Source organism: Chelonia mydas, chromosome 2 (assembly GCF_015237465.2).
Source record: "Chelonia mydas isolate rCheMyd1 chromosome 2, rCheMyd1.pri.v2, whole genome shotgun sequence".
Classification (NCBI taxonomy): domain Eukaryota; kingdom Metazoa; phylum Chordata; order Testudines; family Cheloniidae; genus Chelonia; species Chelonia mydas.
The window spans coordinates 232,151,408-232,439,765 of NC_057850.1; the positions used below are offsets into that span (position 1 = coordinate 232,151,408).

The 288,358-nt window shown below is 41.7% G+C and overlaps 1 protein-coding gene and 2 long non-coding RNA genes across 4 annotated transcripts; 2 read left to right on the forward strand and 1 right to left on the reverse strand.

Moving 5' to 3' along the window:
* Nucleotides 1–24,468: 24,468 nt before the first annotated feature.
* LOC114020495 lies at nucleotides 24,469–29,626 on the reverse strand. Its single transcript, XR_003565326.3, has 3 exons — nucleotides 29,447–29,626; nucleotides 28,498–28,675; nucleotides 24,469–27,660 (listed from the first exon to the last, which is right to left on the reverse strand). It is a non-coding gene; the product is annotated as an uncharacterized LOC114020495 (long non-coding RNA).
* On the forward strand, nucleotides 28,713–234,564 carry ZEB1 (zinc finger E-box binding homeobox 1). Its single transcript, XM_007064288.4, is given in 12 exon segments — nucleotides 28,713–28,859; nucleotides 181,676–181,876; nucleotides 191,145–191,207; nucleotides 194,027–194,188; nucleotides 205,581–205,783; nucleotides 221,561–221,666; nucleotides 223,389–225,199; nucleotides 227,185–227,365; nucleotides 232,086–232,243; nucleotides 232,245–232,355; nucleotides 232,357–232,420; nucleotides 232,423–234,564. Coding segments are annotated over 12 exon segments (3,312 nt in total). The 5' UTR covers nucleotides 28,713–28,801; the 3' UTR covers nucleotides 232,617–234,564.
* On the forward strand, nucleotides 29,886–170,099 carry LOC119565420. Of its 2 annotated transcripts, none has more exons than XR_005224072.2 (2): nucleotides 29,886–30,844; nucleotides 168,787–170,099. It is a non-coding gene; the product is annotated as an uncharacterized LOC119565420 (long non-coding RNA). The 2 variants fall into 2 exon arrangements; XR_006289092.1 differs by lacking the exon at nucleotides 168,787–170,099 and adding an exon at nucleotides 31,507–46,265.
* Nucleotides 234,565–288,358: the final 53,794 nt, after the last annotated feature.

Sequence of the window (288,358 nt, forward strand, 5' to 3'; positions counted from 1 at the left end):
ATTTGCAATCATGTATTAATTCTCCATTTAAAAAATATCACCATTTATGCAATGTTAAGGTTGCACGAGCAATCAGAAGTAAAAAAAAGCAGATATACAATTGAAAGCTTTTAACGCAAACCCCTGATCTCTGTTTAATTACAAATTGTCACTTAAAACATGTACTTTTAACTGGAATTTCTTATACAATGTTATATGCAGTCAGTTACAGCACAGAGCATACAGTTTTAAGATTTGCCTTGTGTCACGGAGTTTACAGATCCCACCCGGGGCTAGGGTTGCCCACTTTCTAATCACACAAAACCAAACATCCCTTCCCTGAGGCCCCCACCCCTGCCACGCCCCTTCTCCGAGGCCCCATCCCCCCGCTTGCTCTATCCCCCCTCTCTCCGTCGCTCGCTCTCACGCACTTTCCCCAGGCTGGGGCAGGGGGTTGGGGTGCGGGAAGGGGGTGAGGGCTCCGGCTAGGGGTGTGGGCTCTGGGGTGGAGCTGGGGATGAGAGGTTTGGGGTGCAGGAGGGGGCTCAGGGCTGGGGCGGAAGGGGTGCAGAGAGCGGGCTGTGGAAGGGAGTTTGGGTGCTGGAGCGGACTCTGGGCTGGAGCAGGGGGTTGTAGTGCAGGAGGGGGATTCCGGTGGCACTTACTGCAGCTTTCAGGAAGAGGCCACCAGGTCCCTATGGCCCCTAGGCGAATGGATGGCCAGGGAGGCTCCGTATGCTGCTGTCGCGCCCCCAGGAGCCACCCCCACGGTTCCCATTGGTTGCAGTTCCCAGCCAATGGGAGCTGTGAGTTGGCACTTGAGCGGGGGGGGCAGCATGCGGAGCCCCCCTGGCTGCCCATGCACCTAGGGTTGGCAGGGGCCTGGTGGCCACTTCCAGGGGCTGTGTGGAGCCAGGGCAGGTAGGGAGCCTGCCTTAGTCCCAGGCCCCCGCTGTGCCGCTGACCGGACTTTTAATGGTCTGGTCAGCGGTGCTGACTGGAACCACCAGGGTCCCTTTTCGACCGGGCATTCCGGTTGAAAACTGGATGCCTGGCAACCCTACAAGGGGCCCAAAGGGGATAGAAGACGGTACTGGGCCCAGGTAGCCCTGTCCCCTCCTCCTCAGCCTTCAGAACATTCTCCAACTGGAGAGGAAGCTTTAAAAGGGAGCCACTCATCTCAGAAGGGGAAGACAGACCTATCCTGAGGGCTCTTGGACAAGGGTGCCAAAGAAGCCTCCTTGTGGGGAATAGGACTACATGGTGAGTCCAGTTGGGGCTGAAGGTTTGGTTGTCATTTCTTTTTCTTTTATTACCTTTTATTGGACTTGGAGCTGGGGGGGAGAAACCGATGGTAGGAAGTGACCCAGGGAGAGTAACTCTGAGGGCACTCAGGGTGCCAGATACTGTTGACTCTCACAGGACTCTGGCTCAGAGCCCAGTGGAGTGGGATGGCCTCGGCTCTCCTACCAACTGCCCCCGCTGTAGGAGGGGCATAAAACTTATTTCTATCTCATAATTACAGATGTTATTAAGCTGCATTTGTTGGTCTACACAAAACTATCCATGCCTTTCACAAAACACTCCAGGAATGTATTCACATTTGAAAACAGACTGGACATGTCTTAGCTCAGTATTGTTTCAGCCAATTGCATGGAGGAAATGAAGTGGTACTTTCTAGATTTTTAGACTGTGTGTCTACTGGTGACCCACACAATGACCAGAGCTTTCCAGGTTTCCATGGATTGAACAGGTGCATCCTAAGAGAGGTGATGCCCCTGCTCAAAGGAGACCCAGTACTGCCAACTCTCATGATTTTATTGTGAGTCTTTCAGAGTTTGGTGCTTTTCTTAAAGCCCCTGCTCCTGAGACCAAGTGATTAGGTGAGACTCTCAACTTTCATTTTTTTAAAAAGGAAGTTTATAGCCCTCACGATTGTAAATTGAAAATATGACCCAAGGGCACCCTAAAGACTTGAAAACCAGAAGTCAAATAAAAAGAATCCAATATTTATTTATTTATTGTAAATCTCATTAATTTTAAGCCAATATCATGATTTTTAGCATGACTTCGTATCTCCCAGGAGAAACAGCATCCTAATGGCACAAGGTATTGTGACATCTAGCCAGGGTGGGGCTTTTTGTGTCCTTGCTCTGCCTTAAGTACCTGTGGAGAGGACAATCACAAACTGGATTATAGTCTTACTATATTGCAGTTCTCCTGGAAATAAGGAAAACTTTTGCCAGTGTGAAAATGACGTTACAGAAGATGGGACTCTCTCTGGTACTTCTTTATCTGGTGACAAGGAGTGAAAGTGGTGGTCAGTCATCTAAGCCAGTGGTTCTCAACCTTTCCAGACTACTGTTCCCCTTTTAGGAGTCTGATTTGTCTTGCGTACCCCTAAATTTCACCTGACTTAACCTACTTGCTTACAAAATCAGACATAAAAATATGTCACAGCACACTGTTACTGAAAAATTGCTGACTTTCTCATTTTTACCATATAACTATAAAATAAATCAACTGGAATATAAATATTGTCCTTACATTTCGGTGTATAGTATATAGAGCAGTATAAACAAGTCGTCTGTAGGAAATTTTAGTTCGCTCGTGCTTTTTATGTAGTCTGTTGTCAAACTAGGCAAATATGTAGATGAGTTGACATACCCCCTGGAAGTCCTCTGAGTATCCCCAGGGGTACACGTACCCCGGGTTGAGAACCACTGATCTAAGCTGCCACTGGATGTCCCTGTAAAATGGATTCCCAGGCTGAAGAGAAAATGGCCTTTGACTGAGATATGTTAAATGAGAAGAAATTGACAGTAATTGTCCTTTGATTGTGACTTTACAATTTGGATTTGATTATATCATTCAGAGCTCTGCAGATTTCCACATCCTGAACAGTGCAAAACAGGCATGTTCCATTTACAAAAAGGAATTTCTGGGAAGCCTGTTGTGCAAACGTATCAGGAGGCAGGATCGGCTGCTACTTTGTCGGATGGTTTTTATTTAATAGAGTTTTGAAGAGCATATGGGAAAAAATTCTACAGTGGTGCATCTATCTTAGAAATATGTTGTGCCTGGAGGAATAAGCTTTTAAGAGCTATAAGACTCTTGTATCCACGTATAGTGTCCTGGTGCAGTGCTGTGCATTTGGGCTTGCTTTATCACAATCTCTGAGGCTGATGTCTGGACTGTACCCTGCTGGAGATTCAGTGTGTGTGCCAGACAGCCTGTGCAGAGTCCGTACAGATTTTTTTTCTTATAGATTTTAGCTCAAGGCCTTGAGTTTTATAATATTCTCTTTTTGAAGTGGGTTGCTCTTTGGAGTGAGCTCTATTAAGTGTTCAATTCCTTTTCCTCAACGTTCCCCCAATCACTTTCATATGGCAATATGTAACATACAGTATGTGGCCTTTCAACTTTCAAGGGACAATTCAAGTGTTCTACATTTGTTTTGTGATAGTTATTTGGTGTTGTCCTACTAAGGTGATTTAAAGATAAATCATTTCTGTATCATTTGAAGTATGACATAATCATAGTGGTATTTGTTTTAACTAACTTCTTTATTTAATTATTGTGAATTCCATTTCTTTGTTTAACTCCAGCAGAAGCATTTCTGAATGTGAGTAGGTAAAACTGACACATAGGAACAATTTAGAATAAAGGCAAGAGGATAATACAGATTATGGGCTAGTTTCTATAAGCAGCTGAGCGCTGTTGACTCTCAGTAAAATCAATGGGAGTTGAGGGCACTCAGCACCTTGCAGGTTATGGTTGTACTGGAGATTTTGAAGACACGTTCCCCTAGAAAAGTTTTCTGTGATTTTTTAATGCAAAGTAGTGCATTTGAACGCACTCCAGACAGGATACTATCACCTTGAATTTTTTTAAATGGACTAATTTCAAAATATTCCAGCCTCTGTTAGAGCACACGTTAAATACTATGTCCTGAAATTAGCGTTTAAAAAACTTCCTTTAAAATTGTTAAATTTTTTTCCTGTTTCTCTGATGATGTTTATAATGGTCTTTTCAGCAAAGGAAAAATTGACCAAGGCCTCAAACCAGCAAAGACTTAACATGTGCACTTACAACACGCAGAGAAGTAAAAAGCATGTGTAAACCTTTGCAGGATTACAGCCTAATTAGATGTACAGGGGAGACAGTAAAACTGACTGTACACAAGTGTGCAGTGTCATATGCATACAGCAAACTGAAAAAAGAGACAGTTTTTTACTAACTTCTTTAAATGTTATTAAATGTAAGTATTACTTCTAAGTATAATGGGAATTTTTCAGACAAAATTGATTTTCAAATTGAAAGTATCCCTTTAAATTAAATTTCAAATAGGTTTTCCTAATTTATTTACAAGTGCAGCATACATTATTTATAATCATAAGTAGTTTTCTCTTTTAGCCTTCAGTGGAACTGATGGTTGAAATTCTTGTAGTCTTAAAAGGATGCTTAGATCAATAAAAATGATCAGTCTCATTAAAAAGCCTACTTTCACAATTCCGAACAAAAAATACAAAGCATAATGATACAGCAGGTATGTACAAACAAGTTTGGAAACAAGAGTGAAAACTGAAAGAGAGTAAGATGTAAGCAGAAGAGGAAAGGAGACAAGTATAACCACTAACAACCTGAGTAAACATTAACAAGAAAAGACTCCCTGAAGGGAAAAGGTCCCTTTCTCATGACTTCTTTGTTTATTGATTCAAATGAAAGAAGATAGATTCCCACATTGTGAACCTGTTTTCTAATTAGTAAACAAACTCAAATAATACAATTAAAACATCTGCATTTAAAAAATGCATGAAAAACAACCTTATTGTTTTGACTATAGCTTGTTTAGTCTGCTTTGAACAGTTTAGAAGCTCACTATCAAAGGTTACAGAACAGATGGAGAAAGCAATGCAACAGTACTTTTTTCTTTCCTAAACTGCATGGTGACATTCAATAGGTAGGCATCTCATATATAGTTTGTGCTAAGAAGGCAGCAGAAAACTCTAATTTTAATTCTACAGTTTGTAAGGACAGTATATATTCTAATTTTTAATTACTGACAGCTATTTTAAATGATTTCTCTTGTATGTTGCAATCTGACCTGGTTAGTTGCTTTACAAGGATATTTTTAAGCTGTCATTTCAAATACTGTACAATAAACTGAAAATAATTAAACTTCTACATCACAAACATCCTATGTTGATTCTAGTTTTAGTTTCTTGTTTTTCAGTCTTTTATGTGGAAGCACTTTCTAAATCAGCTGCAAAAGTCAATGTTATTAACTCTACCATATTCTGCAAAGCAGATGTCAAAGCTTTGCAATACCCACAGATTACAGGCAACTTCCAAGAACTCAAGGGCCACAAATAATTTGCAAACGTAGCCACATAACTTTTTAAAGTAAAATTTATCTACACAAGCATATTTGTTTGAACTGGTCACAAATTGCTTTTAATGTTAGGTTAGCTAGAAATAAAAGCTCACGGCTGATCAGGTTTGTCCTTGTTTTGGAGTGAAAAGGAAGAGGGCAGCTGCATCTGGGGTCCTATCCAAAGCCCACTAAAATCAATGGGAGTCTTTCCAGTGAGTTAAATGTGCTTCCAATGAGGCCCTTGGCTCTGCAACTACACATTATACTCTGGTCTAAGAGTTATTAAAAAAAAAACCCCAGAAATATTTCCATTTCTATATGTAAGACAGAAGAAGGAATTAATGAGGTACCCCCAAATATTTCCCACATAAAATAAAGTTGTAATAAACTGTCCTGTTACATGGCATAACCTAATACACTGGAGTGACTGACATCCAAAGTGGCCTGCAGAGGGAAACAAAACAATAGGTCTATGCTCTTATTTGCTAATTTATGATATATAAAGAAAGGTTTTTCATTAAAAATATAGTGAGAGGTAGTTCTGTTTGTGGTTTTTCAACAATAGAAATACAAGTCTTGTCTATCTGTTTTTTCCTAGAAGACCTTCATTGACAACTGAAGAACTAGCAGAAGTAGGACATCACAAATATGAAGGAATCAGAACAACTGAGAGGAAGAGGGATTTTTAGTTAGTTTTTAGGTACCCAGGAAGTTTAAGAACCAGCAATTTGTTTTCTGGACTGAATCTTATGTATTTAGTACCCCAGTAATTTTTGGCAGAAACAGAGCAGCAACATGGAATGAAGCTATACAATGTATACAAGTAGATAGTCTTGATTAAACTGTACTGTATTAAAAACCACACAATGACCTAACTGTCTCATTTTTATACATCATGGACATTCTCAATGATATGATTTAAAAGGTCAATATTGAAAGGCCTTTTGTTAGTGCCTTCTAGAAGCATTACATAAGTGTAAAGTATTATTAGTCAGGGGTGAAAGTAAGTCTAGGGACTTACCGGTACGGGGCTGGGCTGGGGCCGGCTCTGGCCCCCGGAAGGGGCAGGGCCTCGGGCAGAAGGGGCGGGGCTGGGGGAGGTCAGAGCCAGCCCTGGCCCACCCTGTACCAGCAAGTGCCTCCTTTCCCCTCTCCAGAGACTCTCAATCTCTAAGTGCCTCCGTACAGATGGCAGCAACCACAAATCCACCCATGATGAATCTCCGACTGCCATTGCAACACCTACTCCCAATGAGCCCAGAGGTCCACCTGGAGGCTCTGCTTGACATAGGGGCCTCAGGTAGTTTTATGGACCAGGATATGGCTAAGGCCCACAGGATCCTTGCCATGCATAAGAATTCCCCAGATCTGGTGGAAGCCATTGATGGTTCACTCCTAGCTTTGGGGCCAGTCAATCAGCAGGCTGCCCCCTTAGGGGTCATTTACCTCCAGGGACACCAGCAGACTCTTCAGTTTGAGTTGATTTATGCCCCCCACTCTGTGGTCATCCTAGGAATGCCCCGGGTCATTGCCCACGACCCCTGTATACATTGACCAAAAGGGACAGCACGCTTTTGCTCCCACTACTGCCAACAATTCTGCCTTTCCAAGGCTAAAGAGAAAACCAGTATCCTCTGCCACTTGTGTCATCATTCAGGGAATCCCTGCTGTGAGAGAACAGGTCCACAGGAACTGGGCGCACCCTTGACTGTCCAGCCTTTCACTGCTAAAATACTTCACAAGTTGTCAATATTATGACCTTGCAGATGTATTTCGCAAGGGAAATGTGGAGCCCCTGCCCTGCAAATGACTGCCCAATTGACCTTCGGCCAATTGAAATTCCCTTCAGCTGCATATATGCCCTTTCTGAATCAGAGCTCAAGGTCCTTTCTGAATCAGAGCTCAAGGCCCTTCACGACTATCTACAGGGGAATCTGCAGAAGGGGTTTAACCAGCCATCCACCTCTTCAGCAGGGCCCTCGGTCTTAGTTGTAAAAAAGGAAAGTACACTGGGGCCCTGTATTGACTACCAGGCCCTCAATAAGATAATAGTTTGGAACAGTTACCTGCTTCCCCTCATTCATGAACTCCTAGACTGATTACACTCTGCCTGAATTTTTACAAATTTAGACCTCTGCAGAGCCTATAACCTGGTGCAGGTCTGAGAAGAAGATGAGTAGAAACTGCCTTCCATACCTGGTATGAATACCTGGCCATGCAGTTTGGTCTATATGATGCTCCCACAACTTTCCAATGCTTTATCAGTGACATTTTCTGGGACATGCTGGATCAGTTCATTAGCTATCTTAATGACATCCTTATTTTTTTTCAAACGACCAACTGCAGCACAATCAGCACATACGGAGCATCTAAGAAAGGCTTAGCCAACACCGTCTATATGCCAAGCCAGAGAAATGCCAGTTTGTCCAGGACACAGTAGCGTTTCTTAACGACATCATCTACCGTGAAGGGCTGGCCAGGGGCCCACACAAACTGATAGCCATCACTGACTGGGCAGCACCCAGGAACATCCAGAGCGTGCAACACTTTTTGGGCTTTGCCAGTTTCTCTAGACGGTTCATCTGGGGTTTCTCAGGGATGGTTGACCCAATCACAGCCCTCCTGCAGTGAGCCTCTTGGTCCTCAGAGGCACAAGCAGCTTTTTAGCACCTAAAGCACAAATTCATCATGGCCCCCCCTCACACCTTGACCACTTGCCTCCCTGTACCAATGGACAGGCAGAAAGAGTCAATCAGATCCTGGAGCAGTACCTATGCTTCTTCCTAAATTATCACCAAGACAACTGGCTGGCACTCATTTCCCACACAGAATTTGCCTACAACAATTCCATACATGCCACAACTCATCAGACCCCTTTCTTTGCAAATTATGGGTTCCACCCTCCGTACCACTCCAAAATCCCCCTCAATTCACCATGCCCACTTGCTGCACACATCTACCAAGTGCTTCAAGAACTTAAGCACTGTGTAGAAAAGGATTAGACAGCATAAAAGTGCCATGTCAAATGACACCATCAGCCAACATCCAACCTCAAGGCAGGGGATAGGGTTTGGCTGTCTATCCAAAACCTGCTATCTGTCCATTCATCCGTGAAACTGGACCACAAGTACTTGGGGGCATTTGAAATCACAGAATAACTTAAAACAGCCCTCTTTTGATTGCAGCTGCTGGAATCTCCCAAGATCCATTCCATGTTCCACATCTCCCTCCGGAAACCTTTCATTGAGAATCCCTTCCCATAATGCACTACTCCTCCCCTCTGCCAATTACTTGTTCAGAGCCAAGAGGAATAGGTGGTCCAGCAGATTCTGGACTCCCACTGAGTCTGGGAAGACTCCAATGTCTGATTGACTGGGAGGGATAGAGCCCACAGGAGCGTTTGTGGGAACCCATGGATAAGGCTAAAATTTTATCATGGTTATTTTTAGTAAAAGTCACAGACAGGTCATGGGCAATAAATAAAAAAATTCACCAAAGCTGGGACCTGTCTATGACTTTTGCTGCTGCGGCTCTATGGTTTTCCCCTGCCACTGTGGTGGCTGGAAGCTGTGGGATTCCCCTTCTGCCTGTGGCAGCTGGAAGCTGGGGCGGGCTGGGGCGGGGGGTGGTCCTCTCTGCCCACGATGGCTGGGAGCTACAGCCATATTGAAAGAGAGCCAAAGAGAAAATGGGACACCCCCCAGCTGCTCACCTGAGCCTTCCCCCTCCCCCCCCCCCCGCGAGGCTGTTGCCCGTCACTAGAACCCTGAGAAGGGCCCAATCAGGAGGCTGTCACCTCTCACTGGAACCCTGGCAGGGCCCTGCTGGCTGCCAGCTCCAGTCCTGCAGCCCCCGAGGCTGATGCAGAGAATGTCACAGAGGTCTCTGGAAGTCATTGATTCCGTGACTACCATGACCTCCATGACATAAACGTAGCCTTACCCATAGAACACGTCTAATCCCAGACCTCCTGCACACCTTCCACTGGGTTTACCCCATAAAACCTGTCCCAAAGTCTTCTGGAAGCTGACCCCAAAAGGAGAGGGGTGCTGTCAGGGACCAGGCCACCTAGGACCAGCTGCTGACTTGCTCCCTGATTTACTTGACTCCTAGGCAACTAGTGAGCCCAGCCACTCTGCCTTGGAACTGACAGAGTAGCCATAGACCCTGACTCGCAGCTGGTTTAGCAGTCCTGCTTATAAGACTGGCTCCCACAGCAGAGTAGCGGCTGCTCAACATGTATCACACCTGCAGCTGCACTTGCCCTTATTCCAGTCCCTGCTCCTGCTCCGCTCTCCTCTGGCTTCAGACTTCGGGTTTTGATCCCCAGTTCTGTCTCTGGTTTATGACTCTGGTTGACCCTCCAGTTCTGGCATTCTGCATCTGTCTCACTAGTACTGATTCCTGGTTCCATCTCTAGTTTACTCTCTGGATCTGCATTTGGCTTCTATCCCTCTTGAACAGACCCGTGGCTCATTTCCTGAACTCTGCCAACTGTGGACCAAGCTCTAACTAGTAGGCTGAACTCTTGCTTCTGCCACGAGGCCTGACCACCCATGACTGAGTTGGCTATACTCAGTCTCCCCTACTGAGGCTCCTCATCTCAATCCCAGTTTCCTTGCCCTGCCAGTCCCAGTTCCCCAAGCCTGGCTCCTCATCTGGCCTCTCTCTCTCTCTCCCCTTTTCCCCTTGGCTTCAGTTGTTCCCCTCCAGCCATGATCTCTCCCCACTGGCTCTCAGTCCCAATCTCTGTGCCTGGGCACCTCGTCCAGTCTCCCCTCAGCTCATTGTCTCAGTGTCTTTGCCCAGGCAGTCCCAATTCTCCCTCCTCACTCTGGCTTCTTATCAAAGGTCTTCTTTCCTTCCATCCCACTAGATTCCAGTCCCAGTCTCCTCTTCAGCTGCTCCTCTGAGGTTAGTCTCCCCACACTCATTGGTTCTCAGTCCACCAACCCCATTTCCCTCCCCAGCTCCCAGTCCCTTTGCCCAGCCATTCCCAGTCCTCCCCAATTCCCAGTCCCAGTTTCCCTCTACTCCACATCTGCCTTGAATCCCCCAAGCTCCTTCTCCCCATCTGTTCTCTGTGTTCCCTGCCCCTCAGGTTCATAAATTGCCCCTCTGCATTCAAATTGGGTAGCTTCCTCCTCCACACTGCCTGGATCCAGCAGGTGTTGACAACACAGGAGAGCGTCTACCACGTTTCTCTGGTGGCCTGTCCTGGCTCTGGTCTCAGCCTTGCATAGCCCACCGCAGCCCAAAGCTGCAATTCAGGCAAAGTCCCAATTTTGCTTCCAGTCTCCCTGCCTAGCCAGTCCTGTCTTCCTCTCTGAATCCAAGTTTACCCCCCTGCTCCCAGTCTTTCTGCCCAGGCAGTCCCAGTCTCTCCCCACCAGCTTCTAGTCCCAGTCTCCTTGCCAAGTCAGTCTAATTCCCCTACCCACTCTCAGCTCCTCATCTGGTCTTAGTTTTTCCCCATCACTATGATCCTTGTCCCAATCTACTCCCTCCAGCACTTGCACTCCGTCCTGCTCTTGTATCCTGTGTCTTCAAGTCAGGCAGCATTCTTCTCTACAATGCCCAGGCATCAGAAAGGTGAGCATTAAGAACACAAGACAGACAGTCTCCTTGCTCTCAGTTCTGGTACTAGACGCCACAATGTCTCCCAGTAGCTGTGAGCACTGATTGCAGGGAGGGTCCTGTTCTTCCCCTGAAACCCTGGGATGGAGCATGCTCACTGCAGATGGAATCTTCAGAGATTTTAGCTGCCAGATCCTAACAAGTTTTTATTGCGCATGTGTGAGGAGGTTGGGGAGACAGAATCTATCCAGCCTGGGTCAGGATGTGGGGCTGCAGTGCTGCTCCAAACCTTCCCATAGCCTCCACTTCACTTATTGTCTGGAGTAGCAGCTACAAGCTTTCCATATCACCTGTGTGTGGCCACTGCCATTGTGATTACACAGGCCCTGTGGCACTTCCCCCATCCCACACAGAAAACCAGAAGAGATTGTGAAGCGTGAAAGACTTTTACCTCCAGAGTTTCTTTCCTAAAAAGAAGCTTCACCAAAAATTAAAAGTTAAATATTGTATTAGTGCATCATTAAGTTTGAGAGATCTCTGGTTCAAGTCTGGAAACTCCAAGAGTTAAGGTTTCTGTGGCAATGCTATTTTATCCACAAACTTTCAATCCGACCATCCCTGGTTAAATATAACCCTGAATATATTGCTTTCTATTATTAACCACCAAACATACAGAATGTGCAATGTGGCCATTGCTGGAGCCATGTTGGAATCTCCCAGTGGAAGCTGGTGAAATGTGAAAGTGCGTAGACAAAAGCAAAATCCAGAATCAGAGCCAATTTACTGCAGGAGGTAAAGATGATACTGTGTTAGGCTTAAAATTAGATAGAATCAAAACAAAGTTCATGCTTAGAGAATTTCTTGAGAAATTTCATTGGTTGATCTCAACCTTTATATTCCATTACTGTCAGTTTATTTTATTATTTATCAGAATATTGTATAGTAAAGGTTCTGATTATTATCAGAATTCACTGAAACATCCCTAGAGCCAGAACATTTTCCACTTCTCCTACTATTGATCTGTGTACTTACTTGCCTGGAACAATAGCCCCATGACACTCTGGAGGGTATAAAATAAGAATATTTAAAATAAAAAAAAATTTCCTAGCTATTGAACACTGAATTAAAATCTACCCTTCCCTTTTCAGCAATAGGCAGAGTCCCTAGTTCAGGGATGCTTCATGAGGATACTGACATTACAAGTGCTTTGGAGATAATGACCCAGATCCTCCAGTCTGATTGGGCTGTTTTGTACTGCTAAGCAGCTGTAAAGCTGACTTAGCTAGCTAATGGCCAATTGCCCCTGCCTAGGGGAATCCCTGGGTGACATAAAGGTGACATAGTGGCTCCTTTACTATTTCTTTCATGGGTCCCGATGTGAGGGGACAGATATGTCCATGGGAAAAGGTTATGGGCAGCAGTATACCTAAACTCCAGCACTCTGACTGCTAAAATGGCCCCTTGAAGCCATTGTCAGGCAGATGTAAATTAGAACAGCCCACAAGATCTAACTTGTAGTGGGGGCTTGTTTGGTTCTCACAGTTCCCACAGATTAGAATGTAAAGGTGGCTTGCAGCACCCAGCCAGAGTTGAGGATCTGGCCCAAGCTGTGTAAAGGGGGTAGCGTCACTACTTTGCCAGGGACCTGGGATTACCAGAAGACATGGTATGTATCTCTTTGTCTCTAACTATAGATATACTACATTGCCACTTCCCAATATAAGACCCTGTTGCTTTGGCAAGCTATAACCAAGTGAGCTGAAATTTTCCATGCTGTATGTCTGTCTCAGATTGAAATGTTTTGGAAAACTTTAGCAAAAATGGTTCAGCCATTTCTGGGAACAAGGCTAGTGAAAAACCCATTGTTTTGCCATGTTAAAAAAAATCTGTCAATATTTTCAGAGGCTCTAATGCTTCCACTATTACTAGTGCTTTGGAGCTGCTTTGACATGGCTGGGTATAGGCAGTGTTTGTCTAAAAAGATCTGGCAGATTGTAAGAGCCCTGCTAACACTGGGAGGGTGGATCTTGCTATGAGGAGGGGACTCCACTGTATCAAAGACTTGGTGAGAGGTCTTTTCTACTGAGAAAAATGATAGCTTTAAGTTGAAGCCATTCTGACTACCAGTTCATAAAATTAAATGGCTTCTTCTGTTGGGGAAGATGCTGAGGCAACTCCTACATTATCCGCAGGAGATGTTTAATCATCAGGCGCCAGAGCCATGTCCTGCTATTCAATGGTCCCACTGGCTCTTCCTCTGTGCATGTATCTGGGACTGCCATCAGGGAGTACTCCCTAAACTCAAGTGGTGCAGATACACCACTACGTGGCTCTGGGAAGAAAGATAAAGGAGTTTGAGGTGCAAGTGGTGTTCTCGTCCATCCTCCCCGTGCAAGGAAAAGGCCTGGGTAGAGACCGTCGAATCGTGGAAATCAACGAATGGCTACGCAGCTGGTGTCGGAGAGAAGGCTTTGGATTCTTTGACCATGGGATGGTGTTCCAAGAAGGAGGAGTGCTGGGCAGAGACAGGCTCCACCTAATGAAGAGAGGGAAGAGCATCTTCGCAAGCAGGCTGGCTAACCTAGTGAGGAGGGCTTTAAACTAGGTTCAGCGGGGGAAGGAGACCAAAGCCCTGAGGTAAGTGGGGAAGTGGGATACCAGGAGGAAGCACGAGCAGGAGCGCGTGAGAGGGCTGGGCTCCTGCCTCATATTGAGAAAGAGGGACGATCAGCGAGTTATCTCAAGTGCCTATACATAAATGCAAGAAGCCTGGGAAACAAGCAGGGAGAACCGGAAGTCCTGGCACAGTCAAGGAATTATGATGTGATTGAAATAACAGAGACTTGGTGGGATAACTCACATGACTGGAGTACTGTCATGGATGGATATAAGCTGTTCAGGAAGGACAGGCAGGGCAGAAAAGGTGGGGGAGTTGCACTGTATGTAATAGAGAGGTATGACTGCTCAGAGCTCAAGTATGAAACTGCAGAAAAACCTGAGAGTCTCTGGATTAAGTTTAGAAGTGTGAGCAACAAGGGTGATGTCGTGGTGGGAGTCTACTATAGATCACCGGACCAGGGGGATGAGGTGGACGAGGCTTTCTTCCGGCAACTCCAGGAAGTTACTAGATCGCACGCCCTGGTTCTCATGGGAGACTTCAATCACCCTGATATCTGCTGGGAGAGCAATACAGCGGTGCACAGACAATCCAGGAAGTTTTTGGAAAATGTAGGGGACAATTTCCTGGTGCAAGTGCTGGAGGAACCAACTAAGGGCAGGGCTCTTCTTGACCTGCTGCTCTCAAACTGGGAAGAATTAGTAGGGGAAGCAAAAGTGGATGGGAACTTGGGAGGCAGTGGCCATGAGATGGTCGAGTTCAGGATCCTGACACAGGGAAGAAAGGAAAGCAGCAGAATATGGACCCTGAACTTCAGAAAAGCAGACTTTGACTCCCTCAGGGAACTGATGGGCAGGATCCCCTGGGAGAATAACATGAGGGGGAAAGGAGTCCAGGAGAGCTGGCTGTATTTTAAAGAATCCTTATTGAGGTTACAGAGACAAACCATCCCGATGTGTAGAATGAATAGTAAATATGGCAGGCGACCAGCTTGGTTTCACAGTGAAATCCTTGCTGATCTTAAATACAAAAAAGAAGTTTACAAGAAGTGGAAGATTGGACAAATGACCAGGGAAGAGTATAAAAATATTGCTCGGGCATGCAGGAGTGAAATCAGGAAGGCCAAATCACACCTGGAGTTGCAGCTAGCAAGAGATGTTAAGAGTAACAAGAAGGGTTTCTTCAGGTATGTTAGCAACAAGAAGAAAGTCAAGGAAAGTGTGGGCCCCTTACTGAATGAGGGAGGCAACCTAGTGACAGAGGATGTGGAAAAAGCTAATGCACTCAATGCTTTTTTTGCCTCTGTCTTCACGAACAAGGTCAGCTCCCAGACTACTGATCTGGGCAGCACAGCATGGGGAGGAGGTGACCAGCCGTCTGTGGAGAAAGAAGTGGTTCGGGACTATTTAGAAAAGCTGGACGTGCACAAGTCCATGGGCCGGATGCGTTGCATCCGAGAGTGCTAAAGGAGTTGGCAGATGTGATTGCAGAGCCATTGGCCATTATCTTTGAAAACTCATGGCGATCGGGGGAAGTCCCGGGAAAAAGGCTAATGTAGTGCCCATCTTTAAAAAAGGGAAGAAGGAGGGTCCTGGGAACTACAGGCCACTCAGCCTCACCTCAGTCCCTGGAAAAATCATGGAGCAGGTCCTCAAGGAATCAATTCTGAAGCACTTAGAGGAGAGGAAAGTGATCAGGAACAGTTAGCATGGATTCACTAAGGGCAAGTCATGCCTGACTAATCTAATTGCCTTCTATGACGAGATAACTGGCTCTGTGGATGAAGGGAAAGCAGTGGACGTGTTGTTCCTTGACTTTAGCAAAGCTTTTGACGCTGTCTCCCACAGTATTCTTGCCAGCAAGTTAAAGAAGTATGGGCTGGATGAATGGATGATAAGGTGGATAGAAAGCTGGCTAGATTGTCGGGCTCACCGGGTAGTGATTAATGGCTCCATGTCTAGCTGGCAGCCGGTATCAAGTGGAGTGCCCCAAGGGTCAGTCCTCGGGCCGGTTTTGTTCAATATCTTCATAAATGATCTGGAGAATGGTGTGGATTGCACCCTCAGCAAGTTTGCAGATGACACTAAACTGGGAGAAGAGGTAGATACGCTGGAGGGTAGGGATAGGATACAGAGGGACCTAGACAAATTGGAGGATTGGGCCAAAAGAAATCTGATGAGGTTCAACAAGGACAAGTGCAGAGTCCTGCACTTAGGATGGAAGAATCCAATGCATCGCTACAGACTAGGGACTGAATGGCTAGGCAGCAGTTCTGCAGAAAAGGACCTAGGAGTTACAGTGGACGAGAAGTTGGATATGAGTCAACAGTGTGCCCTTGTTGCCAAGAAGGCCAATGGCATTTTGGGTTGTATAATAGGGGCATTGCCAGCAGATCGAGGGACGTGATCGTTCCCCTCTATTCGACACTGGTGAGGCCTCATCTGGAGTACTGTGTCCAGTTTTGGGCCCCACACTACAAGAAGGATGTGGAAAAATTGGAAAGAGTCCAGCAGAGGGCAACAAAAATGATTAGGAGACTGGAACACATGAGTTATGAGAAGAGACTGAGGGAACTGAAGATGTTTAGTCTACGGAAGAGAAGAATGAGGGGGGATTTGATAGCTGCTTTCAACTACCTGAAAGGGGGTTCCAAAGAGGATGGCTCTAGACTGTTCTCAGTGGTAGCAGATGACAGAACGAGGAGTAATGGTCTCAAGTTGCAGTGGGGGAAATTTAGGTTGGATATTAGGAAAAACTTTTTCACTAGGAGGGTGGTGAAACACTGGAATGGATTACCTAGGGAGGTGATGGAATCTCCTACCTTAGAAGTTTTTAAGGTCAGGCTTGACAAAGCCCTGGCTGGGATGATTTAATTGGGGATTGGTCCTGCTTTGAGCAGGGGGTTGGACTAGATGACCTCCTGAGGTCCCTTCCAGCCCTGATATTCTATGATTGTATGACAGGAGCACCGAATCAGATGTATTGAGGTTCCTCTGACCTCTCTGAGGAGATGTGTCCCTGAAAGAACAAATGTGTTCAACATCTAGATACGGGGAACTGCTAATCCTGCCAATATTCTGCATCAGGTTCCCTAACATAGTACCTATTGGTTTATGGGTACAATATGTGTCTATATGAACTGTATGGAACAGTAGAGTGGTGTTTGCATTGGTACACTTTCTCTTTAGGTAATGGGAACCAAGGTGGTATATTAACGTGTCTGTCACCACGCACTTAAATATCAGATTGTGGATTCGGTTCTGAGGTAGAGTAAGGGGGAAACTAATGGCCTTGACATTCTTAAGACTGAAAAGGGGGAGACACACCTCGCTGATGAGCACATTGAGGTCCTATGGGGAGGTAACAAAAGGTCTAGAGAAATTTGAATCTGCTCCATGATATTTTGTCTTTTCCTCCCATCAGGGAAGTATTCAGAATTTTCTTTCACAGAGAGCTTTGAAATGTTCAGGTTTTGTTTCAAATCAGAACAAAGCCAAATTTAAAAATCTCCAAATCCTCTATGAAACAGAATATCTGTCTTCCACACAACTCTAATTAATAATTCTCTCTTCAGAGCAGGTTTTAAATAGTGTGCAGTAAATAGGGCTTGAGAAAAAATGAGGATAACACAAATGATTGAATAGCTGTTCATTAACTGAGCACCACCCATTCTATGCAGTGAATGAGGCAGGGGTCCTGTGGAAAAAATAATATGTGATCACGTAATTAAAAGACTGTATCATATAACACATACGCATAAGGGGGACAAATTAAGGTTGCATTTGGAATATCCTAACTTCTGAGTGCTTAACTTTTGCAACCTTAATGTTCTTTCAGTGAAGCATTTATGTGTATTTATCTGTATATAAATCTATTTGATAGTAGATTTGTTATAGTTGTTCATTCATTAAAGTGTTATTTATAATATTTTTTTTGTTTTTTCACATATAGAAGTTCTGCTGTGTAAGAACTGATGATGAAAGTACAGCAGCAGTGATGTGTTAACCAATAGGCCAAGGCTTTGCACAGCAGCAAATGAAGGGCAGCATGTCATGGCAAGAGAGGAAATACATAGGTGACTTTGCATAAAATATTTTGATTCTGATTTGGTTTTGTGTGTTCTTGTGGCCCATTTGATGATCCCTGATCACTTGGACACTGCATCTAGTGCATTCTTCTATATACTTGAAGAGTTGCCTGTTTGCAGAATTTTGCACTTGCATCTAGGCAGCATACAGGAGGTAGGTATGTATGTTTGTTTTTATTTCCAGTCTTGTCCCAGTCAACAGCAAGGGGTAATCCATCACTGCACAGCAGGAAAGAGACTGGGAAAATAGGTGCCAAAATCATTTGTCTAGGATTGGCTCTGCTGTGCATCTGTTTGGGGAGAATGGAGAAGCAGCTCATCTGTTAAGAATTTGATGTAATGAAGATACAAAACTAATAGTCTTACAATGTAAAAGCAAGTTATAGTTGAATGACCTAATAAATACATATGGAAGTCAAATTAAATTGTGGATTGTTCAATTTTCCTTAAATAATCGGGTAGATAGAAATCTGTTTAGAATTAGGCCCTGTCTATGCTAAACACACCATATTTTTGTAATAATTTGACCTGGTTACAACACAAACAGTTTGATTGTGTCCACATAGCAATTTTTTCCCCATAACACAATAACGTAGGTGGCACATACTTTGTTGCCTAACTATGGGTATATCAGTGCATTCTGGGAGAATATGGGGAGCATACTGCCTCAGTAAGGGATAATGCCCAGAAGACACACACACAAAGAATAACATATGTCGAGCAATGCACTAAGGGATGTTTTATCACACAAAGCTAGAAGCAGGAACAACCACTTAATTAGGTTACACAGGCAAGGTTAAGACAGTCCCACAAACGTAGCCAAGTAAGTTTTATAACCTAGTTAGAGGAAAACAACAATGTGTCGCTTTGAGCTGATTGCAAGGGTGGCACAATTAGTTACCATCACTATTAAATAGTGCATTAGCCAAGACATCCAGGGAGCCAGCTATGTCAATAACTGGTTACAAACACTTAATTTATATTGCAAACAGGAATAAATATGATCCAGTTAACCAACTCTTCATTTTAGCACTCCTGATGACTTTGATTTTTACCATCTAGGGACCAAGTTCTGAAGTCTCATTCAGTCCTTATTCAGGCACAACCCTGATAGACTCCTGTAGTTTTGCCTTAGTAAATACTAGCAAATCTGGCCCTAGATTAATATCTTTCACCCACAGATGGTTTGTCTATACCAAAATTTTTAACTCTAGCTAAATTATCTCAAGTTAGCTAAGAACTTTTTTACATGGTCGTGTGTACATGCCACGTTTGTTCAAGGACACAAATATTTGTGATTTAGCCGAGGGCTGAGCGTGTTGTCCTGGACCAACAATTTGTTGAGTATCCCAGTTAGCATGTGTAAGTGTTATCTAACTCTGAGTTTAGACTCAAGTGCACAGATATGCACCCTGTAGGGAAGCTGATCTGCACAGGGACTTTAAGCTCACTTTTACACTCTCCTGATTCTGCAGCTCTCTGCAGAACTGGTCCCCCTACACTATGTTAGAACAGCCTGAGGGCCTGCCAGGCTGAGAAAGATAAAAAAATTAGTTGATTGGTGTGATGCAGGACAGTCACTACTCTTTTCCTTTCTATGTCAGTAGCAGGGTATGTATGAGGTGCCCAAGTCCCTACATCAGCTCTACAGCAGAGAATCACCTTGCACTGAAGTGATTCTCCCTGGTCCACCAAGCCAATTTCATAGCCAGAGTATACTGCTGATGAGGTGTCAAATAGTCACACCAGAGAATCTGACCCATAGAGCCTGCTTTTCAGGTAGGCTAGGGCTCCTTTACATCATTCATTTACACTCATCCTAAGATACCTTGGCACTGCCAGTGGGAGGCTAAAGCTCCTTTACACAACTGAGAATCAGGCCCACTATGTTTAATACCTTAATGTTTCATTTCGTGTCTCATAAATTTAGGTCCTAACCATTACACTGTTCTTAGTCTTCTTTTTATAATGATTGATTATTTGTTGTGATTTTTATAAAAAAACACCAAAACCAAACAATTCCAACTTTTATGTATTTATTGTGGAGGTTATATTCCTTTTCTGGTTCTCTTTATGCTAATACTGTTTATTCAGAAGACACACTACAAGCTCCAAATCTACAAATTTTGCAAACATATTAAGCACTTTGCAATAAAAGAAAATAAGTGAATGACATTGAACAAGAAAATGTGTTTCAAAAATTAAAAAAACAACGAAAAATTGATGTAGTGAAATAATAAAGAAAAGGATTGTTTTCATTAAGTTTGCATCTAAAGATCTGAGTGAGACAGCTGTACAGATATCACAACAAACAGAATAACTCCAAATGCGAGCCAAACAAGCAACAGCACAATATTTTGAGACAGCAAGAAAGAGGGTGGGTAAGAGCTAAATCAGAAACAGAATGCAAGTTACAGAAGGAAACAAACATGAACCATATGGAAAAATATTCATAACACATTAGTGTTTAATTAAATAATATGCTAGAAAGGACACTTATGCAAGTCATCATAAACATAGACAAAGAATAAATGAAAAATGTGCTGCTCATAAAACTGGTTAACCCATTTGCCCTCTAATTGTAATCTGAGCAGCCACAAGTTCAGACATGGTGACTTAAAGCTGAAAATAATTATGTTTTTGGTACATTACTTTGCTACTGTAAATCACAAGCTATAGATTAGTGACTATCAAAGTAGAAGCTCCAGGATATTGTAAGAAAGAGCTACTCATAATCAAATACATGAGCCCAGAATTAATGAGTCACTCTGCTAAAAGAAAAGGAAGAAAGTAGTAGAATGTATTTGGAAAGAGAATGTATTTGGAATTGTCATAACCATAGAGATAAGGATAGCCTAGTATTTCCCAAAGGGGAAAACGAACGATCTAACAAACCACTATTAACTATATGAGAAAACTATAACTATAGAGAACAACTATGAACTATGTGCACTAGGAACAAAAGACACTGCTAAGGCGCTTGCTGTAAGCAGTGAGCAAAGTTCCAGCTAGCTGTCACAGGCAGTAAGAAGGAACTGAGGGAGTGGAGGGTAGGCAGGGCCCTATACTAGGCGCCATGAAGGTGTCGCTCCAGGGGGCACCCAGGCCAACCCTACGGATGCTGCTAGGGAAAAATCTTCTGACTGGTGTGCTCGTGGCGCACACACACCTGCTTGGAATGGACATGAACAATCACTCGAAGAAGAACTAATGTTGCAGCAGTTGCTCTTTGCCTACAGGGCTGTACCACATCCCAGTTAGGGTTTTCACCATTTGAACTTGTGTATGGCCGCAAGGTTAAGGGGCCATTACAGTTGGTGAAGCAGCAATGGGAGGGGTTTATGCCTTCTCCAGAAACTAACATTCTGGACTTTGTAAACAACCTACAAAACACCCTCCGAACCTCTTTAGCCCTTGCTAGAGAAAACCTAAAAGATGCTCAGGAAGAGCAAAAGGCCTGGTATGATAAACATGCCAGAGAACATTCCTTAAAGTAGGGGACCAGGTCATGGTCTTGAAGGTGCTTCAGGCCCATAAGATGGAAGAGTCATGGGAAGGGCCATTTATGACCCAAGAGCGCCTGGGAGCTGTTAACTATCTCATAACATTCCCCACCTCAAACCTAAAGCCAAAAGTGTACCATGTTAATGCTCTAAAGCCCTTTTATTCCAGAGAATTAAAGGTTTGTCAGTTTACAGCCCAGGGAGGAGATGACGCTGAGTGGCCTGAAGGTGTCTACTATGAAGGAAAAAGTGACAGTGGCGTGGAAGAGGTGAACCTCTCAATGACCCTCGGAAGTATTCAGTGCCAGCAGATCAAAGAGTTGTGCACTAGATTCGCACTGATGTTCTCAGCCACCCCAGGACAGACCGAATGGGCATACCACTCCATTGACACAGGTAAGGCTCACCCAATTAGAGCCTAACCATACCAGGTGTCTCCTCAAGCCAAAACTGCTATAGAATGGGAGATCCAGAACATGCTACAGATGGGTGTAATCTGCCCCTCTAACAGTGCATGGGCATCTCCAGTGGTTCTAGTTCCCAAACCGGATGGGGAGATACACTTTTGCATGGACTACCGTAAGCTAAATGCTGTAACTCGCCCAGACAACTATCCAATGCCACACACAGATGAGCTATTGGAGAAACCGGAATGTGTCCAGTTCATCTCTACCTTAGATTTAACCAAGGGGTACTGGTAAGTACCGCTGGATGAATCCACCAAGGAAAGGTCAGCCTTCATCACCCATGTAGGGCTGTATGAATTTAATGTGCTCCCTTTCGGGCTGCAAAATGCACCTGCCACTTTCAAAAAAGATGTAGGTAGTCTCCTAGCAGGATTGGGAGAATCTGCAGTTGCCTACCTTGACGATGTGGACATCTTTTCTGATTCATGGGCAGAACACCTGGAGCATCTGCAAAAAGTCTTCAAGCATATAAGGAAGGCAGGGCTAACTGTTAAGGCTAAAAAATGTCAAATAGGCCTAAACAAAGTGACTTTCCTTGGACACCAGGTGGGTCAAGGAACTATCAAACCCCTACAGGCCAAAGTGAATGCTATCCAAAAGTCCCCTGTCCCAAAGTCAAAGAAACAGGTCCAATCCTTCTTAGGCTTGGCCGGATATTACAGGTGATTTGTACTGCACTACAGCCAAATCGCCGCCTCACTGACAGACCTAACCAAAAAGAAACAGCCAAATGCAGTTCAGTGGACTGAAGAGTCTCAGAAGGTCTTTGACCAGCTTAAAGCAATACTCATGTCTGACCCTGTGCTAAGGGCCCCAGATTTTGACAAACCTTTCCTAGTAACCACAGATGCATCCGAGTGTGGTGTGGGAGCAGTTTTAATGCAGGAAGAACCAGATCAAGAATTACATCCTCACGTGTTTCTCAGCAAGAAACTGTCTGAGAGGGAAAGTCACTGGTCAATCAGCAAAAAGGAATGTTACGCCATTGTGTACACTCTGGAAAAGCTACGCCCATATGTTTGGGGACGGCGTTTCCACCTGCAAACAGACCATGCTGTGCTGAAGTGGCTTCATACCGCCAAGGGAAATAACAAAAAACTTCTTTGGTGGAGTTTAGCTCTCCAAGATTTTGATTTTGAAATACAACACATTTCAGGAGCTTCTAACAAAGTGGCTGATGCACTCTCCCGTGAAAGTTTCCCAGAATCAACTGGTTAAAATTGTTCTTGAAATGTGGAACATATTGTTAGTTTTTATATCTCTAGAGGTGCATGTGTCTTAATTCTGTTTTCTCCTAGCGCTCCAGGAAGAAATCACAGCCAGTGTGGTACAGGCTGTCCAGCACCGTCTGTGATTTGGAGGGCGTGTCATAACCATACAGCTAAGGGTAGCCTAGAATTCCTCCTTACCTGTAAGGGGTTAAGAAGCTCAAATAACCTGGTTGGCACCTGACCAAAAGGACCAATGGGGAAAGAAGATACTTTCAAATCTTGAGGGGGAGGGAAGGCTTTGTTGGTGTGTTCTCTGAGGAAAGCAGAGAAGCATCAGGTCAGAAAACTCCTTCTCCTATAAACCATCCTAAAAGTCTCTCATATTACAAAAATTGTAAGTAAAAGCCAGGCAAGGCGTGTTAGATTATCTTTTCTTCTGCTTGTGAATTTTCCCTTTGCTAGATGGAGGTTTATCCCATTTTTTTGTAACTTTAAGGTTTTGCCTAGAGAGGAATCCTCTGTATTTTCAATCTGATTACCCTCTAAAGTATTTACCATCCTGATTTTACAGAGGTGATTCTTTTACCTTTTCTTTAAATAAAATTCTTCTTTTAAGAACCTGATTGATTTTTCATTGTTGTTAAGATCCAAGAGTTTGGGTCTGTGTTCACCTGTACCAACTGGTGAAGATATTATTCTCAAGCCTTCCCCAGGAAAGGGGGTGTAGGGCTTGGGGGGAATAGGACTCCAAGTGGTCCTTTCCCTGCTTCTTTGTCTAAATCACTTGGTGGTGGCAGCATATTGTTCAAGGAAAAGGCGGAATTTGTGCCTTGGGAAAGTTTTTAACCTAAGCTGGTAAAAATAAGTTTAGGAGGTCTTTCATGCAGGTCCCCACATCTGTACCCCAGAGTTCAGAGTGGGGAAGGAACCCTGAGAGGAATGGTGGTAGAACTTCCTCGATTACATTCCTCCTTTTTCTAAATAGTATTTTTCTTATGGAGGGTGTTTGTAAATCCACGTGGCTGGTTCATACATGCTATACACTAGGGCATGGATCCCCAGAGTAAAATTGGTGTAAGAGTGGAGAATTAGACACTGTTTGTCCTATTCATTAAATTTATACAATGAAGTAGCACAATGGTACCCTCCTACATAAATCACAAAATTGGCATAGAGCATCATCCTGGGTTAATTGCCTTCTAACAGTAGACCTACCTGTGACAGCATTGGGAATGGAATGTGAGTGAAAAGTATGCAAGACAAACAAAATGGTAGGGAAGTAGTCTGGATATGTATGATTCTTTACATGTTTACAAAGAAAATTTCAAAAGAAAAATACACAAAAACATGACCAGCCCATAGTACGTATAATTTACACAAGTGGTGCTTCATGGCACTTAACGTTAGTTTTCACTATGCTTATGACTTTCTGAGAAGTCTCTTTTCACTTACTAGAGAGATATGTAGAACTATTTAATTATTTTTATATAAATTGCACGTGGTGTTTTTTCAGGTTGGTAAGGATGATAGTTGGACCACAATTAATGTTCAGCAACAGGACTCAAACACAGAGAGAGAATTTCATGGTAAAGTTCTCAAATAGAGAAAAAAAGTTTGAGAGGATAAAAAGTAGATAAACCCAATATTTTTATATTTTTATTTTTTGTTGAATTGTGTAAAGAAAAGATCCTTAATTATACAATACAATAATAAGTACTTATATTAATAAATGAAAAAATTTTGTATGGTAACCATGAGCACAAAATATTCCCATTTTACATGGTTTACAATGCACTTACACTAATGTGACTTTGTAATTATTTTCTTAACACAGTTTGCATCCCCTCCCAACCAAAGACTTTCAATCCTAAAAGTTTCAAGCACATTATGTCCATATTGCACAAATTAAATTCATATTTAACTGGAACTAAATTTGTATAATATTCATATGGAGCTGAAAACTGGGTATTTTTGGTAGCTGGCCACATCTCTGGAATTCTTTCTATAAAGAAATATGCTTACAAACCAGGCTATGTTTAGAAAGAGCCACAAGATACATCTCTTTGCCCAGACGTTTACAAATAATTAAACCATTAATTCCTAGGTTCCTAGCTGAAAAATCAGATTAAAAGATGAGGATAATAACGGGTTTCATGTTTCCTAATTCTCATTTACAATATAAATTGACACAATTTAAACCTTGTAAGATGTGCCTAGATACTACAGTGATGGGCATCTTATAAATGCAGTAATAACATTTAACTAACTGGCCTGTACGAGGAATCAGAAGAGATTCATTAGGCCAAATCATCATATTTGACGACGGCTTTTTTATTTATTGTGACAAACTTTGAAAAACAGTATAGTGAGTATATGGCATTCTTCATGAGAGGCTGAGATCCGCAGTTGCTTGGTGATTAAATATAGCAAGGTTCAAAAAATCCACTCATCTACTTCTTAATGGTAACTGGGAGGCTTTCAAGTGGTGGTTGTGGGCTAATCCATCAATTTATGCAAACTCTAGCTTCTCTTTTTTTAGTTGCTAATCCTTTTGGTTGCAGTTAACCATCCAAATGTAAACTAAATTCAGTGCTGTCTTCATGTGACTACAAACAGATCACTCCAGTGTCCCTCCTATTATTTCTAAGCAGCAGCAGTATGAAATTAAGAATGCTCCTGTCAGTTTCACTTCTGCTCTTCACAAACTGGTGGTCAGCAGAGAAAATGACAACAAATGTCATCTGTTTTCTTTCTGCTGTTGCTTACAAATCTCCAAGAGACAAGTGTGTGAACAAGCACTGCAACTATTCACAAGGAGTATCAGATAAAACTGAACAAAACCTCAGAGGTGAGGCTGAGGAAAGTCAAGAATAGCAAGAGATATACCCCATCATGCAGAGCAGCCAGTAGGCTTAAGGAGAAATAAAGAAGCAGAGAAACGATACCTTCCTACAACAATCAAGAGGCTCTAGGGAAGGAAATAATCTTCCCCTTCTCCCTCTCAGCAGCCTGAGGAAAGCACCTTGATAGGAATCGCAGCTTCTTTAAACCTAAGAGCCAAAGTGATTTTTTCCCCCCAAAGATGACAAGTTACAAAACAGAATCAAAACAAGCTGACTGAAGGACACATACAAAGGAGAAGTTTGGATTTTGGTACTGTGCGTGCAAGAGACAAGTGTTATAAACCTTTTGAATAAAGAGAGTATGAATGGTGAATTAAACATGAGATTTTTTTCCCCATCTTCTACAACTGCCATCTAAAACATCACAAGTTTAAAGAGACTGAAATCCTAGCACAGTACTCCACAAGCGACGCTCAGGACAAACATCATCTGTTGAATTACAAGCATTTAAATTTATTACCTGTGTTATTAATACCTTAGGGCAGTGGTTCTCAACCTATTTACCATTGTGGGCTGCATATGCAGCTCTCTATGTGTTATGCAGGCTGCATCCACACAATATATATATATATACATGCATATATATACACTACCTGTATAGCCCTGAGGATGTCATATGTCACATGTCAGCTGTGTGCTGATTGGGCTGTACGTGGCCCATGGGTTGAGAACCACTGCCTTAGGCCCTGACCTGAAAGGTGCTCCACAGGACTGGATGTTTGCTTGTATGCAGAGCAGCTTGCAGGACTGGGCCCTAGACAAAATTAAAACCCTGCCTTACTTTTCAGCATTTATATTTTTTTACTCTTTGTAATTTACTCACTTTTAACAATAATATTTTACTGAGGGTTTCACTTGTATTTCATAGTCCATTTCACTTTGTGATTCTAAGGTACCCTTGTACTTGGGTTTCAGAAACTTTTAATTCATAAAAAGATTTCTATTATGATTTGTAACTCTTTTTAAAAAAGGCCTAATGGGCAGATCCTTAGCAGGCATAAACTGTTATAGTTCCACTGAACTCAATGGAGCTCTGGTAATTTACACCAGCTAAGGATCTGCCCCTAAATGCTGAGCCTAAACTTACCCAAATTTTCAGAAGTATGCACACTCAAACAATGCTGACATGTGCCTGTAAATGAGAGCTGTGGCATACTTAGGCACCTGAACAAATAAATCCATAACTTGCATACACTTTTGAGACTGTGGACTGCCCTGTCCCTTTAACACAATGTATAGAACAAATACACAGCCGCAAAAAATTAGCTTACATAGATCAGCGTTATGAGAAAATATTTGAGAAATCTGTGGAATCTCATGTTTCAGTTTTCTCTGTCATTTTTCAATTAAGAAAAAGTCACTTCAGTTTAAAAACCCATTGTTTCTATAAAATGAGGTCATATATGTACATGAATACACAGACTACCTAACGGAATGTGATAAGGTCATTTAGGCCCCAGATTTAGTAGTTTTAAAATTATTTTTAAAAATCTAATACAAGTAGAAATGTTTTCCCTGAAATTTACTGTGTTCTGTTCAGATTTAACCATTCACAGAAGTGTTGGCAACCTAAACATCACAGAATTATTCGAGTGCATGAGAACAAGGAAGTGAGAATAACTAGAAATAAGAGGGAAACTGACTAATTTGTTTTTGTTCTCTAAACTGAGTGAAATGTAAAAAGTAAACAAATAGCATAAATGGTGAAAGATCAATCAAATGTCTAACATTTTCAATGTTTTAATTACTGAAGGTATTTATTAAATAAAGAAATATGTGGGTTTTTAATTTTAAAAATAACAGCATCTTTTTGGTGTGTATAACCTCTCCACCCCGGTAAAGTAGAAAATATGGTTTGTTAAAAAGATATTTGACAAATTCTTTACATTGTGGAGACAGCTCACTTTTCTTCTAGTTCTTTTCTTTCTTGATTAGAGCCCTGTAATGCAATATCAACATCATTTATGTAAATCATCTCATATTACTTTGAAGTACATGACAAATCAATCAGTTACTTCATATCTATATGGTGATGGAGATTATGGTAAGAGGTAAGTGAGGTCATGCTATACAAGTGGAGAAGAAAATGACAAATATGTAACATACATTATGTTCTGGAGCTGTTATGACTACAAGTGGAGCTTCTCTGCCATTTTGCACTTGGGAAGTCAAACTTAACTCTCTTCTTGGCCTCAGTTAACCTTTTATTTCCTAACACCAAGTGCTTTATTTAGTAAATCAGATCTTCTCTATAGGCTTGTACACCAAACAAACCCTGACTTGCAAAATCTCTCCAGCTATTTTGAGGGTGATGGTGAGAGAGAGAGAGAGATTCATGTGGAAGACAAGAGGTAAGACCTGCCCCTAGTGTCTTTGGGGAAGGAGACAGGCCCATTTGGGGGGGGGGGGGGAGCAAAGACTCCTTCACTGAACATAACTTTTAAACTAAGTCTCTCTCTTCTGGAGATGACTGAAGGGGGATTTTGATTCGATAATTTTGCTGTAGACATTAGTATCCCTGCCCACGAGCATACCCGTCACACACGGAAAACCCCCCGACTCGGCTCCGCACGGGGCCCCGGGGAGATCCCCCTCCCACACAGCCATGCTCACAGGAATCCCCGCCTTCCTCGGTGGGGATCCCCTTCCTGCACACCCCGGGCCCAAGGGTATCCCTCTCGCCTCCCGCCCATGGGATTCCCCGCCCCGCCCCGCCCCCGGTAGGGATCCCCCCTCCCGCACACCCCTTACCCACGGGGATCCCCCTCCCACATACCTCTTACCCACGGGGATCCCCCGCCCCTCTTTCGCTCCCGATCCCCGGGTCGGCGCCACAGCCCGCACTGCGCTCCCCTCTACCCCGGCACCTGAGGCAGGAACTTTTCCCTCTTCCCAGTTCAAACGTGCTGCCGTAAAGCACCCGTCTCCCCTGGCAACAAGGTTCCGGCCGAGAACTAGGTGTAGGAAGGTGATGTAAAAGTAAAACCACCCAGTGTCGTAAACCAGGTCCGGGGGGGAGGGGTGGGAGGGGAGGGAGGGGGAGGAGGTGACTGGAGCATTTAGACACAAGCGAGAGGATCATGGCGGATGGCCCCAGGTGTAAGCGCAGGAAGCAGGCGAACCCGAGGCGCAATAACGGTCAGTCAGCCCGCAGGGCAGCGGCCCGCTCCGCGCCGGGCCGGCTCCGGGGCCGGGCCGGGCCGCCCGGAGTGCAGGGGGGACGGGAGAAGTAGAAAGTAATTTCCCTGCTGCTCCTCGCTGGGTGCCCGGCTCCCTCTGCACCGTTATATCCGCTACCTGGTGCCTCCCTCGCTCCCTCCCTCCGCGCTCGCTCCCTGCCTCCCTCCTCCGCCTAGTGGTGCCTCCTCGCTCAGCCGCCTGTCCGGGACCGTTACACGCTGCCTCCCCCACACGCCCGGCAGCGGCAGCACCTTCTCCTGCCGCTCCCCGGGGCGGCGGGTCCCCCCTCGCGGGGCTCCGAGCCCCTCGGGCGAGCGCGGGGAGGCTCGGCCGGCCCTGGCAGCCCAACTCCCAAACTTGTTACCTGGGTGCGAGAGAGAGAGCGGGGGCAGGCGCCTCCGCCCCGGGCGGGCAGCGTGCGCGCCCCGGGCCGGAGCGGGGCGCCCCCCTCGCTGCCGCCGGGGCGGCTGTCTCTGTCCCCAGCGGTACTTTCCCCGCGTGCTCCCCGGGGGAGGAGGGGGAGGCGGGCTGGTGTGAGGCGTTACCTGGGGTGACTGGGACCCACCCGCGGAGTGAAGTGGGGTGACGGAAGGGGCTGCTGGCGCTCGGGGGCGGCGGGGCTGGCCCCGGCGGCGGCCCGGGGGGAGGCACTGTTGCGTACTGCAGTGCATATCGATTTGCGGGGAAAACACCCTCACCCCCACGCCCGGGGGACCGCAGTGAGAGGGGAACCTCCCCCACCCCCCAAAATAGCCCGCTTGCTACTTTCGGAGCCGCCTTTACTGCAGCGCAAGTTTATTTCTGTTTGCGGCCGTTGACTGGGCTGTTTCTCCTCCCTAAAAAAGTCCCGATCTCTGCAGGATTGTCGGGACAAATAGGTTTCATAGGAGTGGCGGGGAAGGGAGGGTTTCTGTCTGTGTGGCGGGGGAGGGAATGCGATTCGGTGAAGTTTCTTCCCTTCCTTTGGCTTTGGAGGTACCTGTTTGTATAATAATGGGTGGTAACGGTTTGGCCAGGGGCCCCTCTGCTGTGTGTCTGAACTGCTGCAGTCTATATAAGGAATTACATTTACATTTCAGACTTAAGGGGCTGTTTTTTTGGTACGTGTGTTACTTCAAAACGCATTTTGAGGATAAATAGAGGGGGGAATAAACGCTCATAAGTCCTACTCCGTGTTTATCTTCAGAAAATAAGGAAACAGCTCTGTTGGTGGAGTAACTCTTTTTAATGGGATGTTAAACGGGAGGTTTTGTAACCGTCCTTGGCAATTTTAGGTTTTATGTGGCATTTCCTGTGTAGGGTCACGGATAGGAAGGCTTTCAGCTGTGATTCTTACCGCGTGAACAGTTCTTATTTCGTTTATTTTTAATATATTTGAGTCAGGGGATTGATGTTTCTGATCACTGCTTCGGATTGTTTAGGTATATAAATGCGTATGTAAACATTGGCCTTTTAAGGGACTAACAAGTTGTTCTGATCGTTCTGAACTCGTGGCTCTCTTATTTTTACTGTAGGGAGATGTTTTTATTATAGCAAGTATCGGTGTATTTAAAATTGCAGTTTTTAATTTTCTGTTTTACGTCAGTACTTATATTTAGTTGATGTGGCTTTATTAGAGGTAAGTTTAGAAAGAGTGCTTTTCTCTTCCACCTTATTTAAAATGTTGATGATCAGAGAAAGGGGCTTTTCTTGTTGCTGACGACATGTGTGTGACATGTGAGTCTGAACCACCCAGTGTCTGTGCGGGAGCAGTAAACATGTTTACCTGAGCAGGAAAGAAAATGGATTTTATCTTAAAGATCCCGTGATATGAATATCATCCTCTTAAAGCATATCAACAGATGACTTGCGAGAGAGAGAGATTTTTTTTCCGAAAACCTAGCTTTTGGAATCAACGGGAAAAAGAGGTTCTCGATCGCTGCAGCAAATGGCAACTTGTGCAGGTAGAAAAAAAGATGGTGTTTAGTTTTCTCCTGCATGCATGTCAGCCCCCTCCTGTCTGCTGCTTTCATTCTCTAGGGAGGGATTTATTTACCACGCTTGCTGTCAGTGTTTTTTCCTTTGTGCTTAATATTAGAAAACAGATTTGAGGCTGTTTAGCACAAAACGTTTTGTCTGCAGCGTGCATCGCTTGCAGAAAACAAAAGGTGTATAGGGCCATTCAGGTGTCTTTCATCTTCGTCACTTTTGGTCCTCATCATTGCACCTTTTTGTTATCAGAGGCGTTTTATTCTTTATTAACTAATTTTGTTGTCTAGAATTTTTTTATTACAAATTTAAAAATAACTTCTTAAGATGTGTATTGAAGCATGCGGATAGGTTAGATAATAGATGCTGGATAATAGAGATTTCTCGGCAGTGGGCTTATGTCTGACTTGCAAATATTTACTGAAGAAAATTGATAGAAAAAATGTTAAACCTTTAGCACAAATAAGTAACTGAAATTATTTCTGTGGCAAGCTTCTAAATGTACTATAGATAGAGATCTTTTTGTTAATCTAAGATTAAGGAACAGTAGATCCTCTAGCCACTGTGTTACTAGGCATATGCAGTAAATTAATTTGTACTCTGTTCCTTTCTCCCTCTACATCTCTTCCCCCTGCAGGACATTTTACTGGATGTCAACAGTGTATGGCTAGAACACCAAACTGTGTACTCTAAACTTTAAAGCTGTTGCTCATGTAATGGAGGCACATACAAGCTCTAATTGATTTACCATGACTTTTTTGATGCTGTCAATTATCTACCTTTTTTTTTTTTTTTTTTTTTTTTTTTTTAAATACCTATGCTTTTCTCCTTTCTTCCCCTGTTGGGAGTCCAAACTTATGGCTGCCATTCTGGTACATTAACTCTGGATGGAAAGACAGCTGTAAACCTTTCTGTCTCTGGAGCTAGTTACTTTGCTGCCTTTTGAATACTGGATTCTATGGCCAATACTGGATTCTAGCGAAAGATCTGATTGTTGCCAGTGAAAGCTTTCTGGTAGAACCAATATCTGGCACTTCCAGTTCATTCCTCAATAAACCATTGATTAAAGAGCAGCATAACACACACACAAAGATTCAAAGAATAAATGTCTGTATAGTGTGTCTGTATAATTAGAATTAAATTACCAGACTATAAACAGTAGCAACACAAAGACTCTTGAGTGATTGTATGTTTTTCGTTTAGTATTTTTGTGCCGGTGAGGGGAGGAGGGACAGGAAGAAGGCCCTGATTCTTCAGTCTTTAGAAGTCAGTGGGTCCTGTGTAGGCACAGGGGTCCAACAGCGTGGTTCAATGTTCAGGCTCAGGGCCTAAGGATATTGTTTTGTCCCTATGGCTTTAGGTCACACCTCTTCAATTAAAGACTTCATTAGCATATTTAGCATGCATGTTGCTTAATTCTTATTTAAATGGTTGTTATGGTAATGATTAATAATGGTTGATGGTGAATATCCTTTTAATTTAAAAGTCAGAAAGCAACAACTATTACTTATTTCTATCATAGTGTTTAAATAAACTTCTTCTGCAGGAAGGCTAAATGGACAGTCAACTCAAAATAGTAATTTTCAAAAAATGAGTTTAGACACAACTACAGACACCTTGTGAGCACTACATCTTACATTGAGTACCTTTACCAGCTTTTTGTGTTGATAAAATATTTCCACTTTTAAAAAATAAGTCTTTCTACATGCAGAGGAACATGTGAAACTTACTAGCCAATCATGTTTACAAAATTAAAAATAAGGTGGATTTTTCTCTAACCTTTCACTTATACTAATACATAATATTACTTCTAACAATAATAGACAAACATTTTCAGGAAAGCTTTTTTTATTAGTGACTCTCTAACCATTTTACAGTTGTTTTTTCTTCATTTACGATTTTATGATATAATTATTTTATATATCTTCCGTATGCTAAAATATAGATTAAAAATAACACTGCTTCCAAATAAGCCAAAAGTATGACATGTCTGTTACCTTCAAGGTGTTAACAACTGGCAGGATGTCAGGTGTTTGTGACACTTGGGATACTACTTTCTTTTTCATGCCTTTCTCCCCCCAACCTTCCCAGTAGGTATCCTGTTTTCACTCCAGCATTAATTTAAACTTGCAATTTGGGAATTGAGGAATGTAGCCCAAGTTAAAATTCTAGGGACAGTGAACAGGTTCTGCTCAGCCAGTTGAATTAATCCAAAGAAATCCAGTATCTCATGTAAACTAAATGCAATTTTTGACAATTTGAAAATCAAATCCAGTTTTCTCCTTTTTAACTTTCTTCTGGATTGTTTGTGTCTAGTATAAAAATGGATGTAAAGCCTGTTATTTGAAGTTAATCGGCTTATTTACTTTAATTTTTACAGCACTTTTCAATGAAAAAACTGCAAGCAGACAAGCTTCTATGTAGAGGAATAGAAGTTTAAGTCTGACTATATGTTACAGAAGCTTAAATTAACTTCCTCAGCCTGGCATCAGCTTTCTTATATCAGGAGTTTAGATGTTTGGGGGAGGTGGGTGTTCAATTAATTGAATGAGTCTTTTGTTTTGAGTTACCTTTTATCATATCAAATATTCCTCCCCATTGAGAGCGTGATAGGAGTCTTTCCATAGATCTCACTGGGCTCTGCATCAGGCTATGTACGAGTGTCCCAGCTTTTGTTGACTTCTGAATTTGGGTTTTATGTCTTCAGTGGTTATCAGCCTGGTATCTAGATGAGCCTGTCTCCTTAATAATTGTATGTACAAAAGAAGATAAAGTTCAGGCAATTAAATTATTGGTAGAATTTATATTCTGTTTTAGGAGGGAGGTTAGAGAGACAGGACAGGTGAAGCAATATCTTTATTGGACCGATTTCTATTGGTGAGAGAGACAAAGTTTCAAGCTACACAGAGCTCTTCCTGAGGGAGGTGGCATAGTGTTGGTTCATCTGTTCTTAATTATCCTCTGTTAAGATTTGTATACTTATTATTTTTCTCATCATTTTACATATTTCAGGTATTGTGCCTTTGCACATGTGGAAATGACTACAGAAACATGGGATATTCTCAGCAAGGGATATTGATGATTATAAAACCATTATTTACACTTCTATTCCTAGGGATGTTATATTCTTTCATTATGTCCTTTTTTTTAAACTCACTTACATACATGTGACTAGCATTACAGTGACTGCAGATTGGTGGCTTCTTTTTTTTTTTAAATCCTTGAGCAAAATATCTGCTTGAGCAATTATTCAGAATACTTACAAGAAGAAACGCTGCTAAGACTGAGACTATCCAACCTGCTGGTTTTAAAAAAGAAAACAAAAACAAACCCTCAGGTGCTCAAACTTTTAGCTGCAGCCACTATGTTAATAAAAATTAGTTGCTTTTAATTGGTTGCTGTATTTTTTACAAAGATGAAGACAAATGAGAGCTGATTATGCATATCACTTATGAGGCACACCTTCTTGTGACCATAGAAGTGCAACAAGTGCTATTAATGATAAAAATTTTTATCTTTTGTAGCGCCTAGAGGTCCTGGTTGTGGTAGGCTCTACGCAAAACGGAAGACACAGTGCCTGCCCCAAAAAGATGAGACTCTGGAGAATTGGGTCCAATTCTGGCTTTGCTACAGATTTCTTTGTGACCTTGAGCAAAGGGCCTAAAGCTACATTTTCAAATGTACCCACAAATAGGATCAAATTTTTAAGTTTCTTTGTAGGCACGTAAATAAGGAACAGATTTGTAAAGGTGCTCGGAACCCAGCAGTTGCTATTTTGCCACATATAACCAGACCTTAAGAACTCTGCACCTGTTGTGCTGACCTGTCTTGAAAATTTAGCCAGTTCATATTGGTACTTAAATGGGAAGTGAGCTTTCTAGAAAAAATATGGCCCTTAAGTGATTTGCCCAAGGTCACACATATAGACATGTGACCGGAATTGAACCCAGATCCCTTGAATCCCAGTCCATGTTTTGCCATCAGGAGTGTGCATCGTCTCTGGTGAAGGGAGAGCTTTAAAGAAAAGGGATGGATCTAGAATAAAAATTCGGCAAATGCCTATTAAATGCTTAGGAAGCCCCTTTGACTGACTTAAAGTCAATACATACAAATACTAAGCTCTGTTCCTACATATCAAGGTGCAGGTACCATACATGTCAAGCAGTGGTACTTAATCAAAACCAACTAAAAATGATTAAGAAAAAATTAGGACACTTTCTTCATGAATGACTCTTCCTACATTTAAAGTTGATGTGGAAGGAATGAGGAGCAAAAGTTCTGTACCTTGATTTTGCACAGCATAACAAGCAATAAATCTATTGCAAAACAGAGTGTAGGCAGGGACACTAATAAAATAAAATGAATGAGGGAATTGAACTGTAAAGAATGCTAACCAGTGTTTAACAGTCTAAATCTTCTCAGGTGTCCGAGTAGCTGGTGTGAGTCTTTACTTAGATGGTTAATATGAGTTCTATCAGGGGAGGAGACTGCTTGACCTGCCCTTGGTCGACTGTGGCTCAGAGAGAGAGAGCACTATTGGATGGCTGGAATTGCTAGTTTCAGAAAGCATCTGCCAGAAAAGGTAGCAGCATGGTGGGTTTTTTCATTTTTAGGTATGAATTGGGTTGGAATCCACCTGTTCAAGGTAGGCACAATAAACATCTGCTGAATTATGTTTGTTTTTAAAATTTCTAGCCCTCATTTCTAGCATGGCTGCATGCATAGTCATTCAAGTGTGAAAAGAGACAGCATAAATCTATTCGGTGATGTCTTCCTAAACTGTCTGGACATCTCCAGTATCATCACTGCTTGGTGGGGCGGGAAGAGAGGGAATTGCTGCTTTTAGGACAGGGCAGCAGAGAAGGCCACTCTCAGGAGTAGCGTGGCCTGGTGAGGTGGTGGCTGCTTGTACAGTCACCACCAACGCTGGATCATGGGTTTGGGCGGAGGGCTGGCATCCTAACTGAGGAATATGTAGACTTGTGGGTGAAGTCGAGGGCATCATAAACTAATCTCTGGTGACGGGGACTGTCTTTTCATTCATTTACTGAAAAGGAGTGTAGGTTGATTGGGATAGAGGGGATAACTGGTTTTAGGAAAACATTGGGAGGTGCTGAAGAAAAAACGATTCCTTTACTCTTTTGTAGGGGGTGGGGAAATGGGAGCATTCCAACTGTCACTGAAGTTTGGTACCTTGCCTCTATGGTGATCTATCCTGGTGATCTTTTCGTGAAAAGTGTACACCCATCTCTTACAACATAGTGCCATTGGCTGGTTGTGCAATGGGAGACAATAGTATAAAATATTTGTTTGACATCAGTTGATCAGCTTATGCTTTGAAACACTAGGATTGCTAACCCTTAACTTTTCTCCTTACATGTTCTTCATGTAAATGGGCAACCTTTTAAAATCTCACTTGGCTATTGCTTCCAATATCCTGATTTAGTCAATCCCACAGGTTAATTATGAGATGCACAGGAGTTTCTCATCAGTCTTTAATCAGTTTTTTTAGCTTTTTAATTTCAAGTGTGTCCTTTGTTTTTTAAATTATAGGAAAGAGTAACAGAAGTCCATGACTAGGTTGAAACCACTCATTATTCTATATTGTTGTACTTCTGTATTCTCAGTCTCTCTCTCCACTTCAAACTAAATAACCGTAGTCTTTTTAAAACTGCCTCTTTTATGAAAATGTCTTCTGTGTATGAATTTTTTTACTGATCTTTTTGTGCCTTTCTAATTTTTGCTGTGTTGGCTAGGATAAGTCCTATTTGGCAGCCCAGAAAAATGAAACTTCCTATTTGGTGAACAAGCTACAGACTTGCACTTAGATTCATGTGGGTACCCACAACTTACCTAGGTATTTACCTGGACTACCACCATCATAGTATTTAGCACCTTCCAAGTATTTAAAAACAATGTTAGCTTACAGAGTTCACTGTTACAGTGATTGTGTCTGTGTCCCTGAATCCTTGTCTAAATATTTCATTACCAGCACTGTTGCCCTCTGAATGCATTTTCTCTTAAGGACTTTTGTTTTACACAAGACCTTGCTCTCCTTGGTCTTCTGGAGAGTGAAGGAGGAAAATAAAAGTAGTGAAACTCTAATTTTTATGTTTAAGACTGGTGGGGCAGTAAGGGTTTAATTTCATTTTCTTGATGGGGGAAGACTCTTCCCAGCACCTGGCCACAACACACATTTTTCAAAATGTGGGGGCAAGGATAAAGGAGATGGTGATACAAAGGAGTCAGAAAAAGGCTTTTAGATTAGAGCCAGGTGCTGATATTTTTGAACTTCTTACCGGTCTCCATCATTCTTCTGGGTCAGTTCATCCTTATCTCCCAACCCAGCATTTCATGCTTCTCTCCAGTCATGTTTCATTTGACCTCTTGTCTCCCTTTCAGGGTGTTGTAAAATTGGAGTAAGTATCCTGGGTTTTCCAGCATGCCTTTTTGTTCTTAACATGTCTCTGTTTCTACTCCTGTTTCTAATGCTTGACCTGGCGGCTGGCAATAGTAGTATAGTGAAACTGGTGTACTCCTGATCTGTCGCTCTGCTGCTCTTGTGGAGGACGTATTTACAGGGGCTGTTCTGGTGAAGAGTAAAAAGAGGGGATGTTGCTGACAAACAAGGGAGTGGGATAGTAGTTTCACCAATGGTCAAGTGAAAGAACACATCAGTACCCCTGCTGCCTGGTCCAGCGCTGAAAAATTTGTGCATTCAGGGCCTGGTTTGTGAATGCTTCCCATCATTCTAGGAAACTCCCATTCACTAAATTGCATCTGATAGAGTAGTGTGGATGGATAATGGTGTCAGCTATGCCCACCCCCTTTTGTACAGAGGTTGCCAACATAGGGGAACTTTTGGAGGGAGTAAGAAAAATAAGATTCCAAAATATCCACAAACAAATATGGTGGTAGCTTAAAAAAGGGGGAGTGGTGGTGGGAAATGCTCTCCATCTGAAGAAATGGATTAGAGAAGAGACCCAGAAAAAAGGAGAAAATTGCTTGTGCTGGGTTGAGAGTTATTTTTGCTAAGATGAAGGTGGCAAGCTGGACTAGTAGTTCAAAGAAAATATTCTAACTAAACCCACAAGCAAAACCAACACTGTGGCATTCTCTATCTGAAAATGTTTGGGAGAGTGGGAGACTCTGCTTCCCTTACTCCCAGATACATACTTAATTTGTGTCTGTGCACAGCTTCTCTCCACACTTCAGTCTGAGCGCCCCCTGCCCCACCCCAGTCCCCTTTCAGGGTTGTCTTTTGAGATTTCTTTACCATCATTTTTGTTTGTTCATTTTCCAAGGCTACATATCACAGTGACCATCAGTCAAACTAATTCTGGATTTGACTTCATCCAAAGACTGGCAAACATTTTCTTTCATCCAGCCTTCTGCTCTGCTCTTCCTAAACAGAATTTTGCCTGTGCCTTGTTGCTCCTGTTGCTATCTAGCAGCAGCACCAGGAATTGCAACAGAACAGAACTGATGTTCCCTCTCATTAGGTTCACTCTGCGGTTGCCGTGAGGAAGTGTTGCGAGTAGCAAAAGCAAATCCCCAGATGCAGTTGATTCCTGCAGCAAAAGGGTGTGGATAGAAGAGAATACAGTGCTTCTCTCTTGATGTCTACATATTAACTTTCTCTCCCGTCAGAAGAGAACCTGATAGGATCTGTATCAATTTCTTTCTGCTTTTGAGGAAGTGTTCTAGGTTGTAGCAGAGATGAGGTATGATCTTTTATGAGACCGTCATGCAGGGGAATTTCAGAACTTTTGAGTGGTGAAAAGGGACTAGAAAAAATAGTTCCCATGCCAAAGTTAAACTCTTGTATTGTGAGGATTACTTCAGTGAGTCATCCACAGCTATACTTAAGTCTTTTGAGAGATTACAACTAATTCAGATACCATTAGTGAATTAGAAGCTCAAACTTTTGGTTCCAGTGTGTGTTTATACTCTGAATTTCATCTGTAGATTTGTTGTTTGTATTATGAAGTTTAAATAATTACGATATATATAGAAAGATTTTTGCTAGTATCCTGTACCTCTTACTTCATCTAATAAGAGATTGACTTAAACTCTGCATGTTATAACATGGATAAACTACGCTTGCTCAGTTGGTAACGATAATGATACTGAACAAACCAAGACTAACGACTTCCATATACGGAATCTGTTCTAATTCCTTGGGATGTCAAATCAAGGACGTTATAAAATTCTCCCTGTGGAATAATGTTCTTATTTGTGGGGTTTTTTTGTTGTTTTTTTGGTTTTGTTTTGGAGCCTTCTTTAGGGAAAGAGGAAACTTTCCATCCTATATGTAGTGCCTTTCCCTACCTCCTCATCATTCTATACAGGAACAAATAAAATAAATGGTTTGCATTTTTCTTGCAAACAGGCCTTAATTGGGTGTGGGTGAGAGAGATTTCCCTCTAAATTGTAGAACTTGTGTCTATTTTCTAAATGTTTTTAAAATCACCTCCAGAAAGTTGCAATCTTTTTTTACAATATGAATTTTACAATTTCCTGAAGTTTTTATTTTCTCTAACTGGACATTGCACCTTAAATTTCAACCTTCACCTCTAACCTATCCAATTTAGAACTTTGAATTTCTCAAACTTTTATAAGGATTTCTCTACAGAAACTTCCTGAGACTCCATCTTTGGCATCCTACAGACATTGCTTGTGTTTATAAAGACTTCTGTTCTCTTGATATTTACGCAAACTGCGGGAAAATCTTAACTGGTATCAGGCATTCCACTTAGATTTTTAATAGTCTAGGTTGAATAGGCTTAAAGAACTGCCATGTCTCCCACTAGCCTCCACAATACTAGGTATTGTTGCAAGAAACAACTAGACAAGCTCCCCGTAGGAGGGTATTGGATGGTCCAGCAGCCACAAGAACCAGCAAGTATTGATGAATTTTTTTCTTCCCCCTTGTCTCTCTTGCCACACTAACTGTTGGCAGGAAATGCTAACAGCTTCAACAAATGGCTCTACTGCTGTTAGGCATACAAGATGCTGTTTTCAAAGATATTGACACACCTGACATTAAAAGCAGGTTTTGACACAGCAGCTTGCATCTGCTTCACTCCTTGTGTCCTAGCTTCCTTCTTTAACATTAAGTAACTTAACATTTTATATCGGTAAACTTTACCACTTCACTCATTTTAATCTGTAGAGGAGCTCTGTGTAGTTTGAAAGTTTCTGTTTCTTTCACCAGAAGAAGTTGGTCCAATAAACCACCTTGTGTCTCTAAAATATAAAGCAGTCTTGGTGCACTTCCACATCAACCTCTTTCCACTGTGAGAAATAGCTGTTTTTGATTGTTCCTCTTACCCAGTTCTTAAAGTCTGACAGTAGATTTATGTCAGGTCTGTTCCCAACTCTTTTTAACAGCATCTCTTCAGCGACTCTTCAGCGTATTAAATATTTTGAAAGTCTAAATTTAATCCACCAGCTCCCCCAATCCATTATTTTTTTTTTAATTTAACTGGTAGAAAGGTACTAAAGGCAGCCACAACTTCTCCATTGTGCCAAGTGTGCTAGGTGCTTTACAGACTAATCTAAAGAGTAGGTCTTTGCTCCAGAGATGATACATTCTGAAAGGACAGGGATTAAACAAGGGATAGCAGGAGGAATGTGACGCAAAGTAGCACGATAGTATGGTTAAATAGAACAGGTGTCTTATTCCACTTTAATTTAGTGTTTTGTATATAGAAGTGTGGTTTATCTAATCTTAAAGGCAGAGATGTTAAGGTTTTATAGGCCTTTTGGAAGGGGTATCAGATCTACTTGAAGGAATGAAGGCCAGAAGCATGGTGGATTGAGACAGGGATGCAGGTCACGGAAAGAAGATTTGGAACAGATAACTTTACTGGTTGGGTGGAACAAAGGCATAAAGGGGTGTGCAGAAATACTCAGGAGTTAGTGTCTCAAGGCCTAAACAACCCAACCTGGTACCCTATCACAGCAGATCAGGGTTTCAAAGACTTAAGCATTTTCTGCTACCCATGTTCTTCCTAACCTCTACTCTCCACTAGAGCTTGGGGTGGAGGGAAGAGACTTTATTAGCTTTGTGGTAGGCTTGCAGCATCTAGCCAGCAGATGCTCTGCTCCTGCGTTCTGCTGTAAATGAAGGAGACTTTCTGGACCTTGCCTCCACTCATGAAGTGAGGGCTGTGTCTTTGAGAGTTTGTATTTGTGTCAATTGAACTGGCAAGTTAACATGAAACAGTTCTGTTATGGAAGGAGTCAGACTCTTGAGGTTTGCAAAATTTTGTTTCCAGTGTTTCGTTTCACCTGAATGAAAGTCTAGTCTATCTTGGCATTTTGTTTTTAGTCCTTAAACTCTGACATATCAAAGCGTTTTCAGATTTCCACATGGAAAAGGATAGTGTTTAACCACATGAACTCTAGTTCATTGTCATTTAAGCACTAAGTTCTTGTTACCGTATAATGTAAGTATTTGTAACTCTTACTCTATTTACCTCTTATTTACCTCTTTGACAGGTATATCTTATGATCTCCTTACTCCCTGGCTGCTTTTCTCTTGGTCTAACCATAATTACTGTCATTCAAGATGCATCATTTTCATGTGCATGAGACTCACTTTATGACCCTTCCAGATTTCATTGTGTCTTAAGTACCTCTACACCAGATTTTCCTTCAATCCTAGATCCTATTGTCAATAACCTTTCCCTCCCTCCTATTTCTATTTTTCTGTATTTTAAAGAGCGACTTTAGAATATGAAACCTACTGTTGATCTATCTGTGGTCCACAGAGAGCTGGCAGGGTACTCGGTGCTGCCTCCACCTCTTTCCTTAGATTTGTTTCTACAGACATCCAGGCTCTTTATGGCGTTGAAAAGTCTGGCTGTTTATATTTTAAATAAAATAAAAAAAGCTAGAGACAAGGAAGAACTAGCCTAGATGCCTTCTGTAGAGCAGCTTCTAGTGTGGGGAGGGGTGAGTGGGAGGAGAATGGAACCAAAGCTACTCATGGAGACTATCAATTATTGGAACATTAAAAATACTTCTTTCCACATAGGCAATTGATGTAGTTTATAGTCTCAAATTTAAAGAGAATGGTTCATACCACCGTCTTGGGAAGGGAGGTTGCCAGTGAGACTCTGTAAAATGTAAGCCAGGCTATGAACTCTTGTGTTGGAGCCCTAGTAGATTTCTGTGAATGCCAGGTTTAACGCTTATGACTGTGGCCAACCTATGTTTTTGTTACTAAAGTCTCCCTGCTTTTCAAACTGAATTGGCGCTCTCAGAAGTGAATGTCCCAGTCGACTGAGTCTCAAATGCACATACATGGAAGGAGGGAGGAAGGTGTCCAAAGATAACTGTGACCTTCAGCAAATAGGGGGAATTGAATATGAAGGGGATAATATTCTACAACTGTTAGTAGATGTGCAATTATAAAGATCACATGTAAAACTAGGGAGGTGGTAATGCTGCTTAATGTCGACTTGGTGTGTGACTTTTGCTAGAATGTTGTGCAGTGGTCTCCACACTTCAGAAAACCTATAGAAAAAGCAGAGAATACCGTACAAATGGAGGGATCAGTTGCCTGAAGTTTTAAAAACTAATTAGGTTAGAAAGAACTCTTGCATTAAACAAAAAAGATAAATAATGGTAGAATAACTACCAAGGTAGGTGGTGTCCGAAGCACAATTACTGCAGATATTAAATCTATTGCAAAAATTTGTTAGTGGGAATTATATAGTGAATAATCCTCCTATAAAGGAGGTTAACCGTGTTGTTTTCAGGTCTTGCTTCTCTTTTTTTTTTCTCCTCACTACATAAAACATCAGTCACTCTGAAACTGCCGCAGATATTGTGGTGTACAATATGATTTTTTTCTCAATTGTCTAATCTCCTAACTCAACCAACTGGCAATGATGCCTTTCAAACAAGATGACTACATTTGTCACTCTCATTGAAACTGTCAAATTGAGTTTGAGAGTACTGTTCTAAAACTTTGTTTTAACACTAGGTTCTGTCCACACTGGATAGTCCAAACTATGTTAAAAACTGGTTTTGTGGAGATTGCAAAATGCAGTTATAGTAAAACTCTATCCTTGGGCCTCTGGTCTGCGTAGGATCACCTTGCAATCTTACTTCTGGTGGAATTCTGCGCCATTGCGCATGCACAGAATTCATGTCCCCTGCAGATTTCTTTGCTTCCCTGCAGAAAAATGACTTTCTGATGGGGAAGCAAAGGGAAGCCCCAAGAGTGCTCATGCAACCTTCCCCAGCAATATGTTTTGGGTGCCCAGGGCAGCCGACAGAGATGCAAATCACTGTGGGGCAGGGGGTGGGACTTGGGAAGACCCGGCTGGTGGCTCCTACCCTGCGCCAGGCTCAGCTGATAGTCCTGGCTGGGCTGGGGAGGGTGGGACTTCCTCTTCTCCTGCACAGCATCTAGGACTGGGTCAGATCCATCCCCAGATTTCTCCCGAGGCTTCAGAAAGCTCGGCAAACTTCCCCCCGGCCCTCGCTTCCTGCACCCATTGCTCCTCAGCTGCAGGGGGAGGGATTGCTGTATGGGGAGCTGATCCTCCGTCTGCCCAACCCCCATGCATCCAGATCCCCATATACACAGAACCCCCCCCCCACCCCCCCAGCCGAGCTCCACTGCCCCTGGTCCAGTCACTTGCACCTGGATCCCCACTCCACTGAGCCCCAACCAGCTGCATCTGGACCCCCTACTTACCCCCCCCCCACACACACAGACCCCCTGCTGAGCTCTATCCCCACCACACCCAGACTCCCCACCCCCACTGAGCTCCAACCACCTTCACCTGGACCCCCTGCAGAGTCCCATTACCCCCCTTGCACCCAGAACCCACTCCCCAACAAGCCCCTGTGCATCCAGATCCCCCCTGCACCCAGGTTACCCTAGACAGAACCCTCTCAACCCACACCAAGCCTCTCCACACTTGGATCCTGCCAGGCTGAGCCTGCCTGCTCACACCCAGTGAACCTGGCACAGAGGGACAGGGCCCTGGGATGTTTCTGGGGCAGGCCCCGTCCTTGCACTGTGTCAGGATTAGGTGCAGCCTCACTGCTGAGTCCATGCCCCGGGGCAGGGAGCTGCAGAGTGATCTCCCTGCTCTGTCCAGCCAGTGGCCTGTGCTCCCCAATGCCATACTGGAGTTTCCACATTTATTTGACAAATAAAATTTGCAGAATTTTGAAATATTGTGTACAGAATTTTATTTATTTTTGGGTGCAGAATGCCCTCAGAAAATTGAAACAACAGAGTCAGATTTTGGCCTCTGATCCAACAGTTATGGTGATTGAAGAGTAATTCTCTCACTGTAGGGCGGATGCAAGTGACTCTGCGCTGCCCAGCAGCACCCCATGGGCACAAGAATAGGAGTGTGCTAGGGGACAGGAGAGGGCATTCTCAGTCATATGGAGATTCTGGACTGCAGAACCGCTTTAGTAAGGCTGTCATGAGTTAAAGCAGCACAGGGCTGCTTTAACTCATGGTGAGGCCACTTCAGCCTTCAGAGCAGTCCAGAATTCAGGTTGTGTAAAGCTGCCTTTCCTTCAGTATAGAATCTAGCCTATTGTAGCCACACACTATAGAAACTACAGATTTAAACAAACCCTTTGTCAAGCATGAGTTTTGGAAGCCAGATGTACATACATTTTATTAAAAATAGTCTAATGAAGTCACTTTTAATCTGGAATAAAAGCGAATCTGAACTGGAAGTTCTTTGCTCAATGATTGTGCTTTCAGAGAACAATCTGGCAACTTGCTGAAGCGACGGCTAAACTCACACCTGTGTCTTTGGTAGCTGGGAGTGTGTGTGCTTCATAAAGGCATTAAAAAGAATAAATTATTTTCTTACATTACTGTGTTTTTTCCTCACCAATTATCAGTTGCCGTCTCCCCTCCTCTTTAACTTTGTAGCCATCCAGCCTGCTAGTGTTGCAAATTGCTCCATGCTAACTGTCTTCTTCAAAATGTATTGAACAGTTTTGTAAAAATGACATTTGAGGTGACTTTTTAATTGACACTAGTTAGAAATCAGTGTGTTGCAGCTCTTCATTTCTATCAAAGTAACAAAGGTCTGTCTGATAAGACAGGATAATTAAATCTGAATTTTATACTTGATCCAACTGACTAAGCTTTCATTTATACAGAAAATGCTTTCTGTATTTTTAGGGGAAAAGGGGCAATTGAATTATCTATTCAGGGTCTGCTTTCCACCAGTTCACAATATTAGTTGCTCTATAGCTGAACTGTATTAATAAAAATTGAGATGTGATTTTTTTTTTATTCAGTTTTTGATTTCAGTTTTAACAGGAGTCTTATTTGGGATTTTTATCTGTACTTAGAGACAAAATTGTGCCGCTTGCTTAAAAAAAAAAAAAAAGTTTTGAAAAGAAAAAAAAAGAAGTAGTTTTGCTGCTTCATCTAAATGACATTCTTTGAATTAAATTTACCAAACATTCCGTGAAATATTCTTGGCCAGCTCAAGCTCCCATGTCAGAGTCTCCATTACTGTAGATAGGGTTAAGCTAGTCCCCTTTTTAAATCTGAGTAAGCAGCAGCTGAAATACTGCTAAATGACCTTTGACATAGGAACCCATGAATGCCCCAAGTATGATTTCACTTTCACCATGTTCTTTGTGAACCTGAATGCTTGTCAAATCAGATGTGTGTTTAGACCTTTTCACTGAATGTGCCTGGAGGGGGAGAACAAAGCATGGGGTCAATTTGGCATAATCCCCACGTTTTATCTTTATTCTGTTATAGTGGCTTATGGGGGATGGGGTAACTTTTCTTCCTAAGGTGAAAGTGCAAGCAGAGTGTAGAGAGGCTATCAGTCATTTCTTCTAGACTTTCTTCTCAACAACGTAGCTGGTCTCCTGTGATGTACACAACTAATGTATGGCTGACTAGATTGCTGGTTGATATGTAATGATTGCTATTTGCTTTACTCACCACTGTTATGTAATAGTAGCATCAATTGGCTAATTATGTGAAGTAAACAAATGTGTATATTTAACCTTGGATAACAGATGCAGAAGTCTGTACTAAACACTGCTTTCTTCTTGGCCTTGGAGCAGGAAGATGATTATTTGTGGTATATTAAAATGATAGGTAAACAGTTTGAATATCTTAAATTATTTTTATAAAGACTTGAGCAACTTAATATACATTTTTACTGTGTAATCTTCATTACATTTCCTTTTGCAGGTTTTTGGTTTTACTCAAAGTAGTGACTAAATTTTCAAAGCATGTAAGGTTTTGTTGTTTGGGAAACAAATAGTAGAGCTCCTCTCCTACTAAATTATTACAGTTCTTGTAATAGTATTTGGAGATTTTACTCCTGTAGTAGATTGACTTTGCAATAAAGGATATTGGTTTCTGTATTGAGCTTGAGTGGTCTGAATCTGTAAACGAGCCATTGTGTGGTAAAGTATGAGTGGATGGAGGAACTATGACAAAGGCTTAGTTACCTTTACAGTTTGTTCGCTGTACCTTGTACACTTTGTTTCAGAAGAAAAGCGCTATTCAGTGTCTTGTGTGAAAGATTACCTCCTCACACACAAGGCTTGTGGGAAATTTCTCTCCAACTTGTGGGTTTTCAACTTATGTAGAGCTACATTGAATGCCTTTGGGACATGACTTCAAACAGTTTTTTTTATATAAAACATCTTTAGACTGAGCATTTCCTAATTTGACACTTCGATAGTGAAAACAGAAATCAAACCTCAAGAGCACTTAAGAGGTGGAACATGTTAGTCACTAGCCCTTTTTAAAAACTTACTCTTCAGAAAAGATGCCTTTCCAAGGGACTCTTGAAATAGGAAATTGCTTTCACTGAGGTTAAAAATCTTGCTTTAGATTTAAATATGTTTTCCTCCTCCCAAAATTAAAGAGCTAATTAAGTATTGTCTTAACCAATTCTGGAAGAAAAACAAGTTTTTGTTAACTGAGATCTAAACCTCATCTGCTCTCCTCATTAAACCTGATAGTTGTCTTCACACAAACCCCATAAAAAATTACACGTTTCAGTATTGTATCTGGGTATATAACTGCTTTAGAAAACAAAGGGACAACTTTTGTTTCTTGTCTACATTAGCACTGCAGAGAATAAAACTTTTAAAATACACTTCAGAAAGCTTCTAGGTATATTTAGGAGGTGTGCTTCACTCAAAATATAACTATTATTATGGGGATTAAAAATGTAACTATTCTTCCTCTTTGCCTCCAGTCACTGATTTTTTTTTTTTTTTTTTTAAATTTATTTGACTGCCGTCCTCTTTGGCATTGAAGTGGGAAAGGGTGTGATGGGGGGGGGAAGAGAGCTAGGCTCATTCCTGGCTACCAGCCTCCTTCAAGAACTCTTATATTCTTACCTCCCTGAGTCCTGTTCTTAGCCCCAAGCTTATCTTCTGCCCATCTGTATGAATAGCTGCTTTTCTTGTCTAAGAAGGTAATTCTGGGAAAGGATTAATACTACTAGGCTTCAGGGACATTTCCCAGAGGAGGATGATTAAGAAACCCAGCCTGTCTCTGAGGCAGGCCTTGGCTCCATAAAAGCTCTTGCAATTTTTCCCTTTTGCAACCTGCTGCCCTCTGAATTTTCAGACCTTACATCAAAACTACTAACCTAAGTTCACAAGCATGTGCTGTTCTGAATTAAAGGAATGCAAGCCGGAGTGCATTTGCAGAACACCTGAACAACAGCCTCTTCTCATTCATACCAAGGGTGCTTCAGTTCATCTCTACTGTGTTAGTAGGTCATGGTGAGAGAAGCAGTCTCTGGTAGGTACATTTTCTGCAACAAAAAAACATTGTTAAACTTAATTTGGAAATCTGCTAGCAAGGAACATTGGCTTAATCTGCATGCACTAAGAATGCTACTTACTGTTGCATTCAGCATCTGCTTCAATTTAGCCTTAATCTAGTGATAAGGGGGAAAAATTACATTAATTGTGTTGTGAAGGTCTTTTGTCTCCCAGATGCATTCAGAAACTAAGAACAATTCTTTAATGTTTATGCAAAAACACCTTTATTTTACTAGCAAACTGAAAGAACTAGCAGGAGTCTCTGTGCGAACCTGTATCCAATTTTCACACATCAGTATTGATGTGGAGTGATCAGCACATACAAAATCACTGCATTCTCCATGTTGCTTGTGTCTCCTCTGGTCAGCTGACTTTGGGTGAACATGGCAGCATCAACAGCTGAGTTTGCTAGGTTCTTCTGTGATGGCTGGTTTTTTGATGGTAGGCAAGGGACAAGAGTGCTGCTTTGATGGACATGGCGAGATGATTGATATCAAGGATTCTTTTCTTTATATGTGTGTCTACGAGTCATTCAGCAAGACTGACAGGGAACAAGTGCCTTCTTTGTCTTGGTCGAGTGTGTGGTGCCATGCAGGATTGTAGCAGATCCAAAGAACGAGGGTTGCAATGCCAGCAACATCAGGCACAAGATAAATGGTTCTTTTCTTCAACATACCTGAAGGAGTACATTCTTACAAGATGGTCCATGTTATTGACACCACTTTTAATGTCATTGTAGTGGAGAATTATGTAGGGTTTCTTTTTGTCTCTTTCTACAACCTTGTCATGATGCATCTTCGATAGCATTATTACTGACTTGCCCTTCTTTGGCATATAGGAAACCAGGGTGTATGGCCTAGCAAACTTGAACATTGATGACTGTTTTTCTCTGCTGTGTTTATGGATGCATCTCACTGGGTATATGTAGCTTATTTCATTGGATTGTTCCAGCATAACTTATTTACCAGTTTTCAGTTTGCTGAAGATCTAACTCAATTTTTTGTTGAGGTAGATCTCCAACTACATCTCTCCCAGTGTACATCAGGTCTGAACATGAGCTCCTAATTGTCTGAAGATGAACAATCAATGGAAATGTGGTCTTCCTTCTCAGAGCAACTCTTGATGTGATCAGGCACAAAGTCACTATAATCTAATACATTGGCAACTCCGAAAGCAAGTTGTCAGATGATAATCCTTTTTATAAGGCCAGAAGCAGAATATTATGCCCATTTGTTTGCCATCTTGAATTGTGCAACACAGAAAATTGCCTCTAGTTTCCTGAGTCTGTAGTGTTTGGAGCACAATACCTGCATAGAAAATCCCCTTGAGTGTTGAGGATACTTAACACAGAGTGGACTGATGCTGGCTGTCTTTGCCTAACAGGCCTGGAAGAACCAACCTCCCTGGAATACTTTCTATGGGGACTATGCAGCAACCTCTGTCATTGCAATGCATTATCAATTAGTATATGCTGACTACTAAAATACAAGATACTCTCACTAGAAGCAAATATGTAGATTGAACTACTAGAAATACAGGATAATAGTGCAACATGTTTCAGGTACACTTGTGTACCACATACAATGTTTTCATATAAATTTTTTTCAACTGAATCATGTACGTATGCCTAGGTGACAGTGTCCTAAAATAGCATAGTTTGAGGGCCACTAGGTCATGAATTACTGCAATGTATATGCTTTTGGGATATAACATTACTCCATGAATGTGCATGAGGTCTCAGATGTAGACCCATGGAGAGAGCATTACAGTAGTACAATCTTGAAGTGACAATGGCAGGGATGACAGTCAGCCTGCTTCTAAAGGGAATGGTAGCCTCTAGATCATACACCAAAGATAAGAAAAGGCTGATCTGCCTATTGATCTCCTGGTAACGGCAGAGAATCCAACCAGATTTCTAGATTGTGAATCTAACCAATAAATTGCAAACACATTCTCAATTAAGAGGACAAGAACAACTGCCTCATCTATCTTCGTTATATGCTACTGCCCATCACCATAATGTGAGTACTAATGATTTTAATGGAAGACAGAAAGTCAGTCCCTGATGTACCAATTGTCTGATTGCTTCCCTCAACCAACTGACCTCACCTCTGTCTTGTCTAGGGCCTCGGTGAAGTTCATTGAGACACTGGGGCAGGGGAAGAGGAGTGAATGTAAGTGGAGGATGAATGGGGGTGAGTGAACAATCTGGCTATGTATGAGTTGGTGCAGTGTTGATTGAGTAGTTAGTGATGGTTGGCGTGGCCTGTGTGTAAGTGGAAAATCTAGGGGTTTCTTCATTTTGGTGTTCATGGTAAGGGTAGGCTACTAGGCTCTCGTCCAGATTGGTAAATTTCCTTGGTAATTCTGGAAAACTGTCTTTAATGTTTTGTGCACTTAAATTTTAAGCCGTTAACTCACTCTGCTAGTTAGCTTCTTTTACCACAAAATTTTACTGAGCTCGATAGAGTCAGGAGCTATCCTTGGATCCTGGTTGCTCTGCTCTGTGGCACTATGAGCTAAGCGATCCTGGAGAGCTTAGCAGTGCCTCAAAGTGCGGAGAGCTAGGGCTGCCCCGACCCTATTTTGTTCAAGGTTTTGTGGTAGTGGAAGCTAAATTGCTTCTAGCTGAGCCAGTTAAGTGCGAAGGCATTTGAGGAAACTGTAATTGTTTAACCAATGAAGCAAAAAGCCCGTTATTGTTGATTAATATTTTCTCCAGCTTCCATGGTGTAGACTAACAAAGCTAATAACTCTTTACTAAAAACTGAACTATGATTATTTTGCATCTGTTCCACTAGCAAAAGTTTAAAGTATTTAAACAAAGCCATGTAAATTTGAGGGATCTGAAAACTAACCCCCCGCCCACTAATTCTTTAAATTCCTCGACTATTGAATATACTTAACTCTGTATAGAGTTACAAAGTTTATTCAGTAGTGTTTACTTAATGTGGCATACATTTCATGGTACACATTTTTTATTCTTCACAAGTGTTAAACCCTGCTTCAGCTGGAAAGGAGTATCCAATACATATAAAATTATAATGGATTTCCACCCTACTTCTCTTCTTTCTTATTTAAAAGCAACATTTTTTCCCCCAGTTGGCAGCTGCCCCATCCAGCAGGAATTACAGTTGTAGAAATAAAAAAATAGTTGGTCTATTCTGCATCGCTGTTAAACTATACGTGAAGTTGATAGCTCTGCCTACAGTTAGATTGCCCAACGCTTGCCATTGTAAGACCCTATTTTCAGTTGTTTATAACTTTGGGATGAAATATCCCAGGTGTTTGCTTCACACTGGATATTTTTTTTTTTGAAAGCTTCAGCAAAAACCATTCAACTGTTTCTAAGAATGATATTGAGGAAAATACATTATTTTGCCCATGGTTTAAAATAAAATAAAATAAAAAAAAAATCTTACAACCATTTCCTTAAGAATCTTTAGTGTCTGGATGCTTTGCGGCAGGGACTTGAAACTTGGTATGTGTGTTCCCTTTGTGGCAGGGCTATACTTTAAGTGGGCCTTTTGCTGCTCCTATGAAAAAAATCCAAATTTGGCCAAACTATTGTGAAAAATCAGTTTGCATATGCTCAGTAGATACTTGTTAGAACTTGGCAGCTAAATTCTCCAAAGATTCCACTGTACTAGCAGAGTGGATTTGATTTAAATCACTAGTCAGGAAGACTCGATTTAATCATGGATTTCTGCATAAAAGTGCATTCTTGTTGGTTGTTATAACCTTTAATACATATTCTTCACAACTCAGATATAGGCTTCACTTTTAGAAGGTACACACACATTTTTAAAGTGATTTATTTTGAAAACTGTTCAGATTAGTTTTACAGCTATATCAAAAAATGAATGATTGGTTATTTCATTTACCAAAGGTAATTGAAGCAGATATTTATGAAGTCACTGGGAGGTGAACTATCTCCAATTCAACAGGTTAATCATTAATATTTGGAGGATTTTCTTGCCATGCTCTATTAGGAGGAGATCATCACCAGACAGACATTTTAAATGGTTTTATTTAACTAAAACAACAACGTTATGTATTCTGGATTTTTTTTCTTCAACAGCAAATATATAATAATTTAACAAAACAAACCATGAATTTTTGAATGTAGTTAAACATTCAAGTTTTTTAAAATCAAGTGGTTTTTTTTTTAAAATTGTTTAACTAAAATAGTTAAATTAAAAAAAACAACAACCCACACCAATTAAATCGACTGTGTCAGCCAGGTCAACATGAGAAACTTAAAATATTGGCTGCTTCAGCTAACTCAGTCATCTTCACCTTCATTTTCCTGTTTGTTCATAATCTGGAAAAGAAAAACAAGCTTTCCTGCTTTTTTCAGGTCCCAAACGATTTCTCAATTTGGAATGAATTAGTCTGAAGGAAGAAAATCTTATTTCTACACCATCAGAAGAAGCCACTGCTGTTAAAAGTGAGATTATCACTTCAACAGTCTCTGAATCCAAGTGCTTAAGTGACTTCCACCAGTTGACTGGTGTGACTTTCTTTAAAACATCATCAGAAAACATATTTCTTGAATGGTTCTTATGCCCAAACTGGGTCTCTTTTATGGCCTGCTGTCATTATAGTTTTTCCCTTCCAGCGAGAGAATGGTATGATAGATCTCAAATCAATGAAGGCTACACTCAGAAAGACCTCAAGACTTCTGGAATATGCTGCTCAAACAGTTTCACTTTTGTTTCTACTACCTGTCCCTCCCTTCTCACATATATCTCTAGACTTCTTCTTGTCCAGATCTATTCGGCCCCCAACAATCTTCTATTCATTGAACTTTTTGAAACTTTGCACTTTAGAGAGAGGTAAGGGATTGACTCTGTGTACGCAAATTTGCAGAGGGACAATAGGGTTGAGGTCTGTTATTTCTCATCTCTATATATTATATTTATTTAAAAACATTTTTGCTGTTAACAAGCATGTTATCTCTGGAGACACAAATCCACAATTTGAGAACTGCAAAACTAAGCATCTCTGATGGTATCTTCTAGACTGAGCACTGAGTCCCATTGGGTAGGTAGAAAGATTTATTTAGGTTAATCTATACAGAGGCCCCTGGAATCCCATAAAAATGTGTCCCTAATCCATGAGCTATTGGAACTCATTTACAAAACTTTTCTTAAACATTATATAAATATATTGTCTCATACTTTAGAATGTATAATCCCTATTCTATGATGATATCTTTGAGCTATAATGTATCTTAATTAAAACTATCTTTAGATTGCTTTTTCCCTCAAAAAGCATTTTATCAAAAAATCCGATTTAAATTAAAAAAATCTGAATTTATTTTTTATTAATCATTTTTATGTGTACTGGGCATACTCCAGCCCAGGGCTGCAGGGATGGAATAGGATTATTGCTGCTTCTGGCTGCCATGGGCTGCTGTGGTGCCAAGCCACTAGAATTTAGAGCAGGGAGATTATTTTCTGTACTCCGAGTGCTGCCTCATTTGTTGCAGAGGTTAGAAGGTGGTAATAAATGAGGCAGGGGACTGCAGGAAGAGAGGATGGCCTCATGACTAAAGCAGTTGGAATGCTTCCCTGGAGAATTGGATTGTATCCCTGCCTCAGACACAAGATTGCTATGTGATGCTATATAAGTCACTTAAACCAAACTTCACAAGTTATTGCTAATTGTCTTCCTTATTTTCTGGGTGTCTTAGTTGAGACCCTGGGTTCTGAACTTTCAGACTTACTAAGCACTCACAGTTGTAACTGAAGTTAATAGGAACTGTGCTTTGAACATACGAAGTACTCTATAATACTAAGTACTCTGAAAAATCTTGCCCCTAGGTGTTCGTAAAACATGCACAATACCTCCCCTTCACCTCACTGGGGTGTTGTGGAGATAAATTCACTTTCTGAAGCACTTGGATACTATAATGATAAGCGCCACAGAAAATCCCATGAGGAAACTATTCAAACCCTGCTCTGAATACAGAATTATTAATGTGCAGTAAATAAGGGATGAGGCCACATATTAAACAATAAGTATTCCTCAGGAAATTCTGTGCCCCTCCCCCCCCCCCAAAAATTCTGCATACAGTTATTTTAAAATTCTGCATATTTTATTTGTCACAGTAACACTATATAATCATGCCAGTTTCAATTATGTTGACAAGCATTTTGAAATAAATTACCAACAACTGTCTGTAATAGTGCAGACACACAAAAATTTCCCCTAGGAGTATAGTAAAGAAACTCCTATGACAACCTGGTCCTGTTACTGTCTCCTCCCCCTCAGAGCCCAACCCAGGGGAGGGGTCAGACCCCCTCCCCCCCAGACATCTGCACCCCTACCCCCTCCAAAACCCAGGCTTATATAGCATTTCCTGCATACTGCCTCCTTCCTTCAGGGTGAGCCCAGAACCCTCCAGCTCCTCCTCCCTCCCTCCCAGTGTCTTATATTTACCAGCTGTGGAGCTGGGCTCTGCCGAGTCCAACAGCCTGTAATGGCGGCCAGCAGCTCTGCAGTGCCAATTCTGTGGCGGGGGGGCGAGGAAATTCTGCACAGAACATTAATTCTGTGCAAATTCTGCATTGCACAGTGGTGCAGAATTCCCTCAGGAGTAAATAAGGATAAAACAAAATATTGAATAGTCACTTTTTCAATGAGCACAGCTCATCCTGTGTATTAAATGAGGCAGCAATCCTTTTGAAAGTCAATGTGTGATCATGTAATAAAAGACCAAATAATTATGCAAGTCACAACAGGGCCTTTTTAAGGTTGCATGGATAACTTTTATTCTGGTATTTCCTAAACTTTGAGCAGTTGACTTTGCAACCTTAACATTCTTTTCATGTAGTTTTTTGGAAGTAATAAAATTATGTCCATGGCAGTTACATCCTACGAACAGTGGAGAATCTTGTAATTCTGTGTAAAAACACCGTACTAGCTTCCCAGTATGCGGAAACTTGATAGCTCATAATTTTAACTTTCCTCACAACTTTTTGTACACTGGGAAAGCTAGTACTCCATTTTATTATCAGGCTTGAACAAAAACTGTACTGCATCATTTAAAAAAAACCTGTTTACTATTAAAGTTAATGAGCTATCAACTGTGATGTTCCTTTTTCTCTTTCCTGTTGTTCACATCTGCTGTTACAAATGAGGTGTTTGCTAATATTTTATTTTGTTTTTACAGAGTACATCAGGCCCCAAAAATCTTTGTAATACTTATTCTGTAGAAGCTGCTGCTTTCTGAAGCAATTCATGCCAGCCAACTGTCTGCTGCTACCATGTATAAAAGGAGTGTTGAACATAGCCTGGGCTTATCTCTGAACTATAATAATTTTATAACTTAGGCCCTTTAACCCACAATATTTAAATCCATATCCAGCCTGCCAGATAAATAAAAAGAGCACTTGTAGGCCTCCTGCCATTTGCAGAGTCACTGCCATCCAAAGTATTTCCTCCAGTGATAAGTAAAAACTGAACTGTCTGTGGCATCTCTCTGGAAATCACTTGAACTTTATAAATATAGTCAATTTCTAATTACCTGAATTTATCAGGAATTATTTGTGTAATCAGTTTGATAATTGATTCAAAAACAATATACAGGCAATCCTCCGACTTACGACACAATTGGTTCCTGAAAATTGTGTCATAAGTCGAGACGTTATAACTCGAACTGCAATCCACTCCACTGTGGGACTGAGCATTGTAAAGTCGAAACCAGTTGTTGTAAGTCGAATCAATGTGTCAATTCAGAAGCGTCATAAGTGCTGTTCGTTGTAAGTCGAACGTCATAAAGTCGGGGACTACCTGTTGTGACACGGTCGGGCCAGATGGCTACAGGAGAATGATAGAAGGCAGATATTAGTCCCAGGTTAAGTAGGTCCCTTTTCCCTGGGTAAGGTAACAGGGAAGGTTCTAGAACAATCAGGAACTTTCTGGAAACAATTAAGGCAGACAGGCTGATTAGAACACCTGTAGCCAATCAAGAAGCTGCTAGAATCAATTAAGGCAGGCTCATCAGGGCACCTGGGGTTAAAAAAGGAGCTCACTTCAGTTTGTGGTGCGTGCAAGGAGCTGGGAGCAAGAGGCACAAGAAGCTGAGAGTGAGAAGGCGTACTATTGGAAAACTGAGAAGTACAAGCATTATCAGACATCAGGAGGAAGGTCCTGTGGTGAGAATAAAGGTGTTGGGAGGAGGCCATGGGGAAGTAGCCCAGGGAGTTGTAGCTGTCACGCAGCTGTTTACAGGAGCCAGTGTAAACAGCTGCAATCCACAGGGCCCTGGGCTGGAACCTGGAGTAGAGGGCAGGCCTGGGTTCCCTCCATGCCCCTCCCCAACTGCCTACTTGATACTGGAGGAGTTGACCTGGACTGTGGGTTCCACCAGAGATGAAGGTCTCTGGCGTGTTCCCTGATCCACTAGGTGGATCAGCAGAGACTGTGGGGATTGTTCTTCTTCCTTTCCCCATGCTGGCCAGTGATGAGGCTAACTGAGTGAATGGCAGATTTGAGCCATGAAAGTGGCCAAACTGAGGGCTGTCGTGAACCTCTGAGGCGAGAAAATCCACCAATAAGCCCAGGACCCACCAAGGTAGAGGAGGAACTTTGTCACACTGTATATATTTTTTTGAATTGGATAAACCGGAAATATGGATAATTGAGGTTGAAATATAGCTTGAGAACCCTTTACACAACACTAACAGGTACCACCTGAAAGAGTGGAATATGACAACTTTTATATAACCATTCAGAAAGGGACGAACCCAGTATCATCCTAAAACTGAGAGAACTTTTGTGGGTGAAATCATTTAGTCAAGGATAGGGCTAGTTACTACTACTGTACTACAAAATGTGCTTTTATTTATTTTTAACCCACATATGGTTAGGGCCTCCATTTCTTTTCTCCTCTGAAAGACACCACCTCCAGCAGCAAAGTGCCCATAACACCATGCTCGAACACTTGCTTAATATTTATTCAGAGGGGAAAAAAGCAATTCATTGACTGGCAAAAACCTTTTTGCAGCACTTAGTGTTCTTTAAATTAGGTATTCATCAGGCCTGAGTAGTTTAGGAGGTTTGAATATTGGAGCAGTATTGCTTCCTTTCAAACTACTCATTCTGTTAGGTGGGCTTGGGTGGAGGATGAAGCCTGGCTAGAGGTGGGAACACTCTCCAATTGTCTGTCTGTATTTGGACAGAGAGAATGTCTCCTCTCCCACCCCGCCTTTTTTCAAGCAAATTTTCTTATTAGTATATTGAATAAAGGAGGTGATGAACACAGCTTAAATGTACAGTAACCAATCTAGTAAGCAGAAAGCTTCCATGGGTTCAGTCCTCTTTGAACATGCGATTGCTATGTAATAGCAATACAATTATGATTAAAGCAGTTTAGTATTTGTAGTACCAGACAAGATTCTACCAACTTCTAAAATCATATTTGACTTTTTTCATATTTCTCCCCAACTTGGTGTTTATAGGGTAGAGTTAAGGTGATTTGGGTATAGTAACTGCATTTCTTTCTTAACATGTTTGAATTTCTTTTTAAGTGTTACCTTTTACTCTGTTTCTTCGGTTTGTAATACTTATTTTGGGATGATTATAACATCCTTGTGATGTGTGTTTGCCATTAAGTTACTGAAACATACACTCAATCTTAACTTCATCATATCATAGACTTTTTTGGGGAGTGGTGGGTAAAATTTCCTTTGTCTTGAATATTTAAAATTTCATTCTCTCTCTCAAACCCAAGGAGAATGCTACCAAGAGAGATTTCTAATGACATGTAGTAAAACTTAGAGATTTTTTTTTTAAGATTCACTGGTAGCACAAAACCAGAGTGCAGTGACCAGTGAAGCAGGCTTTACAGCTGCTTTGTGTTACCAAAACAAAACAGCTGAAGCACGTTAGTAAATCTGGCCCTTAATTTGCAGTCGACTTATCGGTTTAGAGGGTTGAGTTAATGAGACTGGCACAAAGGAATGGGGGTTGGGCAGGGAGAATTTAGTCCCAATGTCTTTGTGCTTTAAGGTATTCTCCTGTACTCTTGTCTCAGTTCTCCTGGCCTGGCAGTGCTGCCTCAAAGTACAGTGGACCCATAGCACTGCTGCTTTGGCACTTTCACTCACTGATGCCTAAACTATCATGTAGCCACAGCATCTTTAATGATGGGACAAGTAATCTGCCAACATGAACTCTTGATGTGTGTCCAGTCTCCCTCAGACTGCTAATTCAGCACAGGCAATAGAATTGTTGTATGAAAACTAGCTGTAGAAGAAGAGTGCTGGTTGGTTTTGTTAGCTCTGTCACAATGGCCCCACTTAAGGGTTACCTGACTTGTTGATTTGATCCTGTCTGGAGATTATGTAATCACAATAATTAGACAGTCATCAATAATGTAGCTTAATTATAACCTAACTTAAAATATAGCCGATGCACAATGTTTCAATAAATTGTAAATTTGTAGGAAGTTTGACTTGTCTGTTTCATTAAGAAATCTAGTATTTGTTTTTTTTTCCCAAATGAACTTAAAGGGCCCAGTTTTGAATGCTGACTCAGACTAATTAATGAATTAACTTGTCAATTCTCAGAAAATTACTTCTGTACTTAGACTAAGTGCTGGAAGTTTGTAGAGGAGACACTGTATGTTTAATATAAAGCAAAAGATAAATCCCTGCTTTAAGTCAAAATGGAGTTCTTAGCTATAGTCATGACCAGCACCTCCATCATATAATCACATAGCAATTAAAATAAACCAATTAAAGCTCCTACTCTGCAAAAATATTAATAGGTATCAAATCTAATATCTGCCAGCTTTTTACTCCCAAATAAAGTGAAAGGTAAGTACAATATTTCCACACAAGAAAGGAATAATGGTGTTGCTGTTAAAGCATTGAACTAGGATTCAGGTGATCTGTATTTAAATTCCTGGTTCTGCAACAGGCTTGTGTGACCTTGGATAAGTAACTTAATCCCCTGTTGCTTTAGTTCCTTATCTGTAAAATGGGACTAATGTTTGCTCTGTCTACTTATAGCTGTAAATACTTTTGGTCAGAGGCTTCCTAGATGTACAGCCCCTAAAAACTTCATTAAATTTATTAATGCTAATATGAGAGAGATCCCAAGATGAATGGCATGGCTGACAATTTACAAGTGAGGAATATTTTTCCTGAGCAGTATGATCGAGAAATCCATTGACATTTGTTGCCTATAAACTGCTCACTTTCAAGCAAAGTAACACCTTAATGAAAAATGGTATAGGAATTCAGCTTAGTTTTCCATGCTAGCAGATTTTCCTATACTGCCTCTAATTTTCACATTGAGTCATCCTGTTCTGCACAGAATTACAAGAACACTCCCATAACCCAAACTATTCAGATAGTAGGTGTTCTCCACCCCCTCCCTTTTTAACCGCATTTGTGTACTCTCAGCACACCAATTTGTGATTTTTGACTTGTTACTTCTCCTTTCATCACTAAAGGACAACACAGCTGATTTTTGTTTAGGTACTCTTTCCTTCTGCTATTGAAATTCTTCTGTTACTTTCTCTCCCTAATATTTTTTTCTCTTCATAAAGACAGAAAAAGTTGAGGCAGTTGATGACTTATTTTCCTATGATAAAACACATGTTGGACTTGAAATATCTCAGTACAGTTGAAGTGACTAACTTTAAATAGCCACTATGACTGATTCTCTATCTGCCCTTAAGACTGCATGAAATCTGAGTTGTAGGATGCCTGTCTTCAGATTCTCTTCAAAGCTTCTGAGGCTATTTATTTAGTACTGGGCCATTCTACTGCCTCTAAAGTATCTGACAAAAAGACTACTGATGGCAGTCCTTGGAAAAGAAAACCAGAGTGTTTATCTCTCATTGGGACCTACCAGCTTATTCAGGCTCAGTTCAAGGATTAGCATCATGTAATTGCGTCCTGTAACTATTCACCTGATCTTTCTTCATCTAATTGAAAAAAGAGCTCCTGAGATAACTGCAACCTATTTGACCTTCCATGAGTTATAACAGTCACTTAAGAAAAGTTTATTATACTTAACACAGATGATTGGTTTCCCTACCCAAGATGTACCTCGTTTTTACACTGAGAATGTCCATTACAAAGGTTTCCTGCCTGGAAGAAGTGGGCAAGGCTTCACTCCAGATGTTGTCTTAATCTTTTTTGTTAGGTATATGTAACTCCCAGATTTCATAATGAGAAAGCAAAGGATTGCAGTCTGTGCTTATACTCCAAAACGTGTTGGCTTGACTAGTTCCCCAGCAGGCTTTCTGAACACTGTCTCAATCTAGCTACTGTAAATGCTCCCCCTCCTCACTCTCCCTTCTTCCTTCCCCCAAATTTTGTGGAGTCACTAGGTGCTATGGTACATCAAATCCTTCCAAGTATTTGGTAATGTGCCAGGTGTACTGTGAGATAGAAATAAGTTCTGGAAACACCTACAACATTAGTACTAGTTCTAGCACCTGGCAGTCTGCCAATAAGTCCCCTCAATTTTTAATGAGATGGTGCAGTTACCATAGGTACAAATTCTTAGACAGGTCATTTGAGTATATAGCTTCTTATAAGTTTCTAGACAACAGTACATTAAATAGGTATAAGTGTAATTTTGCCTACTGAGACCAAAACTGAACACAGTACTCAAGGTGAAGATGTGCTAATTTTATATATGTATGCACACACACAGTCACATTTTAATATTTTCAGTATTCTATTCCTTCATGTATTCAAACATCTTGGTCTCTTTGTTTTCACTTTTATTGAACACTGCTGTGTATTGAGCAACAATTTCATTAAGCTGCCTATAATAATATTAGGATCTCATTCGGAGTGGTTTTAGTTAACTTAAAACGCATCAGTGTCTGAGTAGTTCATATTGCTCCTTCCAATATACATTACCTTGCACTTACCTACACTGAAATTCATCTGCCATTGTGTTACCCACTTATGCTCCTTGGAACTGTGAAGGGGCTTCTTGCCAATTTGGAACACTTTCAGGCCACTTGCCTTGCAGCCTCCCTCACTAGTTAGCATCATGGCTTTCCTCCTTGTGTTCCTTATTTGTTCCTTCAGGCCACTTCTCCTGCTGTCTGTTACTCACCTAGCCTCCCCAGCATTGAGCTGCCTGTATCTGTGGCTCCTCCTTTGTGATTCACCACTTGCATTTCTGGGATCTCCCCTCCTCCCTACAACCTGACCTAGACCTTACCTTCTCAGTTAAATCGTGGAGGAGGATTCTCTACTGCAGAGGTGGGCAAACTTTTTGGCCTGAGGGCCATATCGGGGTTCCAAAACTGTATAGAAAGCAGGTGTAGTGTATTAAATTGCTCCCCATAGGAATGTGCTACTTACTTACGGCTGCCAGTCCTGGTGCTCTGAGCTGCATGGTAAGGGGGCGGGGAGGTTGGATAAGGGGCAGGGTGTCCCGGGGGACAGTCAAGGAGCAGGGGGCAGTTGGATAGGCATGGGAGTCCCGGGGGGCCTGTCAGGGGATAGGGGGTGTGGATAGGGGTCCGGGCAGACAGGGGAGGTTGGATAGAGGGTGGGGTCCCAGGGGAGCGGTTAGGGGCGGGGGGTCCTGGGAGGGGACAAGGGGCGGGAGATAGGTCTGAGGGGGGCAGTCAGAGTGGGAAGCGGTAGGGGGTAGAGGCAGGTTGTTTGGGGAGGCACAGCCTTCCCTACCCGGGTGTAGTGTATTAAATTGCTCCCCGTAGGAATTTGCTACTTACGGAGCACCAGGACTGGCAGCAAGTTTTACACCATAAGTAGCAAATTCCTACGGGGAGCAATTTAATACACTACACCCGGGTAGGGATTAAATTGCTCCCCGTAGGAATTTGCTACTTATGGTGTAAAACTTGCTGCCAGTCCTGGTGCTCCGTAAGTAGCACATTCCTACGGGGAGCAATTTAATACACTACACCCAGCGGCTCTTGCACCTACGCTGTCCGGCAGGAGGTTGCAGCCCTGCTGCCCAGAGCGCTGACGGCACGCCTACCTGAGGCTGCGTGGGAGGGGCTGGGGGCTCAAGGACCAGGCAGGACGGTCCTGCGGGCCATAGTTTCCCCACCTCTGCTCTACTGTCTGATGATTGGATTCCTAAGAAACCCTTCCGTCTTTGGACCGATCCTTAATATTACCATCCACCTGGTTTCTCCGTACAGGTAGAGGCAGTCAGATCTCCTCATTCATCTTTTGGCCCATGGTACTTTCTCACTCCTTGGTAGCTGATGTGCTTGGGAAGAAGTTTTGCCTTTGAGTATATTATTCCATAATGTCTACTAAGGTTTCTTGCACCTGCCTCTAAGCATGCTACTCTTCCACCTAAAATGCATGTAAATTAGGGGTGAAAGGCAAAACAATCCATCCATTTCATCTGAGGTACTAAGATGAATGAAGCCAGTTGGGAAGAGTTTGTATATTATCAAAAAACGTTGGTTTATTTTTAATGTACATGTTTAAGGACTAAAACAGTCTCCTACTGAACCTGTAACCATGAATAAGTATTTGGTAACAAATATATCTTTTAATCTTTTTAATAGGGAAAGGTACTTTGAAGTGTGGTGTATCAACATGAAGAACTAGGGTTTTTAATAGCTGTAAATTTTTTAAATTGAATGGCTTTGAGTTTAGTGTATTTAGAGTAACTTGATGGATGTTTGAGATCAAGGAAAAGTGAGTTCATTGCTTAATTGAATAATTCACAAGGCACAAAAGCAGCTTTTTTTAAACTCTCCACTCCTTTCTCCCTATTCATTCTCTCTTAATGGCCCCTTCATAGCCAAAGAGCAACTTTGTCTGGATGTGCAAAAGCTTGGACATAACTGCAACCCCAGTGTTAACAGACTACTTAATGAAATCTGTCTTGAACTGGTTAATAAGCAAGAAAACTAAAAAACTGTGCTTAAATGCAAGCATTTCATTGTGAGGCTCTGTATTTATCAATTTATATGAAGTGTTGTTGCAGAATTTCCACTGAAAATATCAGCATTCTAAAAGTCTTGCCTCTTTATATTGTATGTTTCATACAGCATTAATTTTGTGATTTTTTTTCTTTAAAAAAAATAATGGAACTGAAGAGCCCTGTGTTAGAGCAGGAGTAGAATTAGCACCACTTAGCTCAGTTGTTATTGGGCCACTAAAATAAATTTTCAAGTGACCTGTAAAAAGATTATAGGCGCTAAAATCTGAGATTTTTACAAGAGATTGAATTAAACAGTACAACTTACTTTACCTCTCCCTTCAGACACCAGTTGCCTTTTTAGTGACCTAAAGACTTTTTCTGGTAAGTGAGACCATTATTTGGGTGTAAATAGCCTAAATCCACCCCTTGACCTCATAAAGCTCTGTCAGAACGCTTGAGTTCTGAACTACAATTGCCGCTCCTTAGTCAGGTCTCAAAATAAGTGTCCCAGATTGCCACAGTATCAATTTGTTGCTGTCATGTTTTAGACTATGGAGATTGGTCATTTAATTTTAAAATTTTATTAGGGCTGTCAAGCGATTAAAAAAATTAATTGTGATTAATCGCACTGTTAAACAATAATAGAATACCATTTATTTAAATATTTTTGGATGTTCTCTACATTTTCAAATATATTGATTTCAATTACAACGCAGAATACAAAGTGTACAGTGCTCACTTTATTTTTGATTACAAGTATTTGCGCTGTAAAAAAACAGAAATAGTATTTTTCAATTCACCTAATAAAAGTACTGTAGTGCAATCTCTTTGTCATGAAAGTTGAACTTACAAATGTAGACTTAAGTACAAAAAAACCTGCACTCAAAAATAAAACAATCTAAAATTTTAGAGCCTGCAAGTCCACTCAGTCCTACTTGTTGTTAAGCCAGTCACTCAAACAAGTTTGTTTACATTTGCAGGAGATAATACTGCTCGGTTCTTGTTCACAATGTCACCTGACAGTGAGAACAGGCATTCTCATGGCACTGTTGTAGCCGGAATCGCAAGATATTTACGTGCCAAATGCACTAAAGATTCATATGTCCCTTCATGCTTCAACCACCATTCCAGGGGTCATGCGTCCATGCTGTTGATGGGTTCTGCTCGATAAGAATCCAAAGCAATGCAGACTGACGCATGTTCATTTTCATTATCGGAGTCGGATGCCACCAGCACAAGGTTGATTTTCTTTTTTGGTGGTTCGGGTTCTGTAGTTTCCGCATTGGAGTGTTGCTCGTTTAAGACATCTGAAAGCATCCTCTATGCCTCGTCCCTCTCAGATTTTGGAAGGCACTTCAGATTCTTAAACCTTCAGTTGAGTGCTATAGCTGTCTTTAGAAATCTCACATTAGTACCTTCTTTGCATTTTGTGAAATCTGCAGTGAAAGTGTTCTTAAAATGAGCAATGTGTGCTGGGTCATCATCAGAGATTGCTATAACATGAAATATATGGCAGAATGCGGGTAAAACAGAGCAGGGGACATACAATTATCCCCCAAGGAGTTCAGTCACAAATTTAATTGACACATTATTTTTTTAATGAGCGTCATCAGCATGGAAGCATATCATCTGGAATGATGGCCAAAGAATGAAGGGGCATATAAATGTTTAGTGTATCTGGCATGTAAATGCTTTGCAATTCCAGCTACAAAACTGCCATGTGAATGCCTGTTCTCAGTTTCTGGTGACGTTGTAAATAAGAAGAGGACAGCATTATCTCCTGTAAATGTAAACAAATTTGTTTGTCTTAATGATTGGCTGAATGAGAAGTAGGACTGAATAGACTTGTAGACTCTGAAGTTCTCCATTGTTTTTGCTTTCAAGTGCAGTTATGTAACACAAATGCAGAATTTTTTTTTAAGTTTCACTTTCACAACAAAGATTGCACTACAGTACTTGCATGAGGTGAATTGAAAAATACTATTTCTTTTGTTTTTACAGTGCAAATATTTGTTATAAAAATAATATACACTTTGATTTCAGTTACAACACTGAATACTAATATATATAATATAGAAATGTAGAAAAACATCCAAAATATGTATTAAATTTCAATTGGTATTCTATTGTTTAACAGCACAATTAAAACTGTGATTAATCCCGATTAAATTTTTGAGTTAATCGGATGAGTTAACTGCGATTAATCGTCAGACCTAAATTTTATTTAAAAATGCTTGCTACAATTAGGTAGCATACCCTTAAAAATCCTAAGATTTGGGTTGTTGAATAAAAATGACTTATGCATTCTTTTCTGATTTTTTTTTCTCTCTCATACATATATAAAATATACTGTATTTTAAAAATCTTAGCACTTTACACTTATCCATTAGAAAGGTATTATATTGATTTATATATTTTACTAGTTCAGTATAATAGGAAATGCAGTAATATTCCTTCCAAAATACATGAATATATACTGATAAGACAGAATCTTACATACAGTACCTTTTAAGGTTTAAGTAATACAAAAGCCTATAAACATCAGACTAATATTAGTCTAAAATAATGATGAGTCTGTAGCATAGGGTATGCTGATGAATTCCTATTCCAAAGAATCTTTTCTCTTTTGGCTAAATCTTCCAGAATTCTTCATTTAATGGAGAAATAGATGTCTTCCTAAAAAATGTGAAAAAACTTCTAGTATGTATCTACTTCAAAGTTAAACTGGTTGTACACCAAAAAAGCTTTGAATATTTCTCCAGTCAAAGTATAAATGCAGATTGCACATGGATTGTGCTTTTGGAATTAAGTGATTCTGAAAAGGACTTGAGGTGGGGGGCAGTCATGGTGGATAATAAACTGAACATGAGCTCCTAGTCCATAAGAAGGCTAATGTGATGCTTACTCATATCAACAGGGGGTTATTGAGTAGAAGTAGGGAAATGGTAGTGTCACTATAAATAGCGTGAGACTGTTACTTTAATACTGTGTCCAATTCTGGTCTCAACACTTCAAAAATAATTTGAAGGGCTCAGAAAAGAGCTACTAGTGTGGCCTGAGATCTGGAAAACGTACCTTGCAGTAAAGAAGCTCAAGCTATATAATTTATCAAGACAAGGATAAAAGAGGTCTTGATCAGTACATAAATACAAACGGGAGTGAAGATTTCTTAGAGTAGAGGGTTCTTCAGTCTAGCAGACAACAGTATAACAAGATCCAATGGCTGAAAGCTGAAGCTAGACAACTTTGGATTAGAAATTTAGGTGTACATTTTTAACTAAGGGTGGCTAGTAATTGGAACAACTTACCTAGAGCTATGGTGAATTCTCCATCACTAGAAGTCTTTAAATTGATATGGAATGTTTTTTTCTTTTTGTTTTTGTTTTTGTTTTTTTCCTAAATGATATGCTCTTGCTCAACCAGAAGTAATGGGCTTGATGCCAGAATTACTGGGTGAAATTTTATAGCCTATGTTACATTGGTCAGACTAAATAATTTGTAATGTTTCCGTCTGGCCTTAAAATCTATTAAATAAATGACTCTCTTCACAAAACAGTTCAAGCATACCAGGTTCCAAATTTCTAATTCTCAGAGAAACTCATAGATTCATAGATATTTAGGTCAGAAGGGACCATTAAGATCATCTAGTCTGACCTCCTGCACAACGCAGGCCACAGAATTTCACCCACCACTCCTACAAAAAAAACCTCACACCTATATCTGTGCTATTGAAGTCCTCAAATCGTAGTTTAAAGACTTCAAGGAGCAGAGAATCCTCCAGCAAGTGACCCGTGCCCCATGCTACAGAGGAAGGCGAAAAACCTCCAGGGCCTCTTCCAATCTGCCCTGGAGGAAAATTCCTTCCCAACCCCAAATATGGCGATCAGCTAAACCCTGAGCATATGGGCAAGATTCATCAGCCAGATACTACAGAAAATTCTTTCCTGGGTAACTCGGATCTCACCCCATCTAATAGCCCTTCTAATCTCCAGTCATTAAATGTCCTGGTTAGACAAATATGAAGGAGTAAATCCTCAGAGTAAATTGTTTACTATTCTGTTACTGAAAGCCTAGGTCTTTACTGCTTAATGACTTCATCCCAAATACTTCCTGAATAAACTTCTATTGATAACACATCTTCCTGTTCCATAACAAAGCTTAGAGGATACAAACATTTTTAAAGAGAACTCTTTAACTATTTTCCACAAATACTATCAAATAGTGCAAAGGTAGATTATAAACACTCACATTTTTAAAATTTTACCCAAATAAGTTCTTCTAAATGCTCATGCAGTTCTTTATCTGCAGCTCAAAGTGATCCAGTTAGATACCAATTCATTCAATCTTACGCCAGAAGAAATGACTTTTCTCTCCTAAACCCCCAAGTACTGTTAATTGTACACAGACTCTCAGTGAAGAAAATGGCACTTCGTCTACCATCTTCCTAGGGTGTGTTTACACAGCAGCTGGGAGGTATAATTCCCATCTTGGGGAGATGTACACTCTAAAAATAAATGTGACCACAGGGGCTTGGGCTAGCTGCTTGAGTACAGTCCTGTCAGAGATCATGTGTATGTAGCTGGCTGCAGCAGCTCAGGCTAGCCATCCAATTAGAGTAACTCCTCACTTAGTCATCTCGGTTAACATTGTTTCATTGTTACGTTGCTGATCAATTAGAGAACATGCTCGTTTGAAGTTGTGCAATGCTCCCTTATAACGTTGTTTGGCAGCTGTCTGCTTTGTCCACTGCTTGCAGGAAGAGCAGCCTGTTGCAGCTAGCTGGTGGGGACTTGGAACCAGGATGGACCGGCAGCCCCCCTATCAGCTCCCCGTTTCCCTAAGTTCACTGTGCTGCAGCTGCCCAGCAGGCTATCAATTGCCAGCAGTTCAGCTGTCCCTCCCCTCACTGCCACATGCTGCTCCTGCCCTCTGCCTTGGAGCTGCTCCCCAGAGCCTCCTGCTTGCTGTGCCGGGCGGAGGAGAAAGGAGCCTAATGTCAGGGTGTCCCCTCCCCCCTGATCCTGCTTGCTGTGCGGGGGGGGGGGGGGGAGCAAGGGGTCTAATGTCAGGGTGTCCCCCTCCCCCCTGCTCCTGCACCCCGCTTACCCCGTGTCTCCAGTGGGGTCAGCGTACTTAAAGGGGCAGTGCGCATCTCTCTTTCTCTCACACAGTCTCCCCTCCCTCCATTCGTGCTGCCTTGTAGAGTGTGAGGCTACATTAACAACAATGGGTTAACCCTTCAGAGCTCAGCTGATTGCTAGTTCATCATTTAGCAGTAAGGCATTCCCTGGGAAATATCCCACCCTCTGTCACCCATCAACCAAGCTTCACAATCATCATTGCTGTGTACCAATATTAAATTGTTTGTTTAAAAGTTATACTCTGTGTGTGTGTGTCTTTTGTCTGGTGAAAAAAATTTCCCCGGAAACCTAACCCCCCTCCATTTACATTTAATTCTCATGGGGAAATTGGATTCGTGTAATGTCGTTTCACTTAAAGTTGCATTTTTTCAGAACATAACTACAATGTTAAGTGAGGAGTTACTGTGCATACCTAAGAGCTTGGATGGGATTGTACTCAAGTGCTTAGCCTGAGCCTCCACAACCACACTGTTCTTTTTAGTGCCAGAGGCTTGATTTAAAGCCAGCACATGTTGGTTGATCTGAGCTGGGAATGATACCTTTCTGCTGCAGTGTAGGCATACCTTGAAAATGCAAATACTAGGCATGCTGACTGCCTCAAAACTGAATAGAGCTGGATGGAAAACAGCATTTCCATCCCATGGGAAATTCCGACATTTTGAAATTTTAGAACAAAAGTCAAAACTTCAAAAAGTCTTATGGAACAGAAATTATGAAAATTTGCTTTAGAAACATTGAAACACTATCAACACTAAACATTTCAACATTGACATGAAACAGGAATTCCAGTAATGGTAAGTTTGAATTCAGAATCTTCAGTTCACCAGGGTGGTGACTGACAATTCACACATGTAATCAATCAGTCACATACTTTAGTAATGTGAGGGATTGAAAGGTAGGGGAGGAGGTGGTTTACCCCCTCACTAGTCAAGAAAAAGGCTCTCTAACATTTGGGAGTATTTCTTAGGTAGAAGCGTGGCCCAAAGTGGGTGCCTAACACCACTGAAAGGGGGTTCCTAGGGCTATGGGAGTGGGAATCTGAGACCAGCGCCCTGTGATGCCATCTCCACAGACAGCTTCAAGAGAGCAGGCTACACAGGTGCTTTTCTCTGAGGGATTAGTTGCAAGCTGTGTCCAGGGTGCCATGCAAATGGGCTGTTGCAGCCCACAAAAGGATGGTGGAGGCCCAAGAGTGCCTCTGCAACAAATACCTTAGCGGGAAGGTTTTCTGAAATGGAGGCTACAGACCAGCTGATCAGCCAGACTGTAGCCTCTAGAACAGGGGTTCTCAAACTGGGGGTCAGGACCCTTCAGGGGGTCACGAGGCTGTCAGCCTCCATCCCAAACCCTGCTTTGCCTCCAGCATTTATAATGGTGTTAAATATATAAAAATGTGTTTTAAATTTTATAAGGGGGGGAGGTCACACTCAGAGGCTTGCTATGTGAAAGGGGTCACCAGTAAAAAAGTTGGAGAATCACTGCTCTATAACCCCTTTATTAGTTGTCCCACTTATGGAGGGGGATGATTCTACAGGAAGAGGAGATTTTTCAGAGCCTAGGGGAGATGGCCCCCCTACATTTTTTGTGTTTTGTTTCTTGTGGGAGGTTTTTTAAAAACAAATCCCCAAAAGTTAATGTTAAAACTCATCATCTAAATTCTGCTAGGTGGAGCCTAGAACACCATATAATAGGCATCACAGAAACTTGGTGGAATGAGGATAATCAATGGGACACAGTAATATCAGGGCACAAAATATAGTGGAAGGACAGAATAGGTCATGCTGCAGGGGGCACTATATATGAAAGAAAGCGTAGAATCAAATGAAGTAAAAATCTTAAATGAACCAAACTGTACAATAGAATCTCATGGATAGTAATTCCATGCTCGAATAATAAGAATATAGCAGTAGGGATATATTACCGACTACCTGACCAGGATGGTGATAGTGACTGTGAAATGCTGAGGGAGATGAAAGGGGCTATTAAAATAGAAAACTCTGTAATGATAGGGGGTTTCAACTATCCCCATATTGCCTGGGTACATATCTTTGCATCTTGTCCTGAGGTGATAAAGTTTCTTGACACCTTAAATGACTGCTTCTTGGAGCAGCTAGTCCTGGAACCCACACAAGGAGAGGCAATTCTTGATTTAGTCCTAAGTGGAGTACAGGATCAGGTCCAAGAGGTGAACATAGCTGGATGGCTTGGTAATAATGACCATAATATAATTAAATTTAACATCCCTGTGGTGGGGAAAATACCAACACTGTAGCATTTAATTTCAGAAAGGGGAAAATGAGGGGGTTAGTTAAACAGAAATTAAAAGGTACATCAGCAAAAGTAAAAATCCCTGCAAGTTGCATGGAAACTTTTTAAAGACACCATAATCGAGGCTCAACTTAAATGTATACCCCAAATTAAAAAAAATAGTAAAAGAACCAAAAAAGCCACCGTGGCTAAACAGAGTAAATGAAGCAGTGAGAGGCAAAAAGGCATCCTTTAAAAAGTGGAAGTTAAACCCTAGTGAGGAAAATAGAAAGGAGCATAAACTCTGGAAAATAAAGTGTAAAAAATATAATTAGGAAGGCCAAAAAAGAGTTTGAAGTACAGCTAGCCAACGACTCAAAAAGTAATAGCAAAAAATTTAAGTACATCAGAAGCATGAAGCCTGCTAAACAACCAGTGGGGCCACTGGATGATTGAGATGCTAAAGGAGCACTCAAGGACGATAAGGCCATTGCGGAGAAACTAAATGAATTGTTTGCATCGGTCCTCTAGGTTGAGGAGGTGAGGGAGATTCCCAAACCTGAGCCATTTTTTTTTATAGGTGACAAATCTGAGGCACTGTCCTCTAATGACATCTCAATTTGGGAGGTTTTGGAACACATTGATAAACTAAACCGTGATAAGTCACCAGGACCAGCTGGTATTCACCCAAAGATTCTGACGGTACTTAAATGTGAAATTGCAGAACTACTAACTGTTGTCTGTAACCTACCATTTAAATCCACTTCTGTACCAGATGACTGGCTAATATGATGCCAATTTTTAAAAAGGGCTCCAGAGGTGACCCCGGCAATTACAGACCAGTAAGCCTGCTTCAGTACTGGGAAAACTGGTTGAAATTATAGTAAAGAACAAAATTGTCAGACACATAGATGAACATAATTTGTTGGGGAAGAGTCAACATGGTTTTATAAAGGGAAATCATGCCTCACCAATGTACTAGAATTCTTTTGAGGAGAGGGGGTCAAAAAGCATGTGGACAAGGGCGATCCAGTGGATATAGTGTATTTCACCAGATCCCTCACCAAAGGCTCTTAAGTAAAGTAAGCAGTCATGGGATAAGAGGGAAGGTTTTCCTGTAGATTGGTAACTCTTTAAAAGATAAGAAACAAAGAGTAGGAATAAATGGTCAGTTTTCAGACTGGAGAGAGGTAAATAGTGGTGTCCCCCAGGGGTCTGAACTGGGTCCAGTCCTATTTAACATATTCATAAATGATCTGGAAAAAGGGGTAAACAGTGAGGTGGAAAAATTTGCAGATGATACAAAACTACTCAAGATAGTAAAGTCCCAGGGAGACTACGAAGAGCTACAAAAGGATCTCTCAAAACTGGCTGACTGGGCAACAAAATGGCAGATAAAATTCAATGTTGATAAATGCAAAGTAATGCACATTTGAAAACAGAATCCCAACTATACATATAAAATGATGGGTCTAAATTAGTTGTTACCACTCAGGAAAGAGATCTTGGAGTCATTGTGCATAGTTCTCTGAAAACATCCACTCAATGTGTAGCTGCAGTCAGAAAAGTGAACAGAATGTTGGGAATCATTAAGAAAGGGTCAGGTAATAAGACAGATATGGACCAGTGCAAAGTGATATGGACCAATCCAAAGTCCTTGAGGCTGACTTCACAGGACCTACTGCTCTCTCCCTCTGCATCCATGGTGGTACTCACAGCTGCTGCAGCATCTGCTGTAGTGTTGCCTTTTGGTAATGAGGATACTGCTGCCCATGTCTTATGCATGGAAAATGACTTAGGCCACCATGTTTCACATTTTTTGGGGTTTGACTGCCTCTCTGCTACCTGAGAGGGAGGAAGGAAGGATGGCACTTTTTGAATCAGGATGGGGAGGAGGTGCTCCTACATATGTTACCATCAAGTAGTGCTCTTTCTCCCTGATAGCTTTAAGAAGGCAATTTCCTGCAAGAGCAGATAGCATGATCCCCACTAGGGTTTCTCCAGTGCTGTCATTCTCTTTAAGGAAGAGGCTCTTCATGTATGTCAGTCTTCTCTCCTGCAGGCATAGCAAGGTAACTAGTTGGCTGGTTCCTGTATCATCCCTGTTGACCAGCGTTGGGGCCTCAAAGGGCTCTAGGATGTCCATGACTGGCCATTGGGAGGATGACAGGTGGAGCCTGGTGTGACTGTACTTGTGTAGAGCCATGGATGTAGAGTGCTTGTACTGCTTCTGTCTGTGCATACAGACATTTTGGCCAATAAAAAGTGGAGTTCCTCCAGGACACTGCCTCCTCTGGTGGCATGGTGCAGAGTCCTGTAGCTGTCTGTGTGTGGCTTGCTGCACAGGATGAGCAGACATGGCTGCAGATCTTCCTGGGCATTAACAGCAGTGACTGCACCTCTTCAGAAATTTTCTCATAACCAGTTGGAGGCAGCTGTCAAGGCAAGGGACATGCTGGAGGACACCATTCCACACTGCATTTATGATACTTTATGTACTGTCTGTTGCCACAAATCCAACAGAGAGGGCAAGGGGCCTTATTCACTTTGCTATGACAGCATGTAGTTTGTGAAACATTCTTGGAGGTGTGATGTTTTTCAAACTCACACGTGGACAATGTGATATGCTGGCAACACGCACATTTTCAAATGCTGCTGCTAGTCTTTCTCCTGGCTGCTTGCGCAGTAGACCATAACAGACATGTAGTCCATTCTCTGTTTGACCATTGGTCTGCATGTCAGTTGTTGGGTGCATCCTCCCACTGTACAGCATGTTGTACTGCAGTTCTCACATCACCCAGATCTGGCCACAATTGATCTGGCCATCACACTGCCTTTTCCACAAAACAGGAGCAGCTAGGTATCTGCCGCCTGAGAGCAGCTGTACCCATAAGGCATCTGAAGCACTTACTCTCCCCCCAGGGAGAAAGGAAGCATGGGCATGGCTAGAGCCCTGCGTGGATAAAAAATTTGAATCAGCAGATGCGGATATCCATGGATATAAAGCAAATATCTGCGGCGCTCCAGGGCTCTACCAGGAACCGCAGCAGCAAAAGCAGCAGGATGTCAGGTCACTACTTGCATGAGCCAGTGCCAAGCCCAGGCAACTCCTCCGGCGTGGCTGTACTGCCCCCAGGCTCACCAACAGCTGTCCCAGGAGTCTCTTCCATGCAGCGGTCTGCGAATCCTGTCTGGGAGCATGAGCCGCTTGCAGACGCTAGCATGACCAGGGACAGCTGCCGGTGAGCCTAGTGCCCGTCCTAGTGGGTGGGGCTGGGGGCAGTACAGCCATGCCGAAGGAGCTGCCTGGCTGGGCACTGGCTCCTGCAGGCAGCAGCCCGATATGCCCCTATGAACCATCCTTATGTACATCCCTAATGTTAGCAAAAATTTCAGTCTCACATTAAATTCCTGGGGATTACTCGTCTGCCATTTTTATGGCTGTATCTTCTTAATGGGCAATATAATCTATACATATTTGGTCCTGTCATAAAGTGTTTGACTTTAGCAGTGGCACGAGTCCATCTCTAGTCAAATAGGGTAGTGAACAGAAATTCTTCTGTTGTAACCAAATGTGGAAAACTGTCATCTAGCATGAGAAACGTACTGTTATACAAAAAATGCACAAATGTGAAATTCAGTATGGGCTACCTTTGATTTGGAATATTATACTGAAGAGTGCAGTTTTAAGATTTCATGTCTAAAATGACTTTTTTTTTTTTTTTTTGGTAAATTGTCTGGTTTGGGTTTTTTTGCGGGGGGTCAGTTAAGTTTTATTGGTAGAGTAATTTGTATTGGTAGTGAGTCGTCTTATTACAAAAAAATCTTGTGATTAACCCACAGTAATCACAATACTTTTTCAGTTGGAATATTGAGGGTATATTTGCCATTTATTTACATCTTATCATAAATTGTGAGCATTATGTATGCTTTCTATGCTTACAATCTGGTGCAGACTTATTAGTGTTTTGATCTGTGGCTTAGCTTTTCTTTGAATTTCCATATAGAGGTTAAATAACTTCACCCTAAGTATACCAGTTTGGAACTGATTGGCTTCTCCTCAGCTCTGACAGGTAGCTGCACCACCAATAGCAATATTATGAGCTGCTATTATGTCTTCCATCTGTGAATCATTGCAAACAATTTTTAATGTTGTCAAGCACTAGTCCCTTATTCTGTGATGTCCAGACTGCAGCAGACTTTAATCCAGATGCCATTCTGAGCCACTGTTACTGTCTCTGTGACAGAGGACACAGTCAGTGCAAGATCAGGGTGCACTCCACTGCAGGTCCTTGTGAGAGGTTAGTGTGCTCAGATTCATTTGGAGCTGCTTCAGTTTTGGAATTGACTGTAAGACCATCTAAGAGGCCTCTTCTAAGGAGGACTCAAAAGGAATCCATTTTATGCTTAGCAAGATGATTCAGGACCTGTGTGGAGGAGTGGGGAGCTTTTGAACTAGAGATGTAGGCAGACTTCAGATATGGCTCAGGAGGTTGGGGGAGAAAAGGAACATTTTTCTATCTGTCTACTTGGTAGTATTTTTTATTTCTAATATAGTAATACCTATGCACCCAAGCCATAGATCAAGACCTCATTGTGCTAGGCACTGTACAAACACACAACAAAAATACAGGCCCTGCCCTGAGGAGCTTGCAATCCATTCCCTTCTGGACACATAGTATAATGCACTTCATTATATAGGGCTTTTCTGTAGAGCCATGTTGATCCACTATTGATGAGCTTGAAAAGATCAAAAATGCAATGATGGTTCTTGGGTGAAGTGAGCCACCAAGAACTCAACTTAATTTGAAGAGACTTGGGTCTACTTGTAGTTTGCTGTGGGACAGAATCTCCAGTGCTAATTACCGTGCTGAGAATGTTGGTGTGGCTATGTTTTGGCACCTCTGCTGTGGGACTTGCATGAACACCTACTCTGCACAGAACTGGTGTTGAGGGAGGACTGTAGTTGCAAAATATGCAACAGTGAAATACTCAAGTAATTTCTTGGAGAGGTATTTCCCCCTCCCCGCCCCTCCCCCTTGGAGCATTACACAGTGATAGGACTTGGGGGGCGAGGAAGAGGTGGGGGGGGGAAAGGTAAAAATTTTTCTTACTACCAACCTCTGAATTTCTTTAAGAGGGAAAATATGCCCCTACTTAAGTTTAGATGAAATTTAAGGTGATTATAATTTAATATTAAAAGCTTTTGCTAATTGTTTGAATGGGCTTATGCGCTACCCTTTTTCTCTTCCTCTAAATTAATTCATTTGGCAGAATGCAATCCCCGCAACCTCAAAATTATGTGCATGTGGGTGCCTCTCTGTCTGGACTGCTGAGGGGGGAAAGAGTAGATGCTACTTCTAATGGTCTCTTCTCCCTTGTGGCCCACCCCTCCTTTGGAGTTTGAAAGATGGCTAGCTGGGGGTGTGTGGGGAGAGGCTTCACCTGAGTGGGTGGGTGGGTAGGCAGGCATGTGGTGCTCAGGTAAGTCATTGGCCCCCATGGACCCAGGAGAGAGGAGGGTATATAAACCATGTCCCTCTGACTTGATGCCCTTCTGCTGCCAAGATTACTAGCTGCAAAGAAGCATCAGAGGAACCTGCCACTGTTCATCATGGCAGTGGAGCCACCCGCAATGCAGGACTGGAGTCCTACTGAGGTTGAGGGACTAGGAGAGATCTTTTCCCTCACTGCCAGATATGGTGGAGGGACCTGGTGGGGTAGGTCAGAAGATAAGAATTTCACAATTTTAATAGGTGGCAGGTACTCATTATATAGGAGATCGATTCCTTGATAAATCAGAATTGGAAGTGGACTCAGGGGAAGGAATCCCCTAAAGAAGCTGGGAAATGGGGTTGGGGCTCCTAATGTTTGGTACAGTGAGGAAACAGTCCTTCTCCAGCCCCTTAACCCTCATAGAAGATGAGGGCATGGGGTCTGAACAAGGGTCTGGGAACCAGCTGTGGAGGGGTTGGGGGCTGATGTCAGTTTTCCACCAGGTGGACATGATTAAGAAAGGAATCATGACCTGTGCTCTGCGAGTTACTGCTGAGTAGTTCAGAGTTAATAAAAGCTGTGGCCTAATTAAACCACATCCCTTGCATCTTGTCTTTCTTCCCACATGTCGGAGATAATATTAAACTGCTTGTTGTGTGACCTAGGTGTCTTTCCCGCAGGCTGTAGAGTCAAAAACCTCTCACCTTTTTGGGACTTAGCTTTATCTTATGGGGTTTTTTTCAGCTCCAGACTTTTTCCCCCCATGGCTGGATGCTCTTAGGGTTTCTGATTTGAGGTCTGGCTGAGCAGTCCCATCTCTTTTCTTCAGATAGCTACTTGCATTTCCCACATACCTGGAAAGGAACCACAAAACTAGCTTCTAGCAGGAGCAATGCCTGCTGTAGCGTTTCACGTCCCACCTCTGATGGCAGTTCCACAATGTACCAGTTCGTGATACCAGGCACTTCCAGAGGGATATATACTTTGTCAAAGAATTATAGCAGTGAAAAAGGTTAAACTTAATGCACTATGAAATTCTTCTTTGTGTCTGATATTTGTCTCCAGCTAAGGTTTAATGAAAATGAGTTCTAAGTTACTTCTTACATTTGTAGTAACTACACAATTTAGTGGAAAAAGCTACACTAAAGGGCACTCAAATCATATGAAAAGAAAAATGTGTAAGGACCTAAAGAGAACACAGTAGTAAATGCTAAAAACACAAAGGATAAAATGGGAAAGGGTAAGTCTTAAGTTGCACCCCTTTCTCACACCACATTTTGTCTGTTTATATACTGTCACAGGTGTTCTGTTGCTTTACAAACACATGAAGATAATTCCCTGCCCAAGAGAGTTCACAATCTATTTGAGGATAAGATGATCTAATAGTATTATTCAGAATATAGTTTTTCTTTGGAAAACTTCAAGGGCTGGAGTCATCTTGTAATTGAAAGATGAAGATTAGAATTGGGTCTTCAAAATTCATTCAAAGATTCAAAATATAAAACTTCTTTGTATATTTTCAACCTCATTTTTAATAGAACTGTGGTCTTTCCATACTTAAGAATGTGACTAGATTTGTTTTAAATCACAGTTTGACCTGCCCTTCCATCCCCTGCCCTACAATTTCAGGTACATTGATTTCTTTTTGCCTAAGTATCATGTGTTCTCACTGAGAATATCTTTGATCACTTTGAGGTTAGTCTGATATAGTATATGGGGGACATGAGTTTAAAATAGAGGGCTGTATACTTTTTTTAGATGGTTCGTAAGAATATTTTCCAATTTATCTCACAACTGGTATAGTGGTGTGTGGTATGGTTTTTGGAGAAGGGGGGGTTGTGTTTTTTTGTTTGTTTTTCGTGAGGGTTGGGGAGGGTGTCTTAACAAGATCATTGGCTTAAACTTTTTTTTTAATGAGATACCTTTTAGATTTTGAGTTATCCTAAGCTTATTATAAAGTTGAGTTATACCATAGAATTTGAAGTCTGAAATCATATTGAATGATATTTGAGATATCCACAGCCTTTTCCTAAAGTCGTTATTCAAGTCATGAAAGTATAAGAGTCATGGGGTTTAAGACACCTGTAACTGACGACTCGTAAAAGCTTTTCAGGAACTACTACCTAAGAACACTTACAGGGGTCATAATATCATAGAACTACAGCAAGGATGCCTTTCTCCCTTGTGGCCCCCTGCTGCTCTGTTGATTTAACTGATGGGATTTCCATGGTTCCTCTTTTCTATTTTTTTCCTCTTTAAACACCTTAATTAGAATATGCTATCTGTTTTTTAGTACCTACAATATTCTAATAATCTACTGAAGTAACTGGCATAACTCTTGGTTTCATATAACAAATCAGTAACTATAGAACTTAGAAGCCAGTCACTAATAAATAATTTTTATAGAGAAATTAAAAGTAAAAAGAAAAGGATTAGTGCAAGACACTTGCTAGTATTTTACTAGATATTAATTTTGCTTTTTTTTAAAAAAAAAACTTTTCTACATGCAATGCTTAGAGACTTCATTATGCAGAAACTCCATTATAGTTAGATAAGCAATTTATTTTAAACTAGAATTTCCTGGAATGGTGGTGCCAGTTCAACATAGTCAAGTACCTATATCCACAATAGCATTCATTGTAATAGAAGTACCAAAGTTCATTGGGTTGATCCTGACTTATTGGAGATAAAGTAGTATGGTAAGTATTGATTATAATTAAAAATAGGGAGTTATGAAATGACTTTTAGTATATTTAAAGCAAAGAACAAACATCACCTCATTGTTTAGTTCAACTGTATTTTAATAGTGTTGTATAAAGCAACTTATAAAATGCAGTTTTGGAAAGCATTTTGAAAAGATATGCAAGTTTAAATGAGTCTTTTGAACAGACATTTTATAATAGAATATATCTGTCTCTCTCTATCTACAGATATACAATTTTAAATAGAAATATCTAAAACAGTTTTCTCTCTGTCTAAAATTTTATAAGAGATCTTTTGAAATGAAAAGGTACGATGGGTGGATGAAATAGCTTGTGAATTTTGAGTCCACTTTTGTCAGACTTAGGCTTTGTCTACACTGCAACTTGAACGACACAACTTTAGTCATTCGGGGGTGTGAAAAAAACACACACACACACACCCCCGAACAACAAAAGTTTTGCTGATGAAAAGCGCCAGTGTAAACAGCGCTTTGTTGGCAGGAGAGCTCTCTCCTGCCAACAGACAGCGTGCCTTTTAGCAGCACGGCTGTAGTGAAGTTTGTGAGAGAGAAATAGGGTGCATTTATCTCTTAAATGAACACTTGATGGTAATAGAACCACACCAACCTACCAGCTGTCTTGTGGTATATATGTAGGTCTCATCTTCCTTTTCACTTTAATGGTCTACTCAGTTCCTGAGAACAGGTAAGATATTGAAGTTCAGGCAAAGTCTACACTACAAACTTTTGCTGTCATAGCTGTGTGATTTGTGACAGACATACCAGTGCTGTGGAATTGCATATCTTGCTTGCTCACAGTCCTGAACGCAGAAGATGGCATGACATGTTTTGGTAACAAAAGGAGAGAGGAAAGTAGGTGCTGGTAGTAATATATCTTGGCTGATAATTTAAAACTTTATCAAGCTACAGCCCTTATTTTGGGGATCTGGGGTTTTGTCTCCTTAGGATGAGAAGATCATTTTAAATTAGATTAACTTGAGCCTGTTGCTAATAGTTTTGACTTTTGTTTACGACATCCTTAATTTAGTATTATTGTGATTAAAGATGTGTAGGTAAGCATATTTTACTAAATTTTAAACAAAAAATAGTCTTGATTTGGTGACTGTTTAAACTTTTGCATCTAGCCCCAGTTAGCTGTTGGCAGCATTCAGTTGCTCATGAGAGGAAGGGTGTGGAGGAAATGTGATATAGCTTGACAAATGGACTGTAACCCTTTTAGACTAAACCTGCTAGGACGTATGCGCATAGTCAAGGCCACATGCTGCTTAAAGTTTTTTATATATGAAAAGAGAAGAGCAGCTGGTATATGTAGCTAACATAAGGTAGTTTGTGGAGCTGAGTAATAAAAGTATTCTAGTTTTGAACCCTCAGGCTTCTGGAAAACTGCTTAGCAACTAAAGATGCGACCTGAATTAAAGCAGTGTTTTGATTCAGAGGGGGGAAATGAACTCAGGCTAGGGTTTTAAAATTAGTTTAAGAAAAACAATTGTTCTGTTACTTTACATATACTTTATAAAGTGTTTGGAGGGAACTGTATATGGTAGAAGTACAATTAAATAGCCTTATACATTTTTAAAAACATAGGACAGACGTTCATTTTTCATTTGGAAAAAACAAACTGAGTTTTATAAGGCTTATGCAAGAGGAGGGTTATTGTTTGGTTTTTAGTCAGAGCAAGAGAGATCCTTGTGTCACTATTTTCTGACACTTAATTTGATTTCTTCAATACCATACTAATATGATTGACTTTATCTGACTTTCTGTCATTTTCTGTTTGGGGCTAGTATTTTGTTACTATCTGAGCAGATTGATATAGACTTATGGATGAGCATTGTAAGTCCTCATGCATTTGTGGTGCTTTGAAAGTACCAGACCTACCTTTTAAGGTATGATGCTGGAAAGTATGGCAATACAGAGTTAAAGGAAGCTATCACTGTAGCAAAGGTTATATAAATGTGTTAAATATTTAATTAAAATAAAATTTTAAAAATTGCCAAGAAGCTTCAGCTTTTCTGTGGCAGCCCTGACTCATCTCTTGGCAGTTGCCATTTTGAGGATTAGGGGGCAAAGCAGGCTGTCTCTCTCACTTCTGGGGTATTGCTAGAACATTTTAGGCAGAGGGAGTCACCTTCCCAGCAGATTACGTGCCACACATTTCACAGTAGATGCCCCTACCCTTCTCCAGGATTAAAAAGATAATGTACCATGTGAACTGGGTACCTTTTTATAATGTTGATTTCAAAACAACCAATTTTTTAAATATAAACTGATAAGAATTTGAAATTTAGCTCTTTGATAATGGGGCATTTACTACATGCATAGAATCAAATATTGATGCTGGAGAAGAATCTCATGAACAATGAGTATATACAATTTTCTATAAAATTGTAGTAACACTTGTTAAAGCTGACCATATGGAAACAGCTAGATTTTTATGGTCAAATGTCTGAAACTATGGGGTGCATACTACATTAAAAGAAAATCTTTTGTGGGTGGTCCATATATCCATCTTTCTTTTTTTCACTTCAAACTAATAATCATAGAATTAGAAAAATTAAAAGCAACTATATCTTAAATGATCAAGCGATTCATTGCTTTATATATAGTTTGAGCGTGGCTTAATTTTATATTTACAGGTTTCAGAGTAGCAGCCATGTACTTGTGGCACTTTAGAGACTAACAAATAAATTTGTTAGTCTCTAAGGTGCCACAAGTACTCCTTTTCTTTTTATATTTACAGTCTCTCTCTTTATGTTACATTTATTATTTGAATGTTCCCTTTTAAAATGCACCATATACTTGGATAATTTGTGGAGAAACACAGAATTACAAATTGTTTCAGGGACCTAGTGTTCAAGTTTAAGATAGAAATTCAATTTCGACTTAAAACTCCCTATTTGGATCAGCTTTGATAACAAAGGTCATTGGCGAACTTCTCTTCAAAAAAGTTTCGTAGTTGTCTTTACTAGACCTCTGGAAGAAGTAGTTTGTTAAGCTTCATTGGCTGTTGAATAGGGTATTAGTGAATGGTTTGATTGCTTTATGTGTGAACTATGACTTTTATGACCTGTTTAAAACTAATTAACGTGTTATGCTTTTCTGGAAACAACTTGTGAGTTTTGACTTTGAACAGAATCGTGCAGCCCAATTTGTATTAGGCTTGGATTTTTTAGAATAGATTGGTAGGTTTTTTTAACCAGAAATATGAAATCAGCACTCAATATTTTACTGTCTGGGATTTCGTTCTTGTGTATTCTGTAGCTGTTTGTGTAAACTGAGTAAATTCACTATTCTCTGGCAGCCAATCACAATGCAAGATTTTTACACCACTCTACGCCCTGGAAGAGGTGTGTCGTGTGTTTTGTTTTTCCCCCTTTCAGAGAGAGGCCTCATGCTGTGTTACTTCAGAATCAACATGTCAAAAATGACTGTCAGTTCGTTCTTACCCAAAACCCTAGCACTGCATGAGGTACAAATTCTGTGGAACTCAATCTTTTTCTTAGGATGCCCTGTAAACCTTCCAAGCCCTTCAGAATACAGTTTAGGCATGAGTCTTCTATTAAAAGTATAGCTTGTTTAGTCATCTTTGCTTGCTTTAGAGCCATGTGGCTGTACAATACTTTAAGAAAGTTGCATATTCGTGTGTACTCAGTACCCATTCTCTCCTTTCTGGATATCGATTTAAAAATACATCTAGCAAGAAGAAGCTACAGCGTTTGAAGTGTTGGAAGATTCCCTTACAGATGACCAAAAATAAAGTAATAAGCCCAAAGAAGATTGTGTGTGTATATGCATATATTGTATGAATTAGCGGCTGTATGAAGTACTATTTCTACTTTAGGACAAAGGGCTCAAATGGAGAGACCCTGGAGCAGATGAGAAATAACTGATTGAATCATATTCTTTGTTAGGTCACATTACTATTTGAGACCTGTTAAAATGCAGACTTGCTGTTCTTTCGCACAGGGAAGATTACCATGGCAGATGGTAATGTGGGCAAATTGAATCTGCAACAAAGCAGATTAGGCCATTTTACCGAACTTGAAATGATAATCGATGAGGTTGGGTTTCTGGCTAGATTTTGCACCAAGGTGTTTATGGTCTGTACTTATTCTTTGTACTGATAACATTTACCAAATCAACACTGTACATTTAGGGGAAAATGTTCAAGTGACATTTTCATTTTCTTTTTTAAAAATAGCATTCTTTTTCCTTCGTTTGGGGTATAGAGCACATAATACTGTGACTACTGAATGTTTTAAAAAAAAAAAAATTGTAGGGCACCTATACCTTGATATTAACGCATCCTTTTCCTGTTTGACCTTAATAAATATTTTAAAATAAAACTTTTTTTAAAAAATAGGATTTTCCTAGACTATCTTTCTAGACTGGATACGGCGGAGTCAGCACTGGAGAGTCAGCACTAATTGCTAATGTATGCTAGAGAGACCAAACTTGCCACACTAGCTTGGAGTGTGTAACTGTGGTGGCCACTACCTAAAAGAAATCTGATTTACAGTAACTGGTGATTGAGCAAAGAATGTTGGACTCAAACTGCAAGAGCTAAGAATGATGGTTATGGAACTCGTGGGGGTGGGGAAAATAGGCATTTGGGTAGAAAAGAAAAACTATATCATGCTTCTAATTTTGACACTGATTTGCCAAGTAATTGGGAATATATTTTTGGAAAATGTACAGCTAAAATAACTCTTCTAGTCGCGGAACATATTCCAGTTCTCTTGGTATGCATGAGCCCAAGACACTTCCCTAGATGAAATTGAATGGAAGTGATATGAAGATCACAGGTTGTGACTCACTTGTATTATTGTGTGAATTTTTTATAATTAATTTTATCCAAAACTTAGCCAATTTTTTTTTAAATTGAAGTATTACTATTACTCATACTTCTAAAGCATGTGTCTTGGTACTATCAGAAAGCTCCTCTTATGTGGATTCTCTCTAGAGAATTTTTTGTTTGTGACACCTGTTTAGTGAGATAAGGTGGGTGAGGTAATATCTTTTCTTGGACAGCTTCTATTGGTGGGAGAGACACTTTTGAGATACACATATCTCTTCTTCAGGTCTGGGAAAGCACTCAGTGTCGCAGCTAAGCACAAGGTCCACAGATAGTTTAGCATGATTTTTAATGTCTAGCAAAGTTATGAATTTAAGCTCCCAGGCTCGTCTTTTGAAGTTGTCATCCAGCTTTCCTTCGAGGATAAGGACTGATAGGTCAGATATAGAGTGATCGCTTTGTGAAAAGTGTTGACCCACAGGTGATACGGTGTTTTTGTCTTTTATCGTTTTCCTGTGTGAATACACTCGAGCATAATGATTGTTTGGTTTCACCCACATACACCTCTACCCTGATATAATGCGGTCCTCGGGAGCCAAAAAATCTTACCGCGTTATATGTGAAACCGCGTTATATTGAACTTGCTATGGAGGGCTGGGTAGGGAAGGCTGTGCCTCCACAAACAGCCTGGCCCCGTCCCCTATCCGACCCCCACCTACTTCCCGCCCCCTGACTGACCCCTCAGAACTCCAGACCCATCCAACACCCTCCCCCCCCCCCACTCTCTGGCCCGGCCCCCTTAACACGCTGCTCAGAGCAGCTTGTTGGAGCCAGACACGCTGCTGCCATAGGCGCCGACTCCATCGGTGCTCTGGGGCTGGAGCACCCATGGAGAAAAATTGGTGCGTGCAGAGCACCCACCGGCAGCTCCCCACCCCAGCTCACCTCCACTCCGCCTCCTTCCCTGAGCGCACTGCCGCCGCTCCACTTCTCGCCCCTCCCTCTCTTCCTTCAAGGATTGCCGCGAATCAGCTGTTTGGTGCAGCAAGCCGGGGGAGTGGGGGGGAGCAGCGGAGCGCTTGGGGGAGGAGGCAGAGGTGGAGCGGAGGTGAGCTGGGGCGGGGAGCGGTTCCTCTGAACGCTCTCTCCCACCCCCTGGTTACTTGCTGCGGCCCTCCCCGTGCCCTCCTCCCACCCTAGTTCACCTCTGCTCCGCCTCCTCCGCTGAGCGTGCCACAGCTCTGCTTCTCCCCCCTCCCTCCCAGACTTGCACAAGCCTGGGGGGGGGAGGGGAAATGCTTTACCGCGTTATATCCGAATTTGCGTTATATCGGATCGTGTTATATCAGGGTAGAGGTGTAGTTGTTGTGGGGGCATTTAGTGAGATTGATGAGGTACACCACATGTTGTGTCAAGCATGTGCTGGATTTCTGGATCTTGAAAGATGTATTGTGGGGGGGTGTTGATCATTGTAGCAGTGGAGGTATGTCTGCAGGTTTTGCATCTGTTGTTCCAGCAGGGTCTGGTGTGGCTTTGAGTTGGTGTGTCCTGGTCCGCGGGGAGTTTGCTTCTTACAATGAATTTGGAGAGTTTGGGGGGGTTGTTTGAAGGCCAGAAGAGGGGGCTCAGGAAATATTTCTTTCAGGATGGGATCCCCATCGAGTATGGGTTGTAGTTGTTTGTTGATACCTTGTATGGGTTCCAATATGGGGTGGTATGTGACTACTAGCAGAGTGCAGTCTTTCAAAAGACAAGCCTGGGAACTTAAATTTGTAACTTTGCTCGACATTAAAAAACAGTCTTCATTAAGACACTGGATTTATGGCTTACTACAGCAATCTGTAACCTGCTAGCCACCCTTTTTATCCTATGGCTGCAGGGGTGTTAACAGACCACTTCACCTGGAATGGTCCCTTAGAATATATGCTAACTACTTATGCTAAACTATCTCTTTGACCTTGTATTTAGCTGTGACGCTTCTGAGTACCTTTCCCAGACCTGAAGAAGAGTTCCGTGCAGTTTGAAAGCTTCTCTCTCTCACCAACAGAAGTTGGTCCAATAACTGCATCTGATGAAGTGAGCTGTGAAGCTCATGAAAGCTTATGCTCAAATAAATTGGTTAGTCTCTAAGGTGCCACAAGTACTCCTTTTCTTTTTGCGAATACAGACTAACACGGCTGCTACTCTGAAACCTAATATTACCTAATCCACCTTCTCTCTCTCATATCCTGGGACAGACATAGCTACAACAACATTGCAAATGACATGTTAGGATTTTTTTTGTTTTTAGTTATTACCTTTCATTATGAGGAGCAAATAAGATGTACTGTAACTTGTTTTTAAAGACTCAGACCTCACTTATGGCTGTAATATTCATATTAACACTTTGATTTATTTTTTCCCGTATAGGAGTTCAAAGGAAACTTTAAGAGTAAATCTAATATCACTGATTAGAACATAAATAGGAACTTAAACAAAAATACAGTCTCAATAGAGTTGTGACTTTTAAAATTAATGCAAGACTGAAGCTAGTGGTCAGATATCTTTAAAAATCTAGATGTATTTGGCCACTGGAGGCCTCCCATATTTTTTTCCATTTATGCAGTAGAAACCAAGTGGGAGAACTGCAATATGTTAAAGTTCAGACTCAGTACACTTAATTTATAATAAGATCTGATCATAAAACTTAATGCAAATCCTACTAAATTTACTGTGGTCATTCAACAAAAATGTGAGTTTTTAAGGTCAGGCTTGACAAAGCCCTGGCTGGGATGATTTAATTGGGGATTGGTCCTGCTTTGAGCAGGGGGTTGAACTAGATGACCTCCTGAGGTCCCTTCCAACCCTGATATTCTATGATTCTATGATGGTGATCTTTTTCCCCAGAACATTTTAACTATAAACTCTAGCCATACATAGGGCACATTCTGTGTTTTGGTTTTGATTTTTATAAAATATGACTGTTTACACATACATACTTGCTAAGTCAAAAGATAGTGTTGTCATGATAGAATTTTTAATGAGAATCTTTCTTGTATAGAATGAGCACTACCATTACTAACTAGTCTTTGAGATATTAACGTGACTCTAAAGTACCTGTATAACTTTTCTAAATGAGAGTCTCCTTTTGGAAAATTTGGACCAGGGTGGATTTGATTTAAATCAAATTGATTTAAATCATGATAGAAATCACTAGTCAGGAAGAAGAAAAGGAGTACTTGTGGCACCTTAGAGATTAACAAATTTATTTGAGCATAAGCTTTCATGAGCTAAAGCTAAAGCTCTAAGGTGCCACAAGTACTCCTTTTCTTTTTGCGAATACAGACTAACACGGCTGCTACTCTGAAACTAGTCAGGAAGACTCGATTTAATCATGGATTTCTACATAAAAGTGCATTCTTGTTGGTTGTTATGTCTTTAATACATATTTTTCACAACTCAGAGATAGATGTAGGTTTCATTTTTAGACGGTACACACTATACATTTTTAAGTGATTTATTTTGAAAACTTTTCACATTAGTTTTACAGCTATATCAGAAAATGAATGATTGTTTGATTATTTCATTTACCAAAGGTAATTGAAGCAGATATTTATGAAGTCACTGGGAGGTGAACTATCTCCAATTCAACAGGTTAATCATTAATATTTGGAGGATTTTCTTGCCATGCTCTATTAGGAGGAGAACATCACCAGACAGACATTTAAATTGTTTTATTTAACTAAAACATCAACGTTATGTATTCTGGATTTTTTTCTTCAACAGCAAACATATAATATTTTAACAAAACAAGCATATGAATTTTTGAATTTAGTTAAATACTCAAGTTTTTTAAAATCAGGTTTATTTTTGTTAAAATTATTTAACTAATATAGTTAAATGAAATTTAAAAAAAAACCACACTTCAGTCTTTTTCGTCACTCGATTACAGACCTAAAAGTGGCAATTCTTCAACACAAAATCTTCAAAAACAGACTCCAATGAGAGACTGCTGAATTGGAATTAATTTGCAAACTGGATACAATTAGCTTAGGCTTGAATAAAGACTGGGAGTGGATCTGTCATTACACAAAGTAAAACTATTTCCCCTTGTTTATTTCCCCTACTGTTCTCGTAAAGTGCTGGAAATGGCCCACCTTGATTATCACTACAAAAGGTGTCTTCCCCCCCCCGCTCCGCCCCGCTCTCCTGCTGGTAATAACACACCTTTCCTGATCACTCTTGTTACAGTCTGTATGGTAACACCCATTGTTTCATGTTCTCTGTGTATATAAAATCTCCCCACTATATTTTTCACTGTATGCATCCGATGAAGTTAGCTGTAGCTCACGAAAGCTTATGCCCTAATAAATTTGTTAGTCTCTGAGGTGCCACAAATCCTCCTTTTCTTTTTACGGATACAGACTAACACGGCTGCTACTCTGAAACCTTAAAGTATTAGCTTCTGCAGCTAACTCAGTCATCTTCACCTTCATTTTCCTGTTTGTTCATAATCTGGAAGAAAAAAACAACCTTTACTGCTTTTTCAGGTCCCAAACGATTTCTCAATTTGGAATGAATTAGTCCGAAGGAAGAAAATATTCTTTCTATACCGGCAGAAGAAGCCACGGCTGTTAATTGAGATTATCACTTCAACAGTCTCTTTGAATCCAAGTGCTTAAGTGACTTCCACCAGTTGACTGGTGTGACTGTCTTTAAAACATCATCAGCAAACATATATTTCTTGAATGGTTCACCCTTGGCTCTGAAGTTTATTATAGTTGGCATTATGGAGGGATGATTGCTGGATGTCCATATCAGAGCCAACTCCTCCTCTTCACCAGTTGAGGTTTGGTCCTGGTACCGACTATTGAGAATATTTGCAAGAAAATGAGCTGGAGATAGTGCTTGTCCCATTCGTTTTTTTTAATGCTTGTAATTTAACTCTGTCATTGCATATTTCTCTTTTTAAGATCTCACTCAATTCCTTCCAAATTTCAACAGCATCAGCAATAAAACAGCTATTTCCCTGCATTTTGTTCAAGGCTACAGAAATAGGCTTTAGGGACCTCAGCATGTGTTCAACATTTCTCTTATGCCCAATGTTGAGAACTTTGGATGTGAAAGTGCCATCTGTTTTTTTTCACGGTTTTGTTCACAAACTGTCATCAGACTATGCCAGTTTTTGATACAGTGCTCAAAACAGTCCACTGCTGAATTTCAGCACATGTCTTGTGGGAGAGTTAGCTTGGTTACTCACACTTTTTTCAGAGCAGCTGCTGCGAAGTGGTTGTTACGGAAGTATTTTGCAATTTCAACAATATTAGCCTTTATTTCTGGAATACTGAAGGCTTTTTGGCTAGGAGGTGCATCAAATGAGCACTGCATAGGTGCCAACTTCTGCTGGCGTTAGTGTTCATCCCCCCCTCTGCCCCTGGCCCCGCCCCCATTCCAACCCCTTCCCCAAATCCCCGCCCCAACTCCACCCCCTCCCTGTCCGTATTGGACTCCTTCCCCAAATCTCTGTCCCGGCCCCGCCTCTTCCCCACCTCCTCCCCTGAGCACGCTGCATTTCCGCTCCTCCCCCCCCCCGGAGCTCGTTACGCCGCAAAACAGCTGTTTCGCGGCAGCAAGCGCTGGGAGGTAGGCGGAGGAGTGAGGATGTGGCGTGCTTGGAGGCGGAGAGGAGATGAGGCGGCGGGGAGGGGAGGGGAGCTTGGCTGTAGGTGGGTGCAGAACAGCCACTAATTTTTCCCCGTGGGTGCTCCAGCCCCGGAGCACCCACGGAGTCGGCGCTTACCATGTGTTATTAGCTTGGGACTCTCTTCATTGTCTTCTAAATTTCTTCTCATATTGGTTATATTTGCAGCATTGTCTGTGACCAAGCTGCGTACTAGACATTTTAATATTTTTTCAGTTTGTTATAGTTTTTACTGCTACTTCTTGTAAGTATTCTGCTGTGTGTGCATTTCATGATGTATCAATTGTTTCTGTAAGGAAGACATTCCCTTCTTCTGTTGTCAGACAATTACATACAAGAGGACCATTGTGGACATTGCTCCACCCATCAAGACTCAGGATAACAATTTCACCCGCTAGACCTTTTGGACACTACTCAATTTCTCTTTTATACACTTTATCCAGCAATTTGCCTATGACATCTGCTCTGTTGGGTAGACTGTATCCTGGTCTTAATGACTGAACCATGTTAATGAAGTGTGGGTTCTAAATCATACGGAAAGAAGAGTTTATTGCATTAAACAGGCAATTTTTTCATCAATTACCTCTTTGTAATCTGCTGGTTCTTATCACAAACTTATCTATGGTTGTTTCTGGATGATGGAGATTTTTTTTCTTTTTGCTGCAGGTGATATACTGTGGCTATGTGACATACATGATGTGACTGAAACATTATCATTGGCAGATAACTCTGAAACTATAGAAAATGATGGTGATCTTGAAGGTGGATAGTCTTCAGAGTCCTGTATGTTGAGGATGGATTCTCTTAAACAAAATAAGTCAGTGCAGTTATTTAATTATTATTACCATACTGCTCATTTAGTATTACTCATTGCATTCCCTGACACTCAGTATTACTTTAAAGGTGAAATTGTAAAAGGAAGATCTGCCTATTTCAGCTATTTATTTTTTTTCACAACTGCATCTAAAATGATAGTACCGTAGAGTAACAACTATATTTTTTGTTCAAACATGAAAATTCAAGAATAGTCCAGAAGGAAGACAGGCAGTCCTTAAGAAAGAAGTATGAAATAAAAAAGTTTACCAACCCGAAGATCCTGCATGTTCAGACATGTTCCTTTCATCATCTTCCACGCAATCCCTCCTGAGAAGGAACACTTCTCATGATGTTTTATTTGGGCAACCAGGCCTTGCATTTCTTTGTTGCGCTGTTTGCATTTTGCATGCATGCCTGTCTTATCCACAGGTAGAGGAACTTCATTAAAATATTCCCAAACTGGGTCTCTTTTATGGCCTGCTGCCATTATAGGTTTTCCCTTCTAGTGAGAGAATGGTATGGTACCAATCAATGAAGACTACACTCAAAGACCTCAAGACTTCTGGAATAAGCTGCTCAAACAGTTTCACTTTTGTTTCTACTGCCTGTCCCTCCCTTCTCATATTTATCTCCAAACTTCTTCTTGTCCAGATCTATTCCGCCCCTCAACAATCTTCTATTCATTTGAACTGTTTGAAACTTGCATTTTTAGAGAGAGGTAAGGGATTGACTCTGTGTACACAAATTTGAAGAGGGACAATAGGGTTGAGGTCTGTTATTTCTCACCTCTATATATTATTTATTTACTTAAAAACATTTTACTGTTAATTAACGCGTTATCTCTGGAGACACACATCCACAGTTTGAGAACTGCAAAACTAAGCATCTCTAATAGTGCTCAGTCTAGAAGATACCGAGTCCCATTGGCTAGATAGAAAGATTAACCTAAATAATCTATGCAGAAGCTCGTGGAGCCCCACGAGATTGGATCCCTAATTCATGAACTATTGGAACTCATTTACAAAACTTTTCTTAAACATTACATGAATATATTGTCTCATACTATAGAATTAGAATTTATAATCCCTATTCCACGATGAGATACATTATAGCTCAAAGATATCTTAATTAAAACTATCTTTAAATTGCTTTTTTCCTCAAAAAGCATTTTATCAAAAAAATCAGATTTAAATAATTTTTTTTTTTAGTTATTGATTTTTATCCACCCTGATTTGGACAAAACAGGGGAATTTACTTTCCGTAGAGTCTAAATTCTGAGTTTGTCATTTCTAATTATGATCTTGTAACTGATCGTACTGATGTCTGTCTTCTATACTGCTCACTTGCCAGAGCATATTATGTGCAGGGGATTACTATAGTACTTTGAAATTTTTATGTTTTTGCAGTAATTTCTCCACACTAGATATTGACAATGCAGACAGCTGGGTTATCATGCATGCACTCTTTTTTTAACAGGCAGATGGAGCAAAAAGCATGTCAGTCTTTTTGGCATTATGTCAGCTACGCTTGCCTCTTGCACAGGGACTTTGTATTTTTTCCCCTTGTGTTCAATTTCCTTATATAGCAAAAGAGATCATGGCAGGGAAAATTAAGTATATGGGTAATTGTACCTCTTGTGACTTCCTCAATTGCAGGATCCTTCTGTTCTGCTTGTGATAGATGCCATACTGAGACTCTCCTGAGAAATGGTAGCTCGAAGGCCTCATCTTGCACCTTAAAACAGAAAAGCGAGAAGTGTTTCTGGGCATAAAAGGGCACATTTCCTCTTCATCCACCCTGTGTACATGCAGAGCTGGTTTCGTTTTTAAGCAAAGCCCTATAAAGCATTCAAAGCACAGAAAACAAACCTGTTTAGAAGCCACAGCTAGCCTACGTGACTCCTGTAATCCGAAAGAGGATAGTCACCATCTCATTTTACATCAGTCTCTTCCTCCTTAACTTATATTGAAACAAGAATAGGAGAATTCTTAAAATCTGTCCATTTTTGTCTTAATTTGAGTGATTTTTTTTCAACAACTCTGTTTTCAAAAGAGGAAGGATGATGTTAGTTTTAGCCTAGAGTCTCTCCTTGATGCAGATAAGACTACTTACCTGCATGTGTATTTGCTTAATAGGTTGAGACTGAGTAGCACTACATTTAAGATGTAAAGCCCTGTCAATGTTTCTAGAAGACTGATAGTGTTCTCTGTCTGAGAGTATACAAGCACTTGGAGGAGCAATAAATAAGTTTTCCAGATGTGACGTATTCTTGGGTCTGTCTAAAAATGTAAGATTCCCAAGGCTGTTTCCTGGATTGAAAGTCAACTCTTATAATGGACTCAGTGGTGGCAGGCTGTGTTGAAACCCTGTGATGGGACCAATTCTTTGTCCTTAAAACGGCAATTGTCAGCAAGATGGATGGTGTCCTAAGGGAGAGATAAGACACAGCTGGAGTCCTTAGTTTTGCCTTTTGACTTCTACAGTGTCAAATGAAATAGTGGCTTAGTTTAAAAATTCAAAGGATTCCAGGCACAAGAAATCTAGGAACTGATAAAAACTAACAGACTTTTGTATGATATTATTATAGCGATTACATTTGTTTCCAAACTTGATGTAGAGCCTACTGCTCAGATAAAATCGGTGGATTAAGCCTTTCACAAGAATTTTCACTTTGAAGGCCAGATTAATTAGCGCCTTGTTTTAAGGGTTAAAAACTGGAATTTAAAGACTGTTGTGCTGTAAGGATCGTTTTTATTTGTATTTATTTATGTATTTTATTTTGCTAGGGAAAGATGCAAATAAAATTAACTCTTAAGATGGGTCATGGTTTTGGGTCTGTCTTCAGTAAAAAACAAAACAAAAAAACCCTCCAACCCAAACAAACAAACCTAGAAACTGGCTGCCTAGAAAGGCCATACAAAGCCACATGCAAATGTTAATATGAAATGGTGACCATGTTGCGGAGGACAGCTTGTTCCCATGACAGCAGTGGCAAATTGCAGTCCTTTTGGGGAAGGACAACTTCACAAGATTTAGGACAGAAATCAAAGTCTTGTGAATTTTTTTTAAAGCCACCTAATTTTACAATAGTCATGATAAAATCATGACAGCCAGCAATATTGATTCCTGCTTGAGGTGAGGGAATGTGGTGAAGGATGTTTTGTTTGGTTTCTCTGCCATGTACATTGGTCAAACTGGACAGTTTCTACATAAAAGAATAAATGGACACAAATCAGATGTCAAGAATTATAACATTCATAAACCAGTCGGAGAACACTTCAATCTCTCTGGTCACTCGATCTCAGACCTAAAGGTCGCAATATTACAACAAAAAGACTTCAAAAACAGACTCCAACGAGAGACTTCTGAATTGGAATTAATTTGCAAACTGGACACAATTCACTTAGGCTTGAATAGAGACTGGGAATGGATGTGTCATTACACAAAGTAAAACTATTTCCCCATGTTTATTTTCCCCACCTCCCACTGTTCCTCAGACGTTCCTGTTAACTGCTGGCCAACCTCGATGATCACTGCAAAAGGTTTTCTTCCCCCGCCCCGCTCTTGTGCTGGTAATAGCTCATCTTAAGTGATCACTCTCCTTACAGTGTGTATAACACCCATTTTTTCATGTTCTGTGTGTATATAAATCTCCTCACTGTATTTTCCACTGCATGCATCCAATGAAGTGAGCTGTAGCTCACGAAAGCTTATGCTCAAATAAATTGGTTAGTCTCTAAGGTGCCACTAGTACTCCTTTTCTTTTTGATGTTTTGTTTGTTGATTTGCAGCTTCTTAGTCTAAGCTCCCCTAATTCTTGCGCATGAGAAATTAAAGCATAATTGGAATTTAAAATCTCCACCAGTGAAATACAGGAACTCCTCACTTAACGTTGTAGTTATGTTCCTGAAAAATGCGACTTTAAGCGAAACGATGTTAAGCAAATCCAATTTCCCCATAAGAATTAATGTAAATATGAGGGGTTAGGTTCCAGGGAAATTTTCTTCACCAGACAAAAGACTATATTTCTCTCTCACACTCACTCACACACACCCCCGAACTAGCAATTGGCTGAGCCAAGGTAGCCTCACACTCTACAAGGCAGAAGGAATGAAAGGAGGGGAGACAGCATAGCAGACAAAAAGAAAAGGAGTATTTGTGGCACCTTACAGACTGACAAATTTATTTGAGCATAAGCTTTCGTGAGCTACAGTGGGGAGATTTTATATACACAGAGAACATGAAACAATGGGTGTTAGCATACACACTGTAACAAGAGTGATCAGGTAAGGTGAGCTATTACCGGCGGGGCGGGGGAGGGCGGAGACACACCTTTTTTAGTGGATAATCAAGGTGGGCCAATTCAGCAGTTGACAAGAACGTGTAAGGAACAGTGGTGGTGGGGGGGAATAAACATGGGGGGACATAGTTTTACTTTGTGTAATGACACATCCACTCCCAGTCTTTATTCAAGCCTAAGTTAATTGTATCCAGTTTGCAAATTAATTCCAACTCAGCAGTCTCTCGTTGGAGTCTGTTTTTGACATTTTTTTGTTGAAGAATTGCCACTTTTAGGTCTGTAATCGAGTGACCAAAGAGACTGAAGTGTTCTCCGACTGGTTTTTGAATGTTATAATTCTTGACGTCTGATTTGTGTCCATTTATTCTTTTACGTAGAGACTGTCCAGTTTGGCCAATGTACATGGCAGAGGGGCATTGCTGGCACATGATGGCATATATCACATTGGTAGATGCGCAGTGAATGAGCCTCTGATAGTGTGGCTGATGTGATTAGGCCCTGTGATGGTGTCCCCTGAATAGATATGTGGTCACAGTTGGCAATGGGCTTTGTTGCAAGGATAGGTTCCTGGGTTAGTGTTTTTGTTGTGTGGTATGTGGTTGCTGGTGAGCATTTGCTTCAGGTTAGGGGGCTGTCTGTAAGCAAGGACTGGCCTGTCTCCCAAGATCTGTGAGAGTGATGGGTCGTCCTTCAGGTTAGGTTGTAGATCCTAGACGATGCGTTGGAGAGGTTTTAGTTGGGGGCTGAAGGTGATGGCTAGTGGCGTTCTGTTATTTTCTTTGTTAGGCCTGTCCTGTAGTAGGTAACTTCTGGGTACTCTTCTGGCTCTGTCAATCTGTTTCTTCACTTCAGCAGGTGGATATTGTAGTTGTAAGAATGCTTGATAGAGATCTTGTAGGTGTTTGTCTCTGTCTGAGGGGTTGGAGCAAATGCGGTTGTTTCGTAGAGCTTGGCTGTAGACAATGGATTGTGTGGTGTGGTCTGGATGAAACCTGGAGGCATGTAGGTAGGCATAGCAGTCGGTAGGTTTCCGGTATAGGGTAGTATTTATGTGACCATCGCTTATTAGCACTGTCGTGTCCAGGAAGTGGATCTCTTGTGTGGACTGGTCCAAGCTGAGGTTGATGTTGGGATGGAAATTGTTGAAATCATGGTGGAATTCCTCAAGGGCTTCTTTTCCATGGGTCCAAAGGATGAAGATGATATTATCGGGGATACTGTTCCTGACGGCTTGTAGTCCATCTTTGTGTGGAATGTTGGTGTAGAGGGCTTCTACATCCATAGTGGCTAGGATGGTGTTTTTGGGAAGATCACCGATGGATTGTAGTTTCCTCAGGAAGTCAGTGGTGTCTCAAAGATAGCTGGGAGTGCTGGTGGCTTAGGGCCTGAGGAAGGAGTCTACATAGCCAGACAATCCTTGATTATCGCTACAAAAGGATTTCCCCCGCCCCCCACTCTCCTGCTGGTAATAGCTCACCTTACCTGATCACTCTTGTTACAGTGTGTATGGTAACACCCGTTGTTTCATGTTCTCTATGTATATAAATCTCCCCACTGTATTTTCCACTGCATGCATCCAATGAAGTGAGCTTCAGCTCACGAAAGCTTATGCTCAAATAAATTTGTTAGTCTCTAAGGTGCCACAAGTACTCCTTTTCTTTTTTCGATGGTTTGTAGTTTCCTCAGGAAGTCAGTGATCTTCCTGAAAATACCATCCTAGCCACTATGGATGTAGAAGCCCTCTACACCAACATTCCACACAGAGATGGACTACAAGGCCCCACCAGCTAGCTCCACCGGGCTGCTTTTCCTGTAAGCAGTGGACAAAGCAGGTGGCTGCCAAACGATGTTAGAAGGGAGCATTGCACAACGTTTAACGAGAATGTTCCCTAATTGATCAGCAACGTAACCACAAGTGAAGAAACAGATTAATAGAGCCAGAAGAGTTCCCAGAAGTCACCTACTACAGGACAGGCCTAACAAAGATAATAACAGAACGCCACTAGCCGTCACCTTCGGCCCCCAACTAAAACCCCTCCAATGCATTATTAAGGATCTACAACCTATCCTGAAGGATGACCCAACACTCTCACAAATCTTGGGAGACAGACCAGTCCTTGCCTACAGACAGCCCCCCCAACCTGAAGCAAATACTCACCAGCAACCACATACCACACAACAGAACCACTAACCCAGGAACCTATCCTTGCAACAAAGCCCGTTGCCAACTGTGCCCACATATCTATTCAGGGGACACCATCATAGGGCCTAGTCACATCAGCCACACTATCAGAGGCTCGTTCACCTGCACATCCACCAATGTGATACATGCCATCATGTGCCAGCAATGCCCCTCTGCCATGTACATTGGTCAAACTGGACAGTCTCTACGTAAAAGAGTAAATGGACACAAATCAGATGTCAAGAATTATAACATTCATAAACTAGTCAGAGAACACTTCAATCTCTCTGGTCACGCGATTACAGACATGAAAGTCGCTATTTTACAACAAAAAAACTTCAAATCCAGACTCCAGCGAGAAACTGCTGAATTGGAATTCATTTGCAAATTGGATACAATTAACTTAGGCTTGAATAGAGACTGGGAGTGGCTTAGTCATTATGCAAGGTAGCCTATTTCCCCTTGTTTTTTCCTACACGCCCCCCCACCCCAGACGTTCTTGTTAAACCCTGGATTTGTGCTGGAAATGGCCCTACTTGATTATCATACACATTGTAAGGAGAGTGGTCACTTTAGATAAGCTATTACTAGCAGGAGAGTGGGGTGTGGGGAGGTATTTTTTCATGCTTTGTGTGTATAAAAAGATCTTCTACACTTTCCACAGTAGGCATCCGATGAAGTGAGCTGTAGCTCACGAAAGCTTATGCTCAAATAAATTGGTTAGTCTCTAAGGTGCCACAAGTACTCCTTTTCTTTCAATGTAACAACGTTAACCGGGATGACTTTAAGTGTGGAGTTCCTGTATATACAATAACTTCCCCAAAGTCTGGCATATGGTTGAGTTCCAGCAGCTTCTCAGTCCACGGCTGCTATTTCTCAATGCAGAGATTTCCCTATTTAGTTCCTGAGTAATGTCCCATGACTCATTTTTACAGTGCTGCCTATATTGAGGGAACACCCAGACACCCTTAAGAGGCAGCTATCAGTCTCCCCCAGAGTGCAGGAAATAAGTGCCAGCCATATGGGACAAATCTTGCCTCAGGGTGAACCCACCCTATCATAAAATTTTCGGGAAAATCAGTCTCAGCTCATATTTATTTAAATGGGAGTTTAGACTGCTCAGCACTGTAAAGGAATAGGTCTGCAGATAACTTTACTCTCTGCTGAGAATTGCATTGAGGGAAGATAGCAAAACATTAATCTTTGTATGGTAGAACTCCAGTTTTCAGACTATTGGGTATTGAGGAGTTAATAAGATTGAACATCTCAAAATTACAGTCAGTATGGACATAAGTTGCAGTATGATATACTGCATCTCTTTCTTCTTGTCATTCAGACTACTGCAAAGTGATTTCCAATGCATTGAAGGCATCAGAATGTGAAGGGATGTCGACTTATCCTTCATTGACATCACTTTCATTATGTGATTTTTTTTTTAAATACCTTTTCCCCATTTGGATAAATGGTTCGTATAACTGATTGTTTGTAAGATTGGTGTTCATAAAATTGAAGTTCCACTGTATAAACTCTGAAAATAACCAAGATTACTCTTTTTTTTGTTACCTCAGTTTTCTGGAACACAAAGACCACACTAGGGATTCCAGATGTGGCTTTAGGAAAATGAAAATAAAAATACAGTACTTGAGTGAGAAAATAATTCTTACCCGTATTAAATCCAGCTACAAGTGGCTCCATAGTAACTTCCAAACTGGTAGCTTTTTTCTGCCTCGCTGTTAGATCAGCAAGGTAGCCATTAACTCTCAGAACTCTGCTTCAGGACAGAAGTCTAAACAAAGTATGACCACAGTTTGAATAGAAATTGAATCACAGCCATTTCCTCTTAATGTTTGCACAGCATTTTTTTGGATGTAAAGCTTTGTGACTCTTTAAGAGTATTCCCTGATGAATAGTAAAGCACTCTTAGCTCTAGTATACACTAGAAAAGAATTGCTGGTATAGCTATACCAGCAAACCAGCCTAGTGCACAAGCATCTTTTGTCAGTATAACTTACATCAGTTCCCCAAATAAAATAATATTGGCAAAACCACTTTCCTCCCAGTATATAATTGCGGCTACAGTAGGACTTTTGCCAGTTATAAATAAATAAATAAAAAATTACACACCTAACCAGCACCACTCTACTGGCAAAATATTTTAAGTATAGACCTGACCTTAGTACTTAGATCTAGAGGCACTCTGGATTGAGGTAACACCAAACAAATATTTGTCTCTTTGGTCTCATCTAGTCAGACGTTTAAATTCATAAACTCATCTCTCAGTGCACAATACCAAACAATGAAAACCTAACCCAATACACAGGTTATAGGATAATGATGGACAAACTTTAGACACTTGTGCTATCCATCTGACAGCTTTCACAAGTACTAAAAACTTCTTTAAGAAAATGTAGTGATAAAAGCTGAATGGTATAGTTGTGGAGGCAGGCTGTAAGTATTGCTTGGTCCACTCAACCTGTAACATCTTGACATTTAAAAAAAAAAAAAGGTAATCTTTTAGAATGTCATTTAAATACATTCAGCAACTGTGGGAAAATTCTTTTGAAAATGAATGCTTAGTCTTATGGTAGATCATGCTAGTAGTACCAACTCATGCATGTGCTTGAAACTCCCATTGCATTCCCCGAACTGCCTCAATAGTCTCTTTAGATTTAACTTTAAAACAAAATTTAAAAAGACACAAACTTTAAAAATCCACAGGGAGGATCTGATTTACCAGTCCCTGATGCACTACCAACTGCTTGTCCATCCCCCGGGAGCTGTAGCAGTGGCAGAGAACCTGGCTTTCTACAGGCTTTGACTTGCTGGGCAAACAGTGGGACTATTGGGTGTTTCCACAGGGTGGGGTGGGCAGGAGCACAGCTGTCTTACTGTCATGGGAGGCACAAGGAATATGTGCCTACGGCGGCTATTGTGCATCTGCCATGAAGATGACTTTCTGAGAAAGTATTTCAAGCTCATAACAAAATTAAGGTAGTGTAATGATGAGAATAAACTTTAGTAACATGAAGAACAGGAATACTTGTGGCACCTTAGAGAGTAACAAATTTATTTGAGTATAAGCCTTCGTGGGCTACAGCCCACTTCGTCGGATGCAACCTGGTAGTTTTAAAAACCAAAAGTTTTTGAAAGGACATCTGGAGTTAAGAAGTAGTGGAAAGGCTGTAGTTCTGGTGTAAAGGTCCCTATTCGTGAAAGAACTCCAACATTTCCACTAACTCTGTCCCTCCTAAGTCCTTACCCTTGTTTATGCTTCCTTTATACCAGTGCAAGGACCTCACCTGGTACCAATTCAAACAAAACTTTTGTGTTTATCAGTTATGATACTTCGGCTTTGTTGTACAGTTGTATAAGCTGCCCTGGCAAGTGAACAGGGCAGAAAGTGATTCACCAACAATTAGTGAACACATCCTACAATTTGGCTCTTAATTTAAGAGTTGACACTTCCCATGATTACCACCACTCATCTCAAAGATGCTTCCCAGTGGCAATCAGTATCTGTATTACTAGTAAGCAAAATAAACCATCTGTAATTTCGCAACATAGTTGTGCACATGATTAGCAAAAGGAATGAAATGTAGTAAAAAGGTGACATGTACCACATATTGTCCTTCATCCAGATACTTATCTGGCTTAGCATACCTAAATACATATGTCTCCATCTATAAACTTTTTCCTTACCCAAAAGTTTTATATATTCATTTTGAATTAACTTAAATTTAAGTTAACAACAAAAACAAAACTAGTCTCCATGAGAAAAAGTGGTGTGTGTCCTTTGTGACATGCTGCATAAATTCTGCCTCACAAAACGGCAGTTGCTGTTGTAGACAGAAATGTAAAGGTTCAGTACAAAGGATAGTCACAAGCTGAAAAGAGAAACAAAACTACAGATAGATGGAGATACTACTATTTCTGGAAAGGAAGAGTAGGTAACACTGTACCAGAAGGATGTACTTATCAGCTGTACACTGACTATATTTCACTGATATTTTTTTTAAAGGGGTCACTTTAAATTCAGTGAGGCATAGAATTAATAACAGGTGATCTACAGGAGATGAATGGCAAGACACAGCATGAGGTAGCTGTTTGTTTTAGCTGCAGATTAATGTGTAGTGTGTTTTTTAGTTTTTTGTTTTGTTTTGTTTTTTTTCTGGGGACCCTCGATACTTTGGGTGCTCTCTGTTACTCTACAGATATGGTGCCTTGGCTATAGTGGTTGTAGGTTCTTAAAACCACCTTCACTCCCTGCTCCTGTAGCACTCTAATATTGTTAGTCACTGGAGCAGGTCATGGATATGGAGTTGCAGCGTTTTCTCTACTCTTCCAATGTACAGCTCAGCTTGCAAAGAGAGTTTTCAAGCCCCACGCAGTCTTTATTGGATACCCCCACCCTGAGTAGTGTATAGTTTTCAGATGAGTGAGGCCCTGTGCAGGGGAGCAGCCAGGAAGGAGAAGTGCAAAGAATGATTAAAAATGAAAGCAGAAGACATGGGGAAAACAAGATTTGGGGTGAGGTGGAAGAAGAGTGGTCAGAACTGTAGAGAAATGGCACCTGTGCTAGGACATGATGAGGGTGCAGAGAGCCCACCCAGTAATTCATCAAAAGGGGGCTTCAACAAAACAGGTTGAAACTCTTAATATAGTGATTTACCAGTTTCTCTATCCTTTCACTGATTAGTTCCAGCAATGTATATTGCCATAACTGTGCACCAGTCTACATTTAAAAGGTTCAACAAGCTAATCAAAACTCTAATGTAAGTTTACATGCTTTTTATGAATCTTCATGTCATCTCTTCCATCCTCAGTCTGTGCTTGTATAAATCTACATCATGGTAAAATCATTGGGCCAAATTAGGAGATGATGCAAATTAAGCTCACTTGTACTTCCCTAGACCTACTTTCACCTATCCCACCCATGTGTAAGTGCTAAATTGCACCACTCGCCTCTTCTGAATTAGTCATTTTAACTTTTATGCTGGGGCCCTGACTTCATTTTATGGTGTGTGGGAGAGGCAATAATCTTTCCGATATTCTTTCTCATGTACAAGGGGTGTTTCCCAAATGGGGGTTTACTACCCCCTTCACTCCTCTGCAGGTTCATACATCTGCTGCCCCTCTCCTCATTGTTTAGAGCAGCAGTACAAGGAAGAAGGGGAAGGAAGCTGTGTGGAGAAGAGGTTGCTGGACAAGCAGGAGAGCGGCTTGAAAGGAGGGACAGATGAATATTCTATTTAAAGAGCGCCTTCTCCCCAAGAAAGGAAGATGGGGGAATGGGGAGAAGTACACCACATCCGCAAGGACTACTACCTGCCTTCCCCCATACCTAGGGCCCTACCAAATTCATAGAATTATAGAAGATTAGGGTTGGAAGAGACCTCAGAAAGTCATCTAGTCCAACCGCCTGCTCAAAGCAGGACCAACACCAACTAAATCATCCCAGCCAGGGCTTTGTCAAGCCAGGCCTTAAAAACCTCTAAGGATGAAGATTCCACCACCTCCCTAGGTAACCCATTCCAGTATTTCACCACCCTCCTAATGAAATAGTGTTTCCTAATATCCAACCTAGACCTCCCCCACTGCAACTTGAGACCATTGCTCCTTGTTCTATCATCTGCCACCACTGAGAACAGTCGAGCTCCATACTCTTTGGAACCCCCCTTCAGGTAGTTGAACTCTGCTACCAAATCCCCCCTCACTCTTCTCTTCTGCAGACTAAATAACCCCAGTTCCCTCAGCCTCTCCTCCTAAGTCATGTGCCCCAGCCCCTGATCATTTTCGTTGCCCTCCGCTGGACTCTCTCCAATTTGTCCACATCCTTTCTGTAGTGGGGGGCCCAAAACTGGATGCAGTACTCCAGATGTAGCCTCACCAGTGCCGAATAGAGGGGAATAATCACTTCCCTCGATCTGCTGGCAATGCTCCTACTAATGCAGCCCAATATGCCGTTAGCCTTCTTGGCAACAAGGGCACACTGCTGACTCATATCTAGCCTCTCATCCACTGTAATCCCCAGGTCCTTTTCTGCAGAACTGCTGCTTAGTCAGTCGGTCCCCAGCCTGTAGTGGTGCATTCAAGGTCCATTTTGGTCAATTTCATGGTCATAGAATTTTAAAAATAGTAAATTTCATGACTTTAGCTATTTAAATCTGAAATATCATGGTGTTGTAATTGTAGGGATCCTAACCCAAAAAGGAGGGTGTGGGGGGGGGGGGCGGGGGTCACAAGGTTATTGTAGTGGTGCTGACTTCAGAACCGGGCAGCTGGAGAGCAGTGGCCGCTGGCCAGGAGGCCAGCGCTGAAGGCAGAGCTACCACCAGCAGCACTGCAGAAGAAAGGATGGCATGGTATGGTATTGCCACCTTTACTTCTGTGCTGCTGCTGGTGGGGTGCCGCCTTCAGAGCTGGGCATCTGGCCAACAGCCACCCCTTTCTGGCTGCCTAGCTTTGAAGGCAGTCAGAAGTAAGGGTGGCGATATCGCGACCTCCCTAAAATAATCTTGCAGACCCCCCCATGCAACCCCCTTTTGGGTCAGGACCCCCAGTTTGAGAAACGTTGGTCTCCCCTGTGAAACTTGTATAGTATAGGGTAAAAGCACACAAAAGACCAGATTTCACTAGGGGAGAGCAGATTTCATGGTCCGTGACGTGTTTTTTATGACCAGGAACTTGGTAGGGCCCTACCCATACCCACTGGTAGCTGCTGAAGGAGGCTTGCTCTGGGAAGCGTCTTCAAGTCTGTCCATTGCCCTGGAACTGAGCAGCAGTGCACTCGCTTGTCCGCTCCTGCAGAATGGAATTTTCAAATTGTGTGTGTGAAAGGACTGAAAAATATACACTCTGTGAACATGCATTGAACTTAAAGCCCTGTGGGACAATCAAACTGCCATGCATATTGAGCAAGTTTAAACGTAATCTTTATTTGATTCCAGTAAGTGAACCCCTGAAAACATGGATGAGAGCCATTTTTAATGGGGACAGGGTTGCGGCAAGAGGAGGACCATACTCTTGTCTATGGTATAGCATCTAAAATGAGTAAACTTTGAAAAAAATAAACTGAAATTCCAGACTCTGATAATGAAGCAAAAGTTTACACTGAATAGCTGCAGCTTACTTTGAATAACTTCCTTCATTAAATGCTGTTAGTAACAATCAAGAATATTTAACTTCATTTTTATAGCACTATACATGTTCAGTCTGAGAATAAATTCTGTTTAATTTGTTAAGCTATTTTTATATCAAACTGAGAACAAGCTTTTCTACAGCATAAATTTTTTTTTTTACATCCAACTCAATAATGAGATGAATTCCTATTACATTATCAACCAGCTAAGCAGAGCAACAGTAAGCTATGCCAATCTGGTCTGCACTCAGCCTGTTTGTTTTTACCTTTCCAAATATGGAGATGGAGTGGAGCTCCTATAAGGAAGAAGAGTTAATCCTTTTTGTTCTTCTGTGTATGGCTGCCATGGAAGCAGAAATTTACACAGAAGCAAATACAGAGATGAAAACAATGTAATAAAACAGTTATTTGCTATTACATTTTAAACTTAAACTGTCTCTTACTGCTTTTATTATTTTTACTCTTTGTAAAAGGGCATTAACCATACAATCATAGAAATTGAAGGTGGAAAAGACATTTTATGTAATTGAGACCCCTCCCACCTGCCAGTAAAGAATTGTTCTCTACAGTATATTTTTCAGCGCTTTAATCCTGTCCAGGTCAAAATAATTACATTAAAATCATGTAAGGTTTATGTGTAATGGGGTTAAGAGTTCATTCTATCAAAAGACAAAAATCTGAGCAAGTCCAGCTCTGCTGTTCAATCCTATGTTAACATGCTTTGATGCCACTACTTATTTTTCATGATTTCTTTTGTGTATGACAGTGTACTTTAATTATATAAATGTGTGGATCTCTTCAGGTGCCTTTTTAATCCACAACAATACTTACAGTAAATTACATAACCTATAATTTACAAGTAAATTTTGAAATGCTTCATTCAGCTATTTTGCCTTTTATTTTGTTGAAGTTACATTCTTGTAACCTTGGAAAGCTGTCATATAGTATGGGATGGTTTTAATTTGTTTTAAAATTATTTTCATAAGGATGGAGCCAAAACAGATTCTGTGAAATGAACAAAACTTTGAAGTACTATGCATAAAGTGGCTCAGCCATAACCAATGTGAAACTGATGAGTTCTTCCCCTTACGCTTGACAGATACACAGAATTTTTGAGTCTCCAACATTTCAAAGTTTATACTTTTGATCTTTCCCATGCCTTAGACCAGACAAGAGTTTAATCCTAATACATAGTAATAAGGGGAGAACACACAAGAATGTCTTTCAATTTGTAATGCAACTACACAGCTTGGCATTGTCTGATTCTTTCTGAAGTGCGTTATTTGGATGATAGGCATGGGGACAGAGATGGTATACAGACTGCACTTCAGTTATCTCCTCTGATGTGGCATTGGATAGTCATGAGGATGGTTGTTGCCCTGGGTGACTTAAATCTCCATGCGAATGATTATTCTTCTGAGTCATCTCATAGTCTCCATAACAACTATGAGCTGGTCCTAGATGGTTTCTGGTTCAACATACAAAGCAAGTCATAGCATGGATTTTGGGTTTTGGGGTAGTTTTGGGGAAAGCTGATGTCTATACTACTTTGCCATTACCGTCTCTACTTGAGGTCAGGGCTCACCTTTTGCTCCTTTTGTGGCATAGGGCCTGTTTTAATTACCTGGCCTCCAGATGGAATCAATTGGGTTTGGAAGCCTCTGCAGAAAAATGCTGTTCAGATGAGCATTATTGATACCTTGCTTTAGACATTCTGATTTTCTGTTGTCCTCAATTACTGGCACTGTGGTTTTTAAGTCTTCTGTCCCTTTCTCCATTCTCAGAGGTCACCTTAATGTGTGAATAGTCTGCAGCAAATAAAACAATAAGAACACTAGAGCATTAGTGGTGGAAAGTTTTTTAAATTTGTTGTCCTTAAGAGTCTAGAGCAAAACCCATCTTTTCATTGGGGCTTATCTGGACAGGCAAAAGTTTTTGGATTGAAATCTGGAGGTGAGTGATGTGTTCAATCTTTTTAAAAAATTGTTTTAAGGGTATGACTTGTTATTTTAATTCTTGTTATAACTTGATGGCTGGATTTTGTGTTATGATTTTGTATTTATTGTGGCAAAGGCACATAGAGGTGAGAATAATTTGGTTTTTAAGGTGTTTTTAGTTATCAAAAAAGCAAAGTAAAAGTTTATTTGATAATCAAGTTTCTAACACTTAGGGTTAATTGAAAACAATTCTAAAAAATCAGTACATCTAATTCAAAGTAAAGGAAAAATAGAAATTACAATTCAGTAGTGCAAACAGATTTCTAACTTTGTCAATATAGGAAATGGATTGTTTGTGCGTCCTTACATCTTGGATGCAAAATATACCAATAGGATATAGACATTCAGGTTCTAAAGCTCAGAAAATGGACTTCTTGTGGAAATGCTTGTGCAGGTAGAGCTATAGTAATTCTGTAGGTTCTCCTGGGAGCACTACTGGAAGAAATTCACCAAAAGTGTTGTTGTAGTAGTAGTAGTAATTAAAAAACTGAGGGCATTTCATGTACATGATGAGATATGCCGGCTCTTACATTTAGTTTGAAGAAATTAGGATTATTGGAGTAGGTGGCTGATTTCAAATTAATATGACTAACCTTTTGTCGTAGTTACTTAAAAAAAAAAAAAAAAAAAAAAAGAGGAGTACTTGTGGCACCTTGGAAACTAACAAATTTATTTGGGCATAAGCTTTCATGGGCTAAAACCCACTTCATCGGTGGTTTGGCAAGATAGAGAAGAATTTGGGGGACTTCTGCTTCCGTTTGTGTACTGCAGCCATAGTTATTGAAAGTGACACAGCACTTACGTGCAAAATGTACTGAGTTGAATTTTCAATCTACAGTATGGTGTAACTTAAATGTAAAGGGTTGGGACTGTGTGTGTGGGTAGGTAGGTGTGCGTGTTAAACTTTGCACAGTTTGACACAAATTAGTGCTCAACGAATGTTGTAAACCTTATTATGAGTTAGCAGGCAATCTTGGTAATATCTTCTCTGGTATATCAGTCTTTTTTTTCTTCCTCCCCCCCACCCCTTGAGAATGGAGGTGGGCACTTAACATACTCAACTTCTTAAAGAGAGAAGAGTTTCCCTATAAAAGTAGCAGGTAACATGCTGAGGTGAAGAAAGTGAACCCTTTTCTATTATTCCTGTTTTGGGAGGTGTAGCAGTGTGTGCACTTGCACCAGAACCTTCTGACCTCACAAATTAATAACGAAGTCTCTTTTTAACTTTATTTTTAAAAACAAATTGAGAAATCAGTTTTAAAAAGCATAAATTCAGGTTACATGTAAAAGAAGAATACTCAAAATATCCCAAATGAAGTTATTTTTATTACGAGTTATAGTGTGTGCACTTGATCACATCAATACTAATACTTCAGCACAGCTGCCTGCCATATTCCCTGGATAGTCATAGGCATAAAGCAGCCACAGTGACCTCGGAAAGCTCATTTAATAATAAGTGTAAGAGGGAAAAGCTCCTTGAGGCTATCACTGTAAAGCATAATTTCTAATCCTTTAATCATTCTCATGGCTCTTCTCTGAACCCTCTTCAATTTATCAACATCCTTCTTGAATTGTGGACATCAGACCTAGACACCGTTTTCCAGTAGTGGTCTCACCAAATACTTCTACTTCAGGTCAAGATTTCTGTTACTGTATCCAAGGATAGCACTAGCCCTTTTAGCCATAGTGTCACATTGGGAGCTCATGTTCAACGGATTATCCACCATGACCCCAATGTCCTTTAAAGAGTCACCACTTTCCACAATAGAACTGCCCCCATCTCACCCCCATCTTGTAAGTATGGCCTACATTCTTTGTTCCTAGATGTACAACATTACATTTAGTCATATTAAAATGCATATTTGCTTGTGCCCAGATTGCTCTGTATCAGTGTCCTGTCCTCTTAATTATATACCAATCTTTGATGCTTTCTTGTGGCACCCAGAACCATAAGTCACTGTATTACCCTCTGCCTCAGCAGGAGAGAGCTTTGCTGGAGATTAAACTGTGTCAGATCCCTGACACCAATTTGTCTGCCTCACCAGCAAACTACTTGAGATTCTGCCAGCTTCCGTCTTGCCTTGCAGGCAACATTCAGTGAATCTTTGTTCCCAAACCACCTGGAAGAACGTTCCTCTGCAGTATCCAGCCCCTTTCACTGGATACTCACAGATATTACCAAGTCCTCTGCCTCCAAAGAGACAGTATACGCCCAGCCTATTAGTTTAGCTGAGGAATGCCACTTACTTTAATACACAGCACTGAGATGATTTTATGGAAAAACCAAAAATAAATTTATTAATGAAGAACAGAGATTTAAGTGATAGTAAGCAACGATAACAAACAGAAAATGATTACAAATAAAACAAAAGTAAAACACTTTCTAGTGTCTAAAATTTAACAGATTACAATCCTAGTCTCAGGCAGCTTCTCAGTTAGTGACTTCTCAGCGTTCTCAACCTACATGGCTGGGGGATCCACCTTTCACAGATTCCAAGAGCAGTGGCCTCTTTCATCCTTTGGTGAATATAATGAGCAACAAAAAGACGTTTTGGTTATCCATCACTTAAGTTCACTGTCTTGCCTCAAAAGCCAAGAAGACCCACGTGGGTTCCGACTCCAATCATGCTGTTTGTTTTCCCTCTTCCTGCTAGTTTGATCACCCTGTTTACCTTGGATCCAAATGTACTTTCTTGTCTTTTGTTTGTAACCAAGCCAAGACTTTTCCTCCTTTGCCTGTTAGCTTTATCACCGTGTATACATCAGATGCAAATATATTTATTATACATTGTCTCTGGCTTACAATTCTTGACCCAGGCAGACTGGCCAATATACATTCCATTGACTAGGACCCTGTTTATCAACTTGGCTTGTATTGCTTGGTCCAAACATATTTTAATCGCATTTCCAGCATTCCTAGAGAATTCTTTACACACTAACTGTACATACATCACACAAAAATATAATGTGCAGAGTGTCATTAGTTTTCGTAGGATACCTTACAACATACTCTTTGGAATGTATATTATGACAACAATGAGTTGTGTAGTGAGTTTGTTAGTTTAAGATAGTGAACCTATTGAGAGGCTCAAGGGTCTCTCACTGTCACAGTTGTTGTCATCTGTAAATTTTGAGTGATGATTTCTATGTTTTCTTCATTGATAAAAATGTTAAATAGCGTAGAGCCAAGAACAGATGCCTGCAGGACCCCACAAGAAACACACCCACTCGATGATTTCCAGTTTACAAGTACATTTTGAGACTGATCAGTTAGGCATCTTTTAATCCATTTAGTGAGTACTACTGCTAATTTTGTATTCTAGTTTTTTAACCAAAATGTTGTGCAATACCAATGTTGTACCTTACAGAAGTCCGTTACATCATCATTGTTACCTTTTATCAGTCAATCTTGTAATCTCATTAAAAATATCAGGTTAGTTTAACAGAATCTATGTTCCATAAATCCAGTGATTGGCATTAATTATATTACCCTCCTTTAATTCTTTCTTAATCAAGTCCCATGCCAGCCCCTCCATTATCTTGCCTGGGATTGATGTCAGACTGATAGGCCTATAGTGACCTGGGTCATCCCATTTACCCTTTTTTAAATACTGGCACAACATTAGCTTTCTTCCAGTCTTCTGGAATTTCACTGGTTCCAAGACCTATTGAAAATCAACATTCATGGTCTAGTGATCTCCTCAGCCAGCTCTTTTAAAACTCTTAGATGTAAATTGCTGGACCTGTTGATTTTAAAACTGTCTAACTTCAGCAGCTGCTGCGCAACATCCTCCTGAGTTACTGTTGGAATGGAAGGAGTGTCATTGTCATCATACAATATGACTACATCATCTGTTTTTCCCCAAATACATAATAGAAATATTTATTGGACATTTTTGCCTTTTCGCCAATATTCTTGATGATTCTACCATTTTGATCTAGCAGTGGACCAATGCCATTGTTAGGATTATTTTTGTTCTTAATGTACTTATGGTCCTTGATTCTGCTGGCCGTTGACTTCTTTGTGTCCCTGTACTTCCCTTATCAGTTTTGTACGATTCCTAGCTTCTGATTTATATTTATTACTGTTGACTTCCCCTTTCTTTCACTTGTTTAGCTGTCTTCACTTCCCCAGTGAGTGAGGCTATTTTTTAACGATTATGACCTTTTTTTGATTGTGACTTTTTGAGCATCTAGTAAAGTGTTCTTAAACAATTCCCAATTATCATTCACATTTTCTATTTAAATTCTGTTTAAATTTCCAACATTGAGCTTTGAGCTCTGCTTTGATTACATATAAGAGCTTTGTCCCAGGCACTGGGTTGGCAAAAGCTAGTGCTTCAGCAGCTTTTAGATTGATGCACTGAATATCAGTGTGTTCTTGGATGGAAGAGTTGTGTACAAGCTGTGTTTGTGTTAACAGTAATAGCAAATAAACACAAATGAATTGGTATAATCAGTACTGTTCATGGTGGGTTTGGGTGCATATTCTCACCCTGCAAGCTCTCATATGAAATTAACTTGTAGAATAAACTGAGTAAGAGGCATTCCCTTTCTGTGTTCATTTGGAGGCTGATTACCTTTCATTAATATATCAAAGGGAGGCCAGTTTCTATCTAGCCTGTAGTTACCATTATTAGTTTGGGGCTTGTTACTTTAATATGCAAATCTTTGCGTTATGGGTAAGGCTACAGAATATGTGACTTCCAGCGACCTCCATGACTTCAGCCTGCAGTGGTGGAGAGCTGCAGGATCGCCTGTGGGGGCTGGGAGTAGCAGGGTACCCCCCCACTTTGGGTGGCCCTCAGAGCTCTAAGGAGCCTTGGGCGGCAGGGTACCTCAGAGCTCCAAGCCGCAGCGGGGGGGAATCCCCAGAGGTCCCAGCCCCTGCAGGAGGCAGGGCACCTCACATCTCCCAGCCGCCGCGGGGGAACCTCCGAGCTCCCGGCTGCTGCAGGCACCTGAAGCGGTGCGGGTACCCCACTATTCCCTGCTTACATGGGAGACAGGGGCACCCCACAGCTCCCAGGTCTCGTGGACAGAGGGGAACCCCCAGAGCTGGAGGTTGCAGGGGTACCCTGCAGCCCCCAGCGGCTGCGGGCAACTCCTAGCCCCTCCGCAGCTGCCCCGCTTCAGGCAGTGTGGGGACCCACAGTTCCCCATTTTGTCACAGATACTTTTACTAAAAGTCACTAGACAGTTCATGGCTTCCGTGAATTTTTCTTTGTTGCCCGTGACCTGTCTGTGACTTAGTAAAAATATCCGTGACAAAATCTTAGACTAAGTTATGGGATATTAATGTGGTCCAGAATAACCTAAAAGCACCTTTTGAAACACTCAGTATCCTTTTAGCTCAAGTTTCTCACATGAGTCATGTTCTTGGTGGCGGAGGTTGGCTCTAAAGACTGATCCCCTTTACTATTTTATCATAATACTTTATCCTAGACTCCATTCCTAACATCAGTATTGCTTGGTTTCATTGTTACAGAAGCTCTTTCCAACTCTCTCACCCATTGCCTGATGATTTTATTTTGTGATTCCTCCCTCTCCTCCACTCCGCACCCCATAGAAAGAGATTCTGATATTATAATCCCTCAATTTGAACAGTAATAAATGTTTTTGATGTAATATTTCCCTTTTCTTCACTTCCTATTGCTTCTTGCAATATCTAATAGTTTAAGAAACTTGTCATTTTGTTTGCAAGGCATCCCTGGTTTTTTTAGTCTCTAGGTGTGGTGCTTGTTCACTCTGTCTCTTTGGAGAAATGAAAATCACTTGCCTGTAAGGCTGTTCTTGAGATTTGCATTCAACCTCCTTCCCCTCCCCCCGTCCCCCGCATCCTCTCTCTCAGTTGAAGGTCCTGCTACCTATTTGCCTATATAAATAAATAAAATTGTGTGTGTGCACGCACGCGCCTGCACACACACACACTGTTATATCCTCCATCTTGGATCCATGCAAGCTCAGAGTTCTAATCCATTGTTTTGAGGATATCTGGGATTAGATTCCTTATGATGAAAGTCATACATTTTTAGCAAAGTCCAGGAATTTGCTATTCTTGAACCGTGGTCTGTCAGCTATTACTGTTCTTGGAATTTCATGATGTGCAAGTACAGATCTAATGTGCTTGACAAATGTTGCTGAGGTATCTGCCAGTCTGACTACTTCTGGGAAATTGGTAAAGTAGTCCATTATAACTGGCTGATCATGTCTTCCCAGGTTGAACACGGCAATTCCAAAGGACAAAGTTGGAATTGATAAGTTGTTTTTGAGGTGTCATTGGTTCTTGCTGCTGGGAATCTTTGTACTTCTAATACACTGCCCACCTGCCCACTATTTCTTGATGTGACTATCCATCTGGGGGCAGAATACAACTTCTCTAGTTTTTCTTTTTTATTTGGTTATTCCCAGGTGCTCTTCATGTATTCATTCCAGTATTTTCTGTCTCATCACTGTGGGAACCATGATCTGTGGCTCCTTCAAGAGCACTCTTGAGAGCACTGAAAGTTCACTTTTATAGTGGGAATAGGCAGATGGGAAGTGTTCAGGGGTTTTTTCTTTATTTATTTCTCATTTGTATCACTACTTCTAGCATTTCATCTTTAGCTGTTTCTGTTTCCAGTTTATCCCATATGCCCAGAGATACAGCACATGACATGATTAAAAATTAAGGTGTTAACATGTATGTTTATTGCTTGTTCCAGATCATCAAGCTGTGTATTGACAAGTGGAGCATATGCTCTTGAGAGTGTGTCTGCCATTACTAAGCAGAATCCAGGTTGAAGTCAAAAAAACGTTTACAAATTAGTTAATTGGTTTGAAATAAACAAGATGAAATCAATAAACAAGATGAATTTGAAGATTAGTGCAAAGTACAAAACACAAAAGAAAAATCAAATGAACAGCTACAAAATGGGGAATAACTGGGTCAGCGTTAGTACTGCTGGAAAGGAACTGGGGGTTATAGTGGATCACAAATTGAATTAGTGAACAAGGTGATGCGGTTGCTAACGAGCCTATTGTCATTCTGGAGTGTATTAACAGGAGTATTGTAAGACACCAGAGGTAATTGTCCCGCTCTGCTTGGCACTGGTGAAGTCTCAACTGGAGTGCTATGTCCAAGATATGGGCAAATTGGAAAGAGAATCCAAAGGAAAACAGCAAAAATGAAAGGTTAGAAAACCTGACCTATGAGGAACAGTTTAACAAAACTGGGCATGCTTAGTCTTGAGAAAAGAAGACTGATTGGAAACCTGATAAGTCTTCAAATATGTTAAGGTCTATTTTTAAAGAGGACAGTTCAATTGGTCTCCATGTCCACTGAAGGGAGGGCAAGAAGTAACTGGCTTAATCTGCTGCAAGATAGGTTTGGGATAGACATTAGAAAGTTTTTCCTCACTATAAGGGGAGTTAAGTACTTGAATAGTCTTCCATGGAGGTTGTGGAATCCCATAATTTGAGGTTTTTAAGAACAGGTTGGGCAAACACCTGTCAAGGGTGGTTTAGGTTTACTTGCTCCTGCCTCTTTACAGGTGGCAGATGGGAAGTGTAATCGCTTCTAGTCCTACATTTCTGTGATTCTATGAAACTCCTGGGTCATATCATACTTCTGTATTTTCAAAAGTAGTCACTGTATCCTTGGAGGTGCTTCTCCAAATCCCTTACTGTGTATTGCAATAAGTGGTTTGTGATTACTTTCTGATTTGAAGCTACAGCCATAGTGAAAGTAGAAAAATCTTGTATATCCATACATCAGACCGTGTTTTTCTTTCAATTTGTGTGTTCATCATTTCTGCAGCTGTCATAGTCCTAAATGTGTATCAGACTGACAACCAATCAGTTCCATGACACTGTAATAGTATTGCTCCCAGCCCTCCTTTTGAGGAATCTGTGGAGAGCTTGATGTCTTTCAGCGGGTCAAAAAATTGCAGCATTAGCACTGATGTCAAAATATGCTTTAAATCATTGAAATCTTTCATGCTCTGGCATCCAGGCTCAGTCAGTGACCTTGTAGAGTTGTGTGAACTGTATTGTTAGGCATTAACTTGCTGACATATTTCAATATGCCTTGCAGCCTTCGAATTCCCCTTTTTATGTTCAGAATGCAGCATGTTCAGTATTGCCTGAATCTTTGATTCATTGGGCAAGATTCAATCTTTCTCCCAAATATGTTATTTCCATTGTTTGAAATTGACACTTGGTCTTATTTGCTTTAAGGCGGTTAGCTTTTGCAATTTCTTGACCTCTCATCATGAACAACTGAGGTTCAGTGACATTGTTTCCCCAAATTATTGTCTCATCAGTGTACATTTTCACACCTTCCAGGCCATCTAGCATCTGGCTCATTCTATGGTAAAATACTTGTAAAGCTGAATGTATTCCAAAAGATGGTCTTAAGAAGCAGTATCTGCCGATGGTACGTGAAAGTACAGATCTTAGAGCTTTGTGTCCAAGGGGTCTGCCAAAATCCAGCCAATATATCTAATTTGCTTGAAGACTTTGGTTCCTGCTGTCTCTCTTCTTGTAGGCAAGTGTGTTTGTTTTTTTCCGTATATTTTTGTTGAGCTCCTTAGGGTCCATACACAGCTGTAATCCCTCGCTCCTTTTTTCTTTACAATCACTGAGTGAATCCAAACTGTTAGTGGTTCTACTATTTGAATACCATCTGTAGACATGTTCCACAACTCTTCTAGCTTCTTTCTTATGGTTTGTGGCGTTTTCATGTAGCATGTACCACAGGTTCTGCATCTTCTGTTAACTACAGTTACTGAGAGGCTCCCATTTCCTATGAATACATCTTCATATGATGTGATAATACTTTCATACCTGGTTCTGTGTTGATCTCCTCTGTGGCATACATTCTCTTAATGAGACCACGTACCTTATATGTGTATAGGCCCAAGACTAGTTGCTTGTCTTTGTATACCATCACAAATTCTTGTTTTATCATTTTCCCTTTTTACTTAAGTGTCTGTGTTCTCTCTCCCAAAACTGGTATTGTTCCTCCATTATAGTCTTTCAGACATTTCTGATTCATGTACTTTCATATGGCTTCTTACAGCTCTCTGTTACGCACTGGGGCACAAGTAAACAATAAACTATTTTCTTTGGCACATAAATGCCATTTGTGGACATTTTAATTAGCCAATTTTTTGAGTTTTCCTACTCTTCCATTACTGCGCTTAAGAACAGCTCTTCCTTTTTACTAGAAGAATCCATGTTTGCACTTTATATATGCACTTTCCTGCTTTCTCTGCATATTTCAGCATAATGGTTGGGCTTGTTACAGTTTCTTAATATCTGCCCAGATGCTGGGTATTTCCTGCACTTATGCCGGTTGCCACATGGCTGGCATTGTTTCCTGTTCTCCAGTTTTCTGTCTCTGGACAATTTAATTACTGTGAACTTTTCCCTTGGTGGTTTAGCTGTGGCACTCAGTCATATGCTCTGTCCCTTTCTCTATGCTTTTTAGTTGTTTGTTTGTTCTACTGTTTGGCATATATATATATATATATGCCAAATAATATATAATTGCTATTCAGACTTTTTTTATTGTTACACCCTTAGACAAATTGGTCTCTAATGAGTCTTTTAATATTCCATATTCACAGAACTGATTTCTTGACAAATTCCTATTGTTTCCCCTTCATTCTGTGTTCTCATCCTGAACACCTCTCTTATAACTAACATTTTTTTCCCCTAGGGACACAATGATTCTAAAACACGTTCATTATTTCCAGAAAGCTTTCCTCTCTTTCCCTGACCACTATCTGCATGGAATGCATTGTATACATCTAGAGCTTCTGTATCTACCACTGTTAAGAGCAGAACAGTATTTGGCGCATCTTCCAGTTTATTTGCCCTTGTGGCTTTTATATACAATTCAAATTGCCATCTGAACATTTTCCAGGGCTCTTCAGCTTTCCCCCTGATTCTCAGGGCTGGCAGGGGAGTTACCTGCAGTTGCACAGGCTCTGTAGCATCCATTTCCAAGTTACATATCTTACTATGTAGTATCTTACTGATAAGCAGACTGGTGTAAAGATAAGCCCTTCATTATTAACAAGAACTATGTACAGAAATAAGGTAACAATTTTCACGATGCTTTGTGTAGCTGCAGCCTGCGACTGCCCTGTCCTGGGCTTATTTGTTTCTGCTCCCCAACAAGAATAGTTATCAGGGAAACCAAAAACTGCAAAACAAGTGTACAGGAAATGTGGCATCTCTACAATTTTTGGAGGACTTGCTCTATAGTGCAGTATACATACTTGAGCATCTCATCATTCTCTTCAAGGCTCTGTGCAACTTTGCCTCTACATCTATGTTTAATTTTCTGTTAATCCTATCTTGTTGCTTTCAATTCTTCCATGCTACTCTTCTAAACTTTTGTCTTTTTATATACTGCATTGTCCTGTTCATGTCCTCTTCCGTGGCGTCCCTCACAATTAGAACTAACTCTCTCTCTCTCTCTCTCTCATTGTGTGGGAAATGATCAGGTTTTTTTTGTTTTTTTAATCTTCAACACACTTCTTTCTCAAAGCTTTTCGAATTAAATGTAGTTTTTAAAGAAATTTCTATCCCTCTGTTTGTAAAGTCCGGCTTCCTTAGTGTCACAAATGTCAACTAGACTGGCCCTGTAAGAGAAATTTTATAACACCCACATTTATAATATTGTATATAGAAAGGCTGGTAAAGAAGGCAGACCTAACTAAAGCTACTTCATTTGAAATTTCTTCACTGGGTCCACAAACCCAACCAGAACAGAGTACTGATGGGTTACCAGTGCCGAACTATGGAAACAAGTAGTTTCTCAATTTAAGACACGGGAAAGGGCATCAGTCTCTGTACAGAACAAAAAAATTCTCTTTATAACCTTGTTCCCCATCTCTTTGAAAAGGGTACAGGTTAGGTTGTTAAGGCAAAACCCTGACTTCTACATTTTGTCTCATATTTAACTTGTCCTTTTACCTCCACCAATAGAGTCATACTGGGTTATGGAAAAGCAAGCTACTTAATGCATGTAAAACGAGTTTACATAGTATCTGACCCTTCAGTATGGAAAGGGTATATGGCTAACATAATCAACTTTAATTTGCTTTATAATTCTTGTCTACTTTTTCTCATTAGGAGTTCATCCTCATTTTGTATCTCCTAGAGCACATTAACTTTTGAAATCAGAATGCAAGCCATTTATTTCTTTGAGATATTTCTTTATTAGAGTGTGACTTTTTGGAATAAAAATGCTGTTTTAGTCATAAAGCTGAAGTCAAGAAACTGAAAATTCTACTATCAGTATGATGGTTCAGCATAATGTTTCCATAGTCCACATACTGCACCACACGTCTTTGTGGGCAGTCTGTGAAGCTTAAATTAGGTTGATTGAGCACGAGACGTTACTCTGAAAAGGTCAGCTGAAAAAGGGGACTTCCTAAAACATTTCAGGTAAGGAACACTAGTCTATCAGAAATATTGTAATATAGTAAGTGCCTTCTGAAACAGTTCAGCTAGATTTTTGTCCAGTTGGGTAAGAGTATTTATTTTAAAATCTTATTAATTGTACTTGATATAAAGCTATTTTCTTTCTGCCTAAATTACTCACTGTCAGATTAAGTCTTGGATGCAAACTGTTCCTTTTTATTATTGAATTGTTTTCAGTGTTACTAGAATATTTAATAAATTGCCTATCAATTAAAGAAATAACAGCATTTTTGATACTCTGAACTGAAGGCATCAGATTTCCAGAGCAAACAGCTAGTAATATGAACAAAAATATTTTAATACCCTTTCCTCAACATTTTCAAAATCGGGCCCTGAAATTGACAAGAAACCCTGTGGCCATTGGTGGGCTCTAGCTAGAGCATGGCTGACCCCCATCTTGGCTCCCCTCTCAGGGAGGTGAGAAGCCGGGGAGGCAAGAAGCCCAGGTGGATCTGCATGGAGCTGAGAGCCCTAGCTTTCAGCCCTCCACACTGCCCCTTTTCAGTTGGTGTAAGTGCTCCTGGTGAGGATGCGCACCACCTACCGATGGAGGGTCGTGTGAACATCAGCCACAACAATAATTACTTACTGACTTTTAGAAGAGAAGGGAGAAGAACTCTGGTACTTTCTTTAAGACCGGTGTTCTGCATATCTTAGTAATGTATTGATCCTTAAGTCAAGATAATGCCCATAATTTTGTACATGATGTACAAATGCTGTCCAGCATGGTGCTTACTACCGTGAGCCATCATAGTCAATGGGACTTCTCACAATAGTAAACACTACATTGAGTAGTATTGGTAGGAGATGAAACCTGGTTTTAAGTGTTTTAACCAGGCATACAATGAAATGCTTGATGGCAGAATGTTTCTTCAGTAGCTTGTATGGAAAAGTGGGGAGAGGGTGCAGGAAGAAGGGGAGAAAGTTGCATGATGATCTTCGAGGGCCTCTGTGCATTCCCATTTATGGGATTTAGTGCCTCTAGCATCAAGCTGTAGAACTATATAACAAAGCCTTGTCCCCTGGATGGTGCAATAGTGTTCTCATGCTAGGATAATGCCATCGGCTCCATCTGTGAAAGGGAGCTCCCCATCTACCAACCTCTTCGGTTCCTTTGTTGCTGCAGAGAATTAAATAGAACTACTTCTCATGTCCGCAAGCTGGTTAGCCGTATTGTGTGTTTGTTGCTTAGTTACTCACAGCACAGTTAGAGTAGTTTGGGCAACTTTCTTTGACTTATCCTCCTGGCTGCATCTGGTCCTGAACCCTGTAGGTTCAAGACACCTGCTCAGCTATCTTTCCAGAGACAGATGTACACATTTGGTGCCCAGTGTGCTTGGGAGAGGTTCACATAGTATCTCCGTACACCAGCGCTATAATTAAGCATTTTAGCTCTCATTTAGCCCAGAGGCCTTCAAACTAGGGGCATGTGCCCTATAGTTTGAAAACCATCATCTTATGTCAGGAGCTGGCAGATCAGAAGTTGGTGGGAGCTGCCTGGACTGCTCGGGCCCCTGACTTTCTGTTCTGTGAGAGCTGGGGTGCTGGTTGGCTGCATCTGCATGGCCAGCCGCTCCACAGGCAGGGTGGGCACCACAGCTCCAAGCTGCACCCCTGACAAACTCTTGCTTCTGCCTCAAAGGAGCTTGGTGCAAGCCCTTGACACCCTCTGGAAGCGGCCCCTGTCCCCGTGAGCCCAATGCCCAGGCCAAGCACTGGGGGCAGGCAGCCGCTGGCAGGACGGACTTACTCCCGCCAGTTCCAGAAACCAAGGCTGTGAGAATGGAGCGACCCCTAGGATTATCATATTTCAAGTTCCCAAGTAGAGGACAGTACTGGGAGAAGGAACTGGGAGGGTATTTGAGGTGGGAGGGCTGAGGGGTGTCTGTGTACTGGGAGGGAAACAGCTCTATGCCACACTCCCCACTCCCACTCTGGGCCTCTGTGGGGGCAATGTCCCCCGCCCCAAACTACACCTGTGGACTGTGGCCGACATTGCTGGGCTCAATCCTGGGAGGGAGAGGGAGGCACTGACGCCACTGGTTCCGATCCTGCACTGCTCCATTTTTGTGCCCCTGCCAGCTCTGCGCCCTGGAAGGCTGCTCCTTTTGCCCCGCCCTGCCCTAGTTAGAGCCCCACAATACACAATTTGCTACGCCTTCACTCCTTGGATGAGGAAGAACAGACAGTTAAGAATGCAGACCACTAGGCTACTTTAAGATTTGAGTTGGAACATTTAGCACTCCTTTTGGAATTTTGAGATCCATCTCTTTGTCTGCCAAGGACTTCTGTAAAGAGACATGAGATGAACCTGCCACCCTAGCCTTGGAATGGCCCTCAATGTTGACCCATGATCTACCACCTCAGTGCAAATATCTACTCTAGCAGAGCTTCCCAACCAGGACTGTCCAGTGCCTCAGGCTCCATTAAACCTGACTGACTACTCTGGTACCTCCATCTCTGTCGGTACTGTTGGTGGATCAAATGCTCTGTCAGTGCCCTTAGAGTCCACACCAATCAACATTGCAACTGAGAGTTATGCATACAGATCTCCTCGTTCCCCTGCTTTTAGGGACTCCAAAAGGAGTGTAGGAAGGAGAAAAAAGAAAGCATGATGATTCTCCTTTTCCACTGATATATATGACTTTTGGAGACTACTTAGTGATCTCAGTGCTGCCCCTTCCCAACTTGAGGCTCCAGTGACACTTTAGTGCACATACCTCTCACACAGTCATGTTTCCCCTTTTATGACTGGGGGATTTCTGTCAAAGCTTTTGGCTACACCTCTGCTGCTTGACTGTGCAGCAGTATTTGTTGCTGGTTGTGACTGAGTGCTAAGAGAGGGAGCTTGAGCTAGCACTCTGGTCACTATTAGCACCAGTTAGGTTCCCCCAGAGAAGACCTAATTGCTCAGGGTGTGCCTGATTACTAGGCCAGATTGCAGTTAATGGGTAATTAGCTCATTAACATCCTAACAGGCAAGTAGTTTAAAAACATCAAAGGAGCAAAGTGAACAGAGGGGGAAGTAGAAGAAAGAGAGAAGAGGCCTGATAAAGGGAGCTGCCTGTGTGAAGAGACCTTTTCCCACCTCCCCTTCTTGGGGGAGTAAAGCTGAATGACTGTAAATCATGTGCATGAGTATGTAAAAGGTGGTGAGGTGAAGCGCTGTACATAAACTGCACAGTGGAATCTACTAAAGGAAGGTCTCTGAGTGGTCTGTGTGAGAGTAAAAAAGACAGGAGCAGAAGGCTGTGCTCTATCACTGCTATTGTTCAGGAATATCCTTGAGGAGCAAGGAATTGCCTTGGAATCGACCAGGCAAGCTCCTGCGACTTGCTGTAGAGAGCCTAGTTAGCTTTCCTTACCAAAAGCTTCATTTGTCTGGAAAGACTCAAGGAAGGGCCCCCTACAGTTGTTAATTGGGTCCTACATTCAGAAGTCAATGAAGACTTTATTGAATGCTGCCAAAACTAGTATGGTACATTTAACACTGGTGATCACACTGACACAATACTCCTTCTGGCACTGTAGGCAAAGGGCACAGTCAGGTCTGTCATTCCAAGTAAATTTCACACTCTAGAGTGGCTCAGGGCGGAAAAGCTGGAGGGAAAGTATATTTACAAGACCATGAATAATTTTTCTCTCTTCTTCTGAAAACTAGTTTTTGTCTTTACAGTTATTTGCCAAAAGCTCCCCATACACTATAATCTTTAAAAAGCTATATTTCACTAGAATACAACAGAAAAGAAAGAGAAAACCTTGCTACAGTAGAAATTATTACTAATAGTAAATCTACACTTGTGGCAGCATGTAGAGTACAGACACTGCATACCCAGGTAGAGTGGGTATAAATAGCAGTGGAGACAGCTTAGGCGGGTAGAGTGCCCTACACGCCTGAACTCCCAAGGTATATACCTTCTGGTATACATGTCTACACTACTGCTTTTAGCTATGTAGTGTACCATTGACTCCCTGCTACTGGAGGCTTTTCATGTTGCTTCCCCACTGCTGAAGTCTTTCCCTGTGGTGTATAGCTATACAATGCAGTGACAAGTGCAGTTGCAGCCTGGCTTTCACAGGGTACACTGCCTTTTACATGTGTAGCTGCACATGTAGTGCCTGGACTCTACACGCTACTGTAAGTGTAGATATAGCTTAAAAGATATAGCTATTAAATGCCAATCTGGGAGCTGTAATTGTAAAATGTAGGGTAGCCAACATTATACTCGCACAAAACCAAACACCCTTGCTCTGCCCCTGTCCCGCCCCTCCTCAGAGGACCTGCCCCTCTCCGAGGCTCTGCCACCGCCCACTCCATCCCCCCTCCCTCTGTCGCTCACTCGCTCATTTTCACCGGGCTGGCTCAAAGCGTTGGGGTGCGGCAGGGGGGTGCGGGCTGCGGGGTGGGGCTGGGGATGAGGGGGTTGGGGTGCAGGAGGGTGCTCTGGGCTGGGACTGAGGGGTTCGGAGGGCGAGAGAGGGATCAGGGCTGGGGCAGGTGGTTGGGGCATGAGGGGTAGGGGTAACAGCTCCGGCTGGGGGAGTGGGCTCTGGGGTGGGGCTGGGGATGAGGGGTTTGGGATGCAGGAGGGTGCTCTGGGCTGGGATTGAGGGGTTTGAAGGGTGGGAGGGGGATCAGGGCAGGGGTAGAGGGTTGGGGAAGGTGTGCAGGCTCTGGGCGGTGCTTACCTTAGGTGGCTCCCGGAAGCTGCGACATGTCCCCGCTCTAGCGCCTACACGGAGGTGTGGCCAGGCGGCTCTGCGTGTTGTCCCATCCACAGGTGCCGCCCCTGCAGCTCCCATTGGCTGCGGTTCCCGGCCAATGGGAGCTGTGAAGCTGGCACTTGGGGTGGGGGAAGCACAAAGAGCCTCCGGGCTGCCCCTACACCTAGGAGCCAGAGGGGGGAACACGTCGCTGTTCCTGGGAGCCATGCGGAGCCAAGGCAGGCAGGGAGCCTGCCTTAGCCCCACTGCGTCACCAACCGGACTTTTAACGGTTGAACACGGACACCTGGCAACCCTAGTAAAATGCCTTTTTTAACCCACACTGAAAAATATTTGCAGAGATAGTGGCTTGTACTCTAAGGCCCTGATTTGAGCAGAGCACTTAATCATGTGCTTAAAGTTAACCCTGGGTGTAGTTCATTGAAGTAAATGGGATTATTTACATGCATAAAGTTAAAAGTGTTCTATTGAGTGGGACCTAAAGCAGTGTCTTTTAAAGTGTTACCACCGATGATCCATAATTAGTGTGCACTGAAGTATGTAAAGGCACAAAAAAGGTCCGCTGTTTCATAGTGTGAATGTGAATTGGGCCACAATGTCAGTGGTGGAAAAAGATTGATCAGGTGTGCAAGATTAAGCTCTGTAGTTGATATTAATATTGAAAAAGTTTTCTGATATGCTTACAAGTGCACAGCGGATCTATTGAATGTGGCCTTGGGCACATCTATGGCCTGGCTAGCATACAACAGTCTACATTTCTCAGAGCAGCAGCTACTTAATTGTCCACATGGGTACTACTTGCTAGATGGAGTGACAGTTCTTTGACAGATTAGTGTCAAAGTAAGTGTTCCATTTAAGTCACTTGTCTAAATAAGACAGGGTACTATCTAATCTTAATTAGTATATTTAATGACCACCATTCACATCCCTTTAATGAAATGATCTTAATGATCACTTTCAACTGGTGTTTTCAAACACCTGTATGAGCACAGCAGTACTTACTATGCACTTCTGGTATGTAGTGCTGTAGTAGTCTGTCTTTTTAAGAAAGCGGCATTAGTATTAGCAAAATAGGTAGAGAACTGACATTTTGTTGGAGAATAAAGAACTGTCATCAACCATGCAGAATCAATTTGGCTCTGAAAGGGGGAACTGGATTCTTTTCTGGCATCATCAGACCCTGATTAAGCATGTGCGGAACTGCAAAGCTGTGTGACTTAAGCACATGCTTTAGTTTTTAAATGTATTTATGTACCGTCCTAAATAGGGAAGCTTTTCTGATTCAGGGCCTCAGTTTTTAACTGACTTCTAGTTCCTGGGTTTCTTTCCAGCTGCATTGTCTCCAGATTATGCCTCATTTGCACATGTTCATTCAAACAGAAGGCAACATAGTTGTACCCATATAACTGAGGACATAATTTGAGTAGAAATGCATTGCCCAGGTAATTAGGGATAGTACTTAGCCTGCAAAACTTATAGTTGAACACCCAGAAACCGGTTAGGTACTTCACAGGAGGAGATTAAGACTTAGTCTTTGCATCAAAGTTCTTATCATCTAAGCTTGGACATGCAGAACAAGTGAGCATGAAAAAAGGGATAAAAAGAGAGGGACTACAGCTATAGCAAGAAAATACATATACATGATCATTCTATTATTAATAATAATAATCATGTTTATCATGTAGCCTAAGGGCCAACCACGAATGGGGTCTCATTGTGCTAGGTGCTGTGTAAACAGTAGCGGACATCTCCTGTCCCGAAAAGCTTACAGTCTAACTGGAAAAGACCGACACAGGGTGGGGAGAAGGGGTAGAACATCCAGCAGAGTAAACAGTGTGTTGGCAGCAAATGTCACATTAGTCCTAATTTTTGGTGGGAGATAAGTTCAATGGATGGGGAAAGGGAGGATGGGGATCCAGGACAGGGGAGAAGAGGGTAAGAGGGGCAGGTGTGGTGTGAAGCTGAAGTGAAGAGACTGTGAGGGAGTAGGAGTGGGAGGATTGGAGTAAATAGCCAATCAGCACAAGACAGAGAAAGTTCAGTCCAAACTATAGAAAGTTCTCCAACATCCAAAGGACCACATGTCCCTGCTTTGGCCACTTCTGCCACTATAGGCTGGAATTGGTGTCTGGCTTCTTTCTGTATTGTTCTCCCAAGCCCACATCAGGAGGAGAAAGGGAGACACCTCCTGAATGTTCAAGCCCCTACAGCAGTAGTTCTCAACCGTTGGCCCGCGGGCCACTTGCAGCCCAATCAGCACAGAGCTGCAGCCTATGTGACATCCTCAGGACCATACTGGTAGTATTGGATGCAGCCCACATAACACATTGTGGGCTGCATATGTGGCCCATAATGGTAAATAGGTTGAGAACCATTGTCCTTGAGTGTGTGTGTGAGGTTTCCCCTGCACCATTGAGGGCCCAGGCAGTGATGCTGGGAGAGGTTTGGCTCCGGCTGGGCCCCAGCATAGCAGTCCCTGCTATGGCTGTTTCTGCCCCAACTGGCTGAAGTCTCTTCTGGCTTTGTGGACCTCAGTGGGTTTGAAGAGGCCTCCCAAACAGGCACCTACACACAAGGAGTATTATGCAAAGTGCTCAAGAAGAAACTGCTGTGTATATATTAAAAAGATACCTTTATCCTACAGTGCAGTAATAACATTCAAATATACCTAGCAGACACTTTTTTCAGTTAAATTCATAATATGGCAGGACAATTCCTAAATGAAGATTTGTATTTAAAATAAAGTTCCACTCATTTTCCTCTACATGCAACATTAATTGGCTCAACAACAAAAAAGTAAACTAATACAGACCTATAAGTGATTACTAAATGCATTATTTTAAACTATGGCAAGACTGTGCTACTAGTGGACACCTTATCAAGTAAAAACTAATTTAAATTATGACAATTTATTCCAAAATGATTGACATACTTTGAAACATACTTTGAACAAAAGGTTACTATATTTTTGCAGGGAGATTCAAAATTAGTCATGCTTCTAGCATGCATATGAAGTGTGGTTTGTGAGTCACTGTCACCTGTTCCTTATTCATACTGTAGAGGTAGAAAAGAGATGACCTAGTCCCAGATGGTTAGAATTGGTTTCTTTCCAGTCTCTCCACCCAATTTTCTCTTTTGTTACAATATACATCGAACAGTTGCATGTCTGGTCAGAGAAGTATTCTTAAAGTTTGTGGCTTTCCTTTCCTGTTAATTTACATTAAAGTTTCTCTGATACTAACATTTAATATGCTTAAAATGGGCTATGACCATAATTTACTGCTTTGCAGTCATTAAGATCAGTACCTTGGTGGCATCTGAATCTTGCCAAGTAATCATAATTTGTTTTGAAAGAAACATATTGCAACTAACTGTAATAGTTGAAGATCTTATTCCAGGTCTGGATCACCATCTCTTGTGATAAAATTCATTAGGGGGCACTTAGGTGGAGGAAAATTTTGCAAGCACACTCTTTTGTATATTTTCTCTCTGTGTCCTGTATAAACACACAAAACAACTACATTAAAAGAACAAATATTATTAAGGTTGCAAAATCAAGCAGTCAGAAATTAGAAAATGTCAGAATTAAGGTTGCCTGTGCACCTTTAATTTGCCTCCCTTCTGTGTATGCATTATGATAATCTTCAATTACAAGATCACATGCTTTTATTCTAGAGGACCCCTGCCTCATTTAGCGCACTGGATGGATAGTGCACAGTTACTGAGCAGCTATTTATAGTTTATTTTATCCTCATTGTTCAATGAATGGCCCTAGCGCCTTATTTACTGCACACTATTCAAATCATGCTCTGAATATAGGGTTGCCAACTTTCTAATTGCACAAAAGTGAACACCCTAAACCCACCGCTTCCCTGAAGCCCCACCCCCACTCACTACATTCCCAGTGGCTTGCTCTCCCCCACCCTCACTTTCGCTGGGCAGGGGTTTGGGGTGCTGGAGAGGGTGGGGGCTCTGGGATGGGGCTGGGGATGAGGGGTTTGAGGTGCAGGAGGGGGCTCCAGGTTTGGGGGGACTCAGGGCTGGGTTGGGGCTCGGGGTTGGGGCACGGGCTTACCTTGGGCAACTCCCAGTCAGCAGCGCAGCGGGGGCAGGGAGGTTGGCTAAGGCAGGCTGCCTGCCTGTCTTGACACCGTGTTGCGTGCGTGCCAGAAGAAGCCAGCAGATCCACAGGCAACCTTAATTCTGACATTTCCTGACTTAAGTGTATAACTTTGCAAACTTCCTGGTCTCTTAAAGACAAACTGAAAAAACAGAAATTCTCTTATGTGGCATTGCACTGGCTCCTACATGGTTCATCAGCAGGGTTGGAAACCTTAGATATCACAGACCTTGGCCACTTGAGCTAATGGAATAACTGATAACAATAGTAGGTTGCTTATCCTCTCTGAAGACCGGCACAAGAGGGGAATGAGACGTACATTTTGCCAGTGGTTTTCACAGATGTTTGCTGATGGCTAAGAAATAGTCAGCCTCAGGAATTTTGGATTCCATTCCAGGCTCTGGTGGGGACTGTGCTATAGCGGATGCAGATTCTTTTGTCTCCCCCAAGCTTGACTGCTTCTGGCCCTTTCTCTTCTGTCCCAGTCCTATCTCTTCCCCAACCCTGGATCTTGCCATTCACCACTCCTCAGGCTTTTCATCCCAGTCCCAATCTCTTTGCCTAGTCAGTCCTAGTTCCTCCTCCTGGCTCCTCAGCCAATCTGTCTTCCTACCCCATCCCTGGCTTCTTGTCCCAGTCTCTTTGCCAAAGGCAGATTATGGATTTGTGGGGCCCTGGGCCAGAGCAAGTGGGGGCACCCCCAGCTCTCCTGACCCCGCTCCCCAGCAGAAGCGCTGGGTGGGCGGAGCGGGGCAAGCCCCCAAGCCCCAGCCTTGCTCCCTGGCAGGAGCGCCAAACAGGCAGGCAGAGCGTGTCAGGACACGGGAGTGTCCATTTTTCCAGGGCCCCCTAATTGGCCGGAGCCCCATTGACCCAGTGGCTAATCCACCACTACTCTTTTCCCAGCCAGTCGCAGTTCTCCCCACCGCATTCCAGATCCTCGTCAGATCTGTCTTCTCTCCCCTTACCCCCATTTCCCTTACATTGGTTTCTAGTTCCAATGTCCTTGTCCAGATAATCCCAGTCTCTCCCTTCCTCTTGCCATCTTCTTGTCCAAATTCAGAGTCCTTCCCCTGTTGCCCTCACCTTGGTCAACCATCTGTATCTTCTTGCCTAGCCAGTTCCAGTCTCTTCCCCTGCCAGTTCCAATCTCATAGACTCCTTTCCCCAATCTACTCCTTTTCCTTCCCTGCAGTCTGGCTTTTGTCTCCCCTGAATTCAGATCAGACAACTTTCTCCTTTACAGTGCCTGAGTGCCATCACGAAGATCATTGCGAACAGGGGAGAGAGAGATGCCCTTCTCTCAGTTCCAGTGTCTGGCCCCACAAAGTCCTAAAGCAATTAGGAGCAGCATTTATAGGTAAAGTCCAGCTTTATGCCTGTAGCCCTGGGCTGGAGGGAACATGCTCAGTCACTCTGTGGGGATGAGGCAGTCTCAGTTTGGTCAGCACAAGGAGCTGTGTGAGAGGTTCACAGATTCAGTCCACGCTGAATATCTTGGAGATTTTAGCTATTAAATGCTAAGAAATCTTTACAGAGCGTATGCAAACTCTGATTTTTCAGAGGCTTATAACTTGACTAAATTTGGATTTTCACAGAGGTAGCAAAAAAGAACATCTCTAACACAAACTCAGGCTTTCCAACAGTCTTGGGTTTTGGAGGGAGGGAATGGGCCAGACCTGAGTGGTCCTGTGTGCTGCTTTAGCCGCTTGAAGGACTGGGAAGTACATGAACTCTGCTCCCTGCCAAATTTCAAGCCCAAAGCATGGGGGCCTTAGAGTTTTCAAAGAAAAGATTGTCAGAAGTTTTTAACAGGCAAAATATACCTTATTTTTCCCAAAGCTTCTTTTCTCAGAAACAGCTAAACCATTTTGACTGAAATTTTCCAAAACAATTCAGCCTCAATGGTTAAACTTTGGCAAAATAATAAGCAACTGAAAAGAGAATCTTATAATGGGAAGTGTCAGCCAACCTTAATGGGTGGTACTACCAGCCCTACCTATAATTCTATTCTATATAGGTTATTACACCGTTCTGTTAGGCAGGTGAGGAGTGTGTTGCTCTCTGCTCCCCCAGTAGCCAGAAAAACTGCCCCTCCCCAATCCTTGGGATCTTCCAAATGACAGGAGAACCTGTGTGAAAGTCTTATGACTCTGTGCTGGCTCTGTCCTCAACAATCCATTTTCTCCCTTCTGCCTCCTTCCCCTACCCCCGGAAGTACAATTCCATTGCAGCCAAGCTACCAGGGCTGTCTCTTGGCCCAAGTTGCCCCAGGGACACCTCTCAAAGAGACTCTCCAGAAAAAGATTTACTTTAGGCTGTTATCTTTTCTCTGCAGCTCTACTAGGGGATGATGTCTGCCCCGTAACCCTGCCTCCAGCTATCATAAGGCCAGCTCCCTCCCTCCCCATCTGCTGGCTGGATCCTGACTCCATGCAGTGCATTTTCTGGGGTTCAGGGAATTAGTTGCTGTACCCATCCTCCCTTCCCCTGTGTAGAGAAAGTTGCATCTACATATGTCTATATCTCTTCCCCAGTATTTTTTTCCTGCATTGTCAAATTTTGCCTTAAAATAAAAATACTATTTTGTAACAGCAAACAGAAGCAATAGTAAAGCTATTCGAGAATTCTGAAATTTTTCTCAAGTACCACCTTTTACTTTTTAGGAGGTACCAACTAATATCTGTGCAACTGAATTGTCACATTTCAGACATGTTGTTCTGCTTAATGTGTGGAAATAATGCACTTTGTTTACATATCTGTTTTGAATTAGAACCTCCTATGAATGAGAAACTGCTGTTGTGAAATGCTTATGACACATGGAGAATAAACAGGAAGAACTAGAAGTATTAGTATGTAATTTAAATGATGACTTAAGTGGCATCACAGAGGCTTGGCGGGATAAATTTCAAGGCTGGATTATTGGTATAGACGGGTATAGCTTGTTCAGGAAGAACATGCAAGGAATAAAGGGAGGTGTCACATTATACATAAAGTATATATACACTAGTTCTGAGGTCCAGAAGGAGGTGAGAGGCAGACAAGTTGAAAGTCTGTGGGTAAAGATAAAATGGGGAAAAAATAGAGGTGATGTTATGCTACGGGTCTGCCATCAAATCCATAATAGGAGGTGGATGAAGCATTTCTAGAACAAATATCAGAAACATACAAACCACAATACCTGGTTGTAATTGGGGACTTTAACTACTCAGGACATCTGTTGGAGAAGTAATATGGCAAAACACAAAATTTCCAGTAAGTTTTAAGAATGTATTGGGAGCAACTTTTTGTTTCAGAAAGTGGAGGAAGTAACCGAGGGATTTTACACTTGACTCTGACCAATTACACAAGTAATTGGTTGTGAATCTGAAGGTGGAAGGCATTTTGAGTGAAAGTGATTATGAAATGATTATTTCATTATTCTAAGGAAAGAAAGGAAGGAGGCCATCAGAATAAGGACAATGAACTTCAAAAGGCAGACTTTAACAGACTCAGAACTGGTATATAAGGTCTCATAGGAAGAAAATCTAAGGGATAAATAAGTTCAGGAGAGCTGGCAGTTTCTCAAGGAGATAATATTAAAGGCACAACTGAAAACTGTGCCAGTGTGAAGGAGAGAGAATAGTAAGAGATCGACATGGTTCCATCAGGAGCTCTTTAATGGCCTGCAAATCAAAAAGGAATCCTAGAAGAAGTGGAAACATGGATAAATTGCTAAGGAATACGAAAGAATAGCAGCATATAGGGACAAAATCAGAAAAGTTGAGGCACAAAATGAGTTACACCTAGCAAGGAACATAAAAGGTAATAAGAAGAGGGTTTTTGTATACCTTAGGAACAAGAGAAGAACGAAGGAAAGTGAAGATGTTCTACTTAGTGGGGAAGGAGAGACCATAACTGAGACAATCAAGAAGAATGAGGTGTTTAATGCCTATTTTGCTTCTGTCTTCACTAAAAATGTTAGTGTGACCAGATACTCACCACAATTTAATATTAACAACAAAGGGAAAGAACAATTAAAGAATGTTTAAATAAGTTAGATGTGTTCAAGATGTCAGGGCCTGATGAAATTCATGTTAGGATACTTAAGGAACTAGCTGAAGCAATCGTGAAACCATTAGCAATTATCTTTGAGAACTCATGGAAAAAGGGCGAGGTCCCGGAAGATTGGAGAAGCCCAAATGTAGTTTCTATCTTTAAAAAGTGGAATAAAGACGACTCATATAATTATAGACCAGTCAGATACGGGAACAAATTATTAAACAATTTGTAAGCACCTACAGGATAATAGTGTTATAAGGAATAGCCAGCATGGATTTGTCAAGAACAAATCATGCCAAACCAACCTCATTTCCTTCTTTCACAGGATTACTGACATAGTGGATGCAGGGGAAGCTGTAGATGTGATAAATATTGATATATATTTGTAATAAGGCTTTTGACACAGTTCCACATGACATTCTCATAAGCAAACTAGGGAAATGTAGTCTAGATGAAATTACTGTAAGGAGTGCACAACTGGTTGAAAGACTGTACTCAAAGAGTAGTTGTTGATGGTTTGCTGTCAAACTGAGAGTATGTATCTAATGGGGTCCTGCAGGAGGCAGTCCTGATTCCAGTTCTATTCAGTATTTTCACTGATCGCTTGGTTAATGGAGTGGAGAGTATGCTTATAAAATTTGCAGATGACACTGAGCTGAGAGGGGTTGCTAGCGCTTTGAAGAACAGGATTAGAATTCAAAACAACCTTGACAAATTAGAGAGTTGGTCTAAAATCAACAAGATGAAATTCAGTAAATACCAGTACAAAATACTGCACTTAGGAAGGAAAAATCAAATTGTAAAACTACAAAATGAAGAACAATTGGCTAGAAGGCAGTGCTGCTGATAAGGCCCCGGGGGTTATAGTCGCTCACAAATTCAATGTGAGCCAAGAACGTGATCATTCCCCTCTATTCGGCATTGGTGAGGCCTCATCTGCAGTACAGTGTCCAGTTTTAGGCTCCACAGTACAATAAGGATGTGGGAAAAATTGGAAAGAGTCCAGCGGAGGGCAACAAAAATGATTAGGGGGCTGGGGCACATAATTTATGAGGAGAGCCTGAGGGAACTGGGGTTATTTAGTCTGCAGAAGTGAAGAATGAGGTGGGATTTGATAGCTGCTTTCAGCTACCTGAAAGGGGGTTCCAAAGAGGATGGATCTAGACTGTTCTCAGTGGTAGCAGGTGACAGAACAAGGAGTAATGATCTCAAGTTGCAGTGGGGGAAGTTTAGGTTGGATATTAGGAAAAACTTTTTCACTAGGAGGGTGGTGAAGCACTGGAATGCGTTACCTAGGGAGGTGTTGGAATCTCTTTCCTTAGAGGTTTTTAAGATCAGGCTTGACAAAGCTCTGGCTGGGATGATTTAGTTGGGGATTTTTGGTCCTGCTAATATCGTTCTGGGATGTATACAGGCGTGTCATGTGTAAGACACAGAAAGTAATTGTCCTGTTGTATTCAGCATTGGTGAGGTCTCAGATGGAGTACTGTGTCCTGTTCTGGAGGCCACACTTTGGGAAAGATGAGGCTAAACTGGAGAGAATCCAGAGGAGAGCAACAAAAAGGATTAAAGATTTAGAAAGCCTACCCTATGAGGAAAGGTTAGAAACACTGGGCATGCTTAGTCACAAGAAAAGAAGACTGAGCGGGGGACCTGTTAAGTTTTCTAATATGTTAAGGGCTGTTGTGGAGAGAATGGTGATCAGCTGGGATACTAGAAATCCATTTGCCATGGAAAAAAAACAGAATTTGTGTTTTTACAGAATATCTTTAGTTTCTACATTTTGTGAAAAAATAAAATAGTATATTACTCTTAACTAAATTTTACTGAAAATACCAGTGTCACTTATTCAAAGCACACAACCTACCCCTCTTGAATGTGCTTTAAATTTACATAGTGAAACATACTACAATAAACTGCTTCCAGTGTGTAATGGTTACTTCTGGGTTCTTGTTTTAATGCATCTCAAATGTCACTTCAGCCTCCAGACGTGAGTACAATAGAACCTCCGAGTTACAAAAATCTCGGGAATGGTGGTTCTTCGTAACACTGAAATGTTCGTAACTCAGAACAAAACATGGTTGTTCTTTCAAAAGTTTACAATTGAACATTGACTTAATATAGTTTGGAAATTTTATTATGCAGAAGAAAAATGCTGCTTTTAACCATCTTAATTTAAATGAAACAAGCACAGCAGTTTCCTTACATTGGCAGTCTTTTTTAAACTTTCCCTTTATTTTTTTTAGTAGTTTACATTTAAGACAGTACTGAACTGTATTTGGTTTTTTTTTCCTCTGCTGCTGCCTGATTGTGTACTTCTGGTTCCAAATGAGGTGTGTGGTTGAGCAGTCAGTTCATAACTCTGGTGTTCGTAACTCTGTACTGTACTTAAAGTTATGAAAAGATGCCAGAAACTTTAAAAATCACCCCTAAAAACTGTGTCACTGAGTTTGGCAAGGACAAATTTCATGTTGCTGGTAATGTGCTGTTCTGTACTGTATGCAGCATGGTTGTAGATTACATTTGGAGGCAGACAATTGTAGAACACATGGAAAGTGCTAAACTGAATGAAAAGAAACGAAAACAAGAGGCTGAAACAGCAGGGCCATCAACAACAGTAAAGAAAATTCACTGTGAATAGATTAATATTAATTTTATTATAAGGCTTGATGGCACTGGTAGGCTTCAAACTTCCTTAAACATTGTAAATATATCAATAAAACATGTTCAACTGATATATATATATTGTGGCTAGGGAAATTAAAATTCAGTGTTTCATTTTAATTGCAGAAAAGGGGGGATTTTTATGTTTTGGGGGTTTTTTTAATCAGAGAATTTTGGTTTTTTTATCACCGAAAAGTAGGATCACTGGTGATCTCTTGTTCCCCTTGTCTGTTGAAGGGAGGACAAGAAGTAATTGGCTTAATCTGCAGCAAGAGAGTTTTAGGTTAGGTATGAGGAAAAACTTTCTAACTGTAAATGTAGTTAAGTTCTGGAATAGTCTTTCAAGGGGGGTTGTGGAATCCCCATCACTGAAGATTTTTAAGGACAAGTTGGAGAAATACCTGTTAAAGATGGTCTAGGTTTATTTGTCATGCCTCAGCACAGAGGACTGGAGTTGATGACCTCATGAGGTCTCTTCCAGTCCTACATTTTTATGATTCTATGATGCTCAGAGTTAAGCACTGAAAATATGTATACTTAGAAAACCAAAACCTTTATGTACTAATGTGGGTGTGTGAAAGTTGATCTCAGTGTTTAAGCTTCTCTTTTAGAGATTTCTTTCAAGTCAATACAAGCTTCACTTTTTACCACCATTTCACTGAAGGCCCAATCAATACTGGAAACCCACAACAAGTACTTTCTGTACATCGCTATTTGACCTAAACTTATTTTCTCCTCATTTTTAAAAAAAAGATGGAAAGCTGATCCAAACTGATCTGTAGATAATTGGCTGATTTTCCCAATGTCTATCACCTTTGCCCCCTCCTATTTTAAGAGTACCATTTATAATATTTAAATTTTGGTTTTTCAAACCTGCATTTTATACATTTAAGAAACTTCTTCCGTGGTTGATGCAGACCAATACTATATTATTGTCCATAAAATAATACTTTTGTGGCATTTGCTGTTGCTGTATAGTATATCTTCCACCTTTTGCTCTATACGTGTCTGTTGCTGGTATAACAGTTAAACTATGTTTGTGGATTTACTATGACTTCCTCTTTAAAACTACATAATCTGAAATATATTTCATTTTGTAACCTTATTAATCTGAAATTTGTACAAATTTCAAATTATATATCATGGGTTTGATGCAGAAAGTTAGGATTTCCAAAAGTATGTTAGTACTTATGGCTGGAATTAGACCTTCAAATCCAAGAAGCAGCACTATATAATTAAAAAAAACAAAACAGTTATTTGATTTCAGCCACTAGATTTGGGGTGCATTGTCCCCTCTCAAATCCAGCCTGAACAGAAGGCAGTTGAAGATTGATTGATGTGCATCATGATTAGTTTCTCTATCAGTTTATAGGTAATATACAACAGAGACGTTGGTCATTAGTTCTTTTGATCTATCGGTGTTTTCCCTTGCTTGGGAACAGCTACAGCCTTTGCTCTGTGCCACACTTTCGGGATGTGATAGTCTTGGCTATGACAATTCAAAATTGGAGCAGCCAGCTTTTGGTGATTCATCTCTCACTTCGGGCCAAATTGTTGTGGCTGTTATCCAGCCTAGGAGCATTGTTAAGATACAATTGATGTATAACCAGGTTGAGCTGTTGATCGGTAAAAGCAGCCATCAGATTTGTGTCTCCACTTGGAGTCTGCCATTTATCAGCAACAATCATTTTAACTGCATGGCTGAAAACTCTCGATTAGGAGAAATTGGCACCAGCAGTGATGCAATGAAGTTTAGTGTGACTGGATTTTCCCTCTTGATCAGACTAAATGTCCACTCAGTCTCTTAACAGTTTGCCAGGGTTTGTGACTGGAATGCATGAAGTTCAATTTGGAGACAGGTTTATTTCCATTGCTCTTGCCTGATTTGATCTAGAAGGTGAAAAAGGTCTCTACTTCTGTCCAACCCCTCCACCTCCTCCAAACACCCTATTCATTCTTGGTGGATTTAAATTCTTGATATAGTCTGGTTTTATCAGATGACCATCCAGGAATGAATTGTTGATCAAATCAGTGAAGCATACATTTCTTTGCAACAGCCAGAACTTTATTGCTGAAAGTTTGGTAGACAGCACTGATATGGTTCCGAATATCTGATTCCAAGTCTTTACCCACAAGAGACTCCAACTTGGATTGGAACAGATCCCAGCTTGTCTTCTGGAAATTGCACCGAGGTTTCTGGGGGATCACTTTTACTTGAAATTTGCATGTCTGCTGTGATCAGGCATGGCTAGTGCAGGGAACAAGGAAACATATAAAGCACTTGAGGGTGTTGTCCAGTTCAAGGAAGGAACCCGAGGTCCATCTTTTATTCTGGGTGTGGCTACTTACAATCCTACAGAAGCTGAAGATTGACCATCGATGCCCACTCCTCTAGCCTTACTCCAGCCACACCATCATCAGGGTATCCCCGGTGGGAATAGTGTGAATTTTAAATTGCCACAGTGAACTAAAGATCCTGAGAAGATGGGAAAGACAGCAGTTGGCTGATGGAGGTTTGTAGACATTAATAAGAGTCAGATCCTTCACTTTTGTAGCCTTCCATTTGATAACATCTGGACATGATGATGAACCTGGTGTTGCTGGAATACCTTCCAATATTGCCTATGATGCAGGTGAGTCACAAAGGCAAAGCCAGGAATTGATAGTTTAGTGTTAGTAACAGTGTGTGTTTCCTGAAGCAAGATGTCATGTGCTTCAAGTTCTTCTGCCAGCTGAAGGGAGGATATCTCCTTTGGGCACTGAAATTCCTCTAATATTGAGGTGCAGCACCTTGAGAGCCGATCCTAATGCTAAGGTTTGTAATGTTGACTCTGATACAGGCTCCGTTGGATATTGATTCCTTCTGACTGTATTTCTTTCACTTTTTATGATGAGAACTTGAGTTCAGATTTTGCATTTTGTCAACTTTAGCTTCAAGTTCTTTGTGTGACTCGAGACGTAGAAAATACATTTGAGTGAGGAAAGAAAGTTGGTACAGTCCTTATTGACCTGACAGCAATCTGAGATACTGTAGCATGTTGAGCTGATTGCCAAGCTGCTGCAGTTACTCCTTATAGGCCAATGGTGCTGTTCATCCAAGAAATGATCAGTAACCAAAGCTTCATCCTGGAAGCCGGGGAGAAAGTCTAATCCCCTTAAATGTGTCTGTAATTGCCTTCCACAAGGGTCAGTTTTGGCTGCCCTTTTGTTCAGTATCTACATACATAACTGCTATGTTTTAGTAACAGGTATTTTTAGTAAAAGTCACGGGCAGTAAACAAAAATTCATGGCCTGTGACCTATCCATGACTTTTAATATATAACCCTAACTAAAACTTGGGCAGGAGGGTGGGGCCATGGGTGCTCAGGGGGGTGGTCCGGGGGCACTGTGGGTGCTGTGGAGCAGCCCTGTTGGTGCTGGGGAGCGCGGGGGCCGATCCATATTGCTGGTGCTGGGAGGGGGGGATTGGCGGGGCTCGCAGGCTCCCTACCGGGCTCCAAGTCCGCGTGTCCCCACAGCTCCAGCCAGGGGGGCTCCAATCACTCTTCCCGCCACAAGCACTGGCTCCGCAGGTGCAGCTCCCATTGGCTGGGAACCGCAGCCAATGGGAGCTGCAGAGGCGGGGCCTGCGGGAGTGGGCAGCGCACGGAGGTCCCGGCCTCTCCTTCGCGTATGCCAGTGGGAGCCGAGGAGCCCCCCCACCCCAAAGTAAGCGCCCCCCCACACCCCTCAACACCCTGCCCCTAGCCTTGAGCTCCATCCCACACACCCAAACTGCTGCTACTGGCTCAGGGGCTGCCTGGCTCGGGCAGCCTCTGAGCCAGCAGCAGCCGCTGCAGAAGTCATGGAGGTCACGGAAACTCATGGAATCTGTGACCTCCATGACAGACAAACAGCCTTACTGATGATCTCTGTATTGATGGCACTGGAAACTATTTCCATAGGATTGAAGAGAATCTCAGCCAAGACATAGACATTTTGACCACTTACATCCAGCAGTGAAGACTAATCCTTAGTGAAACCAATAGGGCAACTACTTTCTTTCTAAACAGTCATCTTGCCAGTCAATCCATCTCGATCTGTGTACAAGGACAGTTACATTCCATTCTAACCAATTATCACATACTTGGGAGTAAAACTTGGCTGTAGCCTAAGATACCAGCCTCACCTGGAACACCTGAAAATGAAGATCTTTGTGTGCTGCCTTGATACAATAACAGTCAAGGACCTCCTAGGGAGCAGACCCTTCAGTCCTTTGTACACATGTATTGGCCCTGGTGTTCGCTCCAGCTGAATACTGCTCTGCAGCTTTGGGGGTGCAGTTGCCATGCTCATTTTGTCAAAATGGAGCTGAATTCAGCCATTCGTATTATTAGTGGCTGCTTGCATTATACCCCAACCTCCAGTTCATAGGCGCCGACTTCTAATGGCGCCGATGAGTGCTTGACCCCTTTCTGCTCCCGGCTCCGGCCCGACTCCACCCCTGCCCCGCTCCCATTCCAACCCCTTCCCCAAAGTCCCTGCCCCAACTCCGCCCCCTCCCTGCCCCTATTCTGACTCCTTCCCCAAATCCCCGCCCCAGCCCCACCTCTTCCGCGCCTCCTCCCCTGAGTGCGCCATGTTCCCGCTCCTCCCCCCTCCTTCTCGGAGTTTATTACAGCTGTTTGGCGGTGGTGGCAAGTGCTGGGAGGTAGGTGGAGGAGTGGGACACAGTGCGCTCAGGGGAGGAGGAGGAGGTGAAGTGGGGTGGGGAGCTTGGCTGCCGGAGGGTGCAGAGCACCCACTAATTTTTCCCCGGGGGTGCTCCAGCCCCAGAGCACCCACGGAGTCAGTGCCTATAGTTTGTATGTGCTAGTGCACGTCGGTCTGTCATAAGATGCAATTACTGTTAAGTCTGCCAGGAGAGCTATGACAGATGAATCAACCTATTATACCTCTGGTTGAAGCCCCGTTTTCAGACAGGAATCAACACACAGCACCAATTTGAAGATCTGGTTGCATTAATAGAAAGTATTAGGAGGAGTGTTTGTAAGCAAGACACGAGAAGTAATTCTTCCAGCATTAGTCAGGCCTCAGCTGGAGTACTGTGTCCAGTTCTGGACACCACCCTCTGGGAGGGATATGAACAAACTGGAGAGAGCCCAGAAGAGAGCAAGAAAAATGGTTAAAGTTGTAGTAAACCTGACCTACATGGAAAATATTGGGTTTGTTTAGTCTGGAGATGAGAAGACTGAAGGGCGACATAAGTCTTCAAGTACGTTAAAGGTTGTTTTAAAGAGGAGGGTGATAAAGTGTCCTCCTTATCTGCTGAGGACAGGACAAGAAGTGGTGGGCTTAAATTGCACAAGGGAGATTTAGGTTAGACTTCAGGAAAAAAACTCCTAACTGTAAAGGTAGGGATGATCTAGATCAGTGGTTCTCAACCAGGAATACATGTATCCCTGTAGGTTTGCAGAGGTCTTCCAGAGGCACATCAAATCGTCTAGATATTTGCCTAGTTTTACAACAGGCTACTTAAAAGCACTGGTGAAGTCAGTACAAACTAAAATTTCATACAGACAATGAGTTATTGATACTGCTCTATATCCTAAAAAGAAAAGGAGGACTTGTGGCACCTTAGAGACTAACAAATTTATTTGTGCATAAGCTTTTGTGAGAAGTGAGTTGTAGCTCACGAAAGCTTATGCTCAGATAAATTTGTTAGTCTCTAAGGTGCCACAAGTACTCCTTTTCTTTTTGCGTATACACTGAAATGTAAGTACAATATTTATATTCCAATTGATTTATTTTATAATTATATGGTAAAAATGAGAAAGTAAACAATTTTTCACTAATAGTGTGCTATGACACTTTTGTATTTTTATGTCTGATTTTGTAAGCAAGTAGATTTTAAGTGAGGTGAAACTTGGGGTACAGTAGTCTGGAAAGGTTGAGAGTCACTGATATAGATAATACTTAGTCCTACCTCAGTGCAGGGGACTGGACTAGATGACCTATCAAGCCACTGGCACTGACTTTTGTTTTTGCCACTGGGTGCTCCTCTCCGCCCCCTCTCCCCTGTGTAAACTGTGGGCGGGGCCTCGGGGAAGAGGCTGAGTGAGGGTGGGGTCTTGAGGAAGAGCGCAGGCGGGATCATGTGGGGAAGAGTCCGAGCAGGAGAGGAAGAGGGCCAAACTGGGGCGGGGCTTTGGGGCGGAACAGGTGGTGGGGCCCACAAAAAATAAATCTGGCCTTGTGGGTGCTGAGCACCCCCTACTTTTTTCAGTGGGTGCTTGAGTACCAGAGCACCCACGGAGTCAGCACCTACATGTCAAGGTCTCTTCCAGTCCTACATATCTACAATTCTATGATCCTGTGGACCTGGTTGTGACACCATGTCTAATCTCTAGACATCGCTTTGCTAAGGCATCTCATGCACTCCTAGAGAAGAGCGCTACTGGCCCTTTAGCAGACACTACTGTTCAGCACTGCTAGTGAGTGGAAACATCTGTGGGGAACAGTCTAACACACTAAGTAAATTCAGGAATCCATCGCTGTATGTGCCTTCTTGTCCACTTGATCATAGATCCTGGACCAGGCTACTCTGGCTCATGCAGATTTGCCACAACTGTGTACTAGGTTGACCTAGTCTCCTCTCCATATGGAGCAGAATTGCAATCAGCAACTCATGTTGTGGAAGAGTGCCAACTTGACATCTGGATGGCAGTTTATGCCTTGCCTAGCCTCCCTTCATTCAAAGGCTAACCTTTAGTTACAGAACCTAGACACAGAGCTCTGATGTCTGCATATGAGAAGACATTACTAGATATTTGTTAGCGATAATTTTTAACGAGCTATACATATTTTTAACTGAAGTGAAAAAACATTTCTGTTTTTGTCTACAGATGGTTTTACACAGGATATTGGCTAGTAGTAGGCAAGTGATTTTTTGCTTAGAAACTTTGCTAACAATGAGGTTTTACAACAATTTGCTTATTTCATCTTCCAATTATTTTTCTTTTATGCTGATGGTTAACTTATAGGAACTCTCTTTCATTGGGTTTCATTGTGTATTTGAGCTTCCTATACCTCACTAAAATGTGGTCCTTTTAAAACCCTGATCCAGATGAGCTTTTGCTAGACCATTTGGGCACAAAGGGTAAGAATGATCCTGTTTGGGCTTGTTTTTGGCACAACTTCAAATTCTGAAAGTTGTCATAGTTGCAGCTTTACCCTGCAAGAGACACTGTGAGTTAAGCATTACAAATCTGGAAAACAGCAGGAAGCAGCTTCTAAAAATAACATTAAAGATTTCATTATTCCCAAGTATTAATCTACAAAAATCTATACTGCCCTCATCTGTTCTTTGCATTCGGTTTTAAAACATCTGTTTAAACTGGCTTTTCCTTTTAACTTCACAATTCAAACTGAATTATTGCTGGTTATTTACTAGAACCAACATTTGATTAGTATGGCTAGTATAAAGTATTTAGGAAAAGATGCTGGTAGTGTCACCTATAGTTAAGGTTGCCTAATGCTTTCCTTGATATAAGTATCTGAAAACAGGACTTTAACTTTGCCAAACTGTAACTATTTGAACTACAAATATTCATGCCTGGTGTCTGTCTTGAGCTTTTTCTTTTTTTTCAAGCCTCAAAATGCTGATACGTTTTGCTGAAAATGAGGGTCGGATGGGGGTGGGGAATGTTTTTGCTCATGTTTTAAAAAAAAAAAATTTAAACTATTTTGAGAAGATCTAGGTTCTCCATGTTTTGGGACAATTTGCTGGAGGGGTTGTCCCAGGGCAAGAAAGATTCATTTACCAATTTCTAAAACTAAAAACCACCATTTGCACATACTCAGCAGAGGTTTGTGAGATTTTAGAAGCAAAATTCTCTGAAGATTCTGTCAGCACTGAGGAAGGCTGTCCTTTCAACTTTTGCTCCTGGATGTTGGGGCCATTGGGGCACCAGGCACTAGAACTGAGAGCTTGGAGAGACACTTTGCTGTGCTTTGTGCTTCCCCTTCTGGTGCCCAGGCAGCACTGAGGAGAAAGAGGAAGCAGCCTGACCCCAATGCAGAAGAGCAAGAAGTCAGAGGAAAGGAGTGGGGGAAGGTGGAGGAATAAGGGATGGGATAGGAGAAGAGGGGGACAGGTGCTGGAAGAAGAGGTGATGAGTCTATAACCCCTAGGGAACGCTCCCTTGCAGTACCTGTAATTGAAAGCAGGGTCTCTGGGTCCCAACATTTTTTCTATTGTAAAGCAAATAGAAAAATCCCACTAGCAAAGGGTCTCATTCCTCCCTCCAGTGGCTGGTTCATATAGGATACGTCTGCACTTCAAGCTGGGGGAGTGAGTCTCAGCTGGAAGAGACATACTGCTCTAGCTCTGATTGAGCTACCATGCTAAAAATAGAATGTAGCTGTGACAGTGCAAGTGACAGGAAGGACTAGCCATCCTAAGTACATACCCATCCAAGATGCTACATATGTACTTGAGGTGGCTAGCCCCTCTCCCTGCTGACCTACACTCTATTTTTAGCAGAGAGCTAGCACAGGTGTGTCTCCTTAAGCTGGAATTTACATTTCCAGTTTGAAGTGCAGACATACCCATGGTCTAATAGCCTACCGCTGCTGCCAGTTATTCAATTACCTCAAATTGTTGAAATCTGTGCTGTTGATCTAAAGGTTCTAATGCTGCTGATGACCCATCTGGGGGTCAGTATGGTTCCATCAAATAGAATTTATTTGTATAAGTTTGCTTTTTTTTTTTTTTTTAATTTAGGAAATTACATTTAAAGATCATCAGATTAAAAGAACATTAAGGCTGTAACATCAAATACTCAAAAGTTAAGAAATGCCATATATAAGCAATGCCAGATTACCTGTGTAATATTAATTCAACCCCCTTTGTGCATATGCATTATGATAGTCTTTAATTACATGATCACATATTATTTTTCCTATAGGACACCTGCTTCATTCAGTGTACAAGATGGAGGGTGTTTGGGAATGAATCAGGGTTGGGTACTGATACCTTGGTCCAGATTTTCAGCAGTATTTTTTGCTCACAGTAACTGAGCTGTAGTTTGAATTTATAAAGTGCTATAAAATGCTAAGTACTCTTAAAAACTAGGCCCTCAAGTGTACATGGGCGCCAGGTTTGTATAATTTTTGGTGGTGCCCAGAATGGGTCCAAGTAGAGCTGACCCGTCCATAGGACGGACCGGGGCAATTGCCCTGGATCCCACACTTTGGGGGGCCCCGCGCTTCAGAAGGATGCAGGGTCCAGGCAGAGCCGTCCCACCCATAGGACGAACCGGGGCAATTGCCTCGGGCTCTGTGCTTTGGGGGCCCAGCACTTCACCGGGACACGGGGTCCAGGGCAGCCTGGAGGGTTAGCGGGGGGCCTGGTGCTGGCAGCAGCGATCGACCTGGCCCCAGCCCACCCCACCCCGTTGGCTCCCAGCATCTCTCGGAGGAGGGGCGGAAGCTGGAAAGAGGCAGGGCGAGGGCTTGGGGGAAGGGGTGGAATGGGGTGGGGAGGGGGTAGAGCAGGGGCAGGCTGGGGCCAGGTCACTCTCTGCTGCCAGCGCCAGGCCTCCTGCTAACCCCCCAGTCTCCCCTGGACCCTGCGTTCCCCTGAAACGTGGGGCCCCGCAAAGCGGGGTAAGCCCAAACATTGGTGCAGCCGGCCCAACATTCCTAAATATTGGTGGAGCACGGGCACAATGGGCCCATATAACCTGCCGCCATGCAAGTGTAGGTATCTCAAGTGTAGCATACAAATTAGTGGGCACTTCAACAGTTTTGACCTTAATCTTCTTGTGCTTCATTTCCCCATCTGTAAAATGGAGATAATACCACCTATTGTCATGGGATGTTGTGAAGATTGATTAATGTTTATGAAGCACATAGATATTATAGTGATGAGCACCATAAACAAAGCTCATGATTAAATTAATACTGTTTTCAGTACAGGAATTGGGTGGTGTGTAGTACATAAGGCCTGGGGCCACACATTGAATGATGGGGATAAAAAATAAATATTGATTAGCTACCTTTTCAGCAAGCATGCTGTTTATCCTATGCACTGAATGATACAGGAGTAATGAGGAAAAAATAGTATGTGATCATTTAATTAAAGACTATACCATAATGCATACATACAAGGGGCCCAAATTAAGGTTCCACAAGCAATCTTAATTCTGGCACTTCCTAGCTTTTGACTGCTTGACTTTGCAACCTTAATATTCGTTTAATGCAATTTTTTGTATGTAATTTGTATTGTTGTAGTTTTTACTGGTTGTTCTCACTACAGTTTCTTTGCGTAGTTTCTTTTATAATGTTGGCAAGGTTTATATAGTTCACATTGTCCAGAAAATGTAATCTGAAAAATCAGATGTGCATATTTGCTTTTCAGTCTTCATCTAGTCCCATGAAAATCCAAGTCCTGTTACCATCCCTGTCATGTTTCTACAAGTGAAAGTTTTAACAGCCCATCTTCTCTTACTGAAATCAATACTTTACTAGAGGGACCAGCAGCAGAAAGGTTGTTGGGTTTTTTTATTATTATTTTTTTTAAGTAAAAATAGGATGTGGGTTTTTTTTGTTTTTGTTTTTTTTGTTTTTTAAACAAACAGGTAAGGTTCGTCTTCCTCTTTTTCATTGTTTAAAAAAAATCTTACTCTTTCTTTAGTTCCCTTTTCATTCTACATCCATGGTACTGCACATTTTGTTTCCTCACACAGTTATTACTTCTTGTAACACTGCTTCAAGAGATTGGAGTTCATTACAGTTTCAGACTAAAAGCAGCTGTTTCAGGATCTGAAATTTTCATATACCAGAAAAGCTTTTCACACACTACTGTTTTCTTTCTTTCTTTCTAAAATGCTAAACTGTTGCTACTCATTGAAACCACTAACTCCTCTACTCACTGCTAAAGTATCATTCATGATCTGCCCCCTAATATTTCTAGCAGTGCTATATTACAGCTTACTATGCTGTATTTAATTTAGTGTCTGGCATAATAGAATGCTAGCTTGTGATGCTATTGGAATTTATACCACAGAGAACTCTGAAGGCTTTAAAAATATACATGAGAAAAAGATAATACCCACAGTGTTTTTTCTAGGATTTGGACAAAATGAGATTTACTTGTACGAAAGAGTTCTGAAAACATGGTATATAACATTAGTGATATTTCATATCCACTAATGGCTCCTGGAAATGTCACTTAACTGATTGCACATTATATCCCAACGTGTTTACATAGAACTCTCCATTTATTTCATTGATATGGACCCAAGTATTTAGAGTTTTGTTGGCCTTGTTTTGCCTGGCCCTACATCCAACCTGATAACACTTCTCTGTCTCTCTGTTGAGAGTGGCCTAACCAGGGCCGGTGCAACCACTAGGCAAACTAGGCAGTTGCCTAGGGCGCCAAGTGGTTGGGGGCAGCCAAAAGCGCGTTCCGGAGAGGCAGTGGAGCGGAGGTGAGCTGGGGCAGAGGGGCCCGGGGAGGGCCGCCTGCAGCAAGTAACGGGGGGGGGGGGAGGGTTTGCACAGGGGAACTGCTCCCCGCCCCATCCCCACTCTGCTTCTCTCCCTCCCAGGCTTGCACGCCAAACAGCTGACTGGCTCCGCAAGCCTGGGAGGCGGGAGAAGCGGCGGCGTGCTCGGAGAGGAGGCGGAGCAGAGGTGAGCTGGGACAGGGAGTTGCTGCACGGCTCTCCAGGCCGAGGGGAGTTGCTGCATGGCTCCCTGAGGGGAGAGGGGGCGGCGGGGAGCTGCCTCAGGGCGGAGGGGGGTGCAAGGTTGAAGTTTCACCTAGGGCGCAAAACATCCTTGCACCAGCCCTGGGCCTAACAACTGTGGGGTGGATGCTTAGCCAGTAGGGAGAGCCAGAAAGAGAGAGGGGCTTTATTACTTCCTCTCTCCCAGCCTGATGCTTTCCCAAAGTGTGCTCCATGATCGGGAAGAACTGTCTGCCCATCCTTTGTCTTCTCAGTGTTCCCTCTGGAATGGAGGTAGGTTTTTGACCAGAATGCCCCGTCGAAAAGGGACCCTGGTGGCTCTGGTCAGCACTGCTGACCAAGCCATTAAAAGTCTGGTCGGCAGGGCTAAGGCAGGTTCCCTGCCTGTCCTAGCTCTGCGTGGCTCCCGGAAGTGGCTGCCATGTCCAGTTCCTAGGTGCAGGGTGGCTCTGCGCACTGCCCCTGCCCCGAGTGCCAGCTCCACAGCTCCCATTGGCCAGGAACTGTGGGCAATGGAAGCTGTGGGGGCGGTGCCTGTGGGCACGGGTAGCGCTCACTGCGCAGAGCCACCTGGTTACCCCATGCCTAGGAGCCAGACATGGCAGCCGCTTCCCAGAGCCGCAGGGAGCCTGCCTTAGCCCCGCTGTGCTGCTGACTGGGAACCACCTGAGGTAAACGCCGCTCGACTGGAGCCCGTGTAACCCCAACACCATCTGTGTGAGGTGCTCTGTCCCATCTAGTGGCACTGAGACCACTTAGAGAGAGAGAGATTAATGAATCTTCTCTACAGCTTTAGTAAACAGCCATATAGTTTTTAGGTCATGCAGTAGAGACTCATACATTTAGCTCCAGAGCTCCTAGGTTCAATCCCGCCCGGTGACAACCAAGGTCTGTCGGTGTTACACCTGCACCCCCTCTCGCACCCAAACTCCCTCCCCCAGCCCGCACCCCTCCTGAACCGCAGCTCTGAGCCTCCTCCCGCACCCAAACTCCCTCCTGGAGCCTGCACCCCTTCCCGCACCCCTTACCCCAGGCCTGAGTCCCCTCCTGTACCCCAAACCCTTCATTCCAGCCAGAGCCGTCGGCCCCAGCCCGGAGCCCCCTCCTGATCCCAAACCACTCATCCTTGGCCCCACCCCAGAGTCCACACCCCCAGCCAAAGCCCTCACCTCCTTCTGCACCCCAACCTCCTGACCCAGCCTGGACCCCCCACTCCCCGCACTCTGAACCCCTCATTTCTGTCCCCACCCCAGAGCCCTCACCACCTCCCACACCTCAACCCCCAGCCCAGTGAAAGTGAGTGAGGGTGGAGGAGAGTGAGTGGCAGAGGGAGGGGGGATGAAGTGAGTGGGAGGCGGGGCCTTGGAGAAGCATGGGCCAGGGGCAGGGCAAGGGTGTTCAGTTTTATGCGATTAGAAATTTGGCAATCTTAATGGAGGGGGGCGGTCCAGGGGGAGAGAATGAAGGATCCTGGTATATCGGGGAGGGAAGAATAGGGGACACAGAGCCCTGACATGAAGAAGGGGTTGTGGGCGTAGGGAGTCCGTGAACGAGAGGATGACAGGAAGGTGATACACAGAGAGCTAGTTGGGAGGAGCGTGGATGGAGGGATGCAGGGAGCACCTGCAGTGAGGTACAGTGAGCTCTGCCTACAGAAGCAATGAAGTTTATGACCATCTAGTTTAAGTACCACAACTTTTTAACTAGACATCTTTGCATAAAAAACAGACATTAGAAATGGAAAAGACTTGTTTGATCATCCAGTTTATCACACTGCCAATGCAGGTGTGTTCCTGATAGTACATTTTTCTAGTGCTTTATCCAGTTGAGCTTTAAAACTTCCAGAACAAGAGGGTTTTCTACCACTTAACTTGAGGAAATTGTTCCTCATCTGTACCATAATGGATGGGTGTGTATAGGATGGGACCTAATATTTTGTTGACTCTTTTAAATTTCATCCCATTAATCCTAATTATAGTCTCTTATCCATGAGGGTGCTACAGTGCTAACTGTTAACACTTAAGAAAATTCTAGATGCTAGATCCCACCCCCTGCATTTCTGTTAGCTAAACTCTTTCATCCCTCTTAGCCTTTCCATACAATTCAATCTATCTACCTCCTAACTAGTTTGTTGCTCTTCTCCCTCCTATGTCAATAGTTTTCTGGTATTGAGGCACCCAGAATTACATGTATTATTCCAAGCATGGTTGTGCAAGAGTCAGAGAGAGAGGGACTATCATTGAAATAGTTCTTTGACTTGGTATTTCAGAATATTCAGCCCATAATCTGCTTTTTTGCTTCCATGTTACATTGCAAAATCATCATAGTGGCATTGAGTTAAGCTATGTCTACACTTAAACTGCTAGAGCAACACAGATGCAGTGCATAGCGTTTCAATGTCGTTACACACTACATTGAAGGGAGGAGTTCTCCTTTATCACCTCTCAGGGAGGTGGATTGCTAGGTCAGCAGAAGAGTTCTGCTGACGACCTAGTGCTGTTTACACTGAGGGTCAGCTTGTTGCGCAGGGGTGTGGATTTTCACACCATGAATGATGTAACTGGGTTAACTTAACTTTTTCGTGTACACCTGGCTTTAGGGTATGTCTGCAGTGGGGCCAGAGATGTGACTGCAGTACTTGTAGCTGAACTAGCTCTGATCTAGCTAGCTCTCAAATAACAATATCAGTCAGGGCTGCAGCAAGGCCTATACAACCCCTCTTGGGACCCAGGGTGTTTACTCGAGCTGCTAGCCTCTGCTGCTGCTGCTGCTTCACTGCTATTAATTATTCAAGCTAGCTAGATCAAAGCTAGCTCGGGTATGTTACACAAAGGTGCTTTTGTCTCCCCTTTAATGGCTCTATAGACATACTTTTACATCCAGGAATAAGCAACAGAAGCAGATTAATCCTTACCAAAGATTCTTGATTTTATGCAAATAGCCATAGTGCCACTTAAGGCTGTAGAATAACACATCAGCAAAGTTGTTTCAAAATATAATAGTTTTTAAAAAGTTTTCTTAGATGTGTTGGTGGCTGCTAAAATAGCTATGCTTTATTTCACAGTTGGGGTATGGGAGGGGATGCAGGGTGCGGGGTCCCGGTGGCGCTTACTGCAGCTCCCTGGAAGTGGATGCCAGGTCCCTGCAGCCCCCAGACGCATGGGTGACCAGGGAGGCTCTGCATGTTGCCCTCACACCTGCAGGCACCGCCCACACAGCTCCCATTGGTTGCGGTTCCTGGCCAATGGAAGCTGCGGAGAGGGCACTCAGGGTGGGGATATTGTGCAGAGCCTCCCGGGCTGCCCATGCATCTAGGGGCTGCAGGGAGCTGGCAGCCACTTCAGGGAACCACACGGAGCTAGGAGCCTGCCTTAGCCCCAGACCCCTGCTGCGCCGCTGACTGGACTTTTAACAGCCCAGTCGGCCAGTGCCAACCGGTGCTGCCAGGGTCCCTTTTGACCAGGCGTTCCGGTTGAAATCGGATTCCTGGCAACCCTAGCTGACAGTGGACATGATCAGTAGCTGGAAATTTGTGCTTTCCATGCATAGTTACAATCAGGTGCCTTCCAACGGGGTAATGCACCCCAATCTCATATCTATATTAATATCTCCAGCTTCAGTAGCTAGTAGATATTATATTATAGTCAGAAAACCATTTGAACTCCTCCCCTGTAGTCTGGTTAAATTACAAAATCTATTGCAAGAGTAGGATAAGCCATTTACAGGTATAACTTGTATAAATTTAGAAACAAGCCGTAAGAACTTATCTTAAAACTGATTAACAATATAAAATATCCCAAAATAGCAGCTAGAAGCAACCAGAAGAAACATTTAAACTTGGCCTAGTGAGGAAAAAAAAAAAAGATCTAGGTTTGGAAATCAAGGCTCTAGTTCACTGCAACTATAAAGACTGGGGGAGCAATTTTTAAACAGTAAAAGGAAAACCATGACACTAATTTCAATTGATAAAGGTATAGTCCTTACAGTGATAGTTAAAAGTTACAAGTATGTATCCAGCATCAGACAAGACATTTCAATACACAAAAAAATTATATGCAAAGAATAGCAACTAGAATGAAGGGTAAGGTTTTATCATATACATGAATAAAATCCATGGATTCAGTATCTTTTCAAGGACATCTTGATGTTGCAAACAAGACAGTGGAGAATGACTCTCACAAATATAACAGAGGAAACATTTGTGCCTTTACACTTCAGTTGTGCTTGTTGATTAGTGGAAATGATATACCTCAGCCATCTGAATAATGTACATAAATAGAACGGTAGGTGTCTAGATCACCAAGTTTTGTATTGTATTTGGAGCTTGGAGTCCCCTCCTGCACCCATACTCCCTCCCGGAGCCCACCCCCACCCCAGAGCCTGCACCCTCAGCCGGAGCTCTCACTCCCTTCCTGCACCCCAACTCCCTGCCCCAGGCTGGAGAAAGTGGGTGAGGGTGGGGGAGAGTGAGCAATGGAGGGAGGGGGATGGAGTGAGCGGGGGTGGGGCTTTGAAGAAGGGGCAGAGCCGGGGCGGGACCTCAGGGAAGGGGCGGGGAAGAGGTGTTCGGTTTTGTGCCATTAGAAAATTGGCAACCCTACTGTGTGCCCTTTTTGTTCTAGAAACTCTGTTTGGTAATTGTAAGGGTCTCAGTATTTCTAAGTTAGAAAAGCAAGAAAACTCATTTTAAGGATTGAAATCCAGTTGTATTCTTACATTTTAAATGCATTTTAAAATGTGAAAATCAATTTTTTTCCTATCCTCTTTTTTTATTTTCTAAGGCCTTAAGTCCAGGTTCTAGGTTCTCCTGTAGAAGCTGTATTTGATGTTGTCTTGTACTGTAAGGCTTTTAAGATAAAGCTTCATTCTACTACGTAAAATGGCTGTATTGAAAGGACAACCATTGTGTGCTCTCACCAATAATTCCTGTAAGTAAAATCACATAAATCATTCAAAGAATCCAACTGGCAGTGAAATACTAACATCTTCTTCAGAATATCGATCTCTTGCCTATTAAACCCCACAGTATTTATTATTTTGATTTCTTAAATTATCTGTATTTTATTTGGTGCTAAGAAACATGATCAATTTTAGATGAATTAATTTATTTCCACAAAAAGAAGAGGAGTACTTGTGGCACCTTAGAGACTAACAAATTCAAATAAATTTGTTAGTCTCTAAGGTGCCACAAGTACTCCTTTTCTTTTTGCGGCTACAGACTAACACGGCTGCTACTCTGAAACCTGTAATTTATTTCCAGTGATGTTTATTTTAATTAAACTTTTTTTAAAATTTCTTTTTTCCCCTCATGCCCATAACACTTTTTTGTGTTTTGTCTTTTGCTAAAAAATAACTTCTTTTTTTTTAAAGAGGGCTGTTTTGGTCTTAGAGCATAAAGTTTCTGAAACTCTTTTTATTCCCACTTTCATAAGATATTTACATGGGAGCTTGCTATTTTCTCAAAACATTGGGTGGACCTGTATTTCAACTATGTACTCTGATTTTACTTTCAGTAACTTACTATTTGGCTAAAAAATTACTCCTGAAACCTGATATATCGTCTGAGACTGTGAGAGAAAATTTGGTTAAGGGAAAAATATTTAAGTACCCATAAAGGTTTAAGGTACATTTTGCTTCTGAAAAGTGTTCCTCCTTATGTAATATGTACTATTCTTGGCATACATAGTATATCATGCACTACGCAAGCTTTAAATCTGATAATGCAATATGAGCTTTGGTTGTTAAAGAATTTCCAACTTTAACAAAAATTAAATGTCTGTGGAATGCCTACCAAATTATCCTGTAAAATGTACACTCATATAGACTGTGTGTATGCCTCATGCAATATCAAGAGGCTTAAAAATAATTAATGACAAAAGTTACATGGAAAAGGCTGCTCTTTTCTTTGAGAAACACTTTTCTGTATTTTGAAAAATACAGTTAGTACACCTTCAGTTTGCCTTGCAAGACTAGGAACTAGTCTGCGATTAAAGATAATGAGGGAGGAGGCCATAGAAAAAAGAAAAAGAGTACTTGAAAAAAAAAAAAAAGAAAAAGAATACTTCAGTGGTATTTTCCATTGAATGCATTCGATGAAGTGAGCTGTAGCTCACGGAAGCTTATGCGCAAATAAATTGGTTAGTCTCTAAGATGCCACAAGTACTCTTTTTCTTTTTGCGAATACAGACTAACACGGCTGCTACTCTGAAACCTGTCATAGAAAAAAGACCTACTCGTATTCAGCAGTTTCAAGTGTAATTGATTCTTCAACAGGTGGATGACAGTTCCAGGCCCTTGGGTAAAATATTTAATTAACAATGTAGTTAAATGAACCTGGGGTGGGTTTTTTTTGGGGTGGGGGTTGGGTTTTTTTGTGAAGAGGGGAATGCTTATAATGCTGTAATGTTTGCCATCAGTAGAAGTATACTGTACATTTGGGATGCAAGTATTGTGTCTCTGGTGTGATCACAAAACTTAAGTCCCAAAACACTTTCTTCGATGGTCCAATTTGTCCAGTAAACCATACATTAAACAGAGGTGGTTCACTGATATTCTGCTACCTTAGTGATGAGCTTTTCATAGACTATTTGTGTATTTTAGTACTTGAACTAATAATGTTTCTAAGATCCTTTTTATAGAAACAAATAGAGACAATCTACTTCTAACAGCTGCATTTTGTGGAGTCTAGAATAGTACAGATATTACTTCTGGACACACTGTACAACAGAATGAATTTGACATATCGTAACAGTACACTTTTAAATATTATTATTAAAATGATGCAAAAATAAATAGCTTATCACTTTTTAAAGTGTCTCAATTTTATGTTTTGAAAGGGAAAAATTTGAGGGAAATATGGCATCCAGACACATAAATAAATCCAAAATTATGGAGAAGAAACTAAAGCTCTCTTATGAGTGATCATCCCATTCTACAAACCTATCAGACAAACCTACTGATTTGTACCTAATTCAAAATGACTTTTGAAAGCAAAGTAACTCTCCATATATACTTTCTGACAATTTGCTCATCAAGTCAGGTTATTGGCAAGAACCACATTAATCGATTCTGTCACTAATCTAATTCTTTTGTATGATAGAGTAAACTATAAGTCCTCCCAGAAGCACATCCTTTCACTAAATAGAATTTGTATACATATTAGGGCACATTTAGCTGTCCTGTCATATAGAATGAAAGACTTGGTAAAGCATGCATTAACTGTTCTGTACTTTAGATCAGTCTTCTGGAGAACTAGATGGCTCAAAAGGAGAAATTAAATCCCACCTTTTGTTCATCAATTCATAGTAACAACTAAAAGTTATCACCTGATGGCTCTCTAGCATATATGGGCTCTCTAGCATATATGAAATCAGTTGGTTGTCTTAATCCAGTTTCCAATGGACATGTGTGTACATCTGGCACTCATGTTGGCTGTCTCAGCAGAGAAGTCATAGACTGCATTTCTGACTTCCAAAAAGTGGTCCCTGCAGGTAAAATTAGAGCCACATTAATGGGTTATTAAGGGGAAGCTTGCAATCAAACAAAATATAACTCAGCATTTTCTGGTTTTCTAAAGTTTAAGGAGATTCTTGCAACCCAAGAGAATCCAACAATCTTAATTAACTATGTCCTCTTTTGATCTTTGTCTGAAGAAGCTCCTCACGGGTCACAACTTACTCCTCAAGCATATCTGTCTATTGTGATCTCTAACAATCATCAAAGTACACCTTGTATCAGAGAGTAGTGAAGTTCCATGGGATTCTGTAAATAGGAATGTTGGTTTGTAATTGTGGGTCTAGAGAAATGGCTACTTTTTGTGAGAGGACTTAACTGCTATGTACTCAGTTATTATGCCACCCTAATGGGGAAAGAGTTAAGGCTGTTTGGTTCTGTTAATTGAGAAGTGGCACCTTACCTCTGTATTATCAGGTTTTCTGTTATGATACCAATGTCAAACTTAATTTTTAAGTCAAACTGGTTTTAGAGAGGTTTGAAAATTCAGGTTTACACCAAATAGTTGTTGCATGCATAACTGGCATGGCTACTCGTTACTCCTTTATGTAAAACTAGAATATAAGACTTTTTTAAAGCCAACCAGTATCATTTTGCTGCTCTGTTGCCTTCCAGTCTCCTCTGCTTCACTATTATCAGGTATAACTTTTACAGGTGATCAATAGAACAATGCAGCATACTCACTTGTTTAGCTCCAAAATAAAATCGACAACATTACCTACTTCACAGAGAAGATTCAATACTTGGGATCAAAGGGAATGTATGTAGGAAGATTCAGTCTGATGACTGTTTTACCAATTACTTCATAGTATCAAGAATTTTAAAGGAACTTCGTCAGACAAATGCCTGGACTATCTGGATATTCAAATGCAGTGTAATGCAAAAAAAAAATGTTCCTAAATATAAGGAAAATTCTGACCTCCCTTTAGAGAGAATTGAATTAATAATGTTCTGAAAGATAAGTGTGCAAGGCTTTTTAGATGAGAGCCTATTGTATTCTTCTGAGAGAAATGGCTGGGGGCGGGGGGAACAAAAGAAACTCAGGCAACACCTTTTTGATCATGGTTTTTGGCCCAGAGAAAGAGACTGTCTAATACAGATGTCCCTCTCAGCAAGGAAGAGATTCTAAATGATAGCGAATGTAATAGTTGGTGACTATAGCTTGGTTATACCATGTACTAATAAGTATAAAAAGGCTTGAGTCTGATCTTACTGGTCACAACTGAGCTCAAAGTATATGGCAATTAAAGCTTCCAAGTCTCTATCATCCTCAGTTATATTTTTCACTCTGAAAATTAATTTTGAAGAATAAAGCTATGTGCTTATATAATATTACACAAAACCTTCAGAACGAGGATGATGAGACTTGGAAAAAGTGCATTTGCAGAGGATTGTTACTTTAGTTTTATTTTGTAATATATGATCAGAACTAAAAAATCAACTTTGCTTTTAAATTACACAATAAAACAAATTCATTTGCTGTAGTTTAAGAATTGCTTTCCAGCCCCCCTCTTTTATTTACATGTTGGGTGGGCATGGAGTAATACATTAATCCTGGAGCTTTAGCTACTCTGAGACTTTTGTGTGATATGTCATGAATACATTCCCTTTCTGTTAAAATTGTGTTCAAAGTAAATGTAAAACACTATTGAATTGGAATTATTTGTACTTCTTTGTACCTGTTTTGCACAACTAGCAACATGTAGTTTGACTTCTGTGTTTGCTTTCTGAGAATAGCCTATTAGTTGGTTTTCTAGTAGAGAAGTTTATGGAAACACAGGACTTTTAAAGCAGATATTGAGAAATATTCAGAGAAAGCCAAAGCTGAATTACAGGTTTCAGAGTAGCAGCCGTGTTAGTCTGTATTCGCAAAAAGAAAAGGAGTACTAGTGACACCTTCGAGACTAACCAATTTATTTGAGCTTAAGCTTTCATGAGCTACGGCTGAATTTTGTGACTTTGTCCTCACCCATAACTATTTCACATTTGGGGACAATGTATACCTTCAAATCAGCGGCACTGCTATGGGTACCCGCATGGCCCCACAGTATGCCAACATTTTTATGGCTGACTTAGAACAACGCTTTCTCAGCTCTCGTCCCCTAATGCCCCTACTCTACTTGCGCTACATTGATGACATCTTCATCATCTGGACCCATGGAAAAGAAGCCCTTGAGGAATTCCACCATGATTTCAACAATTTCCATCCCACCATCAACCTCAGCCTGGACCAATCCACACAAGAGATCCACTTCCTGAACACTACGGTGCTAATAAGCGATGGTCACATAAACGCTACCCTATACCGGAAACCTACTGACCGCTATTCCTACCTACATGCCTCCAGGTTTCACCCAGACCACACCACAGGATCCATCGTCTACAGCCAAGCTCTATGATACAACCGCATTTGCTCCAACCCCTCAGACAGAGACAAACAACTACAAGATCTCTATCAAGCATTCTTACAACTACAATACCCACCTGCTGAAGTGAAGAAACAAATTGACCGAGTCAGAAGAGTACCCAGAAGTCACCTACTACAGGACAGGCCCAACAAAGATAATAACAGAAAGCCACTAGCCGTCACCTTCAGTCCCCAACTAAAACCTCTCCAACGCATCGTCTAAGATCTACAACATATCCTGAAGGACGACCCATCACTCTCACAAATCTTGGGAGATAGGCCAGTCCTTGCCTACAGACAGCCCCCCAACCTGAAGCAAATACTCACCAGCAACCACATACCACACGACAGAACCACTAACCCAGGAACCTATCCTTGCAACAAAGCCCGTTGCCAACTGTGTTCACATATCTATTCAGGTGACACCATCATAGGGCCTAATCACATCAGCCACACTATCAGAGGCTCGTTCACCTGCACATCTACCAATGTGATATATGCCATCGTGTGCCAACAATGCCCCTCTGCCATGTACATTGGTCAAACTGGACAGTCTCTACATAAAAGAATAAATGGACACAAATCAGATGTCAAGAATTATAACATTCATAAACCAGTTGGAGAACACTTCAATCTCTCTGGTCACTCGATTTCAGACCTAAAGGTCGCAATATTACAACAAAAAGACTTCAAAAACAGACTCCAACAAGAGACTGCTGAATTGGAATTAATTTGCAAACTGGATACAATTAACTTAGGCTTGAATAGAGACTGGGAGTGGATGTGTCATTACACAAAGTAAAACTATTTCCCCATGTTTATTTCCCACCCCCCACTGCTCCTCGGACGTTCCTGTTAGCTGCTGGAAATTGCTCACCTTGATTATCACTACAAAAGGTTTTCTCCCCCCCCGCCCCGCTCTCCAGCTGGTAATAGCTCATCTTAAATGATCACTCTCCTTACAGTGTGTATGATAACACCCATTTTTTCATGTTCTGTGTGTATCATAAATCTCCTCACTGTATTTTCCACTGAATGCATCCGATGAAGTGAGCTGTAGCTCACAAAAGCTTATGCTCAAATAAATTGGTTAGTCTCTAAGGTGCCACTAGTAAAGCTGAATTAGTAAATTCAAGTCTGAATGGAAACATCAGTTGAAGAGTTACGGTCAACCAGCGAGGGAACAGAAGCCATGTTACATGCCAAATAAAAATAAAACAACATAGCTCAAATAGTACTGTTAACAAACAGCTCACAACTTGTCTAATTCTTTGCCAAACTATTTTGAAGAACACACTTGAGAAAATTATTTCCTGATAACTATGAAAAAGGTGAAATTTTAACAAATTATATATTGTAAATGGTTCACCTAAGTGAAAGATACGCACACAGTTACTGGATAAGTGGATGCTTTGTCTTTTTTAAATTACAGCTACACAGTATTCCACCTAAATTACATTGTGTGTTGTGATTTAAAAGTACATCTTTCAGCTATATGCTTAAGAATTACTCTGATCACTTCAACTGTTTTCAGGTGGTGGATAGTTTGCTTTCTCCTCTCCTTTGTGGTTTCCTTCATGCACCTTTTAATGGTGCAGCAGTGGAGGATTCCTGGATACCCTAAAAATGATATCCTTTGGAGCTTCCTCATTTCTTTCACTTGCAACAGCACAGAGAGCTGGGGCAAATACCTGCCCTTTCCAGCCATATTCTGATGTCATCAAGACCTATATTTTAAAACATGAACTCAGCTGTTATTTACATGTCTTGCTACTGTAATTGGTTTCCTTCTCTCCTCTCTTCAATTTCCACACTCAGTTTGGTATCATACCAAAGTCATGCCTCTGCCCTAGCCATCTTGTCTCTCTCCATTCTTCTGTCTGTCATTTTTCACCTCAGTCTTCTTCCCTCCGTTTTTCCGTCTTACCATCCTCATACTTATCCTTTCCTCTATTTATACCCTACTGAGCACAAAAAAACAACCCTTAATGCTGTTCTTTTAACATTCTTGTTTTTAAAAGAAAAAGAATCACCTAAAGTCAAATCATGATCAAGGATGGTTGTAATCCTTTTCATCCTATTTACTCCCTTTGTGTGTATTGTCTTTGTTTAGATTTCAATCTCTGCTGTATGCTACTGCCCCTACAATGCTTTGGTGTTTTTTTTTAATAATACAAAAAGTAATAAGACTGGCAAATAATACTGTCTTCACAATAGGTAAAACTTCTGTTGTCCATAGACTGTTTCAGCCTTTTCTTCAATACTCATTTGCTAACAAGACATTTACACTGTTGCATCACACTCCTCCAGAATAATTTCTTCAAGTAATTTTTCTTCAGTTGTTTGTTTTTATATAACTGGAAACTGAAGAAAGGCAGGTAGAGCCCCCTGCCTGACTTTTCTCTTCAGCTCAAGTTTTTCTTATGCACTCACTCAGGTTTAAAACTCATCAGAGGCCAGCAGGGATTGCTGAATTTGAAAAGTGATATTTTTGTAAATGTAGGTTGGACAGTACTATACGTTTTTGTTTTGTTTTTTAATTCCATTTGTGACTAGTTTAGTAAATTGCTTTGAGTAAAAATACTTAGTCTGTGGCATGGAATTTGGCCATATTTTCCATAACCTGAAATACTTAAGTCATTGTGCATGTTTGTCCTTCCCCTGGTACAGTTCCATTGTACAGTCATCAGAGTCTCAAGCTTAATAGTGGTGTGTGTCTGTTGTATTTTATCCTCCAAGATTTTCACCCTTGGAATATTGCCTCCTTCCTAGCACTTCTGTGGTCTAATCACTTAACTTGTTTTAGAATCTCTGCATGATCAGGAAATTCAAATCAGCTCTTGACATCAGTAGCTTTTTATTCCCAAAGTAATCTTGAATTTGGGCTAAAGATTTTACACTAAGAATTCTACTTGTACGCTTCCTAAAACAGTTGCTTATTAAAGGTACCATAACAGTTGGAAACCCTCTTCTGAATAGCAGTCGTAATCCTAACTAGACTGGATTTGTGGATGTTATTCTGAATTATCACAGGTAATGACAGTTCTAGTGTTCGTATCTCAATTCAGTAGTCTGTACTATCTGTGTATTAGTTTCTGGACAGTTTAAAGTGTAACTCTACTCTGAAAAGTGTACATTTAAAATGGCGCCTTAGTGTTTAACAGTTCTGTTCTTTTTAAGCAGTCAGTCATATCCACTGGCTGCAGTGACAAATAAGGGGTTTGGTTTTGTACTATTTATTCCTTCTGTTAGTAGTGCTGATGGAACACAGCTGAGAGAAACTGAGCAGGAGTCATTGCAAATCTGTTAGCTGCTGCTGCCAGAGATCTTTGTCCTTATATCCCAGTCTCATCTCCCATAAAACCTGCTTCCATTCTCTGCTTCTCCCTCAGAGCTCTTCAGCCTACTTCTACTTCCTGCTGTCCATCACACTTAGGGTTGCCAACTTTCTAATTGCTGGTAACCAGACCCCCCGAGGCCTCGCCCCTCTGCCCTCCCTCTTCCCCCTAAGGCCCTGCCCCTGTTCAGCCTCTTTCCCTAAGGCCCCGCCCCGTCACTCACTCCTCTTACCCCTCTCCCTGTCGCGCGCTGGATCATCTCAAGGAGCCTGTCTGCAGGTGGGAGGCGTCCCCAGCTGAGCAGGGGCTGGCACAGATTAAGGATTCAGCGCCTCTCCCTGCCTCACGGTAACCAAACGTTTGGTTTGGGTGCCATTTAGGTAGGGTGACCATATTTCCCTATGCTGAATATGTGATACCTGGTAAAATTATTCATATTCAATCGAGTTCAGCAGCAATCCATCAGAACTATGCAGTACAAACATTCAAATTAACATTAAGTTGACTGACCCCCCCATTAAAAAGAAATACTGCGTAGTTGGATTCTTTTTATTTATCTTCTTATCATTAAGGCTTTAAGTTTCACATGGGCACACACACCTGGGAAGAGGTGACACACACACACACACACACACACACACACACACACACACACACACACGTACCACTCTCTCACACGGGGGTGACCGACAGATCGACTCTCCCTGCCCGGCGCTCTCCAACCTCCATGCCTGTCTGGATCCCCAGAACGGACCCGCTTCTCCCAGTACCTGGTGCCATGTCTTCCCGAGGCAACATGTGGGGGGGGATGCAGAATCACATGTTGTCCCCTCCGCCCCCCCCCCCCCCCCCCCCCCCCCCCCCCCCCCCCGCCCCGGACTTCTGCCAAGGTTCACACCAGAATATGGCCAGCAGCAGCCTTTCAGCACTGTGTGGGAGGGAAAGGACAGGAGCTACAGCAGGGAGAGAGGCCTGGCCCTGTGCTCTGCAGCTTTGCCCCACCACCAGCCTTGCACACTCATCCCCATTGTCAGCCCTTGGACCACCCCACTCACCGCTGGTGGGCTGGCAGCTGGTGAGCAGGGATCCAGCCAGCAACTGGACCCGCCAGTACTAATGGAAAGAAAATATGGGACAATTTGCCCATTTTTAAGAAAAAGTCAGGACACCTGGAGGAGGTCTTAAATACGGGACACCTGGTAAAATTACTCGTATTCAAGTGAGTTCAGTGGCAATCAATCAGAATTATGCAGTACAAAAATTCAAATTAACATTAAGTTGACTGAGCCCCCATTAAAAAGAAATACTACGTAGTTGGATTCTTTTTATTTACCATCCAGACACAGAAGCCAGAAAACAGACTGTCCAGACAGGTGGCAACCCTAGTCACACTCCTACATCCTCTAATCTCTTTTAATCTAGAAATACCTTTTCCAAAAGCACTCTAGATTCTAATAATGTCTAGCTTTTCCTCTCTTGATTTCTCTTTCCTTGGCCTCAGCTATCGCTTCTTTCCTCCATAATCCCCTTGATATTACCTGAAAGCTCCCCTCCTCCTTGAAACTCCCCACTATGCAATTCTTTTCCCTCCGTGCATTTCTTCTCAATGCCCTTTCTTCTTGGTAGCCTTCACTTCTCTGCGATCCATTTCCTCAAGCATCCCTTCCTCATTTCTTCCTGACTTCCAGGATCCCCTGTCCCTTCCCCCTGCTGCCCTCTCTTCCTTCCTGCCCTTTCTAATATCACCATTCCTCTTCCTGGTGTTGATCTTTTCCTCCTTTCTTCCAACCCCCAAATGGTCCATCCCCTAGTATCCTTCTGCCTCCTTCTTCTATCCTGGCATCAACTCTAGTACCCCTATCACACTCTGCTCGGCTTCTACCCTACATCATGTTGCATCTTCTCCTGGTAGCCTCCATTTCTCTCTAATACTAATAGTCCCCAAGCCACTTTCCATTGGCATCTGATTTTTCCCTGACCTCTACAAATCCTCTACCCTCCCCCTCCTTTCCTATTTCCCAAAGCCTCTTTGCCCCCTTCAACTTGTTTCCTCCTCTAACTTAAGCTCCTTCTGCTTTTCTCCCCCGCATGAAAGATCACCATTGCCTAGAATTCTCTTTCCCCCGGACTTCCCCATCATCTGCCCCCACAAGGATCTCCTCTTACTGCTGTCCTCAGTTTACCCCGTCCTCTAACAAGAATTCACTTGTTCCTCCCTCCGTTTATTGCCCTTCCTCAAATATCTTCCTGTCTCATTATGAAATTCTCTATCCCTCCATTCCAAAATGTCTCCCTGTACATCTTCTTCCATCTTGAATCTCCCTATCTGACACTTTCCAAGGCTCTGAGTCAACATACAGGGATCTGAAGCTGTGGGGTACAGTACTATCACCTCTATCAAGGCTGAAACTTAGTGGGGACAGGTCTTCTATTCATCCTTAAAATTACAGCTGTGCTTTTGCTTTTGTATAACATGAGGTAGTAGTGAGCAACATTTTCTCGAAGAACACAGCAAGAAGCAGGATAGCTTTTGTCCAAAAGTACTCCAATATTTATTATAGCTATTTTGAGTGATGACAAAACAATTCTCACAAAATTGGTCTTAATCTATATCTCACCAGGAAGGGACCTAAACACAGTCAGTACTGGGTGTGTGTAGGGAGGAGGGCATTTCAGCCAGTTTCATACACTGAAATTTTAGGTTTTCTTGAAAAGTTGTACCTAACAACCCATGGAATGTGTTAATACCCTTCATTGCTTACTAAAGCTATTAGAGAGACACCAGAGCACATTATTGATGAGAATTATTAATGTTTTCTTTTGGAAGGGCAAACTGCCTGACATTTTAGTCGCTCACTTAGAAAAACATCTTTGAATGCTAATAACCTTGCCAATTATCCTGTCTCCTTGTGAAGGAGATCATTTGAAAAAATGGAGATGAACCAGCCCCAGCCACATTTGATTCCATATATTTCTTTGACCTCTGCCACTCTGCTTAGATTTGGATATGGACTTGAGACACCAATAATTATCTATTTGTAACTATCTACTTCTATGTCAGCCAACATCAGAAAATCTGAGCACCTAGTCACTGATTGATATCACCTCTCCAAAGTTCTGGTGCTCATTTTTTTAACCTATTGGCTACTTTTGATACCAGATAGCCAGAGGATGCTGTTGATTTTCTTATGGGATCCTCCCAGCTTAGTTGGTATAACCCTTCACCATTCAAACCTTCCACTGGAGACATTCCAGAAGGCAGTGCAGGCTAACTTTATCCTCTGTAAAATTGTATAGGGTTCCATCTTATCACCTTTCCTCTTCAGTGTGCTGTACTGTTATCAATATGCCAGAGATATACAGCTCTATAACTTGGGTTTGATGAAAATGAGTCCTAGTTTTATGTCTCACCAACTATATGATCTGGCTGAAAGCAAACTAGTTGAAACAATGCTGAAGCTGCTGCATGTTGGAGGGAATAATTTGAACTACTCCTACAACTTTACTGAATTCTAAAATTTATTGTATCGACTCAGGGGAAAGAACCTCACCTTCATTGTGCCATTCAAGGAAGAACTCCATTCAGTGTGAAGCAGTGCATTTTAGAACAAACAACAAAATGTTAGAATGGATAAGAAATAGAATGGAGAATAATATGGAAAATAGTATAATGCCATTATATAAATCAGTGGTTCATTTTCATCTGGAAAAATGTTCAGTTCTGCTCAGCCCATCTCAAAAAGCATATAGCAGAAATAAAGGGAGTTTATAGACTGGCAACAAGAACGATTAGTGGCATAGAAAAACTGTCATATGAAGAGAGATGAATAAGAGGGGACAAAGTAATGAACGGTATAGAGAAAAGAGATAGTGGGAATGTCGTTTCACATAATACAAGAACAAGGGTACGATCAATGAAATTGAAATTGAAGTGGTAAATTTTAAACTGATAAAATACTCTTTTGCGCATACACAATTAGACTGTGGAGCTCACTGGTATGAGGTGATACTGAAACCAACAGCTAAGCAGAATTTTTTAAAATGTACATTTATGTGGATTATAAGAATATCCAGCGCTATAACAGTAAATATTTTGTTAAAAGAGCTTTGAAAGGGATATAAATCTTCAAGTTTTGAGACATCTGGCAACCTGTAATTACTAAAGATTAGGAAGAAACTTTCCCTGAGTGAGCTTATCCCATAACTGATTACTACAGGGTTTCTTCCTCCTAAGTGGCTGGTGGTGACCATTATGAGAAAGTCCTGGATTAGACAAATCACTGGTGTTCCTATGATGCTTGTTGATGAGGGGAAATATTTTGGTAGTCAGCACCACCTGTTAAGGACATATGCCTAACATTTTGCCAAAATGGCTCTCAGTTTTGGGGTCCTAACAGATCTGATTAGAGCTTTTGGGTTTTCAGGAAACTGTCGTAGCCAGTAAAGTCTGTTGTTCATGACTGGCAAGAATTTTATCATAGAAGATTAGAGTTGGAAGAGACCTCTGGAGGTCATGTAGTCCAACCCACTGTTCAAAGCAGGACCAACCCCAAATAAATCATCCCAGCCAGGACTTTGTCAAGCTGGGCCTTAAAAACCTCTAAGGATGGAGATTCCACCACCTCCTTAGGTAACCCATTCCACTTATGCCAATTCTTCTTTTTTATGAGGACCTTGCAATGGTCATCCACAATGTTATCACTTCCCTGGGTAAACTATTATAGTGCACTCTATTTTGGGGTACTCTTGAAATCCACGTGGAGGCTACACTTGTTGTGGAATACAACTGCTGTTCTGAGTAGAGTAAGATGGTATGTACACACAAAAATTGTGAACAAATCTTTGCACTGATTTTTGTTTACTTCTGGGTGCAGTTGAAAGTGCAGAAAATTATAAAGCTCTTAATGATCTGAAAGATCACTCTTCCCACTGTGGTGGTTGATGGACTTCTGAGAGGCTCTTGCTGCCTGTTCTTAGGGTCAGAAGCTGGAAATGATAGTAGGGTTTTCTTATTCAAGGGACCCACTTTTTCTGGCTGATTTCCCCTTGATATTGAAAAGAGTAGTATATTGCAGGGCCCAAAACAAAATGCATATACTCAGTTTCACTTTCATTATTTTAATATTTTTTAAATAAGTGCTTGGCTACAATGATAATAGTACTCTACAAATCAAAAATAGAAATAATAATCTAATAGGAGGAAAGCTGCCTGAAATCTGTTGCAGTTGTTATATAACATTTTGGTATGCTTCAAGATGGTGTCACTCAGATGCAAAATTTTTGCTTAATTTTTCTTCCTCTTCTCTCTCTCTCTTTCCTTTCTTTTTCTCTGTCCCTAACTTTTCTTAGTTAAATTATACCAACTTTACATCTGGATTTAATTTTATCTATTACAAAAATCTAGCACAGATATGCTTATTCCTGCTCTTCTACTCTCGTCCTAGTTTTTGTTGTTTGGCTTTGGTTTTTACTGCATATTGACTACTTTGGCACATCCTTTTGATCAACTGTTTTTCAACTCTGTGAAAGGGAAGAGATTTTTATACGTTCCTGTTTGTATTCATTCTCTCTTCTCTTGTCTCTCTCAATTTCTAGAATGGTTAAAAAACCCAATATAATAATAGAAGTAGAAAAGAGGGTTTTATATGAAGCAGGAGTTTACTTAAATTAACTGTCTGCTGCTTCTGAATAAATGTAGAGGAGCATTTTTTCTGAATACCCTCATACAAGAACTTTGCCTAATGGACTTACTCAGGTGGTGCTTATACATTTAATTGATTTTGTATTATTTAATATTTGTAAATATTGTCTTTGGAGTGAGGTATAAACAGTATGAATTCTTTTAAGGGCTCTGTCTAAAAACGGTAGCATAATTTCACTGTTTTATTGATCTGACATACAGTACATACTTGCAATTGTTTGCACCAGTCAATAAAAGAATTTATTGGCTTTCTTTTAACTGAACATTTGAGAAATGCAGTTCTTTTATCCTGTAGAATTTGAATTGCTTATGTACTGGAATATTTACTACCCTCTTTGTTGTTTCATTTTGGAATGACCTTATTTAAAGATGTATGAGGCTATTTATAATCGACTCTCTGGCAGTGATTAAAGAGGTGTGAATAATAGGTTACTGGAAGTTGACAGCTTCTTGTTTACTAAACCAGTGTTAGAACATTTATGCTGCTCAGTTCTACCTCATTTTTCTGAGGTGGGATTTGCATTTTGACAAGTGCATAGCATGGGTACGTATTTGGCTTTTTTTTTTTTAAGTGGTTACCAGTGTATTGGGGGGTTCTTATTTTTTACCTCTGCGTAAGACTAACAAATCACACGCTACGTACCTAATAATCATTGTACCATGTATTAAGATAAGAGTCAACAAATTAGTTGTTTGGCTTGCAGAATGTCCCCCCACTGTTCCTCAGACGTTCTTGTCAACTGCTGGAAATGGCCCACCTTAATTATCACTACAAAAGATCCCCACCTCCCCCACCCCCGCTCTCCTGCTGGTAATAGCTCACCTACCTGATCACTCTCGTTACAGTGTGTATGGTAACACCCATTGTTTCATGTTCTCTGTGTATATAAATCTCCCCGCTGTATTTTCCACTGCATGCATCCGATGAAGTGAGCTGTAGCTTACGAAAGTTTATGCTCAAATAAATTTGTTAGTCTCTAAGGTGCCACAAGTACTCCTTTTCTTTTTGCAGATACAGACTAACACGGCTGCTCCTCTGAAACCTTTCAAAACATTGTTCTTCCCACATGGAAATCCTTCAGACGTGCTTAGTCAAATAGTTAAAAGTCTGTCTTTCTGACAAAAATAGTGCTTTTTATGAGTGCTTCTGATATTTTTGTTTTGAAAGATAGGGATTTTTAATGACTCTTTAATAATTCAATCCCAAAATGGCAATGTTCAATTCTCTTCCTAATTGTTGTTCAAAAGCGAGATTCAAAAACTGTTTGAACACAGGAAGCTGTGATTTTATTTTATTTTTTAAAAATGTATTTTTATTTATTTTATCTTTAAGCAAATTCAGTATTTTTGTTACAATGCTCATAAGCATGATTATAAGCATTAATAAGCTTGTATTACTGTCAGCTATTTATCCACACAGTTGTAAAGCACAGATAACTTCTTCAGTTTCCCTCTGGTCTCCTGCTGTTAATAACGTCTTTGACCCTGTGTACCCCTTCTAAAGGTGAGCAGTAATTAAAGCTCCCTGCTTAGTCTTGTCTTTCTTTAGTGGAAATAAACAGTTCTCTGTTTCTAGGTATTATAATCGGCAGTAGCATAAAATGTTAAGATAATTGAAAGAGACAAGGTGATGAGGTAATATCTTTTATTGGAACAACTTCTGGTGTGGAAGACAATTGAAGTGATTCTGGGTGGAGATTGATTTGAGAGGCACTGGAGAACTTCTAGTGCATATTCCATATGTATCTTGTGACTCTCTGCCAACAGAAAACTGATAAATAGATGCACTTTTCTTCACCAAGGTGTTTTTGCTCCCAGTGATTGAGCTTATTTAAAATCTCTTCATGCATTTTTGAACTGTTACCCCAGAAGTGGAGGAGGATGATATATTATTCACAAACTCATCTGGTTCCATATTTTAATATCTGTATGTTACTAATGAGTGATATATTAAAATAATAGTTTAGTAGTAATATTACTAATGACATAAGTGAGTTATGGAAAAAGATTTATAATTCTTGCTAGTTTCTTTTTGAAAGTTTGTCTTTTTATATAGTCTTTTTAAGGTAATAGAATAAGTAACCATCATACTACCACCTTCGACTGTAATCTCGTTAGTCACACAGGATTTAGTGCTTAGATGGAAAGTCCCAGATAGTGCAAAAATTATTACTGACCCAATGATCTGGAAAGTATTCTGAGCAATGAGCTGCTGTAGGTGCTACCTTTTAGATTAGATACAGTATAAAATTGAACCCATTTATATTGTGCTCTCAAAAGGTAAATTGTATTTTTATAAGAATACTGATACTAACCCCTGTTTCCTGGTCATATTTATATTATGGCAGTTACATTTTCTCAGTAGTTTTAGAGATATTATTTTTCATTCTGCCGCCTCAAAACTGTGGTATTGTTTACCTGGCCTAAAATGAATGCCACATTCCCCTCTAGAGAGAGTTACATTGTAGTGCTGAGTGATAGAGCCTTAAATAGTCAGTTAAAGTGTTCTGGAATCCTCCTGGATGAAAAGATCTAAATATAATGTGGTATGGGGAAGGGGACCCCAGAGAAGTATATGGTCTTCTACAATCTACAGAATTTTTGAAAACCTCTCTAGGTGCCTTATGAAACACTTTGGAAACTGAGTTTTTCAACTTAATTGGAATGTAATAAAATAAAAAGTGTGTGTATGCCATTTTGAAAATAGATTACTGTTCCCTGTGCTAGAACTGAGCACCCTAAGAAGGATTCTTGACACATACTGTTGGTCCTTGTTTTCTATTCGTTCAGGATCCCCTTCATTTTTTCCAGGCCTTCTCATTGCACTTTGACCTCATTTGCCTATCTGTGCTATTTCTGACTAAATGCCACTGTCCTCTCGCTGCACTAGTGATGATGCTTAGCAGACACATTAGAATTTGATTGACTAGCTAGTGGGTGAGTTTTCCTACATAGTTTGGGATGGCAAACAGCCTGAGAGAAAATGTTGGAGCTCAAATGTCACTTCTCACAGAAAGTCATCCCTGCTTTTACTATAGTTTCAATTCTTTTTTATTTAGTAGTCCACAGTTACAGATAGTTTTAAATTGTAATGTTTTCTTTTAAAAGAAACATTGCTCCATTTACAATTTTAAAGTGGTATTTAAATAATATGCATGTTAATATTACAACTTAATAAGTCAGTGAAAGAGTTCTGGACTAAAGCCAAGACTAAGAATGCTCACATGTGTTTCTCAGCACTGTGCAATACTGCAGAGCCTTGGAAGGGTTTCATTAACTTTTTTTACTGTATGCTTGTGTGGCCTAGAGTTTGTAAATCGACAGGCTTCACAAGTGTTCCAGATGATATATTCTTACAGTACCTTTTATGGCTGTTGGTTTCCGGAGTATAGTGATTACTTACCTGCAGTGGCCAAAACTAGTTGCTTCCTGTTACAGGTCAATGGTTACCTAATTGGTCTAAAATTAGCTGGTAAAACAAAGTTGATCTTTGCTTTTGCACCTTAGGGTTTCCTAAGTCATGAAATATTTAACCTGTAATAAGAAGTGCTATGCATTACCTTGTAAGGTTATTCCTATTTTTTGCTCTTCCCCCTCGCCCCCAAAAAATAACTAAAGTGTCATTTATTTTGACTTATAAAAAGATGTGTATTTTTAAAACAAGTTTACTAATAAATATTATTTCACATGTCTACTCCTATGTTAGATTTTTTGACATACTTTATAATTAGGGTTGCCAGGTGTCCAGTTTTCTACCTGAAAATCTGGTCAAAAAGGGACCCTGATGGCTCAAGTCAGCACTGCTGACCGGACTACTAAAAGTCCGGTCAGTGGTTCAACAGGGCTATGGCAGGCTCTGTGCAGCTCCCAGAAGCAGCCGGCATGTCTGGTTCCTAGGCACAGGGGCAGCCATGGGGGCTTCGTGCGCTGCTCCCACCCCAAGCTCTGGCTATACAGCTGCCATTGGCCAGAACCACAGCCAATGGGAGCTGTGTGGGTGGCACCGGAGCCCACTGGACTCTCCGCTTAGAAGTCAGACAAGCCGGCCACTTCTGGGCGCTGCCTGAGGTAAGCTGTATGCGGGCTCCAGCCGGGCAGTGAACTCCCTCCCGCACCCAACTCCCTCCCAGACCCCACACTCCAAAATTCTTCCTGCACCCCAATCCCCAGCCCCAGGTCAGAACCCCCTCCCACGACCTAACTCCCTCCCACAGCCCGCACTCCCTCCAGTACCCTAACTCCCTTCCAGAGCCTGCTCTCCCTCCTGTACCCCAAACGCTCAGCCCGGCCCCAACGGAGAGCCTCCAGCCAGAGACCTCACCCCTTCTGCACCCCAATCCCCTTTCCCAGCCCAGAGCCCCCTCCCATACTCCAACCTCTTGCCCCAGTCTGGTGATAGTGAGTGAGGGTGGGGGAGAGCGAGCGACGGAGAGAGGGGGAATGGAGTGAGCGGGGGGTGGGACCTCAGAGAAGGGGCAGGGCAGGGCTGCAGGGAATGGGCAGGGTGCGGGGTGGAGCAAGGTTGTTTGGTTTTGTGCGATTAGAAAGTTGGCAATCCTACCTATAATTAAATAAAGACACTTTCTGGGAATACTTTTCAGCCCTTACTAGTTGAGTTCTGATAACTCATACTTCTCACCAACACAGCTGCTATCCAAGGAAAGTTGTCAGTTTGGGATTAAATACCAGCAGTGGTATAAAGTTTTTGTTTATAACCAATAATTACCAGCAAATCTATAACTTTATTTCAACGGGCTTTTACCAGCCAACATTTCATACTAATGAAAAAAATTTAATACGTTTGGGGGGAAGATTGGAAGATCCACAGTGATAACTACTTAGTGATTTGTCAAATGTGCTGTCTTGCTCCCTTCATCCACAACATGGTTAAGATTGATCCAACTCTCTTCCGCCCTCCCCCAGCAGCCAGACCTTTCTCTCAGGCTACCCTGCTGAGCTCTTTCCCTTTCTGACCTTATTCAGCTTCCTTTCCCCACATTCTCTTCTGGCTCCTTGGCTTTTCTGTTCCCACTTAGCCCCTGTTCAGTGGCTCCTGCTTAGTGGCTTCCTTACTCAGCAGCTTCCAGTTCTGTCTCCCTCTCTTTCCCACTAAACCAACAGAGAGTTCCAGCAGCAATCTTCCTTTCTCTAGCAGCTCCCTGACCTCTCCAAGGTCTGGATTCCTCTCCTGGAAGAGGGTGGGACAGCAGATGACAGATTATCTCTGACTGTGCTGATCATCATCTTTGGAGCTGCCATCTTCTACTTCCTGGCATCTTGCCCCACTATTTGGTCCTGTTTACATGGGTTTGCAACTACGAAGATGGGCCACCTGTTTTGGGGGAAACAGAAAAAAGCTAAATACTTTGAGAAAAAAGTTTTAAAAATACATTTTTATTTCTCATGCATGTCCCATATTTTAAAAGTGTCACTAATGTTACAAATTGGTCTAACAATATTTTAAGCTAAATGCCTTACTCATACTTCAAGTGCAAATTCTTTTCCTGTCACCTTTTCCCCATTTACAGAGAACGTTTGTACTCCTCACAATTATTTTATATCTGAAATAATGTCCCATTAATAAGGTTTATCAGTGGAGAAAAACTAGCTTAACCATTTTGCCTTTATTAGCATTGCTGTGTTCTGCTTATTTCCTTTTCCGAGGAGAAAGTGAATCACAGTCAGACTGACCCAATGTACAGTACGTAGGTAACTGTTTTTAATAAATAAATTCTGTTATAATCAGTTGCAAATACTTAACTTCATAATACGCTTATTTAAATGGTATATATTTAACTGAAATACCATATATACTACTTTAACATGTATAGGTAGCATTGTATGTTTGCTGTCTTCAATCTCTCTGACTTATCTTAGGAACTATTGAGATTTCTATCTCTATGTGAAGCACTGAAAATAACTCACAAAGTATTTGAAAACAACTTATTCTCTTCCTCTTCAGAATGCTCTCTCTCTTCATGAGTCGATCGAAGCCATTGCAATCTGTGCAGAATATTTCTCCATTTTGGACAGGATTGCACCCTCCCACAGTAAAATACAATGGAAGAGGCTAACAGAGAGGCATATCTCTGAGAAGAAGTTCATGGAGATTTCCCCGCAACATTTTCTTGGGATGGAATAGCATTTGATTTCCTGCAGAATAGATCTTAGGACCCTCATTTGAATCACATTGATCCCCTTGATCAAAAGAAGGGCAGGGCCAGCCATGCCAGCACTCTGCTTCTCCAAGCTGGCTCAAACTCCCAAATGCACCCTTCGTCCTAGAAGAATGACTCCACTGGGGGAGCACTACCCAGGGGTTCCATTGGTCATGGGAACTTTCATTATTTTGGCTACCCTTTCCTTAGTGCGGATCCTAACCATTGAGGGGAGGGTTCCATGAAACGTAACACAGTCACAGCCTTTATTATTTCTTCCTGGTAAGCTCTGAGATACCAAGATGAGATGATTTGCTTCCCCCACCTAATAGAGATTTTTTTTTATTGGCCTAACACTACCTCTCTGCCCCACTAGCATTCAACTAGTTCTTCATATATGCAGCCTTCTGACAAGCAGAATATCTCTATTTGAAAGAGTTTGACAGAATTTCTTCTCCTATCCATATCATTATTAATCTGAAATCAGACATGTCTGTTACGTACCCGCTATACTTCATTTTCATTTACAAAAGGCTAACAGAATTAAATTCAAGGCTGCTTGAAATGCATGTCAGCTCATTTATGTGAACAAATGTAGTTTCTAAAATCTGGTCCTTTCTAGTTAAGTTACACCTAAGTTGATTCTTTCTCAGATTCTGCCTTATCACTACTCTTTCATCTTACATATGAATTTCAGTGTCAAATGGAACAGACAAGCTCCCTTAAATTAAAGTCTTAAAATATGTAACTTTGTTCCTGTGTAAACAATGAGAATTCAAAGGTATGGGACTGAACTGAACACATTTCTTCATCACCATCGTCATTAACAAATGTTTTGATATATGTGGTGTAGAATGAATTCCATTCATCACAGTAAAAATCTTCCAATTATCTTTTATTCTCTGATATTTTGTATCCGATTCATACTCATGACCTGGTGTGTTTTCCCCCGCTACCCCCCACACACTATTTTTAGTGTAATGTATTTATTGAGAACCTTATACAGATTCTAATGAATTAAGGGTCAACCTTAAATAAAAATGAGTTCATGTATTCTTGAAAATTCAGTATATGCTGGAATTGTATAGCATATAAAGTAAAAAAAATTTATATTCCATAAAGACTGTAGCATTTGATTATTAATATGCATTAATTCAGCCCACATTATAGTAACCTGATGTTAACTGAAGAAAATCAGAACAATCATACAGAACTCTCTTGCTTCTTGTTTCAGATTTATCATACTGGCTTTTACTGTTTTTCACTGCAAATATGGGAATATTGACAGTAATATGTACATGAACCTGTATGCTTAACAAAAAACAGCAACAAAATAACTCTGAGAAGTAAGATTTAGAAGTATATTAGCATGTGGCCACTGGTTACTATTGCAAGTGAAGAAAACCTAAAATACAACAGGAAAAATCATCAGTCTGGGACTGGCCGGAAAACAGATGTGAGGCAAATTGATAGAACCTCAAAAAGTGAGGTACAGAAGAGATTACTGGAGGGTAAAAACTCACATATCAAGTGTTTAAAACATAACTCATGTTAATTGCAGTTTTTTCTTCTATAAAAAAAGCTATTTCCCCTGGGGCTGAGAAAACTATTTCTTCTTCAAGTGCTTGTTCATATCCATTCCACGTTAGATATGTGCTCGCCACATGCACCATTGCCAGAGATTTTTCCCTCAGCAGAATCCGTCGAGCCAGCTTTAGCACCATCTGGAGCCACGCGCTCATGTACCGGTATAAGGGGTGCCGCCAGTCACGCACCCTCTAAGTTCCTTCTTACTGGCATGACGGTTGCTAGTACAACCCTTCTTGCTTCAGCAAGGTTTTCTTCCCAGTTGTTTTTGGTATAGGCGTAGTTAGGTGGGATTGGAGGGGAAGGGGGCATTGCCTTCCCAAAAAACGGAGTGCCACTCCCTCCGCACCCAATTTCTGCAAGCGCCGAGCTGCCCTGCACAGCTAGCTCTCCTCCGGCAGGCCAAGCACAATAGCTTGCGGCTGGGCTGGGCTGGGCTGGGGAGCAGGATGGAGCTGCTGCTCTGGATTGCTACCTCAGCAACAGGCCATCGCCTCCTGGGTCCTAATGCCTGCCCATTTCCTGTACAATGGTGAGTGCCCAAGGGTGGGGAAGGGGGGATAGGGAAGGAGGAAGAAAAAGGACTGGTGGGAAGGGGCAGAGGCAGTGGGAAGAGGGAGATGAAGGGGGATGGGATGGGGAAGAGAACGAGTTATGGGAATGATGAAGGGAAGCAGGAACCCAAAATGTGGCTTCCCCTTGGCGGCAGCAGCCCCAGTCCCAGCAGGAAGGTGGCCACAGTAGCACTGGGAGGCACCAGAGCAGCCACATTGCTGCAGCAGCTGGTGCCAGGGTGACTGCAGCTTCTGTGCTCAGGTTACCACAGCAGCAGCTGGGGTCCCCCATTAAGCCGTCCTGTCTCATCCCATCCCCCACAAATCATGGGAGCCCAGGTACCACTCCAGGCTGGAGGAGAGGCAGTGAGCCAAGGGAACTGGCTTCAGCAATGCACAGGTGTGCATGCATGCTTTGCCCCTCCCGCACACACCCTTCTAACTCTTTGTTCTTAGTTGTCATGCTTTAGTGTATATAGTTTTTGTCATTAGTATTACTGTACTTAATGTAAAAGATAGTTCCTGTCATTCATGGACTCCTTCACCCCAGGGGCCAGGCATGTTCTCGTCCCCAGGTTTCAAACCTGTGCTTCCTTTGGCAAACCCATGCCCGTGAGTGACCCACACTACAGCTGCTTGAAGTGCTTGGGGGAAACTCACATGAAGGACAAGTGCCAGATCTGTCAGGACTTGAGACCCCATACTAAAAAAGACAGAGACATTAGGCTGAAAGCTATCCTTATGGAAGCCACCCTCAGAGCTGAGTCACTCCAATTTGGTGTTGAGCACTTCAGCGTCGGTGTGAAGTGCTCCTCCAGCAATGAATTCTTCCCGGCACCATTCACCATCCCTGGTGCTGAGGAAGAAGCACAAAAAGCAGCGCACTGACAGAGGGTGCTTGCTGGTGCAGAAGAAAGACAAGCAGGGGAAAGGCAGTGCAGAGAGACCTGGGCCACTCTTCCACTCCTGGGCCCGTGATAGCATTGTTGACTCTGCTTAGAGCATTGAGTCTGGTGCAGGACCCTCCGCCCACACCTGGAAGCCACCATGGAACCAGCAGTCTGACTTGTGTTGACCACAGGGGGTTTCCAAGTGGTGAGGGACCTACTCTCTTTCCCAGTCTCACAGAACACTTTCCAGTTCCTGTGTCCAGAAGCAGGAAAGAACAAGGGGCGTTGGGCTCCTTCCCAGCACCAGACACCCCCCCACAGCGTCCTCTAGAAGGAAGCCAACCCTGATCTCAGTGTCCCAACCATCTCTGGTCTTCCGCCCATCCTCAGACCCCCAGCACTGCATGGTGGCAGAATTGGGTTCCGCTCCATCATGGTCACCAAGAGAGGGCTCCTCTTCTGAGTCCAAAGGGGAACCCTACATGCAACTCAAGGCTCGCCACTGGACTTCAGTACGAGTCTCCCCGACAGCACTTGGCCAGTGGGTCATTCGCCGATGCAGTGGCCTTACTGGAACCTTGATTGCTCACAAACAGCGTGTAGGTCACACCCTGAGTGTCTGTGTATAGCTGCAGCCTGCCAGCAACCCTCCAGTCGACACTGGTTTCCACCAGCCTTGGTTTCTCTTTTCCGGGTGACCCCAACACACTCCCAGTCCCAGATTTTCCTCTCCTGGATACTTCAGATATTAGAGGTTGTCACAGAGTGCGTCACTCACCGCCAGACTGGTGCCTCCTCCTGGTTGTTCTGGGGATTAGGTTGATGCCCTGGTTGTGGTCTGCACCCCGTCACTCCTTCTCGGCAGTCTGCCTGCAACCCCTCTCACAGTGTCAGGAACAGCTGTTGTTGTCTTTGTGGCTCAGTCCTCCCGTTGTGTCACTGTCAGCGTCCCCCCCTTCTGGGGGAGGTTTAACTTCTCAGTAGTCCAGCCACTTCCTCAGTGATGACTGCAGTAAATTGTCCTACCACTTTCCCAGTGGCGCCTGCAGTAAATTGTTCTGCCACTTCCTAGTGGCAGTGGGGGGGACCCAGGCCCACCCACTATTTTGGGTCACAGCCCTCTGAACCGCAGTTGCTTACTGTGTTCCTTTGCCTCTACTATCACTGCATTTCCCTGGGCCACTTCCCCGCAGCCACAATACCCTCCTCAGTCTCAGCAGCCCATCCGGAGTGCCTTCTCTTCTCCCCAGGTTCCCGCCTGCAGTGTTCTGGCCAAGGTGCTACTGGGTTGCAGCCTACTCCAGACACAGTCCTCCCTCCTCGAGATCCAGGCAGCTATTCACCCTGCTCTGCCCTGCGGGTCTGTCTTTATGGACCTGCTGGGCCCTGATTGGCTGCTCTTCATAGCCTCTCTCCTATTGGCTGCTTTTCGTGCAACCTCCCTAAGGCTCTATTAACCCCTTACTGGCTAGTGTGGGGTGGTCCATTGCCCCTGTATAGGCTCAATATGCAACAGTTTTCTACTTTAATTGGAATTACCAAACAATTCAGTTTAAACACAACACTGGATTAGTTTTAATTAAAGAATAAAACAGTTTGTATAACTACAAAGAGAGAGATTTTAAATGAGTACATGTATAAGGCATTAGAGTCAGAAATGGTTACGAGAGAAAGAAAGAAAAAGAAAATGCTTTCCAGTAACTAAAATGTAACAAACTAGACTTGGTTCAAGGTAAAATCCTCGCCACATGTTCCCAGCAACATAGCTGACCAAATTCTCAAGTCAGGATCTGCCCCCAGAGTTCAAAGGGCTGCTTCCTTTTTTCATCTTTGGCGAAAGAGCAAGAGATCCACTGCGGTGTTTTTGCCTCTCACTATACAGGAACGCAAGGAACACAAGGAGACAGGCTGTGGGAGACATGCTAGCAGACTGGGGTAGAATGGGTTGGAAAGGTTTGTAAACACTAATGAATGCTCCCTTCCAGAACCTGGAATAGCCTGGATTCCTGAGTTCACAACATTCTTCTGCTGTCTGCAAATAGCTGTGAAACCCACGGGCAAAACCCACGTGTCTCTCTTCCCCCTGCAGTGTCTTCTGATACTACCACCAGTTATTCCATCAATTCAAGTGGTAGATGTCTGTGCTGAACATCTAAAGACCCTGCTCGTGACCCATGTGGTGGTCAGTTTGGTTCCATATGATGGAATTTGTTTCTATGAGTTTGGTTTCCTAAAAATCTAGGAAATTACATTTTTTTGTAAAAAATTATGTTGAAAGAATGTTAAGATTTCAAAGTCCAGCGCTCAAAAATTAGGAAATGCCAGTATTAAGTTTACCCAGGCAATCTTAATTTGGTCATCTTGTGAGTATGCAGAATGATAATGTCTTTAATTACATGGTCACATACTGTGTTTTTCCGCAGGATGGGATGAATCAGGGTTGGAGGTGAATGAGATTGTTGTTAGTAAGACGCCTGCCTCATTTGTTGGAGACCTTGGAAGGTGTGAAGTAAATGAGCCAGGGGACTGCAGGAAGAGAGGATGCTCCCAGGATTAAGGCAGTTGAATGTCACCCTGAAGAACTAGATTCTATTCTGCCTCTTCCTCTGTCGCTTAAATCAGACTTATCAGCCTTAGACACTGTATATTCCTTATTGTTGGGGTGCCCAACTTGAGACCTCTGGGGACTGATCTGAAGATGTGCTGAGCACTACTGCAACTAGAATGAATGAAAATTGTGCTTTGAACATATAAAATGCTAAGTACTCTGGAAAAAATAAGGCCCAAGGCATCCCAGATTGGGCATTCAAAATTAGTGGATACTTTTGACAGTTTTGGCCTTACTCTTTCTGCACTTCAGTTTCCTCTTCTGTAAAAAGGGGATAATATACCACTTCACTTCATAGGAATGTTGTGAAGTCAAATTCATTGATGGTTGTGAAGCACTCAGATGCTGTGGTGTTGAACACCATATGTGGAGATATAATTCTGAATTCAGGACAGGGTTTTGGATAATGTGTATTAAATAAGGCATTGAAACCACAGATTGAATGATGAGGATAAAAAGAAATATTGAATAGCTATCAATCCAGCTATCAATTCCAGCTTGAGCAAATGAGGCAGGGATGCTACAGACAACTTGATTCACTACACAAACCTGACTTGTTCCCTGAGCACCATCCATCCTGTGCCCTGGATGAGGCAGAGCTCCTGTGGAAAAAAGAAGTTGTATGTGATCATGTAACTAAAGACTGTATCATAATGCATGCGCGCAAGGGGGCCAAATTAAGATTCCACAGGCAATCTTTATACTCACATTTCCTAATTTTTGAGGGCTTGATTTTGTCACGGTAATGTTCTTTTTGGTATGTATTTGTTGGTTAGTTGTTATATCACCCAAAATGTGCTGAGCACTTTTCAAACATATTCTTTTGTCTTGTGCCCGCAATCTTCCAAAGGTCACAGGAGGGGGAAGAGCAAGAGGAAGACTAAAATATTGGAGCAAAGTTTCGTACACATTTTAGTATATTGGTTCATTGAGAGTTGTGGAATGAAAATCTACTGAAAGAGTCATTGGTTTAGATTCTGAGAATGGATCTTTGTTAATTTTAGCATTCCACAAATGTTGGGATGAGAAGATTTTAAGTTTGTGCTGAATCCAACCATGATTGTACTGAAAACATAAGAAGCTTTCAAAATAACTAGAATTATGAGTTCATTATATTTAAAATATAAAAACAGTGGTAATCAAGACCATTTTCTTTTACAGTTTTTTATTGTGCGGGTTAGACACACAAACTTACATGTGCATGTCTCCAACCGGCTTGTATATTACAGACATTTGTTTTTCATTTTCATATTTGAACACCACTTTAACCCTGATTTTTCTAAAGATTCTAGTTAATATACTGATTATATAACTAAGCAAAACCAAAACAACCCCCCAGCAACCTGAGTTTTCATTTTATTTTATTTTCTGGAAGAAATGTTCTTATGTATCATGATTGAATTTTTAGCTCCTGATCCCACAGTGACCTCCATGAGGGCTAACCCCAATACACCTGTGTGGAGTTTGATTAAATTCAGTTGGGCACCATGTGACCAGACCTCTGCACCTGTGCAGAACACCATTAAATTCAGTTCAGCTCCAAGGGGGTAAAGACCTAATTGCAGGATCAGGGTCTCAATTTGTAAAATTAGAAAAATATTTGTAAAATGTTTGTATCTTTTTTTACCTCATTATTGGTTCTATGTTTGCAAAGAAGACTAAAACATGGGTAGAACAAATGACCAAGAAGATGATAGAGGTCAGACTACAGTACATAAAAACAGCCATACTGGGTCAGACCAAAGGTCCATCTAGTCCAGTATCCTGTCTTCTGACAGTGGCCTGTGCCATGTGTCCCAGAGGGAATGAACAAAACAGATAATCGTAAGTGAGCTGTCCCCTGTCACCCATTCCCAGCTTCTGGGAAACAGAGGCTAGGGACACCATCCCTGTCCATCCTGGCTAATAGATGTATATGGATTTATCCTCCATGAATTTATCTAGTTCTTTTTTGAACCCTGTTATAGTCTTGGCCTTCACAACATCCTCTGGCAAGAAGCTCTACAAGTTGACTGTGTGTTGTGTGAAAAAATACTTCCTTTTGTTTGTTTTAAACCTGCTGCCTATTAATTTCATTCGGTGGCCCCTAGTTCTTGTGTTAAGAAAAGGAGTAAATAACACTTCCTTGTTTACTTTCTCCACACCAGCCATGATTCTATAGACCTCAATCATATCCCCCCTGAGTTGTCTCTTTTCCAAGCTGAAAAGTCCCAGTCTTATTAATCTCTCCTTATAGGGCAGCCGTTCCATAGCCCTAATCATTTGTGTTGCCCTTTTCTGAACCTTTTCCAATTCCAGTATATCTTTTTTGAGATTGGGTGACCACATCTGCATGCAGTATTCAAAATGTGGGCGTACCATGGATTTATATAGAGGCAATACGATATTTTCTGTCTTATTATCTATCCCTTTCTTAATGATTCCCAACATTTGCTTTTTTGACTTCTGCTGCACATTGAGTGGATGTTTTCAGAGAACTATCCACAATGTCTCCAAGACCTTTCTTGAGTGGTAACAGCTCATTTAGACCCCATCATTTTATATGTATAGTTGGGATTATGTTTTCCAATGTGCATTACTTTGCATTTATCAACATTGAATTTCATCTGCCATTTTGTTACCCAATCAGCCAGTTTTTAGAGATCCTTTTGTAGCTCTTTGCAGTCTGCCTGGGACTTAACTGTCTTGAGTAGTTTTGTTTCATCTGCAAATCTTGCTACCTCACTGTTTACCCCTTTTTTCAGATGATTTATGACTATATTAAATAGGACTGGGCCCAGTACAGACTGCTGAGGGACACCACTATTTACCTCTCTCCATTCTGAAAACTGACCATTTATTCCTACCCTTTGTTTCCTATCTTTTAACCAGTTACCAATCTACAGGAGAACCTTCCCTCTTATCCCATGACTGCTTACTTTGCTTAAGAGCCTTTGGTTAGGGACCTGGTCAAAATCTAAATACACTATATCCACTGGATCCCCCCTGTCCACATACCCCCTCAAAGAATTCTAGTAGATTGGTGAGGCATGATTTCCCTTTACAAAAACCATGTTGACTCTTCCCCAGCAAATTATGTTCATCTATGTGTCTGACAATTTCGTTCTTTACTATAGTTTCAACCAGTTTGCCCGGATCTGAAGTCAGGCTTACCGGTCTGTAATTGCCCAGGTTACCTCTGGAGCCCTTTTTAAAAATTGGCGTCACATTAGCTATCTTCCAGTCATTTGGTACAGAAGCTGATTTAAATGACAGGTTACAGACTACAGTTAGTAGTTCTGCAATTTCACATTTGAGTTCCTTCAGAACTCTTCATAGAATCATAGAATATTAGGGTTGGAAGAGACCTCAGTAGGTCATCTAGTCCAATCCCCTGCTCAAAGCAGGACCAACACCAACTAAATCATCCCAGCCAAGGCTTTGTCAAGCCAAGCCTTAAAAACCTCTAAGGATGGAGATTCCACCACCTCACTAGGTAACCCATTCCAGTGCTTCACCACCCTCCTCGTGAAATAGTGTTTCCTAATATCCAACCTAGACCTCCCGCACTGCAACTTGAGACCGTTGCTCCTTGTTCTGTCATCTGCCACCATTGAGAACAGCTGAGCTCCATCGTTTTTGGAATCCGCCTTCAGGTAGTTGAAGGCTTCTATCAAATCCCCCTCACTCTTCTCTTCTGCAGACTAAATAACCCCAGTTCCCTCAGCCTCTCCTCATAAGTCATGTGCCCCAGCCCCATAATCATTTTTGTTGCCCTCCGCTGGACTCTCTCCAATTTGTCCACATCCCTTCTGTAGTGGGGGGACCAAAACTGGATGCAGTACTCCAGGTATGGCCTCACCAGTGCCGAAGAGAGCGGAATAATCACTTCCCTTGATCTGCTGGCAATGCTCCTACTAATACAGCCCAATATACCATTGGCCTTCTTGGCAACGAGGGCACGCTGCTGACTCATATCCAGCTTCTCATCCACTGTAATCCCCAGGTCCTTTTCTGCAGAACTGCTGCTTAGCCAGTCGGTCCCCAGCCTGCAGTGGTGCATGGAATTCTTCCTTCCTAAGTGCACTCTTGGGTGAATACCATCTGGTCCTGGTGACTTATTACTGTTTAGTTTATCAGTTTGTTCCAAAACCACCGCTAATGACACCTCAATCTGGGACAGTTCCTCAGATTTGCCACCTAAAAACAAAAAAAGTAATTGTTCTGTCTCCTCCTTGTACTTGATGTCTGTATACTTAGATGTAAATTAGACAATGTTTTCAGGCATGTAAATTCATAAATTACTGCTGTTCAGGTCAGGGAAGGCATTTGAACCCTGGCTTATTGCTGTCCTTCACACCGGTGCTTCTCAACACTTACAGCAACTCTACTTTGCATAATTAGATTCACTGATCACTGAAGACGAAGTAATTCAGGTTCAACAGATCAAATGGGCCAAATATGAAGATTTGGACAATCCAATTTTTAGATAAAGCTGAATTTATTATAAAATTTCAAGCTCTTAACGAATGAAGAGTCATCTAATGAACTATTAGAATGAGTGGGATATTTTTCTGTATATTTAAGCAGTTAAATTAATGCTAGTTAAAAGATTTGCAGGTGAGAGTCCTTTAAAGAGTTGTGTGGTGTTTTTGTGTAAATGTGCCAAATAATATCATTACTGTAAAAGGATCCAACTTGGCTCCACTGAATATATGAAATTATTGTAACAGGAGTATCTGATGTAATTCCTTCCTACTGCCATTACCCTCTTTACGTACTGAAATCAGGATAGAGAAATGTCAGGAAGATACAATTAAATAATTCTGGTTTGGTTTTTATTGTCAACTTAATGTAAGTCTTTTGTTTTTCTTTTATTAGTACTATCTTTCAAAACTTAATATACATAAAATGTAATTGTTAGTAACAATAGAATAGCAAGGTATTAATATGATAACATTATCACATTGTACATACACCAGAATGTGTATTTGTGGATTGTCATAGAAAACCTAAAACCACGAAGGAGTGGTTGCACATTACATTTTTTGAAAATATTATGCATATATGAAATATGTGGTGATCATTTTAAAGTCAAAAATGTTGTTTTGTCATGCTGGTGCATATTTTACATGGGACATTTTTCTTCTGAAATGGAAGGAAATGAGCTAGTGGTTTGCTGATTTGCAGTGAAACTATTTCCTTGCCTAAATGCTTGTTTTAAATGGTTAGAATATTTACCTTTTTTAAAAAAAGCGGAATTGAAAAGAGCAGGAATCTAGCCTCCCGTTTATTTTAGTAGGCAAAATTTCAAATGAGAGAATTAATCTACCATCTGGAGTGTTAACAGTGCAAATAGCATAGGTGTGCAAGTGTCCTAAAGTAGTGAGATTACTACATCATAGATATGATTCTTTTAACCTCTGGAGGAGTATCGCCGGTATAACAACATCTGTAGGCTTATTCTTTGATAAATATTTGCCTTTTTTAAATCCCCTTTCTCATTCAGGGTATGTCAAAACACTTCATAGCAATACATGAAAATCTGCCAGTGATTATTGATATGCAGCATGAGTATGTAGCAGAGAACTTTACACCAAAAAATATAAGCGTAAATAGTTTATACTTTAAAAATATTAAAATTTCAGTATGTGTAACATTTGTTTCTACAGGTTGTAAGAGAAAGAAATAATGTTTTTGAATAGAACAATTATAACAATTCAAAATTATAACATCTCCTCTGCATCTTTAGGACTATTTTAGTGATATCTACCTCCATGTGATGGAAATACATAGAGCACTCAATGTTGATAAATGCAAAGTAATGCACATCGGAAAACATAATCCCAACTACACATATAAAATGATGGGGTCTAAATTAGCTGTTACCACTCCAGAAAGAGATCTTGGAGTCATTTGGATAGTTCTCCGAAAACATGCACTCAGTGTGCAGCGGAAGTCAAAAAGCAAACAGAATGTTGGGAATCGTTAAGAAAGAGATAGATAATAAGATAGAAAATATCATATTGCCTCTATATAAATCCATGGTATGCCCACATTTGAATACTGCATACAGATGTGGTCAACCCATCTCAAAAAAGATGCATTGGAATTGGAAAAAGTTCAGAAAAGGGCAACAACAGTGATTAGGGGTATGGAACGACTGTCCTATCAGGACAGATTAATAAGACTGGGACTTTTCAGCTTGGAAAGGAGATGACTAAGGGAATATGATAGAGGTCTATAAAATCATGGCTGGTGTGGAGAAAGTAAATAAGGAAGTGTTATTTACTCCTTCTCATAACACAAGAACTAGGGGTCACCAAATGAAATTAATAGGCAGCAGATTTAAAACAAACAAAAGGAAGTATTTTTTCACACAACACACTGTCAACCTGTGGAGCTCTTTGCCAGAGGATGTTGTGAAGGCCAAGACTATAACAGGATTCAAAAAAGAACTAGATAAATTCATGGAGGATAGGTCCATCAATGCCTATTAGCCAGGATGGACAGGGATGGTGTCCCTAGCCTCTGTTTGTCAGAAGCTGGGAATGGGCGACGGGATGGATCACTTGATGATTACCTGTTCTGTTCATTCCCTCTGGGGCACCGGCATTGGCCACTGTTGGAAGACAGGATATGGGCTAGATGGACCTTTGGTCTGACCCAGTATGGCTGTTCTTATGTTCACTATACAGCCTTTTCTCCACAAGACTGTTATAATATGTCCTCCAGTTTGAACAAACATAAACTCTTACTCTTTCCAGGTACCAAATGATAGGGGAAGATGATGTGTAACATTTCCTTTGTAAAGCTGCCACTAGGCTTGTTTTGTTTGTTTGTTTCAAAACCTTAATTCTGTTGGGAGGTTGTATAGTGTGGTGTAGGCTTGTATGCACCACTCGTGTATACTAGCTTCCAAAAGAAGAATGTACAGTAACTGCTTATCACCCACACTAAATATCTCACTAAACATGTTGGATGTTCTGTAGGGATGCCTCGAAAGAAATCATAGTTATAGTCTGAACTAAGAGTGTTTTTGTTGATTTATTTTTTGCTTTTTGTCTCCATGCAGTTACCAATTACAATAATGTGGTAGAAACAAATTCAGATTCAGATGATGAAGACAAATTGCATATTGTGGAAGAAGAAAGTGTAACAGATGCAGCAGATTGTGATGCTAGTGTGCCAGAAGATGACTTGCCAACAGACCATTCAGTATTACCAGAAAACAGTGAAAAAGCGGGAAGTACAAACAGTTGCTGGGAAGGTGAAGGTATGTTCCGTGTGGGTAATGATGCTCTAATTAGAAAAATTACACTTGGAAACATTCACTCAATAGAATTTTTTTGAATACACTTCATCATTAATGTGTATTTGTAAAGTCAGGGCTAGATATACAAAGAAACGTAGGAATGGTGATGCCAAGAAAATTATTGGGATTCAGAAAGCCTGAGTTTGGTGCTTAGACTCCTTGTGAATGGGGAGAGATAGACATCTCTAGAATGGGATTCACAAAACCCAGTACGCTAGGAGGCTCCTTGCCTAAGCTAGCCATTGGGAGGCGCTAAGCCCTGCCTCTTTCTCAGAGATAGATGCTTAAGTCCAGGCTGCAGGCAGGTGCCTCCCTCTCCCTGGGATTCTCAGATGAAAACCTTCTCTTGGTGGTAGGTACCTATGCTGTTTTAGCAAGAAGCTGGGGTGGAAGGTGAGGAGCTCTCTAATAACTTTTAACCCAGTGGTGAGGATACTCACCTGTGTTGTGGGAGATGCCCTGTTCAAGTCCCCCCTCCACCTGAGTGGGAGAAGAGATTTGAACAGGGATCTGCCACCTCTCCTGTGAGTGTGCTAGACAGTGGGCTATAGGATATTCTGATGTGCAGCTCCCTCAGTGGCTCCTGTTGAAACTGTTCCAGTAGGGATATAGATAGATATATACCTAGATATATATCTAGATATATATTTTTAAAAAGTCATTGGAGCAGAGGGACTCAATCCAGGACCTCCCATCTGTCAGGTGTGTGCTCTAACCATCAGGCTACATTGTCATTTTCATGCTTGTTCTCTCTCTTTCTAGTCTGATGTTGAAAGTATTCCAGGCTTACTGGATCGGGCCCTGCAGACAAGTTAGGTGGGGGAACACCTAACGTTCCCTCATTCATGAATCACTCAGGGCAGGAGTGCTGGAACTAGGGGGTCCAAGGGGTAAGAGCCACTCGGGGAGCCCAGGCAGCTTTGTGGAGTCACTGACCCTCCACCTGCCCAGGGTGAGGGCCCCGAAAGCCCGTGGCCTGGCTGTGGTTCTTCGGTCCCGAAGACTCCACCCCCAGGCTGGCAGCCGGAGCCAGATCAGGGTAGGAGCTGCGTGGGCAACTGTGAGGATCCGCGGACCTTCCATCTGCCCTAGGTGGAGCGTCCCGGGGGATGGTGACATGGACCAGGGGCTGCTCTCAGGCCACCTAAACCCAGGCAGGTGGAGAAGCCTGGACTTCCTGCTCCAGCTCCAGCTTGGCCTCAGAGCGGGGCCTCCAGGGAAAAAGGAGGGTTAGGGGCTGGGTCATGGTGGGAACAGGGCCTCATGGCTCCCTCACTTTTGGGAAGAATCCCATACATGCTGTGCTTTCTCAGAGCTCTAACAGTGTAATTTCACCTGCTTTTACTGTTCTTATTTAAAATATACCATGCAGCCTTTCAAATCTAGCTGATAAAATAGAACAGCTGAACCAAATTGTACTATAAATCTGGTATGCGTGCCAGCATGAGTTTGAGAGACAGGTGGCTTAGCTTTTAAGCTTGGCTCTAAATAGCTCCATATGTATAAATTTGTACAAACCATGACTTTGGATTGGGCTCAATTATTAACTTTACTATATTTTGATTTTTTGTCTCTATTATAAATACATTAAATATGCAGCAAATGATTGTGTCTACTTCAGTCATTTTTACTAACATAGACTTTCATAGTTGTTTGAACAGCTAGTAGATTTAAATAATTCATATACTGTGTGTTTGCTAAAATAAAGTTTTTAACATTCAGTACTGAAAAATATACATACTCTAAAACATTCTTCTTATAGTGAAGAGAAGTCAGTTTCTTATAAAACATTCTTCTCATAGTGAAGAGAAGTCACAAGATATAGTACATTACAACATTTTGATTTGCTGTGTATTTATATTTTTGACATTTCTAGTAAGAAAGTTAAGTCACAAGTACTTTGGTGCTCTTGGTTGTACAGCATAGGTCTAAGGAAACAGCACTTGAATACGTGCTGTTTGTCTTAAAGGGGAAAGACAATAGGGTGGGTAACTGTGAAGCACTGAGAACATCCCTGAAACACTTGTGTGTGTGTTAAGAATACCAGTGTACAGCATGTGTAGCAAGTTGTGTTTTCATCACTAACCTGTACTGAAATTTATCCTGCATATCTTTACTGGGTGTACTTTTTGGTTTTCATCTGATTGATCAGTTCAGAAAAATGTAAAAGTAGGTGCAACATACTTAAACTACATTTCATTATCAGATCAGTTTCTTTCCGTTTCCAGCAATTCTAACTGAAGTTCTAAAAGACCTTCAGAACAGGTGTCTCAAATATAAGGTGTATATCTCAAGAGGTTTAACTGAAACATGAATACAAGTCTCAACAAGTGAACCACATGCATCCCATACAAGTTGATGGCAATGTTCCAACATTGGTGTGTGTTGTGATTCTATAAGGTCTTCTTTTTCCCCCCTTTTAGTTTAAACTAAAACCTACATTATATTTAAAAAAAAATTGTTATAAAGTAAAGTTTGCTGATGTAAAAAAAAATAGTGTTGTTAAACTAAGGTATGATAAATTTCCAAGTAAAATATATAGGAAATTAAGAGGAACAAAATATGCATTTTCTGACTGTTTTTTTCAGGTGTTTAAAACGTGACTGAAAAATTCCATTCCTGCTGGATTTCTGTATCAGCATCTTAGAATGAGAGCAAGATTCTTTTTATCTTTCTCTGTGTTTAAAAAAAATAGTTCAGACATTTGAGGAATCCAAACGTATTTAAAAAATTAGTTCAGATACATTTTTGTGTTTGTGTAATTCAAAAACAAATTAGGTGTAAAATGGCATTTGACAAATAGTCAGTCCATAACAAGGTGCAATAGCGTTTGACATTAAGAGGATAATTTTGAAAAGACCTTATAGAATTAACAAAGTATTCAAGCTCTGAAAACCACATAAGGTGAAATTCATGCTGCTGAAGAGGGCCCACTCAAGATCCCATGCAACATTTACACCCCACATTAAGAATTTAAGTAGGGCTTAAGTGCAGGGCATCTGGTATGTGGCGAATTTCACCCATAATGTGCACACATTCAATAACTGGATGCTGTTCATATCTAGTGGATACAGTGCTTATTAAACTATTTTTATTTCTGTATTCCTTTCGATTTAAGTTCTTACACTTGTATCATAGTGCCTTCCAAGTTAAAAAATAAGCAGGCTTACTAATGTAAGTCAAATGACGTTTTCTCACCATTTTCCCTCTACCCTCCTCACCCCAAAGGGGAAAAGTTAGGTTTGGTTTGTGCCTTTCTTTTTTTTTTTTCTTTTTTTTTTTTTTTTGTAGAAGTAAAACTAATATGCTGTAGGTTGCTATCCAGGAAACCCATGTTGAAGTGAGCCTTGCTTTTCAATGGGGAGATTATAAGGTTTGTGGTTATTCTTAGTTTCTGCCAGAGTGTATTCTATATTCTTGGGCCAGCCCTCAAAAAATCTTCTTTCTCGCACCTATGAGCTTCGCTCCTGAAGTACGCAAAGCCATCATTTCTGAGGAGCAGATCTGTTGTGGGTGGTCAAGGTGCTGGAGGGTAAGACCTCGTGTAACCAGACCATGTCAGTTTTTATAGCCTTAAAACTGACAACTGAGAATTTAAACTTCAATTGATGTTTTCTAGAGAGGCTTTGAAGTTAAAGAAGTACAGATTGTATTTTCTCAGTAACCTGGGTTACTGAGGAGGCATGCAGCAGCATTCAGCATTGGTTGCAGCTTTTTTCAGGCCTCATGCTTTCAAGCCCAGTGTAAGCTGCATGATGTAATCAAGCTCAGAGATAATGGAAGTGTGGTATGATTCAAGACAGGTTATTCCCAAAAAGTACAAGCTTTAGCCAGTCAGAGAGGGCAGATCAACTTGACTGTAGACCGGACTTGCTATGTGCCGGTCCAGAATCAGAAAGTTGTCTATAAAGATTACTACACTACAGAGTGCCTTGATGGTTTGTGGAATATCTCTTCCTCCACTACAGACAGCACTGTGGCAAAAAAAAACCCTGAAGTGTTTCTCTGTCTACAAGCAAAACCTCCTTTTTGCTAGAGTTTAGTTTCAGCCAAGTCTACCTCATCCATGTACCGATCTTTGTTACCTAACAGTCTCTGACTGTGGTGATATTATAGGCTGTGAACAATAGGTAGAGTTATGAGTGTTCTGCATATTGTTGGCATTTGAGCCCATAAAATCTCTCCATTTCTCTGAGCAGCTGTATGTAAATATTGAAGAGGAAGGGAAGAGAAGGGAACTGCATAGTATTCCACAGATGAGGGCTCTGGCGGCGGCGAACAGACGCCCATCACTACCTTCTGGGTGTAGCCCTTGAGAAATGTTTCACACCATTTTAGAGCTTCTGCCTGAGCCTCTGGTACTTCTCTTAGGCTGGGTTGTAGTAGTCTATGATCAGCCATATTGAATGCTACAGTGAGATCCAAGAGTATGACTATCCCTTCATCTATAGATAGCAAGAGATTGTTCATCTGCACTACCAATGGTGATTCTGTTCCATGTCCTGGCCTGTCACTTGAATGGGAATAGTGCAGAGTAGGTAGAACAGTGCCAAGGATCTGACCCATGTGCTGGTGCCCTCATCTAGGATGAGGTGAGTGCAAGGTGCCCAAAAAGCCTTTAGTCAAAGTGCTGCAAGTCACATTTAAAGGGGCTTTTAACACTAAGTCCAGACCACTCTTGGATGGCAGAACTCTAACTCCTATTTGATCAGAGAATGTCTTGCATTCTTGTCCCTAGCACTGGATATCTTTTTCTCCTTTCTGCTCCTCAGTGTCTATGTTTGCAGCATAGTCCTCGACTCCTGAATGCATGAATGCAAGTAAACTGTTCACCGATGTTGCTATCCTTTGCTGAACATATATGACTACAAAGTCATTAAAATGATTGTATATTTGTTTGCAAAATATGTTGCAAGGCTAATAATATAACAAAAAATATAGAATACATATTCTGTTTAATAAACATCTGCTATGTAAAGGTTAACACTGTGGGGGATATGCAAAGACTGAGTTAAATTTGTGTATCTTCAGGACACAGAATACCTTCCTACATGAAGAAAAAAGAAAGATGAACGCTCAATAAGTGGCTATGAAATTACCTCTGTTTGTTTATTGTATTATGGTAGTGCCCAAAGGCCTAGTCAGGATCAGGGCCCTAGGTGCTGTACAAGCACACAGGAAGATGTAGTCCATACCATGAAGAGTTTACAAAGTAGTAGATTTAGGAATTTTTTTTACCTCCTGTGAAATTAAATCCTGTTGCCACTGAAATCTTAAATTACTCAGGATCATCTTGGCTAATATTATTTTTGCCTGTTATGAAGCCAGAGGGACTTGCTGTAAATTGTTATAGTCAGTAAACTACATTAATAATCCCACCTCTCCAGCATATCCCATTGTCCTAATGAAGACCCCTTTTTATAGGGGAAAACATAGTTTTGTGTAGTATGGGCTATTTTAAATAAACTAAGTATTTGGTTCTAGTGGATTTACAGCATGTAAAGATTTTGGACTTGAAGCACAGGACAGTTACCATTGGTGGATTGGATCAGACCAACCAAACATGGATTTGTCTATGACTAAGACTTTTCAAGGTGATGGTCAAAATTAGAGCTAGATTTAAAGCACTCCAGTGTTCCTTTAATTATATATCTTGTTTGTGAAAATATCTGCAAATGCAGGCGTATTTTCTAACCTATTAGTTCTGTAGACTTCTGACAGTCGTCATTACTACTGTCTCCGCTATTAGGGTAGTTAGAATTAGTCATCCTTTTCCTTTTGGAAGGACCTATTTAGAATGGAATTTAAAGTAGTCCTAGAAGTCCTCAGGTTATGTGTAAAGCAGAAATTGGCTTCTGTCTTGATTAAAAAGGTAGTATGCCCTTGCTCTTTTAATAACCACTACAAATTATGGATTCTAGCATTTGTTATGTGATTACAACACTTTTAGCTCACTTTTGTGGGAGCGTAAGAACATAGGAATTGTCATTCCAGATCAGATCAGTAGTTCATCTAGTTTAGTATCCTGTATCTGAAAGGGGGACAGGACCAGATGTTTTTCTGTTCTATTCTGTTCAGGTTTTATGCCATGCTTATCATTGTAGTATCTGAGTGCTTTCCAGTAGTGCATCTGTCATGTCTCATTTGTTCTCTCATTTTTCCCCAGAGGGAGAAACATGTGCAGTGGAGTGTCTTGTTTTGGTAGTGTCTTTTTTAAAATGTATTAATAAACATTGCAATGTGTATATTTAGAGAAGGCCAAGTCAAAGAAATGCGCCTTGCCCTTGGAGCAAAAAGCTATGAGATCTGTGATGGTCCTTCGTTCCTGGGGGAGTTCATTCTACAGTCTCAGAGCACCTCAGAGAAAATTCTGTTTCCTTGCATGGGTGAGCTTTACTCTTATTGTTGAGAGTCCCATTGTGCCAAAGGAACATAGAGGAACATGCTAGAATCCCCATAATGGACAATTATAGAATAATCTATTTAACCCCCACCAGCTGCCATATTCTCTGAAGCACTTGTATTTTTGTCCTAACTAATGTAACTGTGGATTTTCTCATTATTCATATACTGTAAATGATCCGCTGCCTCTTTTGAATACCTCTAAGTTCTTGGACTTGCTATATGTGGCAGTGAGTTCCACAGGATAACTATGCATTGTGAAAAAAGTACTTGCCTGGAATAAAGATGTAGATTTCCCTCTTCTGTTTTTAGAGAACCAAAGATTTTTAAAGCTTTTATACAGGACCTAAAATCAGTGGATCATTCCTGAATTAGAAAAGCATATTTGCCATTAATCTTAAATAAAAGTTCAGCTGAAAAATATTTGAGGAACTAGTTGGCTCTTTTCTCTTTTTGGTATTATTTCAAGTTTGATGTGACCTTTGGGTTGGAAAATTCTATAGATTGTGATGGGCTTAGATAGACACTGACTTCAGATCCACACGCTGCACTTCATACCAAAACTTGTACTAAATAAGAATTCCATAGTTGAGCATGTATTGATTACAACAGCAAGTACAAGTTACGATGCTTTTATCGACATTCCACATACTATACTGCTCATTCCTGAAGTGCCATTGTCTACCACAGAACACAAGGGAACTGGACAACTGGATGGCTCAAGGGACAGATAGTAGAATATGTGGGATTTCATGTTCACTACCCGCTACTGGCTCAAATCAATATGGGCTGAAAGTTGTTACTGACTGAAAGATGTTTAATAGCCTGTATAAAGTGAGTTGGTAACTTTAGACAAGTTCATACTGGACACGTCTCCAAATTTTAAAACCACCATAATCTTCGGGACTAATTGCCTCTCTTGTTAATAGTCAAAGAGTTGAGGCATATTGGTGGAGGTGTGTGCAGAAGCCTCATTTGTCAGTGTCTGTGCTATACTAGATTTGTAATTAATGTAAGAATTTTGGACTCTTGTATAGGACTGCTGTTCTAACTCCTTCAGCAGCAAAAGCTTCACTTAAAAGCCCCCCATCTGGAGCCACTGTTTCTAGAGAAAAAAGGAGTACTTGTGGCACCTTAGAGACTAACCAATTTATTTGAGCATAAGCTTTCGTGAGCTACAGTTCACTTCATCGGATGCATACTGTGGAAAATATAGAAGATGTTTGTTTTTATAGACACAAATCATGAAAAAATGGGTGTTTATCCCTACAAAAGGTTTTCTCTCCCCCCACCCCACTCTCCTGCTGGTAATAGCTTATGTAAAGTGATCACTCGCCTTACAATGTGTATGATAATCAAGGTGGGCCATTTCCAGCACAAATCCAGGGTTTCTCTCCCCCCCCCCCCCACCTTGATTATCATACACATTGTAAGGAGAATGATCACTTTACATAAGCTATTACCAGCAGGAGAGTGGGGTGGGGGGAGAGAAAACCTTTTGTAAGAATAAACACCCATTTTTTTTGTAGTGATAAACACCCATTTTTTTCATGATTTTGTGTGTATAAAAACAAACATCTTCTGTATTTTCCACAGTATGCATCCGATGAAGTGAGCTGTAGCTCACGGAAGCTTATGCTCAAATAAATTGGTTAGTCTCTAAGGTGCCACAAGCACTCCTTTTCTTTTTGCGAATACAGACTAACACGGCTGTTACTCTGAAACCTGTTTCTAGAGAGAAAACAGTAGACAGAAGCAATAAATGATGGCCACCATCAATATATATTTGATGAAAATATGGGGCTGTTAGTGAAAGTGACCTTCCAGTATAGAGGGTCACCCTTCTGAAATGGTGTGGAGGACGCTGTGACCCATACAACAATTTTGCCATATCTAGTGCCTTGCCTAGACTCAGTCTTAAAACGGATTTAAAATTAGCACATAAAGAAATGTCAGATCATGATTTTTAAGTCAGTCCTATTTTGCAGAGATATGTGAATCCTTCAATAAATCATCTTTTAAGGGCATCCATCCAACTGCCCAGAGATACACAGTGGTGTCAGTAATAGTACTTTTGTATAAGTGATGGTTTGGTGATTCCAATACACAGGAAAGCAGTTGGTAAAACACTTAAAATCAGTTTTACACAACTGAAATATATGCTTTAATTCGGTGCCAATATTTTCTTGTTTTCTCAATTCAATAGTCAAACCTAGCAAGAACTCTCATAATGATTTTTATTTGGCTAAGTTTAATAGGCTCTAGATGTCTGCAGGTAATTATACAGTATTACATGATAGACTGTTGAAAATAATTTTGGAGTAATTACTGATGATCTCCTGGTTTTGCTAGTTAGAAAAAGCAGAGCAAATGTGTTAATTTTACAATAAATTAACCTCTGAAAGCAATAATCTAGTGAATCAGATACTAAGAACAAACTGCTTGCCTTTTATTCTAAGCAGCACACTTTGTACTTGCCAAAAAGATACTTGTACTACAAAAATACCCTATTTGGATATGTAACAGCAATCCTTACCCTATTTTTTCCCTGTCTTCAAATAATTACTTTGGTATTGTAAGTTTGCCTTCTGTTAAAATTGCAGTTTCTTTTTCTAGTAAAATCTTTATGACCTGAGAAACTCAATACAGCTAAAATCATGAGGAATCCATATTTTTTCAAGTGTATGAGATTTAAATATATTTTCCCAAACATTAGAAAAATATGGAAATTTTTGTTTAAGAAATAAGGGAACTTTTGTAATATGCAAAGAAAGATAATGGTATTTTAAAATGTTAATTATTCCTCTTTTTCAATATTATATTTCAGATGGAAAAGAAACAAAAGAAATCCTGGGGCCTGAAGCTCAAGCTGATGAAGCTGGATGTACAGGTATTTGTCTCGTTAAATTCTACAGTCTGTCCCCCGTATCCATAGAATGTTCTTGGGATTGGAATAATTTAATATCCCTGGAAATCTTTTAGGATTCCCCCTCACCTTTCTTTTTAAAGTGCCTTTCTCTCCTGTACTTGATGTGGTAAGTTGCAAACACTGTTCTTGGTGAAGAATACTAGACTGGGCTCCCTTTAGATCTCTTCAGTCTTGAGGTTTTGCTGACAAATGACACAAAGCAGTCCCTTTCCCCAGGCGACTAATTGCAGTGCCTCTGCAGCAGCTTAGCCTGACTTTAGGAGAAAGGAAAGGATGAGGACTCTCACTCGTGTTTCACATGGTAGTATAGAGCGCTACTATGGGTCATTAGACAGAGCCTAAACCCATAGCCATTAAAATGAACTAGAATTAATATCTCATTATTAACTCTTCTGTTAATAGTAATATTACAGAGTAGATAAAATAGAATGTGTGTCTTCATCTTCAGTACTATGCTAGAAAATGCACAACTCCTTTTTCTTACTATATTTTTCTTCAGTAATGTTGAAAATAATCACTGTATAATTTAAGGGAATCTATATACTATTTTTAAATGGTCAGATAAATTAAGATATATGCTTATTGGTCAGTACTTAGATAATACAGTGATAAGCATTATACCAGGGCGGCTTGCGAGCCAGATGTGGCTCTTTTACAGTTAAAGTGCGGCTCGTGGAGCTCTCCTCTTCCCCCCCCCCGACCCCCGGCCCGCCGCTTCCCAATTGTCCACCTACCAGACTTAGGGGGTGGAGCTCAGGGCCTCTGCCTTGCAGCGGAGTGGTGGGTTAGGGGCTTCTACAAAGCAGGAGGGGGGTCTCATGGCTTCAGCCCTGCAGGGCATACCTGCTGGGGCATGGGGCTCCAGCAGGAGCAGGGCTGGAGCCCCAAGCCTCAGCAGGCATCTCCACTGGGGCTGAAGCCTCGAGCCCTGGCAGGTGCCTCCTGGCTCTTGAACTCCTGAAGATTGTCATATGCGGCTCAAAGGGTCAGTAAGTTTGGCCACCCCTGCACCATACAAAAATGTAGGATTATTCGGAAATATGTTTGCATTTTTTTAATCTTGGTATACATATTTTAACCATACGGTCAGTACCAAAGAGAACAAAGAACTACTTTACAGTGTGTATGGTGAAAACTGTCCCATGTCATAAATAGAATCTAGCGCTTGGATTTTAAAACAGGAAGACCAGTATGAGACTTCACATTGTGAGACAAATGGTAAAGCTTTACCTTCTTATTAAAAATATGTTCCACATTAATAACTGATAATGAAGTATAGGATAGTAATTTACAGTCAAAGCTTTCATAGAATGCATTTCATGGCAGTAAGTATAAACTCCATGAATATTTACTCACAAATATTTGTCGTGCTATAGATTATGTAAAATATTTAACTGTGCTTTTGCTAATAGTGAAATACAGTTTTAATGAAAAACAAATGAAGTTGATCATTGATTGTGCCAAGTTTAAACCTAGATGATTTGGAACAGTACTAATAAGATCCAGAGAAAACTGTTTGTTTGAAATCCATGGCCAAACCCTGGTGAACAAGCTACTCAAACTCTCAAGCTTACTGCATTTCAGCCAGGAAGCATGCTTTCAATGAAAATCTGCATGAATATGTCCTACGGGTTTGCAGTAATGAACAAACTTTAAATATAGTTAAAAATTGTGTCTTGAACAAATTCAGCCTTGCAATTGCAGGACCCAAAGAAGCTGCAGGAATGGCAAGTGCCATTCAGAATAGAATCACTCAGTCATGATCAAGAATCCATCATTTTATCCCAAGATTTTGGAAAAGTTAAGTGGAACAAAGGAGCCTAACATGGACAAAGTTAGGACTTTAAAAAAAAATTGTCCTAATTTTTAATTTTTGTATTATCTTCTACGAGTCTGAAGATGGAGAAACCATTCAGGAAGGGAATCCACAATGGGAAATAAAAACATAATGCCAACATTTAGTGGTTTGAAGGGAGGTCTTGATAATTGCTACCTGTAGGGGATTTCTTTTCAGTCTGTACACTTTATAAGGCAAACCCTGGGTCCAACTAGTGCAGTGGAATTGATTGTTGTTCCAAATAGGCAGGCTTTGAGTGGTTTCCTCTGAATGTGCCTATTTAGAAATTAATTATGTCTTATCTGTTTAACTGCTGTTTTCAGCTTACCCCAGTGTGTTAAACATGTTGAAAAAAGAGTATGCGTTTCCTTTCATGGAGGAGAATAGTCTTATGAATTAAGTGAAGGACAGGACGGCAGGAAATCCACATGCAATGCCTGGTTTTGATATAGACTTTGTGTGATATTGAGCAAAATCTCTTAGAGACACTGCCAACTTGAAATCTAGTCAAAATCTAAAAATAGTTTAAGACACATTCCTCTAACTCTGCTTGCTAATTTTTGTGGTTTTACAACTACATTTTCCTATTTCTTCCCCCAATTGCTGTGTGAAAGACAAACACGGACTGGGGACAGTGACTGACTAAATAACTGAGCCTGAAAGGAAAACAGTGAAACATTATACAAATGAACTTTGATTTTGTTTAAGTTGGTGTCCTTTTAACTTAACTATGCCACAGTTTCTCTATTTGTAAAACTGGGCTAAAACTCTTTTATTTCACAGGGCTTAACCTAAGACTTAATTAATATTTGTGAAGTGCACTGGGATCCTTGAATGGAAGATGCTATAGAAGTGCAAAATATTACTGTCATGTATGTATTATTTTAAAATGTTTTCATGTGACATTGAAATTCCATTAACAAAGCTTTTTTTTTTATTTTAGTAAAAGAAGATGAAGGTGATTCCGAAGTAGAAAATGAACAAAATCATGACCCCAATGTTGAAGAATTCCTTCAACAGGAAGATACAGCTGTTATTTACCCTGAAGCACCTGAGGAGGACCAGAGACAAGGCACACCAGAAGCTAGTGGTCAGGATGAAAATGGTAAATATTATTTCACTAATCAGTAGTCTTTACAAAATGAATTACACTGAAAGGTTGACCTACAAATTCCCTATATTTTAGAAAGATAAGGATCCAGGCATCTATTGTAGACTGTGTAGCTGTGGAAATAAATGGAAGTTCAAACCACTGATTATTATGAAATGAGGCTATAATCAAGCAAAAATTACTTTTAAGGTTTCTGAAGCTTAAATGGCCTTAGGTTTAGCATTGACTATTTATTTTTATGATAGATTTCGCTTATACCCTCTTATACGTTCTGTTTCACTTACTTGTCTTGTGTGAAAGTGACAACTAATACATGTGATAATTAAAACATTTGGGTTTGGATTATTTGTACTGGGAGTTGTTAAGTGGAAATGCTAGTCTACAATAACGGAGTGTAAAATAATGGTCTAGTACTCCATTTGATAATAAATGTAAAAGCATAATAAAACAACATTTAAATTAATGTAAATGGATTGAGTCAAACTAGCACACTTTCTGTAGAAGTAACTTGTGTCTCTGTAACAGGCTGGCTATTTGAAACATGTAATAAAAATAATTGGCAAAGAGAATCTGCTAGATGATAATTCCTTGAAGATCTAAATCATTTATGGCAAGTTCCTTCTCAAAAGACTAATAAGAAAATAAGAAATACTGGCTTACATACAAAATCCTCTTCTGGAATAAGAAATGGCTAAACAGCAGAAAAATAACAATTAATGGTTGTTTTTCATAGTGGAGATATATTGCAAGATGGATAAAAATTATTATTTACAAAAAATTAAATTATTTTTTAAATTTAAAACACGATTTTTAGTTGAAATCAGATTTTTGATTTACATGTTGCTAGTTCTTTCTTCCCATTTTATAACCTTACATTGCAAAAATCGATGTTCTGCACTAATTTTCTTAATTAGCTTCCTGGTTGTTAGCAAAATTTCAGAATTTATACAGATTTTTTTTCTATTAAGTTTCTTACTGGAAATTCATAGCTGTAATGAAAAATGCTGATCTGAACTGAAAAGACAATTCCAGAGTCTTATTCAAATCCTTACTGCAAGAACAACACAAACACAATAATTGATAAACAAATAGCCCATGGCCTATTTGCAACCAACATCAGCTTTAGATGTATTGAACCTCCACAAGTCAAGAAAACAGAAGTGCTTTGACCGGGCTATGCTCCATCAGCCATTTGAAGTCATGGGACTTGTACTCCTAAAACGCTCAAGCTGGGAATTTCAAAAGCACTTAGGTATCTACAAAATGGCTTAGTAGCCTAAATGTAGGCTCTGATTTTTGTATATTATGGCCTGTCTGTGTAAAAAAAAGTTCAGTTACTTTGTTAATCTAATAAATTTAAATAACTTGTTGTGTTAACACCTAAGCAATTTTCTTTTGAAGTGACAAAGATTTTATGCCATGCAAAGAGATGTTTCTTTTTTAATAAAAATAAAATATTAGCTTCTGATGTTGCAAACACTTACCATCATCAAACATGTATAGCCTACTGAGAACTGTTGCATCAGCCTACTGAGAACTGTTGCATCACCAGGCATCATGTAGTGAAATTCCAAGATCTGGCTCAATCCTGCAAATCCATGAATACTTGGGAGCAGTGCTAGGTAGGGTCAAGGCATGCACCCCTTTGCACATCAATGGAGAGATTGATCGCACGCTGTGCTTGGGTGTTTTTGTTCATACTGACGTCATGGCTGAAAAGTATGGAATGCTGCTTTTCAGTGTAATGAGCAATTGAAGGAAGGCCAGATCTCTGCAAGATTATGACATTTCACACAAAGTCAAACAAGTGTATGCTTAGGATTTGGCACTGACAGTCCATATGGAGTGTCTTTAGGTGCTCCAAGTCTGCCTACAGGTCTAGGTTTCTGATCTGTATATAGAGGTAGTACACAGGTTTTGAGATATCCTGAAGTTTGGGCTGGTCTGTACTAGAAAGTTAGTGTAAGCTTCTTACCTCTCAGGGCCCGGGTGCCGCCTCTGGTGGCACTGGGGAGTTGGTCAGGCAGCCTGGAATGCAGCTGTGCAATTGCACAATAGCAGTTCAAACCTTCAGAGGACGATTAAGCAAACAACCAGTCAGCCAGTAGCCCAGGCCTCCTGCCTGAGGTGAACGGCAATAGTCTATGGCCCAGGCCCCCTAGGTGTGGGCTTGAGCAATTACACGGTCTATGGTCCCAGCTGCCTGGCTGGGGTAAATGACTATAGTCTATGGATCAGGCTTTCAGGCCTACAGTTAGGTTAGCTTAGCTACATTGCACAGAGTGTGAAAAGTTCACACTGTTGACAGACATTGTTAAGATGACCTAAGCCTAGCGTAGAAAGCACTAGGTCAATGGAAGAATTCTATCAACCTAGCCACTGCCTCTCGGAAAGGAGGATTTTCTGCAGCAACAGAAGAACCCCTTACGTCACTCTAGGGTCTACACCAGAGGTTCTCAACCTTTTTATCATTGTGGGCTGCAGGCCACAGGTTAAGAACCACAGAGCCCTCCCTCCCTCCCCCCAACCTCCCCCATTCCCCTGTGCCCAGCACCCCCTGCCCAGAGACCCCCTCCACAGAGTAGGACCAGAAGCTGAATGCGGAACCGGGCAGCTGGACACTGGACCACAGTGCAGGGCTGGGCAGCCGGATCTCACAGTCGGGACCCTGCTGCCAGGGGCTGGGCAGCTGGCAGCTGGGACCCCACCACCCACGGCTGGGCAGTCGACTGGCAGGACACTGCCACCCAGGACCAGGCAGCCGGCAGCTGGGACCTGGATCCCACCGCACCAGGCAGGCAGTTGGGACCTCCAGTGCCAGGCCAGGATCAAAGTGCCCGGTGCGGGCCAGCAGCCAGGACCTGAGGTGCAGGGCCAGAAGCGGAGCCCCACATAAGACCTGGGGGTGCTGCAGCACCCCCACAAACCCCTAGTTCCCAGTGCCCCCCACCCCTTCACTGCCCAGAGCCCTCTCCCAACCTGCCCAGAGACCCACTCTCCCGCAACCTGCCACCATGCAGCACTCACCAGCCCCCTGCTGGCAGGAGCACTCCAGCAGGCTGCCAGACGAGATCTCCCACTCAGCTAGCCCCGCCCCCTGCCAGCCCAGAGTGGCAAATTTTGAATATTTTTAGAACACAGCTGGGCTGCAGCTGTGTGCTAATTGGGGTGCATGCGGCTCAGGGGTTCGGGTTGAGAACCGTTGGTCTACACTACAGCGTGTGTAGTATAGACGTACCCCAAGTCTCAGACATTTTTGCTTCCATAAGTGAGACATGGACTTCATGCAGTAGGCTGCGTGATATTTTCATCAAAGAACATCCAGTTTGCTGCAAATATTTGGACACTGCCTGTAGCCTAGCTAAATGAACTCATCAACACTCACTATAATAGACAATTCCACCTGCACCAGGGGTTCTGGTTGCCCAGCTCCAAGATTCATGCCATGAGGCATTCAACCCCATAGTGGAGACAACATCTTGGAAGGCGGAGCTGAAATTCTCTGACTTCTCCACTAGCAGGGCAGCATCATTGGTGTAGTCTTGGTCAGTGAAAACTTCTTGACCCACCTTGATTCTGACATGTGAAGCGGCAAGTCCCAATATCCAGTTGATAGCTTCACAGAATAATGCTGGGGAGAGAATGCATCCCTGCCACATACTGGGGTCATGTAGAAACATGGAGAAAGCTGTGAACCACTACACACACTTCGCACCAATACCAGTGTGACGACTGCACACCAGATTTATCTAAACATCTGGAAAGCCAACTCCTTTCAGGGCGAGGAAAAGTGCTGACATATCACCTAATCAGAAGCTGCTCTCATGTTGATATATGTCACATGGAGTGAGTGGTTAAATTTTCAGTGCAGATCAGCCAGAAGCCAGAGGTAAGGATGGAGTCTATGGTCGACCACCCAACAGGGAAACCTGATTTCTGTGGAGGACGATGTTTGTTAAGGAGTGGCTGCATCCCACCAAGACAAACGTGAACGAAGAGCTTTCTAGGGACCAATAGCAATGAGATTGGCCTGTAGCTGCCACACTTGGTGTGAGATCCTTTGCCCTTGTACAGGGACACTATGATGCCGTTTTCCATTCTGCTGGTATTTTGCCTGATGCCCACATTTTAAGAACATGCCAGTGCTTACTGGTTCCAAGGTACCTTGAGCAGCTCACGCAGAACCGTTGGCTGACCTTTCATACTTTCTTGAGTGACAAAGGTTTTGTGTTCTTTTTAGAGGGCTTGGTCATGTCAATTCCATTCGAAGTGCGCACGCCTATGTGCGTGGTCATTGGAGTTTTTTGTCTTAGCGGTATCCGTAGGGTTGGCAGTGGTGTTGCATTCGTGCGCTGGTATATCAGGCACCGCCGACCCTACGCCCGATCGGTTCCTTCTTGCCTCTCGTGGTGGTTAGTCGGAACGTCTTTCCTTGCATACCAAGGGCTAGCAGTTTTTGTCTTTACTGACTTCGAGCCTTAGGGCCTTATAAATAGTTTGTTTATAGTAGTTAGTGTTAAATAGTTGTTAAGTGTAGTTTGCAGTTAAGAGTCCCAGCAGGGACTTCACCCTGGGCTGGGTTTAAGTCCTGCGTGGACTGCAACAGGCCTATGCCTGTAAGTGACCCCCATTGCAGCTGCCTCAAGTGCTTGGAGGAATCACACCTGAGAGATAAACACTGTATTTGTAAAAACTTTAAGCCCTGCATGCAGAAGGAGCGGGATATTCGTTTACGGGCTCTCCTCGTGGAGTCTGCCCTTCGGCCGGCTTCCATGCCCTCCCACCAGGACTCATTGAGTACATCTGCCTCGGTGTGCAGTGCTCCGCTCGTCACCATTCCCCCTTTGCTGGTGCCCAAATAGAAGGCTAGGAAGCAAGGCTCCCCAGCACCAGGCAAGAAGGGCCATGGGTCATAAGGCAAGGGATCCACTTTGGGCCACCCGGCCACTCCACAGCCACGCATTCGTGCCTCCCCAGTTGGGGCCTTTAGCCCTTGAAAGGTCCACCACCAACTCCTGGGAGCGGCATGGGACCTAAACTCCTGATGGCACTGACACCTTCAGAAGCTCCCCCGGCACTGAGATGGTCACAGCAGGTGGTTATGAGACACAGCTCCTGGTTTCAGACTGCCGGCCTCTCCCAAGAGATGTAGACCTTGATCCAAGACCTCCCATTCCATGGGATCGGTCTTTTCTCAGAGCAAACAGATGCAAAGCTGCATGGGTTGAAGGACACTTGGGCCACCCTTTGTTCATTGGGCATGTATACGCTGCAGTCTGCAAGAAAGCAGTTCTGGCCATCGTCACCCGCTGCCTAGGTCTTGGCAGTCTCACCTGCACAGCTTGGCCCAGCAAAGCACCTAAGGGGCCAGAAGCATATGTTTTGAGGGTGCAGTCGAGAGTGATGCCCCAGTCACCTCCCAGGATCCACCCCATTCTTTCATCAACCATCTTCGTCCGTACCGTTCGGCCTGGTTGCGAGTCACCTTAGACTGATGGGTGCTGGAGATAGAGTTCACGGTCTTGCAGGGCGTAACCTTGAGACACTGAGTCCACTTCCATTGGCACTGCTTGTGAGTCACCTAGAATGGAATTGATATGAGCAAGCACTCAAAGAAGAAAAAACGGTTACCTACCTTTTCGTAACTGTTGTTCTTCGAGATGTGTTGCCCGTGTCCATTTCATTACCCGCCCTCCTGCCCCTCTGTCGGAGTTGCTGGCAAGAAGGAACTGAGAGGGCATAGGTCGGCGGCGCCTGATATACCACCGCATGAGCATGGCACTCAAGGGGGCGCCACTGCTGACCTAGCAGATAATGCTAAGGCAAAAATCTGCGACAACTGCACATGTGGGCGCACACAGACCTGGAATGGAATGGCCATGAGCAACACATCTCAAAGAACAACAGTTATGGAAAGGTAGGTAACTGTCTTTTCATCCCAGTGTCTGCAGCCATGTGGTTTGCCAAGTGACAGCTCTGGACGGTTGTCAGCAGGTGAATAGTTGAGTATGCTTTCATAATGTTGTCCTTCTGTCCAGGACTTGTCCATCAAAGAGCAGAGTGAGTTGCCTGGTTTTGTGATGGGGATGTTAGAAAGCTGTTTATGGCTGCCCGTCAGGAGTGTGATGACCCTGTAGACAGGATGCAGATTGTTATACTTTAGGCTGTCCTCTGCTTCATTGGCCAGGGAGTTGATATAGATCTCATGGTCATGTTTTACCCCTTCCCCCAAGGCCTTGCCCCCGCTCCACCCCTTTCCCCAAGACCCCACCCCTGCCCTGCCTCTTCCTGCACCCACTCTGCCCACACCACACCTCTTCCCGCCCAGTTCCTCCCCCTCTCCCATGCATGCCCCTTCTCCGCTCCTCCCGCTTCCTCTCAGCACCTCCTGCACTCTGCAGAACAGCTGATCATGGAGGGCAGGAGTCACTGGGAGGGAGGGAGAGGAGTTGATCAGTGGGGCCACCAGTGGGCAGGAGGCGCTGGGGGAGAGAGGGGTGCTTGCTGCCGGTGGATCCTAAGCACCCACTAATTTTCTTTTCCGTGGGTACTCCAAGGCGGAGCACCCATGGAGTAGTCACCTCTGCTTGTTAGTGGCACAAAACTAAGCAGCTTGTGAGACGCTTGAAAAGGATGCAATGAAACTGGGGAATTAGGCAGCACGATGGAAGACTAAGGGTGGGAATTTAAAGTGCACCTGATTTATTCCGTTACCATTTCTCCATTGACTTCACTGAAAGCAGTGTTAGGCCACAATGAACCTTTTAAAAATTCCACCCTAAATGTAACTTAAACAAGTGCACGATACTGTAATACACATTGAGTGATACTCTGACTGGAATGGAGTGTGTTTCCACAGCACTCTGCATCACTTAAAAATGAATTATAAATGGGGCAGAAAATAGACATTATAGAAAGATGATGATAGGATAGCCACATCTTTACATCCGATGAAGTGAGCTGTAGCTCACGAAAGCTTATGCTCAAATAAATTTGTTAGTCTCTTCGGTGCCACAAGTCCTCCTTTTCTTTTTGCAGATACAGACTAACATGGCTGCTACTCTGAAACCTTTACTATTGTGTTCAGTTTGCTCGCCCCGCCCAAAAGATAGGCAGAGAAGAGAATGAAAGTATCCACAGTAGGGTACAAGAAACCGTAGGTTTCACATAGTTAACCTGCAAACATAGGCAGAGTTTGGGGGCTCATGGGAGGGCATTGCCCCCCAAACTGCAAGCCTCAGGCAGGCAGTCTGAGTGTGCAATGTAATGAGTTCTGCAGAGGAGACAGGAGACTGCTAACAGCTTGTGCCCCTGAGGCAAGAAGTCAGAATTTTGTTTATAAACAGAGTGATTAACGGGTGATTAAAATAAGAAAGGGCTGTTAGGATGTTTCCTAAAGTTAAATGATCTGTTCCAAGCTTGGTGAACTGCAAAAAGTAAAAAGAAAAGGAGTACTTGTTTCATATTCTCTGTGTATATAAATCTCCCCACTGTATTTTCCACTGAATGCATCCGATGAAGTGAGCTATAGCTCACGAAAGCTTATGCTCAAATAAATCTGTTAGTCTCTAAGGTGCCACAAGTACTCCTTTTCTTTTTGTGGATACAGACTAACATGGCTGCTACTCTGAACCCTGCAAAAAGTAAGTAGCCTAAATGATAGAAAGTAACTGTAGATTTTTTTCTACAATTGTTTCAGTTGTTGTACTCAAGAGGTGGTAACAAAGTTAGTAATATCTTTCTTTGAGAAGATAACTGACTTTTTAGACAAAGGAAATGCATTAGATTTTATCTACCTGGATGTCAGTAAGGCATTTGATACAGTTCTACATGAGAAATTACTAGTTAAATTTAGAGAAGATGGGAATTAATAACTGAAAGGTGAATGAGGAACTGGTTAAAGGGAAGACTGCAATAGGTCATACTGAAAGGTGAACTGTCAGGCTAGAGGGAGGTTACTGGTGGAGTTCCTCGGGGATCAGTCTTGGGACCAACCTTATTTAATATTTTTATTACTGACGTTGACACAAAAGGTGGTAGTGTGCTAATAAAATTTGCAGATGACACAAAGTTGGGAGGTATTGCCAATACCGAGGAGGACCGGAATATCATACAAGATCTAGATGACCTTTTAAACTGGAGTGATAGAAACGGAATGATATTTAATAGTGCAAAGTGCAAGATCATGCATTGAGGACAAAGAGCAAGAATTTTTGCTATAAGCTGGGGATTTATCAGTTGGAAGTGACAGTGGAGGAGAAAGAGCTGGGTATATTGGATGATCACAGGATAACTATGAGCTATCAATGTGATGCTGCTGTGAAGAAGGCTAATGCAGTCCTAGAATGTGTCAGGTGACGTATTTTCAGTAGAGACAGGGAAGTGTTAGTATCATTATACAAGCCACTGATGAGACCTCATCTGGTGTATTTTGTGCAATTCTGGTCTCCCATTTTTAAGAAAGATTAATTCAATGTGGAACAGGTGCAGAGAAGGGCTACTAGGATGATCTGAGGAATGGAAAACCTGTCTTATGATTCAAAGAGCTTGGCTTGTTTAGCCTAACCAATAGAAGGCTGAGGGGAGATAGGATTGCTCTGTTTAAGTACATCAGAGGGATAAATACCAGGGAGGGAGAGGAGTTATTTAAGTTAAGCATCAATGTGGAACCCAGAACAAATACATATAAACTGGCCATCAACAAGTTTAGGCTTGAAATTAGGCCAAGCTTTCTAACCACTGTTCCCTCTACGCTGTGCGCATGTGTGCACACAGATCCTAAACCCCATGCACACGGCGAAACACCGCATGCACAAAAATTTGCACAGAAGCACAAACATTTGCACAGAATAAATTTTTTGGGCGCACGGCCTGTCAAAAATTTGCACAGAAGAAATTTTTTGCGCACACAGCTGGTCAAAAATTAGAGGGAACATTGTTTCTAACCATCAGAGGGGTGAAGTTCTGGAGCAGTCTCCGAAGGAGAGCCGTGGGGGCAAAAAAACTAACTAGCTTCAAGACTGAGCTTGATAAGTTTATGGAGGGGATGGTATGATGAGACTGCCCACAATGACATGTGGCCCATTGGCAACTGCCTGTAGCAAAAATCCCTAATGGCTGGAGACGGGACACTAGATGGGGAGGGCTCTGAGTTACTACAGAGAATTCTTTCCCAAGTATCTGCCTGGTGGGTCTTGCCCACATGCTCAGGGTCTAACTGATCATCATATTGAGGTCAGGAAGGAATTTTCCCCTGGGTCAGATTGGCACAGTCCGTGGGTTTTTTTAACCTTCTTTTGCAACATGGGGCATGGGTAACTTGCAGGTTTAAACTAGTGTAAATAGTGAATTCTCTGTAACTTGAAGTCTTTAAACTATGATGTGAGGACCCCAGAGCTTAGGGATCTATTACAGGAGTGAGTGCATGAGGTTCTGTGGCCTGCAGTGTGCAGGAGGTCAGACTAGATGATCACAATGGTCTCTTCTGACTTTATTAAGAGTATCTGAGTAAGAATATACATTACGATTTTAAACCTAACCAGTGTCTCATAAGAGACTTGGCACAAGATGTCAGAACATGTAAGTATTAGAGCTGAGTGGGTTTAATATTTATTTAATTTTCTTTCTTGATATAGGAATTAGATACAATGCTCCTGTCAGATATTTCTCAGCTATTATCTGCAAAAACACTAGAGTTTTCAGTTCCCTAAGTCAGTGGTTCACAACCAGGGGTACGTGTACCCCTGGGGGTTCGCCAAGGTCTTCCAGGGGGTACATAAAGTCACCTAGATATTTGTCTATTTTTACAACATGCTACATAAAAAGAACTAGGAAATCAGTACAGACTAAAATTTCATACAGATAATGACTTGTTTATACTGCTCTATATCCATACACTGAAATGTAAGTATAATATTTATATTCCAGTTGATTTATTTTATAATTATATGGTGAAAATGAGAAAGTAAGCAATTTTTCAGTAATAGTTTGCTGTGACACTTTTGTATTTTTATGTCTGATTTTGTAAGCAAGTAGTTTTTAAGTAAGGTGAAATTTGGGGATACGCAAGACAAATCAGACTCCTGAATCACGGTTAAATCTCCTTCCCCCCCAGTCTGAAATGGAGCCTCTGGGGGCAAGCACGGAATTTGTCCCCTCCCTCCCATATGTTGCCCTGGTGGCCTGACTGGAACTGCCCCCCCAGATGTAGAAGTCAGACTATACCTATGCCTGCAAATATGAGCATTACTTACCCTGAAAATGCAAAGATTAAGAAGGGACTTAGTTGAGAGACACAACACTACAAAGAATATAGTGAAAATTGATATGTCTCCTCTTTTCCTTGTCCCTCTGTGCAAGAACAATGGAACACTCGATAAAACTGAAAGGCAGTAAATTCCAAGCAAACAAAAGGAAATGCTTCTTTATGGAGCATATAATCAGCCTGTGGTATTAATTGCCACAGGTCATCAAAATAAATAATTTAGAACTACTTTCAAAGGTACTGGCTAATTTTATGAGTATTAATAATATTTGTAGTTATGCAAGTTAAAATAACAGTCCATGGACATTTACACCTTGTGCTTCAGGGTATAAGATCATAATCAGTGGGGTTCAAATAGAAATTCTGCCCTCTCCTTTGCCATAGTTCTGCACAGTTGGATAAATTGCATGATGGCAGGAATTGCCTTCCATTTCCTCTGAAGCATGAAGGATTGGAACTGCCAGAGGCGGGATACCGCACTTAATAGATCAATAGTCTGATCTAATATGGTAAATCCTACATTCCTAAAACCAGGTTTTTATTATGTGAAAATAAAATAAGAGACTTTTGAAACAATATTTTCATTTTTATTGTTAAATATGTGAGAAGATTAACGGCCAGGATGTTTACAATGTTATACATAAGTTACTTTCTGTATAACATAGTTATGTTTAGATATCAGTGTAAGCGTTCTTGAATATATGTACTTACATATAAAACCATAAACATGTCTTCTCACATACAGTGCTGTCTAGTCATAGAGAGACTAATTCTGGTTTTACTTTGTTGATGTAAAGCACAAGTAACTCCATCAAAGTCAGTAGAGTGACATCAATGTGAACCTGGGTGTAAGTGAGATCAGAATCAAACCTGTTTGTTCTCTGCTTTCTTCCCTCGTTCCTCAATTGCATATTAGTGACATTTGTACCACAGGTAATGAGTGAATACATGCTAGGAAAAACTGAAATAAGAATTCTTATTCTGAGGTATATTCCTCCATGTACATTATGGAAGTTACATGAACTCACGTATGTGAAAATATATCCCCAATATGTTTATTCATATTAATATATTTGATCTTTCATTTTATCTAAATAAAGATTTATTGTCTGTCCTTTGTAGGAACACCAGATGCATTTTCGCAACTGCTTACCTGCCCATATTGTGATAGAGGTTACAAACGCTTTACCTCTCTGAAGGAACACATTAAATATCGCCATGAAAAAAATGAGGATAACTTTAGTTGCTCATTATGCAGTTACACATTTGCATATAGAACACAGCTTGAACGCCACATGACATCACATAAATCAGGAAGAGATCAAGTAAGTGGAAGTTTTATTAATTATATATTGATTATCATACTTGTAACAATATCTATAAAGACTTATTTATGTTAGCGATAATGCAGAGCTAAGAGTGTGGGTATACCAGATTACCTACATTCTAAGGTCCTGATCCTATGGTCTTTGCTTGGGCAAACTTGCTATTAAATTCATACTTTTCTGTCGGTAATCACTGTGGGATTAGGCCCCAAATGAGGTGCCTTCAGCCACTTCATGTACAATAATTGAATTTCTTGAAATGTTTTATTGCCTTATAGGCAGTGTGTTTTCTTGAATTTTGTACCAATTGGCTATTGATGCCTGAGCCTTGTGACTACACCAGATATTACATCAAATTTTGTACTCAACCAATGACTTCTTTTTTCACAAAGATCATTTGATAATTTTGGGTCTTCAAATGCATTTTTCTTGCTTTCTTACTGCAGGAAGAATCACTGTCTTTATGAAATATAGGTTGTAAGTAGGTTCTTTATGGACATTTGAGTAATGAAAATAATTGTTTGTACATAAATAAAACGATGCAATACTAGAAAAATCAACAAAAAGGCCAAAAATTATTCTAAACATGTTTTTCTGACCCTGAAAGGTGCTGAGATCTCACATGCGTGCTGAGATAAGTGGGACTAACAGGTTACTCAGCTCCTCTATTCCTCTTGTATGACTGACTCTCAGGATTGATTATGATGTATGATCTTGGTATAGCTGTTACTTTGGCAGGTTGTAAGTAACTTTCCATTTGAACTTCATTAATTCATAGATATTTTTTTTAAAGCCAGAAGGGACCAGTACGATCCTCTACCCTGACCTTCTGCATAACGCAAGCCATAAAATCTCATCCATTCATTTCTGCATCAAGCCCACAACTTCTGTTTGAGCTAGAGTATATTTAAAAAAAAAAAAGCCACTCTTAATTTAAAGACTAAGTCACAGAAAATTCATCATGTCTCTAGGTAAGTTGTTCCAATGGTTAATCACCATTATTGTTAAAACATTGCACCTTATTTCTGAATTTGTCTAGTTTCAGCTTCTAACCATTGGATCTCAATTTACCCTTTTCTGCTGGATTTAAGAGCTGTCTGCTATCAGAAATATCGTCTCTATCTAGGTACTTATGGACTATGATCAAGTCACCTCTTAATCTTCTCTTCAATAAGAAGCTCAATATGTTTAGTTTAAATCTATCACTATATAGCTATATGTTTCTCACTGTCATTTTTCAGTTCTCAAATCATAATTATAGCTCTTTTCTGAATCCTTTCCAATTTTTGAAGTGTGGACACCAGAACTGGACACAGTATTCCAGTAATGATCTCATTAATGCCATATACAGAGGTAATATTATGTCCTTACACCTATTTGTTATTCCCCTGCTTTTGCCTCCAAGAACCATGTTCATCCACTTAGCCACAGCTTTGCACTGGGAGCTCATGTTCAGTTGGTTATCTACCATTACCCCAAATCCTTTTCAGTGTCATTACATTCCTATCTTGTAAGTGTGGCCTACGGTCTTTGTTCCTAGATGTATGACCTTTCATTTGGCTGAATTAAAACGCATGTTATTAAAATGAGCTCACCTTACCAAGCTATCCACATCAGTTTGTGTAACTGACTTGTCCGCATCATTATTTACCACTCAATCAATTTTTGTATCATCTATAAATTTTACCAGCAATGATTTTGTTTTCTTCTAGATCATTGATAAATATATTGAATGGCATTGGGTCAATAGCGGATCCTTGTGGAACTCCCCTAGAAACACTCCATAAGTTTCCCCATTAAAAAATTGCTTTTTGAAATCTATTTGTTAAGAAGTTTTTAATCCATTTAATATGGCTGACATTGATTTTTGTATAGTGTTAATCTTTATCAGAATGTTATGCAGTACTAAGTCAAGTGCCATGCAGAAAGCTAAGTATATTATGTCAATAGTTACCTTTATCAACTAAAATTGTAATATCATCAAAAAACTATGTTAAAATTTGTTGACAAGACATATTTTTCATAAAGCCATGTTGATTGGCATTAATTATGCTACTATCCTTTAAATCTTTTTACAGTTTTTTCTGGGATCAATGTCAAGCTAACTGGCCTGTGATTATCCAAGTCATTTGGTTTACCCTTTTCAAATAGGGCACAACTTTCACTTTTTTCCAGTCTTCTGGAACTTCCCCATTGTACCAAGAAATCTAACATTTCTTTCACTTGCAGCAGGAATAACTTTTTGGCAATCTTATCATACTGTTTCTTGTATTCTGCTTTCTAGGTAGCTCTTTTGTAACTACTTCAAAGTAATTTGTCTTTGTCTCAAGAAGCTTGTTAGTTGTTGGTACTAAGGTTTTTGGCTGTTTCTCTAGAAGTCTCTGAACTCATAGTCCTAAGAAATCATTGTGAAGACCTGTGATATTCCAGCAAAGCTGTGTCTCAGTCCTTTGAATTCACCAACATTTTTTAATCGAGTTCTTTGTTTTTTATTCTGACTTTTCTGTTAACCCATTTGGCAGTGCATTGGTAAAGCTTGATGTGGTGTGCTTGAAAGTATCAAAGAGAATTGTTCAAATGAGCCATTCATGAAGTATGGGCCTTCACTTGTTAACTCATCTGGAATCCAGTGCAATTTATTACACTATTACATTGCTATTTGACATGTTGTTCAAACCTCATTTAAAATAAAAACTCATCAGTAGTCTATCAAGAAGAGGCAAACTTTTCCATTCACTTCAAACAGATCTGTGCTAGCCTTGGATCCAGTTCAGTCAGGAATCTTACGTGATTTCAGAGGGTTTTTTACATTCCTTTCCCCACATATATTGCAGACTTCACATTTTGGGTACTTTTCTTCTATGACTGAATTAATAGCTGACCAGAGGAGGATATCTCAGTCTCTGTTCTTACAGTTTTCAATACTCAGAGACAGCATGGATTATTCTTAGCATTTCTGACTTATTTGTGATATTATGACGGGTAAAGAATTTCTTTGTAAAGAATCCCATCATATGCAACAATTTCATCTCTGTCCCAGTACATTTTATTTTTGGATTTGCCTGAGCATTTTCCGTTGGCAAGCCATGTAGAATTACACTGTCATGCTGTTGTAAGGTTGGATCATTTTGTGTTTCTTGACTCCAGTGGAACTTGTTTCACTCAGAAATGAAAGTAGTTTATAATGGTTATGTTTTCCAGTCATGGAACAGATACAATATCCTATGATTTAGGTGCTCTGTCAAGAAAAACCGGGGTATCACTGTGGACAGATCAATTACCATATCTTCTCCAAGCACAGCAGTGATCAAAAAAACAAACAAAATGTTAGGATGTACAGTCGAACCTCAGAGTCACGAACACCAAAGTTACAAACTGAACGGTCATCCACACACCTCATTTGGAACCAGAAGTACACAATCAGGCATCATCAGAGACCAAAAAAAAGCAAATACAGTACTGTACTGTGTTAAACATAGACTACTAAAAACAAGGGGGGGGAGTTTAAAAATAAAGATTTGACAAGTAAGAAACTGTTTTATTTAAATTAAGATGGTTAAAAGCAGAATTTTTCTTCTGCATAGTAAAGTTTCAAAGCTGCATTAAGTCAGTGTTCAGTTGTAAACTTTTGAAAGAACCATGATGTTTTGTTCAGTGTTACAAACGTTTCAGAGTTAGGAACAACCTCCATTCCCGAGGTGTTCATAACTCTGGGGTTCTACTGTAGAAGGGACAGGAAATAAGACTGAGGATATTATACTGCCATTATATAAATTGACTGCATATCCTTACCTGGAATACTGTGTTCAGTTATGATTACTTCACCTCAAAAATATACAGCAAAAATAAAAAGGGATCGAGAGTTGAATGACAAAAATGCATGGAAAAGCTTCCGCATGAGGAGAGATTGAAAAGACTGAGACTGTTTAGAGAGGAGAAAACAGGGAATATGGTAGGATACAAAATAGAGAATAGAGTAGAGAAAGGTAAATTGAGAGTTCCTGTTTACTCTTCCTCATAAGTTAAGAACAAAATAACAGCCCATTCAAATGAAAAGTGTCAGACTTAAAAATGATGGAGGAAATACTTTTTTTACACAATACATAGATTAACTTCAGTGCTGCAAAATATCATGGTGTCCAAAAGCTCAGCGGGGTTAAAAATAATTAGATATCTATATGGCTAAAAAGAGCATCACAATTACATTAAATACTCCTGAGGGAATTCTGTGCCACTGGGCGGGCACAGAAATCATGTCTCTCTGAAGATTTCTTTGCTTCCCTGCAGAAAATGACGGGAAAGCAAAGGGAAACTGCAAGAATGGTCACAGACCAGATGGCACCTAGTTTTCATCGCCTGGAGCAGCAGTAAATCACTGCGGGTGTGGGTGGGACGGCAAGATATGGGGGGGGGGGGGGGGGGAGCATGTGCCACTGCTCCTCCCATTTCTGCAGGTGCAGAGCTGCCAGGGTGAGAGAAGGTGGCCACTTGGGTTCCTAAGTCGGCAGCTGGATGCTGCCTCTGGGTCCTAGTGCCAGTCGACTTCCCCTTCTATGTGTGCTGGGTGGTTTTCTGTACAGTGGTGAGTGCCTGCCGTGGGGCAGGGCAAGAGGGGTGGGGGAAGCGGGGAAGAAGCAGTGGGGATAGGATAGGGCAGGGGGTTGTGGGAGTGAGAGAAGAGTTGGAGCAGGGGGGAGGGGATGGGGAAAAGAAAGGGATAGGAGAATTGTGGGGGAGGGGAGCGGGAGCAGGTCATGCGGCATTCCCTTGGTGGTGGTAGCAGCTGGGGCTCCCATGCTAAGCAGGCCCATTGAACCCCCTCCCTGAGTACCCCCACTCCCCTGCACCTGGAAACCCCCCACCCCCGCGCACCTGGACCACCCCAACAAGTCACCCAGACCCCTCACCCCACTGGACCTCCACCCTACCAAGCCCCACTTCTCCAACATCTGGACCCCCCTGACCGAGCTACATCCCCCCCACACCCAGACCACCCCTGCTGAGCTCCAGCCACCTCCACAGCAGAGTCCCATTGTCCCTGCACCTGGAACCCCCCAACAAGTCTCTTCACATCCAGAACAACCACTGAGCCGCGTGCACCCCGTTTGCCCCGCACAGAACCCTCTCATCCTTCACCTGGATCCCTCCACACTGGAATCCTGCTGGGCTGGGGCTGCCTGCCCACACCAGCTGCATCTGGCATCAAGGGGCAGGGCCCCAGGATGTTTCTGGGGCAGACCTGGCCCTTCTGCTGTGTCAGGGTCAGGTGCAGCTTCACCGCTGAGTCCATGTCCCAGGCAGTGGGGGACTGCCGGGTGATCTCCCATCTCTGTGCAGCCAGTGGCCTGGACCCACTGCCATCCTGGAGCCTCCACATTTATTTATTGACAAATAAAATTTGCAGAATTTTGCAGAATTTTAAAATATTGTGCATAGAATTTTTATTTTTTTGGTGCAGAATTTTTAATTTTTTGGCTCAGAATTCCCTCAGGAATAATTAAATAAGAGAAAATATTACAAGGGATATAAATAAGAATTCTTCTGGACATAAACTTTTACTAGCTGATGGGAATTAGGGGAAAAGAGCAGGTTATTCCATAATTATACATTACTGGGGACTTTCTTCTGAAGCATCTGGTACTAGCCACTGTCTGACACAGGATACTAGACTACATGGATCACTGGTTTGATCTGGCATGGTAGTCCCTAGATACTTAAGTGAATACTCCCTGTAAACATTTCTTGACTTTCCATTTGCTGTCTTACCTGCTATCTTTTAGTTGGCTTGGTTCCACAAGTATGGATACTTTCACTTTAAGTACTGCTGGATGTTCCTAGTGGTAAATGTGTTGGATGGTTCTAATGTATTCTGGTTGATACTTGTTACTGTATACATGTTAATTTATCATTTAAGTAAGTTATAATTCTTTGAGTAGTGTCCCTGTGGGCACTCCACTTCAGATGTGCTGGACCCTGCACCTTTTGATCAGAGATTTTTGATAACAGTGCCCATTTGGCCGGTGTATGCACCCCATGCATTCTTGTGTCCCACGCCAAGATTTATATTGGGCTGCGTAAATGAATGGCCCTCAGTACCTTCTCAACCACCTTTAGCCCAAAATGGAGTTTACTGTGTGCCTGTTCTCTAATATTTAGATTTTTCCTCAAATAGTGACCTTATACTGTAGTTACTTACTGTTATAGTGTTATAGTTGTTGGAACAGTTGTTCCCTTTGTTTGTTTTTTCTTTAGAAACCAAAAAACATTTTATTCATAGAGATTATTATATTGTTAAGAGAGGTCCCCTTATAGGGGTTACATTTTCTTTAGTTTGGCTCGAGAATGCCAGGCTCCCTGGGATTCAAGAGGTGCCTCTTTTGTCATGAGGCTATTCCAATAAGTGAAGGACACTCCCTGTGCCTCCACGGTCTGGGCAATACTCATATCTTCAGTGCATAGACCTCCCCGTACAGCCAGTGCCCTGTACACATGGACATCTCAGTCACGAGACACTGGTAGAAAGATAGATAGTACCATGGCAGTGAGTATATCTACAGTACCAAAGTCCTCATTTACATCTGCCTCTAAGCTGAAGGAAGTAAGGAGTGGATCTTCAAGAAGTTTTCTGTCACCATCTCACAAAAAGTCTACAGAGGCCTCAGGTCACAAGGGGAGTTCCATGCAGGTTCCGAGTGAGACTGCTACTACAGAGATGAAGAGGAGTCTGTCATTTAAGACAGACTCAGTACCAAGTTTGGATACCCATACCCAGAGCAGCAGAGACATGATTGAAAAGACCGAATCCATCCTTGAACAGCAGGAGGTAACAGTAATAATAAAATCAGTGGTGTCAAAGACCGCTCATCTGCCCATGGTACTGAGGGAATCCCGTATCAAGTGCTCAGTACCAGCTGTATCAGTATCAAAGCCGTCCGCTACAGGTTCCCACACAGCCCAATCTTTGATATTGTTGGTACTGCAAGGGTTTAGTTACCCTAAGGATTTTATAATATCTTCTGAGTTGGAGTCTCCTCTGTTAATGGGTGCTGGGGGTTTGTCAGTGTCAAGACTCTGTCACTGAACCCTCTATCACATAAAACATCACACTCATCTATTCTGTAAGCTGAACAGCTATCTCTTTTTCTTAGAGTATGTGGAAGAGGCTCTCAAATTTCAGTACAAGATTCCCCTGGCTATTATAGGACACATTATAGAATCATAGAACTGGAAGGGACCTCGAGAGGTCATCTAGTCCAGTCCCCTGCACTCATGGGAGGACTAAGTGTTATCTAGACCATCCCTGGCAGTTGTTTGTTTAACCTGCTCTTAAAAATCTCCAGTGATGGAGATTCCACAACGTCTCTAGTCAATTTATTCCAGTGCTTAACCACACTGACAGAAAGTTTCCTGATATCCAACCTAAACCTCCCTTGCTGCAATTTAAGCCCATTGCTTCTTGTCCCACCCTCAGAGGTTAAGAAGAACAATTTTTCTCCCTCCTCTCTGTAACAACTTTTTGTATACTTGAAAACTGTTATCATGTCCCCTCTCAGTCTTCTCTCTTCCAAACTAAACAAACCAATTTTTTTCAATCTTCCTTCATGGGTCATGTTTTCTAGACCATTAATAATTTTTGTTGTTCTTCTCCAATTTTTCCACATCTTTCCTGAAGTGTGGTGCCCGGAACTGGAGATAATACTCCAGTTGAGACTGTAACTGTGCCTCAGTGGGTCACAACTGAGCACACCCAAATTCAAGACAAACTGCTGAGAAATAGAGTAGACATACCCCAAACTGGTGGTTATTCCTTCATAAGATATACCAAACCAGCAACAAAAGTAAACTTCTGTCTCACAACACTGTCTAACAAGAAGTTATAAAAGCAGTTTCCTTAAGTATTCCAATCCTTGTATCACCCCCCAAAACACTGGATTTAAAGATGAGTGGTTCTTTACAACCAGCCTCATCAAATAAAAGGTCCTTCTAATCCCAAAGGACCAGCCACACACCCAGGTCAATATATAACCCAAAAATCATGCTGTTGCCAAGCCTTTAGTATCTAAAATCTAAAGGTTTATTCATAAAAAGAAAGAAAGATGAGAGTTAAAATTGGTAAAAGGAATCAAATACATACAATAAATGCAAAGTTCTTGGTTCAGGCTTGTAGCAGTGATGGAATAAACTGCTGGCTTGATAAGTCTGTGGTTGCTTCCAAATCATTGAAAGGACCTCAGTCTCTTGGTTAGAATGCTCCCATTAGTATAAGTCCATAGTCCAGTAGGAAAGAGGCAAAATTGGGGTGTTTCCAGGACCTTTTATACTTTCTGCCATGTGGAAGGGAACCCATTGTTTCAAACAAAGTCCTCAGCATAGCTAGCGGAAAATTAGAGGTCCTTTAAAAGATAGGAGTTTGGAGTCAGATGGCAAATCACCTGTCCACGCCCAATTTTGCTTATTCTTAGCAGGAAGCCATTACCTATACTTCAGATGGAACATTAGCAGGACAGGTTTCAGAGTAACAGCCGTGTTAGTCTGTATTCGCAAAAAGAAAAGGAGTGCTTGTGGCACCTTAGAGACTAACCAATTTATTTGAGCATAAGCTTTCGTGAGCTGCAGTAGCTTACGAAAGCTTATGCTCAAATAAATTGGTTAGTCTCTAAGGTGCCACAAGTACTTTTTTTCTATTAGCAGGACAGTCTGTTCAGTGTAGATGGGCATCTCCCATGGTCCAGTGTCAGTTAAGTGTTTCTTGATGAGCCACTTAATTTGAATAGTCCCTCCAAGAGGTGCAGGCTAAATACCTTGTGGACATTACCACAGGAGCAAACATTTGAAATCCAGGTGTATAGCCAATACTCATAACTTCAAATACAAAAATGATACATGCATACAAATAGCATAATCCTAGTCAGCAGGTCATAACCTTTCCATAGACATCTTACATGCCACATTTTGTACAAGATTTGTTGCAATTATGTAACAGCAGTTCCAACAATGATCTATATGGTCATATTTTAATCAGATAATGTCACACTCTCCAACGCAAAATTGATGCTCCAGACACTTCTGAATGTATCACTGGAACTTCCCATTCTTGGTTCTGTATTACCACAGCTTCTAACCCAATATTAGAAGTATCAGTGTATAGCAGAAATGGTTTATCAAAATCATGTTTGATTAAAACAGGAGGTTTCTTTGTAAGACTTATTATGGAAGTAAGAATATTATTGAATTTCTTTACAAACCCAAAGTAAAACTTGGTTAGACCAGTAGTGGATTGGATCTGCTCTTGCACCATAATTCCTGTATTCTCATGTGATCTTGCCATAAACTAATGAAAATAGCTAATTTATCCATACAAGCTCTGGCAAATGTTTGGAACCCAATTAACATCAAATCAATGTAGATATTGATGTTCTTCTTAGTGTAGGAATCTTGGCATTTAGCCATGAAAGCAACGTTGTAGCATGCCTCAGTTTCCCTTTTCATACAACACATTAGGTCTTCAATGTCTCTTCTCCTGTGTACAGTTTCAAAACTAGTTGCAGGCACTAACTGTGAAATATCAGTATCACAAGGCCTTTTAACATAAAGTGTGTTCTTATGTATCACTCTAAACATGTTCAAGGGTTTTTCCAAAAGATTATACGTATTTACAGTTTTTGGTATCAGCAACACATTAGTCACAAAAGTTAATATTAGCATTAATATTAACATCAAATCCATTGCAAGTGTACATTTACAAGCATTTTTGTCATGCCATGCCTTCTGTTCAATATCATTGGGGTTTTGGCATTTTTGGGTGTTAACCTGTGGCTTCCATTAGTATGAAAAAGTTTTTTCCTTCCTCTCTGTCCTGTAGGGTAAAAATCTGAGCTCTCTGGTGTAACAGAATCCATTAGCTGGCTGGATGTGTCCTCTTTGCTAACAACTACCAACAAGTCTTTCTCCCCCCAGTCAGTCAGGTAATTTGCATCAACACAGACACAAGCTTGTTTACTAGTTTTCAGATTCTTAACCTTTACCAATTCCAAGGCTGGACTCTGTCTTAAAGAGAGATCATCCATTTTCACAAGCATGTTAGACTTAAGGTTCTTTTGTCCTTCCATTACCAATCTCTGCTTCCACATGGAATCGGATGTTGAGTCTACTAAGAGACCACAAGACATCTCCCGAGTGTCTACATGAGAGTTTGCCTGCCATCCCCTGAATTTCCGAGAGATCAGTTGCACAGCTGTCCTGCTCCGTAGATCCAGCTACCCAATCTTCTCTCTGAACCTGAGACACAGACTGTTCATTTACAGAATCAACATGGAGACATTCCTGGCCCAACAACATTGCCTCCCCAACAGTCTGGTCAAGCTTATAGGGCTGTTCAAAATCCCTACCAATTTTCATTCCATCGTAAACCTTCTCAAAGCTATCCACACTGAGTCTTTCTGAAGCAAAGCCAATGGATCCATGCACATCTGAAAGACTCTGAAACTACCTCAATCAAATCACTTCCGTGCCCTTGCTTGCGAAAACTACCATGGGGATTCTTCTCCTTAGGAGCTTCTTTAAGTAGCAATTAATTTTTCACAGAAATTCTGCTTTTATCCTCTTCACCTAGTGCTTGCTTTAAAGGAACATTTTCCTGAGCAACAACAGACTCTTTCTGGGTTTCACTTAAATCCAGAGTCACCTGTGGCACGTTAAGAGAATTTTCACACAATTCCCCTTTATGCAAGCTGCTAGACTCCATAGTTAGAGAGACTCCTCTCCCCCTCTGCAGCCCTTGTTGCTACTAGTTTCCACACTGTCAGTGGGTAACATGGTTAAATCACCTTCATGCTCTCCTTGTGCCCTGGCAATGATATCAACCTGGTTAAACAGAGTTGCCATATCTTTACTCAGCAATACACTAGCACCAGGCAAAATAGAAGCACCAGAATCACCTGGTCCCTGGGATCTAGTTATGACACTAACTGGATGCGACCTAGTTACAATGTCATTCTCCCTAGCAGACACAAACTTAGGAACATTTCCTTCCTGGGCTTTAGTTAAATCCAGAACCAACTCTCCTACAACTGATACATTTTCAAGTAGCATAAACTGAGAAGCACTTTCTGTCTGCTCCCAATCCCATGGAGCCACCAAAGTTTCCTCATCCGGAGATGCTGCCCTAGGAGCAGGACTTTCCGGTAATCCAGCCAACAGCCTCAGCTTCAGCCTCGCCCCCACATGATGTGGTGTTGCATGGTTTGTCCTCCCCTTCCATCCTACAGGACTTCAAAGTACAGTAGAAACTCAGAGTTACAGACACCTTGGGAATGGAGGTTGTCTGTAACTATGAAATGTTCATAACTCTGAACAAAGTGCAGTTCAGGCTCCAGACCTGGCAGCTGGGGCTCCCTACTCAGCACTGGCATGAGTTTGCAAGGTTGTCCCCCTCCCGGCAGGGTGGGTGTGTGTGTGTGTGTGTGAACAGCATGTCGCCTCCCCGGAGAAGGGGGGTAAAAAAGTGTGTCCTCCTCCCAGCCAGGGGAGGGGAGGTAAAAACAGCATGTCCCGCTCCAGGCGAGCGGAGTGCGGGGGTGAAAGTTGCACAGACTGCAGCCTTGCTCCTGCTCTGCTGGCAGCCCCAGCATCTTGCTGTAAATGACTGTCCCATGCATGGGGAGTGGTGACAGGCAGCCCAGATGTGCCTACCTTTCAGATGCAATACAGGCACCGTACAGTATTTGCTTTTTTTTTTTTTTTTTTTTTTTAATCTCTGCTGCTTCCTTATTAATTTCTTCCGGTTTCACATGATGTCCAATTGACTGGTCAGTCCATAACTCTGGTGTTCATAGCTTTGAGGTTCTGCTGTGTACTAGGACCAGTTATGTTGGGTGACCTCATCCTTGGGTATGCAGGCGGAGTTTCTCCAGGAGAATATCCATAAACTCATGGACATTCTCCAACCTTCTGTCCCTGGGAGAGTGGCCCTGTTGATTAATGAGGTGCTTCTCAAGCCTGCAAGCACTCTTTGGAGTACACTGGCCTGAGTACTACTAGCGGACAAATGCTTGGAGAAGCGCTATTTTGTTCCAGTACAGGGATACAAGGAATTTTATTGCCAGCTGGCCCCAAACTCCTAGTAGTCACAGCAGTGAATGACAGTGCCTGGCAGGGCAGATTCAAGTCCTCCCCCAAAGACAGAGACTTGAAGTGCCTAGATCTCTTAGGCAGGAAGATATACACCTCATAGTCACTTCAGATGAAGATTGCAAACCAGCAAGCCCTGCTGGCCAAATATGACTTCCTCAACTAGTTGGTGTTGGCCAAGGTTGAGGAACAGTTTTCCCAAGGCCTCCTGGCATGAATTTTGTGTTTGTTACTGAGGGCAGAGTGGTGGCAAAAACATTGTTGCAATCTGCGCTTCAGGTGGCGGACACTTCAGCCAGGGCTATGGCCTCCACAGTTACTATGAGGAGAGCTTCCTGGTTTCAGATTTCCGGGATTATACTGGCTGTCCAGCAAGCAACTGAGGACTTGCCATTCAATGGCCAAACCTTGTTTTCGAATAAGACTGATGAAACCCTGTATTCCTTCAAGGATTTGAGGACCACTTTAAGGTCCCTGCAGGTGTGTACAACACACACACACAGAGACATCATTATGGTGCGCAGCAGCAGCAGTGATACGGGCTGCAAAGCCCCTTTGTGCAGCCCTTCTCCCCAAAGACAGTGAGACTACCCCAGGAAAAGGGATAGGTCTCACAAGAGGAAGCACTCAAGCTCAGGGCCTGGCTGCTCTGTGCACCCTCCTTCAGCACTTGCTAAACATGCATTTTGCCTCGTTAGGCCAGAACATTGTTCCAGTTGTTCTTCCTTCCTCATCATCCCCCTGTTCCTTTGGGGACAAGCTGGTTCACTTTTACAGTGCCTGGGTCTTGATAATGTCCAATAGCTGGATCCTAGACACTTTGGATCGGGCTACACCATCCAATTCCTCTCCATGCCTCCTCTCCAAACTCCGCCTCCCACCACATCCTTCTCACGAGATACTGCTCTTTGAACAGGTCAGCTCTCTGATAGTGTTGGGAGGGGTGGAGGAGGTTCTGTGAGAACACCACAGTCCTGGGTTCTACTCCCAGTATTGCCTGATACCAAAATCCAAGGAAGGGATCAGGCCCATCCTCAACCTCCATGTATTCAACACTTTTTCTGCCTAGCACTAAGATTGGTTTGCTAACTTGGTTGTTTACCTGATTGAATTGCTAGCTCAGCTTTTTACCTGGCTGTTTTCTTTCCTTACCAGACAAGCAGGCATCTTTTTTTCATGTCCCAGCACCAAAAATATACATTCTACATACCACATCCTACACATGCCTTCCCAGACCAGGGATCCAGAATTTTCTTGTGGATCATTTCAGCAGGATTTTCTCCCCGAGTCTCAAGTGGTCCCTTAAGTCAGAGGTCCTTCAGATGGTGTTTGCAACATGGGGCATCCCTACATTCGACCTCTTTGCAACAAGGGAAAAGAGGAACTGAGCCCAGGCTCCCCTCTGACTCTTTCACCTGCAGCTGGAAGTCAACTCTACTGTATGCATTCCCTCCTATCCCGGTTCTTCCCTAGGTCATCACCAAACTCAAGGCAGAGCGAGCCAGGCTCATCCTGATTGCCCCAGCATGGCTGAGGCAGCACTATTTCTCAGATCTCCTTGCTCTGTCAGTTCAGCCTCCCATGCCTCTTCCTCTCCTCCCTGACCTCCTTACCCAGGACCCTGACCACACCCTGCACCCGGTGACCCGTTGCACCTCACTGCATGGCTGAATGAGGAGGAAAGGCATTACACAGAGGCTGTTTCAGAGTTCCTACTTAACAGTAGGAACCCTTCCACTAGAATGTCCTACCTGGCAAAGTGGAAGAGATTTTCCATGTGGTTCTTGACCCGTTGGACCCATCCAGTGGACGCTTCCATCCAGGACATCTTGGAGTATCTGTTACAACATCAGGACTTGGGCCTAGCACTCAATTCTCTGAGAGTGCATGTGGAAGCAATATTGCCATTTCATCCACCTACCCAAGGAAAATCTATTTTCTCCAATACCACTGTGATGAGATTTCTGAAGGAAAGCTCCCACTGGGGAGCGGAATCTGGGGCTTGCCCTGCTCCCGTGCTCCAGCAGGGGAGCAGGGTCAGAGGCCGCTCTGCACGTGTGTGCTGAGGCTCCGGAAGCAGCAGCATGTCCCCCCTCCAGCTCCTACATTTAGGGGCAGCCAGGGGGCTCCACATGACATCCCCGCAGCTCCCATTGGCCGAGAACTGTGGCTAATGGGAGCTGCAGGGGTGGCACCTGCAGAGCCGGCTGGACACACCTCTGCATAGGAGCCAGAGGGGGGACATGACGCTGCTTCCAGGAGCTGCTTGAAGTAAGCGCCTCCCGGAGCCTGCACCCCTGACCCCCTCCCATGCCCCAACTCCCTGCCCCACCCCAGAGCCCATCCCGCATCGTGAACTGCTCATTTCTGGCCCCACCACAGAGCTCGCATCCCAAGACAGAGTCCGCACCCCACCATGCGCCAACCCCATGTCCCAGCCCCGATCCCCCTTCCATCATCTGAACCCTTTGGTCCCAGCCTGGAGCACCCTCCTACACCCCAATCCCTCAGGCCCACCACAGAACCCGCACCCTCCCCCACACACACCCCAACCCCCAGCCCCAGCCCGGAGCCCCCTCCTGCACCCTGAACTCCTAATTTCTGGCCCCACTCCAGAGCCCACACCCCCACCAGAGCCCTCACCCCCTCCTGCACCCCAACCCCAATTTCATGAGCATTCATGGCCCACCATACAATATCCATACCCAGATGTGGCCATCGGTCCAAAAAGTTTCCCCACCCCTGTGGTAGAGCATCACTGGTCTTATTTTTCATAGACAGCTTTATTTAAAATTGTTTGTTGCAAATATATTTATTTATATAATAAACTAACTCAGTTTGCTCTAGCAGTAAATGTTCCTTTCTCTCTCGCCTCTATATTGAGAATTAAACAGCTCTGACTGTACTTTCAAAAATAATATACTTGGTCAGTGTTTAAATATATACATTTGTACATGTAAACTATTTATACTAAAACAAAAGTGCATTTATTTAAACTTACCTTTCTTGGCCTATGCTACTTGAAAAGAATTGTAATGTAAATAAGGCTAAAATGATGAAAATACTTTAAATGCGTAATAAATGTTCTCACAAGACAAGACATAACAAAAAGATAGTTAAGTGGCTTCATCACAATTGTTAACAAATATTAGGTGTCTGAGGAATCCATTTATTATATTGCATATTTTAATGGAGATTTTTTGCATTTTTTTGAGAATAAACTGTGACTGAGAGTGCCTTTGTTGTTACTGAACCATCTTCTCTTCAGCAATCCTGTGGTGCCATTACATAAAGAATCTAAGGCCAACAGTAAGAGCTGGAAGCATGTAAATGGAAAAATCAAGTCAACTGATTAAATTTTAAACTGTCTCTAAATGCTTTAATGTTTCTTTCTTGTATTCCATATCTATTGGATGATTTTTACAAACAGAAAAGGGAATATCTTATTCAATTTCTTAGGCACGTAACCTGGCCGTATTCCCTTTTTGTAAAATTAGGATAGAGAGCAATGTCTTTTTTTTTAACTGTACCAAATTTACACCAAATGTTGTACTGAAATTTGAAATATGTGAGGTTTTCCTTATGCTGTTTGTTCATTACATTTGAACTTCTTTGTACTCTGAATGAATTTCAGATTTTCTCTTACAGAGACATGTGACTCAGTCCAGTGGTAATCGAAAATTCAAGTGCACTGAATGTGGAAAAGCTTTCAAATACAAACATCACCTAAAGGAGCATCTACGAATCCACAGTGGTAAATATTCCAAGTCTTGATATACATAATGAATATTATCTCATGTACTCTGTATGACTTTGGCATGAAAACAATTTTGTAACTATAAGTTTAAAACATAAAGTTTATATTTTGTTCTTGGAGATACTGTAAATTCTGGCCCCAGTACTCAGCTGTGCCCAAAGTGCTTCCAGGGCAATTCAAGAGGCTTTGCAAAAGTGGCTTTAAGCTGAAACAGTTAAGCAAAACTTCAGCTGTAGTGTTAGAGTTCTGGCATGTGTAAAACCAAAGATAGGCAAAGGAATTTGGGGATGTTTTGTTCATGTTATGTGTATGTATACAATTCTTAATTTTAAAAAGTGGACAGCCTTTGCCTTGACCTCTTTACTTGCATGTTGTACCTCTTTCCCTTGTTCTTTGTTGTACACCTTTCCTCTATCCTTGCTTGTTTACCTTTTTCAATTATATCCTCTTTTCTATGTGTTTGTAGAACGCTTAGCATGTTGTGGCCACTACTGGAAACAAGTAATTTACAGTAATAATAATAAATATGACAGCTACCCACCTTACTGTGCCTGTGTATACTACCATACAAGGGTAATAGCAATAAAATACTGCCCTAAGCAAAGAAGACAATCGTACCCAAGATTTTTGTAGATTGTCATCTCAGCAGTCAGTGTTTCATTCTGTATGAAATTCTAAAGGTTAATTTTGGTCATTAAAAAAAAATCCTCAATTTCTCCCCTCCCCCTCTTCTTTACCGATTGAAGACAGACAGAAAAGAAGTAGAAATGAAGGTTTCACATTATCCTTTTCTACTGCTTTTCCGTCTGAATCAAAGAAGCAGCATTTAAGAAAGCTCTGTTTTTTCCCATCCGAGTGCATGTTCTGTGCCTCACTTTTGTTTCTTCTCCCGACTAACAACACCTGTGTCTCATCTCCTTACTTTCAATGGTGACTCTGTTGGTGGAAGAGCCTGTGCTGGCACTCATCTCTCCCTGCAAAGAGGCAGATCTACCAGCTATTCTCTTCCTCAGCAGCAGAGCTATGTTAAGAAGTCAGTGCTACTACTGGGCTTGACCACCAAGCTGGCTAGCTTGTAAGGAAGCTTTACAACTGATGTTCATCTCTGACATCAGATCACATGAATGTCTTCTGTATGTGCCCAATTTCCCTTTACTCTGGTGTATCTATTTGGCTGATTACAGTTATGGTTAAATAGGTGGCTAGTTAGTGTTTGTGTATGTGTGCTTACACCACTAAAAAAAATTATAGGATTTTACATCACCATTTATTTTGTCTATGCCACTTATTTTCTTTGGATTTGTTGTTGTTTTAGTCTCCTGCTTTATCACTTTCTAAAGTACTTTATATTAGCTACTATGGAAGCAAAGTTATTGTTTGGGTGGAGTTTAATGAAGTCTACAATATAATATAAAGCCAATTTATATGTTGGGTTTAGACACTTACACCAAGGTTTGGAAAATGCTAGAATTTATCATGGCCATATGGGGCCTGATCTTTTATTTCTAGTGCACACACAATTTGTATTGAAATTCATGGAAGGAATGCCTGATCAGGCGCAAAGGTGGCATAATTATCTATATTGTTTAATTGAATATAAAGTGTTTGTTGTCAGAGTCATGTCTGGGACCGTTTGAGAGGAGAGAGATTGTTTTCCCATTATTTTAGTATAATGGAGATGGACTGTAACCTAATCAACTCTCATTTGTCTTTGTTTAGGAGAGAAGCCATATGAGTGCCCAAACTGCAAGAAGCGTTTTTCCCATTCTGGTTCATATAGCTCACACATAAGCAGCAAGAAATGTATTGGTTTGATGCCTGTGAATGGTCGAGCACGGTCAGGGCTCAAGACATCTCAGTGCTCCTCCCCTTCCCTTTCCGCATCACCAGGTATCCCAGCGAGACCACAGATACGGCAAAAGTTAGAAAACAAGCCCTTACAAGAACAACTTCCCATTAACCAAATTAAAACTGAACCTGTGGATTATGAATTCAAGCCCATAGTTGTTGCTTCAGGAATCAACTGTTCAACCCCTTTGCAAAATGGGGTTTTTAGTGGTGGTAGCCCATTACAGGCAACCAGTTCTCCTCAGGGTGTGGTGCAAGCTGTTGTTCTACCAACAGTAGGTCTAGTATCTCCCATAAGCATCAACTTAAGTGACATTCAAAATGTACTTAAAGTGGCAGTAGATGGTAATGTAATAAGGCAAGTATTGGAAAACAGTCATACTAATCTTGCATCCAAAGAACAAGAAACAATCAACACTTCATCCATACAACAAGCCGGTCATTCCCTCATTTCAGCTATCAGTCTTCCTTTGGTTGATCAAGATGGGACAACCAAAATTATAATCAATTACAGTTTGGAGCAACCTAGTCAACTTCAGGTTGTTCCACAAAATCTGAAAAAAGAAAATTCTGTTTCCACAAACAGTTGCAAAAGTGAAAAATTACCAGAAGATCTTACAGTGAAGTCTGAGAAAGATAAGAACTTTGAAGGAGAGACCAATGATAGCACTTGCCTTCTTTGTGATGACTGTCCAGGAGATCTTAATGCACTTCAAGAATTAAAGCACTATGACCCAAAAAATCCCACTCAGCTTCCTCAGCTCAGTGAAACAGAAGCTGAGAAGTCTGAATCCCCTGTTCTGTCAGAAACAGGGGAGAGCAACTTATCTCCTGGTCAGCCACCTTTAAAAAATCTTTTATCTCTTCTAAAAGCATATTATGCATTAAATGCACAACCAAGTGCAGAAGAGCTCTCAAAAATTGCTGATTCAGTAAACCTACCACTGGATGTGGTAAAAAAGTGGTTTGAAAAAATGCAAGCTGGGCAAATTTCTGTACAGTCTTCTGGACCATCTTCTCCTGAACAGGGCAAACTAAGTAATCCTACAGATAATGATGATCAAGCAGGACCTACAAATCCAAGTGAACCCCACAACAACATAAGTAATTCACAAAACTCCCTCAAGATAATTAAGTCTCAGACTTTATCAGTGGGATTGACCCTGAATGGTTCACGAAGTAACACGCCATCCCCATCACCACTAAACCTCTCTTCATCCAGAAATTCACAGGGTTATGTGTACACAACAGAGGATGTACCAGAAGAACCACAAATAGAACCTCTTGACCTTTCACTACCAAAGCAACATGGAGAAATATTGGAAAGATCTACCATAACTAGTGTTTACCAGAACAGTGTTTATTCTGTCCAAGAAGAACCTTTGAACTTGACTTGTGCAAAAAAAGAACCACAAAAGGACAGCAGTATTACAGACTCTGATCCTGTTGTAAATGTAATCCCACCAAGTGCCAACCCCATAAATATTGCTATACCTGCAGTCACTGCCCAGTTACCTACAATTGTTGCCATTGCTGACCAGAACAGTGTTCCCTGCTTAAGAGCTCTAGCTGCCAATAAGCAAACCATTCTGATTCCACGGGTGGCTTATACATATTCAACTACAGTTAGCCCTGCAGTTCAAGAAACACCGCCAAAACAGACCCAACCTAATGGAAATCAGGTACCTAAGCCTGTGTGTATTCTTGTACGTACTATATGTAGAGGTGTGGCATAATTCAGGTCATTATTTTTACCAAACTAAAACACTTTAATGGTAAAAGAAAAAAAGCCAGAATTGGTTAAAATAGTGTTTAAATTGTTGATAATATTTATTTTGGTTACATCCTAATAAGTGGGTGATGGAAGTTACTGTAACATTTATTCCTTTGAAGCCAAGCTGGTACACAGTCGGGCAACATACAGGAACTAATCGTTGTGTCAGATTTTCAGGACCAGTTTTCAATCCAAATAATAGATATATTATCTACTTATGAATTCCAGTACCCCTGGTTAAAAAGCAATGTAACCAGACTCATATACTTTGCTGGCTCGCTATCCCCTCCAAAAAAATAAAAAAGGCTGTGTGGGACGTCTTGACCCTCCTATTTCGCCCTTCCTGTCGGCTCCCAGCCAGTACTATCTTGATCTGGTGGGTAACTGAACTCTTCCTGTACCATAATGTAACTTTAAACAACATTAAAATGAAACTTTCATTGAAAATGGGGCAAGTGCTTGTCCCTTGCATGTGTTGTTTATGTACACTGCTCTGATTCTACCTCAATATATGTCTTTGTGATCAGAGTCGATCCCACTGATAGTTGTACACAAATTATTAAGGTAGGAACAGAGAAGAATAAAAAAAAAGATGCATGCAAAGGGTAAGATCTTTTCCTGGTTGACTCCTTGTAAGTGGGTGATGGAAGTTAATGTAAACTCTTTCCTGTACAGTTGGAAACTGGTCAGCCTGGGTTTGGACAGACACAAGGTATGTGTGTGTTTGTTATATATTACACTCATGCATACTGAGGTAGCTAATACATATTTTATTTGGATTTGAAAACTGATGCCAAAAATCTAATACAGTTTTTGTGGTTTTTGTGACTTGCTGATACCATTAAAATATGCTTTTATGCTTCTTGAGAGTGAATTTAGCAGATGAATCATCTGGGGCTACAGTTACAGTATTATGGTATTATAGATACAGTTTTTGTTCATGGAATATTAGCATTCCCTGGCTAGCTACTTTAGGTTACATTTGTAACAGAATTATGGGAAGGAAAGTAGCCAGTTTTACAAAATTGAACACTAATGTTAGCATAATTTTAATTTCCATAAAATTGGTGAAACATTTAGATGCAGACAGTGTACCTTAATGTAAAATACTGTTAGAAACGTCCTTGGTCTTCCACATTCCCAATACCCTTTTATGTACTTTTTCATTCTATAATCTCATTCCCCTCCCTTATCCAGCTCTTACTTCAGGCGTGGCCAACCTGTGGCTCCGGAGCCGCATGTGGCTCTTCACAGGTTAATATGCGGCTCCTTACCTAGGCACGGATTCCGGGGCTGGAGCTATAGATGCTAACTTTCCAATGTGCTGGGGGGGTGCTCACTGCTCAACCCCCTGGCTCTGCCCCAAGCCCTGCCCCCACTCCACCCATTCCCCCAAGACCCCTGCTCCTTCGCCTGCAGACATGCGAAGGAGCAGATTGCAGGGAGAGTGGAGAGTAGGTGCTGATTAGTGGGAGCTGGCAGGAGGCGCTGGGGAGTGGATGGGGGGCTGCTGACGTATTACTGTGGCTCTTTGGCAATGTACATGGTAAATTCTGTCTCCTTCTCAGGCTCAGGTTGGCCACCCCTGTCTTACTTGGTGTGTCAGTGCTCCTCTGAAGCTTGGCCTGAAGCCAAATCTTGAAACTCAAACATTGCAACTCTGTTAAGTACTGGTTTTCCAGGCCTTCTAGTTGTAATAGACCAGGAATGTTAGTGTCACAAAGAGAGAGTCTTTTCTTGGCTATGTAAATGTTAGAATTAAACAACATTGTTTGTCAATTTATTGAAATTAAGTGAAATTACAACTAAAATTCCAGAATATGATTTATAATCTCGCTTACTGTGTCCATGGAATTTGTACAAGGTTTGATATTTTTTTTGTAATTTTCTTAGGATGAAAGGCAAGATACTAGCTCAGAAGGAGTCTCAAATGTGGAAGATCAAAATGATTCTGATTCAACACCACCCAAAAAGAAGATGAGAAAGACAGAAAATGGGATGTATGCTTGTGATTTATGTGACAAAATATTCCAGAAGAGCAGTTCACTATTGAGACATAAGTATGAACACACAGGTATGTAGTAGTAAATATAGTTTTTAAAATAGTTTTCTTATTTTAATTCTGATTGGATTCCATGCTTCAAAAAGAACATATAATATGCCCATGGTTGAAGGGTGGAGGAGAAAATAATAACTTTTTTCATCATCATGGCTCAATGCACACCTTTTTCAGTAAACCTACATTTTTTATGTTCAATTTTCATTGCAATTCCAGGATGATGTTATATTTTTAGGGACTAATACAAAAACATTAAGTGATCAAGTATCTCTTCTCCAGCTGGGTCATGGTCATGATTATCTGTCAGCTCCTCTAATCAGGGACTCATTTTCCGCCTTGTAGCTCATACTGCTGTTTTCATAATTATTATTTATTATTTACTCACAAAGCACCTTATACGTGTGGGACGCTTTACATACAACTAAAAGACAAAGTCCCTGCCCCTAGGCATTTTACAGTCTAAGAGTCTAATCTAAACACATTTGGAAATCAGTGGGAGTCTTCAATGAGCTTTGAATCTTTCCCAAAAAGAATAGTGTTACAGTCTTAAGTTTTTTCATTTTTATTTCTCTGCGTTTCTCCTTTCAACTCAGGTTCTGGCTTTTTTGGTCATTTATTACATTCCTTTACTCTAGTCTTTGCTATCTTGTGTTTTAAATACGTGTTTTGATATGTGTACCTTCATATGCCTCTTTCTTTTTTATTGACTAGATCTCTGTATTATTTCTCTGTTTATCTGCATTACTCTTTTTTTAAATCTCTGTCAGGTTTGGTTCTTAATGGTGTATTGTCTATTAATTCTGTTAATTTTCTTTTCAGTCTTTCCCATTCAGGTCAATTTCTCAGAGTGTGTTTCTCAGCAAAATTTGTATTTTTCCCAGCTTTGCTTTGCTAAAGTTTAGTGTGTTAGTTTCTCCTCTTTTAGAACACACTAGTTCTTTCTATTTTACTTTTTAATTAAGTATAGAGCTCAGGAAAAGTGCCTGTTTGACAGTACTAGACACAGAAGTCATTTCTCTTCTGTGTACTGCGATCAGAAAACTACCATTTGTCTGCATCTTTCATATCAAGGCTAGGCTTATACAAACTTGTTTTGCCTCATTTCTACCTTATTTAATTGTGAGTTTTGAACGCTGAAACCAAACTAACGTTACTGGGTTCTCTTGTATTAATTTAGATGGAACATATGGGCCCAAAGAGTCAAAGGTGTTAACATGACCTTGAAACTGCAGTATTAAACAGTTTTAAAGAAGTGTTGGGGTACAGAGACCTCAGCTGGCTTAGTCCCATGGCAAATACCCTTACAAATCTTTTACATCTTTTATTAAAGATGCAGAAAAAGAAGAAAAACAGTTAAAGCATTTGAAATCTAAAGAAATAAGTAAGGTTTTCATTTTAACCACATCCCTCTTTCCCTTTAGCTGGGGAGAGTCTTTAAAAGTGTGGGGGGGAATAACTTGAGTCTCTTAGATAGTATCAAAGATGATGATAAATGTCCTTTTTGGAAGAGGGAAGTTAGTTGGAATGGGCTGGAGCGGTTGTTACTGTTTTTGTTGTTGAAGTCCAATTCCATTTCCTAGAAGACAAAACAAGAGACACACAGAGAGAGAGAGAGAGAGAGCGCGCGAAAAGAGGAGAAGAAAAAGAACAGGGAAGATAGAAAACACAACTTCTGTTTCTGGTATTGCCTTTCACTTGCATCCTCATTGCTGGAAAAACACAGGCACAGCTCACGCTCTTATCTGCCACTCTGAGACCTGGCAAACTCGTACCAGCATTGGGTTGTTTCGGGGACATTGCCTTTAGCTTTTTGCTCAGAGGCTTTCAGCAGTGTCGCAAAATATACATTCTTGGCTGGTTGAATCAGATTCTTATTAGACAGAATGCAAAAGGGGAAGGAGAAGAAGTAAGGTGGGGAAGGAAAAGGACACACTGGGGAAAGGCGTGACAAAGTCTCACATATCAGGTTGTGTTTGGGATTCATCAGAGCCAGTGAGTGGAGGTGGAGCCCTTTTATGGCTTGGTCTGGTCAGGACATCTCTTGGGATTAGGACAACCAAGACACAATGATTTTACAATGGATCCCAGGGTCCCAGGAGACAGTGCAGGTGGCAGCTATGATGGTGAAGCTTGCTCCTTCCCCTCCTTTCAGTCAGCAATTGTCTCCCTTCACTTTCTCTCAGTCTCCTTTATTTTAAGGACCCCAAAAGGGACTGATGGGCAGAACACTCCATCCTCTCATTATTTTGTCCACCAATAGGCCTAATTTCAGACACACCAATTTTGGTTCATTAATTTCTGATCTCACACTGTTCTTGTTTACTAGGTGTGATCTTGATCAGTTTTGTTTAGACTAATTCAGTCTTCTTTTCTTTTCTGGTTTTATTTTTTACCTTTTCCCATCAAATTATGTTGTTATAGCTTATTGTAACATTTTATGAACTTTCATTCACTTTTCACAGTTAAGCTCACAATTAGGGTAAGTTTATAGGCCCAGTTATCACAACAGTTTGTTATGTTTAGAAGAGACATTAAAAATAGCAGAGAGGGGACAAAGAAAAAAATCTGAAAACTGGAGCAGAGAGAAGACTGAGGGATAAACAAATACAGAGAGACTGAGCTGGGGGTAGGAGAAAGATTTTTCTAATGAATTTGTAGGAACAGAATAAACACTTGTGCCAATCTGTTTTTGTGGCGGGGGATGGGGGGTGAAGATCTTTCTTCTCCTCTCTTCTTAATACGAAGTGAGCAAAAATATTTTAAGTGAGTTATGACTGGAAAAAATGAGATTAAAATCCAGGTTAAAAATGGATTTGAATTTGAACTAATCTTATAACCAAAAAATGTTTCATGAAATTCACCATCATTAATTGGGACCCTATTCCTCTTATCCCACCTGATTGTGGGATGTTCATTCACTAAAAGTAGCACCCAGGAGCCACTCTATCAACTTCCTACGTTCTGTTCAACTTTGGTAAATGGCTTTCAAGACGGCCATCCTTGTGTTCTCAAATTATTCAGCTTATGTAGAAATTCAAGAAATTCAATTCACACAGTTCAACAAAGGAGTTAGATGGATGTAAGCATGTGATTAAATCAGTGAGACTCAAGCACGTGCTTAAAGTTAAGCACGTTAATTGCTTTGCCAAATTGGGGCCTGAGCATGCAGTGGACGATGGTGCTGAGTCTGCCCTTTGTTAGAATGGGAAAATAGGGTTAATAAGTGTTGCAATTTTCGAATGTCTTTTATCATCTTTTTTGGAATAAGATTTTAGTTATCAATGTGAATCTTCATAGTTCCATTGAGTTAGCTATACAACTAGCCTAGAGTTGGTCTCCACAGACCTGTCTCCATTCTCATCCTGTGATGAGCAAGGCATACAGTCTCCTGATAGTTTCATCACAAAAGGAAGACTGGTTCATTGAGTGCAGAAAATAAGTCATTATACACAAGCCTCTGACCTTGTGATATATGTTATATTCACTCAGAACTTTGGATGGGTTAATTTAAATTTATTATTATTTTGATTTGTTAACTCCTACTTTCAGCCTAGAATTTAGGCTGAAATTCAATGGGAAATGGGTTAAGTCCAAAGCAGATTGCAAAGCATTACAAAGGGATCTCACAAAACTGGGTGACTGGACAACAAAATGGCAGATGAAATTCAGTGTGGATAAATGCAAAGTAATGCATATTGGAAAACATAATCCCAACTATACATAGAATGATGGGATCTAAATTCACTGCTACACACAAGTAAGAGGTATTGAAGTCAGCGTGGATAGTTCAAAAAAACCAACAATGTTAGAAACATTAGGAAAGGGATAGATAATAAGATAGAAAATATCATAATGCCACTATATAAATCCATGGTATGGCCCACATCTTGAATACTGCATGCACATCTGATGGCCCCATCTCAAAAAAGATATTAAAATTGGAAAAGGTACAGAGAAGGACAACAGAAATCATTAGGGGTATGGAATAGCTTCCATATGAGGAGAGATTAAAAGACTTGGACTTTCAGCTTGGAAAAGAAACAACAAAGAGGGGATATATAGAGAGTCTATAAAATCTTGACTGGTGTGGAGAAAGTGAATAAGGAAGTAGTTATTTACGCCTTCACATAACACAAGAACTTGGGGTCACCCAGTTAAATTAAAAGGCTTCAAGTTTAAAACAAACAAAAGGAAGTACTTCTTCACACAACACACAGTCGACCTGTGGAACTCGTCAGGGGGTGTTATAAAGGCCAAAACTATAACAGGGTTCAAAAAAGAGCTAGATAAGTTCATGGTGGACAGGTCCATCAACGGCTTTTAGCCATGATGGTCAGGGATGCAACACCACATTCAGAGTGTCCCTAGCCTCAGTTAGCCAGAAGCTGGGAGTTGAAGACGGGATGAATCACTTGATGATTACCTGTTCTGTTCATTCCTTCTGAAGCACCTGGCATTGGCCACTGTTGGAAGACAAGATACTGGGCTAGATGGACCATTGATCCGACCCAGTATGGCCGTTCTTACGTTATGATCTTAGGCTCCTTTGAAAATCCCAACAATCCTGAGAAAAGAACACCTTCTTAAATAAATCTCCCAACAGTTGTACCAAAATCCAAATGTGAAACTGCTGCTTTTCAACAAATTGCCTCCACGAACCATAGATGATATGGAAACCAGTAATAACAATTAAACTGTGGAAACTAAAGTTACAAATATTTGCTTATTATTTTAGGTAAAAGACCTCATGAGTGTGGAATCTGTAAAAAGGCATTAAACACAAACCACCATTTGATTGAACACATGCGACTGCATTCTGGAGAAAAGCCCTATCAATGTGACAAATGTGGAAAGCGTTTTTCACACTCTGGGTCTTATTCTCAGCACATGAATTCATCGCTACTCCTATTGCAAAAGAGAAGCAGAAGAGCGTGATAGCACAGAACAGGAAGAGACAGGACAGAAGTCCCTAAAATATGAGCATGCTGGTGCCAGAGCATCTCCAATCGCAGATCGACTCAGATGAGAGAGAAAGTTTAACGAGGAAGAAGAGGAAGGACAGTGAAAAAGAGGGAAGAGGGAAGACAAAGAGATGGAAGAACTTCAGGAAGAAAAAGAATGTGAAAAACTACAAGAAGCAGAGGAGGAAGAAAGGAAAATTGAAGGTAACATGAAGAATGAAGAAGCTGTAAATCAAGTGAGCAATGTAGAACAAGAAGCTATACAGAATGATGAGCGGGTGTCAGAAAAAACAAACAAAGCTTAACTGATAGGTTTTTTTTTCCTATAAGGAAAACAACTAATTGGTAATGAAGTTTGTTCTATACTATATATGCTTAACATAGAAACACAGTAGTCTGCATACTGTGATTTCTGTTCACTACTGTGTAAAAAATAAAATAAAAAAAATTATAGTAAATAAGAAAATGAGAAAAAAAAAGAAATCCAGGTGTGCCTGAACCTCAAACCTAGTAATTTTTCATGCAGTTTTCAAAGTTAGGAACAAGTTTGTAACATGAAGCAGATTAGAAAAATACAGTGACTCTGGAAGCAAAGATTTAACAGGTTGTAGGAAACCTGATTTATTAGACAAGCATCTGGCATCATTTGTTTTATCAGTATTAATTTTCATTCTTATGTCGATTAATTTTAAGCTATACAATTGGGAGAGATTTATATGATTTTTTTTTTTATCCGGAAAACATTTGCTAAATCCGCTTCAGTATTTTATTATGTTTAGAAAATGTGAGAACTTCTGCACTACAGAATTCCCTTTCGCAGAAAAGTATAATGCAGTTCCAAACAGTGCTAGACTACCTTTGTAAATTCAACCTAGAAGGTAGCAATTATAACATTAGATGTTGTAGTAGAGCATATTATCATTTAAAGTGTATTGTTAGCCTTAAGAAAGCAGCTGATAGAAGAACTGAAGTTTCTTACTCATGTGGTTAAAAATGTAGTTGAAAAGATTGTTGTTGAGTTCTGATTGCAGGGACTAACAGTGTTAATACTGGTAAGGACAGCAAAGTCGTCAAAAATCAGTGTTTGTAATTGTGTTTTGAGTATGTAGTAACAATATGAAGGATATGATATGAAGCTTTGTATCTCCTTTGGCCTTATGCAAGACCTGTGTGCTGTAAGTGCCATTTATCAGTATTTTAAAGGCTCTGACCAGCCTTTATTTAATGTGTGGCCTACAATAACTAGCATTTGTTAATTTGTATCAAACTTCTAAACTAAATCATGCGGGGGGGGAGGGGTAGGAAACACTCAACCATCCAAGAAGTAAGAACACTGGTACATTTCATTATTTAATTCTTCAGGATTATGTTTGGTTGATATCTAATTTGCAGAATTTCTCTACAATAATTACAAGGGAAAATTTCTAATCTGCTTTATTGGTTTACTTTAATTTCAGACACATACATGACATGTTATCTGGCTCATAAGTGTTTCCAAATGTTAGTTATTATGGACCCCATTTATTAACAATGTTAGCTGATTTTTACCTATCAGTATTATTTTATTTCTTTTAGTTTATAGATCTGTGCAACATTTTGTACTGTATGTCTTCAAACCTGGCAGTATTAATACCCTTCTTACTGACATATGTACCTTTTTAGTTTTAGAAAACTTTTATATTTATGTGTCTTATTTTTATATTTCTTTATTTATTACACAGTGTAGTGTATAATACTGTAGTTTGTATTAATACAATAATATATTTTAGTATGAAAATTTGGAAAGTTGATAAGATTTAAAGTAGAGATGCAATTGGTTCTCTTGCATTGAGATTTGATTTAACAGTGTTATGTTAACATTTATACTTGCCTTGGACTGTAGAACAGAAGAATTAAAATGGGAATGTATTAATTTTACAGTTGCAATCCATTCATTTTACCTTTACCCAGTTTTTAATATAAAGCTCTTACATTTTGAAATTCACTGTGTGACTAATAGCATGATGCTCTGCAGTTTTATTAAGAGATTAGCCTAACCATAAAACTCTCATTTCCTTAGGAAGCCAAATTAGAATAATCTTATAAACAGTGTTGGGAACAATGTTTAACATTTTTGTGCCAATTTGTTCCTGTATTCATGTATGTAAGTTACAAATCTGAATCTTCATTTTTAAGTTCCTTGTTACATCATGGTCATTTTCTAGTTTTTTACCAGGCTCCCCATCTCACAATAAAATGCGTCAACAAGCCTGACTTACTGTCGTTATTCCAATAATATAAAATGATTATGTTTTGAATTATTTTTATGAGATGTCAGGCAGACTTCACTCTTTGCTTGGATACAGATACTCCACTTGAGCTGTGTGTTGGTAACAAATGAATAAGAGCAAGGCATAGGGATAGCTGTTTTGGTGGTTCACTGGCTTCTATAAAGATCAGTACACCAAAGACTTTGGTTTCAGAGCAAAACCACGTGTTTTCTTGGATTTTTGTTGTTTTTGGATCTGTATTGTATATTTTTAAAAGATATATCTCATTAACACTTATTTTAAAGAAAATAGTTCTGTGAGTGTTTTCTTGATTTAGCAATAGGTTCAAGTATATATTGCTGTTGGACTTCCTAAAAATATTGAACAGACATCTCTGATACAGAAAGCCACTAATGTAAAATTAAGGTTTTTAAAAAAATTACACCTGAATTTGCATTAGAAACTGTAAGAAACTCATATCTTTACATTGCATATACTGAAAAGAAATGTAAAAGAATATAAAGAAATGTACTGTAAACATACACCATTTACAAACAATGTTCTGCTGTCTTAATGATCCCTAAATAGCATTTTGATGTGAAGGCCATGCATCTTTTGCTTTACATTCAAATAAAGTGTTTTGAAACACTTTAAATCCTATTCTAGCATGACTCTTCACCATTAATACATGTAGAGGATTGTTCCTATATAACTATAAGATAGCTAGCACTTTGGATGTATTTCATCACATAATATACCAAATATTGCAAGGTTTAAGTGGAATAAACTGCCCACTAAACAGTATGCAGCTCTTTGAGAAAAACCTAAAATTGATTGATTTACAATGATGAAGAAAGATACGTTGGCTTTTAATTAACATCTTTGGATTATAACAAGAATTGTGCAGGAGGCTTATGACTTCTCTCAGAGAAAACTGAATCTGTGTCTAAAGATCCTTTAAAGGCATAGTTAACGATGCCCCTCTTAAAGCCCATTTCAGAACAGGCATTTCAGCACCTCCACAATTAAGGATGATTTCTACCTCACTTGTGTATATTAATAAACCCAGTGAGACATTTGTTGGAGATGTGGGGGAAGAATACTTGCTTTTGCACTGTAAAAATGAAACAAAGGATTCGAGCAAATCAGGAAGTCTCTGTTATCTGCTGTTACACGTGATAAAGATTCAGTTATCATATAAATCCCAGTTGCATATGAAAGGCCAAAAGCTTTCAGTTCTAGAACCTCAAATGAAGCAAGAGAAAACTATGCTCAGATAGAAAACAGGTTCTGAGTAATTTGGAATCAGGAAATTCCATGACCTTCTGTGAGGAGATTTATATTGATTACAGATTTAAACCCTGTGTTAAAATTCTGAAGCCAAAAACAAGAATATCAGCTTTAGCACCTGTTAAATTTCAGAGATGGGCTCTCATGCTGCTGGCTTATTGTTTTGACATCGTGTATTGTCCATCTGAGGAACTCAGATGCATTACAGTAACTCTGATGCATTATCCTAAATGCAATTAGAGGAGTAAAATCAATTGCAACAAGGTGGAACTCTGGAGACCTGGATTGTATTCCAGGCTATGTCACCAAGTTCCTACGTGACCATAGACAAGTCAGTTAAACTCTCTGGACCTCAGTTTTTACAATAGTAAGATGGGGATCATACTTATTGGTATATATTTCACAGGGGTGCTGAGAGTTTAATTTTATGAATGTGTATGTAAAATATTTTAGATCCAAAGATGGGAGACACTGTGTAACTATAAGCCATTATTTATTGATAATTTCCTTTTTGGAAGAACTTTCTATTACTCCAAGGGAAATTACAGTGAAGACTGAAAAAGAATCTATCATAAAGGGGAGGAAAAGATAAAACTGCATACAGTATTTTCAGAATCTCATGAAAGCAACACTCTCTAATAGTTAGCATGAAAGCTGTCCAGCAATAAAGGCCCATCTTGCAAATCTTATGTGACTAAACTGTACTCACCCAAGATCCATTGTCTACTCAGCGAGTAACATTTGCAATATTAGGTGCCATGATTGACTCAGGATATAGAGCTTGTGAATACACAATGTGATGTATGCACACAGACCCATGCTCTGCCACTACATGAAACTGCCATCCTTGGATTTGGCTCAGAACCCACTGAAGAGAATTCTTTTTGACTTTAGAGACTGATTAAGGACTGTTTTAAAATGCCATCTTAGAACAATATTGTCTTCTCCTGCGACAGCAAGTGGCAAAGCAATTACAGGAAAAATCAGACTGACAGAAAAATGTAAAAGTAAAAGGGTATAAGCTCTGAATATATATTTTCTCTCCTAAACAGGTGTTAGTCAGAGATTACAGGGGAAGAGAGAACTAAAAGTGGAATAAAGGTTTACTGAAAGGGAGCTTTATCCTATGATCTGTGTTGTGTTTATAAATGGAAAAGTGATCCAGGTGAGTCAGTCTCACTAAGGTCACAGACTATTGTCTGTGCCTGTTTCTCCCTTAAACTCTGCAGCCATGAGATGGCTCGGCCATCCTGCTCCATGATGCGGGGGAACGCCACCAGTCCAGATCGAAAGAAAAGGTAAGGCTCGTTTAGAGGTACTATGGCTCAATGGGATAATGATACTTACCTCCTTAATAAAGTATTTTGAGATATACGGAAGAAAAGTGCTATAGAAGAGCTAAGTATTATTATTACATATTATTATTTTATTATTGGGGTATAGGAGAAAGCAAGGTCTTCTGGGCTCAAAGATTCAGAGAGAGTAGGAGTAGAGCTCTGAAATGGAAAACAGGAGAGGAGCAGGAAAGATCCTGATGCAGAAATAACTGCTTGATTTCTTCATCATCATCTCCCAATGTATGCATATTGTGCATGTCTTTATTGTATGCAATATGCTGTGATGTTTTGATGCAATTTTTACATTTGTAATTATGTGAAACAGCTGTTTCATTTCTGACTTTAATCGTAATATTAATAAATTGAATATTGGAACTAAACATGAAATGTGCATAAGCATGAACACTTTTGATGGCAGGTGTGGGTGTTGGCCCTGTAGTTATGTTTACATTGCAATCAAGGTGTGATTCCAGAGGCTTCATTGCTATTGGTACCAAGCTAACTAGATTAAAGCTAGTTCAGGTATGTCTAAATGTGCGCAATCACATATCTTGATTTTGGATCTTTTAGTTTGTCAGCTTTCCAGGACAGGAACTGTCCTCATTTTGTGTCCTGAAAAGTGCTGAGTGAATTTTTGGCATTTACATAATGTGTATTTAACCTAGGGACTTAGGGGTAAATGAATTTTGAAATGCATGTACATGAACTAAGCTTGGCTCCTTGTAAATTTCTGATTTTCTTTTACCTAGAAATGAATGGGAAGGGTTTAGTTAATTTATTGTTACAACTAATATTCTAGCTTGCACTTGTAGCAAGAGGGCTTAATCCTACATTCTTGGACACTGGCAGAATGCAGAATTGGGCTGTAAGAAAGGCTGTGTGTAGAAGGGTGCCGAGGAGAAGCATACTAACTTTCTAGATGCTTAGACTGCTGTATGCATCTTTCATTCTTTGGAATCTCTTTTTATGCCAAATCCTGTGTGACTGACTGCACCTCATCTCCTTGAAGCTCTTGACTTCAATAGATCCATATATGTGAGTCAGGCTAACAGGATTTTCCCTGTTGTGTTTAATAATATCCAGATGAATATTTTTTCTTTCAGTATTAAAAAATACACTTTGATATTTGAAACAAATTGGTCTGGTGCTGGAGATAAACTCATCTGAAAGTGCTGCACTGGAAAACAGTGCAAAACTCCAAACATATGACACTGAGGCTAGGTCTACACTTAAAATGCTACAACAACATGGCTGCAGTGCCACATAGCTGTGCCACTGTAGCACTTCAGTGTAGACACTCACTACAGCCATGGGAGGGGTTCTCCTCCCACTGTAGTTAATCTACCACCCTGACAGGCGGTAGCTAGGTCTGCAGAAGAATTCTTCCATTGACCTAACAATGTCTACACTGGGGACTTTGATTGACTTAACTGCATCTCTCAGAAGTGTGGATTTTTCACATCCCTGAGAGACAGAGCTATGCCTATGTAATTTTTCATGGTAGACCAGCCCTGATTTGCAATTAAACAGCTCTTTAAGGCACTAGTTAAAGAGCAAAAAGATGTGGGGAGTTTTTCAATCAAGTTAGCTCAATTGATTTAGCTTAATTTGATTAACAACCCTCCTCCCCCTTCACATTCATGTGGACATAGTTTAACACCTTTTAGATTGTTTGGTTGGTCTTTAGATCATATCAGCTGGCTACCTTGTGGCTAACACCTTGTAGATTGTTTGAAGTGGTCATGACTACAACATGACCAGCTCAAATGATGTAAAAGGTGTTAAATTGTGGCTGCACAGCTGTTAAGGGGAGTTTACAATCCAGAAAAAGAAGACTCCATTGAGTTAACACACCTTTTCCCCCACGTAGACATGGCCTAAATGTCAAACCCTCGGCCTAGCACACAGCTCAAATAACTGAGCCACGTGGATCCTTTTGGCAGCAGCTAGCAAAGCTGTTTTGTAGCCTGCATCACTATTATTATTGCCATCTGGGACGAGAGGAGGCCAAGTCACTATTCAGCTACATTAAAGATTGAGAGTTGACTTGAGTACAGTGATAAGAACCTGCTTGGGGAGAAAATACTGATAATTAAATAGCTCTTAAATCTACCAGAGAAAGGCACAATAGGAATCAATGGCTGGAAGTGGAAGCCAGACAAATTCAAACTAGAAATAAGGCAGAAATTTGTAATAGTGAGGGTGATTAACCACTGGACCAAACTAACAAGGAAAGTGGTGTATTCTCCATCTCTTCATGTCTTTAAATCAAGACTAGATGCCTTTCTGGAAGACATGCTTTAGCAAAACACTAGTCACTGGGCTAAATATGTGGGTAACTGGGTGAAATGTAATAGTCTCAGAAACACAGGAGGTCTGACTTGATGACCTGGTAGTGTTGCTAGCTCTTGTGTTTTTTTCACGAGTGACAGACATTTGGCTGGGGCTGGAGCCAGTCTTGTGATGACATGAGACACTCCAGCACTCTGGCGAATTTGAGCCCTCTGATGGCTGCCTGCCCCACTTGTTTGTCTCATGAGGCTACCAGTCAGATCTGCTGCTGGTAGAGTTGTCCACCTGGCCTCCTCTCAGCAGCCCAAAACCATTCTTATGGGCAGAGGAGGGAGCTAAAGAGCCCAGGAGTCAAGGGAAGCTCTGTTCACTCCTCTCCTCTCCTCTCCCCTCCTGTGGGTAATGGGAACAGGATGGCCCCTCTGGTCCTCTCCCCAAACTCCCTGCAGAATCTTGCCTGGGAAAGGGCAGAGAGGGGTGAAGAGCCCTTGACCTGTCCCCCCCTCCCTATCCCCTCAGCCTGGAAAGGAGAGAGGGAACTGTGCTGAAGCATCCCTCTCCCCCCCTTTACACCTGGAAGAGGACCAAAGGTGAGGCTGGGTGGTGGGCTGAACTGATATGGGTAGGGACTGAACTAATGCAGAGCCCTGCAACAGGACCCAACTACAAGTGTTAGGGTTGGGTCAGGTCACCTTTAATGATCTTCTCTAGCCTGTGGGCTGGGCATGGTGCAGGGCAACATGTCCCGCTCCTGCTGTCCACCATCACCTCACTGCAGAGTGAGTATGCTGATGAGTCGCAGCACCTCCCATGGGCAGGAGGCAGCAGCTGCGGTGCTGACTCAGGTTCCGGGGGGAAGGGTCAGGTCAGACCCAGAAGGGACCTGATAATCTAGTCTCATCTCCTGCATAGCACAGGTCATAGAACTTCCCCAAAATAAATCCTACAGTATATAAGAAAAACATCCAATCTTGATTTAAAATTGTCAGTGATGGAAAATCCACAACAACCATTAGTATGTTGTTCCATTGGTTAATTCATCTCACGGTTAAAAATTAACACCTTATTTCCAGACTGAATTTGTCTAGCTTCAATTTCCAGCCATTGCATCGTGTTATACCTTTCACTGCTAGACCAAAGAGCCCATTATCAAATACATGTTCCTCCTGTAGGTACTTCTAGACTGTAAACAATTGACCCCTTAACCTTCCTTTGTTCAGCTAGATTGAGCTCCTTTTTTGTCACTATAAAGCAGATTTTCTAATCCTTTAATCATGCTCCTCATGGCTCATCTCTGAAGCCTCTTCAGTTTTTCAATATCTTCTTGAATTGTGATCACCAGAACTGGACACAGTATTGCAGTAGTGGTTGCACCAGTGCCAAATACAGAGGTAAAATAACCTCTCTGCTCCTACTCAAAATGCCCATTTATGCATCGGCCTTAACATCTGTGAATCGGTGCTGCAGGGTTGGCTGGAAAAGAGGGCTTAGATTTGTACTCTGCTGCTTCTGCCTCAGCACAGTGTTTTTTGGTGCCAAAAGAAGCACAGACAGAAGCAGCACAGCACAGAGCAAAGCCCCCTCACTGCCAGCACCAGCCCCTTCCTTCAAACCCCACCTGCTCGAGCAAGAAGAACCAACAGGCCTCAGCGTTGGGAAGGCATAGAAGGATAACCCTGCTGTTCCCCCTCTGCAGGAGAGCATGGGCCTTTAGGTTGCCCTCCTTGAGGGCAAGCACAACCATCTGGCTCTCCCATCTGACTCCCAGTGTGGGGAGGAGAGAGGAGCAGTGGAACCTAACAATGGGACTCATCAGAAAGCATGTAGGGCGGGAGCCCTCCTGGCAATCTTTGTGGGGGGAGAGGGAGAGAGACACTCCCTATACACAATGCCCTGTAACCTAGCAGAAAGCACACTAAGCTGCGACCCAAAAGCTCCAATCCCAGTTCTTCCACTGACCCCTGTCAATATTCCTATGTCCTTCACAATGCTTATGATAAGCCAAGATTTCATAGCTTGGCAGCAGGGTAGTAGTGGTGATCAAAACGGTGAACAATAACAGAGCTTCTACAAGATTACTTCATGCAGAGCTGGGAATTGAACCTATGCCTCTAATATAACAGAGCCAAGTGTCTTCTGCTTTGCCACATTGTCTTTTAGAAGGGCCATGACAAATTAGGTCTTTCTGTAATCTACACTATCGCCATTTAGCAGCTGCACCACAGATAGAGGTTTAAGCTGCTGCTACTTCCATGCAAAGAGGGCTGGTTCTTTAGCTAGGTAGAGGGTCAGACATTAATATCTAGAGTTCTGGTTCAGTCTATCCAGATGAGCCGAAGAAAGGTGGTGGTACATTTGGCTATACGGTTTGTAGCCACTAGATTTCAACGTAGTCCTAGAACCAGGAAGAGAAACCAAGAATGCTAATGCCCAACATTCCAGTACTGTCTGTCTCACAAATACTTGTGTAATAGGTTGGTGATGTGAGTTGTCTCTCCCTGTATGAGCTGGTCCACGTAGAGGATAGTAGCATACTGCCCCCCACTTCAACCCCATCCCTGATTACTACTATAGATGAGGTGGAAGAGGTACGTGCTGTGGAACAGAAGTTTATGGGTTCAAATTCATGTCAGAATGAAAAAATATGTGTTTGTATAAACATTAGCGAAAGTACTGTAGAATAATTGTATGATTTTATATTTTAAAACTTTGCTTTTAGCTGTGAATTAGGATATTGGTACCAGTATTGGTTTTACCATTGCATTTTGCCTGGGGAACCGTGCCTCCTAAAATAGCATGTGACAAACTGTGTGTGTTGTAAATTTCTCTTCCCAGGAAACAGGCCTAATTGATGTGGACACAGCGGCAAAGTGAGGACAGACACATGCATGGAATTAAGTGGCAGGCCACAACTTTTATTAAACTTTACCACAGGGGAGGGGTTCTACCCACCCATCACCCATAATCTGCAATATTAGGCATTTGATTGGTTCCAGTGTGGGGATTACAGGGCTGCTTACAATATAACCTGTAACTAATGCCAAGATTACAGCGGTCCTTACCATGTAACCCATAACATGGGGTAGGCTCAAGTCAGCTCCCTGAGTCCTAGCAACCTCCCCCCATGAGGGGGATAGAGAGGGCAGCAGGTTGGGGATCTTGGCCCCGGAAGACCACATGGTCTCACCCTGTCACATAAACCCAAGACTAAACGCCAAAATCCTAGGTCTCTTACCTCTGGGGACTGTTCATTTTATTCTCTTAACCACACTGGAAACCAGCCACAGGGAGTGCCAGTGACTAGCTGGTAGCTCCCCATCCAACCATGCTGCCTGGTATCACACCACCTGCACAATCTATGCCTGTACGTGGCATAACCATATGTCAGCACCTCAATCTGACAGATGTACCCCATAATCCCTGAACACTTCTGGCTGATTTTAATGGATGTGCCTGTGCTGTCTCACTGAACCCCATTCATGGGATATCGTGGTGACCCCCTTAGTTACTTTCTTACTAGCTTTGTCCACATGGGCTGGATCTGCTCCCAGCCCCTGCCTGTCAGGGAGTGCAGAAGTGGTATGAGCTGATCCCACTGCATGCCTCGTCTGGATGCAAACAGCTTCGGCCTGAAAGCCCAGCTGAGATCCTGCTGCCGTCTTAGCTGCCCTCTTGTGGGCCCGATGCACTATAGAGTCCCCACACATCCAAACACTGCTATGCTCTGGGTAGCTTTGGAAATAAACAAGCATTTTGGGTTTTGCCATTCCCTGCCATCTTTTTCTTGGTGCAGACATATATCCTCTAACACCTTGATTTCCAGTGTCCTAATGCCTGCACCTGCTGCAGGCAGAACACTCTGCAGCCGCTAACATGGCTGCCCCAATCCTGAAAGGATGAGTACCAAATTTACACTGGTCAAGACCACAGTAGCACATGGGGTTTTTTTCAGTACTGTGCTGAATTGGTACCTTGTCAGGACGCTGCCATCACCATGTGTGAACAGCAGGCCCGGCTGGAGGCCCCAGATTTTTAGTGAATGTATAACATTAGCATTTGGGGGTGGGGATTGGATGCCTCAGGACATTGCTAATGAGCTCTAGGGTCTTTCAGCTGTAGGTCACCAGTGTGAGTCCTGTCCTGCTCAGTGGGGATCAAACTTGTTTTCATTTAGTGCATGCTTGGTCCCTGTTACAAACAGGTCTGGTACCACACTGTATGCACACCACGCTTCTGAGAATGTACCCAATTTCTGGATCCCATGTGCTTCCATGTGAATTAGGTATGGGTGGAGTTTAGTCATGATTTGAGTCCCCAGGTTCAGACCTCTTGTCTGAGCTGTTCCTTGTGACGTGGGACTCTGCAGTTCAGCTGCCTAGAGCCCGAAACCTGTGCCTCAGACCTCCTAAGCCTCCCAGTCACCTTTAGTCAGTCCCTCAGAATTCCACTTCACTGTGCACACTCTGGGCTGCTAGTTTAACCCCTTTGAGATGCCACAGCAGGAAAGCAAGGCACACATTCTTAACCACAGAGCTTTTGCTCGTAAAGCACTTGAGAGTTACAGATCTTTGAGAACACTGTTCCCTAGCACAATGGAAGCCTGATTCTGGGCCCCCTAGGGAGGACTTCTGCAAGAAGGGCCTAATTCACCTTCCTGTCTATAAGTTTGAGAGTTGGCAATACTACAATTGTCATAATTGGGTAAGGAATGGTGACCCTAGCCTCTGTTCGTCAGAGGGTGGAGATGGATGTCAGGAGAGAGATCACTTGATCATTACCTGTTAGGTTCACTCCCTCCGGGGCACCTGGCATTGGCCATTGTTGGTAGACAGGATACTGGGCTGGATGGACCTTTGGTCTGACCCAGTAGGGCCATTCTTATGTTCTTATGTCACATATTTATTTGGGTGAGCAGGGGAAATTAAAGATCAGGAGACCAAAACTATGATTTAATCTTTTTAAAGCAATATCATGGTATTTTAACTTTTAGAGTTGGCAATATAGTATTCTGCTGCTCATGTCTTGTCCCAAGGCACCAGTGGGTGTGGGTGCTGTGAACTGTATTAACTTGCATTTACAATGGGATGCACCGTGTTTGAGGGCTTTAGGTGCTACCACAGTATGAATGTTTAGAAATAATGTGACTACTACGTCAAATGAGGGTGTCAGGGAAATGGACATTGTGGCAAACCTTCTATACAAAGGGAGGGCCCATGGGTTGTGGGGGAACCAGGTGTCAGAGACCCGTATTATCTGGGGATTCTCCTGCACCAGCGTAGTCCCCAGCTGACTCTTTAAACCCAGATTGCTGACCCCTTTGTGCCACCCCTTTGTGCAAAAAGCCCAGCATGGGGGCTAGGTTCTGTCCCAAGGAGTTCACACTGCGCAAGTTCTCTGCAACCAGAGGACATGGAAGGGGTATACATATCTGACACAGGATTCTGTAATTCTGACACAGGATCTGAGGAGAGGGATGTATTTTCCCCACCATTTATTTAGATTACTGTAGCTCCCCCAGTGTGGTCAGTGCTTCCCAAACATAGAGGAAGGCATAGACCCTGCCCCAAAGAGCATACAGTCTTCATAAACGTATATAAATAAAAATCTGGACAGTGCATTTTACCTGCATCCCTAATTCCCTCACTGTACATCTTCCCCTGCTGGGATTACTCATGTTCCGGCAGACACTTGCTCCTGGCACAAGTAATCTGAGTGGGTGGCTCTGCAAGGGCTGGTTGTCAGAACACAGGAGCAAAATGACTCCTTGGGCCTGATCCTGAACTCCGTCTACCCAAATCAAAGTTGGGAGTAACTCCATTGCAGTAAATGGAGTTCCACCTGTGTAAAGCCATCAAAGTGAAACCATAATTAGCACTTTCACTCTTCTTCGAGAGATGTCCCTGTGGGTGTGCCACTTCAGGTAATGGTGCATCCCTGCACCTTTGCTCTGAGAGTTTTGCAGCAGTGCCTGTACAGGTCGCGCACGCACGGTGACTGCCTCGCGTGCCATTGATGCTTCATCTAGCGTGCGTGCAACCCAGTCTCCTCAGTTCCTTCTAAACCATCTCCGGCCTGAGATGGAGCTCAGCAGTCCTGCTGAAAACCTTCATTTCTACTAGACAAGTTTAGATAAATTAATAAGTTAGGATAGTTTAGATATGTTAAGTTTCAGTTATTAGAGTTATGTTCCCTACCAAAAAAAAAGTTTTTATTTTTTCCATCCCTTAGTACAGTTAGTCTTAGATTAGAAAAATTCCTGGTTCACCAGGATTTAAAAGATGCACAACATGCAGGGAGGTGATGCCTGTGTCAGATGCACACACTCAATGTGGCCGTTGCCATGGGGAAGCTCACATTCCTCAGAAATGTGCCCATTGTAACAAACTGAAAGCTAGGTCATGCAGAGATAGAGACCTGGGACTGAAACTCATCTTGATGGAGACGTCACTAAGACCAGCCTCCAACCTGGGGCAGGAACTCTCTTCCTGGGATAAGTCACCAGACTCTTCGCCGACAAGGTCCCCAAAGACCAAAGAATCTGCAAAAAAAATGGCCATCCTCTTTGCCTCATAGAGACCAGACCAACACAAAACGGTCGCCAACTAAATCACTCTCAGCGGTGCCGGCCACACCATGGCTGAGCACCTATGACACTCCGGTGCAGAGTCTAAGGGCTCTAAGCTGTCTGTCTCCACCATGGCACCATCAACAGTGCTAAAGGAGATGGCACCAACAACCGCTCCTATTTCCGGGCCGAAGCCCAATGCTGCTAGCGCAACAGCGCTGACACAAACTGCACTGGCACCAGCTCAGCACACTGCACTCCCGATGCAATTGGCACCTCACTCTTCAGCGCCGAGGCTCTTGGCACCACACCGCTTTCTGCACCAGAAGACACCAGATCCCCATCTCCACCCTCGGAGACCGTAGTGACCAAGACAAGGGATGAAGCCATGGCAGAGCAGGAAGAGGACAGTGCTCCTGACACCTCACCAACCAACAATTCATCCTCAACAGATGAGGCTATTATGCCTCCAACCCCAACCACTGCAGATGATTTTACCTACTTCCAAGATTTATTCAGAAGAGTGGCCAGTGAGCTCAAAATTGCTCTGGAGGAAGTGCCAGAAACTCAGCATGAGCTAACGGATATTTTACAGACATCTTCCTCCTCAAAGATAGCCTTGCCAATCAATGGGGCTATCCTGGAACCCTCCAAGATGGTATGGCAAATTCCAGCCACCATTCCTCCAACCTGCAAAAGGGCGGACAGAAAATATTATGTTCCCTCGAAGTCATCGGAATTTTTATTCATGCACCCAACTCGCTGGTAGTGGAAATGGGCAACCAGAGGGGCAAACAACAGCACTTTTGGTCCATGCCCTTCAATAAAGATAGTAAGAGGTTGGACCTATTCAGCCGCAAAGTATATTCTTCCTCCAAGCTTCAATTCAGCATGGCAAATTAAATGGTACTACTTGCCAAATACGACCACAGAAACTATGGAAAGTTTATGGTTAAGTTCCATATGGACTAGTTTATTGAAGAGATTCCAGAGTAAAAGAGACAATTTAAATTGCTGGTCTCCGAAGGACAAATGATTGTATACACGGCTTCACAGGCCTCACTAGACATTGCTGACACAGCCGCCAGGTCAACCATTACAGCTGTGGTCAGGAGACGAGCCTCACGGTTTAACTCCTCAGCATTCTCACAGGAAAGACAGAACACAGTTGAAGATCTCCCCTTCGACGGAGAAAAATTGTTTGCAGCCAAACCAATGAGATACTGCACACTATGAAGGACTTGTGGGCAACTCTCCATTTCCTCAGCATTCAAACACCTGCCACAAAAAGGAGACAATACAGGTATCAATCATATCAGAGAAATAGATACTCAGCATATACACAGCAACACCAGAGGCCTTACGAACAACGACAAAGACAGAGGCCGCAACGATGCCAACTTCCATCACCAGTGGCATCTCAACCTGCTTCCTCTAAGCAACAAATTAGAAGGCTTCGTCAAGGGTCTGGAAAACCTCTCCCACATTCCAGTTCTTACACCATCCGTCCATCTATTTGGAAATAGTTTGCTCCCATTATACCTGAAATGGGTTGCCATCACCATGGACAAATGGGCCCTAGATGTCATCCATATGGGCTATACCATTCATTTCCTGTCCATACCCCTCACCCCACCCCCATCCCTTATCAGGGACCCCTCTCACAAACATTTTCTACCCCAAGAGGTAGATCATCTCCTCCAGTAAGGGGCAGTGGAAACTGTTCCCCTGCAACACAGGGGGAAGGGGTTTTATGCCCAGGACTTTTTAACACAAAAGAAAAAATCGACATATCCTCAATCTCAGGTGACTGAACAAGTTTGTGAGAAAGCAATGGTTCAAGATGGTCACCTTAACAACAATAATACCAGTGCTGGAGCAAGGGGGCTGGTTTTCAGCTCTCAACCTGCAGGACGCTTATTTTCATATTATGATACACCCTACCCACAGGTGTTTTCTGAGATTTACTTTGGACACCACAGACCACTATCAGTACAAGATTTTACCTTTCAGCCTGTCAACAGCGCCTTGCATTTTCTCAGAGATCCTCGCGGTAGTAGCAGCACACCTGAGAAAACAAGGAAGAATAATATTCCCTCATTTGGGTGACTGTCTCTTGAAGTCACACACTTGATCAGACACCTTTTGCTCAAACAATGATAGATTGCTTCCAGAGTCTCAGTCTACAAATAAACTAAAAGAAATCAACAATAGAACCAGCTTACCACTTAAAATTCATTGGTGCTTACCTTGACTCGGTGGCAGCAAAAGTGTCACTTCCACAAGACAGATTAGGCACGGTAAAGACACTTACATCCGCAGTGCAGAACAGCCCACAGGTCACAGCCCACACATGCCTAAAACTTTTGGGCCATATGGCAGCCTGCGCATTTGTGGTCAAACACACACACTTGCACATACTCTGCCTGCAAGGATGGCTAATAACCATCCACAGACCAAACAAACACAGGTTAAACATACGATTAACGATGCCCACCCCGGTCAAAGATTCACTAACCTTGTGGACTCGACCACACAACCTGTGCTCGGGGATCCCGTTTACACAAGATCCTCCATGACACATGATACCAACAGATGTCACCCTCAGAGGGTGGGGAGCACATATGGAACATCACAAAATTCAGGGATTATGGTCCACAGCCAAGACAAGGCTACACATAAACCTGCTAGAACTTTGTGCCATCTGCAGTGCCTGCCTCCACTTTCTATCGTTCATAAGAAATCAAAAATAAGAGTAATGACCGACAACATCGCTTGCATGTTTTACATAAACAGGCAAGGGGGAGCCTGATCACACGCGCTATGCAACAACGCTGTGAGACTCTGGAATTGGTGCAGCCAACACAATATCCACATCTCGGCTTCCAACCTATCTGGATGCCAGAACACTACAGCAGAGGAACTCAGCAGATATTTTCCCCACAACCACAAATGGGAATTAAATGACGCCATACTGCAATGTATATTCCAAAAATGGGGCCACCAACAAATAGATCTATCTATTCACAACTGCCCGCAACACCAAATGTCCGAGATTCTGCTCCAGTGCAGGTCCTGACCAGGTGGAATACAGATCTCCTCTATGCATTCCCACCAATGCCGTTACTACCCAGAGTAATAGAAAAAAGAAGGACCGATAAAGCCAGAGTCATCCTAATAGCCCCCATTCATGCCAAGACAAGTGTGGTATCTGTACATAACATAGATGTTGGTATGTGCCCCAATCACTCTCCTGCACCAGACAGACCTGTTAACAAGAGGGTCAAATGCAACATCTGAACATAGAGATGCTACATCTGAAAGCATGGCGCCTCTATGGTTCTGTAATGGCAAACTAAGTTGTTCTGAACAGATCCAGCGGGTGCTACTCCACAGTAGAAAACATATTACATGTAATACCTACCTACAAAAGTGGAAGAGATTTACAGCATGGTGCACCACCAGACAAACCACTGCAGCACCTGCACCTCTTCTATTGATATTAGACTACCTCCTGGAATTAAAACAATCTGGCCTCTCCATCAGCTCAACAAAGGTACACTTCATGGCTATCACTGCTTTTCACCAAAAAATCAATGACACTACAATATTTGCTCACCTAATCACCAAGCACTTCCTTGGGGATATTCAAACCATGTATCTGACATGAGATCACGCACACAACCTTGGGACTTAAAAGCTTGGTCTTCATGGCCCTCACTCGGAAACCATTTGAACCCTTAGCAAACTGCTCCCTACTACACCTATCCAAGAAGGTGGCATTCCTAATAGCGGTAGAGAAGGAACTGAGGCATCTGGGTCACACACGCACTAAATGAAATGCCAATGGCGCGCGACGCAGGCACCGTGCGTACGTGACCTGTATGGGCACTGCTGCAAAACTCTCCGAGCAAAGGCGCAGGGATGCACCATCACCAGGAGTGGAGGACCCCCAGGACACACTTCTCGAAGAACCTCAGTTACTGCACAAGGTGAGTAACCTTCTCTTCTCCCTCCCATCTTTTAACAAAAACAGAGCTATTTATGTTCCCATTTCAAAGGCAAGTAGAAAATGGAGAGCCAGAATTTGGCCTGATGAGTTTTAGGCATTTTTTCCTGGCATGAAAAACTATGTACAAAAAATAAAATATGTTGCTTTAATGCCATAATATGGTTAATAACCCAACTTATCTGTCATGTTAGTTGTTATAATGTTTCTGTCATCATGTTTAACAGTGTAGATCTCAGTACTGCAAATACTTACTCATATGAGTGATCCCTACATGTTGAAATAATTCATATCAGGATTACTCACATGAGTTAAGCTTCAAAGCATCTGACCCCTACTTTGCAATTAGAATCTTCAGAAGTGTCATTTAAAAAAAAAAAACTGCCATGGAAAACACACACTATTTTCCTGCTTATAACTTAATGGGAACATTCTATCTGATTCATTATTCCATCCCTACAATCTCTATTTCTGTCTAAGACTGACATTAAATGCATTACTCATGCCATAATAATGGAAATGTATACAGTGTTTTTGAAACTGTATCCATTCAACACACAATATTGGAACCTTTTAATTTAAAGTAGCTACAGAGTCTGACATCTGAATAAGCAAATGTTTAATGACCAAAAATGTGCGTAAGTCATAGACGTTTTTATTCCGGATTTTAAAATATATGGAAACAAGCACCATTAAATATATTCTGTTATCACTCTATGTAAATATAATTGCATATTTGTATCTGCTATCCTCTCTTTTCAACAGTACAAACAATAATTAAAGTGCTTTACAATACCGGAACAGGAGCCAACTTACCTTAATTGTCACAGTGGAACCACATTATGCAGTTAGGCAGCTGGACCTAACTCACATCTTAATTCACATTGTTTTATTTATATAGTGCCTTCTAAATACAAACTTTAAGCTGTTTTATGGGATTTCTCATACTTTATGCCCTCAAGATACACTTAGAGACAGTCTTACATGTTTTGCATGCCAACTTTTCTTAGTTTACATAACTGAAACACCATTGAATTGGGGGTCTTCTATCACTTTGGAAGTGTTCTCTTCCCTATTGTCTCTTTCATATCAGGTCTGACGCCGTATTTCAGATGTTAGCTGCTATGAGGCTTGCTGAATATATCTTTGACTGTGGAAAGTTGAATCTTCATCCCTCTGATGGGTCTTCACTAACAGATGTCAAATAGTTCCCTAACAGTTCTGAATTGCAAATCATTGCCAGAGTGAAAGGAAAAAGAGTTCTGTAAACTTGTAACACATTGTAACTTTGGGACTACAACATATTCCTCCCTCAAAGACAAAATAATTATCTGGAAGAATATTAGTAGTTGTATTTTTCCAGAAATTGAATAATAATTGCTAAATAGTACAATACCTTTGATATTAATATTCTGCAATCATTTACATTATTTTTTAATTTCCCAAAACCAGCAGTCCACTATGGACTAATGTACTGCAAAATGTGTGTATTATATTAAAGCTGTTTTATGATTCCTAAAAAAGCACAAAAAATTCTAGTTGCGTTTAGATTTTTGTCTTTCTGAAAACTTAAAAATGGCCACTCCCATTTAAATCAAAGTAATGTTTGTGGGGGGGCAGGAAAGAGTGTCAGCCTGTGCTGAATTTATACGGAAGTTTATATGGTAGGGAAGTTTAGGGAAGAATTTTTAATTATAATCTATGGTAGTGATAGTGGGCACTTCAAAATGTTACTTTCATTCTGCTCTGAATATGGAGTGCACGGTTACTACAGGTGTCAAGGCTAATTCCCCACTCTGGCACTTCGAGTGCAGAAGGTGGGGGCCCGCAAGGATTCTAAAAATTAATACTGGCCACCATAGGCACTGACTTCCCCTCTGCCCCCGGCCCCTGCACCATCCTCACCCTGCCCAAATTCCTCACCCTTCCCCCAAGTCCCCACCCCTGCAGCGCCTCTTTACTGCCTCCTTCCCCTCCCTCCCAGAAAGTCCTAAGCGCTGTCAAACAGCTGTCAGGCGGCGGGGTGGGAAGCGCTGGGAGGGGGAGGAGCAGGGACGCGGCGTGCTCGGGGGAGGAGGAGGAAAGGAGGGGGTGAGGATGGGGGCAGGGGGAGCTTGGCTGCTGGTGGATGCAGAGCACCCGCTAATTTTTCCCCATGGGTGCTGCAGCCCTGCAGCACCCACGGAGTCGGCGCCTATACTGGCCACTCCAGGTTATATTAAACTTCCAAGGTTACGGCTTTCCTCTGACCTTGGATTGGTAGATGCTGCCACCGCCCAAGTGTAGAACCCCTTTGAGACTCCAGGAAGGCGCACTTGGGAATTCCTTCCTGTGGGGTACCCTCAAGCCCTTTCACCTCCCCACTCCGGGGAAGAGCTGAGAAAGAAAACAAAGGAAATCAGCTGCTGCCACCAGCTAATTAAACAACATGTGCACAAACCTCTTAGGACACAAAAATCCAATTCTGTTATTAAAAAAGGTAAATTTTATTAATAAAAGGAAAGAAAATACATCTGGGAACTCAGGCTATTGCTAGATTTAAAAAAAAACAAGGATTAAGCACCAAGAATAGCTTTCTTAAAGTCCAGCTTCAAGGTTACAAGCAAAACAAAAGCGCCTGAGGTTAGCACAAGGGAATCCACAAACCATAACGAAATAAAAGGGATAAACCTAATCGCTTCCTCCTAGACATTTCCTGATCTACTTACATATCTGGGGTTTTAAATGAGTAGTTCTAGGTATGATGCTGATGATTTTTTTCGTACCTCGCCCCAGCTTCTTACAGCATAGTTCCAGCCCTGTCTGCCTCTTCCTGAGAACAACCACAGACAGACAAAAGGGAAATGTTTTCTCAATTTTAAAAAGTTCTAGCCTTCCCATTGGCTCTTGTGGCTAAGTGCCCACTCACTTCCTTTTATCTATGCATAGCAGTGAGACTTTTTAATGCTTTACAGGTAGAGCAATTAGAGAACAGCTACTAAGAGGGATTTTATAGCTACTGGCTGGCTGGGTGTCCATAAAAGGGAGCTACTCCTCCCCCTTTCATTTATCACAACAGGTCTTTAAATATTAAGTGTGATAAACTTTAAAGGCAAAAACCTATGTTTGCTTCCTGCATAACCATGGCTTAAAACTTCAAATATTCTCTATAGTGTAATCAATTTACTTTAGGCTGTGAGCAATTTGTAGCAGGGATCGTCTTCTCATACGTGTGTATGTTGCCTAGCAAAGTAGGGCCCCCAGTCACTGTCTGGGACTTACCACTGCGACGACAATACAAATAATAATAGTAATGGGCTTATACCACTGACATTCTAGCCAACTCTTGTTTTTTCTTCATCCATCACAGGACCCCTGTATATCCTGGTGACATATCAGAATCAAGCTCGGGGCAATGGCATTCAAGAGCCACTGTACTGATGGTTGTGAACTAAAGTTCATCAGAAAGGCCAAAATGTCCATTGACAGAATAGTGTGTTGGCAGAACAGTACTCTCCTTCTGAGGCCTCTGCAAATATACAGGGCTGAGTTAGTCCAGGCAGTCTGAGAAACCGTTTGGCCTAGAAAATTAGAGAGATTTGGTGGTTGAAGTAATATCTTTTATTGGACCAACTTCTCTTGGTGAGAGAGACAAGTTTTCAAGCTTACACAGAGCTCTTCTTCAGGTCTGGGAAACTTACTCAGGCCAGGTCTATGCTACAGACCTATATTGATATAACTATGTCGCTCAGGGGTGTGAAAAATCCACGCCCCAGAGTGACGTAGTTACACCGACCTAACCCCCTTGTGTAGACAGCAATATGATGACAGGAGAGCTTCTGCCGTTGACATAGCTACCACCTCTCAAGGAGGTGGATTAACTTCACTGACAGGAGAAGCTCTCCCTTCAGCATAGTAACATCTTCACTAAGGGCATGTTTACACTACAAAATTAAGTCAACCTAATTTACATTGTCATACAGCTGCCGCCGTAATTATATCACTTGTGCATGTCTACACTTTGCTCCTTATGTCGGTGGTGTGAATCCTCACCAGGAACGCTTTCACCAACTGAACTGTCAGTGTGGGGCATTGTGGGACGGCTTCTGAAAGCCAGCAACAGTTGATGTAAGCAACACAGTGTCTACACTGATGCTACGTCGACCTAAATACATCGACATTGACTCTATGCCTCTCGTGGAGGTGGAGTAAAACGCTACGGCGGTGCAGCTGTATGTGAAGACAAGCCCTCAGAGTGTCAAAGTTAAATACGAGGTGGAACAGATTGTTTATCATAATTAGTTAACATATATTTCAAGGGACCGTTCAAGGTGAAGTGGCCCATTAACTGTCATGGGGGGAAAGGAATAGGGGGAGAAGAAAGCTGAGCGGAATTGTTAGTGGGTTATAGGTTGTTGTAATAAGCCATAAATCCAGTGTTTCTAGTGAGTACATGATTTTTAGTATCAAGTAAAATTATGAATTCAAGCTCCCAGGCTCATCTTTTGAAAGCATTGTGCAGGTTTCCTTTGAGGATGAGGATTGATAGATGAAAAGTGTTCACCCACAGGTGATAGGGTGTTTTTGTCTTATGTCATTTTCCTGTGTGAGTTCTTTCAAAAGTGTAGTGATTGGTTTCACCCACATAGATGTTATTGGGTTATTTAGTGTACTGGATGAGGTACCCCACATGTTGTGATAGGCATGCATAGAACCCATTGATCCTGAAAAGTATTTTTTGGGCGGTGTTGATTAGTGTAGCAGTGGAGATATGTCTGCAGGTTTTGCATCTGTTGATCTGGCAGTGTCTGGAGTTGCTTTAAGTTGTTGTGTTCTGTTCTGTAGGGAGCTTGCTTCTGAGGATGAGCTTGGGGGGTTGTTTGAAGGTCAGAAAAAGGGATTCAGGAAAGATTTCTTCCAGGATGGAGTCTCCATTGAGTATGGGTTGTAGTTGTCTGATGATACCCTGTATGGATTCCAGTGTGGGGTGGGAGGTGACAACTAGGGGTGTGCAGTTGGAAGGGGTTTTATTTCTGTATTGAAGCAGGTTCTCTTGGGGTATTTGTGTGGCCTCTTCCATCATGCTGTCTCCACTTCTACAATGATCAATACCCCCTACAACACATTTTTCAAGATGTTAGTTCAGTTCCCAAATTAATGGATTTACCAGTGTCCAACATGATTGTAAACAAAAGCTATCCAATAACCCAATGGACAAGATACGTCCAAAGGTTCCTCCTCGCTCATTTATAATTTACCCAACCTTTGCTCTCTCAGGAGTTTGGCATTCTAATTTGATGCTTGCATTCATATTGTGCATTTATGAATGCAAAGTTCTTGCAGCCACTAAATTATCTTGAACCAGATTCTGATACCCATGTCCTTGAAATCAATAGGGATAATCACAGAGTGAAGTACTACTCAGTGCAAGTAGAGAATCATAATCTGTATCCAGATAACAGTTATGGCCAGATTCTGCCATCTTTACTAATCTTGTAATGTCTTATCTGTAGGTACTACAAGGTGAGTAAGGATACCAGAATCTGGTCCTTAATCTAAATGTTCTCAGGAGATTTGCTTGAAGTCCTTTTTTAATACTTGGAAAAACAAAACAAAATTTGTTTATGGCACTAAAGAAATCTCTCTCCTTCCATTTCAACCCTGAATTGCAGCCTAATTTTTGACAAAAGGGAGGAGATACAGTCTTGTTTTAAAGAACTCTGAATCTCCTTGGCAGTATGCCATGAAATGACATTAACTCAATATAATTACAGATTACTAATGGCTTAACCCAGGCATTCTATCCCCCACAGTTTCTGTCTCTTCTGCATATGACATTTCCTCCAGTTCTTGCTAAATTTCACTAAATACTGGTGAGCTGCCCTGATGGAACAAATAATTTACATTTTTCACTATTAGGGCTATTACAAGAAACCGTGAGACTGGATGTGTCTTCATTCTTCTAGCTGTTCAGTATTTCAGCAACAGCTGGCATAATGAGCTGAATGTAAATGGTTTTATGTTTGTAGTACAGCCAATCTCTGGAATGAATGGGATGGGGGAGGGAAATCCCAGACTATAACCATCACATAACAGTACAAAAAAATTAAAACGGCCATGGAGCGTGTGATGAGACTTATTAATATCTGTACTTTAAAGTGCTTTGATCTCCTTGGGTGGAAGGAGCTATAGAACATCCAAGTATTATTAATTACTATTATTTTATTATTTATTTTATTATTATAGGTGGGCTGGTAACATTGGTCTCTTATTGAGGCTTCACAACACTTCCAGTTACAAAACCCTGTTTTCAGCTGCTTATAACATTGCCAAACTGGAAACATTTGGGTGTTCGCGTTTGATTGGTAGAGATTTGCTCGAGCTTAGCAGTTAAAATCTCTGACAATTTCATTCTATTTACAAGTCTAGTGCTGACCAGTTTGTGCATGTGCCACTCCCACAGAAGGACTGAGTATGCTCCAGCCCAGCTATGGGAGCTCTGAATGATTTCCCCCCTAATGGCTGCTACTAGCTGCTCCATGCTGAGGTGGGGTCAGGAACCAGAACTAAGAGCAAAGATCCTGCCATTCCTACGCTGTCAAAAACCGCTCTGCTGGTGCTGAGGCAGTATGGAGAAGGAAGCTGTCTGATTTGAATGCAGAGGGGAGAAAAGCTAGATCAGGGGGGAAGATAAAGGACCAGATTGGGCCTGGAGAGAAACATGATTGGTTGAGCAAGGAGACTGGGACTGGGACAAGAAGCCTGTGGAGTGGAGAATGGGATGGGACAAAGAGCAAGGACTGGGACTGGGACATGAGGGAGCAGACAATGCAGAAGGTATCAAGTTTGGGGAAATGGGTGGAAAACTCTGTGCCCACTAGAACACACTCTTCTCCAGAGCCTGGACTGGAACCCAAGCCTCTTGAGTCTCACTATCCCTCAACTGTCCATAAATATCTTTGAAACTCACTGGCAAAGTGCAAGTGTGTGTCTCATCCCTCTCTAGTGCTGGTCCACATAGAGGATGACAACCTACTATTGCTATCAGTTACCCAACAGCTCAAATGGCAGGGGTCAATGTGGTGGCTCTAAAGGTTCTAAGATTGTTAATGGACCATGTGGGTGTCAATATTATGTCACATCATGAAATTTATTTTTCCTTTTTGCTTTTTCAAAAAAACCTAGGAAATTAAACACACAAAGCTACATTAAAGAATATTATTAAGGTGGCAAAGTCAAGCATTCCAATGTTAGATACCTGGGTTTGTGATGGCCAGGAGAACTGCATGGTGAATTGCCAGCTGGGTGCAAAGGGTGCAGACCTCTTGAGACATCTAAGCAGACATATGCAGTGCTGGGGGGGAGCCAGAGGTTGTGATACATGTAGGAACCAGTGACATAGGAAAAGATAACAGAGTGGTCCTGTAGGCCAAAATTAGGCTGCAAGGTTTGAGATTAAAGGCCAGGACTTCCATGGTAGCATTCTCTGAAATGCTTCCAGTTCCACACGTTGGGACAGACCGACAGGCAGAACCGCACGGTCTCAATGTGTGCATAAGATGACGCTGTTCGGAGGCAGGATTTAGGTTTATAAGGAACTAGGGACCTTTTGGGAAAGGAGGAGCCATACAGGAAAGATAGGCTCCATCTAAACTAAACCAGAACCAGATTGCTGGCATGTAAAATTTAAAAAGTTGTAGAGGAGTTTTTAAACTAAGCGCTGGAGGAAAGCTGACAAGTGTGGAGGAGAACGTGATTTGGACAGATACATTACTTAGGGAAGGATTTATTAAAGGGGATAGTCTATGTGCTAGTAAAAAGGAGAGGATAAAAATTGATAAAGTAAAAGTAAAAACTGAAGAGAAACAATCGCATAAAAAAGAGTTCCCTTCAGTTACATCACATGAAGGCAGACAACTAAATATTGACACATTTTATAGGTGCTTGTAAACAAATGCAAGAAGTCTAAATACTAAGGGAACTTGAGGATATTAATATAATAGGCATTGGTGGAACAATCATCATCAATGGGACACAGTAATTGCTGGATCCAAAATATATAGGAATGACAGAGTAGGTCATGGTGTTGGGGGAGTGGCACTGGTATGTGAAAGAAAGCATAGAGTCAAATATAGTAAAAATCTTAAATGAACCAATTGTACCATAGAATCTCTATGGAGAGAAATTCCATGCTTGAATAATAAGAGTAGAGCAGTAGGAATATACTACTGACCACCAGACCAGGATAGTGATGGTGACTGCGAAATGCTCAGGAAATTAGAGAAGCTACAAAAACAGAAAACCCAATAATAATGGGGGATTTCAACTATCCCCATATTGATAGCATACATGTTATCTCAGGATGGAATGCAGAGAAAAAATTTCTAAACACCAGTAATGACTGGTTAGTGGAGCAGCTCATCCTAGAACCTCCAAGTGGAGAACCAATAATTGATTTAGTCCTAAGTGGATCATAGGTTGTGGTCTGAGAGATTACTATAGCTGACCTAGTCAGTAATAGCAATGTAATTAAATTTAACATCCCTGGGGAGGAAGAGAAACCCATCACAGTAGAATTTAACTTAAAAAAGGGTAAGTACACAAAAATGAAGAAACTGGTTGAAAAGAAATTAAAAGGAACAGTCAGAAGAGTGAAATGCCTGCAAGCTTCATGGAAGATATTTTAAAACCCCATAACAGAGCCTCAAACTAAATGTGTACCCCAAAATATCACAATGACTAAATAGCAGAGAAAGAAGCAGTTAGAGGGGAAAAAGGCATCTTGTAAGAATTAGAATTCAACTCCTACTGAGGAAAATAGGAACATAAACTCTAGCAAGTCCAGTGTAAAAGTATAATTAGGCACGTCAAAAAAGAATTTGAAGAGGAACTAGCAAAATACACAAAAACAACAAAAAATTTCTAAAGTACATCAGAAGCAGGAAGTCTGCCAAACAAGAGGTGGGGCCCCGGATGATTGAGATGGTAAAGGAGCACTCAAGGAAGACGAGGCACTTGCAGAGAAGGTAAGTGAATTCTTTGCATCAGTCTTCACTGTAGAGGGTGTGAGAGACATCCCCACACCTGAGCCACTCTCGTTAGGTGATAAGTCTGAAGAACTGGACCACACTGTGATCTCAGCAGAGAAGGTTTTGAAACAAACTGATAAATTAAACAGTAATAAGTCACCAAGACCAGACGGTATTCACCCCAGAGTGCTGAAGGAATTCAAATAGGAAATTGCAGAACTACTAACTGCGGTATGTAACCTGTCACTTAAATCAGCCTCTGTACCAGATGACTGGGAGATAGGTAATGTAACACTGATCTTTTTAAAAGGATTCAGCAGTGATCCTGACAATTTCATGCCAGTATACCTAACTTCAGTATCCAGCCAATTAGTTGAAATTATAGTAAAGAACAGAATTATCAGACACCTCAGTGAACATGATATGTTGGGGAAGAGTCAACATGGCTTTTGTAAAGGAAAATTATGCCTCACTAATCTATTAGAATTTGTGGATGGTGTCAACTAGTTTGTTGATAAGGGAGAACAAGTGGATATAGTGTACCTGGACTATCAGAAAACCTTTGACCAGATACCTCACCAAAGTCTATTAAGCAAAGTAAACTGTCATGGGATAAGAGGGAAGGTCATCTTATGGATCAGTGAGTGGTTAAAAAATAAGAAACAACGGGTAAGAATAAATTATCAGTTTTCACAATGCAAAGTGGTAAATAGCGGGCCCCCCCCAAGATCTGCACTGAGACCTGTGCTGGTCAACATATTCAGAAATGATCTGAAAAGGGGAATGGCAAAGTTTTCAAGACAAATACACAATTACACAAGATAATTAAATCCAACGCTGACTGCAAAAACTTAAAAGGGTATCTCACTAAACTGGGTGACTGGGCAAGAAAATGGCAGATGCATTTCAGTTTTGATACATGCAAAGTAATGCACATTGGAAAACATAATCCCAACTATACATACAAAATGATGGGGTCTAAATTCGCTGTTACCACGCAAGCAAGACGTATTGGAGTCAGTGTGGATAGTTCTCTGAAAACATCTGTTCAATGTGCAGCAGCAGCACAAAAAACCCAACAATGTTAGGAACCATTAGGAAATGGATATATAATGAGACATAAAATATCATAATGGCACCATGTACACAGTATGCCCACACCTTGAATATTGCATGGAGTCCTGGTCACCTCATCTCCAGAAAGAGATATTAGAACTGGAAAAGGTACAGAGAGGGGCAACAAAAATTATTACGGGTATGGAACAGCTTCCATATGAGGCAAGACTAAAAAGACTGGGACTGTTCAGCGTGGAGACTAGATGACCAAAGGGTGAGATGATGGAGATCAATAAAAGCATGAATAGTGGGGAGAAAGTAAATAGGAAAGTGTTATTTACCCCTGAACATAAGACCAGAACCAGGGGTTATCCAATGAAATTATTAGGCAGCATGTTTAAAAAAAAATAAGGAAGTACTTCCTCATACAATGCACAGTCAATCTGTGGAACTCATTGCCAGGGGATGTTGTGAAGGCCAAAAGTATAACTGGGTTGAAAAAAGAATTAGATAAGTTCCTAGAGGATAGGTCTCACAATGGCTATTAGCCAAGGTGATCAGGGATGCAACCCCATGCTCTGAGTGTCCCTAAACCTCTGGGCCTGCACAACAGGGAATAGATCATTCAATAATTGCCCTGTCCATTCCCTTTGAAACACCTGGCACTTCTCACTATCAAAAGACAAGATATTAGGTCAGATGGGCCATTGGTCTGACCCAGTATGGCCATTCTTATGATGTTGTGTTCTAGGAAATGCCAGAGTGAAGGTTGCTAGTGCAACCTTCATTTACACCCCTTGTGCATATGCATTATGGTACAGTCTTTAATTATGTGATCACATGCTGTTTTTCACAAAGGCCCCCTGCCTCATTCAGTGCATAGGGTGGACCTACTCTGGGGATGAAGCAGGGTTGTGCAGTGAAGGAGGCTGTTGTCTATGGGAGCCCTGCCTTATTTGTTGCAGAAGTTGGAAGATTTGTAGTGACTGAGGCAGGGGACTGCAGGAAGAGAAAGAGGTCTTCTGGTTAAAACAGTTAGAATCCAATTCTCCAGGGCAGCATTCATCTCTGCCCTTGACACAGAGTTCCTGCGTGATGCTAGGCAAATCACTTAAACCAAACTTTTCACAGGGGTCACTAATTGTGTGTTCTTTGTTTCCTGGATACCCAGCATGAGACGCCTGGAGTCTGATTTAAAGAAGCACTGAGTACTTGCAACTGCATTTGAAGTCAATGGGAGTTGTGGTTTGAACATATAAAGTTCTACATAATGCTAGGTATTCTGAAAATTCAGGTTCCAGGTGTTTCAAATGAGGTACCCAAAATTAATGGCTGCTTTTGACCTTAATTTCTCTCACCCTGATCCACCTAGGGATTTAGGTTTTGCAATGCTGAACATCGCAGCACCTAGAAAAATTACAGGAACAACCTACCATCCACAAAGCTGAGTTAGGTTCCTAGTCTTCCTAACCACGTATGGTGAGAGAGAGGCACCCTACACTGTGAGCCACAAAGGCAGCAAGCTAGGTGGGGAGCTACTTAAGCTAGCCAGTGGGACATGCTGACCAAAGGGGTGTGTGCTAAGCCCTGCCACCTCTCAGAAATAGGTGCCAAGTCCAGGCTTCAAGAAGGTGCCTAACTCTGCTTGTGATCCACGAACCAGGGAAAGATAGTCATTGGGCTGCCTAAATTTTGTGCAGGGCCTGAAACAAAATGGATGGGGGTGGGAGGAGGTCTTCCCTTATAATGTTTAGCCTAAGGGATTAGTTACTCGCTCAGGATGTGGCAGTCACCCTATTCAAGCTTCTCTCCCCCCACGGAGAAGGGATTTGAACAGGGCTCTGCCATCTCTTAGGTGAGTACCCTAGTCATTAGGTTATAGAATCATTTAGCTCTTTCACTGGCCCCGTTAATATTTAATTATTCAATTATTTAATTAAAGTGGAGCAACGTCAGTAGAGGCAACCCCACATCAGAATATTCCATGCACAACCTGAGTTCTGGCATTTCTTAACTTTAGAGTGCTTGACTTTGCAACTTTAGTAACCAGTGTAGGTTTTTTGTGTGTAATTGAATATAAGGTCACTACTATTAAGAACATTCTTGTAATCTAATCTGGTGCAATAAAAGTGATTAATTTCCCCCTCAGTGCCACTCTATGTTTTGGAATTGACCAACTATAGGTTCCTTAATACATATTTATAAACTACGAGGTGTATGGAAGGGAATGTTATCTAATGATTCAAGCATAGAGCTAAGTGTTAATACTTATGGGTTATTCCCCTTTCTGCCACTGATTCATTGTTCTTAACCTTTGACATGTCACCTAATATCTTTGTGCCTCAGTTTATTCATCAGTAAATACTTTATATTTACATAACACTATCCATAGACCTTCTCATTGTGCTTTACAAGTGTAGTATAGTCATCAAGTGTAGATAATAAAGAATTTTTTCAATATACTAGGAACAAAAGGAATCTTAACAATGTAACAATGATATTGTTCCATTCCTAGATTGGAATGGTAGAATTGTTAATAATGGAAAAAGCAAATATGTTCAATAAATAATTCTGTTCTGTATTTAGAAAAAAGCCAGATGATGTATTCATACTATGTGATGAGGATGGAATACTTTCCACTGCAGTAGTAACTCAGGAAGATGTTAAAAGCAGCTACTAAAGCTGGACACTTTAAAATCAGCAGGTCCAGAGACTTTGCATCCAAGAGTTTTAAAAGAGCTGGCTGAGGAGTTGTCCGGAACATTAATGTTCATTTTCAATAAGTCTTGGAACACTGGGGGAGTTCAAGAGGAGTGGAAGAAAGCTATGTTCCAATATTTAAAAGGGGTAAACCGAATGATCCAAGTAATTATAAGTTTGTTGGATTGACATTGTTCCTAGGCAAAATGATTGAATGCCTGATATGCGACTGAAAGAATTAAAGGAGGCTATCATAGAATCCTAGAATATCAGGGTTGGAAGGGACCTCAGGAGGTCTTCCAGTCCAACCCCCTGCTCAAAGCAGGACCAATCCCCAACAAATATATACCAATGCCAATCGATATGTGTTTATGGAAAATAGATCTTGTCAAACTAACTTAATACCTTTTTTTAATGAAATTATAAATTTGGTGGAAAAAGGAAACAATGTTATTGACTTAGACTTCTGTAAGGAATTTGACCTGGTACTGCATAATGTTTTGATTAAGAAACTAGAATGTTTAAAAGAATCAACATGGTATATACACTGAATGAATTAAAACTGGATAACAGGTAGGTCTCAAAATCAAGTGGATTTGTTTCTAGTGGAATCTAGCAGGGACTGGTTCTTTATTTAACATTTTTATCTATGACCAAGAAGGAAACAAAATCATCACAGATCAGGGTTGCAGATGACACAAATATTGGGGAGAGGTAAGTACTGAGGAGGACAGGTCACTGATGCAAAGCCATGTGGATCACTTGGCAAGCTGGGTACAAGCAAATATGTGTTTCAATACAGCCAAATGTAAAATCATGCATCTAGAAACTAAGTATGCAAGCCATTCAGGATGGGGGACTCTATCCTGAGAAGCACTGACTGAAAAGGACTTGGAGGTCATGGTGAACATGTACAGTGTGATGTTGTGGCCAAAATACCTAATATGATGTTTGGATTATAAACTGGGGCATTTCGAGTAGGAGTAGACGTTATTTACCTTGTATTTGGCACTGGTGCGGCTGCTACTGGAATACTGTTTCCAGTTCTGTTGTCCACAATTCAAGAGACTGTTGAAAAATTGGACAGTGTTCAAGAAAAGCCACAAATATGCTTAAAGAATTGAAAACTTGCTGTCATAAATATAAAGGGAAGGGTAAACCCCTTTAAAATCCCTCCTGGCCAGAGGAAAAATCCTCTCACCTGTAAAGGGTTAAGAAGCTAAAGGTAACCTCGCTGGCACCTGACCAAAATGACCAATGAGGAGACAAGATACTTTCAAAAGCTGGGAGGAGGGAGAGAAACAAAGGGTCTGTGTGTCTGTCTATATGCTGCTTTTGCTGGGGATAGACCAGGAATGGAGTCTTAGAACTTTAGTAAGTAATCTAGCTAGATATGCGTTAGAGTATGATTTCTTTAAATGGCTGAGAAAAGAATTGTGCTGAATAGAATGACTATTTCTGTCTGTGTGTCTTTTTTGTAACTTAAGGTTTTGCCTAGAGGGATTCTCTATGTTTTGAATCTAATTACCCTGTAAGGTATCTACCATCCTGATTTTACAGGGGTAATTCCTTTACTTCTATCTACTTCTATTTCTATTAAAAGTCTTCTTGTAAGAAAACTGAATGCTTTTTCATTGTTCTCAGATCCAAGGGTTTGGGTCTGTGGTCACCTATGCAAATTGGTGAGGATTTTTACCAAACCTTTCCCAGGAAGTGGGGTGCAAGGGTTGGGAGGATTTTGGGGGAAAGACATGTCCAAACTGTGTTTCCCAGGAAACCCAGTTAGAGTTTGGTGGTGGCAGTGGATATTCCAAGGACAAAGGATAAAATTAATTTGTACCTTGGGGAAGTTTTAACCTAAGCTGGTAAAAGTAAGCTTAGGAGGTTTTCATGCAGGTCCCCACATCTGTACCCTAGAGTTCAGAGTGGGGGAGGAACCTTGACACTTGCCTTATAGTGATAGGCTCCAGGACTGCAATCTATTTAGCTTATCAAAGAGAAGGTTAAAGCATGACTTGATCACAGTCTATAAGTACCTACATTGGGATCAGAAATTTGATGATAGAGGACTTTTCAATCTAGCAGACTAAGGTATAACAATGTTGGAAATTGAAGCTAGCTAAATTTACACTAGAAATAAGGCACATGTTTTTAACAGAGAGGGTAATTAACCATTAGAAAAAATGTATGAAAGGCTGTGGTGGAAATGTTAAAATCAAGTGTTTTCTAAAAGGTCTGCTCTAGTTCAAACAGGAATTAATTCTGGGACATCCTATAGTCTGAGTTATACAGAAGTTCAGACTAGGTGATCACAATGGTGCTTCATAATCTATGAGTCAGTCCATTCCCTGATTGGTTAATCTGGACCAGGATTTAGACACAGTGTGTGTAGTGGCACTGGAGCACAGGCTATGTTCCTCAGTCTGCTAGCTAGAGGACCCAAGGAACGCTGCAAGTGTCTGTGCGTGTCCAGCATCCTGAACAAATAAATAGTCCTTTTTGTGTTTGCTACACCTGAACCCTGTCATTTCTGTATCACAAGGGACACTACAACAAGCACTGGTTAGTGTAGCGTTAAAACACCTCTGTGACATAAGTATGATCACCCCATTTTACAGAAACTGAGGCAGAGAGTAAGATCAGGAGATTTTCCCCAGGCCACACGAAGTCTATGGCAGAGCTGGAAATAAAACCCTGACTTCCTGAGTTGCAAGCCCTGTGCCTTAACCACAAGACAATCCTTCCTCCCATACTCCCTAAATGGGCCTGATCCTGGCTGCCTTGGGGGTATTTCTACATGTTCAAAGGGGGTACTACCAAATCAGAATTGTCCACTCCGACCATGATAGTGTTTGACACCCACTTTGCACAAGTGTGAAGAATTTGGCCGAATTTGGGGAGTTTGCATAGGTGCTGTACTTCTTCTGTGGATGAATAGAGGATTTCAGTCTGCAGGGTTGCCAATCCAGCATTGTTCTATGAGCAAGATATTTGCACACAAATCATTTGGGGGGTTTTATATACAGACTTGATGTTACTTTCACCTTTTATATGGTTTGTCTGTTGCATGATTCTTTCACTTGCATCTCAAAAGGCACCACTTCCCCCATCTGCCATTGTGTGTCTCCTGGGAGAAATCTCACCCAACAAGGAAAATGCTTATGAGTCTCCGTGACTCACATATTGCATCAGAGAAATGCCTGGAACTACTTCTCAGAAAAGTAACAAAATCCAAAGGTTGAACCTTTGAATTAAAAGGTGGCTAGAATTTTGGATCCTATTGAATATTTTGGGAAGTATAGAAAGCGACACATTCAGTGACTGTCAAATATAAAATTTAGCAGGTGGGAAGGCAGGAGTATGATATATCTGCGTGTTTTTCCAGACCCTTTATAACATTACATACAACAACCAAAAATACATGTTCCAGGAGGTCAGCCTGGTCAAAAGCCACTGGGAAAGGAGAAAACAAGAATCTTGCAGATCAAGAGGCTGAGTTTTTGTTTGGTTTTGTTACTATGGGCTGTATTTTAGGTCCGAAAGGAGGGTGGGACCTCCCTAATGTGTCAGCATCTGCGTATATAAACTATTAGCCTTTAGTAGCAGACCCAAAAGAGAAAAGCCCTACTCCTAATGACAGCTAAGTAGAAGGTTGGCTTGTGCTTTTGGAGCTCAGTATCTTGGACTGCATGTGTGTGTGTCTAGGTGGCTCTCTGTTACAGTAGCTGTTCTTTTTGTTTGTCCTGCACCCAGAAAGGCCTAAACAGTATGGACCATGGTTTGCTGAAAGTAAGACTCATACTTGTAAGGACACTGCTGCTGCTAGAGGTGCTGCAGCAAGCAATGTTTAATTCTGATGTAAAGACTCTGATGTTACTGCTTTTTTGACTAGTCCCTTCTTGGCCCCTGGGTTTTACTACTTTTCAGTCTCTGTTCTTTTTCTAAATACATGTAGACCTACTCTTTGTACTGTGCTGTATGGGACTGCAGATGTCCTTTTTCTTCCTTCCTGTATGGTACAGCATCTTTCAACTGGGAATATTTTTGAGACTGTATGTATAAATATGTGCTTATTGGGCTATTTAAACTCAAAGTTATGGATTTCAGTCATAGGCTGCCCTTTCTCCGCTTTTTCTTTTGACTATTATTATTCAGGTAATTACTTCTGGTTAGAGTGATAGTACTTCAGAGTCCTTAGCTGAGGTAGCAAAATAATAACGGCCTCTTTTAGAGAGATTAAGTCATCTAGGCATAATTGAATCTGGAGAGGTAATTCCAGTTCAGACCATTTCTAAAGATATTCCATGAACACTATTCTCCCAACAGGAAATCAACTACCAACATCGTCCGCCACAGATACATAGAATAGAAGCATTGCAATTTCAGAATGCTAATTGTTAGAATGTGCTCTACAATTTAACCCTTTCATGAGTATCTCATACATTTCACGGTAATCTTATTCTTTTTCCAATGACTGAACACTATAGCTGTAAGTATGTTTCTTTCCCTGCTAAATACACAGAGCACAGATTATTCAAACACAGTATTTAAAAGTCTTTGCCTTTCTCACTGAGTCTACAGCATAAAGTTTCTGGGGTTGACAAAACTGCACTGAAACCAAAATGTAGTAGGTTTGTATAAAAGAGATCAGGAAAATACATAAATGTTGCCATTTTAAAGGGTTGTGAATTGTTTGCAGAAGGAAAGTGCAGGCCTTAAAGAACTTGTATGATCACTGGGAATTCATCCCCAGAAAAACTGGGCTCTGAAGTGAGTCAATGCCTGACACAGTTCAAAGAAAATATTTTTTAAACAGCAATAAAAAGGGATGTTTGCCTCTAAAAAAGAGCCATATGAGTCCTAAAAATATAACTTGAAATTCTTGACTGAGCACAAGACTAGGAGTCAGCAAGCCAAGTCTCAGCTTCACAAGTGATTGCTGTGTGACCGAAGGTAAGTCACTTAACCTCTCTGTGTTTAGTCACCCTACCTGAAATATGTGGTTAGTAGGGTGTATTGACCTTTGTAAAGATCTTTAAAAGCTCTGGATGAAAAGCATTGTATAAAACCAAAGTATTGTTCATTATCTGGTTAAATGAAGCTGAGTGGTACATGCAAGGTTGATTTTTGAATACAAGCAAAGCTAGTAGGACTTGACTTATTGCTATTTGAAGACTTTACATCACGAGCACAATTTTCAGCTTCTAAGAGGGGGCATAGAAAGGTAAGGACACAAAATGCTGTTAGGCTTTATCTGCCCCTCCAACAGCAGGCTCTAAAGATAGGGCACCTCCTTCTAATTTTCTTCCCTCCTGACATCATATACAGCAGAGGTGGGCAAACTACAGCCCACGGGCCACATCTGGCCCATGGGACCCTCCTGCTGGCCCTTGAAGTCCCGGCCGGGGAGGCTAGCCCCCCTCCTCTGCAGCTACGCCACTGTGCGGGCTGCGCTGCTTGCACAGACCCACCTCCCATGCTTTCCAATAAGCCAGTCCTGCCGCTCTGAGCGGCATGGTAAGGGGGCGGGGAGTGGAGTGCGGTTGCATAAGGGACAGGAGGTCCAGGGGGGCAGTCAGGGGACAGGGAGCGGTTGGATGGGATGGAGGTTGGCAGGTGGCAGTCAGGGACAGGGAACTGGGCAGTTGGATAGGCGTGGGAGTCCCAGGGGGCTTGTCAGGGAGCAAGGGGGTGAATAGGGGGTGGGGCAGTCTGGGGACAGGGAGCAAGGGGGGTTGGATAGGGGTTGGGATCCCGGGGGGATGGTTAGGGGACAAGGAGCTGGGGGGACTTGGATGGGTCGAGGGTTCTGAGCGGGGCAGTCAGGGGGCAGGAAGTGGGAGGGAGCGGATAGGTGGTAGGGGCCAGGCTGTTTGGGGAGGCACAGCCTTCCCTACCCGGCCCTCCATACAGTTTTGCAACCCTGATGTGACCCTGGGGCCAAAAAGTTTGCTCACCCCTGATATACAGTAATGATATTACTGGTCACAAAGCAGCAGCCCGTACTTTGCATAACATTGAAGATAACCTTTCCTGTGGTTGAACTGGTTTTTCATCGTTTTGTGATGCAATGTGCCATTACTGGACCACTCTCACCACAGGCAGAAAATAGCTCTGAAAGTTATGGAGCATGTTAAGGCTTGTCACAGTGGATAAGGGTAAAGCTATCGGTTCAGCTGTTTCTTATATGATTCATAAGGAAAACTCTCATTCCTGATAGTCCTTCATTCCTCAGTGCCAGTAGTCAGAATTCCAAGCCATAAATACAGCTGCGCCTGTCAGTAATGTACTCACTGGGGATGGCTACCACAAAAAATTAGCTCCACGTGTTGGCAGTAGGGTCCCAGTGTTATCTCAATGAACTAGAATAACTCAAAAATAACCGGAGACATGTTTCCCCCAAATCACTTTGTGAGTTGGGTTATTCATGAAGCTTTAATTCTTTGTTTCTCCTTGTTTAAAGAAGAAACAAACAAAGCAATAAGGAGAGAGCAGTAGCTCCAGTGTGAGAACTGTAGGAACACAAAGACAAGTAGAAATGAGAATAAACTACACAAAGAGAAGAGGAAACAAAAGGTAGCTTTAAACCTGGAAGTCACCAACCTTGCCTAACAGAGCGTTGCCAGCAAGCTACAGCTGTGCACCCCATAAACCGGTGAGAAAGCGACACTGAGAAAGGTGTAATGTTGGTTGTGTGTCAAAAATGCATCCAGTTCAAGGCACCTGAGCATCTGCTATGTTATTTTATTTCTAATTTAAGAGATTTAAGTAGGTGAGTATCTAAATCTAAAAAACTACATGTGAAAGAGGAGCTGGGAGGTAGCATGAATGGCTAATATGTGGTCATCAAAGGCTAAAGTGCTTGTCGTTGTAAAGACTGAGATGGAGTCTCATTTAAGTAACTTGTAACCATTAGACTCAAATGATCAGTGCCTGCAGACCTATAAAACGGAGAGCTTCCTAAATCAGCTGTGGAGAAAGAATCTGTACTTCTCCTTTGCAAAAGAACAAAATGAATACTGCCAGCTGTTATAGTGCCAATGCAGGTAAATCAATGTTGTTAGTTCTAAGTGTGACCCACAGGGTGACCAGATAGTAAGTGTGAAAAATCAGGACACTTTGCGGGGGGGAAGTATGGTTGCCTTGCATATATAACACAAAGCCCCCACTATCGGGATGTCTGGTCACCCTAGTGACTCACATGCTGTTAATTCATTACATGCAGCCAAATTTCAATCCGAATGGTGCAAAGTTCTTTCTTGTCTAATGAAACATCACAAAAATACAATCAAGTAAATGGTTTCTCATTGGATCCTTAACAGACAGTACCCTGGATCGTTACAGGCAAAGAGTGAACTCATCTGAACCAAGGGGAACTGGCTTTGGGAAAGCCAGAGTTAATCCATGGCCTCAAAGGCTCATTACAAGTGGTATCAGTAAAAGCTGAACTCTCCTCCTGTGTGAAATGGAAAGGGGTGTTTGTGAGGAGGATTCTCAACTGCTTTCATTCCTCTCATCCTACAGGGATTTCACTAGCCCAAATGCCTCTTCTTATTGACCCTAAGAGGTGACTTTTAATACATTTACAGAATAGTTTGATATGTTTTAGTAATTACAAACAAATCAATTTTTCTTTTGTGGGCATCTCTGCAACATCTCTAATGAACAGTGATTGTGGTCCCATTGCCTGCTCCTACTCCTCAATCACAGAACTATTTCCAGTTATTGCTGAGCTGTGGCTTTATTGCGTGACGTGGGGCAAGGCAGGATCCTCCATGCTATGTAAAGGTCTTGCTCCCCAGTGACAACTTAATGGAGCTTCTCCTGTAGCTGCTGCTCCTGGACTGAAGGAGCTAGGTTCTAACTCCCAGCAGGAAGAGAGTCCTCATAGTCAGCACTGCGTGAAATCCACCCGGTAATGCCTGGATGGTAGAAGATTCCAGTTACACTGGAATTATGCATGGGATGGGCAGTGATGGCACAGGCATTAAGGGAAACTCCACACCTCTATATAGGAGGAGTAGCCCTTGTTCCAGCTCAGGGACTGGATCACCAGCTGGCACAGAGAAATTATATGCTGTCTATGGGCTGGGTGTAGATTCCCTTTTTCCCTGTTTTGCAGTGTTATCTCACAAAGACCCGTTAACTTTGCCTTTATGTGGAGCATATGTAGGGGCCAGGTTACTTCTATTTCTATGCACAGAGTATTGCTGTAAAAGTTAATAAATTTGTCACTTTTCAGTGTTTGTTTCTGCTATTTCTGTCCTTGATAACGCTGTCCATGGCCAGTTCATGTTCTCTATAATAGGAACACACAGACCATATTAACAGTGGTACTGGAACAATTCTTATAATTGGGTTGCTGAAGGCAGAAACCGTGTATTTGGGTTGTTGTTACTACTTCAAGCCATGGGGTGCAGCAGCACCCCTCACGCTCCTAGCTCCAGCACTTATGCAAATTAACATAAACTCTTACTGCAAAATTCTAGTATCTCAGAACTGGCTTCACTCTGATCTTATCACTGGATGATTAAAATGTTTAATCTCTTAGGCAGTAGGCATAATCTTGGAGATTCACTTTTGAACAATGTCTACCAGAATTGCGTTAAGACATTCGGGGAGTTGATCATTTTGCTTAAACCGAACAGCCTGGCAGCAATCAACATCAGACCCAAACCCTAATCCTTCACTCAGTGAAGCTCATGGGAACTTGGATGGGAAGAGAAGCAGGTGCCTCCAATGATGAATAAAAAGTGCAGAAATGTTCCAATTGGCAAGCTTAAACTGCAGTGGGGAAATTACCATGGTACCCAAGATGGGGTATTGATAAGGGTCTGTCCCAGACACTGAATCAGACCAAAGAAGAAGATGGATTATTTCATAAGCACCTATTTGTAATGTGTGGAATGAAAAATGGTGGTGTTGTGCAGGACTTCAATTTTGAGAACAGATGCTGGAGGTCTCTTTCAGCCAGAAGTAAAATATCATTAGAGTTTCTAAAAATTAGAGACGATGATTTTCTAACAAAAAAAAGTATTACACCCAAAATAAATCAACTCTATTTTGGACCTCATTATGGCGGATAAAGAATTCATCACTGGACTAGAGGTTGGTGGTTGTCTAGGACCAGTGATCATGATCTGATTACATTCAATACTGGCAAACAGAGGACTGTCCCAACTGTATTATATATATCTGGTGCTTCAAAAGGGCTAATTTCACATAGTCGAGGAAAATTATGAGTGAAATTGATTGAGGGGAAAATTAGACAGAAAAAATGAATAAAAATTGGGAGTTCTTTAAGAACAGTTTATTAAATGGCCAAAAAGCCATGAATCCACAATCAAAGAAGAGAACAACTTTGGCAAAAAGACCAAAGTTCAGTGGTTCAGTGGTGAAATGAAGGAAGCACTTAGAAATAAAGTATTCTATAACAAATGGATAATTGATAGCAATCAGAATATAGAAGAAGTTTAAAAAATTGATAAGATAAGCTAAAGGCATCAGGGAAAAATCCATGGCTAGCTGAACTAAAGGCAATAAGGAGGAGTTTTTTTAGTATATTAGGAAGAAAAGAAAGCATAGCTCTGGTACAAACCCACTGGTAGATGGAGATGGTAAAGTTGTTAATGATGGAGAAGAGGAAGAAGTGTTGAATAAATATTTCTGTTCTGTATTTGGAAATAAGCAGGATAATGTACTTGTATGACATGAAGATGAAACACTTTCCAGTCCATCAGTAACTAAGGAAGATATTAAACCATATCAACTGTGGATAAACATTTTTAAATCAGCAGACCTGGATGACATGCTCCCAAGGGTCCTAAAAGAGTTAACTGAGGAGATCTCTGGCACACTGATGTAGGATGCCTGCTCTCGCTTGTCAGAGGGATGCTGCTGCTGTCGGAACAGGACAGTGGTGTGGGAAGAAGGCGCAGCATTATGACGCAATAAATGCTGGTGGCGTATATGCTGCACATTGGGAAAGCTCCCAGACTGTGCACTCATTCAAAAAAAAATTGTTTTAATACAGCCAAATGTGGGGTTCTGCTGGGATCAGTACCAGGTGTGATGCTATTCAACATTTTCATTGATAATCTGGAAGTAAATATAAAATTGCTGCTGATAAAATTTGTGGACAATGTAAAGATTGGCATAATGGTAAATAATGTTGAGGACAAGATAGTCATACAGAGTGATCTGAATCACTTGGTAAGATGAGCCCATTCAAACAAAATTATGTTTTAATACTGCCAAATGCAAAAGTATTCATCTAGGAACAAGGAATGTAGGTCAGGCCTACAGAATGGAGGACTATATCCTGGAAAACGGTGACTTTGAAAAGGACTTATGGGTCCATGAAAAGCAACTCAGCATTAGTTCCCAGTGTAATGCTGCAGCAATAAGAGCTAAGGCAATCCTTACATATATAAACGGGTAAGTAGGAGTAGGGAGGGGATTTTACCTCTGTATACGGTATTGCTGAGGCCAATACTGGAATACTGCCTACCGTTCTGGCATGCACATTCTAAAACGGATTTTGAAAAATTGGAGACGGTATAGAAAAGAGCCACAAAAATGATTCAAAGATTGGAGAAAATGTCTTACAGTGAGAAACTTAATGAGCTCCATCTGTTTAGTTTATCAAAAAGAAGATTGAGAGGTGACATTGTTAGAGTGTATAAGTACTTTCATGGAGAGACAATACGAGGTACTAAAGGGCTCTTTAATTTAGCAGAGAAAGGCATAACAGGAACCAGTAGCTGGAAGCTGAAGCCAGAAAAAAATCAAATTAGAAATAAAGGAAAGTTTTTTAGCAGTGAGGGTGACTAATCACTGGAACAAACTATCAAGGGAAGTGATAGAGTCTCCATCTCTTGTCTTCAAATCAAGACTGAATGCCTTTCTGGAAAATATGCATTAGCCAAGTTATTGGCTTCAATACAGAGATAACTGATTGAAATGTAATGACCTGTGATATACAGGAGATCAGACTAGATGATCTAATGGTTTGTTCTGGTCATAAACTCTACAAATCTCCCGCTCTGTTATTGTACAGAAAGAAGAAATGAAACAATGGGAAATGCAAAAAATACTCCTTGGCAATTTAGTTTTGATTTAAATGGGAGCAGTATTGTTTGTATAAATGGCTATATACTAGGGAGGTAAGCTGAAATTTACTTAGGAACCAGTTTCTTCATTAAAACATACTAAAAGGTATTGGGGAATTTGTTTAGTGAAAAAAAATTGAAAATAGACAGAAAGATAGATAAGAAAGATGGCAGCCAGGTATGTATGTATGAATGGGGTTTGAAGATGTTCTCATACCATTGTGAATGATACAGATTAAGAACCCGACTTGTATAGAATAGATGCCCCTTCGTAACATAAAGGCCAAGCTGAATCCTAGAGACATCAATAGCAAAGCTGCCATTGACTTTCAAGGGAGCTAGATGCAGGCCATAAAGGGTTATCAAGGCTTTCTATAGATTTTCAGCTGTGGGACTCCTGTTAAACTCACAGGGACTAAAATCCTTCAGATAGCTTTGAAAAGGTAACCCAGAGTAGCACTGTCTCTTTTTTTTAAACTGTCATCTCTCAGTTATGGATTGATCCTATGACAACTGATGCTGGGTTTGTTGGAAAGTAGAAATATGCTTGTTTTTTTGTGGGGGGGGGGGGGGTGTTAAATTTATTTAACGTTTGGGTGAAACTTCTCCTTCTCTCCCTTTCCCCCTATTTCCTATGAAAATTCACAGAGGATTGTTAACACAAACCTGCTAGATTTGTAACAACTGCATTAAAACAGGCTGTAAACAAGTACTGTGGGGAACATACTGAGCTATCAGGTATGTAACATATGTAAGAGAATTAGAGGGTCACCTTAAAATATGTTAATGGCCTCTCTGTGCCCTGACCTCTAAGTGGGAAACGAAGAAAATTTCTTCTCGGCTGCCAGCGCTTGCATGGTTTGTGTCAGCTGGACCCTCTCCAACAGGGAGCTCACAAGAGAAGGACAGACGTTGTTACTCCATAATGCAACAGTATGTATGTGTATATCCTCTGTGAACACAGGGAGAGATTTACAGCACTTGCCCTAGCACAAGTTTGAAGAGAGGTTACTGCCAACTTTGATGCCTGGAGAACATTGTTGGGTATTCCTGAGAGCAAGCATAGAATGAAGAATTCAGAATAAAATCAGAAACTGTCCCAGTAAGCCCCATTCCAATCTGCTGAGCTGAAACCTGACTGACGGGATCTACAGTGCAACACCACATTACTTAATATCTTGATGCCATCCCAGAACATCTCTAGGGCTCCAGGAAATTATCCCCAGAGAGCAGGAAGAAGGAGAGGGATGGTGGCTTCCCTGTGCAGCAGCCCTCTCCAACCATCCCCAGATCATAGTGTGCTCTGGACCCACATGGCAAACAGTTGATGATGTGTACATCTTGCATAGGTACCATAAATATCATTGTGTTGTAATGCACTCTGGACTCAGGTTCATGTACGCAGAACACAAAACGTCTTTGCTCTGACTAGTAGAATGTTCAGCCTCTATATTTACAGGTGGTAGCAGTGAAAACTTCCCGACACTAACTCACACAAGAACTCAGGCTTGTCACAGAACAATCACCTCTAGTATTTAAATATTTTGGAATTCCATGCTACACCATCAGCTTACGCATTCAGCATAGTGCATGCTGATTGCAGTTAATGGGTTTTGTGCTTCCACACCTCCACAGTACAGTATATTATGCTGATCCTTCGGAGTGTAAGAGGTTAGCCAATGTTATACTCTATAGGAACAGGGCTTTTTTTCCTCTGAAACTCATGTTTTCTCTCTCATTACTTTTGTTGTATTGCTCTGTGGCTTGAGGGTTCATTTGTACATGATAGGTGTCCCACATTCCTTCCCCTCACCCTAAATTCCCTTTGTGTCAGCAGGATCTTGCATTCATATGAGCTTGACTAAGGGTATGTCTACACTACAAAATTAGGTCGAGTTTATAGAAGTCGATTTTTTAGAAAGCTATTTTATACAGTCTATTGTGTGCGTCCCCATTTAAGACCATGAAGTTGGCAGAGTGCATCCACAGTACTGAGGCTAGCGTCGACTTCCAGAGCATTGCACTGTGGGTAGCTATCCCACAGTTCCCGCAGTCTCCACCACCCATTGGAATTCTGGGTTGAGATCCCAATGCCTGATGGGGCAAAAAACATTGTCACGGGTGGTTCTGGGTACATGTCGTCAGGCCCCCACCCTCTCCATGAAAGCAACGGCAGACAATTGTTTTGTGCCTTTTTTCCTGGGTTACCTGTGCAGATGCCATACCACGTCAAGCATGGAGCCCACTCAGCTCACTGTCACTGTACGTCTCCTGGGTGCTGGCAGACATGGGACTGCATTGCTACACTGCAGCAGCTCATTGCCTCGTGGCAGCAAACGGTGCAGTACAACTGGTATCTGTCCTCGTCGTCTCCTGGGTGCTCTTGACCGGCTTCGGTGAGGTCGGTCGGGGCATCTGGGCAGACATGGGTGCTCCTTGCAGACCTCAGTAAGGTCTGTCAGGGGCGCCTGGACATAAATGGGAGTGACTCAGGTCAGTCTCTTCTTTAAGGTTTGTCTAATGGAGATTCAGTCCTGCCTGGAATATTGGCAGAGGGATAGCTTAGTGGTTTGAGCATTGGCCGGCTAAACCCAAGGTTGTGAGTTCAATCCTTAAGGGGGCCATTCTGCCTCAGGCTGCTCTCCCAGCCAGCAGGACCGCGAGCACCCAGGAGATGATGACAGCTAGCAGTCATACTGCACCGTCTGCTGCCATCCTACCCCTTGCTTTCCCCTCCCTCTACGAAAGCAATGGCCGACAATCGTTTCATGCCTTTTTCCATGCGGGTGCCATATTGCTGTCAGCATAGTCATCCACCCACTGCTTCCGCTGCCATTCTACTCTCCTGCTCCCGCCATACCACGGCAAGCATGGACCCCGCTCAGATTACCGCAGCAGTTGTGACCACTCTAAACACCACGTGCATTATCCAGCACTATACGCAGAACCAGAACCTGCAAAAGCAGGTGAGTAGGCGACGCCAGCGTGGTGAGGAGAGTGATGAGGACATGGACACAGACTTCTCTCAAAGTACGGGCCCCAGCAATTTGGCCATTCTGGTGGCAATGGGGCAGGCTCATGCTGTGGAAGGCCGATTCTGGGCACGGGAAACAAGCACAGACTGGTGGGACTGCATAGCGTTGCGGGTCTGGGATGATTCCCAAAGGCTGCGAAACTTTTGCATGTGTAAGGGCACTTCCATGGAACTTTGTGACTTGCTTTCCCCTGCCTTGAAGCGCCAGAATATCAAGATGAGAGCAGCCCTCACGGTTCACAAGCGAGTGGCAATAGCCCTCTGGAAGCTTGTGTCATAAATATAATGGGAAGGGTAAACACCTTTAAATCCCTCCTGGCCAGAGGAAAACCGCTTTCACCTGTAAAGGGTTAAGAAGCTAAGATAACCTCGCTGGCACCTGACCAAAATGACCAATGAGGAGACAAGATACTTTCAAAGCTGGTGGGGGGGGGGGGGGAAGGGAGAAACAAAGGTTTCTCTCTGTCTGTGTGATGCTTTTGCTGGGACCAGAGCAGGAATGCAGGTCAGAACTCCTGTGAAGAGTTAGTAAGCAATCTAGTTACATATGCGTTAGATTTCTGTTTTGTTTAAATGGCTGATAAAATAAGTTGTGCTGAATGAAATGTATATTCCTGTTTTTGTATCTTTTTGTAACTTAAGGTTTTGCCTAGAGGGATTCTCTATGTTTTGAATCTGATTACCCTGTAAGGTATTTATCATCCTGATTTTACAGAGGTGATTCTTTTACTTTTTCTTTAATTAAAATTCTTCTTTTAAGAACCTGATTGCTTTTCATTGTTCTTAAGATCCAAGTGTTTGGGTCTGTGTTCACCTATGCAAATTGGTGAGGATTTTTATCAAGCCTTCCCCAGAAAAGGGGGTGTAGTGCTTGGGGGGATTTGGAGGCGGGGAGAGACGTTTCCAAGTGGGCACTTCCCCTGTTATTATTGTTAGACACTTTGGTGGTGGCAGCGTTTAACCTAAGCTGGTAAGAATAAGCTTAGGGGGTCTTTCATGCAGGTCCCCACATCTGTACCCTACAGTTCAGAGTGGGGAAGGAACCTTGACAGCTTGCAATGCCAGACAGTTACCGGTCAGTCGGGAATCAATTTGGAGTGGGTAAATCTACTGTGATCCAAGTAGCCAACACGATCACTGACCTGCTGCTATCAAGGGTAGTGACTCTGGGAAATGTGCAGGTTATAGTGATGGCCTTGCTGCAATGGGATTCCCTAACTGTGGTGGGGCGATAGACAGAACGTATATCCCTGTCTTGGGACCGGACCACCAAGGCAGCCAGTACTTAAACCAAAAGGGGTACTTTTCAATGGTGCTGCAAGCGTTGGTGGATCACAAGGGACATTTCACCAACATCAACGTGGGATGGCCTGGAAAGGTACACGACACTCGCATCTTCAGGAACTCTGGTCTGTGGGAACGGCTGCAGGAAGAGACTTACTTTCCAGACCAGAAAATAACCACTGGAGATGTTGAAATGCCTATAGTTATCCTTGGGGACCCAGCCTACCCCTTAATGTCGTAGCTCATGAAGCCATACACAGGCATCCTAGACAGTAGTCAGGAGCTGTTCAACTATAGGCTGAGCAAGTGCAGAATGGTGGTAGAATGTGCATTTGGATGTTTAAAAGTGCGCTGGTGCAGTTTACTGACTCGGTTAGACCTCAGCGAAACCAATATTCCCATTGTTATTACTGCTTGCTGTGTGCTCCACAATATCTGTGAGAGTAGGGGGGAGACTTTATGGCAGGGTGGGAGGTTGAGGCAAATGGCCTGGCCACTGATTATGCGCAGCCAGATACCAGGGCAGTTAGAAGAGCACAGCAGGGCATGCTTTGCATCAGAGAAGCTTTGAAAACCAGTTTCATGACTGGCCAGGCTACGGTGTGAAAGTTCTGTTTGTTTCTCCTTGAAAACCCACCCCCTTGGTTCACTCTACTTCTCTGTAAGCCAACCGCCCTCCCCTCCCTGCTTTGATCACTGCTTGCAGAGGCAATAAAGTCATTGTTGTTTTAAATTCATGCATTCTTTATTAATTCGTCACACAAATGGGGGATAACTGCCAAGGTAGCCCGGGAGGGGTCGGGGAGGAGGGAAGCATCGGGTGGGGTGGTGGAGGAGGGGAGGACGGAAGGACAAGGCCACACTGCACTTCAAAACTTATTGAATGTCAGCTTTCTGTTGCTTGGGCAGTCCTCTGGGGTGGAGTGGTTGGGTGCCCGGAGGCCCCCCCACTGTGTTCTTGGGAGTCTGAGTGAGGAAGCTATGGACCTTGGAGGAGGGTGGTTGGTTTCATAGAGGCTGCAGCGGCGGTCTGTGCTCCTGCTGCCTTTCCTGCACCTCAACCATACACCAGAGCATATCAGTTTGATCCTCACGCTCGGACCTCGTGCTCGTTTTGTGCTTTCCTGGAGTCTGACATTGTCTCCCTCCACGCATTGTGCTGGGCTCTTTCAGCAAGGGAGGACTGCATGAGTTCAGAGAATATTTCATCGCGAGTGCGTTTTTTTCGGCTTCTAATCTTTGATAGCCTCTGGGACAGAGATGATACATGGAGCGATGAAATATATGCAGCTGCGGGAGGAGAAAAAAGGGAAATTAATCTTTAAAAAGAGACATTTTAGAGAACAATGGGTAGACTCTTTCACAGTGAACCAAGCTGTTAACATTACATAGCACATGTGCTTTCTTTACAAGGTCGCATTTTGCCTCTTATATCGCGGGCCTGCCGATATGGTGTGACAGATCACACACACGGGGCCAGCGGGCAACAGAATTCGGCTTGCAGGCAGACATGGTAAGCCACAGTCTTTTGGCTTCTTTAACCTTCCTAACATGTGGGAATGGTTTCAAACAGCAGTGCCCTCATTTCATATATCCAAGCACCCGTTGGGTTGGCCCTTTAAAATGGGTTGGCCATTTAAAAGGAGAGGTTGTGGTTTTCAGGTTAGCATGCAGCATAAACCCAACTAACCACCCCTCACACCCACACACACCCCCAATTCTCTGGTATGATCACTTCACCCCTCCCTCCACCGCATGGCTAACAGCGGGGATGATTTCTGTTCAGTCATAGGCAAACAGTCAAGCAGGAATGGCCACCTCTGAATGTCCCCTTAATAAAATTCCCCTATTTCAACCAGGTGACCCTGAATGATATCACTCTCCTGAGGATAACAGATAAAGAACGGATGTTGCTTGAATCCCAGCCAACACCGGGACCATACGCTGCCATGTCTTGTTATGCAATGATTCCAGACTAAGTGCTGCTGGCCTGCCGTGGTAAAGTGTCCTACCATGGAGGACGGAATAAGGCTGCCCTCCCCAGAAACCTTTTGCAAAGGCTTTGGGAGTACATCCAAGAGAGCTTCATTGAGATGTCCCTGGAGGATTTCCGCTCTATCCCCATACATGTTAACAGACTTTTCCAGTAGCTGTACTGGCCGCGAATGCATCCCAAGTCTTTAGGGCAAATTAATCATTAAACACGATTGCTTTTAAACCGTGTATTATATTTACAAAGGTACACTCACCAGAGGTCCCTTCTCCGCCTTCTAGGTCCGGGAGCCCGCCTTCGGTGGGTTGGGAGGGTACTAGATCCAGGGTGAAAAACAGTTCCTGGCTGTTGGGGAAAACGGTTTCTCTGCTTGCTTGCTGTGCTTCAACCTCCTCCTCCTCGTCCCCAAAATCCACATCCCTGTTGCATGAGAGTCCCTTGATGGAGTCCACGCACAGGGCTGGAGTAGTTGTAGGGGCACCCCCTAGAATGGCATGCAGCTCATCACAGAAGCAGCATGTCTGGGGCTCTGATCCGGAGGGGCCGTTTGCCTCTCTGGTTCTTTGGTAGGCTTACCTGAGCTCCTTAACTTTCAGTCAGCACTGCTGTGGGTCCCTGTTATAGCCTCTGTCCTTCATGCCCTTGGCGATTTTTTCAAATATTTTGGCATTTTGTCTTTTCGAATGGAGTTCTGATAGCATGGATTCATCTCCCCATACAGCGATCAGATCCAGTACCTCCTGTTCAGTCCATGCTGGAGCTCTTTTGCGATTCTGGGACTGCATGGTCACCTGTGCTGAAGAGCTCACCATGCTGGCCAAACAGGAAATAAAATTCAAAAGTTCGCAGGGCTTTTCCTGTCTACCTGGCCAGTGCATCTGAGTTGAGAGTGCTGTCCAGAGCAGTCACAATGGAGCACTCTGGGATAGCTCCTGGAGGCCAATACCATTGAATTGTGTCCACACTACCCCAAATTGGACCCAGCAAGGTCGATTTCAGCACTAATCCACTCAGAGTACAGAAACCGGTTTTAAGAGCCCTTAAAGTCAGAAAAAATGGCTTCGTAGTGTGGATGGGTGCAGGGCTAAACTGATCTAACACTGCTAAATCTGACCTAAACTCGTAGTGTAGACCAGGGCTAAATAATCTAGCTGTCTGTTTCTTCTGAGCTCCTTCCAGCACTGGTGGATTTTGGAGTTTCTGGAATGAGATGCTTTGCTTAACTTCCATCACCCTTTCAGCCTGGAAGTTAAGAGAAGAAAAATTGTTAATGTTTTGAGTAAGCATGCTAAACGGTTCTCAACCTCCAGCACTAAGCGGTGGCTCACAATTAATTATATTTCTCTACAAGAGCTTATAGGACATATTGAAGCAATACATCATGGGAAACTGAAAGGGGAACAGTAAGTTTGGACTTAAGTGAATACATTTTTGCCTTGCTAGCTCTTGGTACATAGCCAACAACAACAGTGCAGGAGCTAGTTTGAAAAGACCACAGTGAGCAGGTGTGCTCCAGACATTTCTGGAAATACTGAAAATAATATCCTTAAGTAGTGCACTTCTGCTTAGTGTCTTTAAGGCACTTTTGGTGGTAAATGTACACCCCGTGTGAGAGTCCTGAACACAAAAATGTTTTTTTGTTAGTGTTCATTTTGAATCCCTGGAAAGGATCATGCTGTAATGCCTCCATGGTATGGGGAAATTGAAAAATTGAAATGATTTAAAATCAAATGTGATAATTTTCTTTGGATTTCTGACTGTTTAGCAAATAGTATGCTATACAAAGTGTCCTGAAGTGAGAGATTTGCTTTCTTCCATAGCTGCAGTCAGTCACATGCAGTACTGTTACCTGCTAGAAATACTGACAGAATATTTTTTCATTCCGCAAATTCCACACTGATGCTCTATAGAGAAGCCAAAGTCAGCAGTATATTCCCAAAACCAGAAGTCATGACCTTCATTTCCAGGCGAACAGCTACTACTGTTACAAACCCTGAAGCACACTGCCTGCTGCCTGAATCCAAGAAAAATCACTTCTCTGTGCTCAGAAACCTTTTAATCTTCACTCCATTAGTCTGGGTCTCTTGATTAACTAACAATCTCAGTGCCAAATCTTGAGAGTTGATGAGCTCCCGTAAGTTCCCCTTGAAGTCAATGGGAGTTGCAAGGGCTTAGTACCACTCAGGATCTAGTTGTCTGGGTTTTAACAAGGTCCATGCACTAGCATGGTATATTTTCCCCCTAGTGCCTATTATTTCAGACCCTCCACTTGCTGCAGCATGTGTTTCTCCTCTGGAGTAATGGCATATAAAATCACTGATTCCTGATACAACTTCAATTGAAACCTCACCCTGACACATCACCACCTTTGTTGAAAGATGAATTAACAATGCTTTTGTTTTATTCCATTCCTGAATGTTCCATACATTGCTGAGAGCCTCCAGTTCACACTCAGGGCAGAGAGCTCACACTGTACAAGAAAGAACAGAATTAAATTAAATTAAAGGCAAACTACCTCCTAAACCTCAGGGGCTTGGCAGAGCTAGAGGAGTTGGGCCAGCAAAGCTCTTATGAGAAGACAATCTTCAAGTATTTCAACAAATAAACCAGTGTAGAAAGGCTTACAGACTATATCAATACGAATTGCACCTGCAGTTACACTATTGCAAGAGTTGCCAATCTTTATGCTTCAGGTCATAAGATGATCACCAGCTGGGGACAGGAAGAAATCTGTTGATGTAATTGAAGTTTAGACCTACCTCTGAAGCCTCCAGTATTAGCCACTGCTAGAGAAAAGACACTAAATTACATTGGCCCATACCTATTTTCCTAGAAGAACAGAGCTCACACACAGGGACACACTCTATATGAAATGTTTATAGATCAAGTAACCAAAAACTAAAACAAATTAGATTTATTGGCTTCTTTGCCTCAGATTGTTCTGTTGCTTTTAAATCATGGACTCATTCACCAGAGTTGGGATTTCTTTCGAAAATTAAAATGTGAGTATTACAAGATGAACATTGTGTAGGTTATATAAAGCTTTACTATAATTTTTTTGAAACCTTGTCTCTTAGATGTGAGTATAAAAAAAACCCCACCTCCATGAAATGGACATACCTGTCAACAGTCTCATTCACCCATATTTCCCTTTGTGGCAGGAAATAAAAGGGATATGGTAGGACTTATGGGAAGATAGTTTCAGCTAATGCGTGTACTACAAAGGTTTATGGTGGTGGGGCAAATGTGGAGAGGTCAGCACTTAGAGGTATGATGAGAGGAGTGGATCTTACATTTGATAAATAATATGCTTAAGGACTCATATGAAAAGCATAATTCCATCAGAACCAAACAGGTGTCCAAGTGAGTGTCACATTTGAGGGGATGGCCCAGAATGCAAGTGGATTGCTTCAATTATCTGGACTCCATGATGAATGAGAGCTACCGCAGCTCCTGGAAGATCCAGAGGAAGCAGGCAATAGATTAATCAATTATGACATCACTGAAGTCTGGCAAGATCAGAGCATTTCTGAAATTAAAAAGCTTAGGCTTCCCCAGGCTCTTCAGTCTGCACTAAGCTAACTATGTCTGTGTGAACAGGCAAGTGAGAGGGAGAAAAAAAGACATGGTTTGAAACCTTTGAGAAGGAAGCTCATGGAACAAGCACAACCCAATGAGTGAACTTACAAAGATGAAAAAAAATCCTGACCAAACAAAGAACAGCCTAGGTCCAAAAGAGGAAGATAACTTCAGCTTCTAGGGTGAGACGTGCCAAAGAAAAGGCAAGGCAACTAGCAGATGTAAGAGAATCATCTTATACTGGGCAGTTACATGACCACAAAGGACAGAGGAGGTGATTCTCCTCCACCTACCCTTTACACCAGTAAAGCAGCAGTAATTTCAGTGCAGTTACACAGATGCAAAATGGTGCAAGTGAGAGGAGAACCAGGCCCAGAGGTCCCTGTGCACCTACCTTTCCATGTGCGCAATTTCAACCAGCAATTCCAGTCTCTTCCTCTTATTAAACCAATGACAAAAGCTCCAGTAATCTGCAATAATAGCCCAAGACACTGCTGTGTTGCTGTTGTAAGTTGTAGTGATTTGAGCTAACACCGTAGACTACTTGTAGTACTTTTTTTAAGGGTCACTACTGTGCTGGCCCAGCAGAGGCTGGAACGATACAACTCTAGGGGCTTCTGCTGGTTAAACAGAGTTGTACCATTGAAAGGGAGCCTTTTTAGAATCATAGACTTTAAGGTCAGAAGGGACCATTATGATCGTCTAGTCTGACCTCCTGCACAACGCAGGCCACAGAATCCCACCCACCCGCTCCTGTAACAAACCCCTAACCTATGTCTGAGCTATTGAAGTCCTCAAATCGTGGTTTAAAGTCTTCAAGGTGCAGAGAATCCTCCAGAAAGAGACCTGTGACCCATGCTGCAGAGGAAGGCGAAAAACCCCCAGGGCCTCTGCCAATCTGCCCTGGAGGAAAATTCCTTCCTGACCTCAAATATGGTGATCAGCTAGACCCTGAGCATGTGGGCAAGACTTTTTTGTGTCCTGCTGGCCAAAGGATGCTATTGCAGGATGGTTGAATGTATGACAACACTTCTTCCAGAGGGATAGAAATGAACTATGCCATCTCCAGCATGCTCCTCTGTGGGTGGAAAAATATCTAGGGAAATGGCCACCACACAGGAAAATGTGATTTAAAAAAAAGCAAACAACTTCCTATATCTTGGCTGATATTGTTCTTTCCGGATACCTCTGTGGGTGGATTGTAGGATGTATCTATTCTGGAAGCTGCTTGTTTCAAGAAACATTAAGGACCAGAGCTGAGTAGCTCATTAATTATGATGGCAGTGCTATGTTATAATGGTAGAAGCCTATCCTACAGCAGATTTATATACATCCTCATTTTATTTATTCTTCCTGAGACAATCAAATTTTTCAAACCATCCAATTAATTTAAAATAAGATCTCATTCTCATACAGGGTTATAAATTATCTGGATTCTAAAGGAATGAGTCTTTACAATACCTCTCATATTGGTTCAAAAAGCAAATGTAAGGCAAGTCTTGTTCCCATGTAGGATATGCAAATGGATTAAATAAGTTGCCCAAAGGCTAAACTACCTGTGACAGATATTGCAGCCACATGCATTATCTTTGGGAACCATATTGTATTAAGTTTATGAATGGTCTATTTGTCACTGTGTGCCAGGGACTGTATGCAGCTCCAGGGGGGAGGGTGTCACATTCTGGAGTGCAATCCAGTGCAATGAGGGTTAGTGTCACCACTTGCCCTGCAATCTTGGGTGCTTCACCTGGGCCGTTTACAAACAGCCAAACAGCATGCAATTCACACCCTGAGTGTCTCTGTGTAGCTACAGCCCTGGTAGAGCAACTCTGACCCTAGCAGCCTGTCAGCTACACATCAGTCACTCTCTGGCTCCCACCAGCCTAGGTTACTACTCATAGGGTGACCGCAACACACTCCCAGTCCTGAATTTCCCCCAAAATATGTGTTCTGCATTGTCCAGCCCTCTCCTAGACAGTTCAGATGTTAACGGTCTGGGGATGCTGTAAAAGGTTAATATATAACAGTTTGATACTTTATCTGGCTTTACCAAACAGGTTAGTTTAAACACAACACTGGATTAATTTTGATTAAAACATAAAACAAGTGTATTTAATTAAAGATTTTAAGTGAGTACAAGTAAAAGACATTAAAGTCAGAAATGGTTACATGAGAAATAAAGATAAAATGCTTCCTAGTAGCTAAAGCTTAACAAACGAGACTTGGTGCAAGGTAAAATCCTTACCACAGGTTCCCAGCAACAGGGCTGACCAAATTCTCAGGTCAGAACCCTTCCCAAAATCTAAAGACTGGTTCCTTTGTCTTCCTAGATGAAAAAAAGAGAGCAAGAGCCTACCTGGGGTGTTTTTGCCCCTCGCTTTTATAGTCCAGTCACCCTTTAAAATACATTTTCCTGGTGGTTATCACGAAATAAATTTCCTTCCCACTGTGAGGATGGAGACATGGAGTCTCATGGTGAAAGATTCCTTGTTGCTGTTTGCTAAAATGCAGATTGATCGTGTCCTGCCCCACTTCATTACCAAAGAATGGCAATCATTGGTCAAGTGGCCAATCAACTTTGATGACATCTGGCTAAAGGTGTCAGCTTCTCCTTTCTTTGAGGAACAGGTTTGCCCTCACTCCTCAGACTTGTCTGGTAAACATATTTCAGTCATAATGTTCATAACAGTTCAGTCAGCTAATGTTCATAACTTTACATATGTTGCTACACACATCTCATCTTATTGACCTGCAAGTTATTAGTTTTCAAAATGATATCTCACAAGGCCTATTTTGTGCAAAGATTATTACAATAGTGCATAAGGTGTGAATGCAGCAGTGTGTTCAGGCACAGAGTTCCCACAGCTCCTCCAGGAACTATAAACAGTGCAGGGTTATTAAGGCAAATCACTCAGGTTGTGAACACCTCCAGAGAGGTACCATCCCTAGGAGAGGCCCACATATATTGGTTCAAATTGGGTTTTCCAGGGACCAGCAGACAGCAAAAGGGCTTTTTTTGATGTAAAAAGCTTGGGTTTAAATTGACTCAGGGCCTTCTTTCTGATCCAACAAACAGACAGACCTGTCTGTCCAAGGGGGGCTCCAACCCTTGTAGAAGAGTTGGAAAAAACTTTGGCCCACTAGGGCTCCATAAGACTGATGAGTCACCCCTAGGATGTTTAGTGTGTATTTAAATCTGTTTATTGTTTTTAGTATGTTTTCTCTGTCATGCTTTTACCTTAAGAATAAATGCACTCGACTGAGAAAGACCTGCGTAGTAACTTGTAACTGCTGGCAATATGCTGTTCATAGCCCTCAGTGAGAAAGCAAAGTACAGGCTCTGGCCAATAGGCAGACTGGCTTTGAGAGATATTACAGTGGATAGCAGGGGCTGTGCAGCCTTAGAACCGCCAGTCAGAAGGGAGTGGGACAAAGATCTCTGCCCAGAGACAGGCGATGGCTGGAGACAGGACACCTGACTGGACGTTCCTGGCATGGACCTGAGAATGGGGGATACATGGCAGTTACCCTGAGACTGTGACACTATGTACATCCTATTTTCTTGGCACTGCAAGATGTTACAAAATGCTGCCTGTGCTCAGAAAAGTTATATCATGTCCTAAAGTGACATAGCTGCCAAGTTCGAAACAGCGCCTTGAGAGACATTGCCACAGATGTGATTGCATGACATGAGTGAGCTTCTTGATTCAGCCTGCCTCCCCTTATCTACTAATACTAAATGAGTGATAACACTCCCATCCCAAGATGGTGCTGTACTTTCACCAAATTGTGGGTTAAGATCAGCATTAGTCTTTTTACAGCTAAGGAAACTGAGGCATGTGGCAGTGACATGACTTTCCCAAGGCTACCCAGTGAGTCAGTGGAAGCCCTGGAAATTAAACCAAGAGTCTTGACTCCCAGTTGTGTCCATTAGCCACTAAATAATCCTCCCATTTGTCTCTGCATTTGTTTGTTCCCTCCCGTTCTCTCTTTCCAGCTCTCTCTCCCCTATCTTTTTCTTCTTCACTGTCTCTCTCTCTTTGCAACCCATCTTCAAACAATCATCCATTCGCCAAGTCAGTCTATTCTTTCCCTACATAGTGAAAGATGTAGTCTACCCAGGGAACCCAGCCACTAGAGGAGGACCATGGCAATTCAGCAGACACAGCTCAATGTCAAACTGAGCCAAAATGAAATGTTTTGATTCAGTTCAACAAACTGAAACATTTTGATTTGACCAAGAGTATCAAAATGATATGTTTCAATGCTAATGAATGCAAGTCTTTGGAACCTACATTTCCATGAAAAATGTCAATATTTTGACTTTAATTCCATTTGGGGATGAAAACATATGTCAGAAAATTGGAATATTCTGTGTGACAGAATTTCTGATTTTTGACCACGTCTACCTAACCTTCACCTCTGTCACTGTGCTTTCTCTTCTCTGCCATCTGCTAGTGTGGATCTAATTTTGTCTCCTAGTCAGTAAGAATTCCCTCTCATTCAGATATCCTTGAGTCTTTCTTCTTTCCCTCCAACA